This window comes from Vulpes vulpes, chromosome 9, assembly GCF_048418805.1.
Source record: "Vulpes vulpes isolate BD-2025 chromosome 9, VulVul3, whole genome shotgun sequence".
Taxonomy (NCBI): domain Eukaryota; kingdom Metazoa; phylum Chordata; class Mammalia; order Carnivora; family Canidae; genus Vulpes; species Vulpes vulpes.
In genome coordinates this window covers 39,203,135-39,457,287 of record NC_132788.1, presented here as the reverse complement: position 1 = coordinate 39,457,287, position 254,153 = coordinate 39,203,135, and the positions used below count along the sequence as shown (strand labels likewise).

The window sequence follows — 254,153 nt, the reverse complement described above, 5'->3', positions numbered from 1 at the left end:
CTACAATGCCCAGAATGCACGGGCGGCCGTCGTTGCCACCCCTCCTAAGACTCCACCCCACACGGTGGTAATACGGGAGCGTTGCATGATGGGATCAGTAGTCCCAGGTGAAATTAGTGGCAATCGCTTGGAGGAAAAAAAAAATTTTTTTTTTTTTTTTTTTTTTTTTTTTTTTTTTTTTTACAGCAATATCGCTAGAGCGAGACTTGGGCCATAAACATAACCAGAAATTTTTTGCGAGGGAAGCTAGTTTGCATTAGAACCACATTTTGTGCCACTTCCGAACTCCAAGATATTAAAGGGCATTATCATTATCGAAAGTCTGTATGTTTGTAAACATCTCATCTCACAGACTGTTCTGTATTCTTGTCGCTCACAATCTGATAAGGGCTACACGATGATACCAACATGACACATATTACAAACGTCGGTAAAAGTGAGTCAATGAGCCCGAGTGGTCATAGTTTTAATCCTGTAACAGGTGACCATCTGAATGCTTCCCATCCATTCAGAGGGAACATTATTTTGAGTACAGCCTTCTGCACCACTGCCTAGAAGAACAGCAAAGTTTAGCCATGATTACAGCAATGAATCTAAATGCATAGAAACTAAATTGTTGATCATTTTAAGTAAGAAAGGTGCCAGCTGAAGGTAGGAAAGGAGTCCTCATGTCTGATAATAATGTCTCGTTTTGTCTATTCCCTTTTATTTAGATGTGTATTTTTAATTTATAAAAATATTTGTATGTAGGGGGCAGCCTGGGTGGCTCAGCGGTTTGGTGCTGCCTTCAGCCCAGGGCCTGAGCCTGAAGACCCAGGGTCGAGTCCCACATCAGCTCCCTGCGTGGAGCCTGCTTCTCCCTCTGCCTGTGTCTCTGCCCCTCTCTCTCTGTCTCTTTCTCGTGAATAAAATATTTTAAAAAATAAAAATATTTGTATGTATTTTACACCAAATTTCCCCACTCTCCAAGGGACATGTAATCTCTCCCACCTTTAAACCCCCATAACAGGTTTGAATCCTGCCCTGCTGTTTATTAGCCTCCTGCCTCTGAACCCTCAGCTGCTTTCTTTGGGAAATGGAGCAATAAAAGGCCCTTAGAGAATGCTACCTGTTCTAGTCAGTGATGTCAATTGGGTGATTCTATAGCAGGACTGTTTCTTTGCATAAAGAATTAAATCTTTTCCCAAATAATGGATTTTTTAAAAGATTTTATTTATTTATTTTTTCATGAGAGACACACAGAGAGGCAAAGACACAGGCAGAGGGAGAAGCAGGCTCCCTGCAGGAAGATGCGGGAGTGGATCCCAGGACCCTGGGATCACGACCTGAGCCAAAAGCAGATGCTCAACCACTGAGCCACCCAGGTGTCCCCCAAGTATGGATTTAGAATAGATTCTTTCAGAAAACTATATATTTGTGTTTCTTAAGGGCTGTGTTTTTTTGCCCAACTATTTACTCATAGATCTTGAGAAACCAAAGCACCACACTGGGGAAGATTGTGAAGAAGCAAGGGACTGGGCTTGGCTCTGCACTTGGATGGGTGCTCTCCAGTCATCTCCCGTATCACCTGAATATGATATTCCAAAACACCGAAGGTCCCAGATTTCTTTGGACTTGATCTACCCTATGGATGAAGGTATGAATTCCCCCTGAAGAGACTGGATTTCTTTAAATAAAAACTGCATTGTTTGGGGGCACCTGGATGGCTCAGTCGGTTAAGTATCCAACTCTTGATTTTGGCTAAGGTCATGATCTCAGAGTCGTGAGATCGAGCCCCAGGCCAGGATCTGTGTTGGGTATGGAGCCTGCTTAAGATTTTCTCCCCCTCCCTCAACCCTTCCCCCCACTCTTAAAAAATTGTATAGTTTTAAAATATACAACATGATGTGTTTATGTATATAAACAGACATAGTGAAATGATTACTATAATCAAGCTAAGTAACAGTGTTCTTACTATCAGTAATCTTGGGGCAGGAAAGGAAGCCAGCCTTGGAGTAGGGCAGAGAAAGCCTGCTTCCCTCTCTGAAGCTAGGGTAAAAGTTAGGAATCTGAATGCCAGGTTGGGAAAATATGGTCATTTGAGGTAAACAGACCCCTGAACACAATATCAGGATGGGGAGCTAAGGAAAAGATAGACATTAGAGCCTTTTTGGGAAGCTTGGCTAATGTGTTAGGAGCAGTAATATCTAATATCCGGCTTTAGGTTTTTCTTTTCTGTGTGGGAGTTCCCTTCTGTTATACCCAGGCTATCAGGCCTCATCTATACTGTGTCCATACTTGGAAGAAAGGGAAGGAAAAAAAAAAAAAAAGAAAGGAAAGGGGACTAGCCTAAGACTCAATTATGAAAGATAGGAAGTGGCCTACAGAGTCAAAGCAATGAGCTAGGAAGGACTGGACACATGTTAGGTTTCCAAAAACTTGATGAATGGAATCTGTTTTTAGAATGGATTTTCTATAGGTCAAGGATGATAGTTCATACTTAATTGTTATTTAAATGAATTGAGCATATCAGGAACATGGAGCTGGTGTTTCAATTTTATTTTCAATTTCAGGTTATACTGGTATCACATGTCTATGTGGTCACTGGAGGTCATGAGAGTGCAAAGTCTATGACCTTCATTAGTTCATATTCCAAAAAGTGTGCAAATAATGCCCATGCTTTTCATAAATATGGTTTTATTTACATTATAAATTTCATATCTCCAGTCTTAACATGCCTCCCAAACACGAGCCCCACAATTCAACTGCCTCCTGTTAAACCTAAGAGGATATTCTGCTGTCATCTCAAACTTAAAATTTCTGAAAATTTTGCCGTGCCCCCAAACCTCCCAAATCCAGTGAAGAACAATGCCAGGAGACAGACATTCTGTTGTTTTACTGCCAATCCTACGAGTCCAGGGCTTCATTAACAGCACATTGTCCTTCATACTCATGCCAAATATGCCTTTGTCTGGCCTGTTCTCAAAGTCTGGATGCTTCCTCATACCATCTCTGACCTTTGTAGTCCTACCCATCCTCCAAGGTACAGCTCAAATGCTTAACTTAGTCATGAAGCGTTTCCTGGTTCTTACAACTGAATATGACCCCCCCCTCTTTTTTTTTTTTACCTCAGCCCTGGCACCATTATACTTAATTTGTAACTCATGTGGAAACATCACAGCTACTTTGTGTTTTAGTCATTTATTTTTATATACTTAAAAAAAATCTGTCCGTTAATGAACACCTTAATGACTGAGTCTGACTTATTCATCTCTGTATCTCTTAAAGTGCCCAGAACATAGCTTGCATAATTATATTTAATTAGAATGTGTTTAATTGGATTTATTTCTGTAAAGGTTGAAATGGACTTTAAGGCGGCGGGGTGGGGGGGGAAGAGACATTAATCTCCAGGTCGATCACTTCTCATCTCTACAGCTTGTTTTCTTGTTCAATATTAAAGTATGCTTTAAGCAGAAAGTATCTAAATCTTCCATTCTGCAGGTGGAATGTTCATCTTCATCAAAAAGCACATACTAAACATCTACATTTGAGTAGTGTTAGGCACAAGAAAGAACAAGTTAGATCAATCAACACTCTGCCTTTTACATGTTTTCAAAGAAAATACTAATGCAAAATTTCTCAATTAACCCTATATGCACCCAGAATATCATTTAAAACTTGGAAACAACCAGAACCAAAAAGCACTTCAAAAATAACTTTCTTTCTCCCCTTCATCATGTGAATGTCATTTGTTCCTATAGACTCATTTCCACATGACTGGAAAGATGACCACTAACAGTTGCTGAATTTGACATCAGATGCCTATCATTAGAGAAGAACTGACTCTGTTTCTCAACTCCAGTTCTAAAAATCACAGGAAGGGCTCTGGGTCCAGCTAGGTCAGTGGCCCATGAAGTGTGCCCACAAGGGCAGGGGTGGATAAGAATAGGAGAGCTCCTTTGTTCAGAAGGATGAGGAAGATGGGGTGAGGAGCTCACAAGAAAAGGGAGAAAGAAACTCTAAATACCATGAAGTCTCTGAAACAAAGTAACGTGATGGAAAGTGAACTGGGAGGAGATTGCTTCAAATTGGTCGGATGGTCAAGGATTCTCTGAGGTGATGCTTAAGTGAGACCTGATAGACAAGGAAAAAAGCCTGCAAAAACGAAAGATCAGGGTAATCCACATGAATGGTGTGCCTCAAGTGCAAAGGCTTAAGCTGAGAAAGGATAGGAGCATGATAGGAGTGTCACGAGTAAGGGTGGAAGTTGTGTGACGTGAAGATAAAGAGGTAGGCAGGGATAAGATTATAATAGGGCCTTTCAGACCATAGTCGGGGGCTTGGATTTTACTTTTAGGGCAATAAGGAGTCATTGGAAGGTTGTAAGGGAGCAGCCAGATGTGATTTATAGTTTAAAAAGAATATCCTGGCTGCTATGTTAACAAATGGATCACAGGAGACAATATTGAAAGATAGATTGGCAGACAGACAGACAAGTAGGTGTGGGACTTGCTGCTCAGATGGATGGGAAGTAAAGTTAAGGAAGGAATTGAAATGATTCCTGAAGAGGTTGCCAGTTCCTGAAATGAGAAAGACTTTGAGAGGAACAAGTTTAGATTAAAGCAAAATGCAAGACCAAAAAAAAAAAAGAGTGAGCAAGTAGACTCCACTTCTCAGTGATAGGAAGTGTGAAATATTGTGGCCATGTTTTTCAATTCTTTCATGGATACACATGAATCTGTGGATTTGGTGAAAGTTGAAGCAGTTCCTCTTCAAATGGCTTCGGTTTTCTCCATAAGTACAAAAAAAGCTTACCTCTCTGAATGAGGAGACAGGAGTGGAAGGAGAAAGCAGTGATATCTTTTCATGTCTATGAAGACTCAGGTTTAAAACAAGCTTTGGGCAGAATGAGAGAAATAGCTGGCAAGGATGTCATCGTGGGACTTCTAGCCAATGTCGCGGGTCCATTTGCAGGTGCAGCCATGCATTTATATCAATATCCATCTGCCCTGTTGTGAGATTTTCATCACCAGCACTCAACAGCCCAGGTGGAGGCCTGGCAAAGACAGATGTTAGATTCATCCAGGGTTAGAGCCTTGCCAGCTGGGTTTAATGAAAAGAAGATGAGGCGACAGAGGTTAGAATTATTGGCAACAGAGTAGTTAAAATGACAGACCATGACATTTAAGCTGGGAAAGGAGGAAAATGAGAACAGGATTTCCCTTTTATAGCATAACACTAGCTTGGAATTTTTAACTTAATTTTTTGTAGGATATTTTAAAAAAATAATTATACTCATTCCTTGCTTCTTTAATGAGAAGCAGTATGAGAGCAAGACCCCAAATACTAAGTAAAACAGGCAGCTGAAAAAATAATATAAATAACAGGTTAAGAATTTGTTTTTCTCTTATCTAATAGACTCCCATTACAGTGACTGATAGGGGCATCCCAAACTGAGAATGTCTCCCATTTATCAATTATGAATTCTGCTCTGTGTTCTCTAAGTATTAAGGAAAATTTACCTCTTTAAGTTGATAAACAGTATTATAATCATGTCACTTTTTCTTCTATTGGATGCCTTTTTTGTCTTGGAATAAGCATAGTACTGTTTTTCAGTTTGAAATATATTTCACTACACAACCGTGTAGAAAGTAATCTGTAGGAACACAGTTTAGTTCTGTGTTCGGTTTTTCAAGACTTAAAATATTATTCTGGCTTCTCATTCTACTATGCTTTACCTTCTAGCTAGCTGGACTGTTACTCAGCCCCAATCACCAGAAAAGCCAAGTTTTTTCTGGCTGGTTCCTGTACAAACATGGATCTCCTGTGAGCCACAGACCTCACTTTCTCACACATAAACATGATTAGGTCACCTCTGCAACCACCTGATACTTGACACCTGGGGCTCTTTGTTTCCATGCAACTTCATGCTTCCAGAACCTCTGGAACTTTTTTCCTTTAGTAGCCCTTCCCCCTCCCACCCAAGGTCAAGTTCCATCAGATATTGTCCTTCTTGCTCTAAAACGCTACATCCTGTTTAAATTTTAAAATGTTGTTTTATTTATATCATTCTTGTGCTCAAAAATCTTCAAGGACCCTATGTGACCTTTCACTGCCGACAGCATGAAGTTCAAACTCCTTCATCTAATATTCCAGGAGCTGTATTTACTTTTGCCTGACATAGGAAAATGCTTTAAGGCAGCTCACATGGAAATGTCAGAAGGAGATTAAAATCATTAGCCCTGCATAGCTAATGCCTTCACAATCTGAGCTCTTCTGTGTCTCTAGTGTAGCTCCTAGCCAGTTTCTCATAAGCTGTATCCTATCCCACTTAAAACAGTGGTCCTCAGCTTTGGGTGTTCATTGGAAATACCTGGGGAATCACCCCAGCAATTCCGACGTAATTGATCCGGGCTACAGCTGGGCATCTGGACCTTTAAAGCTCCCCGGTGATTCTAATGAGCATTCAAGGTTGAGAACCACCACATTAGAACAAGTTTATTGATTCTCCCTAAAGCATTCATCATCCCACTCCTTTCCCCATCAACACCTCCCACTTTTTTTTCTTTACTCTTCTATATCCTACCCATTCTTTGAGATCCAACTCAGATACTACTAGCAACTTTCCTTGTCACTCCAAGCCGATATTATACACTCACAGCAAGTACCTTGTCTACACTTATTTAGCATATACTTCTGCTTTTGTGTATTTATCCTGTGTTTTCAGAAGAATTCTAATGTGTGGAGGGACATATGCCAAAACATTCAGATTTAATTAGTCTAGAATTGACTATGCCTTTTACACTATCTGCCATGGTGTGTTTTCTGGGAGGTGGTGATGATGATGATTTTGATGATAAGGAAGATGTTGTAGCAGATGCCAGGTCAAGCAGATGACCATAACCTTTCAGAGCGCTGACGTGGGGCTACATGTAGTGCTACCCTTAGGCTACTGGAACTCATCTTCCTTTTCACATGCAAAGCTGATGTACCGGGGAATTAAGCCACCCCACCTTAACAACTATGGGTGCAAGTATGAATGCTCTAGCTCTCATAACCTCTGATTGGGACCACACTGGGGTGACCTATATTGTCTCCTGTGTCCTCTATGAATTTAGGTCAAAGGTGACTTAGCATCATTTACCTAAGCTCTTTTCCTTTGCAGTTCCACTCCCCTATTCCTTTCTGGTTTTTCCAGGAAATACTTCCTAAATAAAGTATTTTTACACAAATTCCTGTCTATGATTTTGCTTTTCTGCAGGGGGTAGAAGGAGGAGAGCCAACCATTGACAGACAATAATATGATAATGGAAATAACAGCTATTATTTAATTGAATATTTTCTATGTGCAAAGTATTAAGTCAATTCAATCCTCAGAATTAGGTAGGTCCTATGGTTATCCTCATTTTACAATTTAGGACATGAAGGCATACAGAGATTGAGTAATTGGCCCAAGGTCACAGATAATAAGAGAAGGAACTGAAAAAAGAGATGAATAAACTTCCAGGTCAAGTACAGTAGGAGAATCAAATCAAATTTTAAAAAATTAATTTCAAGCAATTTACCAGTTAAGCTTTGGGGCTAGTTAGAAACTAAACCACCATTTATACTTTTTTTAATGAATGAATTCTGATTCCTGATAAACAATTTACAAATTTTCAAATGCAATAGATTTTTAGATCAGAAACTTCATTTCTGTGACTATCAGAAAATACTCTTCCTCTCCTCCCCTCTTCTCTCCCTGCAATACTTTATAGTATGCACATCTGATCACAGGAAGTAAAACTCATATTTGGACAATTAATAATTTAGATCCACGACTGATTAAATGTGTATTTTTGGATTAGGCTGGGAATTACCATGCATGCTTCCTCTAGAATATGCATTCTGAATCATAAACAATGCTTTTTTGTTTTTTTAAGATTTTATTTATTTATGAGAGACACACACACACACAGAGGCAGAGACACAGGCAGAGGGAGAAACCGACTCCCTGCAGGGAGCCTGATGTAGCACCCGACATCCCAGGACCCCAGAATCACCGGCGGAAGGCAGGGGCACCGCGGAGCCTTCACGCCGTGGGCTGAAGGCGGCGCTAAACCGCTGAGCCACCGGGCTGCCCAACAATGCTTTTTGAAATGAATTTCTAGCACCTCCAGATTTAACTTCTTGTCTCCTATTCTCATTCCCAGCCCAGTTCATTGTAGTTCTTTCCAGATATGACATCCTTCATATTTTAAAAACTTATTTGTTTTAAAGACTGGCAGGATGAGTTGGGAGTGAGAGGAAGGGAGAGATTTTTTTTTTTTTTTAAGATTTTACTTATTCATTCATGAGAGACAGAGAGAGAGAGAGAGAGAGAGAGAGAGAGAGGCAGAGACACAGGCAGAGGGAAAAGCAGGCCCCATGCAGGGAGCCCGATGTGGCACCCGATCCCAGGACCCCAGAATCATGCCCCGGGCCAAAGGCAGGGGCACCGCTGAGCCACCCAGGATCCCGCGAGGGAGACAATTTTGAGCACACTCCCTGCTGAGCTCAGAGTCCAATGCAGGGCTCAGTCTTACAACCCTGAGATCATGACCTGCACCAAAATCAAGGGTCTGATGCTTAACTGACTGAGTCACCTACGTGCTCCCTTCATATTTTAAAAACAGTTCTCAGCAGGGCATGTGTGGACTTACATAGCAGTCATTCCCCCTCTCATCCATCATCTGCTCCATCCTCACTCTGTTATTCTTCTAACATTGCTTACTGAGCTACTATTGTATGCTGTGTCCTTCTGACTGCTATGAAAACAGCTGGTATGGTGTCTGGAACATAGTGGGTATTCATAAATGTTTATTTCCTTTCCCACTGACATTGACCTTCTTATGAACTTGTCTATCCCTGTCCTCTTGCCTCTTCCAGTAAGATATTCTTTAATCTTCCCCTTGTATGCCAAAGCTGTCTTTTTATAAGCCTGAGTAGAACTTGGTGACTTTTAACCTCTTCTGGGGATATTTGTGACCATAGGAATGGAAAGTCTGCTTAGGTCAACTTTATTTATAAATGTGATTTAATATTGTTAAATGTCAGTTTGTGTCATAAATAGGGAAGAAATTGCACTTATCTCTCTACTTCTTTTAATCATTCATTTATTGAACATTACTGTTTATCTTCCATAGATACTGAAGTAAACCCTGGAAATATCCTAGAGGAATAGGGCCAGACGCCTGCCCCATTCACATCACAGTCTAGCTCAGTGTTTCTCAATCCTAATTCCACATTAGAATAATCTGAGAGCTATAAAAAAAAATCACTGATGCCCAGGTCCAATCCTAGACTAATTAAATCTGAATGTTTTGGCAATCAGGCCCACATTCCAAAATTTTTAATAGCACCTTAGATTCTAAATTTAGCCAGAATTGAGAACCACTGGGCTAGCGGATATTAGGGGATTTAGGATAGAGCTATAAAATATATCCTATTCACCTGGAGGGTAGAGCTATAAATATAACCTAATCACTTTAGAGAGTTAAATGTATGTATGTATGATATGAAATTTGCATATTATATACCTATACCTTCCTTACCCCTTCCCTCACCCTAAGGCATATTAAAGCCCTTAAGAGAGAGGAGTACCACAGGTGTTTTGGAAAATGCTTCTCTTTTCCTCAAACAAGTGGGAAGACAATTTTGTGATAAGTGGGAGACATAAATTATTATGGGTTCCTATAAGATCACATAGAAGGAAAACATAATCAAGGTCAACAAGTCAGTGAATCTTCTCCAGAAGTGGAGATGCTAGAGCTTATGAGTCCTAAGAGTTATCTTGGCAGAGAGCGATAGGATTGATTTTCCCAAATAAAAGAATCAAGCTAGGCTAGACATTAGCCAACCTTGCTCAACTCTTCTCCCTTTCCTGTCCTCCTTCACTACCAAAAGATTTTTCCTGAAGAATACTCTATAAATCACTGACTCATGCTCTGTTTCTAAGATATAAGATTGGCCTGATACCTAGAGAAATCCAAGGAAGCAAGGATGACCTTTTGGAGCTGAATCATCTGCTAGGTGACTGGCCATAAAGCCTTTAGTGGAGTTTTGACAGTCCTGGCACACGAAAAGTGCAGCTGCTAAGGTTTTCACTTGTGGAGAGTTGGTATGTATTGCAAGTGAAAGAGAATGCCCTGGCTGTTTGTCTGGGATTTGAGAGATATGGAGGAAGTAGTTACTATAAGGGTGATAGAGTTGGATGGCTACTGCTGGGCACCATTGATGTACTGAGGAAAGAAAATGGCAGGCTCAAGTCACTTAATCATGAATTAAAAGTGAAATGTGAGAGTCAGAGAGCATTCCTGACAGCAGGTCCAGGTCTAACTTTGCCAGAGCAGCAGAACTGCGGGAAGGCTCAATGCTCAGCCAAGGTAGATCTGCTCTGCCAAAGGCAGAACCCTGAGAGGGAGGGAGTGGGACCCTGAGGTATACAGATCTCATTGTTGAGTAGATACAGCATATAAACTCCCATCCTCCCCTGAATTAATCATCATGCAGAAGTGTTCCTCGTCCCTTGCTAGAAGATAGAATCTTCCCTCCCTTACCATGCAGAACTCTTAGATGAAGACAAGGATTTCCACCACCCACTTCTGGATACCAAACCAAAAACCTGGGGTTGCATTTCACCGTGATTCAATTACAGATGTGCTCATTGTGCTGTAAGTAGAGAGTGTTTATAAGCCAAAGAGCAATTGGCTCTAAATAACTTTTCATCAGCAACTATAGGGAGAAAATTTCTGAGACAGGACCACAGTTGTGCTGGAGCAAGGCAGGTAGACCAGAAAGCTGGAGAAAAGAGAATTTGTCAGTATAGAGGCATTTCCCCATGAAACAGGATTTAATTCCCTGGAAAGCACCTCAAGAATGTTTATGTTATGCTGCGAATGGCTCTTAGAAGGTTGGAAGGAACAGTGGCTTACATACATTAATTGAAGTAGAGATGCCAGAACTATGGAGGAAGAGATCAAAAGTCTAGAAATGAACATGTGTCTCAGTCAGCTTGGACTTTAGCAAAACACCATAGACTAGGTGATTTTGAAACAACAGGTATTAGAGTTCTGGAGACTGAAAGTCTGAGATTACAGTGCCAGCATAGTTGGGTTCTAGTGAGGATATCAACTTTTTTTAAAAAAAAGATTTTATTTATTGACAGAGCACAAGCAAGGGGCAGAGGGAGAAGCAGGTTCCCCACTGAGTAGGGAGCCGGATTCAGGGCTCAATCCCAGACCTGAGCCTAAGGCAGATGCTTAACCAACTGAGCCACCCAGGTGCCCCAGAATGCCGACTTGTTACATCTTCACATGGCAGAAAGAGAGCAAACTAGCTCTATAGCCTTTTCTTATTAGGGCACTAATCCCACTCATGAGGGCCCCACCCTTGTGACCTAATCATCTTCCAAAGGGCCCCACCTCCTAATACTCCCACAATGGGGGTTTGACTTCAACATATGAATTTGAGGGGAATACAAATAGTCCATAACACCATGATAGAATGGATCTACTATAGAAGGTCAGAAAGCCCACCAGCTGATTATCTTTCTTAAGAGGTCCCAGAAAAAACTAAGGCAATAAGAAATTCACAGGTGAAAGGGCTACCAACATCATTGAGATTGTTCCCTGTAGGCTGAGGCTGATAAGAGATGGTGTTACAAAAATGGGCTTCCTGGTAGCAAAGGGGCTTAGAGAATACCAGAACAGCAGAGGCCAGGTGACAGCATTTAGCCATCAGAAGCACTTAAATATTAGAATCACTTAATTACTGGAATGGGTGGCCAAGTCAGAATGCTGGCCGAGGGGCCTGACCTCAGCCATGAGGATCCATGGAGGATCCATGGACCAACAGGATCTATGGACCATGAGGATCCATGGAGAGGACTCCACAGAGAGCGAGATGGGCAGGTAGGAAGAATAGTGCTAAAAGTAAGTAAACAGAATATGATTCTTAATTAATAATGGGCTAGTAGAATGTTAAGGTCAGGCATCACAATGGAAAGTCATGATCTTGTGCAATTTCCGGACTAGAGTAATTTCTTAGGCTGAGAACCAACCAGCTGAAAGGGAAGTTGCATTCTTATAAGGAGGGACCAATAGCGAGTCAGGTAATAACTGGAGTCCTGGCCATTGTCCTTCTCAAAGGGGTCAACTGAGTCCATGGCCTCAGTGATTTCCCTGGTTCTCAAATGTATCCTCAGAATTAGAATGCTTAGCTGTTGGTAGAATTCTCACATTGGTTCCTCGAACTACTATAGTAGGAAACTCCAAGAAGTAGTCCCTAAAACCATCCCTCTTCACAAAGATAGTAAATAAAAAAACTGTATTGCAGGCCAGAGGGGATGGCAGAGATTAGTACCATCCCCAAAGTCTTTAAAAATGAAGATATGTTGCTCCTTGTCACAGTCCTATTTAATTTGTGACTCTGACCTTGCAAAAACTTGATGGATCATGACATATGACAGTGGAGTACCACAAACTTAACCAAGTTTGTGGTTACTCTGCATGCCTTGGTAATATATTTTTGCTCTAGAAAGTGGGAGATAAAGCCAACAGAGAGTCAGGGGCCTGCCACATCAGTGAAGGTTTTAAGGGTCCAGTGGTCTGGGCATGCTAGAACATTTCTAAAGTATGGGGCAAGGTATTGGACTGTGCATTCCTACTCCTAGGAAAACAGCAGCATGCTCAGAGGTCTCTTTGGACTTGGGAGGCTGCATATTAACTGCACTTGGGAATATATTTATCAAGTGATTTAAAAGGTTGCTATCTTTCAGTAAGGCCCAGGGCAGTAAAGGTTTCTATGGTAGGTGCATCCTATGGCACAAGCAGCCCTGCCCCTGGGCCAGTTGAGCCAGAAGATTCTCTGGTGGTAAAGGTATCTGTTGTAGAGAAAGATTCTGTTTGGTGCTTCTGGCAAGCCCCAATAGGCAAGTCATAGCACAGGCCCCAGGGTTCTGGAGCAAGGCCATGCCATCTGCAGCACAGAACTATTCAGCATTTGAAAAGCAGCTCCTGTCATGCTACTGGGCCCCGGCAGAAACTAAGCATCTAACATGAGACCCCAAGTGATCCTAAGTTGGGTTCTGCCAGACTTACAGTGTCAGAGGGCCAGATGGTTGTAGCAGCAATGTGCTATAAGTATATTTCACACATCTGGGATTAGGCTCAAGCAAGTCCAGAGAGAACAAGCGAGCAGGTGGCTGAGACCCCCATGTCACCTACCACTGTTGTATCAATGCTTCTCCCACAACACGTATGGCAGGGGTGGAGGGTCCCTGTGACCAGTTGACACACCTAAGCTTGGCTCATGCATGGATGGGTCACCTTGGTATGGATACAAGCTGAAAATATCTGCTACTGTGATTTAGCCCCACTTGGGGGTGGTTCTGAAAGAGAGTGGTGAAGGCAAATCTTCCCAGTTGGCAGAGCTTTAGGCAGTGCATTTAGTCATGAACTTTGTTTGGAGATACAAGTGGCCAGGGCAAGGGTGTATTCTATAGTGAGGAATGTTAGCTTAGCTTGTTTGTCAGGAGGTGGAAGAAGAAAGATTGGGGAAGGTTGCAGAAGAGACAGAGAGTTGGATTTGTGGGAGAGCATAGAGTGTGAAGATCTTTTATAGCACATAATGCCCATTAGAGTGTCCACTGTAGAAGAGGCACTAAACAACCAAGCAGATAGGATGAGTAGGCCAGCAGATGTCAGCCTAGGTAGGTGGCCACCCAAGATCTTATGCAGCAGGCTTATGGATGGAGTAGCCATGGTGGCAGAGATGAAGGGATGTGTGGACCTTACAACTTGTACTGTCTCTCCAAAGCCAACATAACTACTGCTGCTACTAAATGTCTGAGCTGTCAGCAGCAGACACCAACGCTGAGCTTTTAAGGAAGCCAAGCAGCTGCTGGGTGGCAGGGTGATTACATCAGACCTTCCTAACTTGGAAGGAGTAACATTTCATCCTGACTGGGTTTGACATGTATTCCAAGTATGGGTCTGCCCACAGCACTTCATCCAGCACCACTATCCAAGGATACTGACAGGGAATCTCACATAATACTGCCTCAGATCAAGGTCTGATATTCTGATATGGGATCTCACATAACCCTGCCTCTGACTGAGGGGCTCACTTTACAGCAAGTGGGTGTGGTGGCGGGCACTTGACCAGAGGCTCCACTGACCATAACACATATCATACACCACATTGCTAGAGAGCTGTCAGATTGATGGGGTGAAACTATGGCCCTGTGGAAGGCATAGCTGAGGTTCCAGGTTTGAAATGACCCCTTGTAAGGTTGGAGCATTATCCTTCAGGATGCAGTATACTTCGCGAAGCAATGGCTGTAATAGGGGCCGGTGTCCCTAGTAGGTAGAATATATGGATCCAGAGATCAAGGGATAAAAGTAGGAGTGGCCTGCTTCCCATCACTCCCAAGGATCCATTCAGGGACTTTATGTTTCTTGTCTGCAACTTCAGGCCCTGCTAATCTAGAGATCCTGATACTCAGACATGGGATGCTTCCTCCTGTGAGAGTCCCACTAAACTTAAAGCTATGGTTGCTCTCTGGTCACTTTGGGCTCCTAATGCCAGAAGACTACAAATCATTGGGAGTTGGGACTACTGCTACATAATGGAGACAGAGAGGAATGTGCTTGGTGCTCAGGAGGTCCTCTAGGGGCATTTCTTGGTATTCACATGCCTGGTTGTAACTCTGAACAGTTCAATACAGCAACTGCAGCCTGATAAGAACATGATAACCAAGGCATGAAACCCCTTAGGGAATAGTACCTGGGTTGATCCATCAGTCAACCAACCTATGCTAGCAGAAGCGATAGCCCAAGTGGAGGGGAATCTAGGAGGGTGCTGGAGGAGGGAGATAACAACTATCAGTTATGGCCTTGAGGTCGACTGTAGTAGTAGGGACTGTAGTTTGTCCCATTACCTTCCTCTTATAAAAAATTTCCCAGAGATTGTGACTAATACAAATTCTGGAAAAATTGTGCTTGTATGGAGTAACAATGTGCAAAGTAAGTGCTCTAAGCATTACAGAGGGCAGACTATTCTGTGTGTGCTCTGCCCAAATCTACTTGACAAGCTATTTCATTTATATTTCAGCTGCTCTGAGTGTTGGATAACAATTCAGGATGCCACCTTCCTAGAGAATTATACTCCTGCCCCTGCAATGCCTTATCCAATGGCATTGGGGTACAAAACCATTGGTCTTCTTGGATAACACTTGCTGTCAATTTTGTGGGATCAGCTGAGGTTCATTCGTATTTCTTTGTCTTCCTGGCCAATCCTGCTTCCTTCATTCCCCTTCTCTAGAGAGCACTTCCCTAATAAATCACTTGAATACGCATCCTTGTCCCAGGCTCTATTTCTTTCTTTTTTTTAAATTAATGAATTAATTTATTTATGACAGTCACACACACACACACACACACACACACACACAGAGAGAGAGAGAGAGAGAGAGAGAGAGAGAGAGGCAGAGATACAGGCAGAGGGAGAAGCAGGCTCCATGCACCGGGAGCCTAATGTGGGATTCGATCCCGGGTCTCCGGGATCGTGACCTGGGCCAAAGGCAGGCGCCAAACCACTGCGCCACCCAGGGATCCCTCAGGCTCTATTTCTAGAGAACCTGAACCAAGACAGTCTCTGGCCTACTGGATGGATGGTGAAATTGATGGGTGGGTGAAAATTGATGAGACAAGTTTTGGATACTTTGGATTTCCTTGTTCAACCTCCATTCCTTCCTTCTTCTAGTGTGCCATCTTGTAGAAAGGCTGGAACACTAAAAGTGACCTGACCCAGACTTTTCTGCAACTACAGTTCTAATGCAAATTAGATTCTGCCAATTAAAATGTATTCACCAAGATGTGGAAAATGGAGCCAACACAGAGGCTGTATTTCTACCCATCTGAGGCTATTTCTCTGATGGTAAGTGAGGTTATAGAGAGGGGAGGATTTTCTGCAGTAGGATGCAGCACCCAGTTATCAGCTTTGATGGTGTTAAGAGACAACTGAAGGCTGTGGTGGCAGAGATTCTCAGAGGTTGGGTTCCAGATCACTGTACTACAGCAGCTGATGCAGTACCTCTTTGACTCAGGACTTCCAGGCGCCACCTTAGGGGTGGTAGCTCTCCTCTTCGGTCAGTTCTGTAAGAGATGCTCCTTCCACAAGTACTTCAAGGGTTGGATTTAATGCCTTCCTGAATCCTTAAATAATAATGTTGAAATTAATCATAAACATTTGTATGATGAACCTGAATTTCTCTCAGCTGTTCCTATACTGGCTACAAACCCAATAAGATTTCAACCAAAACTTAGATGTCTAAATCAACTATTCAATTTTGCATTTTAAGTTTTAATTAAGGCTACCATTGTAAGAAGCCCAAATCATTTAAACATTGTAAGTACACAAAAAACCAAATACACAGACCATCTTTTTAAGGTCATGGTTTAAATTCTCTTAACACCTTTTTATTTTTAATTGTAAAAAGCCCTCAAGTTAAAAGAGGTCAGGTACCATTCCAGTAATCTCAGATTCATCAGACCAGAGATTTTGGCAGGTTATGAGACCTGAAATACAAATATCCATGATTTATCTGTCTGTCCTAATTACCATATCTCATCTCCCTTGAGAGTTAACTCGTTTTATAGTTAACTACAAAAACTGTTGGATTCAAGTTACATACATTACCTATTTACTCACAAAAATCTGCAGCTTCTCACCAGCTAAATCACTTGACTGGATTTTACATTTTTTGACTCTTAGGATATATACATGTCTTTCAGTTGAACATTTAAAGGTATTTGTACTCGCTGGACTAGTACTCTTTAAAAAATTGTGTAGGGATGCCTGGGTGGCTCAGCGGTTGAATGTAGGCCTTTGGCTCAGGGCATGATCTTGGAGTCCCGGGATTGAGTCCCACATCAGGCTCTGTGCATGGAGTCTGCTTCTCCCTCTGCCTGTGTCTCTGCCTCTCTCTCTCTCTCTCTCTCTGTGTCTCTCATGAATAAATAAAGTTTCTTTTTTAAATAAAATAAAAAACTTGTGTAGACTATTTCAAATGACTTCTGCTTGAATTTTGGATATCTCACCTGTGGCTTTCTCTGACTTATACTCACAATTTCTGAGGTCATTGCTTCAATGCTATGTGCAGAAAGTTTGCATTTTTTTCTGCTCACCCATGCAGTAAGCCAAGAGTAGTGTGCTATCTAGCTATGCTAGATTCTGGGACTATGAAAATGAATAAAACCATTTGTTCAAATTTATAGATTTTAGACTTTTAGTTGGAGGAGATGTATAAATTAACAGAAAATCCTTGTATTTGCTCAGTGGCTATCTTTTTCCGTTGAAAAGGAGGGCAAGGACCTTTTTTGTCTTATTCTTTGCTGTTATTACTAGCACCTAATATGTAGTGGCACCCCGTATTGGTCAAATAAATAAATATATGCTTGAATAGTTATACAGAGGGAGCTATGGGAGCCCCCAAAGGGACATCTACCTAGTTTTATGTGTAAATATTGGGCTGGAGAGTGGAGTGAGGGTGTCACTTCAGAGGTATCAGAAAAAGTTCCTTGAAGATGAGGAATGAGCTGGGTCTTGGGAGATCAAAGAAATTAGGTAAAAGTGGGGTTGGGGGTTGCTTAGGAGTTCCTATAGGATTGTTGAGGAATTTCAAGTAGTTCAAGAAGAGATCAGTCTATAGAGGTATGCAGTAGAGATGTCCCAAAGGTCCTTGCAGACTGCATTATTCATATATTTCCATTTTAGTATCTATAATGATATGATTTTTTTTAAATTTGTCTATGTATTCCTACTAAAGCCATAGCTCATCCATGCTTAAGACTACATCATCTGGGGCACCTGGTGGCTCAGTGGTTGAGTGTCTGCCTTCTGCTCAGGTCGTGATCCCAGGGTCCTGGGTTGGAGTCCTGCGTGGGGCTCTCTATAGGGAGCCTGCTTCTCCCTCTGCCTGTGTCTCTGCCTCTCTCTGTGTATCTTATGAATGAATAAAATCTTAAAAAAAAAAAAAAAAGACTACATCATTTGTCCAGCCCTTCAGCATAATGGTGGGGATAGATTAGCTCCTCAAAAGTTAAGACAGAAATGAATGAACGGGTTAATGAACGAGCGAATGAAGAACAACAGTAGCGTGCGCTCTGTGCACACATCAAGCCTTCTGGATGGGCTGTCAGGAAAGGAGCGTGCACCAGGCCGGGCAGTCCTACTCAAGGGCTTCCTTAATGGTGAAGTGAGTTTGGTTAAGTGGCACATCTAAGCAAATAGAACGAGGGCCATGAACGCGAGGAGTTTCCAAGTGCATTCCTAGCGGGAAAGTGAAGAAACACAAAAGCACTTTGGAATGGCTGGGATTTGTAGTTTCCAGGTGCCCGTGAGCAATCAAGAGAAGAGCCTGGCTGATGAGTTACGTGGTACCCGGGCAGGGGGGAGATGGAACAGATGGCTGGGGGGCCACTCCGTAGCCAGGCTCGACAAACTGGCCACAACATAGCGCAGGGTAGGAGCTATGCCTTCCCAAGGGTGGAAAGCAGCTGCAGGAGCGCTGAGCGGCCCGGCATTTGGCTCTCCACAACGAGGCCCTGGGACCACCCGCCGGGCCTCGAGCACTGGCCGGACGGAACGCGGAACGCCAGCGTCCTACATCCCGCCGGACGCAATTTTCAGTAGCACCGGCGAGCGCCCAGCCGGCGGTGCAGCGTCTCTGCTCGTCCGAGGGGGGCCCTGGCAGCGGGGGCAGAAGGGCTGGGGCCTGCGTCCTTCCTCCGGAGCCGCCCCGCCAGCTGGACGACCCCCAGTAGCCACACGGACTTCCGGCTTCTCCTTTCAGTAGACGATTACGGGGCGCAGCGGCCTCCGGCGGCGCGCCCCTCTGGCCTCTCGGTCACAGCCTCCCAGGACCCCCGGCGGAGTGCCGCCCGCCGCCGACTCTCCTGTGGGCGGGAGCAAGACCGCCCAGCTCCGGAGGAGGTGGGCTCGGGCGGGGGGCGGGGGGCGGGGAGAGGCTCGGGGCCCGGCCACTACTTCCGGGAGACGCCGAGGAAAGCACGCCCCGCTCGACCCCCCGTCTCTCTTCCGATTGGTTAGCTGCGCCCTTCATGCGCTCCCCTCACCGCTGATTGGCTCAGCTGCGCCGTCCGTCACCTGCTCCCTGTGGGCATCCAGGTCGCTAAGGGAAGCGTTACTTGAGGCTCGGTTGGGAAGAGGTTGGTTGGGCCCCGGAGCCCGGTTTGTTTATTGTAGTGCGAACCGTGCACTGGCGCGAGCTTCCGTCGCAACGGCCGGGAAAGGAACCAGTAGCGGGACGGAGGGCGGGGGTGGCGAGAAAGTGAAGGTTCAGGAGGAAGCTGGAGCCCCCTAAGCCTGGTAACGTCTGAATGGGAGCAGGCCCTGGCGCGGCGGCCGCGGCTGCGGCCGCGGTCCGGGAGCTGTGACTCGCAGGAGGGAAGGCCTAGTTTCCGTTGTGGGAGAAGGGGGCCTTGTGGGAGGTGCGGATGACCTAATTGTTTGGGGATCTAGTTTTCTAGGTGAGTGTCTCTCAATCCACTGAAGATTTTGCTTTGACTTTGCAGCAGAGCTTTGACTTTGCTAGCCAGTCCTGTCCTTCAGAGAGACCACAATTCCCGAATAATTCGGTTCTCTCTTATTGCTTCAGATGGGCAGCTCTCAAAAAAAGCACAAACAATTGAAGGACGGATACCATGGCATATATTAAAAGCATGTCGAAAGGAAAATAAGGTATTCCTTTTCTTTCGTTGTGGTTCATCGTACAAGAAAATTACCATTTCGAGGAGCAGCTCTTAAAGTTTTGAATAATATTCGGCCAGCCTGATTTTGGAATAGGTTTCAAATGTTTGGGTTGTTGAGTACAAAAATCCTATTACTGCTGTTCCTATCGAGTGTGGTCTTTGCTCGTGATGGCCTAATCTTGTTTGTTCTGAAAATGGAAAGCAATCTTGAGTTTTAAAACATGTTAATTGGCGTTAAACGATGGGGTAGTGCTACTAGATCTTTCCTTTAAAAATATATAATAATCACGTAATAAAATCAGTAAGTCCTAGTATTTGTATGTAAATCATGTAATAAAACCCTTGAATTTGTAATCAAATGTTAGAACGTAAGTGAAGTTGGAGAGTTGCTTACTCAGGTGTAGTTCAGACTTGTAGACCAATTTACTTTATATGTAAAGTAATTTGCTTCAGCAGTGAGTCAGAGCTGCAGCAATTGCTTCACTGGCCACCTAGCTATTTGATCCTCCAGCCTCGATCAAGTCGTGTGCCATATTACACATACCCTTTATTAACATCCAGACATTGTCAAGGAATAGATTGTTTCATCCACAGAAAACTCAAATTAGCTCTTACAGGTGGACCTGGGCCCTAGCTTGGAAAATTCTGATTTAGGGTTAGAGATGAGATCTGGGCATCTGTATTTTCAAAAATTCCCTCAAGTAAGTTTGCTGTGCGTTACCAGGTGAGAACTGTTGACTCACTAAATACACATGTTTAAGAAATTCTAAAGTATTTATGAAACAAATATAATTTTCCCCATCAGTTTCTTTATAGTTTAAGCCCCTAAGGAGTGGCATTGAAGTATATTCCAAATACAAGGTTTGCCTAGGCAAGGCCGGGAAGTTTCACGGGCCTTCAAAAACCTCTGGGACTAATAATTCGAGGCCCAGGGATGAGATTTGCTGTGGGGAGACACAGAGTGCTCTGCTGTACATTTCCAGCCCTCAGAGCCATGCATTGAGTACTGTGTCCTGTTAGGTGTAAGAGACCAACTCCCAATCTGTTCAGTAGATACAGTAGGCTAAATTATTTTTACCTCAACAAAGTACAATGGAGGATAATATTACAAACATGAGTTTTGTCTTAGGAAGAATACCTTTGCTGGAAATAAATGTAGATGATAGCCTCCCAATAGCTCTTTGCTTACGGAGTAAAGAGGATAATTTAAAATTAGGCTTAAAGTGTATAATTCAGCTTAAAGTTTGTATGCTAACATGAAGTACCCAGATATTTGAAACATCAATGTGAGGGCTTTTAGATCAACTTTACCAGAGTGAAAGAGGTTAAAAAAAAAAAAAAAAGAAAAAGAAAAAAAAGGGATAATCACTTTGGTCTTCAGATATTAGAAATGAGTGATAAAATAGATCCAGTCTGACTTAAACAATGGCTTGAGCAAAGAAGTAGGTCCAGTTGAATTCTATTGCCCAGAAGCTGTTTTTCATTTTACATGTATTCTTCACTGCAAGGTTTGGCATATGAGATATATGGGTAGAGGATGAAATTTAAAAATGAAAATAGATGTAAGTTAAAAATATGAAGCCATGTGTAGTCCCTGACTAACAGTTTGAATCTCATATATATTGTTTGAAAAGACAGCCAGGAATCTCAGTATGAATCCGTCTAGATCTAGATCGCATGATGGTAGTGAAGAAGCCTCATCTCAAGACCATAATCATCGTGAAGGTGAGAGAAGATGGCAGCAAGAGCGTCTCCACAGAGAAGAAGCCTATTATCAGTTTATTAATGAACTCAATGATGAAGATTATAGGCTAATGAGAGACCACAATCTTTTAGGCACCCCTGGTAAGAGATGGGTGAAAGAGGAGATACCTTTGTTATCATTGTAGAAAGGAGTTTCAAAATAAGGAGAGTTTTTCCCCTTCTTCCCTCTCCCAAAATATAATGCACTATTTTTTGAATTTAAGGACTGTTTAATATAACAAAATAGAACATCACTGGCTTACTTCTATATTTTATAAGTAAGTATGAATCTTAGACATGAGGCACTGTTATACAATGCCAAGCTAACAAATAGCTTACTATACATAATGGTGTCAAATATTTACATATATGGTCCTATTTCTCTTTTAAGTGATACTTGTACAGAGAAAATATTTAAAACCGAATTCTAACTCATTTGAGGTTTTATAACTTATTCAGCTGAATTAATAACACTCCAAGAGTCAAATGTGCTCCATGAATTTTTTATAAGTTCATCTCACAAATGAACTAATTGAAACTTGTATGTTTGCAGAGAATATATTTGTAATTGTATATTTGCACGTTGTATATTGATAACCCATATAATGAACTATTGAAGTAAAATTCAAACAAATAAAGATTCAAAGTTTTTTCTCAAAATATTCCCTTTAAATTTCTTTTTAACTCTGACAGGAATCGATGAATCAAGCTTATAGATTCCTAAGTGTATCAGCTGAGAGGACTTTTTAAATTAATAAAATTAAATCTTTTTTTTTTCATTTTAATAAAACAATAAATGAAATACAACCAAAATGATATATGCTTGTATCACTTAAATATTTTTAACTGTCTTCAGTTTAATAGAACATGAAAATAATAGAGTGTCTTCTAATAGATTGCTGAGGATTAGTCTTACCCTTCATGAATTCTCATAAAACAATAGGTTACAATAGTTACTTTCAGTGAGCAATTTTTTATTGTTTTAGGAGAAATAACGTCAGAAGAACTACAACAGCGGTTAGATGGAGTCAAGGAACAACTAGCAAATCAGCCTGACTTGAGAAATGGGACAAATACCAGAGGTACTGTGGACCCCTTTCCAATAGAAGCAGGTTTGATTGGAGCAATTGTGGATATGAACTTACTGGATCTTTTGTATGTTTGTTCTTCATGTCTTCCAATTTTAATGTGATACTCAGATAGTATTTACCCATAATATGCTAAACAGCATAGTTAGGCAATATAGGACAGGGGTTGAATACAAACATTTTACACACAAGGTTGCCTTTAGGGAGCTCTTAGTATACAATTAAGTTAATTACCAGCATAGTTCTTTTTAATCTTAGAATGTACACACTACTTATTTTAATGTAGTAGAACTAAACTTAGCTTCTGAAAATTTATACAGAGCAATACCAGAAAGACTAAGTGAGGAAACCTGTCTACTGTTTTTACTGTTTTTGTGTTTGTTTTGTCATTTTATTGAACAAACACTGTCATAATAGATGTCCTTACGAAAAATAAAGTGTAAAAAAAAAAACCCAAACTAAATAAAAGTATAAAGAATTAAAAGTAGAGCCAATTTAACGTAGCTTTTACCAGTTCCATTTCCTTCCTTAGAGGTATTTATTATTGGTAATTTCACCTTTTTTTTTTTTTTTTTTTTTTTTTTTTTTGGTGATTCACATATCAAGATTATTGTATTAGTTAGGGCAAAGACTATTAAAAATTCAAAAAGGCAATGGTTTAATAAGATAGAAGTTTATTTCTCTTTCATGTTAATAGTCCAGGGAACATAGGCAAACTTGACTCCAGAAGCCAGCAGAGTAGTTCTATGTGCCATCCAGTGCAGGAGCTACTGGCCACAGGTGACCATTTAAACTTAAATAAAATTAAATAGCATTTAAAATTCACTTCTTCACTCATATTAGCCACATTCAAGTGCTCAATAGTCACTGCATGTGGTTAGTGACTCCTGTATTAGCACAGATGTAGAACATCTCCACTACGACAGAAAGTTTCACTGGACACTGCTGCTCCATAGTATTGTTTGCATGACCAAGCTCAGTCACAACACAGATTCTACCTGGCAGGTCTAGGTTGCAGAAGGAGAGTCAGGCACCAGCCCGAAAGTGAGATATATCACTTCCACTCCCATTTCCCTGATGAGAGTTTAGTCACATGGCTACACCAGCTGCTCAGCTGCCCATGTGACCTTATAATGCATACAATGGGAGAAGGGCAGGACAGGTTTTGTTAGATAATTAGTGAACTCTTTTACATATACATATCATCACAATGTTCTAGGAATTAAAGAAGGAAATAACTTTTAGAATGCTTTTTACCTGCCTCTTATTCCTGTCTCTTTCCAAATTAAAATGGAAATTGGATATTAATTCTTTTTTTTCTGTATATGTAGGTATGAGAGTTGTACTATATTGCTATAGCTGGTAAAACTGGTCCTTTTACTAAACTATGTTTTAATGGAAACTGTACTTAACCATACATAAAATAGCTTGTATCTTTAGATATGGTTAAAGTTGCTCTTTATGTTATTGACACCAGAAGCTGATTAATAGCTTTAACATGTAAAAAAAAAAAAAAAAAAAAAAAGAGTTTTTATAAAAGATTACAGTAATGACGTGAAACCAAAGCAATCTCATTTAACAGCCATTTTTGTGTAGAATAAATGTTGAGGTTAAAGTCTGTATAGTTCATGTGCATTAGAATGCTTTTTGTTGAGTTTTTTCCTTTATATATATAAACCACTGGTTAAAAATTCCCATAGAGGCAGAATTATAGTCAAAAAAGTATATCAGGGGCACATTTATTTCTAAATTGATTCATTCAACAATATTGAGAGTCTGATTTCTACCAGATACTGTTGTAGAAGTTGGGGATTTAACAGTAAATAAAACAAGACAAAACCCTTCATCTTCATGGAGCTTACATTCTAAATGAACAGAAAATATGTATAATGGCTAACATTTATCAAATGCTTCCTATGTGCTAGGTGATGTTAATCATTTTATATACAGTATCTTATTTTCATGATAACTCTGTGACGTTTATGCTTTTATTATCTCCAGTTTACAGATAAGGATACAGTCATTACATAACATGCCTAAAGTTTCCCAGCTTTACATAAAGACCTATGTAGTTCTAATATTGTATTCAGAAAACCATATTTCTTGAGATAAACATTTTTGGCAGTTCCTGAGAAATAGGATAAAATTCCTGAGGTTACAAAAATATGTAATTGCAAAAATGCTGAGTTACTTTTACTAGAAGGATTCCACAAATTCAAGATGAATTATATAGAAGTTTTGCCACTATATTTTACTGACTTTAAAGTAAAGCAATTTAAATATATAATTTTAGTATTGGATCTATTTCTCATTTGCCTTAATATTTTCCCAGTAATAGGCATATAGAAAGTAAGAGTAAGGATTTCTCCATGGCTTTGCAAAGAGTATTTATATATTTATAATACATGGGAATATATTATAATATGCTTACAGTATACACCTTTTAGAAAGTTCAGTTTTTTCCCATTTTTCATTCATTAAAATGCACAGATGCTCTTAAATATAACTTAATTTGATAAAAATTTTATCTTGTAAGTTTTCAATAAAAGTCCAAGCGTAGATTTTTGGAATTGATCTTAAGTTAACTTGGTTTGCTTTCCAGACTCAGAAGTCCCTAGAGAAAATTCAAATGAAGATTCTCTGCTAGAATGGTTGAACACCTTTCGACGCACAGGAAACGCAACTCGAAGTGGACAAAATGGGAACCAAACTTGGAGAGCTGTGAGTCGAACAAACCCAAACAGTGGAGAGTTTCGGTTTAGTCTGGAAATACACATAAATCATGAGAATAGAGGAATTGAAATTCATGGTGAAGATCATACAGGCATTCCACTCTCAGATATTAGCAGGGATCATACTACAAGTAGGCAACAAAGATCAGCTAGTCCTGTGGCTAGGCGAACAAGAAGCCAAACCTCAGTGAATTTCAGTGATAGTAGTTCCAACATCCCAAGGACTAGGCTTGGTTCAAGGGGGCAGAATTCAGTAGAAGGATCTTTCTCAACATTAGGAAGATTAAGAAATGGAATCGGGGGAGCAGTTGGCATTACTAGAACTAGTGGTCCACACAATTTCAGTGGTCACACAAACCAGTCAGGTGGTAGTGAACTCAGGCAAAGGGAGGGGCAACGGTTTGGAGCAGCACATGTTTGGGAAAATGGGGCTAGAACTAATGTTACAGTGAGGAATACAAACCAAAGATTAGAGCCAATAAGATTACGGTCTACTTTCAGTAGTCGAAGCCGTTCACCAATTCAGAGACAAAGTGGCACTGTTTATCGTAATTCACAGAGGGAAAGTAGACCTTTACAGCAAAACATTAGAAGGTCTGTTAGGCGGAGAGGTATAACGCGTGTCTTTTTAGAGCAAGATAGGGAACGTAGAGGTACTGCCTATGCTCCATTCTCCAACTCAAGACTTGTGTCAAGAATAACAGTAGAAGAAGGAGAAGAATCCAGCAGATCCTCAACTGCTGCACGACGACATCCAACAATCACACTGGACCTCCAAGTGAGAAGGATTCGTCCTGGAGAAAACAGAGATCGGGATAGTATTGCAAGCAGAACTCGATCTAGGGTAGGGCTAGCAGAAAATACAGTCACTATTGAAAGCAATAGTGGGGGCTTTCGCCGAACTATCTCTCGTTTAGAGCGATCGGGTATTCAAACCTATGTTAGTACTATCACAGTTCCTCTTCGTAGGATTTCTGAGAATGAGCTTGTTGAACCGTCATCAGTGGCTCTTCGGTCAATTTTAAGGCAGATCATGACTGGATTTGGAGAATTGAGTTCTTTAATGGAGGCCGAATCTGAGTCAGAGATTCAGAGACATGGTCAGCATTTTCCAGAGAGGCACTCAGGTCTGAGTAACGTAGGTGCAGTTAATGACATCAGCCAGCACAGTGAAGGTACCTCTCAAAACAGGCGGGCCCAAGAAGACAGCACTGCAATGCATGGTGAAAATGAGACTACCCAGCCTCCTGCCCGAAACAGTGATACTAGAGGTGGCAGGCAGTTGCGAAATTCAAATAACTTAGTTGAAACTGGAACACTACCTATCCTTCGCCTTGCTCATTTCTTTTTACTAAATGAAGGTGATGATGATGATCACATACGTGGTTTAACCAAAGAGCAGATTGACAATCTTTCCACCCGGAACTATGAGCATAACAGTATTGATAGTGAACTAGGTAAAATCTGTAGTGTTTGTATCAGTGACTATGTAACTGGAAACAAGCTCAGGCAATTACCTTGCATGCATGAATTTCACATTCATTGTATTGACCGATGGCTCTCAGAGAATTGCACTTGCCCCATCTGTCGGCAGCCTGTTTTAGGGTCCAGCATAGCAAACAATGGGTGAGGTGTTGGGTCTATTCAAATATTACACTTTAGTAGAGCTGAGTATTTAAGCGCTCTTTTGTTGAATTATTTGTGATGAGCTTAACCAGGATGAAAAAGAACAGATTATTATAGTTTGAACTATTTTTTGTGTGCTTTTTTAACTTGTTAAAAAGAAAATTTATATAAAACTTAAAATGGCAAATGTTAAATTACCCACAAGTACAGAATAGTTAATATTGCTAGAACCAAATAATCTTTAAAATGTTTTTATTTTGGTAATTTTGTCATGCTAAGCACTTTTGTATCTTCACAAGTCAGTCGGTTAAAAATAAATCTTCCTTTTCTTAATAGCACAGCAGACTTTACTTGGACTTTCATGCTCCATAGGCTTAGTACCATGTCCAGACATCGGTGTTTAAATAAGCCTTTCACTTTTTGTTCTAAGGACAATATCTTTTCACAAAAGAGTGTTTTGCTGAATGTTTGCTAAATATGTTTAAGTTACTTGAAATGTTAAATTTAATATGCCACATACCATATATGTATATATAGATATATAATTTTAAGGTTAAAATATTCAATCTAAAAAACTACCAGTTTGGTTCTTATTTAAGTTTTTGGGTTATTACTGCATATGGCACAATGTTTAACATTTACAGGATCATCTCTGGGAGGAAGTAGATTAAGATATTTAAAAATAGAGATAATTTACTGAAGCGTCTCTGACAATCTTACTTACTAGACAGCAAGCAATATGTAATACTGAACAAGTATTTCTTTACTCAGAAACGGAACGTGGACATTTCAGTACATATAGATTATTTAACTTGAGTTCAGCCTTTTTGTGAATTTTTTGAACGTGCAGACAATTCTTTGGATTATATTAAGTAAGGTATACAATATGCATGGTTTCTTAAATTTACTTTTAAAATCTAAAAAAAAAAAATGTCTATGAAGAATCTCAAATGCATAGATAATATGTTAAGTTCTCTTGGAGGTGAAAAAACTCCAAATACCACAAAACAAAAAACCCTTAAGAGAATGTAGAATTTATATAAACACAAAAAGTATGCATTGAAGATCTATTTCTACCAATAAATATTAAAACAAAGCTGTATGTGAACTATTCTTTTCTTTTGGTCCCCTGTGGTTTATTTACTAAAAAATAAAAATTTTTTTTTTGCACCTACAAGGTGCCAGGCCGTGTTACAGGTGTTGAGGATTTATTGAGGACAGTCTCTATCTTCATAGGCAAGAGGATATTTGCTCTTAGAAACTGAAAAATCAGTTGATAAAATGAATTAATGAATTACATGACTTTTGTGTTTATGAAAATATGCCACAGTTTTCCTGTGGTGATACTGCTTGAGCAAAATCACAAGAACAAGTATGTCAAGACCAGGTTCTGTAAGATTTACATGTATCTCAAGATTTAGTTTTTCTTTCTGATGAGTAACTATATTCAATTCACCAGGTAAGATACAACACAGAAATTTTTAGGGAGTGCATTTAACACCTGGAGTGAAAGGTTTTAATAAGAGTCATGACTTGGAGTAAATGGTTTATATAGTTCAGTTATGGGACATGGGACTGGAACATTTGAAGGCTTTCAATACCCCACTAAGAAATTTTACTTTGCCTTACAGGTTTTAGATGTCTCTTGATGAATTTCAGTGGCGAGTGATAAGATCATCTTTCATGTTTCAGGAAAATTGGTGTAGTGTAGTACTCAGTGGAATGGGGGCTGAGGAGAGTGAAAAAAAACAAATAAAAGAACTATTGTGATCATTTAATTATCAGTTACCACCATCCTAAGTTGTTCTCTATCCTAGAGTGATGGCAGTGAAACTGGAAAGAGAAGGAAGTAAAAATGTTGGAATAAAGGACGTTATTTGGTTTCTTGTTCAGTATGAAGAAGTGGGAGAGTGGTATATTCACAGATGGAGAATCACCTGAATAGAAGAAGAGACATTTATCTTGAACATAGCCTTATTTGTGTATTGCACTCATTTCAGTGTTACCATTTGTTCCCAGTATAAGAGATTAATCCAGCATTTATTGCTCATATGGAATATTCTTCAGGAAGTTCTACCTCCCCTGGTTTGGTCAGTTAGGAAGATCAAGAGAAGAACAAAGAGGGAAATGAAAAAAGTAGGGATAAAGAAGAAAAATAAAAGCACATTGATTCTTTGTTTGATTTAGTCCTTTGTAAGATGTGGTAGCACCGGCATGTAAAGGGATCCCAAATAGGCATTTGAAATAATACCAGATTCTATACTATATGGAAAGTTCCCTGAAAACAGCGGGAAGGCTTAATATGTTTTGTAAATTGGTACCCTTGTTGGGAACAAAGAAGTGTATTCTATCATATTTTCACTCATTTCCCAGTAAATGAGGCTGATGACAAATACAAAGGCTCTTTATTTATAGCCTCTATTTAGCAATGATTGTACCCCTTACGGTTCCAGTATAGAAAGGAACAATGGCTTAAAACTCTTCATTTGAATATTATGTTCCAGGTCATGTCATTAGAGCTTGTTTTTTATAGTGTGGCTGTCTTGCAATCTTCTATTTCAAAACCATCAGGTTCCCAGCTGCTTTCCCTCTTGTATCCCAGTTTTGTGTAGTTTCACCTAGCACTGGCCCGTACTTGAATATCTTTTCTTCATTCTGAGGTTATTTTCCTTTCAGTATTTAAAATGAATTTATAATTTAAGTCTCCCAAGATCTTGTTGAAGTATTACTGCCATTTAACATAATAAGCAGCAGAGTTTAGAGTCAATCATGGGACCATTTGCCTACAGAGCTTGTGCTTTTCCCACTCAACTGTTCTGGAAGAGCAGAAATGCTTTGGGAAGTTTTCAGTCTAATTTACTCCTTCCTAAAGATGTTTTTCTAGTTTTGTGACTTTGTGATGGCATGTCTTTGTGATTACCCTAATCTTCCTATGCAAATACATACTTTCTGTCTCACAAATGATGGGCAGACTGCTCCTGAAAGTTATAAAGCAGAAACAGTGTTGTAAGGATGTAACCAGAACAGAGATGAATAAGGCATCTGAAGAACCTGTGTTAAGGATCATAATTTGTAAGCGGAGTCTGAGGTATTTTCACAAATATTACTCCTACACGAGAAGTTCTAATGAATTTCTAATCTTCAGACTAATGTCTGGTCAGCGGAGCAAGAAATTATGTAGAAATAGTGCTCCAAGTGAAGGGGGGTAATTATTCCCTTTGCAGTGCCAGTAAGCTCATTTGGGGTCACTTCCACAATCCTTTATAACACTGGAAGTCAGAGCGCTGGTTTATCTGTTAGGACAGAAGATGATTTCCCAGCAAGCCAGAGCCATCCATCACTGAGAAGGCCAAATGCCCCATGTTCCAGAGGACATGACTGCAAGTGTCAGTGGTGATTGTTTCCTCCATCTCTACAGGCAGATTGTGAGTTCTTTTCAGTTACTATGGATGTATGAGGCCCTGACTAGCTGCCCTTAGGATAATTAGGGAGCAATAATTATTCTCAGCAAGGTTTTTATTTTATTTTGAGCATTAAATCTCTGAAGACTCTTGAGTTGGCCCCTATACTTTTCCTCTTTTTTTTTTTTTTTTAATACAATCCTTTATCTTCTCCAAAATGAAAAAAAGCTTTTAGGTGTATTTTCCCTCTATTGTATTAATGTCTCATTTGAAGACCAAGAAAGCTCTTCGTTGCCCAGTATATATATATACACATATATGTGTATATATATGTATATATATGTATATACACACACTCTTCTCACTGCAAAACTACCTCTACTTAATCAAACTGTCTTCTGTGCAATTGCAAAATGTTTTCACATTCTCCCCCATGGGAAAGAATCTAAATTTATATATAGCCTCTATATTGTGAAGTGACACTATTCAGCAACTCTTAAAAGAGTTCAGCTTCTCCGGATGGTATCCATCCTTCCATTAGCTTGGATTTGATCAGGTTTAATTGTGACCCCTTACCATCCAGTTTATGGGATAAATGATAAATGTAGCTTCTACCTACCTGATAGAATGAAGTAGAATAAAAGTCAAACAAAAAAGGGGGAAGCAAGTGTCCTTGATTACATTGATTACTGGTAGGGAATGTACACACATCTTGCTGAACAAGCTTAGTAGGATGAATGATAGAAATAATGAGTCTTGTAAGCATCTCTTTGTTGACACTCTTATCTGAATGTAGAATAAGTTATTTGGTCAGCCAATTTGGCTGGCCCCGATCCTGAATTGGGGCCACTTTCAGAAAGACCTCCATGGAGAATTTCCCTATTGGTGGGAGTAGGTGGTAGGTAGGGGCTCAAAGGTTGGAAGAAATGTTAGTGACCAGCTTTGATCTTAGCATTTTGATGTTGGGGACTGCCCTAATGTTGAACAGTCCTAAGTCTCTATACAACAGGTTAGGGGCTTTTTTATCTAATTAAAACTTTAATTAGCATCTTAATTTCATTTGGGTTTTTGTATCACATGCCAGAAATCTTTTATTGTTCTTGATTTGCTAGCAGGAATAGTCCTGGCCCCTATAACACCTTTAGGGATTTTTTTTTTTTTTAAGCATTTTTTTAGACTCCTATCTCTAATTCTTAGCTAAATAGATTTTGCTTATGTTGTAGTTGGGAGCTTTTCTTTAATCCCCCCATGTCTCTTTGCTGCATTTCAGTGTGCTTTACAATAGGAAGGAGATGTGTTCATTTTTGTCTGTAGGATGAGGCAGAGTGACCATTCCATTCTGATCAGTGGGTTCAGGTCACATGCCCATCCACCGCAAGCATGTAGCTTGGGAGGGGTTAATTCTGTTCTGAGTCCCAGCATTGAAGTGCCCAGTGTTCCTGATAACTCTGTGTTGGAAGATCCCAAGACCACCCCCAGGTTAGTGGTTTGTGAGGACTCACAGGACTCAGCATATAGCTCACAGCTAAGATTTATTATAAGGAAAGGAGACAAAGGGAAAAGGCACATGGGATTAAGTCTGGAGGAAACCAGGCAAGCTTCCAAGAGTCCTATCCCAGGGGAGTTACACAAGACACACTTAGATTCTTCCAGCACCAAATGGGACGTGAGGGAAGTGTTGTCTACTAGGGAAGCTCATTACAGGCTCAGTGCCCAAGGTTTTTATTGGGGATTGGTCACATAGGCACCTCTGTCTGGCATGTGCCAAACTTCCAGACCCCAGCAAGGCAAAAGTGCTGAGAGCCCATGAAAGTAACGATGTGGCCCTTCTCATCTCTCCATTATGTCCTTCAGCTACACTATATCTTCTGCAAAGAACTGAGAGTTCCTTGAAGTTATCCTCAGCACCTGGCATGATGCCTGGTACCTATAGTAGGTCACTCAGTATATATTTAATAAGTAAATGAATAAAAGTTCCATATATAGGTAGGCCTTGGCTTGCAAATAACTTTTACATTAAAAGCTTGTTTGTAAGATTTTTTTTTTTTTTTTAACTCAGAACACATTTACCATAGATACAATGCCATGTTTGTGATTAGGCAAGAGGGGAAAGGCTCCCAAGCCAGCCCAGATAAAATCTACCTTACTTAGAATGTTTCTGAAATATAAGTGCCGGCAAGAGCAGAAAAACCTAATATTCCTGCAAGTTAACAGAACAAAAATGAAAGTGAAGAAATATTTTAAAAATTTATCTCAAATCGTGTTTGAGACTCTAAAAAGGATGCCTTTCTTTTTTTTTTTTTCCTCCCCCCCCCCCCACCTTTTTTTTAATGTAAGTGGGGCTTGAACGCTTGACCGCTTGACCGCAAGATCAGGAGTCACAAGTCTACTAATTGGGCCAGCCAGGTGCCCTTAGGATGCCTTTCTCAAATTTCAAATTGCCCTTTCCTCATTGGCCTGTTGCAGCTGCTTTGTTCACTTACCACAGTGGCTAAACTGGATGGAATTTCTGCCTTGGGCCACCCTGCTTGGTAAAGGTCGCTTTGGCTGTGTGTACTCTGCTTTTCTTGTCTCTCCCAGCTTCCATCTTCTCTCTCCTGACTCCCATCCCTAACAACCAGGAGGGGGCAAGGGGTAAAGCAGCCAAAGAGTGAGCAGACAGGCTGGTCATTTTGATTGTGGGAAGAACCATATAGCCAAGTGGGAGAGGAATTTGGTGGTTGCAAGTGCAGAACAGGTTAGCCCTTTTATAGCTTAATTCTGAATGTGTCTGACCCAAAACTGTACTCAGATTTTTTTTTTCTGTGCAAAGAAAAGGTTTTAGGTTTAGTCTTAAATGTTTATTTTTTGTGACTGTTTGATAGTAGAGTTGTTTATGTCTTTGGAGCTGATGATAGCAAATGCCTTATTCAATGTAATATTATCATGAAGCTCTTTAAACAGTTTGTTCAGGTGAGAACAGAGGTTTAGCCTTCTTGACTTAGTATACAGAGCGGGATAATTACCACATCTAAAGGAAGTGTACAATATCTCAATGAAAAGGTATTTTCTTAAATGTTCAGTCCTCATGGGAAACAAAGAATAACTTTAACCCCTTAATAGGGGGTGAGGATTATAATTTCACTGATCTTAAAATGCTGACCCCCTTAACTTGCAGTGTGTGTGTGTGCACATGCATGCATGCGTGCGTGCGTGCGTGTGTGTGCGTGCGTTTGTGTGTGTGTGTGTGTGAGAGAGAGAGAGAGAGAGAGAGAGAATCTGGATAGCTTCAATAATTCAAGGTCACACAGTTGGTTAGAAGCAAGACATAAGAGACGCCTGGGTCGCTCAGTGGTTGGGCCCCTGCCTTCCCGTCAGGTTGTGATCCTGGAACCTGGGATTGAGTCCTGCATCCAGCTCCCTGTGGGGAGCCTGCTTCTCCTTCTGCCTTTGTCTCTGCTACCCCCCCCCCCCCCCCCCCGTGTGCCTCTCATGAATAAATAAATAATTTTTTTAAAGCAAGACATAATAATAGCCTTGTAATTTTTTTAGATGTCTTTATTACGAAGAATTATTTTTTTTAAAGCAAGACATAATAATAGCCTTGTAATTTTTTTAGATGTCTTTATTACGAAGAATTATTCAAAGCTCTGACCCCATGTATTCACTGCCAAAATATGTCTATTGGTCTTATAAGGCTGATGACTCAAAATAGGGAAAGGCCTCTTCTAACCTAGTCAGGACAAATGCTGAGCTGTGGGCTCTGACTCTTTAAGACTTTAGGGAAGTTTGAGTTGAGTCATGCTGCTCCAGGGCTTCAGTAGAGTTCCAAAGCTGGTTTGTGAGGGCTCAAGCCTCAGATCTGCAGCTGTCTGTTACTAATGAGTATTGGTTCCTGTTCACTTTTGCAATAATTTTAAAAGCATCTGTTAGAGCAGTGCAGGTTCAAATCACAGATGGTGACAGGTGCAATGAAGGTGTCATTTCAGGCATTTCTCATTATCATTCAGATAACACCTTAAGGTCATAATTCTTACTTAAATAATGCGGTGAATTTTTTTTTTTTTAATTTAAAAAGCTAAGAACATTCAACCTGTTATATTTATGCCCCAAATACAGACTCCTAGAATTTCAGGTCTAAGAGAAGATGGGCCATCTTCTAAGCACATTCTCTATGGGCCCTGAGAGCCTTACTTAAAATTTCTCAATCACTAATTGCCACACCTGCTTTTAAAGACAAAGGTATTATTTGTCTTTCACTACACACTCAATATTGTATCAGTTTGGGTCTCTGAGTAGTGAAAACCAACACAGGATTATATGCAAGGGATTTACTGCAGAAAGACCTGTTAAGGAGAATGGGGAGGGAGCAGGAGTAGGTAAGGAGAACTTTTAGGCTAGGATATAGGTATGCTACCTAAGAAAGGAGGTGGGTAGAAGGAGGCTTGGGTAGAAGCTTCAGATTGCAGTGGAGTTGTATGACTGTCAGGTAGGAAGTCAAGGCTGATAGAGGAGTCCCTCACTGGGGAGGAATGGCCAAGCTCTTGTACTTCCTCCAGCTCAGTCACTGGCTAGGGGTAGCCTGGGGGAGCATGTCCTGGGCCTGAGTGCCAGGGCAGACCCAAAAGCTGTGACACCTGAAGGCTCAGTCATTTATGCTCCCCTTGTCAAGGTTCTCTTGAGGGGTGCATCTTCATGACTGCAACCGATATTTAGCACTCTTCACTTCTAGAAACAATCACGATTTGATCTTGGTTTACTCTGACTCCTGGAAACCTGTATGGTTTTCCATTCCTTTATTCCAATTGCTATCAGATAAGTTAACATTGCTTCAGATCATAGCTTTCTTTTCTCCAGATTAAATAATCTTATTTCTTTCACTGCTATCCTTTGAATCAGGTTTGCTAAGCCCCTTTGCCAAAGCCCAGAACTGCAACCCATGTTCTCTGTGGGCAGGGAGCTTTTTTGGAGTCGATTTACAATATTGGGATTAGGAACACAGACTTTGGTGACCAGAGATATCAACGTGGGTCTCCGATTTGCCACAATATGGGCTAGGGGAACTTGTGGAAATACTTTAACTTTCTTTCTTTCTTTCTTTCTTTCTTTCTTTCTTTCTTTCTTTCTTTCTTTCTTTCTTTCTTTCTTTTTTAAGATTTTATTCATGAGAGAGAGAGAGAGGCAGGGACACAGGCAGAGGGAGAAGCAGGCTCCATGCTGGGAGCGTGACGTGGGACTCCATCTGGGGTCTCCAGGATCACGCCCTGGGCTGAAGGCTAACTTTCTGATCATCATTTTCCTCATTCGTGAAATTGAATAACATCACACCTACACAGTGGGATTAAAGCATGTATATACTAAATGTCCATGGCACATACTAAGTGCTTCATAAACATCTTAAAATATTAGCATTGTATTCAGTCTTTACCTTTACTAATAAAAGGACTTGTGTTGCTGACTCATATCCACTTTGTGATCCATTTGGCTAAGCCTTGAGGTACTTTTGTTCATTATTTATTCTCAGTATCTGCCAGTGTGATAATGTCTCTATTTTTCCTTCCTGAATGTACCAGACTGTTTTTATTCTTGCTCACTGACTCTCTCTCTCCTTCAGCTTTTCTGTAAAGTCTGTGCTTTGGGGAATCCATTAAAGGTTTTCATTTCTGTTTTTGTTTTTGTTTTGTTTTAGTGATGCTGTGAGGCAAGAGATAAGAAGCTGCCTTGTATCACTGTTAGACTATTCCATCTCTGAGTTTTAACAACTAATGCCTCTTCTGGATTCATAGCAGTCCTTGGGTTTTCAGGAAGTTGGCATAGCCACAAAACTCTTTGATCCTTGTTTCATGAATAGCAAAATATTGAAAGGTCATTTTCCAAATCCAAACATGATCCTTATTTGATCCTCTCCCATTGCCAATAATCTGGAAGGGAAGGGGAGGGTGCCATCTCTGTTCTCTAGTGTTACTAATAACTAACAAGTCGTCTTAATTCTCAATGAAATTTCATTTGCCCAAAGAGATTTTGTGCTGCTTATCTCATTTTATACACAAAGAGAGTCGGTTGGGTAAGAATAACTCATGCTTATTTTGGAAGAAACTAAAGTATGGAGAAGTGAATAATTTGCCCAAGTCAACCAAAAGGCCAATGGCGGTGCCAAAAACAGACCTTGGTTCTCCAGATTTACAGTGGAGGCTCTTCAGTTTGGGCCAGACTGCTACCCATGACAGGATAGACCTATACCTTCTGAATAAGGGCAGAATGGCATTCTTTCCTCCACCATGCTGGGGTCTGGTACTACTAGACCTTCACAGGCAGCTTGTCTTTGTCCTCCCAGTAGTAAGTAGTCAGTCCCCAAAGCTTCTAGACAGGTCCCACAGCTGGGTCACTGGGTATCAGTCAACTGGCTTTCAAGGTATGAAACCAAACTTCTGGGTAGCAACATAAAATTTCAGGCCCTTGATGGGCCTCATATGAATTATGAATTACTATTTTAGGAATCTGAGCTGAATGAAGCCTGCTTCTTAGTTACACTACTTTTAAGCAAACGTATGCTCCTAGGGATCAGTAGCCCATATGTGTTTCAATATATTTAATCTGTTTGGTTGCCTCAGGTGTAATTTACAAGCACTTATTTGCAGAAACCAGCCATTTTCCTAGATAATGTCTTAATATAGGCTTGAATCAAAGAAGGAATTGAATCAAAGCAGCAACCTGAAATTGGACCCTCCCATCTGTAATGGAATATTCTTGCTTCTCTCTTTATTCATTTTCTGCCTCCATTATTTTTGCTTGCTTAGCATCCCTTTCTCCATTCTTTTAGGGGATTTAATTAGTTTTCCTCCATTCTATGTGTTACTGGTAGGGCTGCCGATCATAAGATCTCTTTCACTTTTCTTCAGAAGTGTACAAATATGACCAAGTTAGCTCAGTTAGCTTCTTTCCAGACCATGTGGTAAATGCATGGCTAACTTTACAAGAAGTCACCAAATTATTTTCCAAAATGGTCATACCATCTACATTCCTACCAGAAATGTATAAGCCAGAGCCAGCTGCATAATTTGCTAGATCCAGTGCAAAATAAATGAGTGGTTCACTGTTCAAAAAGCAGGAAATATAAAGCTCTTTTCTTTTGTAATCTCTCTTGACTTGTCATGGTGATTTTTATTTGTTGTTCATGTTATTAATTATGAGCATAAAGTTCACTGCTATTTCATCTTTATATTATTTAATGTCAAGGGATTTAATATGTATATGGAAAATTTTCTTTGTATTATGATGTTTAGATATCTCAAAAGCCTTCCTGGCTGGGGAGAGACTGCTCCCTCCTAGGCTAGCCAATTTATACTCTTTTAGGACCAATTAGTCATAGAATGTCCCCTGGGCCAGGCACCTGCCATCTGACATGGGACCCATTTGAATCTCAACTTCCACAAAAACAAAAAAGCTCCACAAAACTCTGTTAAGTCTTGATCTAATTACTCCTGGTCTGGGTGCTTTCACTCATTTACACTCCAGTAAACATTTGTTTCGACCAAACATGGCAAATGCTGAGACCCACACCCACATCAGTAAGTACTCACTTGAAAAGAATACCCCAGTGCAACATCCCTGGCCCAGGAGCTCACTGCTGGAGATGATATCACCTCAGATGACATGGTCTCTGCCCAAGACTAGCCATTGGAGAAGACTTTGGCCACTGTGTCAGATACTTTGCCCTGGATATTAAGCTCTTCACCCAAACCATGTTCCAGGTCTGCCTCTCCTTAGGCACAAATTGGACACAAGGCATGTTTGCTTTTCTTCTTTTGACATTAGGGATTCTATTTTGTTTCTGAGCTTATGATCCTTGTATATTCCTTGCTTTCTTCTCAAATGTACATCCCTACATTCCCATTCCTAATGAGGAATCTGGTAGAAGTTACTACTATCTGTACCATTCTAGGAATTAATGGAAATTATTGTTTTCCCCAGGAGGCACCTGCTCCATATTTAAATCAACATTTGACCCTCCCACTGCCTTCTCCTACTATACACTTCCAGCTTTCTGCCATGATCTTCCACCTTGCATCTCAGACCATGACCACCAAACCACTGTTTCTCCTTGGTTACACACAGAACCACTCGTCTTAATATATATTTTACTAACTTATATTTCGTACCCTTCAACACCATAACTGCCAGACCTGCCACCTTGACTGAATATATTTCTAACAAAGTTTGCAATTCCACCAAGATATTGTTAAAATCCTCAAAATTTCAGCTCTATTTTTCCTGCCATGGAGATAGGAAATGTAGTTATGGACCAGCCTGTGGACCAGTCTCCTTCTAGTTTGACTTCTGTTCTTCCTCTCTACTCTCATAATAAAATGTTTTCTATGCTGTTTAAGGCAACTTATGCCCAGTCTAAAAACCTCTACTACTATCATCCCAAACTTTCCTTAATATGATGTTAAAACATCAGAGCACCAATTGCATTGTGTGTGTGTATGTATTTTTCCTCCTATACCTTATCATGTTTTGAAATCTTAAAAATCCTGTCTGACTGAGGAGAGCATGCCTTCCTGGGCTAGCCGATTCTTAAAGACAGCAAGGAATTACCTCCTCTTTCTTGCCCATGCATCCCTCGTAGGCTATATTCATTCCTCTGACTTTATCATCCCAGGAAACTAGGGACCAGCCCTGTAGTCTAAGGCCCACAGAAATTATTCAAATTATTCTATCCTATGTTGTTCTCTTGCCCTGTCTTGACTTTTCCAAGGAAACATCAATAAAGACCATGGCCTGAGTGCACTGCTCCCAGCCCCAGCTCCACTCCTGGCAGCGCACATAACTGCCCCGGCTCCTGTTTTCTGCCTCTTGACCACTCTGGTGTCTTTCTCATAGGGCCTTGTGTGCCTCCTGTCTCTAGGACCTGTAAATATAATTACCTTTGTTTTGTCTTGAGCCTTTCCTCTCTCTCCTCTTATGTCTGCACCTGACTAATGGTCTCATAAAAGAATCCAAAACAGCCAGTTTTGGATGCATATACAAGAGCTTTTAGCTTGTATGAGGAATCACTGAAATTACACAGTTTAGGTTTCATAGCTCATGTATTTAACTCTTAGGAAGACAGTAGGAACACTGCAGAAAACTGATTCAGCTGTCTCTATTTCTCTTCTCGACACATGCACTTTGTAGTGAGACTCCCTTAGGCTTACTGATGAGTAAGGAAGAGCTGAAAGGAAAAGGAACTCTAGGCTTCCTGACGCTTTTTGTTCCTTTAATGTCTTAGAGCTTCGTTCTCAGTGTAAGTGGTTGGCTCACACAGGGGATAACCCAAGTGAACAAGGGAACAATAGCATTCTTTGGAGTTTTGTGTTTCTTAGAAGGCGATCGCCACTTTCTTCATCCAAAGCAAGTTCTGGTTCGAATGGAAAGTGTGGCTTCTTGAGTAGGATTGCCAGTGTTAGCAAATAAAATTAGGCGATGAACAATTAAAGCTAGGCCTCAGGCAAACCACTGTCATTTCTTTAGTAAAAGTACATCCCAAATACTGCATGGGACACATTTTATTTTATCCAGCAACTCTATATCTTAGGGCTGTCACTGCCCCCTTCTCCCTCAATCATAGATGTAATATAATTACTTTTTTAAAAACTGCAGTAAAATACATATGACCACTGACCATTTTTAAATATCCATTCAGGGGCTATAAGTACACTTATATTGTTATGCAGCCATCACCCACAGAACTCTTTTCATCTTGCAAAATGGAAACTCTATACCCATTAAACGCAAATTCCTTCATTTCTGCCTTGACTCCAGTCCCTTGGCAACCATCATTCTACTCTCTGCCTCTATAAAATTAGCTGCATTAAGTACTTCAAATCAGTGGGATCATATAGTATTTTTTTTTTTTTGCAGCATTTCAAAGTCCTTTTGCAATTGGGTATTTCACTTAGCATAATGTCTTTAAGGTTCATCCATGTTGTACCATGTGGCAGAATTTCCTTCCTTTTTAAGGCTGAATAATATTCCATTGTACATATATGCCACAGTTTGTTTAGCCAGTCATCCATTGATTGATAGTGGCATTTCTTCTAGATTTTAGGTATTGCAAATAATGCTGCTATGAACATGGGTGGGTGTACAAAGTCTCTGCTTTCATTTCTTATGGGGTATATATACCCAGAAATGGGATTGTTGGATCATATGATAATCCTGTTTTTAATTTTCTGAGGAACAACATGATTAGTTTTTATTCGCTCTGAGTCTTCCTGAACCCCGATACATTGTGTTCACTGGAATTCTGTGCTCATGGGACCCTGCAAACACCATACCTGAATGAGGCAGCAAGGAACAAACAGGCATGTATGTTAGCGTCTCCTCTGCTCACATACATTTTCCATTGTTTCATTGGACTTCACTTAGAAAACACTAGTTCAAAGCTAACATTGTTGAGAATTTCAGGACAGTGACAGCAGAGCATTAATTCAAGTGAGGAGACCTTCTGAGCATGGTGCCTAGGAAACCAGCCTTACATGAGACTTCCAGTTGCTGCACATTCTCCCTAACTAACATCACTATTGCCAGGCTCTTTGATGTTAGCCATTGTATAGTTGTGAAATGGTATCACATTGTAGTTTTAATTTGAATTCCATTATGATTAATGATGTTGACTATCTTTGTATTTGTTGGCTCTTTATACATCTTCTTTTAATTCTGTCTTTATATAATTGTATGTTTGCCCATCCCCCTATTGATTTATTTTATTATTGAGTTGTAAGAGTTCTTTATGTATTATGAGTATCAGTCATTTGTGATCTACATCTGTGTGATATGAGATACTAGATACACAGATGCTATGTGTGTATCTATGTAGTTATCTACATACTATATATATATCGATATATATACACACTATATATAGTTAAATACACATTATTGATGTTTTTTCCTCCCAATGTCTGACTTGCCTTTTCATTTTCTTTCTTTCTTTTTTTCAAAGATGTTATTTATTTATTCATAAGAGATGCAGAGAGACAGAGACATAGGCAGAGAGAGAAGCAGGCTTCCTGCAGGGAACCCGATGTGGGACTCGATCCCAGACCCCGGGATCATGACCAAGCCAAAGGCAGACACTCAACCACTGAGCCACCCAGGTGGCCCCTTTTCATTTTCTTTTTTTTTCCCTTTTCATTTTCTTAATGGCATTGCTGAAGGAGAATGTTTTTAATTTTGATGAAGTCCAAATTATCAGTGTTTGTTTTTTATTGTTTATGCTTTTTGTGTCTTACCTAAGAATCTTTACCTAATCCAAGGTCACAGAGATTTCTTTCCTCCTTCTCCTCCTCTTGTAATTTGTCTCCCCTCCACCCCCTTCTCTTTGTCTTCTTTAGCTGTTATATTGAAATACATGACCCGTTTTGAGGTTACTTTTTGGTGTGGTGGAAGGTAAGAATCCAGATTAATTTTTTTGTTTTTGAATATGGATACTCTCTCTTGTTTCAACACCAAAGCTAAAAAGACTATCCTTTCCATTGAATTCTGTTGAAAATTAGTTGAATGTGTATGTGTGAGTCTACTGCTAGATTTTCTATTCTCTTGTGTTGTTGTTCTATATATCTATTTTTGTGCCATTCCACACACTTTTGGCTATTTCAGATCCTTTGTGTCACTGTATAGATTTTATAATCAGCTTGTTAATTTCTATGTAAAAGAATATTGTGGGGTGGGGGGCAGTGCCTGCTGGCTCAATCGGAAGAGCATCTGACTCTTGATCCTCAGGGTCATGAGTTCAAGGCCCAAGCTGGTTGTAAAGATTACTTAAATAAAAAACTATTAAGCCTCACCCCAAGAATGTTGGAATTTTGGTTGGGAGTGCATTGAATCAATAGATCAATTTGGGGAGAAATGACATCTTAAAAATACTGAATCTTTCAATCTATCAATATTATATATATCTCCATTAATTTAGGTTTTCTTTAATTTCAGTAATGATTTGTACTTTTTTAGTGTACTTGTATTTTGCATATTTTGTTAAATTTATGCCTAAGTTTTTCACATTGTTTGAAGTTATTGTGTTATTTTTGTACAATTTTAATTTCTAGCTCTTTATTACTAGCGTATAGAAATACAATTGGTTTTTGTATTTTAAGCTTATATTCTCTGATTTTTCTAAACTCACTTATTCTAGTAGCTTTTTTAAAGATTCTTAATTATAGGGATCCCTGGGTGGCTCGGCCATTTGGCACCTGCTTTCAGCCCTAGGCATGATCCTAGAGACCTGGGATTGAGTCCCACATCGAGCTCCCTGCATGGAGCCTGCTTCTCCCTCTGCCTATGTCTCTGCCTCTCTCCCTCTCTCTCTGTGTCTCTCATGAATAAATAAATAAAATCTTTAAAAAAAAAGATTCTTAATTATATTTTGTATACCGATCATTTCAAATGCAAATAAAAGTTTTCTTCTTCTTTTTTTTTTCCCCCAATATGTATGCCTCTTTTTTTTCTTAACTTGTAACACTGTCTGGGACCTTCATTACTTTAAGTTATCTGAAAATATTTTATTTCTCTCCTATTTCTGAAGGATCCTTTCTTTGGACATAACATTCTGGGTAATGTTTCCCTTTCAGCACTTTGGAGATTTTCTGTCTTTGACTTTTGGCCCTATATTGTTTCTCATCAGAAACAATGTGTGTTTGTGACATCTTTCTCTTGCTGCTTTCAAGACATTTTCTTTATCTTTGGTTCTCAGCAGTTTGACTACAATGTTCCTAGGTAGGAACATTTGAATTTATTTTATTTGAGGTTCAATAAACTTTTGGATCTGTGAGATCTCGTCAAACTTTGGAAAATTTTGGTCATTATATCTTTAAATATTTTTAATGCCTCATTCTAATTCTCTTCTTCTTCTGGGTCTCCTACTATATGTCTGTTAATCTGTTTGGTATTTCCTCCCACAGGATTCTGGGTTTACCTTATCAGGATTTGACTGAAAAGAATAACCCATATAACATGTCCAAGGAAGATTAGGTTAAATAAATAATAACATCATCTTTAGAGAAATGACAAAGATGGTCCTGTATATGAGTTTGTGTGTGCGTGTGTGTGTGTGTGTGTGTGTGTGTGTGTGTAGGGGGTGTGCGTATAAGAGGGTAGATAATGAGAGTTTACATATCACCTCCTGATGGTACAGTGGTTAGGACTACTAGCTCTGGAGACAGACATACTGGTTTCAAATTCTGGTTTTGCAGCTGAATAATTGTGTAACCTTGAGCAAGTTACTTAGCTTCTTGAAGCCTCAGTTTCTTCATCTATAAAATGAGGACAGTATTAGTACAGGCATACCTCAGAGGCATATATTGTAAGTTCAGTTCCAGACCATTGCAATAAGGCTAATATTGCAATAAGTATAATATTGCAATGAGTCAAATGAATTCTTTGGTTTCACAGTGCATATAAAAATTATATTTAAACTATACTGAAGTCTAGTAAGTGTGTAATAGCATGTGTCTAAAAAAACCCCAAAGTACAGACTTCAATTAAAAATACTTTGTTGCTAAAAAATGCTAACCATCCTCTTTCAGCAACTAGTAATCACTAATCACAGATTATCATAACAAATATAATAATGAAAAAAGTTGAAATATTGCAGGAATTATCAAAATGTGACACAGACACAGAATGAGCAAATACTGTTGGAAAATGACACTGACATACTTACTTGATGCAAGACTGCCACAAACCTTCAATTTATAAAAATTGCAATATCTACAAAGTATAATAAAATGAGGTATGCTTGTACCTACTTTATGGAGTTGTAAGAAGGAAAAATGGTATTTTGTTGTTTGAATTAGCATTTTCTAAAAATTAGTGAGGTTAAGTATCTTTTAATGTATTTATAGATCATATTTTCCCCTGTGAATTACCTGCTTGTATTGTTGTGCATTTACATATATTCGTTGAGTTAATATTCATTGGGTTATAAGATTTTTCTTATTACTTTAGATTATATTATGAAGTTAAAATATTAGTATGTATTATTGCAACTGTATTTTACTCATATTGCTATTTTGTTGATTATATATGTTATAAATTCTTATTCCAGACTGAACTTTTAAAAACTTTATTTTTTTCTAAAGAAATTTACAATTATTATGAAATAAAATCTGACAATATTTCTCTTTATAGCTGTTAGACTGAGGGCCTCCACTCCCAGCAGGCAATTGGCCAGAGGCCACCCTCAGTCCCTTGCTACATGGGCCTCTAGAAGATGGCAGCTCAGTTCATCAAAGCATGCAAGCTAAGAAGGTAATAGAAAGAGTTTGCTAATAAAACAGAAGTCACAATATTATGTAATCTACTCATGGAAGTAACATCCCATTATCTTTGTCGTCTTCTATTGATTAGAAGCAGGCTACCAGTCCAGTTCACCCTCCAGAGGAGGGGATTACAAAACGACATGATTATCAGGAGGCAGAGGTACTCCTCTTTTCCTTTTGCCAGCACACACAACCCATCAGCAAATCCTATTGGCTCTACCTTCCATATATTCAGAAACAAGCACTTCTCACCATGTTCACTGCTACCACCCTGGTCCGAGCCATTGCTCTCTTTCAGCTAGAGTATTGCAATAGTCTCCTAACAGGTCTCCTTGTTCCTGAATTAGCCTTCACTGACTATTTTCAAAACAAACACTAGAGAAGATTCCACTAAAATTAGATCCTGTCGGGCAGCCCCAGAGGCGCAGCGGTTTAGCGCCGCCTGCAGCCCAGGGCGTGATCCTGGAGACCTGGGATGGAGTCCCACGCCAGGGCACTCTGCAATGGAGCTTGCTTCTCCCTCTGCCTGTGTCTCTCTCTCTCTGTGTCTCTATGAGTAAATAAATAAAAATCTTAAAAAAAAATTAGATCCTGTTACTTCCTATCTGACCTTAAAAAGCCAAAGTTTTTATAACGGCCATCAGCCTTCTACCCCAGGCTACCTGTCTGGCCTCATTTTCCATTATTCTCCCCTGTGCTCGCTGCACATCAGCCACTCCTTGCTATTTCTGAAACAAGTAAAATGTAAACAAGTAAAATGGGGAACACCCATTTTAGGGCTTTGTATTAAATGCTACCTCTGCCTGAAATGTCCTTGCTCCAGAACAACATGGCAACTTTCTCACCTTCTTTAAGTCTTTACCCAAATGTCATCTTCGTAGTATAGCTTTCTCTAAATATCCTATTTGAAATTGCAAACTCCTATACCCTATTGCCATTGCTTGCTTTGTTTTTCTCCATAACACATATTCCTAATAATAAACTTACTGTTTGTCACTCTGCACTAGTATGTAGCCTCCCTGAGAACCAACATTCTTTTTTTTTTTTTTTTTTAGGTTTATTTATTTTAGTGAGACAGAGAGAAAGAGAGTGTGCACAAGTTGGGGAGGAGCAAAGGGAGAGGGAAAGGGAGAGAAACTCAAGGAGGCTCCACGCCCAGTGTGAAGCCAATATGGGGCTTGATCCCAAGGCCTTGAGATCATGACCTGAACCCAAATCAATGTTCAACCGACCGAGCCACCCAGGTGCCCCAAGAACTGAGATTCTTGTTTGGTTTACTGCTGTATCTATAGTAACTTAAACATGATAATATTTTAATATATATTTGTTTAGTGAGTAAATGTATTTCATATTTAATCCATCTGGAATTAATTTTTATGAATGGTTGGAGATAAGAATGAACCCTAATCACTTCCCCCCCATAAACAGGACCAATTATTCCAGCACCTTTTACTTAATAATCTATCTTACACATCACCCTTCCCCCACTGACTTGAATGAAATAGTCTAAATAGAGAGTAATGTTCCATAGAACATTATCCATTTCTCTACCAGCTTTTTAATATTCTAGCTTTATGGCAAGCTTTAATGAGGCTTGGCCTCATGAACACTGGAGCTGGGTAATGATTATGTATTCTCAAAAAGAATTTGTTGATTTTCCACTCTAGTTCTCTGACCTTTCATTTGACTCAGTCCCCCCTTCGATTTCTGGATTTTTCTGGTTCATGCTAAATGAACAATGCATTAAAACATTGGTGATGATGGTGATGATGAAGAAGAACCCATGAATCCACCAGCCATGACATTTTTTGGGTAAGAGAAGTGGTGAATAATGACAAATCAGATAAAATGGACAGTAGTAAGCCATTTTTTACAGCCCTTACTTTCACCAGCTAGTGTATGATCTCCATCTCCTCTCAGTCTTCCTGTTTCTTTCTGTGAGACTCCTCAGAGTATTACACGTGTGCTGGAAGACAAGTTCTCTCAGCTCCCACCCACCACTAAGTCTACATGTCAGTAAGGATCTGATATTATAAAGGTCATATCTTAGATCTGTCAACCCTGGAGCTGCCAAGAGACAACTTCCTGTTTAAGAGTAGATGTTGAGGTTTGGGATATTTTCCATTGTATTTGTAGACATTAAGGGAGCAGAGCTTGGTTCACTCAAATTGTCTCAATCATGTTATATCTTTAAACAGCTAAACCTCTGTATGAATAAGGAAAGAAGCCAAGTCATAGTTGGCTGCCCCAGTAAGAAAGATTATACTTTGCTTCACAGGAATGGGAACCACTGATCTTTACTACCAGTCATGCCCAAGTTCTCTGGGAGGATACAGGTAGTAATAGAAGGGAGTGATCAGAGTTATCCAGAACCTTGTGGGGAACCAAAAAAGGATAAGATACGAATGTCATACCATTATTTACTCAGACAGCCAGCACTGTACTACTCTTTTGTTCTCATTTTACACTTTGCCCACTTATAGTGGAATTTCTAGTTTCAAGTAAGCATACCCATGTAGGGACCCAACAAAATTTAAAAATAAGAAACACTGAGAATGAGAATATCATCACAGGATACAAATTTGGTCCCAATAAAAACAGTGCCTGAAACACTTCCAGCAATCATTTAAGGTCTTCAAAACTATGACTAATGTCAATCTGTAGCCAAACAAAAGTCAGAATTCTTCTGAGGTCTTAAAGGCAAACATGCCTAAAATAAATACACAAACTTAAACAATCATTTTGCAACAAAGCCTTCTAATAAGAAAGCTAAATCGAAGGAGATACCTCAAATGTTAATTACAAAATGCATCACTTTCCCAACAATGGAGAAGTTGTGTCATCAGATAACTTAGTCCAATGAACTTTCAATATTATAATGTCAACAGCAGAGCCTCTGGAAAAGTTGAATTGAAAATAAACATTTTTTTTCATTTTCTATGTCAGGAAATTTGAATAAAAATTGGTTAGATTTACTTACATTATTTCATTTACATCTGTTTTTTTTTAAAAGATTTTATTTTATCTATTTGACAGAGAGAGGGAGAGTACAAGCGGGGGGTGGGGGGAGGGAAGAGGGAGAGAGAAAAGCAGGCTCCTCGCTGAGCAGAGAGCCTGATGCAGGGCTCTATCCCAGGACTCCGGGATCATGACCTGAGCCAAAGGCAAGACACTTAACTGACTAAGCCACCAACTTGCCCCTATTTCAGTTACGTCTATATTTCAGAAACAGCAGCACAGAATTTGAGTGGAAATGACATGTTCCTATCGCCAGCTCTGAGAATGCATGTGGAGAGGCTGAATTTAGAACACAAGAAAAAGGTAAAATTTAAGTTGAATGAATAAGAACAAATGCCTTAATGACCTTATTCATTGGAGCATCCTCTAGCTTTTGCTTTACAGGTTGTCACAACCTGGAGTTTCAAGTGACTCCGGTAAACTCAACCACAGCAAGTTGAACGTGCTTAGGTCTGGATTTTGTAGCCTGTAGAGATGGAAACCGCATGAAGTGGCCCTTGTGGTCCAAATACCTTCATGTTGTTTCTAAAGAGCTCATTGGTGGGCTCATGTTACCTTTTGAGCACTACAGAGTCAGACTTCCCCATTCTGATGTGTTGCCAATCATGTGAGAAATTATCCTTGGACTGGGGAGACTAACTTCCCAAGAGCCTTGCTTATCCTCTATGTCTGACCTTTGGTTCCTTCTTGCTTTACAGGATGTTTGCAGATAGCAGGGGTTGCTGCCAGAACTGTGTTATCCCTAGTCTTCTATCCCTGAATTCCTAGTCTTCTCTGTGCCTCTGAGAAGACTTCTATTTAACAACTAACATAAAACATCATATTATGCCCTATCCTCAACCATATGCCCAAACTAAAAGGCTTATCTGCCCTGATTCTCCCTCTCACCTGGCTGCCTAGGTCAATACGAATCTATAGAATGTCTCCCTGTTAGTCTTTTTTAAAATTTGATTTAATTTTTCTTTATTTATTTATTCATGAGAAACACAGAAATAGAGAGGCAGAGACATAGGCAGAGGGAGAAGCAGGCTTCCCGTGGGGAGCCCAGTGTGGGATTCGATCTCGGAACCTCAGGATCATGCTCTGAGCCGAAGGCAGACGCTCAACCACTGAGCCACCCAGGCATCCCTTTCCCCGCTAGTCTTATTGAAATCCTGGAAAGTCATCTTGGAAGGCTCTACTTTTCCTAGGAATTCATCTTTGCTTACTCTAATAGAAACTGTTCTGCCTCACTTAAAATTGTTTTTCTTTTCTTTTTTTTTTTTTTTTAAGATTTTATTCATCCATTCATGAAAGACCCACAGAGAGAGAGAGGGAGACAAAGACACAGGCAGAGGGAGAAACAGGCTCCATGCAGGGAGCCCGACGTGGATCTCCAGGATCACGCCACAGGCCGAAGGCAGACACTAAACCACTGAGCCACCTGGGCTGCCCTAAAATTGTTTTTCCCTTAAGACCAGAGTAAGATCTTCAGAGGACCATGGCTCTGAAAAGGTTTTGGTATTATTCCATTATTCAAAATGTAAACTTTTCTAAAATATAAAATATGTGTACAAAGATCTAACTGGTTCTACCCACCCCCTCCATAATTGCTAGATGGGAGATTATTTTAGTGGCAGGGAGGGGCAGAGGGAGAGAGAGAAAATCTTAAGCAGGCTCCATGCCTAGCGCAGAGCCTGATGTGGTGAGATCATGAACTGAAATAAAGAATGAGCCCCCTATGTGCCCCAGCAGGTGATTTTTCAAAAAAAAAATATATAAAATTCTCTCAAAAATTATTTTGGTACCCCTGGTTTGGTGGTATTTAAGGTGATGCTAAGGCTGTCTATTGGATTATCCACCTGTTTCCTTCAGTGGAAGAAATGCATTATGAGACTGGGGACTTTTCTAGCTGATTAATCACTGTATCTCTGAAACCTAGAATAGAATCCACATACAATAGGTGTTCAATTTGTTCAACTAAAGGAAAAAAAGGAAATCTTCTGGCTGTCTGCATATAAAGAACTTCATGTGGGAGATGTGTAGGTGGGGATACTGGTTTTCTCCTGTGCTTTTTAAGACAAGGACCTATGCATGGGGGCTACTGGGACTGAACATAAGAATTTTGTGACATTTAGTGTTGGTCAACATTGCCTTTTGTGGTTTTGTAAAATAACATTCCCATCAGTGGAAGTACTCAGATTAGAGAAGCATCTATTAAGGAATTCCTTCTAATACAAAGGAGTTTGAAGAGATGAAAGGAGTTTGAAGAGAGGATTTGAAAAAAAAAAGTTTTTTTTCGAAACAATTTATTTATTAGAAATATTCCACAGCCACACATCACAGCTTCTGCGTTAATAGCTAGATACACCACGTGGGCGTGTCCCGTCCTCACGGTGCTGGGGGTGCCCTTTGTAGAAACGAGGCCACTGATGTATCAAGTGCATTCAACTAATGTAGTTAAAATCAGGGAGCTACTGAGGATGTTAGAGACTTAGCCAAGGTCTAACCTGAATCAGAAAAGTGAAATACCCAGAGAGCCAGGGCAGATGCAATATTAAAAATACTTTTTACAAATGTGGCTAGGCTGTGGTGGAATAATGGCCCCCAACGACGTCTACATCTTAATCCCTGGAACCTTTCAGTGTTACTTTATGTGGCAGAAGGTGTTTTATACATGTGATGAAGGTAAGGACCTTAAAATAGGGAGATTTTTCTGGGTTATGGGGGGGAATAATCTAATTATGTGTCCTTAAAATCAGACAATGTTTCTGGCTGACATCACAGTCAAAGGATGATGTGAAGAACAGTCAGAGAAATGCTGGCTTTGAAGAAAGAGGAAGGGGGCTACAAACCAAGGACTACAGCTGGATTTTAAAAGGTAGAAAAGGCAAGAGTCGCCTTGCCTCCACACATAGCCCCCAAAGAAGGAACGCAGCCCTGCTATCACTTTGATTTTGACTTTTGTTTTGACTTCTGTTGGACTCTAATGTACAGAACTGTAAAGTAATAAGTTTGTATTTTAATCAAGTTTGTTGGAAAACTAATACAACAACCTTTAAGGCTGTTTTCCAGATCTAAGTTTCCATAATACTAAATTGTTAGAGGAGGGACTGGATTAGTAACAGGAAAACAATTCCAAAGGTGAGAGTTTTTAAACTTGGAGGTGGTTTATCAAGTAGATTATGAAATCCCTATCTCCCAGAAGCTTAAAGATCAAAATGAGTGAATGTGATCTGTTTAGAACTCAGTCTAAAGTTCCATTACCTGAGTTCTGGGGATAATAAGCTAGATGAATTCCTATTCCCTGGAGTCTATAAAAGGGCTCAGAAAAGGTAGCATTTCTATAAGATTGGGACAAACTGCATTCATTCGCTCACTGATTCATTCATTCATTCATTCATTCATTCATTCATTCATTCATTCATTTAGATGGCCTTTAAATGGAATTTGTCTTCTGACTGCTTTGGGTTTTAGGTGAAAATGTCCAAATTGAAGCAATTTAAAATTTCCTTTTTGGAATGAAATATAAAATATCACATGAACATATACATAAATAACACAGCCACTGATATTATGTTCAAATGAGCCTGCCATATGATTTTGAATGAGTGAGCAAGGCTGCTTATTTCCATACAAAGGTATGTTACAATAGGAACCATTTTGATTATATCTTAAATTTAAGAAAACTCCCTTTTATCTCAGGGAAATGCAAGCCTTTGAGCCCGAAAAATCAATTTTCATATAACTAGAACCCTCTTCAGGAATCTGTTCTGACTTGCCAACTAAAGTCCTCCCCAGAGAGGGAGAGAATTGCTGCAGATTTCACTTAAAACTCCGCCTGGGTGGCTCAGTGGTTGGGCATCTGCCTTTGGCTCAGGGTGTGATCCCAGTCTGGGGATTGAGTCCCACATCGGGCTCCCTGCCATGAGCCTGCTTCTCCCTCTGCCTATGTCTTTGCCTTTCTCTGTGTCTCATGAATAAATAAATAAAATCTTAAAAAAAAAAAAACTCCCCCTAGTCTACGCTTTCATGTGTCACTAGCCTCTGGCTTCAAGGAAGTCTGCAAATGTGACTTAAGCAATGTCTGGAGGTTCCTGCTTTTTTTTTGGGAGGATTACACTTGTTTGGGAAAGTGATATGTGAATTCAGCAGGACTGTTGATAATTCCAGGAGCTACTCAGCCCTATGTGATGTGAGGTATCTCTCTCAAACTGACCAGTGGCATTTTGACAACAGATTCACTGTCTCAAAGTCAGTCTCCCTTCTCCATGTGGCATAGTTCCTGTCGGAGTCTGTTTGCCGGGAGGTGAAGAGGGAGTGGATGTAGGGGGTGGATAGTGTCATAATTACCTCCTTTGCACCGTCATCATGTCTCATCTGCCACCAACCAGTTTAGTGGTATAGAATCTAGTCTTGCATCAGTGATGATGAGGCCACTTTACCTAGATGCTGCATCTGTTCTTGAAAATCTGTCAGCAAGAAGACATTATGATGGGCTGGATGGTGGCCTTCAAATGACCAGTTACACTCCCTACAATTCCCAGACGTGGGACATTAACCCCATTTTGTCCAGAGGAAACTGAAGATAAGAGAACTGTAGAGTCATGTTTTTGGTCACCTCCTGACTTCTGGTTCTGTTGTTTGACTTCTAGTCCAGGGTGTTTTATGCTTCAGAGCACCACGATCCAAACTGGGTTCAAACAGGGCTGAGGCTAAACATTTCATAAAGAGATGTAGCATCTGGGTTGAGAGCACAGCCTCTGGAGTCCAGGAGATCGGGGTGTGAATCCTGTCACTGGCAATGTGACCTTGCATAAGTTACTAAACCATTAATTTACCCAGCAAGTCAGAATCTGGCCTAATCCCTGGTAAGGGGACTCCAAAGACTGGGGTAATTTTTATTTTTTAACCAGCCTATCAGATGGGAGCAGGGAAGAGCAGGTGGATGTGGTTCAGAGGAGTCAGAAATTAACTGAGACCCAGAGAATGAAGAGGGGTGACCTTTCTTGCTTGCCAGAGTTGATATTCTTACCGGCTACACAGACACCCCAAGAACTCTTATATTCCTGCTATCCCCAAGGCTATTACCCTGTCATACCACCAAACATTCACCTTTTTTTTTCTTTTTGTTTCATGAGAGACACAGAGAGGCAGGCATAGGCAGAGGGAGAAGCAGGCTCCCTGGGGGGGAAGGCTGACGCAGGACAGATCCTAGGACCCCAGGGTCACACCCTGAGCCAAAGGCAGATGCTCAGCCGCTGAGCCACCCAGGCATCCACATTCACCCTTCTTGAGACAGCATTAAGTTTCAGTCCTATTGACTTATTCATGTTGAAGCAAATGGTGGGTATTTGTTGTTTCTAATGGCTGAGGAATATTCCATTGTATACATAGACCACATCTTCTTTATCCATTCATCTTTCGATGGACACCGAGGCTCCTTCCACAGTTTGGCTATTGTGGACATTGCTGCTATAAACATTGGGGTGCAGGTGTCCGGGTGTTTCACTGCATCTGAATCTTTGGGGTAAATCCCCAACAGTGCAATTGCTGGGTCGTAGGGCAGGTCTATTTTTAACTCTTTGAGGAACCTCCACACAGTTTTCCGGAGTGGCTGCACCAGTTCACATTCCCACCAACAGTGTAAGAGGGTTCCCTTTTCTCCGCATCCTCTCCGACATTTGTTGTTTCCTGCCTTGTTAATTTTCCCCATTCTCACTGGTGTGAGGTGGTATCTCATTGTGGTTTTGATCTGTATTTCCCTGATGGCAAGTGATGCAGAGCATTTTCTCATGTGCATGTTGGCCATGTCCATGTCTTCCTCTGTGAGATTTCTCTTCATGTCTTTTGCCCATTTCATGATTGGATTGTTTGTTTCTTTGGTGTTGAGTTTAATAAGTTCTTTATAGATTTTGGAAACTAGCCCTTTACCTGATATGTCATTTGCAAATATCTTCTCCCATTCTGTAGGTTGTCTTTTAGTTTTGTTGACTGTATCCTTTGCTGTGCAAAAGCTTCTTATCTTGATGAAGTCCCAATAGTTCATTTTTGCTTTTGTTTCTTTTGCCTTTGTGGATGTATCTTTATATGGTCTCATTCATTTGGGGAATATAAAAAATAGTGAAAGGGAATAAAGGGAAGGAGAGAAAATGAGTGGGAAATATCAGAGAGGGGGACAGAACACGAGAGACTCCTACCTCTGGGAAAGGAACAAGGGGTGGTGGAAGGGGAGGAGGGCGGGGGGTGGGGGTGACTGGTGACGGGCACTGGGGGGGCACTTGACGGGATGAGCACTGGGTATATGCTATATGTCGCCAAATTAAACTCCAATAAAAAAAAATCGAAAAGTTTCCGTCCTATTGTCTCCCGCCGGGTTTCCAGCCGAAGCATGGGACCTCCGGCATCGCCGGGGCCAGAGGAGCCCGCGGGGCCGGCACGCTGCGGCCAGAGGGTGGGGGGGACCGCGCCGCCCGCAGCTGCAGACCGGGCGAGGCTCCGGAGAAGTCCTGCCGGTGCGCGGGCGAAGGAGGAGCGCTGGAGGCTTAGAACCTGCCAGGACTCCGCGACGGCGGGACCGCGCACCACGGGACGGCGGCCGAGGAGGCCCACGCGCGGGGCTCGGGCGGATCAGCGCCCCGCCCCACCCCCACCCCCCGACGGCTGTGCGCGTGCGCGCCTCGGGGCGCCGAGGCCCGGAAGCCGCGTGTGGTGCGCGGACCGCGGGCTGCGGTGCGGGGCGAAGCCGGGCGGCGGGGCGGACTCAGCCTCTGACGTGGCGCACCCGCGCCCGGGCCAGCTGCGAGCGCCCCGCGGAGGAAGTGGGCTGGCTGGACCGCGTCGGGCTGAGTGACTGGCTGCCGGCTTGGCGCTGCCGGCGCTTCCCTCACCGAGGGGTGCAGGGGTGGCGAGGGCTGGACGGAGAGCGAGGAGGGGAGGATGTCCTTCCCCATCACCTGCGACTGCGAAGAGCAACCCTGCGCTCTGGTGGCAGCTCCGGCTGTTGGTGCTTGTGCTCCCTCCGTACCTCCTCTTCGGAGGATCAGCTTCTGGAAGGCTGTGCTGGGGACAGCTTTACTTGCCCAGAGACCGGTCACTTACGACATTTGCGCTGTCCTTTTAAGCTACACGTTGCAAAACATTAAAAAAATATTTATTTATTCATAGAGAGAGAGAGAGAGGCAGAGACACAGGCAGAGGGAGAAGCAGGCTCCGTGCAGGGAGCCCGACGTGGGACCCGATCCCGGGGCTCCAGGACCATGCTCCGGGCCAAAGGCAGGCGCTAAACCACTGAGCCACCCCGGGATCCCACAAAACATTTCTTGATACGGCTATATATTCCTTATATTGTATTATATTCACTAGTTCCCCTGCTAGAGGAAAGAAAGTGATCTAAGGTATATATATGAAGAGACTCTTCGGAGAAGTATTAAATGGTTGGGGAGAAGGCAACTCACCAGACAGCCAGCATTATTGCATGAAGAACCGTGGGAGCAAACATTAGACTCTTAGGGATCATGGTTGGGTTGTCAGGCTTTTTCTGTTAAGTTATGGTAAAGATGTATTTGTGAATAGAGGGGCCCATTTTACGTCTTAGAAGACTGATGGAGTACCTAGTTATGTTTTAGGAAGTATGAGCCCATTGTAGTAGGCTGAAAATGTACCAACCCCCAGTATACCCACATCCTAATTCCTGGAACCTGTGAATGTCATCTCAATTGGAAAAAAAAGTGAGTTTGCAGCTGTGATTAAATAAGGATCTCTAGATGGAGAGTTTATCTTGGAGTAGCAGAGTGGGCCCTAAATGCAATCACGGGTGTCCTTAAATAGAGAGGCAAAGGGAGATTGGACACAGGAAATAGAGAAGGAGGCCATGTGAAGATGAAAGCAGAGATTGGAGTTTTATGGCCACAAGCCAACCAAGGAATGTTGGCAGCCATCAGAAGCTGGATGGGCTGAGGACTAGATTCTTCCTCAGAGCCTCCAAAGGGAGCAAAACGGTGCTTTGCAGATACCTTGATTATTTTTTCTTTTTAAAAATTTTATTTATGTTACAGTGTAAGAGTGTGCAGGTGGGGGCCCAGGGGGAGGGGCAGAGGGAGAGAAAGAATCTCAAGCTGACTCCCTGCTGAGCAGGGAGCCAGTGGTTCCAGGGCGGGATCCTAGAACCCGGAGATTATGACCTGAGCCAAAATCAAGACTCGGCTGCTTAACCTACTGAGCCACCCAGGCACCGTGATACATTATAATTTCTTATTTAATTTCTCATCTAGTGCAAGTTCTTTTCCTTATGGAAATTGTGGTCTAGTGGGGTATCACATGCTAGAGTTTAGAGGCAAGGAAATGACTTTTGAGTGTGTAGGGACCTGGAAATTATTCAGTGTTCAATGTACTTGGAACATAGAGGGTGAGGGACTAGACTAAGTAACCAGGGGTCGGGTAATAGAACACTCTTGTTAAGGAGCTTTAGCTCCATTTTGAGGACAGTTGTGTTTTTAAGCAGAGAGTGACATCATCATATTTGTATTTTGGAAAGAAATAAGCATTGTAGAGTAGACATAACTAGAGGCAGGAGGATCTTGCAACAGTGCAGGTGAGAAACAAGTGGCTAACTTCTGGCAATGGTGGTGGAGGGGGAAGGTATTTAAGTGGAGGTTGCTTTTTAGTTGGATGTGGAAAGTCAGAGAGTAAGCTGAAGGGTTTTAGTTAAGTTTCTGGCAGCAGGATAGATTGTACAACTATTTCTCAACTTATAGAAAATGTAAGATGGAATGGGTTTGGGGTGACTTGAATTTGGGCCTCTCATAGTTATGATTATCACCTGGGTGTTGAAGAATGGATAGACTTTCACACGGACAGGGCTTCAAACAAGAAAAGATAGAGTTCTACTGCCCACTGATGTTTAGGAGGTAGGCAGAGGAAGAGGATGCTGCCAGGAAGTGACACGGGGGTCTAAGAAGAAGAGTCTGTTGGAGCTGTTGACAAACAGGACATTGGTGATCTTTGTGAGTAGTTTCCATGGAGTGGTGGTAGCCAGATTTCATTAAGTTGAATGGTTAATGGGAGTTGATGAAGCAGGGTCAGCTGGTATAGACATTACTTCCAAGAGGTTTGTCTTTGTATCAGCTCCTTAGAACTGCTGTATCCAGAAGTTTTGTTTCAGTTTCTGAGAGCACAACAAACCAGGTGGCTTAAAACAACAGAAATGTATTCTCACAGTCTCAGATTAAGGTTATCTATGAAGCTATGCTCTATCTCAGATCTTGAGTAGAAATCCTATCTTGCCTCTTCCTTTTTTTTTTTTTAAAGATTTTATTTATTCATTCATGAGACACACACACACACACACACACAGAGAGAGAGAGAGAGAGAGAGAGAGAGAGAGAGAGAGGCAGAGAGAGAAGCACGCTCCATGCAGGGAGCCTGATGTGGGACTTGATCCCGGGTCTCCAGGATCACGCCCTGGCTGAAGGCAGGCGCTAAACCACTGAGCCACCCAGGGATCCCCTATCTTGCCTCTTCCTAGTTTTTGGCAGTGGCTGTCAATTCTTGGTGTTTCCTTGCTGGTAGACACATCACTCCAATCTCTCTCTGTCCATCATCCCATGGCATTCTCTTTGTGTGTTTCTGTCTTTACATGGCATTTTCTTCTTATAAGGACACCAGTCCTGTTGGATTAGGATCTACCCAATGACATCTTCTCAACTCGGTTACATCTGCATAGACCCTACTTCCAAATAAGAGCATGTTCTTAAATATTAGAGGTTAGGACATCAACATATCTTTTTATGGGGCACAGTCCAATCCATAGCAGTCTTTAAAGGGGAGGCAGGGAAGAGCATGCTTAAAGTAAAAATATAGACTAGATAATCCAGGAAATGAACTGAAGACAAATTTCCCTATATAACAATAGCCAGTCTTTTTTTAAATTTTAAATTATTTTTAGAGAGGGAGAGAGGGGTGGGGGGTGAGGGGTGGGGCAGAGGGAGAGGGAGAGGGGGAGAGAGAATCCCAAGCAGGCTCCATGCCTAGTGCAAAGCCCAACATGGGGCTTGATCTCACGATCATGATCTGAGCCTAAATCAACATTCAGGTGCTTTACTGACTGAGACACTCAGGTGCCCCAGCAATGGCCTGTCTTGACCAGAAAGGTGGAATTTCAGTTCAGGGTTTATCAGCCAACCCTTCTTTCTGTTTCACATCAGGCCTCACAACCCAGACAACCATCATTGCCGTTCAGTGATTTCACCTCCTCTTGGTCAGATCTAAGGTTTCACTTCTTAGAACACAAAGTGTTAGGTTTGTCCAGAGAAAGTCCACTGCTGGCTTTCCCTGGAATGTGAGAATACTGTGTTCCTACCTTTCCCTGATCAAACACATAGACACTATGTCTTGAGTATCATTAGTTTTAAATAAGTGCGAGAGAACCATAAGAAATCTAGCATTTTTGTTTTCCATACACATTTTCAAATAGAAATTGTGTTGCATCTTGCTATAACTTGGAAGTGCATGCTTCTGTACAGGGACATCACTGCAAAAGTAAAGGGGTGGTCACTGCAAAAGTGAAGGGGTGATGGTTTATTTTCTGGCCCACCCTTTCTGACTCCCTGGCACCTTCTTCTGGTTCTCCTGCCCTCCCCAGTGTTCCTCACTTTCAGGCTGCTCATGGCCTGCAAACAAGGTACATCCATACAATATTTCTTAGGATGCCAGGAGCTGTTATGGTAACCAGGCACCAAAGACTAATAAGCCAAGCTTTATCTTAGGGAGGGCAATGTGATAAGCCCTAAGGATATCCCACAGTTACTCACTAGGGGTTATCTTAGAGAAGAGGGGATGATGAGTGTGCCTGAGGACTTGGGGGCTGGAGAAGGAATCTCCTTATTCTTTGGGTTAGGGTATTCTCTTAAAAATACACCTGATTTAGAAAATGAACACCTTGGTTAATACTGAACTCCTTGGCTACTAAAGCATCAAGAGGCACCTCATTGTGAGCAAGACTCTTTGGAAATTGTTATGGATTGAATTATGTCCCCTCAAAAAATTCATATGAATCCCTAGTGCCTCAGGATGTGACTGTATTTGGAAATAGGGCCTTTAAAGAGGTAATTATGTGAAAATGGGGCCTTTAGAGTGGACCTTAATCCAGTATGATTGGTATCCTTACAAGAAGAGGTTAGAATCCACAGAGAGCCTCCAGGGATATGTGTTCATACAGGAAAAGACCACGTGAGAACACAGCAAGAAGGTGGCCATCTGCAAGGCAAGGAAAGAGATCTCAGGAAATCTAACCTGCCTGCACCTTGCTCTTCTAACCTCCAGAACTATGAAAAAATGGATTTATATCATGTCGTCATGTAGTTTGTGGCATTTTGTTATGGCAGTCCTACCAAACTGATATGAGAATGGGTGTTATTAAGTCTCCTGGTGGACAGTCTGGAAGCATGGCCTGCCCCACAGTTTCCCTAGACTGTAACTCATCATATGGTCATAGCATCCTATGGAAAGCTGATAAGGGGCTCTAAGCTGGGTATGGTATGGAGAAACATCCAAACTGATATGAGAATGGGTGTTATTAAGTCTCCTGGTGGACAGTCTGGAAGCATGGCCTGCCCCACAGTTTCCCTAGACTGTAACTCATCATATGGTCATAGCATCCTATGGAAAGCTGATAAGGGGCTCTAAGCTGGGTATGGTATGGAGAAACATAGAAAGTTGAGCAGATTTAGTTCTTGGTCTCTGCTACCTGGGTCTATGTTACTATTCATCCAGTTAACATATTTGCCACAAGTGATGCTTCACTTTAAAAATAGAAATAGGGGAAGAAGGCTAACTCTGGTTCACATGCTGATTTCCAAGTGCAATTGAACTCATGAAATGTTCCCTTTTCAGATTCATCCAGGGAAGCAAACCTACAGTTGAGAGGATGATAGTGAATCAGAAACAAGCTGTTTCATGGCACATGAAGCATGGGCATCACTTCACCAGCTGATACTCTAATAACTTAAATGCTGTGGTAAGAAGACATGAAAAGTGTACATGCACATGTGTGGAATTTACCTGGAAATGATGGGGCACAGGAAGAGGATGAAACCTAAATCACCTTTTTTTTTTTTTAAATAAAAGAGCTATAAAACTTCTCCTGTCCATCTGTGGCAGACAGCTTTACCGAGTAATCTGTCTTTTGATTTTTTTTTTCCTCTCATGAGTAATTTTTCTTCATCTCTTGACTGTATGTCCATACTCCTCCTTGTATATTTAATGTTTGTCCCCTACTTCCAAGCCATCTTCAGCATTTCCAATATATTTCCTTGAAAAACTATATTGGTATTTATTTTGTATACATTTAAAATTTTTTTAATGTGAAGGATATTGTGCTATGAATCTTATTCTGCTAACTTTTATAAAATGTTAGGTCTTCAGGACCTATTCATGTTACTTTATAGAATATGCTTCTGACTGGTGTATATTCTATTGCATTCACATACCATAGCTCATCTTTCCCTCTACCCATACTTAGCAGCCTTGGTGAGTCGGAAGGACAAGAAGTGCCGCAGCTCAGCTCTGTCTCAGGAGCACCATGCAAGGGCAGTGCTGAGCCAACTGTCAGAATTTCCAGAGGCAAGCTGGGAAGGTTACAGCTCATTCCGGGCCAAGACCGGGGCCAGGTCCCTCAGGATTAGGGCTGTTGGTGCTAAGTGAAGACATTCAGGATATTAACCCTAAAAGGCCAGTTTTGCAGTCAAAGGTGGTGTCGCCAGCCTGACTGGTGAGTAACTAGGAAGCCCTCTATTTCAGGGTGTGGCCCCTTTAAGCAGCAGCTGTGCACTGTTCCAGTAACTGAACTCAGGTCCATTCTCGGATATCCCAGGCTCACCCAGGGTCTTGCCCTTGAAATTTTGTGGAACAGGTGTCAAGAAACTAGAATCAGTGTCCCATACCCTAAATGGCCAGAGAGGCAGTAAACTGAGAATCTATCAATTCATATGTCATTTACTTATTGCTTAAAAACACTCTAGTGGTTTGGACTGTCACTGTTTGGCAGATGCCAATGCAGTCAGGCTGTGTGATGTATGTCAATGCACGTGAATGAAATTCAACAAACGTGTATTTTCACCACTCAAAATAAACAAACCTATATATTTATGTCATATATATATTATATAACTATACATAGTATATACTGTATAACTATATATAGTATATAAACAACCTTATATATATAGTAATTTTTGTTTTTAAATTTAAATTTAAATTTTTAAAGAAATCATTGGAGATAAGGCAAAGCAAAAATCACCTTTAACCATTATCTCAAGGCTCAGTCCTCCTGTTCTCTTCCCTCTGCCTCTGCTCCAGGCAATTATTATTCTATGTTGTGTATGATTTCAGTGGCTTAAAAATACATTTATATACATACATTTATAATACACTTACATTTACAAATATAGAGCCATAAGCAAGATACAATATTGTAGTTATGTTTCTGAAAAGTTTACATAAATGATTTAATAGAGTACATATATCATTTTCACATCATTCTTAGATTTCTGAGCTCTATCATATTGATCATCTAGCCATAGTCACTCTTTTAAATGTCTCCACAATATTTCATCATATGATTAAGATGGGTTTTATTTAATTGTTCCTCTACTGATAAGTATTTAGTTTTTCCTTTTTTTTTTTTTCATGGTTACAAACAGTGGAAATGCACATTCTTGTTCACACCTCCTTGTATACATGTTTGAGATTTTTTTTTAAAGCTATAATTAGAAGCAGAAGTACAGTAGTCCACTATTAACCACGGTTTTGCTCTCCACAGTCTCAGTCACCCCAGGGCGTCACTCACGGTCCAGAAGCAGATGATCCTCCTTATGGCATATGGTCAGAAGGCCAATAGTAGCCTAACACTAGCTCACAATGCCCACATCATTCACTACACTTTGTCTTCTCACACAGGCATTTTATCATCTCACATCATCACAAGAGGGTGAATTACAATACTGTCAGATATTTTGAGAGAGAAAGCAACCACATTCACATAACTTCTGTTACAGTATATTGTTATAATTGGTCTATTTTATTATTATTCCTGTTGTTCTCTTAGCATGACTAATTTATATATATTAAACTTCATCATAAATGTGTAGGTATAGGAAATAACATAGTGTTTATAAGGCTCGGTACTCTCTGTGGTTCCAGGCATTGACTGGGGGTCTTGGAATATATCACCCATGGATGAAGAATGACTACTGTACTGGATTGTGGGACACTGAAGCCTAAACTTAGACTCCAAAATGGTTGAATTAATTTGTACTCCCACCTGTCCTCTACTAGTTTCTAATTCCCCATGTCCTCACCAGCCTTGGCTTTGTCATACTCTTTAGTTTTTAGCTTTAGCTTGATTGAACTTGAGCATATTTTCATGTATTGATAGGCCATTTTGCTTTTTTCTTTCTATAAGTTAATCACCAATTTGTATATTGATCATGTTTTTATGTTTTTTATTGATTTGTAGGAATTCTTTAAATCATCTGGGTAGAAAACCTGTGTCAGTTATATACATTAAAATATATTCTGGAGGTATGTAGTTTGTTTTTAAATTCTGTTTCACTTTTTAATGTACCAAAGGTTCTTTATTTTCATGAGGTAAGTCAGATTAATTAGTATTTTCCTTTATGATTTGTGCTTTTGAACCTTTTTGAAGTAATCTTTTCCATACCTTGATATCACACTGATTTAATTAATATTTTCTTTTGAATATTTGAAACTTTACTTTTCATACTTAGACATTTAGCCTATCTGAAATGTGTTATTTAATTTTATTTATTTATTTGAGAGAGGGAGAGAGAGAGAGAGAGAGAGAGAGAATATGAGCAGGGAGGGGGGTGGCGGAGAGGGAGACACAGAGAGAGAGAGAGAGAGAGAGAGAGAGAGGCAGAGAGGCAGAGAGGCAGAGACACAGGCGGAGGAAGAAGCAGACTCCATGCAGGGAGCTTGACTTGGGACTCGATTCTGGGTCCCCAGGATCACACCCTGGGCTGAAGGTGGTGCTAAACCTCTGAGCCACCTGGGCTGCCCTCTACTTCACTTTAATTCTGAGATGAATCTGTGTGACTATGGGGTTTTCTCAGAGTCTCCTCCACCTTGGGCACAACCTGAGCTTTGACTTATATTCCCTCCATTTCCTCACAGCTAACTTTAGTATTAATTGGCAGATTTTTTCAGGAGGAAAGTGCCTTTTGAATTTTTTGCTTACTTCTCTTGGCTTTTGTTTTTGATTAAAATTTGACTTGATAATAACTACTATCTTGCCTAATGAATTTAAAAAGCTTTTCTTCATCCTTTAAAGTCAGCATTTGAAGCTGTTTCAACAGAAAGTTTGGTCACAATAGGATGGCGTACCATTATCTAAAGCCTTGTTTATATATACAAATAAATCACTGGTTTCTACATCTTGTTTATCAGCTTTTCATTCATTTCTTGACAGGATATCTGAGTCTCCTGCTTCTAGCTTGAATGTTTCAATGGTGATGTCTGAGTATGGCCCCAATATTCCCTCTCTTTCCAACCTTCATAAATGATTTGATTTGTCTTATAATGATTTTTTTCATCATGCTTAAAGTCTAATAAACTGCCAAGAAGTGTCTTGGCATTTATTTTGTGTCAGATCTTTCTTAGTCATGTTCTCATTAAAGAAAGGTCTATTTCACCAATATTTTTGTTTTATTTTTTATTTCTTGGTTAAGGATATGCATACTTTGGATATCCGTTGTCCCACATCTATAATTTCTCTTCAGTTCTTTATCTTCTGTGCTCTTTTTCATTTCATTTTGCTTAGTTTTCTGTGGTCTGGGTAGGACATCCCTCTTTCCAGCTGTTTGTTATTGTAGTTGCTTCTAATGTGGCTTTCTTTTTTCTTAAGATATTTCTCTTTCATTTCTCTTCTGAGCTCTTTCAGGTCATGTTAAAAATTCTTCTGCAGTTTCATTATCACTTTAAAAAATAATTTTGTATTTCTTTTTTTGACCTCTGGTTTCGTAATGGACATATTTAATATCTTTTACAGGAAATGCATTTTCTGTGAGTTTTGTAAGAATTCTTTTGATGTGCAAACAAGAATTTCCTTTGTCTTTTGTTCCTTATACTTTGTCATTTTTTGGGCAAATGGCAGCATTATTTTTTCATAGATTCTATGCTGGCTCATTTTTTACTATTACTAAATTTAAAGGGGCCACTCTAACAGATCAGTTATTTGCTGAAGAGACATGTTAGTGTGGCAGAAAGCACTGAGCATTTGAGCTGGGACATCAGTTTAGGCCTTTCAACTAGGATACTTGGCCACCAGCATCCTTCTCTCAGGTAGCAGGTCAGCAGATAGCCTTGAAGATTCTAGGTCTTTAGTGAGGTGATTTGAGCATTATATTCATCAGCATCTCCTTAGTTAACTATCACTCACCTTTTGTTTCTTCACCCTCACACATGGATGTGTTGTTAGGGAGGTGCTTGAAGAGAAATAGCTAAGCTAAACATACAATAATGGTCAGAAAGTTCTTTTACTCAAGGATCTGAGGAAATTTGAGCACATGGACTCTAGCACAAAGATGCTTCTTACTGTTGAGGACATACTAGCCTCTATTTCTCATCAAAAACAAATGAGACTTTCCTTGGCCCCTTGGTCAAAAATCTCATTCAATTTTGTCTTAAGAGATATCAAAGTAAACATTGCCTGGGCAAAGCTAACCAGACAAGGAAGACTTTATTCAAGCCTATTGCAATAGGGGAGAGAAAATGAATTCACCTCAGCTGAAACAAAAGATGGGAGAATTTATAAGAGATGGGGTGGGGAAGATGGGGATTGTCATTGGCCCCAGATAACTGACTTCACCCAAAGAATAAGTACATTTTCTCTTATCTTCATGACAGGAGGGGGTTTTACACTTAGAGCAAGGCACCCCTGAAGTTAGGCTCCCACCTTACCATGGAGATCTTTGATGATTACATTTCAGAGATATTCCAGGTCCTTGAGAAAGGCATTCCCTGGATCTTAAAGCTGGCAAGGGGCTTTTAAGGATGTTTATATACATTCCAAAGAGAGTAGAGTAAAAATTTACAATTATGTTTTCTAAAGTAAATGTTTTATGTTAGAAAAAAGTAGGGAATTTAAGGGTCTATAGATAAGACCTCTGTTTAAAATTTAGTCAAAGTGAGGGGAATGTTAAGGCCATCATGGCCAGGGGGCTGCTCTCTGGTCAGGGAACTATTGCTCTTCAGCCAAGACACTCTCCTCAGCCCCTCCCCTCCCCCAGCCCTCTCTACTTTCTCCCCTCCTCTCTCTTCTTTCTGAACCCAGCTGCTGGAACCTGTATCACTGTTTGGTCCACTGTCTCCTCCTGGGGCAGAATGTCTGTGCCTACCCAGAGCCTCTGGGGCTGGGGAGAGTGGGGGTGTGGGAACTATGAAGGAACTGGAACTGCCCCTCCAATGCAGGGTGGCAGTGGAGGCCTAGGGTGTGTGATTTCTGGAGAAGTGGATCTGGCAGATGAGGGCCTGGGGCTAGGAAGCAATCTGACTCCAGGGGACTCACAGAGACTAAAGTGCTGAACCAGAACACACAGTGCATTTCCTACTTTCCCTGGAGCCTAGCTTCATTTGCATTTCTGTGTAACATCCCTGTGCCTTCTTGCTGCAGGACCTGCTGATTTCTCTGTGGGCTGTCAGAAGGTGGAGGAAAACATGGGCTGGCAAAAGTCTCTGCAAGGATCAGAAGTGTCCAAAGCCCGCACCATTTACCTCAATGAACCCCTTAAGAACAATTTCTGCAAAAACTCGATCAGGTGAGAAGTGTGTGTAGCTGGGAGGAGAGGAAGGAGGAAGAAGATGTGGTCCTCACTTGCAAAAAACACTTGTGGATGTGGATGTTTCAGGCTATAATAATTGTCTCAAACCTTGAGAAACTGAATTCTCAAGTTCACTACCAAGAATAGGCTGTGTTTTCACCTCACCTTCAAGGTTTCTGTCTCTGAGTTGGTTTCTCCTCTTACTGGTTCCTGCTCATAGCAAATTATGCAGCCCTCTGCCATTTGAGAGCTTTGTTTAGTAATACCTACCTATGAGGGAAAGTGCTTTCCAGTGGAACCTCACAGATCTGCTGAGCTCCCCACCAATATCCTATTTTGGAGAATTGAGCATTAGGCTTTTTTTAAAATTGAAGTATAAATAAAACTGTGTTATATTAATTTCAGAATTAAAATGTGATGATTCAACAGTTCTATACATTTTTCAGTGCTCATCAAGATAACTGTAACTCTTAATCCCCTTTACCTATTTCACCTGTCCCCCCACTCGTGCCTCTCTGATAGCCACCAGTTCATTCTCTGTATTTGAGTCTGTTTGTCTCTTTTTTCTTTGTTTCTTAAATCCCTATATGACTACAATCATATAGTATTTGTCTTTCTTTGACTGACTTATTTTACTTAGCATTATACCCTCTAGGTCTATCCATGCTTTTGCAAATGGCAAGATTTTATTCTTTTTTATGACTGTGTAATATTCTGTTGTATTTATACACCACATCTTTACCCATTCAACTATGGATGGACACTTGGCTTGCTTCTATATCTTGACTATTATAAATAATGCTGCAGTAAATATAGGGATGCATATATCTTTGTGTATTTGTGTTTTTGCTTTCTTTGGGTAAATATCCGGTAGTGAATTACTAGATCATATGGTATTTGTATTTTTAATTTTTCAAGGAACCTCCGTGCTGTTTTCCATAGTGGCTGCACCAATCTGCATTTCTACCAACTGGGTACCCGGGTTCTTTTTTCTCCACATTTTTGTTATTTCTTGTGTTTTTTATTTTAGCTATTCTGACAGGTGTAAAGTGGTATTTCACTGTGGCTTTAATTTGCATTTCCCTGATGATGAGTGATGTTGAACACTTTTCATGTGTCTGTTGGCCATCTGTAGGTCTTCTTTGGAAAAGTGTCTATTTAGGTCCTCTGCCTATTTTTAATCAGATTAATTTGGGGGAGGTGTTAAGTTGAATAAGTTCTTTATATATTCTGGATGTTAACTTCTTATTGGATATGGCATTTGCAAATATCTTCTCCCATTCAGTGGGGTGCCTATTTGTTTTGTTTATGGTTTCCCTCACTGTGCAAAAGCTTGTTATTTTGGTGTAGTCCTGATACTTTAATTTTACTTTTGTTTCTCTTGCTAGAGAAGACATTTCTAGAAAGATGTTTCTACATCCAGTGCCAACGAAATTACTGCTTATGTGTTCTTTTAGGAGTTTTATGATTTCAGGTCTCAGGCTTACATCTTTAATCAATTTTGAGTTTATTTTTGTGTATGGTGTAAGAAAGTGGCTCAGTTCCATTCTTTTGCATTTAGCTGTCCAGTTTACCCAGTACCATTTACTAAAGGAACTGTCTTTTTCCCATGTGTATTCTTGCCTCCTATGTCATAGATTAAATGACCATTTAAGTGTGAATTTATTTCTGGGCTCTCTGTTATGTTCTTTAATCTGTTTTTGTGCCAGTACCATACTGTTTTGATTACTATAGCTTTATTGTAAATCTTGAAATCTGGGACCGTGACATGTCTAGCTTTGTTCTTCTTTCTCAAGATTGCTTTGCCTATTTGGGATCTTTTGCGGTGGTTTCATACAAATCTAAAAACTATTTGTTCTAGTTCTGTGGAAAATATTGGTATTTTCATAGGGATTGCACTAAATCTGTAAATTACTTTGAGTAGTAGGTACATTTAAAAAATATTGATTCTTCCAATCCATAAACATGAAATATCATGCCATTTGTTTCAGTTTCTTTCACCAGTGTTTTATAGTGTTCAGAGTAAGCTCTTTCACCTCCTTGGTTAAGTTTATTCCCAGGTATTTAATTATTTTCAGTGAAGTTGTAACTGGAATTTTTTTCTTGACTTCTCTTTCTGTAACTCTGTTATTAGTGTGTAGAAATAACAGATTTCTTTATGTTAATTGTGTATTCTGCGACTTTACTAAATTCATTTCTCAATTCTAGTAATGGGCTTTAAGAGTGGAGCTTTAAGAGGTTTTTCATATATGGTATGTCATCTGCTAATAGTGACAGCTTTACTTTTTCCTTACCAATTTGTATGCCTTTTCTTTTTCTTTTTTTGTCTGATTGCTGTGACTAAGACTTGCAGTACTATTTTGAATAAAATTCATGAGAATGGACAGCTTTTCTTGTTCTTTATCTTAGAGGGAAAGCTGTCAGTTTTTCACTGTTGAATATGTTAGCTGTGGGTTTTTCATATAAAACCTTTAGTATGCTGAGGTATGTTTCCTCTAAACCTATTTTATTTAGCGTTTTTTATCAAGAATGGGTATTATATTTTGTAAACTGCTTTTTCTGCATCTGTTGGGATGATCATATGGTTTTTATCCTTATACTTATGAATGTGATGTATCATACTGATTTGCAAATATTGAACCACAGTTGTTTTTCTAGAATAAATCTTACTTGATCATAGTGAATGATTCTTTTAATGTATTGTTGGATTCAGTTTGGTAATACTTTGTTGAGGATTTGTGAATCTATTCTCATCAGGGATATTGGTCTGTCATTTCCTTTTTAAGCAATGTTTGCCTGGTTTTAGCTTTAGGGTAATGTTGGCCATGTAGAATGAATTTGGAAGTTTTCCTTTTTCTATTTCTTGGAATAGTTTGAGAAGACAATGTATTAACTTTTTTCAAAAGTTTGGCAGAATTCACCTGGGAAGCTATCTGGCCCTGGACTTTTGTTTCTTTGGAGTTTTTTGGTTACCAATTCAATTTTAATACTAGCAATCTGTGTGTTCAAATTTTCTATTTCTTCCTGCTTCAATTTTGGAAAGTTCTACGTTTCTAGGAATTTATCCATTTCTTCTAGGTTGTCTAGTTTTTGGCATATAATTTTTAAAAATATTTATTTATTTATTTAGTTAGTTAGTTAGTTAGTTATTATAGACAGAGAGAGAGAGAGAGAGAGAGAGAGAGAGAGAGAGAGAGAGGCGCAAAGACACAGGCAGAGGGAGAAGCAGGCTCCATGCCGGGAGCCGGATGCGGGACTTGATCCCGGGACTCCAGGACCGCGCCCTGGGCCAAAGGCAGGCGCCAAACCGCTGAGCCGCCCAGGGATCCAGGCATATAATTTTTTATAATATTATCTTATAATCCTTTTATTTCTGTGGTGTTGGTTATTTCTCCTCCTTCATTTCTGATTTTATCTGAGTCATTTTTTTCCTTGATGACTCTGGTAAGCATTTATCAATTTTGTCTTTTTAAAGAATCAGTTCTTGGTTTCATTTATCTTTTTCTAATGTTTTAGTCTCTATTTTTCACTTTAATCTTTATTGTCTCTTCTACTAGCTTTGGGCTTTATTCATTCTTCTTTTTCTAGCTCTGTTAAGTGTAAGGTTGTTTATTTGGGATTTCTTTTTTTTTTTTTTAATTTTGTGAAGTAGATCTATATCCACTATAAACTTCCTTCTTAGAACAGGTTTTACTTTGTTCCAAAGATTTTTGGATCATTGTGTTTTCAATTGCATTTGTCTCCATGTATGTTTTGATTTTTTCATTGATTCATTGGTTGTTTAGGTGCACTTTATTTAGCCTCCACGTGTTTGTATTTTTTCCAGGTGTTTTTTTGTTTGTTTGTTTTGTTTTTGTAATCGATTTCTAATTTCCTATCATTTTGGTCAGAAAAGATGCTTGATATTTTAATCTTCTAAATTTATCAAGACTTGTTTATGTGGCCTAACATATGATCTATTCCAGAGAATATTCTATGTGTACTTGAAAAGAATGTATATTTTGCTGTTTTGGATGGAATATTTTGTTTATATCTGTTAGGTCCACCTGGTCCAGCAGCTGCCATTCACAGCTGCTGTTTCCTTGCTGATTTTCTGTCTAGATCATTCAACCATTGATGTAAGTGGAGTGTTAAAGTCCCCTACTATTAACTGTATTACTGTCAGTTTCTTCCTTTATTACTGCTAACGTTTGCTTTTTGTGTTTAGGTGCTCCTATGTTGGATGCATAGATATTTACAATTGTTATATCCTCTTGTTGGATTAATTAATCCCTTTATTATTATGTAGTGACCTTCTTTGTGTCTTGCTACAGTCTTTGTTTTAAGGTCTATTTAGTTTTATATAAGTATTGGTACCCAAGCTTTTATTATTATTATTATTATTATTATTACTACTATTATTATTATTTTGGTTTCCATTTGCTTGGTATATTTTTTCTTCTCTTCACTTTCAGTCTGTATATGTTCTCAGATCTGAAATGAGTCTCTTATAAGCAGCTTATAGATAAGTCTTATTTTATTTTTATCTATTCAGTACCCTATGTATTTTGATTTGAGCATTTAATCCATTTACGTTTAATTGTTGATAGGTATTTACTTACTGCCATTTTGTCAGTTTCTGATTGTTTTTGTACTTCTCTGTTCCTTTCTTTTCTTACTCTCTTTCCTTGTGGTTTGATGGCTTCCTTTAGTGTTATGTTTGCATTTCTTTCTCTTTATTTTTTGTGTAACTATTATAGGTTTTTGCTGTATGGTTACCATCAGGAACCTATATATGACATCTTATGTATGTAGCGCTCTCTGTTGATAGTTGCTTAAGTTCAAATACATTCTAAAAGCACCACATTTTTACTTTTCTCTCTATGTTTTATGCCTATGATGTCATATTTTATGTCTTTTTATTTTGACTACTTTTTTGTAGGTAATCTTACTACTTTTGTCTTTTTTTAATAAAGATTTTATTTGAGAGACAGAGAGAGAGACAGAGACAGAGCAGAAGAGGGAGAAGGAGAAGCAGGCTCCCCCTGACTGGGGAGCCTGATGCAGGGCTTGATCTCAGGACCCTGAGTTCATGATCTGAGCCTAAGTCTGACACTTAACCAACTGAGCCACCCAGGCACCCCACTACTTTGGTCTTTTAATCTTCATACTCACTATAAGTCATTAATCTACTACCTCTACTATATGTTTGTATTTTCCTGTGAAATTTTTTCCTTTCATAATATTCATACTTCCAATTACAGCCTTTTCTTTCCATTTAAAGAATTTCCTTACACATTTCCTATAGGACTGTTTTAGTGGTGATGAACTCCTTTAACTTTTGTCTGGGAAACTCCTTACCCCTTTTTCTATTCTGAATGGTAATCTTGCTGGATAGAATATTCTTAATTGTAGGCTTTCTTTTATATATATATATATATATATATATATATATATATATATATATATAAAAGATTTATTTATTCATGAGAGAGAGAGAGAGAGAGAGGCAGAGACACAGGCAGAGGAAGAAGCAGGCTCCATGAAGGGAGGCTGATGTGGGACTCCAGGATCACGCCCTGGGCCGAAGAAGGCAGGTGCTAAACTGCTGAGCCACCCAGGGTTTTGTATTCTGAATATATCATATTTCCTTTTGGTCTATAGTTTCTGTTGAAAAATCACCTAATAGCTTTATGGGAGTTTTCCTTGTATGAACTCTCTGCTTGTCTCTTGCTTTTTAAAAAATTCTATCTTAAAAAAAAAATTCTATCTTATCATTACTCTTTGTCATTTTATTTTATATGTCTTGGTGTTGATATCATTGGGTTCGTCTTGTTAGGGACTATATCTGCTTCCTGTATCTTGATGTCTATTTCTTTCCCCAGATTAGAGACATTTTCAGCTATTATTTCTTCAAATAAATTTTTTGCCCTCTTCTCTTTTTCTTCTTCTAGGATCTCTATAATGTGAATGTTATTACACTTGATGATGTCACGAGTTCCCTTAACCTATTCTCACTTTTCATTATTGGGTTTTCTTTTTGCTGTTCAGATTGGTTGCTTTCTATTACCCTGTATTTGAGATTGCTAATCTGTTCTTCTGCATCCTCTAATCTGCTTGTTGTTTCCTCTAGTGTATTTATTTCTGTTATTGAATTCTTCATATCTCACTGTTTTTTTCAGATTTTTTGTCTCTTTGTTGAAGTTCTCATTGAGTTCATCCACTCTTTCCTCAAGTTCCATGAGTATCTTTATGACAATTATTTTGAAAAAATTTTTAAATTTATTTATTTATTCACGAGAGACATACAGAGAGAGGTAGGGAGAGAAATGGGCTCCCCATGGGAAGCCTGATGTTGGACTTGATCCCAGCACTGCGGGATCACTCCCTGAGCCAAAGGCAGACACTTAACCACTGAGCCACCCAGGCATCCCTGAATGTTTTTTTTTATTGGGCATATTATTTTTGTTTCATTTTGGTTTTTTTTCCTGTGATTTCATCTTGTTCTTTCATTTGTGACATATTCTTCTGTCTCCATTTTGTCTAGCTCTCTGTGTCTAATTTTGTGTACTAGGTAGGCTACTTATGTCTCCTAGACTTAAATATAATGGCCTCCTGTAGAAGAGTTGCCCTATAGTGCAATCTCCCTTGGTCACCAGAGCCATATCCTCCAGGAGTGTCTCCTGACTGGGCTGCTTGCACCCTCCTCTTATGGTTGGGCTTCAATTACCCTTAATTCAGCCAGCTGCAATGACCCACTTTTCCTTCTGTTTGTGTACTGGATAGGATTTGCTCCCTGCACTGTGGAGAGGCCTATCTGTGGCTACTGTGGGCTTGTTGGTGAGCGGGGCCAGAAGTCAGCCTAGCTGTCTGCAAATAGCCTCTTTGCCACAGCTGCAGATGTATAGTACATCTTTCTGTGTAACCAGCTAAGAGGCCCGACTGCAGAAACTGTGGGTATGTTAGTATGTGGGGTTATCTCTCCCTCTCTCCAGGGTAGGAGTCACTTTGAAGTGTTGCTGTTCCCTGTGGGAGTTGCTTGCAGAGTGTGGTGGGGCAGGAGTTGTTTTGGTGGGATGCCTGCTGAGGAATCAGGCTGGCTGGATAGGGTGGGTTCACAGGGGAATGCTGGGTTGGGGCACCAAATGCTAGTAAGGTAGACGAACAGTATTTCTGGCTCCCACAAACATCTGGCTACCTAGGCTAGAAAGAGAAATGGCCTCCTCCAGCACTCTTATTCCCAGAAAACTCTCATGCAGATTCCTGTTCCTGCAGCATACCTTCTAACATTAGTAAATAAATATCCTTCCTGTATACTCCCTGTGCTTTTGAAACTGATGCTTCTGTGTTAGGTCTTGGACTGAGTTTTTTAGTATACTGGCTCTTTAAGGGCAGGGACTCAGTTTTTTCTCACTCTCTGGCTCTCCCACAGTTATGTCTGCTGAGTTTTACAGCCCTTGGATTGAAGTCCTCCTGGTTTTCAAAGCCAGATTTTTGGGGACTCATCAGTGTGGGTCCCCAGGTCTGGGGGTGCCCTGTGTAGGGTCAGACTCCCTCACTTCTTGGGGCTTATGCTGTCTCTCCTGTTTGTGGCTACTTGTGCAGGGAATTTGGTTTCCAATTACAACTCTGCCCTTCCTGCCCTTTTTGGTGTGGCTTCTCTGGGATGGAGCTGTTATCTCAGTGTGTTTGTGGGATAAGTTGAACTCAGGATCCTCCTATTCTGCTGGCTTCCCAAAACTCCTGGTCTTTCTGATTTAAAAATATAGTAGATTAATTAGAAAACACGAAACACACTGGTGATGATTTTCTTTGTCCATGACATGGCTTAGGCATTTAAGATAACTTTTAGTGATAAAGAGCCCATGAGGGAGAGAAGGGAGAAAAATTGGTGGCTCTTACCATCCTTGAACTATAAGAGAAATGTTACTTAGAAGTTTTGTTATAAGAATTATAGGCCACTCAGGACACCTGGGTGGCTCAGTGGTTGAGCATCTGCCTTCGGCTCAGGGTGTGATCCCGGGATCCCAGATTGAGTCCCTCATTGGGCTCCTTGTGAGGAGCCTGCTTCTCCCTCTGCCTATGTCTCTGCCTCTCTCTCTCTCTCTCTCTCTCTCTCTCTCTCTCGGTCTTTCGTGAATAAAATCTTTAAAAAAAAAAAGAATTATAGGCCATTAGAAAATGTGGAATACATCTTGCTTATCTACTGTATCTACTGTTTCTGAAATGGGGAAAATTCTTTCTTTATCCTAACATTGTTTTCAGATAACAATGAATGTTTTAAAAATGAAAAAAAATCTTTAGAAAAGAGTCAGTGTTTTACAACAATATTTTATCCACTTCTGGGTTTTTCTTTGATGTTTTTAGAGTTCACAGTGTTAATTGACAGTGGTATTTTTCTTTTTATCTACAGCACAGCCAAGTACAACATGTGGTCATTCCTCCCTCGATATTTATATCTGCAGTTTAGCAAAGCTGCTAATGCTTTCTTCCTGTTCATTACTATATTACAGGTAATATTTCTGAACACATTACTAGAATAAGCTTTCTATAAAAGAAAATATAAAAAGCTCACTTAGCTGAAATAAGAATTTGATATAGAGAATAAATTCAAACACTGTAAGAAGAGAACTCTCTTCTTACAATTATTAAGTTATTCAGTAAGACATCCAAACTCCCATTTTTGGCCTGAAAAACATGTTGATGCCCAATATATGAACTGGTCCACAGTTCTTCCTGATTTAGATCACTAATGAATTATTATTGGACTGACTTTTATAATTTATGCCACCTCCATGATAGGATAATTTTAATATTTTTAAAGGAATAGTTTGAAGAAAGTCCAAATGCCAGTTGAAAATAACTAATTTTGTTTTCTATCTTTTTTTTTGTATTTCAGTAAGAATAGTTAATGTGAGATCTACCTCCTTAACAATTTTAACTGTACAATACAGCAATGTTAACCATGGACATCTGTTGTACAGCAGATCTCTAGGATTTATTAATCATGTATAACTGAAACTTTATGCTCGTTGAATAACAACTCCTCATCTCTCCCTCTCTCCATCCCCTGACATCACCATTTTACTCTCTGATTCCATGAATCTATATTAGATGTGTCATAGAAGTGGACTTATGCAGATTTATCAGTCTGTGGCTAGTTTATTTCACTTAGCATAATGTCCTCAAGGTTTATCCATGTTGTTATGTGTGGCAAGACTTCCATCTTTTTAAAGTCTGAATAATATTCCATTATATATATGCCACATTTTCTTTATCCAGTCCATCCATTGACAGATTGTTCACATATCTTGGCTATGGTGAAAAAATGCTGCTATGAACATGGGAGTGCTGCTATCTCTCCAAGATCCTGATTTCAACTCTTTTGGATAAATACCCAGAAGTAGGATTGCTGAACCATATGGTAGTTCTATTTTTAAGTTTTTGAAAAAGCTTCATATTATTTTCTGTAATTTCAGCACCATTTTCTATTCCCACCAGAAGTGTACAAGGGTTCCAATCTTTTCACATCCTTACCAGCACTCATTAATTTTTCGTGTTTTGCTAGTAGCCATCCTGACATGCATGTATGAGGTGATATCTCAATGTGGTCTTGAATTTCATTTGCTTGATGTGGGCTACTGAGCACCTTTTCATACATTTCAAAATGTACCTCTTGGCCATTTACATGTTGTCTTTGGAGAAATTCTATTCAGGTCCTTTGCCCATTTTGATTGGATTATTATTATTTTTTTCCTGTTGGGTTGGAGTACCTTAAAAATCCTTATCACATGGAGGATTTTCATATATTTTCTCCTATTATGTAGGTTGCCTTTTCATTTTGTTGATGGTTCCTCTTGCTGTGCAGAAGCTTTTCAGTTTGATGTAGTCCCACTTGTCTATTTTTGCTTTTGTTGCCTGTGCTTTTGGCGTCATATCCAGGAAATCATTGCCAAGACCAATGTCTAGAAGCTTTCCCTCTATGTTTTCTTTTAGGAATAACATCTTTTCAAAACAGTTAAATTCAAGGCTTTCTATAATTTATTTTTTTCCTGTTTATTCAACCTTATTTTCATCATGAACCCTACAATCCAATGCAATCCAAGAGGCAAGTCCTCTCACAATTCCCTAGTTTTCTTCCTATCTCTAGACCTTGGTTCATTCTATTACCTAACCCAGAAGGCACTCATCAGGCTATACTCTACACATTTTCTTAAAAGCACAACTCAAAATCACCCTCCTCTCAACTTCACCAAATGCCATACTCCATGTTGATTTCCCCCATCTTTCTCATCTGTAGCAGTGATCTATTCTATACATTATAATTGGCTTTATTTTTCCTGGCAAACTCTAAGTTCCTAGAGAATAGAAAAAATGCCTTCAAATGGCCAACTTTTGAGATAAGAATTTAATATATCGGTTGAATTGAACTTAAACAGAAGATGGCATTAGTAAACATTTATACAGGTCCCATAGTATGTACCAAAGTCCGTGCATGGAATTAAGAATTCAAGGATGAATAATCAGACATAGTTCCTACCTTTGGAGAGCTGGTAGTCTTAACATACAAGTACTTTAAGACATATCTATAAAATGCTAGAGAAACAGAGACTACTTTGGGCTTGAGGGTGAATGGTTCAGGAAAAGCTGCTGAAAATGAAGATGACATTTGAGCCAAAGAATAGAGGAGGAGGAGTTTAACAGTAAGCAGAGGGGCAGTGGAAGAAGAGAAGGTCTTTTGAGCTCAGGAGACTGTGAATATAGGCACAGAAATGGGAAACGCTGGTTGCCAGGGACCAAGGGGGGGAAAGGAAAGAGGTAAAAATTTCTCTGAGAAGGTTTTATAGATTTTGAATTGTGAAAATTTAAAGTATTAAATTTTTTTCTAGTGTCTGAAATGTTCTGGAAGCAGGAAAAAAATTTGTTTGGAGCATAAAGTAGAAAAGAAGCTGAAGATGTCATCTGAGATCAGGTTATACGAAACTTAGCATGTTACATTCAGAAGCTCAGACTGTATTCTAGGGACAGTGAGAAGGTAATGACAGGAGCGAAAGTGAAGTGACCAGCTCTGGCTAGGCTTAACTGAGGGAAAGACAGAGAGAGGCCTGTGAGCAGCAAGACTGGCTTGGAGGTGCATTGCAGAGAGATAGAGAAGAGGGACAGATAGAAGTTATTTGAAAGACAGATTTAATTGATAGCCTAAGTGATCTTAAAATTTCTCCTCTTCTTCCTCTGATTCTCAGATTGCTTTTAAAGTAGTTGCGAGAATTATCAAGAACTTCACAATAGACACTATTTTGCTCCACAAAGAAATAATAAGCCAGCAGGAAATAAGGCAGCATAGAGAGTACACACAGGCCCATGCCTGGAAATACAAGCCTAAAAACTGGTCTAAATCTGGAAAACTTAAAGGGTCCAATCTAGGACCTCACCTACCCTTCCATCCATCAGGAAACTGCCACAGCCTGCTTATCACTTTATTTCTCATAATTAATTAATTAATTAATTAATTATTGAGTGTGAGCAGGGTGGGGAGGAGTTGGAAGGGGCAGAGGGAGAGAGAGAGAATCTTAGGCAGGCTCCCACACAGGGCTTGATCTCACAACCCCAATATCATGACCTGAGAAAAAATCAAGAGTTGGACACTTAACTGACTGAGCTACCCAGGCACCCCACTGTATTTCTCATATTTTAAAGAGTGGCAGGTAGACCTATAGCAAGCACTCTCCACAGGTAATTTGTTACTACAACAAATGTTGTTCTCATGTGCCTCCAAAAAATTTCTCTTCTGCCTCAAAAAAGAAGTAAGATTCAGTTAACTGACCTTCTGGATTTAACTCTTTTGAAAGGATGCTATTTTAGACACTTAAGTTCTGAACTAGTCACTTCGAAATGTAATAAAAGTATTCTATTGGAGAGATGACATAAGGACTGAAGTGTTAAGCAGTCACACCGGTGACTTTTCCATAATGTGATGTTTAGTATCATGCTTAAGGGTGGATTTGATGTGCTAAGAGTCTCATTTAACACCGTGTGTTGTTCTTATGTCCTGAGTATGTCACTAGCTGCCTGACTTTTAGTGTTAGCAAAATGTAAGAAATATTTATCATAAGATTCACAGTGTAACTCTGTTTTTGCAGCAAATTCCAGATGTGTCTCCAACAGGAAAATATACAACTCTCTTGCCTTTGATGATTATTCTTACAATTTCAGGCATCAAAGAGATTGTAGAAGATTATGTAAGTTTACTGTTAGTGAAATGTTCTCAAAACTACTGTCATGAGTAGAAGGGGTATGTTGTTGTTGTTTTTCTTTCAAGCTTCTAGTTGGAGCTGGTATAATTCTTTAAATCTGTAGTTGCTTTTCACATCAACTTAATGCAAGCACATTAAGGTTTTAAGTTTTCAGATTTTAAATTGTGTGTGTGTGTGTGTGTGTGTGTATGTATGTTTGAGAAATCAGTGGCACCTAATAGTGATCATAAGATGTATCTTGGAGGATATAATGCAATTAGAAAGTCCTAACTGGCTAGAAAGTTCAGAAATTGTGCAGTGACTTCATTTCTTCTTTAACCTTATCACAGATACAGTGTCACATGAGCCTATAGATTTTAGCAGTGAAGGAAAAGAAGAGGGATATATAATACTGTTTTCTGTTTGTTCTGACCCTCCCAGGTACAGCCGAGGTCACTCTAATAGAGTCCCCTTCCTCCTCACTCACAATCCTAATGCTCATTTTCCAAAATTGCTGGCTATTGTTGTTCCTATGTTTCTGCCTCATTCCTATCTTATAAAGATAGATCATCAGTAAAATCTCTTTGGTTGCTGGTCTTTTGATTGGTTTATAATATGAAAGAAAATTTTCAAACTTAATCAAAAGCCCTGGGCTGAATTGGGGCAAAATTCAAGATTGCTAATTAGTGTTTAAAGCAGCATATAATATACTGGCATTTCAAGTAGCGCTTCACTATGTAGGAGACCCTGTATTGTCTGTATTTATATGTGTGTATGTTTTGTGTGTGTGTGTGTGTGTATCCATTTAAACTGAGGCTCAGACAGGTTAGTGACCTGACACGGCTGTATTCGTAAGAGGCAGAGCTGGAATGTCAACCAAGGAAGCTGTTGCCATAGGCCACACACTTAACCACTTTGCTATACTCCCTCCCTTACATCACATTTCAATGTAAAAGTCAGATAAGGGCAAAACAAAATTGTAATCAATTATAGTAAACAAAACAAAACAAAACAAAACAAAAACTCCACCCTTTACAAGTAGGTTTGCTGCCTCTATTCTTTAAACCTATGACTTGTATTATGATGTGAATTACTCATTTTGAACTTTTGACATAATGGATTTTTTTTTCTATAACAGAAACGACATATAGCAGACAAATTAGTTAACACAAAGGATATAATAGGTAAGATACTAGATTAAGTTTTTATCCCTCTTTACTATTAAAAAAAATACCCAAATTGACCAAATAGATACATGTACTTTGTTTCATAATGTTTTATTATTTAAAGAAATACAGGAACAAAGAACAACAACCATAAGGAAACTGTTTCTTATATGTGAAAATTGTCAGTTTTGCTAATTAGAATAAAAGAAAAGAAAAAAGATGGGAAGCTGGAATATTTGGGATATGAGCAATTCTTATATTGATAAAAACAATCTGGGTGTTACATAGTCTCTCTCAGTCCTAGCTTTGAAATGTGCTATTCTTTGTAATTGATTAGAAATGTATAATGTTGCTTTTCAGGCTATCAGCCAGTATTTTAGCATGTAATAGCAAATGGTTTTCTCTTTAGAATCAGAAGTAACTTAATGTAGGGTCACTTGGGTAGCTCAGTTGATTAAGCATCTACCTTTGGCTCAGGTCTTGATTCCAGAGTCCTGGGATTGAGTCTGCTTTGGGCGACCTGCTCAGTGGGAAGTATGTTTCTCCTACTACTTGCCACTGTGCCTCCTTGTGCTCTCTCTCTCTCTCTCAGTCTGTCAAACAATAAATAAAATATTTTTTTAAAAAGAAGTAATTTAATGTAGCTTTACCTATGGGTCATCTCTCTATCATTAAGTTAGTTTAGGTTGCATTGTATTATGCATATCACTCTATTTTGGTGCAGTGCATGTGAACAGAGTCCATATTTTTCCAGTTTATATCAAGGTTAAATTAATAAAGACAGTACTTTATAAAGAAACACTTTTGGGTTTTTTTTGGGAAAAGTATCTTTTATGATTTTGGACTTTACCTAATGCAATTGTTACAGTTAATACGTAGCTATATGTTTTCCAGTGTTAAGAGAGAATGTGTGGAAAATCATTATGTGGAAAGAGGTAAGAATGTATTGTAAGTTTTCACTTAGTAATAAACACCTATCATATTTAAACAGATTTTTATCCATGAAACATGCCTTTAAGAACTGTCATATTATCCTGTTTTGTAGATGAGTAAGGAAGTAGAGGATCAAAGAGAATAAGTATTTTGCTTAAAGTCACCCAGCCTGAAAGTACTGAAAATAGGCTTTGAATTTAAGTCTATTTGGTTGGAAGACTACATGCTTTCTAATGTGCCTCTGTGTTAACCTCTGTGTCATTGTCTGGAATTTTTAAGGATGATGCTTCACAAACTGTTGATCAGGGTACAAGACAATCATTATATGGAGACTACATCAGGGAATGTTTTCATAAATATTTGCCCTATGATAGAAGTTAAAGGCATAGTGGGGCTAGATACTTTGTCTTCCTCAATAATTCATTGCTGACCAGTGTAAAATTCCTTTGAGGACTAATTATAAAAATGTTTTCATTTCTAAGTATTGTCAGTATTTCTTGCCCTGAGAGAGATAAAACAGATGAGTCAGTCATGATTGCAATTTTGCTCCTCTCATTGGACCAAGAGAAAGAAGTCCCTGAGATCCACTCCATCCCTGGTGGCAGAGTCTCAGGGGAGAGGGTTGGTGAGAGACAAGGGGAGAGGAGTGAGGTTGCAGGAGGTTGGGGGATGGCAGGCTTCTTTCTGAGTAGAGGTAATTGTATGATTGAGTTTAATTTACCTCCAGTGCCTTCCAGTGAAAGAACAAGTCAAACAACTAGAGCCAAGGACCAGGAATTCTTATCCTTCTTGACTGCTTTTACACCTGTCTAACCAAATGGAGCACTTTACACAGGTGCTTACAAAAGGAAAAGGATGCTGATTTGGGGTCCTGTGGGCAAAATAGAAATAAGAGTTTGTAAGAGACGTGCTGTTCATGACCTCCCTTAGGGTGATGACTGCCTACTGTCAGTTCCCTGGGTACATAATCTTCTGCCTTAATATTGTTTCTGGGGGGAAATCTAGTTTTAATCACAAAGTCTCAGCTTGTCTCATTCTAGCCATTGCTAGATTGTGCTGTAAGTTAGTTGTTTATATAAGCTACAAATGCCTTGTTCACTGCACTGTGAACTTGATATAAGTTGTGAATGTTTAATTAACAATTCTTTTTTCTTCCCTACTATTACATGTGTTCTCAGCATTTATAGACACAGCTTTTAAGATTCTCTTCTCACTTTGATTTGAAATATTTAATTAATCTTTGCTCAATTAATGAAGATAGAAATGATCTATATAGTCATACTATAAAAAGAAAAATAGAGTCTCCTTGTTCTTTTCCTCTTCAGAAAGAAATTATTATTTTTTTCAGTATAGGTCCAGAATTAGTTTAGGAAAGAATTTCAATCCTCTCTCCTCCCTCAGCTTTTCTAGCTGCCCAGGAAGGGCCTGTGAATTTTGAGAGTTGTGTCCTCAATAACTTAGCACAGTGTAAATGCTTAAGGCGTTTGTTCAAGAAAAGCACACAGGAAGGAAGCATCGAAAACTCATATTGCTTTCTTCATGTATTGTTCCTAGTATTTAGATCTCTCTTTCTTACAAGTTAGAATTCACTCATACATTCAGTAAACAAATATTGATTGATTGATTGAGATGGGCATTTTTTTCTGTTCTACGTGAAGCTCCAGACCAGCAGAGAGAAACTGCACCATTAGGCAAGCAATTACAGTGTGATAGTGTATGAACTGCACATCACTGCAAAAACAGTTGCTTGAATTTCTCAACTTTGGCATTATTTACATTTTGGGTCAGAAAATCATTTGTTGAGGTGGGGGGCTGTCCTGTGCATTGTGGAATGTTTAGCAGCATCCCTGGCCTCTATCCCCTTGATGCCAATAGCATCATCTCCTAAAACCCCCCAAAGTTGTGTCAACTCAAAATGTCTCCAGACATTTCCATCCAGACACTTCCATCCCTGATGGAAGGGCAGGGCAAATAGCTCCTGGTTAAGAACAACTGTGTTAGAGGAATGAATCCCTCAAAGAATAAAATTGTTCTAAAATATCTAGAGTTTCTTAGCATGGTTCCAGAATTTTCAGATCATACATTTTTCTTAAAAATATTTGACACATTTTGACTCTGTGTTTGCTTTTAAAATTGATGCATCTGTGATTTCTCTCATGGTTTCAAAGGTAATTGTGGGCGATATTGTGAAGGCCTCAAATGGACAGTTCCTTCCTGCAGACATGGTTCTGATTTCTTCCAGGTTGGTTATGATAGTGGGCATTGAAGGAACTTTTTTTTTTTTTTTTTTAGATTTATTTACTTATTATTTTGGAGGGGAAGGGGCAGACTGGGAGAGAGAATTTCAAGCAAACTCTGTGCTGAGCATGGAGCCTGACACAGGGCTTGATCTCACGACCCTGAGATCAAAACCTGAGCCAAACCCAAGAGCCACATTCTTAACAGACTGAGCCACCTAGGCACCCCCATTTAAGGAATTCTTATTCTGAATTAGAAATTTTAAGAAAACCAAAGGCCTTCCCTTTCACCCCTTTCTCCATCTCTTTCTATATGATAGACCAGCAAAGTTTTACTGCAAAGTCAAGTTGCAAAACCTTTTACTGTGAAAGGACTGATAGTAAATATTTTCAGCTTTGAGGGCCATGCAAACTCTGTTGTAGCATCAGAAGCAGCCATAGGCAATATGTAAACAAATAGGTGTGGCCGTGTTCCTATAAAACTTTATTTATAAAAAGAGTCAGAGCCTCTTTATAGCCTGTGGGCCATAGTTTGCTGACTGCTTTTCTATCCTTTTATTATCTTTTCTTTAATTCCCTGGACATATATTCTTCCATCCTAATTTTTAGATTAATTCCATCCTTTCTGTAATTTTTACAGACATTCAGAAAAATTTAAAATATTTACACTTATTATCATATTTTAATCTCATGCTAATACTGAGATGTTTCTATTCTATAAACAGTGACTCACACGAGAATAAGTGATTTTTCAGTAGCATTTAGTGGGCTCGTGTGAGGCTCAAATTTAAAAACACAGTCTCTGTTCTTTATGTAGAACTATTCATTGGCTGTTTTGGAGGAAACTTATACAGAGACTCCCTACAATCAGTATTTCCTTCCCATTAGGTCATGTCTGACCACCTCCTCATCTGTATCTATATTGGGCCCCTTGGAGAGCTCAGCTCTGTCCTCGTGTTCCCTCTAAGGAGAACATAGTTTGGGGCATCTCTAGGTAAGAGTGGCTATAGTCATGAACACAGCTGCATTTGATATGTTGGGTAAAATGTTTCCCTAGATCAAGTCATAATCATCTCAAAGTGATAAAAACATGTTCCTCACCTTCTAGACACAGATCATCTTGGAGCGTGGAGAGATTTATTGGGAAGAGAGATTTGTTCCACAGCCATTATCAAAGCTTCTGGAAAAGCAGAAATACCAAAGCTAACTCTTATTCCTACCAGACGTAATTTGTTCTTGCCACCAGTGCTTTAACCTATTGGACAAAAGAGCTTACTGTTATTTCTTAGAAAAAGACTAATAAAATTCTGGTAAGATTAATCAGGGAAGAAAAAAAGGCACAAGTACACAATATGAAAAAATTGAGAAGTTGATATAATTAGAAATGCATCAGAGATTAAAGAGAGGATCTAATGAAAGTTTATAAATCATGTTTTAGCATTTAAATAAAATGCATAAATCCATAGAAAAATATAACTTACCAAAAGTTGTTTTAGAAAGGATATAGAACCTGAATGGTCATGTAATCATTAAAAATACTATGAAAGTAGTAAAAAAAAAAAAAAAAAAAAAAACCCACAAAGAGACTATCAGGACCAGACACTGTAATTGTAAAATTCTGTCACATGATCAATGTAGAGGAAATACCAATCTTCCAATAAACTGTTCAAAGAGATAGAAAGAAAGAATACTCTCTAATTAATTTTCTGAGGCTGATATATATAACCTTCATACAAAAAATGAACAAAGATGGGATGATAAAGTAAATTCACAGGTGTGTTTTGTTGTTAATTATAATATAAAAATACTAAAACTTGACAATATTAAAGACGGTAATATGTAATGGTCAGATGGGGTTCATCACAGGAATGCAATTTATTTTTATAATAAGGAGTCTGATTCCATTTTTGGATGTTTGCTGACAACTTTTAAGCCTCTCTTCCTCTTCCCCTTCGTGCACTTCTGGGCTGCCTAACAGGAAAGCCTGTGTGCACCCTCCTTTGGCACCTTATAAATAATAACCTTCCCACCATTTTGGTGTGTTTGTGGCATTATCAGTTTTGACACTCAAACCAAATCTTGGGTAGGGCTTGATCCTACTTCTGAAGAGTGACCACAGCAGTTTCATTATTAGGAAACCAAAGAACGCACTTTAATGCATTTTCATTTTAGTAGATTAAAAGGTAAAAAACATGATTATATCAATAGAAGCATTTAAAAAAATGCAACATTCATTTGTGATAAAAACTCCTAGAAAACTACCAATAAAAGGAAACTATTTTAACCCAATCAAAGGAAAAAACTGGTATATATGGAGTAGAATAAAAGAACAAGATTCTCATTATTTGTAGATGATATTATTGTGTACATAACCCCCCCAAATTGTTATAGATAATAACCAATATATTGCTTAATGATACACACAAATGTAGTAATGAAATTATAAAGAAAAGGAAATAATTATCACAAATATTAATATAGTAGCTATCTCTAGGAGGAAGAGAGGAAAATGCAATTGGGAGGCCTTTCTGGTCAATTTCTTATCTGGCAATATATATAGCAATACAACAGTATTTTGTTGTTCTCATACTATAAACATTCTATAAACTTTTGGATGTATGATATATTTCACACAAAAAATAAAATTTAATTTTGCTATCTTTCAAATCTGTAAGAGATACATATAAAAATTTGCTAAAATTCACTTTCTTTGAAACATTTGTCTTCTCTATAAAAAATATTTTAAAAGCAGGTACCACTTTATTGGCCCTAGATATGCATATCTCATGATCAAATTTATAGACAAAAATTTTTTTAAATAAGGGCTATTGGTCTAATGGAAAAGCTTTATCATTTGGAACAGATATTTTCTATTTGTATTCTTGGTTCTCACTTCTCTCAGAAAAAAGAATAGTTTGTTTTATGTTTTCCATGTGGGAATTGTAAAAATAGAAAGATAATAAGAAGAGTGAAAATATGCTTTGAAAGGAGAAACACCAATACAATGTTCTAAGCCAGTCAGGGCTTGAACAAAATCATGGTTATATGATTGCTAGACTGAGTACATTAGAGTATTTCAAATTTGAAAGAGGAGTTTCAAGGGGCTTTTAAATGTTTTAATTTTTTAGAATAGCTAATTCACACATGTGTTTCAAGTTTTAAAAGTTAGGAAAAGACATCCAGGGATGTCTCCCTCCCTTCTGTTTCCCTGCCATCAGATATGCAATGCTATTATGTTCCTGTGTATACTTCGAGGGATCTTTTATGTTTATAGACAAATACATCTATATACATCCCCCCCTTGTATTTTGCAAGCTTTATGTTTTCATTTATAAATGTATCTAAAATATCTTCTTTTTTTTAGTTTTTTTTTTTAAGGTGTCAAGGTTATTAATTTGAGATTTTTCTTTTTAATTTTTTAAAATGTAGTCATTTACAGGTATAAATTTAACTCTCATTCACTTCAAAGTATTTTTTAACTTCCTTTTTGATCTCTCATTGACCCATTGGTTATTTAGTAGTGTGTTCTTTAAATTCCACTTATTTGGGAATTCCCCAAATTTATTTCCCTATTAATTTCCAACTTCATCCTATTGTGATCTAAGAATGTACTTTGTATGATTTCAATCCTTTAAATTTATTGAGGCTTGTTGTATGGTCTAGCATGTGATCAATCTTGGAGAATATTCAAAGAATGTGTATTTTTTTTCAGTGCTTTAAATATGTCATCCTAGTGCCTTCTATCCTCCAAGGTTTGTTTGTTTGTTTGTTTCTTTCTTTCAGATTCATTAATATGAAAGAGAGACAGAGAGAGGGGGAGGAGCAGGGAGAGGGAGAAAGAATCTCAAGCAGACTCCATGCTGAGTGCAAAACCCAATGAAAGGCTAGATCTTATGACCCTGAGTTCATGATTTTAGCCAAAGCCAAGAGTTGGATGCTTAACCGACTGTGCCACCCAGGTGCCCCAATCCTCCAAAGTTTCTGCTGAGAAATGATTTATAGTCTTATTTGGCATCTCTTGAAAGTGGTGAGTAGCTTTCCCCTTGTTACTTTCAAGATTTTCTCTTTGGCTTTAACTTTTAACAGTTTGATTATTATTTGTCTAGGTGTGGTTTCTTTGAGAATATTTTACTTGAAGGCTTATTTTGTTGAGCTTCTTGGATGTATAGATTAATGCTCTTCATCAACTTTCGGAGCTTTTGGGACAGCATTTCTTTAATATTTTTTTCTGCCCCTTTCTCAGTTTTCTCCTTTTGGGACTCCCATTATGCATTTGTTGGTATGTTTGTTTGTATTCCACATGTTTCTGAGGCTTTGTTTATTTTTCTTTATTCTTTAAAATTTTTGTTTCTTAGACTGAGTTATCTCAATTGATCTATCTTCAGGTTCGAGTCTTCAAATCTAAGCAATGAATTTTTCACTTCACTTATTGTACTTTTCAACTTAGAATTTTTATTTGGTCTCATTTTTATCATTTTTATTTCTTTCTTGATAATCTTTATTTGATGGGACATATTCTAATATGTTATTTCTTTCAACATAATTTCTTTTAGCTATTTGAACATATTTAGCATGTCTGATTTACATCTTTGTGTAGTAAGTTCAATGTCTGGTTTTGCTCAGGGACGCTTTCTATTGATTGCTTTTTAATCTGTGTATGGATCATACTTACTTCTCATGATTTTTTATTGAAAGTGGGACATTTTAAGTAATATAATGTGGCATCTCTGGCAATCAGATTCTTCCTCTTACCTAGGATTTATTTAAAAAAATTTTTTTAAGGGATCCCTGCCCAGTGTGGAGCCCAAAGCAGGCTTGAATTCATGACCTTGAGATGAAGACCTGAGCTGAGATCAAGATTTGGATACCTAACCGACTAAGCCACCCAGGCACCCCACCCAGGACTTATTTGTGTTGCTTCTCAGTACAAATTTTTCTTATAGGCCCTTTGATTAGTCTATTGTTTCCCCTGTTATATATCACCTCAGACACTGCAATATTAAAACACTTTCATGATGTTCTCAACAAATGTTTTCCCCATCCCCGCCACTGTTTACCCAGGATTTTAGCACTGGGTAAACTCTGGGTCAGGTCAAATAAAAACAAGCCCTTCAAGGGGAACCTTTCAGAGATCCATCATATAGGTAAAATAATGACTTTATAGGAACATACTTTGAAAGAAGTCTTGCTGTTTTATGCTCCCTCATTACCAGGAATGTGGACTATTATATTTAAAGCAGCCAAAAGGAAGAGGTGGAACTTTTTAAAAACCAATATTTGGCTTTTTTTTTTTCTTGAGTAAAATCTCCCTGAGTTAAGTATTTAATTAATTTTCCAAGTTCTAAGAAAGTTGATTCTCATAGTTTTTGTCAGTTATCTCACTGTTTTATAGAAGAGAAAATTTTTGGAAGTTCTTACTTTGTTATATCACTGATATTTTTAATAAAGATATATTTTTATTTTGGAGGTATATGGTCTTATCTGGCAAAATTGATACAGATTATTTTACTTTAAACTTGATAATCAGTAAGTGAAATACAGTCAAAAGAGTTAAGACTGAAATAAAAACTAAGTAAACTTTAATGACAGTTTTTGTTATTCTTTGTGGCATTTCCCCCGCAAAACAATTAATTTTCGTGAATGAATTGCATTTGACATGGAGTAGAATCTGGCAAGGCAAATGTTTGTTACTTTAGTGTCTTGACTTAAATGATGAGGTTAGGTAGAAATAGAGAAGCCCAAGTGTAGTGTTTGAGAGCCTCTGCTCTGTCCAGAGTTATCCTAAAGATTTTACCCTCATTATATAAAGACCATAGAGCCTGAGCCATTGGGAACTACAATGGACCTATTTTAGAAAATAACAGAATTTTAGATTTGACCTTAGCTGTGACACTGGTCTGTTCTGAGCTATATAACCTCTTCTGTTCACCCTCAGCCATTTCTCTTTTTTGGGATTAAAGGGCTTTGTAGGGGTAGAAAGTTTTCTACCATAAGATGAATTTTAGACTTGTAGTATCAGACTGCTAATGTCTCCTGAAAAAGTAATTGTAATTCTTTCAGCTTTATTATTTTTTTAAAGATTTTATTTATTTATTAATGAGAGACACAGAAAGAGAGGCAGAGACACAGGCAGAGGGAGAAGCAGGCTCTATGCAGGGAGCCCGATGTGGGACTTGATCCCGCGACTCCAGGATCATGCCCTGGGCTGAAGGCAGGTGCTAAAGGGCTGAGCCACCCAGGTGTCCCATTCTTTCAGCTTTCAAAAGTCCTTTCAGCTGTTGATGTAGGTCTTATTTCATTGTTAACATTATTGGGAAATTAATTTTTAGAGAGATATTAATTCAATGTTATTTGCTTTATCCTCCTTAGTGAACCTCAAGTAACATGCTATGTTGCAACATCTAATCTGGATGGGGAGACAAACCTAAAATTACGGCAGGTAAAGACACTTTTTTTTAAAGATTTATTTATTTATCCATAAGAGACACAGAGAGAGAGAGAGAGGCAGAGACATAGGCAGAGGGAGAAGCAGGCTCTTCACAGGGAGCTCAATGTGGGACTCAATCCCAGATCCTGAGATCACACCCTGAACTGAAGGCAGATGCTCAACTGCTGAGCCACCCAGGCATCCCAAGACACCTTTTTAAATCCTAATTCTGTGTCTAAGCTCACAATGCCAATTTTTTCCAGGTACCAGTTATTATTTTTCTCATGAAGAAAAGTATTTCTCTGCTGTTGTATAGAGGTCATTCATTTTCACTAATTATTTAGAGGGGTACTTTTAAAAAGTTAAGTAGGAACTAGGTGATATGTCACTAGTGCAAGAAAAAAAATGTCCTATAAAATTCAGGTCATATAAAGGATGACATGCCTTTGTGCATATTATTTTGAGGATATTTTTGTTAATGCTTTGGTGATAAAACAACCGTCGTGATAAATATCATAACTAGATTAAAGGGGTATAAATGAGCTCTGAGCATATAACCACTGCTTTTTAAACTATCATTTGCATTTCAGAGTAACTTGTGATTATAAAAGAGATAGTTTTCCAATTAACTTCCTATTAATGGAAAAGAGACAATTTTTAAGATAATTGAGTCTGCTTTATCACTTTGCTTCAGCAAGGAAGTCCCTGAATTTACATTTGACTATTTACATGTCTGCTAATCTTTTTTGCAAACTTTAATTTGATTTAATGAAAAAAATGAAAAATGAAAAAAACATATTTAGAATCTATTAAAGTAATATATCATCTTTGTAAAAATAATATAAATAATATAGAAACTTTGGCTGTCTGTTAAACTTTATCTCCTCCTTCCAAATCCCATCTTTATTCCCAGTACTAATTATTGTAATAGTTTGGTGGTACCTTCCTGATTTTTAAAAATGCAATTACAGATTTCTGTTTCAGGGGAAATGAAGTTAACATACTTTCTTTTATTTTTCCTGCTGAGGACAACTAAAACCTTTGGACATTATATAGAAAGCAAATATGAGAAGACACTGAAAGAGTGGTTGAAGACAACATATTATGGGACCATAGAACCCAGGGAACAACAGGGTGGCGAGTTCCCTAGGTTTTCTTTTTGCCTCGTATATACCAGGCTTGGAACTGAAGAAACCAAAAACCCAGAAAAACCAATGGCACAGACAAAAAACAAAACAAAATAAAACCTCCATTCTTTAGTCAAAGGACCAGAAAAGGGGCAGCCAGCAGGATAGAAGTTTTGAGACAATGGCCACTCTACTCCAGCAAAACACCAGAGTATTTGGCCCCACTCCCACCTATGCCAGCAAAAGTTAAATGTGGAGCCTTAGACCTTCACCCTTACCCAGCTGTAATAAGGCACCCAACTCCCCCACAAGAATGTGTCAGAAAAACCAAGTAGGAAGCCAGAACATTTACGGCATGAGATTCTGGAAGGTGAAGAGAGGGTAGAGCTGAAAAACTACTAGAAGAAACGATGACTAAAACTTCACAAATTTGCCAAAAGACACAAACTACAAATTTAAGAAGCTGAGCAAGCCGAAAAGGATAGACCCAAAGAATCTATACCAACTAAAAACTTTTGGAAACAACGAAAAAAAAAAAAAAAATATATATATATATATATTTTTGGCTTCTAGAACTTCAGAGTTTATTTAGAGTTGATCATACAAGGAAACAGAAAAAAAAGAAAGAAAGAAAGAAATGAAATACAGGGGGGAAAAACTGCTTTTACAAACAACAGATTACAGTATGCCCACTTTTCCACCCTGTGCACAGAGTCAGTCTCAGGAATCACGCAGCTCAGGGGTCAGCCCCTCACTGGGTATGTCTCAACGATGCAAGGCCCTCCTAGGAGAATATATCTTACTTCCAGAAGCTCAAACCACTGACTTCTAAGAAAACCTGCCTAATTTCTCTTTGTGTCTTTCTAGATTTCTAGATCATTATTACCCAACTCAGGAAATTCTATAAATCTCACCCTTACTCGAAAAAAAATCTCAGGTCTTTGACTCCCAAGGTCCCACTGCCTGAAGTAGCAGACTCCTTCCTCTAAAAAATGTCATGAATGATAACTATGTGAAGTCAATAAACCCAATTCCAAAGTTTCCAAAAAATACTATTACTTTAGTGGCCATTTTGTCTCAAGAAGGAAAAAAAATGTATATGTGACATGTGTATGATGGATCAGATTTTTTTCAAAGGATATTTATTTGACCGTATTTTTATCCCACACAGATTATGTACTGTTGTGATCTTAAGAATTGCACATAGTTTGGCAAAGAAAATTATTTCATATTTATTTTATATATATAAATATTTATATAAATATATATTTATATATATATATCTTTTATAAATATGTTCCAGAAATTTTTAAACTTTGTGATGTGGAGCTATAATAACTACTGAGTTAATTCCACTGAAGATGAAGATTAAAGGTTTTAATCTTGAAAGTGCTTTGGCAACTATGTTTCTTGAACAGGTGGGAGGGGGGATTTTCAGCTGGAACCCACACCAGAAAGCTACCCTCTCTTCTATGAGGAGCTTAAACATGCTCCTTTTGGAAGGCAAGTAACACATAACCAAGTACAGAACATGAAATCAGAGAAGAAAAACATTTGATAGTGCAGTCATTCTCTATTGCAAGGAACTTGAGGCAGACATTTAGCAGATCTTAGTGAGGAAAAGCAAATATGTGAGGAACATATTATGAAAAAATCAAAACCACAATGAGATACCACCTCACACCAGTGAGAATGGGGAAAATTAACAAGGCAGGAAACAACAAATGTTGGAGAGGATGCAGAGAAAAGGGAACCCTCTTACACTGTTGGTGGGAATGTGAACTGGTGCAGCCACTCTGGAAAACTGTGTGCAGGTTCCTCAAAGAGTTAAAAATAGACCTGCCCTACGACCCAGCAATTGCACTGTTGGGGATTTACCCCAAAGATTCAGATGCAATGAAATGCCGGGACACCTGCACCCCGATGTTTCTAGCAGCAATGTCCACAATAGCCAAACTGTGAAAGGAGCCTCGGTGTCCATCGAAAGATGAATGGATCAAGAAGATGTGGTCTATGTATACAATGGAATATTACTCAGCCATTAGAAACGACAAATACCCACCATTTGCTTCAACGTGGATGGAACTGGAGGGTATTATGCTGAGTGAAATGAGTCAATTGGAGAAGGACAAACAGTGTATGTTCTCATTCATTTGGGGAATATAAATAATAGTGAAAGGGAATATAAGGGAAGGGAGAAGAAATGTGTGGGAAATATCAGAAAGGGAGACAGAACATAAAGACTCCTAACTCTGGGAAACGAACTAGGTGTGGTAGAAGGGGAGGAGTGCGTGGGGTGGGGGTGAATGGGTGACAGACACTGAGGGGGACACTTGACGGGATGAGCACTGGGTGTTATTCTGTATGTTGGTAAATTGAACACCAATAAAAAATTAATTTATAAAAAAAATATGCTTCCTCAGTTCAGGAAGAAGAGAATAATAGGTTGTTAGGAGGATAGTAGTTTTAATCAGGTTTGCCCAAATTCCTGTTTCCCTTGGAATACCTCAGTCTTAGGATCCTCCTCATGTGTACCATGTGAGTTTGCTCTGGAGATGTATTTATTTTTTCCAGAAATATTGAGCTTCCATCATGTTCCAGGCATTGCTGTAGAAACCAGGGCTATACCAGAGAACAAATCTGACAGGGTCTCTGCCTTCAGGGAGCTGACATTTTACCGGTGGCAGAAGGACAATAACCATTGAATAAAACAGAATAAGGAATTAAGAAGGGTTTTCTAAATGAGACAGTGTAATAAGAAAAAATATTTTAAAGCAGTGAGAGAAAAAGGATCCTACCTATAGGGAAAAGACCCCTCATATAGCAGAAAATTTCTCTTTAAAACCCGTGGAAATCAGAAAAAAAAATGGCATAACATTTTAAAAATGGTGATAGGGAAGAACTGTCAGCCCAGAATCATGTATCCAGCAAAAATACTTTTCAAGAATGAAGAGAGAATTAATACACTCCCGATCGAAGGAAAAATAACAGAATTTGTTGCTACAAGACTCACTGTAAAAGAATGGCTAAAGAAAGGTTTTGAAACAGAAAGGAAACCATAAAAAAGGAACATAAGGAAGAAGGAAGAAAGAACATGATAAGCAAAAATAAAGCTAAATACAATAAGCTTTTTTTTTCCTCTTGAGTTTTCTAAATTATGTTTGATGGTTGAAGCAAAAATCATAAAATTATCTGATATGGTTCTAAATGTGTGGGAGAAATTTAAGATATATAATGATGAGGGTAAAGAGACAAAAGGAAGCAAGGCTTCTATATTTAAACTTGTAAAATGATGGTACAAATAAACTATGAGAAGTTGCTTATTAATAACATAATTCCTGGAGCAACCACTGCAATAGTTATATCAAAGGAACATATTTTAAAACAAATAAACCGAAATGGAATTCTAAAAAATGTTCAAGTAATCCAAAGGAAGGCAGGAAAAAGCAAAAAGCAAAACCAGAAAGGAAAAATAAAAATATCAATAATTATATTGAATATAAATGGTATTAATATGCCATTAAGTATTGAGTTAAAGTATCATCTAATGGGTTAGAAACATGATCCAACTATATGCTATTTATTAAAAAAACATTTTTATTTATAATGGTGTAGTCAGGTTAAAAGTAAAAAAAATGGAAAAAGATATATCATGTAAAGATTAATTAAAAGAAATCAGGAATAGCTAGATTAATATCAGGTCAAATAAACATCAGAGCAGATGAAATTGCTAGAGACAGAAAGGAACATTTTTTATCATTATACAATGATAAGGGAGTCAATCCACCAATAAGACATAGCAATGCTGATGTATGTATACATCAAAAAACAGAACTGCAAATATGTGAAGCTAAGAGTGATAGAATTTAAAGGATAAATATACAAATCCACATTTACACTTGGAGACTTCAGCTACCCTCATTAATTTACAGAACAACTGGATTGAACATTGTCAAAGATACAGAACAATGTGCCATTAATCCACAGGATCTGTTGATTTATATTTATATAACATTCAACAATACCCAACAAAAGAAAGACACACAGTCTTTTCAGTGTACAAGGAACATACACCAAGATAGACAATACCTTTGTCATAAAACAAACCTCATAAAATTAAAAAAATTGAAACCATGGAGGACGTGTTCTCCAACCACAATGGAATAAAGCTGGAAATCAGTGATAAAGATAACAGAACCTACAAATGCTAGAGAAAGGTAAATTGAATAGCCCAATAACTACTAAGGAAATTGAATTTATAATTTAAAAACTCCCCCAAAAGAAATCTCAAGACCTACATGGTTTCACTGGAGAATTCTAACAACATACAAAGAAAAATTAACATCAATTATACACAGTCTCCTCCAGAAAACAGAAGAGGAGGGAGCGCTTCCCAACTCATTTCATGAAGCTGTTATTTTTACCCTGATACTCAAATCAGACAGAGACAGTGGGAAAAAAAGAAAACAGTCCAATATCCTTTGTGGGAATAGACACTCAGACTCTTTAAAAATATTAGTAAGTAGAATTCAGCAATATATGAAAAGAATTATAAAGGTTAATTCCATGTAGTCATGGCTTGTTTAATAATTGAAAATCAATTCATGTAATCCATCATTTTAGGCTAAAGAAGAAAAATCACATAATAATATCAATACATGCAGGAAAAGCATCTGACAAAATTCAGTGTCAATTCATGATAAAAACTTAGAGAATGTAGAAATAAAGGAGAATATTCTCAACTTGGTAAAGAACATCTGCAAAAAAACTTAAAGCTAATATTAAAAATAAGTGGTAAAATATAAGTGGTAGAGACTAAATGTATCCCCCCGGATGGGAAACAGGCAAGGATGTCTGCTCTCACTACTCTTGTTCACATAGCATTGGAAGAGGTAGGAAATACAATAAGAAGAAAACAGGCCTACAGATTGGAAGGGAAGTAATAAAACTGTCTATTTGATTTGACATAGTTGTCTACATAGGAAAGTTGTTTACTTAGATTCCTGAGAAATCTAAAATAAAATGAAATAATGTGTTTTTGGCAAGGATGCAGGATACCAGATAAACATACAAAAACCACTTTATTTCTTATAGTGGCAATAAACATGTGGACCCTGAAATTAGAAATACAGGGTCAGGGCACATGGGTGGCTCAGCTGGTTAAGCATCTGCCTTCAGCTCAGGTCGAGATCCCAGGGTCCTGGGATTGAGCCCCTGACTCCCTGCTCAGTGGGGAATCTGCCACTCCCTCTCCCCCTGCCCCTCCCCGACTTATTCTCTCTCAAATAAGTAAATACAATCTTGAAAATATAGTTTCATTTATAAGTGCTCAAAATATAAATTAGATATAAATCGAACAATACCGACAGGACCTGAATGCCAAAAATTTCATTACAATGTTGATGAAAGAAATGAAAGAAGATCTAGATAAATGGAGAGATAAACAGTGTTCATGGATTGAAAGACTCAACACAGTAAGGATGTTAATTCTCCCCAAATTGACATATAGGTTTAATGCAGCTCCTATGAAAATACCAGCAAGACTTTTTGTAGAGACAGATAAGTTTATCCTAAAATATGGACATAAAGGCAAAAAAACTTTAGCTAAAACAACTTTGAAAGAACAGCATAAAATGGAACGACTAAATCTATCTGACTTCAAGACATTCTGTGACTACAGTAATCAAGAGTGTATAGTTTTGGTAAAAGGATGGTCAGATAGCTCAAAGCCACAGATAGAAAACCCAGAAACAAATCTACACAAATGTGCCCAAATGATTTTGTCAAAAGAGGAAAAGCAGTTCACTGGAGAAAAGATCATCCTTTCAACAAATGGTGCTGGAGCAATTGTACATTCATAGGCAAAATAAATAAACTGTTGATCTAAGTCTCATACTTTATATAAAAGCTAAATAATAATTTATCATGACTTAAATATAAAATATAAAACTTTTAGGAAAAAAATTGGAAAAAAAATCTTCAGAATTTAGGGTAAGTAGGCCAAGATTTCTCAAAATCGATACTAAAAATATGGTCCAGAAAAGGAAAAATTGAGAAGTTGGACCTTATCAAAATGAAAGGCTTTCGCTTTTGAAGAGGATGAAAAGACAAGCTGAAAACTGGGAGAAAATATCTGCAAACCACATGTTTGATAAAGGACTGGTATCTGGAATATATAAAGAACTCTCCAACTCTACAGAAAAAAAAAAGGCCAAACAAAACAATTCAATTAGAAATTGAGCACAAGGGATATTTCATAGAACAGGGTATAAAAATGGCAAATAAGCACATGAAGACATTTTCTACATCATTAGCCATTTGGGAAATGCAAATTAAAATCAAAGTGAAATGTCACTACACACCTATCAGAATGGTCAAAGTTGAAAATAGTTCCAACACTGAATGTAGGTAAGGATGTAGAGAAACCGGATCATTCAAACACTATGGGTTTGAATATAAATATATATTTATATTCAATATATAAATGACATATATATAATATGGGAATATAAATGACACAGCCACTTGGGGAAACATTTTGGCGGTTTTGTATAAAATTAAACATGCAACTATCATATAACCTGTAATTGTACTATCCCAGAGAGATGAAAACCTAGGTTCACGTGACAACAATAAACATGCAAATGTTCATAGCAGCTTTACTAGAGGACACTCTAGTGGGTGAATGTTTAACTGTGATACATCTACTTATTTTTGTTTATTGATCTTGAAGCCAACCACCTTCCACTCTATTACACATGTTTATGATTTTTAAGTCAAGGAGATAGGATTTTTTGGGTAAAAGAATCCGCACTATCTTTTGACGTTACCCAGAAATTCCTGAGCAGTTACAGATATTTGGTGATAGAACCTAGTCTCTTCTTGATCCTAACGAACATGGAAATGCTTTAACATTTTGTAGCTAAGTGTGAATAGTTGCTTTTTGTTTGCTTTTTATCAAATTTGTGAAGTTTTGCTAAGAGTTTTATTTTTCCAGAATACATCTTAAGCCTTTTACTAATTTTTTCAGCCTCTACCGACATAATAACGCTTTTTCTTTTTAAATTCATTAATATATCACTTGAACATCTGTTTTTGAGCTTACTGGCAATACAAATTTTCTTTAGGAAGTACTTGTTCATGTGGTTTGTTCACGTATATATTGAGATATTTGTAATTTTTATTGGTGTATAGAATTTCTATACATATTTTTCATACCAATTCTTTGTCAGTTATATGTGTTACAAACGTCTAGAAGACACTTACCCAGTTGGTAACTTGCTCTTATGTTTTCTTTAAGGCATCTTTTGATTAACAGAAGTTCATCCCAGACTGTTTCAATATTGGTTTCTGAGCATCGAAACCTCTAATACATTGTTTTCATGCCTGAGAATATTTGCATTATATGTTCACCTTTGTTTGATATTTGGGAAGATATAACATTTAAATTTAAAGGGTCTTTTATTTAGATAATTAAAAATAAAAATTCACTGTCTTCCTGTATCTTGTATTGCTGTTAAAAAGACTGATGACAGTTTGATTCTTGTTTTCCCGAAGATGATCTACTTTTTCTCTCTGGAAAGTTGAGATCATCTTATTGCAATGAGAAATTCCTTACGTTAGTGTTTCTCCAAGTGATCCCTGGACCAGCAGCATCACCATCCTTTTGGAAATGTGAATTCTAGTGCCCTGCCCCAGACCTACTGAATAAAAATCTTGGGTGTACATCTCAGCAATCTGTATTTTAATAAGACTTCCAGGTGAATCTGATGCATGCAAAAATCTGGAATCGCTATTCGAGATCCTTGCTGCTCTTAGCGTAGTCCAGAGTTCAGCATCATCAACAAGGCATAAATGTATCAAATGTGATATGATGTTTGGTTATAGTGACTTCACTTTAAAAAGTGTTATTTTCATACAGAGATGATGAAAACTTAACTTTTCTACTCCTTTCAACCTTATTAAAGTTATTTGCAAAATTCTGGTATGGCAGTTTTCTAACAAAGTTTATGTTAAAGTTTGATATACATTATTTATTATCTGTTAAGTGCAATACATTTTTAGATCCTGATTTTTATAATTTTATTTTATTAACTACTAGAGACATTTAAATTTGCCATTAAATTTTTATCTTCATTTTTTTTAACTTTGACTTTATTTTACAGGCTTTGTTAGAAACAGCTCAAATGCAAACAGAAAGGCAATTGTCAAGCCTATCTGGAAAAATAGAATGTGAAGGACCTAATCGCCATTTCAATACCTTCATTGGAACCTTGTATCTAAATGATGAAAGGTATCATCTTTCTCTCCTCAAACATTTTATTTTAAGATTTTATTTATTTGGGGATCCCTGGGTGGTGCAGCGGTTTGGCGCCTGCCTTTGGCCCAGGGCGCGATCCTGGAGACCCGGGATGGAATCCCACATCGGGCTCCCGGTGCATGGAGCCTGCTTCTCCCTCTGCCTATGTCTCTGCCTCTCTCTCTGTCTCTGTGACTATCATAAATAAATAAAAATTTTTTAAAAAAGATTTTATTTATTCGAGAGAGAGAGAGAGAGAGAGAGAGAGAGACAGGCAGAGGGAGAAGCAGGCTCCATGCAGGGAGCCCGATATGGGACTCGATCCTGGGGCCCCAGGATCAGGCCCTGGGCTGAAGGTGGTGCTAAACCGCTAAATCACTCAGGCTGCCCCAAACATTTTTTTTTTTCCAAACATTTTTTTTTAATGGAACAGAAAATATGGCAGTTTTTGTTCTCTTGGTTGGTAACATTTTAAACCTTTATACTTTTTCTTTTTCTTTTTCTATTTTTTACTTGAAGCATCAGTATATTGATATAAAAAGAAAAAAAGGAGTTCTTAAGTGGAAAAGGAAAGTGTATGGCATTTTCTTAATCAGTGTACCTGCAGATGGAAGGGCTTGAGAAGTCTGGTCCAAGTTCCTTTTGCATACAAGCACTTAGCACATCTCTTGGGGTCAATTAGTGGGAAGAATAAGGTTCTTATTAAGGTTCTTAGAAAGTCATCTAAGAAGAGAATCCACTAAGGATTCAGTTTGACAATGATGAAGGATTTTTCCTAATTTCTGCTCCACTTCTACTTAGCTTCCACCTAAGACTTTTATAGAAACATCTTTTATATAATGAGTCAGCCTGGTGCGGGAGCAGAGGAGAACAGGTAAATATGGCAGACTGAGCTTGTTTTGTGTGCTCTGAATGACCACGTGTAATCTTTTCTATAGATTACCAAATTGGCACACAGGTGTTTATTCTTCTTCTTGACAGTAAGTTTTGTAGTCTCTCTAGGTATAAGAGATATTTTCTTTCTCAAATTTTAATCAACATAACTTTGGGTTAGTGAGAAATGGATGATAACACAATTTTTTCCATCCTCTTTTAGAAGTAGGTACTTTCTATGAAAACACATTTGTTTTTATTGCTACTTCCCCTTACAGTTGGACTTGACAAAGGAAATATATTTAAGATGAAAGCTTAGGCTTGCTATGCATTGTGAAAAAAAAAAAGAAAAAAAAAGAAAAAAAAACCTTTTTGGTAATTTATAAATGTTCTTCTTTATTTTTAGCCCCGTTCCAATTGGGCCTGATCAGGTCTTGCTAAGAGGTACACAACTTAAAAATACTCAATGGGTCCTTGGCATAGTTGTTTACACTGGATTTGAAACCAAATTCATGCAGGTAAAATAATTTGTGATGACAGTATTACCTCTACATTTTTTCTTTTTTTCATGAAGTGAGGGGTTTAGCATTTATCTCTTAAATTTAGGAAGCTTATTTCTGTTTACTAACCTGAAGTTTGAAGGGAGATCCATATTTCATTTCAGTCTATATGCCTCCCATTTGTGATAAGATTATTTTGGCCAAAATGACATTAGAAGTTCTGTGTAAATTCTTACCATCATGTACCATTCCTCTCAATTTTCTTTCTTTCTTTCTTTCTTTCTTTCTTTCTTTCTTTCTTTCTTTCTTTCTTTCTTTCTTTCTTCTTTCTTTCTTTCTTTCTTTCTTTCTTTCTTTCTTTCTTTCTTTCTTCTCTCTCTCTCTTTTTTATTGCTTAATGAACAAATATTTAATAATATGTGTATAGACACACAAATGTATGGAAAACATTTTGTGTTGGCAAAAATAGTATCAATCTGTACAGAATATTATGTGAATTGCTATTGAAGACTTAAAATTACATTCTATATAAACATGTGGAGGGCCACCTGGGTGGCTCAGTTGGTTGAGCTTCTGATTCTTGATTTTGGTTCAGGTCATGATCACAGGGTAGTAGGATCGAGCTCCACACCTGGCTTCATTCTCAGAGCTGAGTCTGCTTGAGATTCTCTCTCTCTATCCCTTTGCCCCTCTCCCTGCTCATGTGCATGCATGCACTCTCTCTCTTCCTCTCTCTCTCTGAAATCAATAATCAATCAGTCTTTGATGTTGGAAATGACATAGGTACATTAAAAAGTCTAGGGGAGAGAAACTATTATATCACTGCAGTGAACATGGATAGCTGCTTTTTTTTAATAGAAGATAAATCTCTAGCATTGAAAGTATTGAAAATAAAAAAGGCAGCATATTTTTTTCAAGTTTTTCTTTAAAGTCCAGTTAGGGAGAGATGGGTGAGGGGTTGGATTAAATAGGTGATGGGGATTAAAGAGTGTACTTGTTGTGATGTATTCCAGGTGTTGTATGGAAGTGTTGAATCACTAAATTGTGTGCCTAAAAATCAATCATTGTGTTTCAAGAATCCCTTAAGACAACTTTGTTTTGGAGTAGGAACTTTTTTGCATGTTTATTGTTAATGAGAAGTAACTTGACAATAAGTCTACCCATTATGCCATCCACTAAAATACAACATTTGTTTTGGACTGTTCATTCTACAAATATCTCTTTAGTACCTATGTAATGCCAGACACTGTACTAAGAACTTGGGGGTATAGTTGTTTCAAGGGCACTTGACTGCCCTTGAGTTACTTGCAGTGTGTGAAGAAAGATAGTCAAGATAATAATAGCAAGAGGTCACTCAGGAGGGGTAATTATAAGATGCTCTGTGTCTACATAGGAGCTCCATCTGACCTGATGTTGAGGCTCTTGTGGGGAAGTAACATGTAAATTAAGACCTGAAGGCTGAGTAGAATACATGGAAGTATCAAGGGCATGGTGAGGTTCAGAAAAAAAGGGAGGCAGATAGGAGAGCAGTAGACCAAGAATTGGCATGTATCCAATTGAGGAATGCAATTTAGTGTGACTGTCTTGTAAATGGCAGAGAAAAAGTCATGGAATGGTGACAGACTAGTCTGGGAAAAGTTGGGGGGCTGCATGACTGAGGACCTGGATACATTTTCTTGCAAAGCTATGACCAGTCAGTGACATCCCACTCTGTTTGCTTCCTGATTTCTTGTCTCACTTTTCGTTTTCCTCCATTCTTCCTGCCCTGGATTGTACCCCACAATGATGCATTAACGTGTACATTTTCCTTGTCTTCTGTATACTGAGAACCCCAGACTAAGAAATGATATAAACATTATCTACAAACAGAAGTTTGTATTTGGACAGGGAACCAAGCGCAACATAGAACCCACATAATCATGACCCATGATTCAGTTGTAAAATGGACAACCCTCCAACAGTACACTTCAAATGATTATGCTGTATTACTTAATTGTACACCTGGTTATACAACATTGCATCTTAGGTTTAAATGTCCTCCTGTTAATTTAAGAAGACCGCTCCATTATCCTCTCAGTGTGGCTTGTCTGTCCTGCAGCTCATGAGAAAGTGCATCCTTCTCTAACACATTATTCTATGGATGTAAATCATTGCAAATGTGTATTATACATGTTGATTGTATCATTTCAGAATAGCAGAAATCTCAAAGAGGGCTTTTTCATGACTTTAGGAAAGAAAGAACTAGTAAATGTCAATATTTCCTTACTGAAAGATTTTAAGTAGAACACACTTAGCTGGAATCTGTTCTATATTGTGTAACATTTGAAGACATTACTTATATAGGTTAACAAAAGAGAAGGAATGATATGATTGCTTTGGAGATGATATACTTAAGTATATATATTTTAAATTATGTGCACACACATACACAGACATTCACTAATAATATGCTTAATGCAGTTAAACCTAGGATCATAAAAATCTTATTCCTAAGCTTTGTAAAAAAAGTTGAGTAATTTAGATTACTAACTCATATTTTCAAAGCTTGTAGATTTTGAAGATTTATGCTTCCACCTTAAAAAAATGTAGAAATGGTAAACAATCTGGCAAAGTGTGTTTGAAAAGTTAAATATCTCTTTATCTGTATATATCTATATGCTTGCCAATTATGTGTTATATATTAAAAAACTAAATGTACATTTATTTGCCAAAATTTCAGTAGACTTCTGCAGGCAATTATCAGGAATTTATGGGCAAACTTGAAATGATAATAGAAAATTATTATTTGAAACTCTCAATGTACCCCTAACCCAAAGCTTTGGTTTCCCTAAAATATGGACGTGTCAGAGCAATTATTGTACTGGTAAAATCTCGAATATTTTGAAAGGTATCTTTCTATGCTTTTTTAAAAAATTTTATTTATTCATAGAGACACAGCTAGAGAGAGAGGCAGAGACACAGGCAGAGGGAGAAACAGGCACCATGCAGGTAGCCCGATGTGGGACTTGATCCCGGGTCTCCAGGATCATGCCCTAGGCTGCAGGTGGCGCTAAACCGCTGCGCCACTGGGGCTGCCCTTTCTATGCCTTTTAAACCAGAAATAATTCAAAAACTATAAATACCAAAGCCAATACATTAGTACTGTCTTTTTTTTTTTTTTTTTTTGGTGGTGGGGGGGTTCTGTACCAAAGATCACCTAGACTGTCTGATTTAATACATTTGATTTTTTTTTTTTTATATCCTAGAACTCTCAGTTGATAGATTGCTTGCATGAATATGTTCTTTGTGAATTAGTAACAGATGCTTTAAGGACTGAATGTGGAGAAGCTATGTCATTCAACGCTGTGGCACACTTTTAGTCGTGGCAGTTATTTGGCAAAATATATGTTCTCCTTTTCAACTGTTGGGATTTTTTACTTCTTCCTGCCACCAAAATATTCATGCATGATAATTCCTCTGATGGTTTTTCATTCTCTTTGGTGAGTATGCATGTGTTATTTTGCAGAATTCTATCAAATCGCCTCTCAAGAAATCACGTGTTGAGAAGGTGATCAATGTGCAGATCCTGGTGTTGTTCGTGCTGCTTCTGGCCATGTCCCTGGTGAGCTGCTTGGGAGCCATACTCTGGAATGTAGAAGGCACTTGGTATTTCGGGACAAATGGTAAGTGTCTGGGGGTGGTAAGGAGCTACCATTTGGGGAGTTGTAGAGCTTCTAAAATGACTTTAAACACTTGTTTCCATGTTTTTATTTGAAAGGGAAGGCCCTTGTTTTAACTGGTGGTGGGTTTTTTTTTTGTTGTTGTTATTGTTATTTGTTTTCTGAGATGCTGAGGATTAATGAATTTAGAAACCGAGTGTTTCCTTCTTGACATTGTTCTGCCAGTTCCACATAATCTTGACTTTCCAGAATAAAGGAGAGGGAGGATACAGGCAGAGGAAAGAGATGGGAGCCAGACAGACATGGCCCACTTCTTCCTCAATAGGAGAACTTAGACAAAGCTTTTTATTTCTTTGAGCTTGGCTTCCCTCATTCAAAAATGGGGATAATACCCACCTCACTGGGTTAGTACAGTGCTCTGCATACAATGAATGATGCCAAGAAAATGAGGACAAGGGGCCCCACAGGGGATTCAGTGGTTAAATTGACCAGAAGATCAGCAAAAGACTTAAAGGTAAACTGATACTTGGCATTCAGAGTTGTCTTTTTTTTTTTTTTTCACTTCTTTCTTTCCATGTTTACAGAATTAACCATCATGCATTTTTCTGCCTTTTCTCATCTATCAGCTGGAGATTTTATTGTTCTAACTTCCCTTGAGAGGATCTGTCTGGGAGCATCTTAAAAATATAGAAGCTAAGATAAATACTTTGTAGGTTGGATAAAAAAAATAAAAGATTCATTCTTATGCAGTTTGGGTTTCTAAATGGTACCTGTTCAGTTTCTATCTCAAGCTTTTAGATTTTAAGTGATTCCAAAAAAGTAATCTCAATTTAAATATGCTTATTTAATTTGCCCTAGCCCAGGGCTGTGAATATTATCTTATTTAGAAACATATATAAATTCTTACAAAAGTCTTACAAAAATAAAGTTTTATTGAAACACAGCCATACTGATATTTTGATGTCGATAAAATGTGTCAAGTTCTGCATACCCTACAAATGACCTGCACTTACTTTCTGATCAGACTTCTTGAAAGAAGACACAACCCTCACTGTTTCTATTTTCTTACATCCTGGTCACTCTTGGGTCCATTTCCATCTGCAAGCCACTTCAATCAGTCTACTGGAATTGTGGCTCAAGGGTAGGAATCAATTTGTAATTGCCAAACCCAGTGGTCATTTTTTAAGTGGAATCCATTTGGACCTAAGCCACCCTCTTATTTTTTTTTTTAAACCCACTCTTCTCTATTTGATTCATAGAAACATTGATCCACCTTTTAAATACTAGTGCTTTTCAGGATCCTAGGTTAACCAAGAATGTCTCAACTTGGGTCCATAAATCTTGAGAATTTTGTGAAAATTTCATTCATTTATGTATGTTTGCATTGTTTTTTTTCCTGCAGAAGGACCTTCACCAGCTTCTTAGGGATTATCTTGTCCAACTAGATCCTTCTAACAGAGCTCACTTGCTCTAATAATCTCAACTGCCATCTATCAGTTGATGTCTTCTACCTGTTTGCCTCCAGCTCAGACCACTCTATGAATTACTAACATTGTTTCCTGTACATTGCTTTCCAGGTATCATGTAGACTTCTTAACTCATCATGTACAAAACTAAATTCATCTTTCCCCCCCAAACCAGTGTCTATTTTCAGTATTCTCCATGTAAATTGTAGGTACTGCTATCCAACCATCATCCAAGCTGAAACATGAAGGTCACTCTTACCCCTCCTTCTCAACTTCGTCCTCTTTTCTCCACTCATACCCCCGTGGTCTTCTTCATCCAATCAGTCCCAAAGTCTTGTTAATTTCATCTTTTCAATATTTTCTCTGTGTGCACCCTCTTTTTCATCTCTGGACTACTGTTACAATTCTCCAACTGGTTTTCCAGCCCTCAGTCAAATTCCACTCAAATTCATTCTTCATACAGTTTCTAGAAAGATGTAGATAAAAAGTAGTTAAGAATACATGTAGTAGCCTCAGTGTATCCTATTGTCTATAATGGCTTGGTAGACTACTGCCTGATGCCCCACTGCTTGCTTTTGTAAATAAAGTTTTATTGGAACATGGCTGTACTTATTCATTTATGTATTATCTATGATTGCTTTTCACGCTACAATAGCAAGGTTGAGTAGTTAAAAACAGAGACTGTATGTCCTGAAAAACCTAAAATATTTACACTCTGGCTGTAGATTCCTGGCCTACATGGTCAAGATAAATCTCCATAGCATGGCACTCAGGACTTTTATAACCTGGTCCTAACTCCATCACCTGATATCCTACCACCCTTTCCTGAATACTTAGTCTCTATTCACAGAAGACTGACTTTTGTTCTCTTTCATGATCCTTCCATCTACCAGTTGCTTCAGCATCTCTATGCCTTTTATCATGTGTTCCTTCCTTCTGCCTCAAAAGTGTCTCTGGTCCCTTCTTGACTGGATACCTGTCATTTCTCATTTCAGTCCAAGATGAGATATTGCCTTCTCCTGTAGCATTTCCCATATCTTATCTTTCTCTCTTAATTTAATTAGGAACCCTCTTGGCTTCTGTAATATCCTTAATAGATATCATTCCATTTCCATGTTTTATTATTATTGCCTGTGTCTCCTGCCCCCAGCTAGATTGTGAATTTTTGAAGACAGGAAGCATTGTAATCTTTAACTCCAAGAACAGTGCCGTTTCATAATAGAAACTCAGTAATTATTTTTTGGCTAAAAGAAATAATTTTATATTTAGAAGCAGAACTGTATAGTTTTCTAGTCCAGTCCCTTGTTTTGTGAAAGTAAAATAGACTCTGTATTTTTACCAAAAAGTATAGAGGAACTTAGTGGTTTGTTTGGAATGAGAACCCGTAATTGGCTCTGGACTATATTTCTCTACCCAGGATATTCTAGTCCAAAAGAAGAAAATGGTATTGGGTAACTAAAGTATAACCTTATTTTCAGTAATTAATAAAATGTAGGAAAGCACTAAAGATCTCCTGTCTGCTTCTCTGTCTCATGACTGTTTATTATTAAAACAGTCATAATATTATTTGCCTCTAGTATGCCTAGAAGAATAATTCATGATCTTAAAATTATACAGCAAGTATAAAAGTATAATCATGGCAAGTAAGGGAAAGCTAGAAAACTCACAGTGATAACAATTTGAATAGAAATTGTAGTGAATTAAATTCGACTTTTAAATTGATGGAATTTAGAAATCTATATTTAACTACTGTTGTTCTAAATCACGAGTGTGCCTCCTTTTTAGGAAAAATGAATATGAAATTTTAACTTAAATTATTACTTAATTTTGTCCCCATATGTACACATTTGTGTTTAATTAATTAAATTTTACAAATCAATTTGTGTTTTTATAACTGGAATCTTTTCAGTTATTACTCCTTCTCCCATAACTCAACATATAAATTTAATATTTAAGATTGAGATGTAAGTTTTCAGAATGACATATATAAAGCAGTAGGTATATGTCCCCTGAATACCTTCTAGGTATTTTTCAGTAAATTTCTGTGAAGTTAGAATGAATTTTTATTGAAAAACTACTCTCTCAAACATATTTATCTCTTTAAAATCCAACCTTAATGAAGAGCTTTTATTACTAGGTTTTACAAAGTATATTCTTTTTTTTTTTCTTTTCCTTTTGGTTTCATTTTCCTTCATTCCCTGAGTTTTCAAAATCATTAATTATTTCTGTCTTCAAGCTACATAGTTCCAGCTAAATAAAAGATCTTCATCATTCTCTTCACTTCATTGTCTCCATTTAACAAACTCCCTTCTTCAAAACTTTGCTGTGCCCTCCCTCTGGGCCCTCCACTTTGTGTTATTGTTGCTACTCTCTATGTTCAAGGCCATTGTGGAATTCATTGTGCCATAATTATTGACTCATCTTACTTTCTCAAGCTGCACCCAGTGTTCCTTGAGGGCAGGGTCTACTCTTATTAGATCTTGTTTGTTGATACTTGTCAAACATCCTTTACATAGTTGGTGCTTAACTGATACTTTAAAAACCATTTTGATGTATCCATTTAATTACGCTTCTAATAATTTTCATGGAGAAATTTTCACAATTTTAAAAAGTAATAATGCAAACAAAGATGAATAAAGATATTGCCTGAAGCTGTGACATGTTTCCTCTGATCTTCTTCCACAGATTACAGCTCCCACAGTTTAGGGTTTGACTTATTGGTGTTCATCATCCTATACCACAATCTCATTCCCATTAGTCTACTGGTCACTCTGGAAATTGTGAAATATGTTCAGGCCATGTTTATAAACTGGGTGAGTATTGAAATGGGAAAGTTTAACAAACAGTTCTCTCTTGGTCTGTGGCTTCGGTTTTAAAAATCAGTATAATCTTACCACGATGCTAGTACTTGGGACAGTTGTGCTTTTGACAGGAAAGCCAAACATTGGTGTCAGCCTAACTCAGCCATGCCTTGTACCTCTCTCTGTCACTCTTGAAGACGCAATTTTTTAAAATATATTTTTTTTCTAGCTGAGAGGAAAGATTTAACAGCTAGTGGCTTAGCAGCAACTGTAAAGAGATAGCTCCTTAAAATTTAAGATACTCTAGAGTAGGAGGGTCCAGTAGACTTATAATAGATTTATTTATCTTGGCAAGAGTGACAGAAACAGCTATTCTAGAATCATTTCAAATTAAGGAAAAGATTTCTTAAGTGAAAACCATGCATTCACTTAATACTTAGTAACATGTGACTGAATGAATTTTCCAATTTGAATGTATGTTTGCAATTTTGTTATATTTTAAAAGACCTTTCCTGGAAATAAAATTTTTGCTAGATGTCTCATTAAAATGATCTCCATATGTCAATGAATTACCATCACTTGAAGGGTACTGTTATTTTTAACAACCACAAAATGAGACAGAGTGCTTTTAAGTGTATTCTCATTCAATTTTTACAGTAGTGCTATGAGATCTGTGCTATTGCTCTGATTTTGTAGATGTAGTAGCTGCAAATCATACTCAGGATCCCACAGAGTATCTGAGTTAGATCCAGGATTTGGAAGCCAAATCTTCTAATACCAAGCCAACAACATACTGACATTTGTTTTTACATAGCATTGTCTCTCTGAATTAGCTCTGCCAGTGTATATGAGAAACTAGCACCCAAGACTCTCTAGGTATTCTAGACTTGCCATTTTGAATTTTCTAACATCAGTCATGTCAGAAAACCAGTGGTAGTACAGTCGACCTGAAGAAATTTTGAGCCTTGTTCTGACTGTGGCTTGGCTATTTTGTTTCATTTCTTGCAGGATGAAGATATGCATTACAAAGAAAATAATATCTATGCCATTGCTAGAACATCCAACCTTAACGAAGAGCTTGGGCAGGTGAGGGTCTCTTCAGGGACTGAGTATGTGACAAGAACTTTGAAGAAGGTGGATCTAGGAAGAGCATGTGCAAGGTCAAAGTGCTGAATTCAGCCATAGGCTATAGTTAATATGATATCCATATGGAGCTTCAAAAGTGTGGTTTGTTAAAAATATTGATAATGCAACATAGGTTGCAAGTAGAATGGAAGTAATGCAGGTTATTCATGTACTTATGAAAGAATAGAGGAGCTGGAGAGGCAGGCAGGGAAGTCTTCAGTTGGCTCTCAAATTTTCAGTTAGCTTTCAGGAGTCACAGGAGCTTGGGGACCTGGCACTGGTGGCCATGCTCCTGGAGGATTTAATGACATAAAGTATTTGTGATACACTGAGCACAGTACCTGGTATGAAGAGAGGTTTAATTAATGCTAATAATTATAACCAGTAATTTGCATAAATGATTTCTAACTTATGATTACATTGTGTAGTATCATTTGAATAGTGAGTTTTCAGGAAATATTTATTTTAGAAGGTTTCTGGCACCTGGAAATAACTGATCTGAGAACATGAACAGCCTTTTTACCTTGGACAACTAAAGATGAAGGAGGATGGAACCATCAGCTTTCTAGCAACTTTTCTGCTCATGAAAATCTGATTATTTACTAATTCTTTAGAACATAAGATTTCGGTTGACAGTTGGGAAAAGATCACTTTATCCACCTTGCCTAGTCAGTTGACTCTAGCCTTTTTAGGGTAGTAATTAAATATAATAAAACTGCCTGTGGAACTCAAGCTTTAAAAATTAATTATGTTGTGTATGTAGGTAATATACAAAGGTAAGAGCAGAAATCAGTGATATTGAAAACAAGACAATAGAGTTTAATATTCAGAATATATTTAAAATCACCTACAATTCAACAGCAAAACCACAACCTAATTCAAGAATTGGCAAGGGATTTTAAAAGACATTTCTCTAAAGAATATATGTAAATGGACAATAAGCACATGAAAAGGTGGTCAACATCACTAATCTTTTGGGAAATGCAAATGAAAACCACTCTGAGACACCACTTCATGCCCAATAGGATGGCTACCATAAAACAATAATAACAACAGAGAACAAAAAGTATTCAAGAGGACATGGAGAAAGCAGAACCCTTGTGTAAAACTGGTGAAAATGTAGAATGATGCAGTCACAGTATGGTGAAAACAGTATGGTGAAACCTCAAAAAATTAAACCAAGGACTCCACATGTTACAACAATTCTACTTTTGGATATTTTCATGAAAGAATTGAAAGTAGGGACTCAAACAGCTATTGTACACAAACGTTCTTAGCAGCATTATTCACAATAGCTAAAAGGTGGAAACAACCAAAATGTCCATCAATAGATAAATGAGTAAACAAAATATGTTAAATACATACCAATAGAATATTATTCAGCCCTGAAAATGAATGAAATTCAGAAACATGCTACAACATAGATAGACTGTGCCTATCGCACTAAATGAAACATGCCAGACACAAAAGGACAAACAGTATATGATTCCACTTATATGTACCTGAAATAGTGAGACTTATAGAGTCAGGAAGCAGTATAGTGGTTACCTGGGGCTATGGGGACAGGAGAGGATGGAGAGTTACTGTTTTGTTGAGTTGGTAGGAGGTTTCAGTTTGGGATGATGAAAAAGTTCTGGAGATGGATGGTGGTGAAGATTGTATGTGAATGTGCTTAATAACACTTAAAAAATGGTTAAAATGGTAAATTTTATCCAAGTACATTTTTCTACAATAATAAAAAATGCTTTAACACTGCTGCTTTTCCTTTTTTATTGAGGTATAATTGACATTTATGATTATATTAGTTTCAGGTATATAACATAATGTTTTGAAGAAGACAAAAGAAAACAATGTAATGGTTTGATATTTATAAATATTGGAAAATGACCATCATGATACATCTGATTAACATCCATCACCATACATTAGTTACGGAGTTCTAGTGATGAGAACTTTTGAATATGCAATATAGTATTTTTTTGAACATGCAATATAGTATTATTAACTATAATCACCAAGCTATACATTAGATCCTCAGGATTTACATATTTTATAACTGGAAATTTGTACCTTTTGACCCCCCCTCACCCATTTTGCTTATCTACCTTGCTATCTATTTTGCTTATCTCCTTGCCTGTGATAACTACCAATTTGTTCTCTGTAATTATGAGTTTAGTTATTTTTCTTTTTCAGATCACACATGTGGTATTTGTCTTTCTTTGTCTGATTTATTTCAGGTAGCAAAATGCCCTCAAAGTCTTTATTCTGTTATACAAATGGCAAGATTTCTTTTTTTCTCATGGCTGAATTTTTGTGTAAGTGTGCATGTGTGTATATAACTATGTATCATTATATATATACCATTTTCTTTATCCATTCATCCATCGACAGATATCTTGCTATTGTACATATGCTGCCATGAACATGGGGGTGCATGTGCATATATCTTTTTGAGTTAGTGTTTTAATTTTCTTCTGATAAATACCCAGAAGTGGAATTGCTGGATCATATGGTAGTTCTATTTTTAATTTTTTGAGGAGTCAAGCTGTTTTCCATGGGGGTTGCCCCAATTTACATTCCCACCAACAGTATATAAGTGTTCTTTTTTCCTCCACATCCTTGCCAACACTTGTTATTTTTTGTCTTTTTTTTTAAGGTTGTATTTATTTATTTGAGAGAGAGAGAGAGCGTGCAAGAGAGCACAAGTGAGGTAGGGGTGGTGCAGACAGAGAAGGACAAGCAGGCTCCATGCTGAGACTCTGGGATCATGACCTGAGCTGAAGACAGATGCTTAACTGAATGAGCCACCCAGGTGCTCCTTGTTATTTTTTGTCTTTTGGTTAATAACCATTCTAATAGGTGTGAAGTGATGTCTCATTATGGTTCTGATGGTTATCTGTTCTGATTTGCATTTCCCTGATGATTAGTGATGCTGAGCATCTTTTCATGTGTCTGTTGGCTATTTGTATGTCTTCTTTGGAAAAATGTCTATTGACGTTCTCTTATTTTTTAAATTGGATTGTTATTTTGTAGTGGAGTTGTAAAAGTTCTTCATATATTTTGAATATTAACCCCCCTCATCAAATATATGATTTGCAAATATTTTTTTCCATTCATTGTGTTACCTTGTCATTTTGTTGGTGGTTTGCTTTGCAGAAGCTTTTTTTTAAAAATGTATTTTTTATTGGTGTTCAATTTACCAACATACAGAATAACCCCCAGTGCCCGTCACCCATTAACTCCCACCAACCGCCCTCCTCCCCTTCTACCACACCTAGTTCGTTTCCCAGAGTTAGGAGTCTTTATGTTCTGTCTCCCTTTCTGATATTTCCCACACATTTCTTTTCCCTTCCCTTATATTCCCTTTCACTATTATTTATATTCCCCAAATGAATGAGAACATATAATGTTTGTCCTTCTCTGATAGACTTACTTCACTCAGCATAATACCCTCCAGTTCCATCCACGTTGAAGCAAATGGTGGGTACTTGTCATTTCTAATGGCTGGGGAATATTCCATTGTATACATAGACCACATCTTCTTTATCCACTCATCTTTCGATGGACACCGAGGCTCCTTCCACAGTTTGGCTATTGTGGACATTGCTGCTAGAAACATCGGGGTGCAGGTGTCCTGGCATTTCATTGCATCTGAATCTTTGGGGTAAATCCCCAAAAGTGCAATTGCTGGGTCGTAGGGCAGATCTATTTTTAACTCTTTGAGGAACCTCCACACAGTTTTCCAGAGTGGCTGCACCAGTTCACATTCCCACCAACAGTGTAAGAGGGTTCCCTTTTCTCCGCATCCTCTCCAACATTTGTTGTTTCCTGCCTTGTTAATTTTCCCCATTCTCACTGGTGTGAGGTGGTATCTCATTGTGGTTTTGATTTGTATTTCCCTGATGGCAAGTGATGCAGAGCATTTTCTCATGTGCCTGTTGGCCATGTCTATGTCTTCCTCTGTAAGATTTCTCTTCATGTCTTTTGCCCATTTCATGATTGGATTGTTTATTTCTTTGGTGTTGAGTTTAATAAGTTCTTTATAGATTTTGGAAACTAGCCCTTTATCTGATATGTCATTTGCAAATATCTTCTCCCATTCTGTAGGTTGTCTTTTAGTTTTGTTGACTGTATCCTTTGCTGTGCAAAAGCTTCTTATCTTGATGAAGTCCCAATAGTTCATTTTTGCTTTTGTTTCTTTTGCCTTCGTGGATGTATCTTGCAAGAAGTTTCTGTGGCCAAGTTCAAAAAGGGTGTTGCCTGTGTTCTCCTCTAGGATTTTGATGGAATCTTGTCTCACATTTAGATCTTTCATCCATTTTGAGTTTATCTCTGTGTATGGTAAAAGAGAGTGGTCTAGGTTCATTCTTCTGCATGTGGATGTCCAATTTTCCCAGCACCATTTATTGAAGAGACTGTCTTTCTTCCAGTGGATAGTCTTTCCTCCTTTGTCGAATATTAGTTGACCATAAAGTTGAGGGTCCACTTCTGGGTTCTCTATTCTGTTCCATTGATCTATGTGTCTGTTTTTGTGCCAGTACCACACTGTCTTGATGACCACAGCTTTGTAGTACAACCTGAAATCTGGCATTGTGATGCCCCCAGATATGGTTTTCTTTTTTAAAATTCCCCTGGCTATTCGGGGTCTTTTCTGATTCCACACAAATCTTAAAATAATTTGTTCTAACTCTCTGAAGAAAGTCCATGGTATTTTGATAGGGATTGCATTAAACGTATATATTGCCCTGGGTAACATTGACATTTTCACAATATTAATTCTGCCAATCCATGAGCATGGAATATTTTTCCATCTCTTTGTGTCTTCCTCAATTTCTTTCAGAAGTGTTCTATAGTTTTTAGGGTGTGGATCCTTTACCTCTTTGGTTAGGTTTATTCCTAGGTATCTTATGCTTTTGGGTGTAATTGTAAATGGGATTGACTCCTTAATTTCTCTTTCTTCAGTCTCATTGTTAGTGTATAGAAATGCCATTGATTTCTGGGCATTGATTTTGTATCCTGCCACGCTACCAAATTGCTGTATGAGTTCTAGCAATCTTGGGTTGCTTTTGGGTTTTCTATGTAGAGTATCATGTCATCAGCGAAGAGGGAGAATTTGACTTCTTCCTTGCCAATTTGAATGCCTTTAATGTCTTTTTGTTGTCTGATTGCTGAGGCCAGGACTTCCAGTACTATGTTGAATAGCAGTGGTGAGAGTGGACATCCCTGTCTTGTTCCTGGTCTTAGGGGAAAGGCTCCCAGTGCTTCCCCATTGAGAATAATATTAGCTGTGGGCTTTTCATAGATGGCTTTTAAGATGTCGAGGAATGTTCCCTCTGTCCCTACACTCTGAAGAGTTTTGATCAGAAATGGATGCTGTATTTTGTCAAATGCTTTCTCTGCATCTAATGAGAGGATCATATGGTTCTTGGTTTTTCTCTTGCTGATATGATGAATCACATTGATTGTTTTACGGGTGTTGAACCAGCCTTGTGTCCCGGGGATAAATCCTACTTGGTCATGATGAATAATTTTCTTAATGTATTGTTGGATCCTATTGGCTAGTATCTTGTTGAGAATTTTTGCATCCATGTTCATCAGGGATATTGGTCTGTAATTCTCCCTTTTGGTGGGGTCTTTGTCTGGTTTTGGAATTAAGGTGATGCTGGCCTCATAGAACGAATTTGGAAGTATTCCATCTCTTTCTATCTTTCCAAACAGCTTTAGGAGAATAGGTATGATTTCTTCTTTAAACGTTTGATAGAATTCCCCTGGGAAGCCATCTGGCCCTGGACTCTTGTGTCTTGGGAGGTTTTTGATGACTGCTTCAATTTCCTCCCTGGTTATTGGCCTGTTCAGGTTTTCTATTTCTTCCTGTTCCAGTTTTGGTAGTTTGTGGCTTTCCAGGAATGCGTCCATTTCTTCTAGATTGCCTGATTTATTGGCGTAGAGCTGTTCATAATGTTTTTTAAATCGTTTGTATTTCCTTGGTGTTGGTAGTGATCTCTCCTTTCTCATTAATGATTTTATTAATTTGAGTCTTCTCTCTCTTCTTTTTAATAAGGCTGGCTAATGGTTTATCTATCTTATTAATTCTTTCAGAGAACCAACTCCTGGTTCTGTTGATCTGTTCCACAGTTCTTCTGGTCTCGATTTCGTTGAGTTCTGCTCGAATCTTTATTAACTCTCCTCTTTGCCTGGGTGTAGGATCTATTTGCTGTTTTTTTCTCTAGCTCCTTTATGTGTAAGGTTAGCTTTTGTATTTGAGTTCTTTCCAGTTTTTGAATGGATGCTTGTATTGCGATGTATTTCCCCCTCAGGACTGCTTTTGCTGCATCCCAAAGATTTTGAACGGTGGTATCTTCACTCTCATTGGTTTCCATGAATCTTTTTAATTCTTCCTTAATTTCCTGGTTGACCCTTTCATCTTTTAGCAGGATGGTCCTTAACCTCCACGTGTTTGAGGTCCTTCTAAACTTTTTGTTGTGATTTAGTTCTAATTTCAAGGCATTATGGTCTGAGAATATGCAGGGGACGATCCTGATCTTTTGGTATCGGTTCAGACCCGATTTGTGACCCAGTATGTGGTCTATTCTGGAGAAAGTTCCATGTGCACTTGAGAAGAATGTGTATTCAGTTGAGTTTGGATGTAAAGTTCTGTAGATATCTGTGAAATCCATCTGGTCCAGTGTATCATTTAAAGCTCTCGTTTCTTTGGAGATGTTGTGCTTAGAAGACCTATCGAGTATAGAAAGAGCTACATTGAAGTCACTAAGTTAAGTGTATTATTATCTAAGTATTTCTTCACTTTGGTTATTAATTATATATTTGGCAGCTCCCACATTCGGGGCATATATATTGAGGATTGTTAAGTCCTCTTATTGGATAGATCCTTTAAGTATGATATAGTGTCCCTCTTCATCTCTCACTACAGTCTTCGGGGTAAATTTTAGTTTATCTGATATAAGGATGGCTACCCCTGCTTTCTTTTGAGGACCATTCGATTGGTAAATGGTTCTCCAACCTTTTATTTTCAGGCTGTAGGTGTCCTTTGCTGTCTTGTAGACAGCAAATAGATGGGTCCTGCTTTTTTATCCAGTCTGAAACCCTGCGCCTTTTGATGGGGTCATTAAGCCCGTTCACGTTCAGAGTTACTATTGAGAGATATGAGTTTAGTGTCATCATGATATCTATCCAGTCCTTGTTTTTGTGGATTGTTCCACTGAACTTCTTCTTAAAGGGGAATTTTAAGAGTCCCCCTTAAAATTTCTTGCAGAGCTGGTTTGGAGGTCACATATTCTTTCAGTTCCTGCCTGTCTTGGAAGCTCTTTATCTCCCCTTCCATTTTGAATGAAAGCCTTGCTGGATAAAGTATTCTTGGTTGCATGTTCTTCTCATTTAGGACCCTGAATATATCCTGCCAGCCCTTTCTGGCCTGCCAGGTCTCTGTGGAGAGGTCTGCTGTTACCCTAATATTCCTCCCCATAAAAGTCAGGGACTTTTTTTCTCTTGCTGCTTTAAGGATCTTTTCTTTATCTTTGGAATTTGCAAGCTTAACTATTAAATGTCGAGGTGTTGAACGGTTTTTATTGATTTTAGTGGGGGGGGGGGAATCTCTCTATTTCCCGGATCTGAATGCCTGTTTCCCTTCCCAGATTAGGAAAGTTTTCAGCTAGGATTTGTTCAAATACATATTCTGACCCTCTGTCCCTTTCGGCGCCCTCGAGAACCCCAATTAAACGTAGGTTTTTCTTCCTCAGGCTGTCGTTTATTTCCCTTAATCTATATTCATGGTCTTTTAATTGTTTGTCTCTTTTTTCCTCAGTTTCCCTCTTTGCCATCAACTTGTCTTCTATGTCACTCACTCGTTCTTCCACCTTGTTAACCCTCGTCGTTAGGACTTCTAGTTTGGATTGCATCTCATTCAATTGATTTTTAATTTCTGCCTGATTGGATCTAAATTCTGCAGTCATGAAGTCTCTTGAGTCCTTTATGCTTTTTTCTAGAGGCACCAGTAGCTGTATAATAGTGCTTCTGAATTGGCTTTCTGACACTGAATTGTAATCTACATTTTGTAACTCTGTGGGAGAGAGGACTATTTCTGATTCTTTCTTTTGAGGTGAGGTTTTCCTTCTAGTCATTTTGCTCAGTGCAGAGTGGCCAAAAGCAAGTTGTATTGGGAAAAGGAGAAAAAGAGAGGAGAGAAAGAAGGAAAGAGGAGAGAACAAGAAAAAAGAAAAAAGGAAGAAAAAAAGAAAAAGAGAAAGAAAGGAAAAAAGGGTGGGGGAAGGAAACAAATCAAAAAGCAAAAACAAAACAAAACAAAACAACAACAACAACAACAACAACAACAACAACAACAACAAAACCCACAAGGGAGTATCTTCTGATTCTGTATAATTTAAGTCCCTTGACTTCCCCTGGAACTTGTCCTTCTAGCTGGTCTTCTGGGGGAGGGGCCTGTTGTGCTGATTTTCAGGTGTTAGCACTTGGGGGAGCTTCTCTGCCCCGGTCTGGTGCAGGGCTCAGTGGGGGTGTTTACCCCGTGAGGCCCCAGGAGGAACAACTGCAGTGGCGGGGCCAGCTCTGCAGCCCTGGAGTCAGCTCCCGCAGTAACTCCGGGGCTCTCCGTCTGCAGGGCCTGGAGGCTCCGGGGCGGGGCCGCTGATCTGCTCAGCTCCAGGCAGGAGCGTCCTTGCTGTCCTGGGCCCTCCCGGCCTCTGCCTGTCCCGGGGGGAGCCCGGATCCTGGGCTGTGTCGGGGCCCCTGTGCTGTGAGGCCTGCGCTGTTGGATTCGCCCCCGGCCGTGCGCAGCCCCCTCCGTGGAGCCGCCCGAGCCCCTTCGAGCTGCTCCGGGTCCCGCCGTGTGCGCTGCAGCCCTTAGGGAGCTCCGTGCACTCTCCCAGGGCGCAGGTGTCTGTTAGTGTCCCCGGGAGCCCGAGGGCATCCCCGCCCTCCTGGGTCCTGCTCCAATTCCCTGCGAGCCCCTTTCCGCCCGGGTATGTTGGTGCAGCTCCTGCTCCTCCGGGACGGGGCTCTCCTGTCCTGGGGACACTCCCCCCGGCCTCAGCCCGGCTCCTCGCGGGCCCCTCCCCCTTGGAGGCCTTTTGTGTCTTTATTTCTTTCCCCGTCTTCCTACCTTGATGGAAGCACGAACTCTTCTCACTGGAGCATTCCAGCTAGTCTCTCTTTAAATCTTAGGCCGAATTCGTAGATTTTCAGGATGATTTGAAGGTTATCTAGGTAATTTTTGGGGACAGGTGATTTGGGGACCCTACTCTTCCGCCATCTTGCCCCTCCTCCCAGAAGCTTTTTATTTATTAAAGATTTTATTTACTTATTTGAGAGAGAGAGCAGAGCAAGAGAGAGTACACGAACTGGGGGGAGAGGCAGAGGAAGAGGGAAAAAATGGGCTCCTAGCTGAGCAAGGAGCACAAGGTGTGGGGCTCAATTCCAGAAACCTAGGATCATGACCTGAGCTGAAGGCAGTTGTTTAACCAACTGAGCCACCTAGGCGCTCCATATTGCCTTAGTTTTTAGTGTCAAATCCAAGACATCATCACCAATACTGATGTCGAAGAGCTACTACCTGTGTTTTCTTCTAGTTTCATGGTTTCAGGTTCTTCTGTTCAAGTCTTTCATCAATTTTGAGTTAATTTGTATATGGTGTAAGAAAGTTGTCCAGTTTTATTCTTTTGCATATGGTTGCCTAGTTTATTGAAGAGACTGTCATTTATTTATTGAAAACCATTTATTGAAGAAACTGTACTGTCCCTATCATTTATTTTTGGTTCTTTGTCCTAAATTAATTGATAAGAGGTGCATTGCTTATTTCTGAGTTCTTTATTCTGTTCCATTGATCTATGTGTGTGTTCTCATGCCAATAGCATACATTTGGATTTCTATAGTTTTGTAATGTAGTTTGAAATTAAGAAGCATGATGCCTCCAGCTTAGTTCTTCTTTCTCAAGTCTGCCTTGGTTATTTGGGGTCTTTCATGATTCCATATACATTTTGTTCTAAATCTGTGAAAAATACCATTGGAATCTTGATAGGGATTACATTGAATCTGTAGTTTGCTTTGGGTAGTATGGATATTTTAACAATGTTAATTCTTCCAATGCATGAATGTGGAATATCTTTCCATTTATTTGTGTCTTTCTCACTTTCTCTCATCAATGTATAGGTCTTTCATTTCCTTGATTAAATTTATTCTTAGGTTTTTTGTTCTTTTTGATGTAACTGTCAATGAAATTGTTAATTCCTCTTTTTCTGGTAGTTCATGCTACAGAATGTATTAATGTATAGAAATGCAACACTATGCTATATGTTGACTGACTAGAATTTAAATAAAATTTGAAAAATAAATAAAAGTAAACATTGAAATAAAAATAGAGTTAACCATAATGTAAACTATCGACTTCAGTAATAATGATAAAGCAGTGTAAATTCATCCATTATAACAGATGTACCACTCTGGGGCAGGATATCAATAGTAAGGGAGGCTGTGCATGTGTGGGTGCAGAAGATAACTCTGTATTTTCTACTCAATTTTAGTATGAACCTAAAACTGCTATAAAAAAGTCTGTTTAAAAAATTCATAAATAATTTTTAAAAAAGAAAACAAAATACAATAGATTTCTGTATGTTGACTTTATATCCTGCACTTTATTATTATTTTTTAAAGATTTTATTTATTCATGACAGACACAGAGAGAGAGAGGCAGAGACACAAGCAGAGGGAGAAGCAGCTGCCATGCAGGGAGCCTGATGTGGGACTTGATCCCGGGTCTCCAGGATCACACCCCGGGCTGAAGGTGGTGCTAAATTGCTGGGCCACTTGGGCTGCTCCCTGCAACTTTATTGAATCCATTAATTCAAATGGGGTTTTGTTGCAATCTTTAAGATTTTCTTTTTTTTTTTTTAAGATTTTATTTATTTATTCATAAGAGACACACACACAGAGAGAGAGGCAGAGACACAGGCAGAGGGAGAAGCAGGCTCCATGCAGGGAGCCCAACATGGGACTTGATCCCGAGTCTCCAGAATCACGCTCTGGGCTGAAGGCGCTGCTAAACCGCTGAGCCACCCAGGCTGCCCTCTTTAAGATTTTCTATATGTAAAATGTCACCTGTAGATAGTGACAGTTTTACTTCTTCCTTTTAAATTTGGATGCCTTTTTAATGTGGAAGAAATTAAATTTCTTGCCTAATTGCTCTGGACAGGACTTCCAATGCTATGTTGAACAAAGTGGTGAGAGTAGATGATCTTTCTTGTTTCCAATCATAGAGCAAAACTTTCAGCTTTTCCCCATTGACCTTTAGTGTTAGCTGCAAGCTTGTTATACTGGCCTTTATTATGCTGAGGTTTGTTTCCCTTAGCCTCACTTCATTGTGAGTTTTTATCACAAATGGATGTTGAATATTGTGAAGTGCTTTTTCTGTGCCTATTGAGATGGTCATATGATTTATATTCTTTATTTTGTTAATGTGGTATATCCTATTGACTGATTTATTGAACTGTTCTTGTATCCCTGGAATGAATTCCACTTGATTATGTTGTGTGACCCTTTCAATGTACTGTTGAATTTGATTGGCTAATATTTCGTCAAGTATTTTTGCATCTATGTTCATCAGGGATATTGGCTTGTAATTTTTTTCTTATGGTGTCTTTGGTTTTGGAGTGTGGATGTGTGTATCTGTCTGTCTATAAATCTCAATTTTTTCAAGAGACATTTGATGAAATTTCTTGTGGCAAAAAAAATGAACTTGAACTTCTGATTTTCTTAGGTTTCAAGAAATTTGAAATTTACTTTGCATATTAGCATAGAATTTCACCTGTAGTATAAAACAGAGAATAGAATCTCTAAAAGAAGTGTAATTCTTAAAGGTAGAATTCTTATAGATTGAACTTCTTGTTTCCTTAAAGTTCAAATATTTTGAGGATTTCGAGAGAAAGAACTTAATTTTGTCTTTGCTCTCTAAATATATTTTATATTTATGTTGTTTATCATGTTTATTTTTTCTTTATTTAGGTAAAATACTTATTTTCTGATAAAACAGGAACCCTCACTTGCAATATTATGAAATTTAAGAAATGTTCCATAGCAGGTATAATATATGGGTAAGTGTTTTTATTGCCATGCTCTGTTGAAAATTCTCATTTTTTTCTTAACAAATTAATTAGCCTTTATTTACTTCAAAACTTATATGAATTTCTAATAACATAGCTATAACTGAATGAGATTAAAACTTAAACCTAAATGAAAAATTGCAGTTGTTAAAAATATATGGCTTATATCTGCTTTTATATGTGGCTAGAATCCCTAAGGCATTTTATAGCTACAGTCTTAAAACCATTATATTTCCTCTTTCATTTTTCCTCAGGAATCAGTCAGACAAAAGTGATATCAATACAAAAAAATTAAGGTAACTAGATAACATTCTTTTCTACTTTGCCCATGTTCCTTTTCCCCCCACAATGGACTTTTTAAAAAAAATCAGTACTAGAGTTCTGATGTATAACACAGCTGTCCCTTGTCCCAGACCTCCAAAGGCAGTTCCCAGAAATCTCCCCATGTGATATTCAAAGAACCCAAAATTCAGACTTTGATTTATTGCTTTTTTAGTTACTCTGTCTTAAACTCTGTGTCTTAAACTACATGATATTCAACACAGATTTAGACATTTTCTTTTTTTTTTAATTTAGGCGTTTTCTAGTGCCATTTTGCAACTTGAGGCCTGAGAGGATTATAATTGGACAGAACTTAAAATATTTATTATACAGTTCACCCCTGAATAACACACAGGCTAGGGGTACTGACTTTTCCCATGCAGTTGAAAAATCTATGTATAGCTTTTAACTCTACAATTAACTACTAAGAGGCTACTACTGTTGGACCAGAAGCCTTACTGATTATAATATAAACAGTTGATTAACACATATTTTGTGTGTGTATATATATATATATATATATATACACAAATATATATATTATACTGTGCTCTTACAATAAAGCTAGAGAAAAGGAAATGTTATTAAGACAATTACAAAGAAGACAAAATACATTTACTGTACAAGAAAAATCTGTATTAGTGGACCCACCCGGTTCCTACCCATGTTGTTGAAGGGTCAGCAGTAGCTCTATATACTGTGTAGTGTAACTTACTGAAAACAGGACAAGGGGCTGTGTGTTTGCTTAAGATCCATGTGATTGCTGACTGGTACCATCAGGAACTTTTATTTACAGCAAATCTTCTCTGTTCTTCCTCAGTCTGTCACCCTCTGTCCTCACAGAGTCCTACGAATTTAATGACCCAACATTACTGCAGAACTTTGAGAATGGTCATGTAAGTCTGCTATTTTCACTCATAGTTGACACGGTAATGGTAATGCTACACAACTTTAACACATCTATATGGTTTATCATAAGGTATAATTTTCTGAGCCAGGAAGGAGTCTTGAAATTTTTTTTTGATGTTAATATCATAAACATCGGATTTTGTACTGCTATCATGGGGGGGGGGGCGTGCGTTGCTAAACTTAGTGCGAATGAATCCAAACATTATACAAGAACATTTTATTTTACCATGTAGCAATCTCTGTAAGAAAGTCTCTAAATGTTTCTAAGCTATTGGGTACTATTGTATGTCACCAAGATCTTCACTTAACCAATTTTAAGATACTTATCCACTTGATTTGAAATCTTCTCAAAAATAGAAGTGATCTTTTAAAACATAAAGGTGTACATTTCCTCCCTTTGCTTAAAAACCTTCAGAGAACTGGCACCCCCACCCCCTACAGATTAAATCCTATCTCATTACTGTGACTTTCTCTCCTACCTCATTTTGTGTCATTGTTCCTTTGCTCAAGATGCTGGAGTCACACTTGTCTTGAAGCTCACAAACCCATGACTCAGTTTCTTGCCTTGGGGCCTTTGAAGTGCTCTTCCCTTTGACTGTGCGTGCCACAGTCACATGTCAACGAACACTGCCAACTAACCTTTCCATTTAGGTCTGAAGTTAAATATGATCTCTTCAATGTGTTGTTTTTTGTTTTCCTGATCACCTACCTCAAATATGCCCCTCTTTTCTCTGTGACAAGCCCTCTTTGTTTCTTTCAGTTTTGAGAAAACCCATTGCCCCAGTGAGCACAGAGGCTCCAAGAGAGCAGGGTCATCTTATTCACTGAGACCTCCCCAGCCCTGCACTGTCCCTGCCTTGGTGGCCACTCTACAAACACATTTTGAATGCATGACATGGTTTTTAGTCATTGTCTGATTCTGTGGGTACCTGAAGTGAAAACCCACTGTTGATACTAATCGCAGACTATATATAACGCTTATGTCACTGGTGTTGGCAGAGACTCATTAGCTTTGTGCCTTTTTTGTAGCCCACAAAAGATTATATAAAGGAATTTCTTACCCTATTATGCGTGTGCCACACTGTTGTTCCTGAGAGAGATGAAGATAAAATAATCTACCAGGCTTCCTCCCCAGGTAGGTAGGTACTGTGTTTTCCTAAAGCACCCGGACTGTGATGCACCCTGAGAAGAGGTGATGCTGCCCCTGATCCCTGGATTGTTTCTGTGTTGCTCCTTCCCTAGAGTTCTCATGGGTCAGGGCTATTCATGGTACTGTGCAGTTTTGAGCTGCTCTGTAGCTCTGGGGCTCCTGCTTCCTATACCCTCAAAGGCTGCCATAAGGAGGCTGGTGAGGGACACTCTCTGAGCTGGGGTTCAATAGAACATTTAGTTAAAACCAGTCACTAGGCAGGAGTAAGTTTAAGGCATTGCAACATCTTGTGATGATTCTATTAATGGCTAATAGAACAAAATCATAATGAGTACTAAGAAAGGATTTTAAACTGGTAAATATATCTTATTCCTGATGAAAGAGGCCTATTAGCCAAATTTCCTCTTTCATGAATATTTTCTGGTCCCTAGATAAGGGCATTGGGATTAAAAAAAAAAGCCAAATTAAAAAAAAAAAAAAGTCATGGTATTTTAGTGCTGGAGAATGGAAATCTGTTTTAAATTAAATTTGGTGTTAATGTATTTGGTCAATCTCCATTAATACAGACTTTTTATTCACAGATGAAGCAGCTTTAGTGAAATGGGTGAAGAAACTTGGTTTTGTTTTTACTACAAGAACACCAACCTCTGTCACCATAGAAGCTGTGAGTAGCATCTTAAACACTATCTCATGGTTTACACACCCCTTCCAGAGAGACACAAATAGAGTAGTTGAATGGGGGAGCTCTAGAATCACAGTACCTGGGATTCCCCCACCTTCTCAACCATTGTTCTCAGGCATATTCCTTAACTTCTCTGCTTGCCCCAGTTTTCTTATCATGCATGTCATAGGGTTTGTGTGAGGATTAAAGGAGTTAATATATGTAAAGTAATCAGAATTAGTGCTTTGAGCAGAGAAAGTACTCAATAAAAGTGAGCTATTCCAAAGAATTACAATCAACAGATCATCAAGAGAGATACTATTGTTAATGAAAAATTAAAAATTTTCAAGCTATTTTTTGGTGAGTTGTTATTATGTTGAATTTTTCATTTCATGTAATGTGATGTATATTATGTATATATTTTTCTTGTTTTGTCTTGATGACCATTTACCACAGCTTTTGATATTATGGGGAAGAAGTGAAGCAATGTAAACATGATGCCCAACATACTAATTTTTTTCTGGTAATAATGCAGTCATTAAGGATGTTTACTAGACAGTCAGTCCTGAGCAGAATGGACTGATTGATTCATCTTTTTTTTTTAAGTTTTTTTTTAATAAATTTATTTTTTATTGGTGTTCAATTTGCTAACATACAGAATAACACCCAGTGCTCATCCCGTCAAGTGCCCCCCTCAGTGCCCATCACCCATTCACCCCCACCCCCCACCTTCCTCCCCTTCCACCACCCCTAGTTCGTTTCCCAGAGTTAGGAGTCCTTATGTTCTGTCTCCCTTTCTGATATTTCCCACACATTTCTTCTCCCTTCCCTTATATTCCCTTTCACTATTATTCATCTTTATATCCATAGTATATGTCACATGGAGAACTCTCAAATTATTTGACATTCTGCATTACCTTATTAGTGAATTGATCCTGGCTATAGGAAGTCAAGAGGCTGTAGCTGGAACAATTTATAAAGGAATGCAAGTTTTATTGATATAACATTTTATAGCATGTCATCTCTTTATGTACACCTCTTCAAATTCTCTAAGGGTTAAGGATTTTTTTGATTGGTGCAATTTTATGAAAAGATTTATTTTCCAATTTCTGTCTGTTGACTGTTTCATTGACTCCATATGCCCTTGCAACATTAGAGTTCATAAAATGTTGAAAAGAGTGTTTTAGTTTTAAATTTGTACTGTGAGAAGCATCTTTGCATATTCCACAGTTTGCAAACACTGTTCTTGCCAGAAGAGGGCACCATTATCTCATCAGGTTTGCAAGAACATTTCTATTTTGAAAAAGATGTGTAGTTGTAGGGTAAAATTTGTTTCTGATTGGGAGAGTAAACTATTTTGCAGGATGAGTAGTTTTTTCCTTGGGTAAGAAGACGTTGTCTTATCTTCCTGTAGATGGGAGAAAACCTCACATTTGAAATTCTTAATATTCTGGAATTTTCTAGGTAAGATACCTTTTCATTCTGTTCACATATTTTCCAGGGTTCCTTCTGTGACTCTTCAGTTGAGATTTGATAATGCAAATCAAAACTTGAATACAGAATCACAAAAATTCTAGTTAGCTTTCCTCCACCCTTTATCTGAGCGTGGTGCTCGCTCATCATTAGGCCAAATCCCTTTTTGTAGCTGAGAGGGGTTCCCACGCCTCTCCTTCCTAGCACTTGTCACACTTGAGAGTCACACTTGAGATTTTACATCTGGGTTACTACTTACTGACTATGTTGCCAACTAGATCGTAAGTTCCAGGAGGGCCAGAGTCACCTTCTATGGAATCTGGTATCTAGTAAGTGCTTGATAAACATTTGATGAATGGATGAATAGTGAACATTATTTTAACCAATAAACCCAAAACTATTTCTTTAAAAATAGACAGTGTATTAATTCATTTTTTCCCCCAAAGGAAACAATGTATGTCCAAATCCTTCTTTTCCCTTAGACTTCAGAAGGCCTCCTGGTTCAGCCACTATGGCCTGATCCCCAAAGCCTATTGTGAGGATATTGGCGATGATTTTATTTTCTTTGTACTGTTTTGAATACTCAGGAAGTCTTATCGCTTAGACTATCTGAGCATTTCTAATGTGGAATCTGAAAAATTAGAAAAGGAAATTCTAGAAAATTGGAAAAAGAATAATTCATTCTTTTCAAGGCCAGATGATTTTTTAAAATTGTATTTTTTTAAAGGCTTGTTAGCCAATGACATCTTTTTTAAAAAAGCTTTAAATCTCAGAAAAGTTGTTCCAATTTTTCCTCTCTCTAGGAAAGGTTTTTCTAAAAACTTTATTTTAAGAAAATGTATTTTGATGTTCATTCTAGCTTTCCCCTTACTTAATATCTGATTATCACTATTATTGGAGCACTCATTTCCTGTCCTTAAAAGATAAGCTTCTGGCTAGGTGACACTTAAATGACTCAGTTGTCTTTAGTAGTATTCTGGCAGCTAAGTAGTTAAAGCAATTGCTAGTCCCTATCTTTTTGACAAGTACTTTCTAGCTCACATGTTCAGGTGTAGAACTACTCACTGGAACCCTCCTTGGATTGTGTAATACTTAGGGTCGCGAGATATGATAAATACCTGAGAAAGCGCTAAGTTGCTGGTAGTTTGTTTGGGTCTCTTGAAAAGTGGTTATAGGCCATGGAGAGCCATCCAGGGTGATGGTCAGGGAATGACAAGATGAGGAAGAAGGAAAAAAAACAACAACCGATTTTGACCAGTTTACTTTGGCAGTGTGTGGGGTAAGGTGGAGAGGGTAGATCTTCAAGCCTATCTGGCCTGCTAAATCAGGAATAAAATCCATGAGTTTAGGTTCTACCATCAGAAAAAAACAAGAACAAAACGAAAAAAATCCAAAGGACTTTGAGACAGAACTATACATAAAAATAACTATACATAAAAGTAACAAGCCAGCAGGTTCATATCTCTATGCAGCAGGGTGAGGACAGGAAGGTCTACCTGATAGAGACAAATGTATTGTGCCAATACATTTCCCTGGAGGAAATGGAGAGTAACTGGGAAATAGTAGTAGAAGGTGGACATTTGTATTAGAATCTCAGTTTGAGAAAGTAGGTAGAAAATAGGTAGAAAGTAGTTTAAGAAACGGAGACTAGCAAGAAACACATTGGCCTTTTCACTAATGGTCAGCTGGGGACTTTGAGAATTCTTGTAACTTTGATTTTGAGTGTGTGTGTGAGCACCATGTACTGAGGAACATAGAAGTTAATAATACATTTCATATTGTTTTAGTAATAGAAAAAGGATGTCTGTAATTGTGCGAACTCCTACAGGAAATCTCCGGCTCTACTGTAAAGGGGCTGTAAGTATAGGGATTCATTATTTATATTAACTCCTTCCCACTGTTTCAACAACTTGTAGGAAGCCTTTTATCACTTCAGAATATTTTAAAATGTTGTTACTTTGTGTCTGCTGTTGCCACTGGTTGTGACAGCATCATCCAAGAGTGAAATAGAGTAGCCTCAAAGCTTCCCCAAGAGTCAAGTGCATTGAAATTTATGGTGGTTTATACCAGAGTATTTTTTTTTTAAGATTTTATTTATTTATTCATGAGAGACAGAGAGAGGAAGAGACACAGGCAGAGGGGAGAAACAGGCTCTAGGCAGGGAGCCCGTTGTGGGACTGGATCCTGGGTCTCCAGGATCAGGCCCTGGGCTGATTGCGGTGCTAAACCACTGAGCCACCCAGGCTGCCCCAACACCAGAGTATCTATTATATTAAGCTTTAATGTTAGTGAAATATTTGTTATTAAGTTGCTTTGTGGAAAACTAATGATTAACTTGTTGATGCTAAGGATTTAAAACAGGAATTTTGATCCCAGTTTCAAGCCCAAAGTACTTAGATTTGGTGAATCTCAGGAAATGGCTTTACCCCTATAAATCCTTTTTTCTTTTTTTTAAGACTTGTGTATATGTTCACAGACATAAGTACTTAAAAGAAAAACAGCTTTATTCAGGTAAAAGGGACATAAAATAGACTGCACATATTTAAAGTGTACAGTTTGGTAAGCTTTTTGTCACTATACATTTATTTGCATTTACTAAATTTTATATAAAGTCATATAGGTTGTATGGCTTTTTCTCTGGCTTCTTCTACTCATAATTACTTTAAAATTCATAAACATTGTAGTTCATTTCTTCATTTTGCTGAGTGGTATTCCATTGTGTGGATATAGCAGTTTGTTCATCCATCACCTGTTAATGGACTTTTTGTTTGCAGTTTTGTCTACTACAAACAATGTTCCTATAAACATTTGGGTACAAGTCCTTATATGAACATATAATTTCCTTTCTCTTTGGTAAATATCTAGCAGTAAAATGGCTAGGTCAGTGGAAGGTGTATTTTAACTTTTAAGAAACCACCAAACTGTGGTCACATTCCTACCAGCAGTTGTCACCAACACTTGACATGGTTATTCTCTTTAATTTTAGCCATTCTAATAGGTGTGTATATCATTGTGAATTTAATTTACATTTCCATGCCATGACTGATGACAGTGAGCATCTTTTCACGTGCTTATTTTCTATCTGTGCTGGGGTTCCCAAGACTACCCATATCTTTTTAGTGGATCTCTAAAAGGATGCATGATTATATGCATGGCTAAGATGTATTACAGTAATGTAGCAAGGATACACAACCAGATTATAAGGGAAAAGTCACAAGCAGAGTCTGGAGGAATCCATGTGCAGGCTTCACATGGGAAGTTCATATCTGTTCAGAGAATTGAATACAAGCCAAATTCCTTAGACACCAGCCAAGAGCCAACCTTATAAGTAGGTCTTTCTAAGGATAGCCTTCTCTGACCTATGATGATAACTCTTTTCTGCACAATACCCAATTATTTTCTTTGGTGAAACATCTGTTTAAATATTTGGCCTTATTTTTATAACTGTTTGTTTTTCTTTTTATTGAGTTTTGAGAATTCTTTTTTAACTTTTGGATATAAGTCCCTTATCAAATACATGATCTGCAAATATCTGTGGCTTATCTTTTCATTCTCTTAACAGTGTCTTTGAAGAACAGACATTTGTAATTTTGATGAAGTCCAATTCAACAGTTTGTTCCTTTATGGGTCATGCTTTTAGCAACCCATCTGACAAATCTTTGCCTAATTAAAGGTCACAAAGATTTCTGCTTGTTTTCTCCTCCTTTTATAGTTTTAGGGTTTATGTTTACCTCTGGAAACCAACTTGAGTGATTTGTGGATATAGTATGAGATATAAGTTCATGTTTTACAGATGAATATTTAATTTTCCAGCACCATTTTTTAATTTATTTTATTTTTAAAAATTTTTATTTATTTATGATAGTCACAGAGAGAGAGAGAGAGGCAGAGACACAGGCAGAGGGAGAAGCAGGCTCCATGCACTGGGAGCCCGATGTGGGATTTGACCCCGGGTCTCCAGGATTGTGCCCTGGGCCAAAGGCAGGCGCCAAAACACTGCGCCACCCAGGGATCCCCCATTTTTTTATTTTTAAAAGATTTTATTTACTTATTCATGAGAAACAGAGAGAGGCATTGACACAGGCAGAGGGAGAAGCAGACTGCATTCAGGGAGCCTGACGTGAGACTCGATCCTGGGTCTCCAGGATCACGCCCTGGGCGGAAGGCAGTGCTAAACCGCTGAGCCACCCAGGCTGCCCTCCAGCACCATTTATTAAACTGTTTATTCTTTCTTCACTTCTAGCCCTGTAAAATTAATGGGGAGTACTCTTTCCATTTCAGTTTTCTGGAAAAGTGTGTGTGGAATTGATATTATTTGTTCTTAAAATCTTTGCTAAAATTTACCAGAAAGCCACCTGAACCTGAGGGCAGGCTAGCTAGACAGCTATTGGTTTTATTTATTCATTTTTTCAGTTATTTGGTTTTATTGATCTTCCTGAAGAAATTGCTTTCAGATTTGATTTTTCTGACTGTTTCCCTGTTTTCTGTTTCATCTGTTTCTACTCTATTATTTCCATTCTTTGCTTACTTGTGGTTTGATTTCCTCCTCTTTCTCTAGTTTCATAAGGCAAAACTTGATTTATTTTTAATACCAATGTTTAGTGCTATAAATATCCTCCAAATTATTGCTTTAGTAGCATGCCACAAATTTTGATTTGTGCTGTATTTTCATCTTCAGTCAGTTCAAAATATTCTAATATTCTAAGTTTTCTTTTGATTTCTTCTTTGACTCATGAGTTATTTTGAAGTGGGTCAGTTTTCAAATATTTAGGAATTTTCCAGAAATATTCCTTTAATTGACTTATGACATAATTCCATTTTATTACAGAACATACTTTATATGACTTGACTCCTTTTAATTTTGTTGGAACTTGTTTTATGGCTCAGACTGTGACCTATCTAATGGGAAATGTTTTGTATGCACTTAAAAAACCCAAGTATTCTGCTGTTTCGGGGTAAAGTAGTTTGTTAACTATCAGTTAAGTCAAGTTTATTGATAGTGTTATTCAAATCTTCCATATCCTTAATGATTTTTGTCTACTTGTTCTATCAATTATTGAAAGGGGGATATTGAAACCCCCAACTGTCATTGTTGATTTGTGTTTTTCATCTTGAAGTTCTGTTAGTTTTTACTTCATTGCATTTGCTTCTATTAGTTTTATCTTCATTTTAAAACGATGTTATTAGATGCATAAACATTCAGAATTGCTAATTCCTCTTGATAAATCAACCCTTTTGTCATTGTAAAATGATTTTCCTTATCCCTGGCAATTTTCTTTACTCTGAAATCTCTATTGTCGTTGTAATATAGCCATTCCAGGCTTCTTTTGATTAGTGTTGGTAGGGAGTATCTTTTTCTTTCTTTTTAACCCATTTGTGTCTATATATTTAAAGTGTGATTTCTAGAGGGCATGTAGTTGGTTCATGCACTTCATACTTATCCTGGAAATCTCTCCCTTTTAACTACATGTTTAGACCATTTACCTGTGTGCTTATGGATACAGCTAGTTTAAATACATCATCTTGCCATTTATTTTCTATGTGTCCCAGTTCTTTTTTTCTTTATTCCAATAATTACTTGAGTATTTTTAATTCCAATTTATTTCCTTTATAAAAAAATTTTAGTGGTTGTTTTAGGTCTTAGACATTTTCAATTTATTACATTCTATTTTCAAGTGATAATATATTATTTCATGTGTAATATAAGAATTACAATTCTGAACTTCAATCTCTCTTCCCCATCTTTGCATTCTCATCAGACATTTTAATTTTACAAATGTTATCAACTTCACACTGTTAAAGCAATTATATATATTTTAATATTTAATATTAAATTTATATTAAATAAAATATAAATATATATGTTTATATAAGTATATAAAATATAAATAATTTATTTTAAATAAAAATATAAGAAAAAAATATATATATACACACACACATAGAGAGCCACATTCATTTACACACTATACAGACTACTCATTATCATTTTTCAGGGCTCTTCAGACTCATATTTCCATTTACTATAATCTCCTGTCTGATAGATTCCCTTTACCATATTGTATAGCATGGATCTGTTGGTGATATGTTCATGTCTGAAAAGATTTTTATTTCATCTTTATTTTCTCTCACCTTCATTTTGAAATAAATTTTTGCTCAATATAGGATGCTAGGTTGACAATTTTTTCTTTTAGTTCTCTAGAGATTGTGCTTCACTGGCTTATTTTGATTGTCTCAGTGAGAAATCTGTTATCTCTGTTGCTCTGTATGTAATGTATCATTTTTGGAATTATGCCTTCCGTGGGGCTGCTTGTGTTCCTTCACATGTATTAGATATAAATATAAAATTATAACACAGTATTTAGAAGTTAGATTTTCAGGCTTAGGTAAGATGTTGGTCACAAGAATTTTTTTTTTTTTTTGATAGGATACAGTGATTTATGAGAGACTTTCAGAAGATTCTCTCTTTATGAAGGAGACATTAACCCATCTGGAACATTTTGCCAAAGGAGGTAAATGACAATTGTTCAGAATCTTGTTTCCTTTTGAAATGCTGTTCTTAAATATTGAAATTAAACCTGAATGCATGCCACTGATGCATGGCCCATATGTGGGAACCATTTCTATATGTGACTTTGTAATGCCTTCTGTCTGCTTAAAAATAAATAGTTCTTCAAACAAACCCTGGTGAGATATTATTTTTCCTTTCTTCCTCTCTCCACCAGTGTTTTATGTTTATGAGCAAACACTGAAAAATACATTTTTACTGTGCAGTTCTTCCTTTACTCCAAAAGCAGTGTATTCAAAGACCTCTGTCATCTCTATTTGTTGTACTAGGAACTTGGCCCATAATGGAAATGACGTGTTATATATTTCGAAGTTAATTACTTTGTTTATATAACTCAGAAACCTGACAGTTGATGTTTTCCTGCCATTCTCTTATTATCCTCCTGATTTTGACTTGTCATCTATCTCTCAAGAAATAAAATTCCGTGAGTGAGTTTTGAATAAGAACAATACTCACTAAAAGGTTTACAGAACTTTTGAAGAAGTGAGGGGTAATAGTAAAGTAAAAGTAAAAAAGCTAATGTAAAAGTAAAGCTAATAATACCTGGAAGCTGTATCTCACTTTGTCCTTCTAGTTTATAAACTACTGCTTCCTATAGTTATGTGTGTCTTGACTGAAAGTGTCGATATTTTGCAAGGTTACACTTTGGGCCTTTTGCTGCCATCTTAAAATATGTGTGAGATATAGGCAGGTTAAAACAGGTAGAAGCATATAGGAACTGTATTATAATGGAGCTCAAAACAGGATAACAACTTCTATAGCTTATCTGTGGAGAGTTAATTTCTAGGGGATCCTCAACTATCTGAATGTTTTGCAGGAGTCAGCCTAAAATATTAGAGTACCATATGATTTCTAAAATCTTTTCTTTGCAAAATGGGATCCAGATTAATTTTCTGTTATTTTAACAATTATTTGGCTTCCTTTGAAATTGGAAAACTCGAGCCACATTCATTCTTTCCTTCTTTCAACAAATAGTTACTGATTATTTATTGAATTCTGTGCACTGTTCTAAGCTTCCAGTACAGAAGTGAACAAAACATAGACAGCTCATCCCCTGAAGGAATTAGCCAATAGATAATGTCAGGGGGTGGTAAGTGTTATGGAAAAAAATTACACAGGGTCCGGGGAACAGAGTGTGGGGTGCTATCTCTATAGGGTGAGTTAGGTAGAGACCGAAGGAAGGGAAAGAGAACCACATGGCTCTCTTTGGGAGAGTATTCCAGGTCAAGGGTGGAACAAGTTCAAGTGTCCAGAAGTGAGAGGATCAGCAGGGATAGGACCATAAGCAATGAGGAGAGGAGGAAATAAGATCAGCAAGGTAGCCAGGGACAGATCAGGTAAGGCCATGTGAAGGAGTTCCCATGACCTCTAAAATACTTTTGGATTTTGTTTTTGATTTCTGTATTCCTCCCCGATCTCCCTGATTGTTGGTGGCTTGATCTGTTTATAATTTCATTCTATCTTACAGGGCTGAGAACTCTCTGTGTTGCCTATACAGATTTAACTGAGGCAGAATATCAGCAGTGGTTGACAGAGTATAAAAAAGCTAGTTCAGTTATACAAGACAGGATGCAAAGTTTGGAAGAATGTTATGATAAAATTGAAAAGGTAACATATGTACTCTGATATGTACTCTACTTGCCCAGTGAAATATGTGAAAATACAGACTTACTAGTGTTTTCATATCCTGATGAAATTATAAAAACTCAGTTAAATATTTTTTTCCTTTAGAAGTATAAATTTGGGGCATCTGAGTGGCTCATTGGTTAAGTGGCTGCCTATGGCTCAGGTCATGACCTGAGATCCAGCCCCACATTGGGCTCCTTGCTCAGTGGGGAACCTGCTTCTCCCTCTCCCTCTGCTGCTCCCCCTGCCTGTGCTCACTCTCTCTGTAAAATAAATAAATAATCTTAACAAAAGAAAATCTTTAAAAAAGAATAAATCTGTCTTATACTGAAAATTTATAAAATACATCTTTTAAAATATTCAAAGTATTTCTTTCATTTCTGAATTATATCCTAATCCCTTCAATTTTGTTACACCTTTTTATAATTTTTTCCATCCGAAAGAAATACATGTTTATCACAGAAAATTAAGCTAAATAGTATGATAATCATCTTTAATGTTGGGCTAATGACTAAATTCTGGTGTATAATCCTCCAATGTCTTTCTTCACATATGTAGTATTCCACTGTAGGTTTTTAATACACATACATGAATTTTTCTCATAGAAGTTAAATGTAAAAATCTCCCCCATCCAAAATCTCTGTCAAATTTTCCCCAAAAAAATGTAGTTCAGGGACGCCTTGGTGGCTCAGTGGTTGTCTGCCTTTGGCTCAGGATGTGATCCTGGGGTCCTGGGATCAAGTCTCCTTCTGCCTATGTCTCTGCCTCTCTCTCTGTTTTTCTCACGAATAAATAAATAAAATCTTTTAAAAATATTGCTCAAATCATGAAATTTTTCACATTGTAATAAACTGGAAATATTTTTCCATAGCACTGATTATTCTTCTGTTATTTTCTTAAATTAATCCATCGTATTCTATTACATGGATGAGTACACTTCTATCGTGCTATTCTTTGGTGGTTACTGTTCAGAGGGATCTCATGCACCTTGGACTCCTGAGTGTCACCGGAGGGTCATTGTGAATTTGCTTGTTGGGGCCTCAGGCTCTGTAGCTCCTGAACCAATTGCTATCTTAGTTTCTTGGCTAGAGTTCTTTTGTCATTGGGTTCCATGAACTCCGCATTTCATTCCTGCAGGATCCAGAACAGATTTAGACTGGAGGATTTTTTTTTTTTTACATCATTGGGTCCATCTTCTTTTCAAAGTCATGTATTGAAAAATTAGGAACCTAACCTTGCTTCACACCAAGCGCATGAATGTGCTGCAGCAGTCCTCGTGGATAATTATTCAGCATCTGTTGACACAGCACATGAAGAGACTAACCGATTTATGTAACCCTCCTATTCCTTATGTTCCCAGCAGGTTGTCTATTGCTCTCCCATACTAGGACGAAATCTGGGCAATTGAAAATTGACCTCTAGGAGCGCCTGGGTGGCTCAGTGGGTTAAGATTCTGACTCTTGGTTTCAGCTCAGGTAATGATCTCAGGGTCCTGAGATTGAGCTCCACATAAGGCTCCATGCTCAGTGGCAAGCCTGGTTGTACCTTTCCCCCTGGTCTCCCCTGCCCCCAACCCTATGCCACATCCACTCTGTCTCTCATAAATAAAATCTTAAAAAAAAAAGGAAAATTGGCTTCTTGAACTTGAAAGATTGTACAATTCTTTTTCAATTAAACTGATATATTTTATATTTTAATTTTAAGTTTTAACCTGGAAGTCATGGTAACAAAGTCAAAGAGTAAGGAAGCCATAGGAAAAGAAAAAGAATAAGTAAGTTTGCCTTGGCCAGGTATGTGAGATGGGTGGTAAGTGTCATGGCCTTATGTTGACTGGTTCATTCATCAGTTGAATGCTAGTCTCCAGTGTACACAGTGCACACTACATACACAGTGAATGGCACATAGTCGGTATTCAACGAATATTAGTTGAATAAACAAATGAAATATTGGGAGTTGAATATTTTAAGTTTCTCTGCTTTCCCAGTAAGGAAGATAACTATGTATAATTGGTAGGGCTTGGTGTTAACTGCTTTTATTCTTTTCTTTAAACTTCAAAGGGCAGTAATAAATGGCCCCGTTTTTCCTTTCTGATCTTGGTGGTTTTTGACCTAGGTGAGTGTCATATTACATTTTAAAGATTGTCTGTATACTCAGAGCTAGCAATGAGTAGCATGCAGCGCTTGGAAGGTCTGAATGGAGATCTAATCAGTTTTAGGGACTTTAACAAAACAATGTCATACTCTTTAAGAAAACACTGAATTTTCTCTCCATGACTGAGGCTAAAAAGTACAAGTCAGAATACTCAATGTCTGTGTTTAGTATGACTGGGATATCTCTTTAGCCTGAGTCACTTATACAAATGATAGGCTCTGGGATGCTAAAATCACAGTGAAAATTGTCAAATGTATTCATTTGTGTTTTACTATCATCCCTTCCCTTTTGCACACAGGATGTTTTCCAGTTCACCCAGGAGCAATGAGCTCTTGGGGATTGAGTAACATGGACCAAACTTCTGGGGGACTGGGGACTAGACCTTGTTCTTCATTACATCTCTGTCCAGAGAGACCTGTCTTGGGAACTAGGTAGCCCACTGAAGGGTACTTCATGAAAAATGGACACATTAGGAGAGCAAATGACTCATGAGAGGATTGTCAAGTGTACATAGATTTTGATCAGAGAAAATTGGATTTTTTATTTTATTTTTATTTTTATTTTTTTGAAAATTGGATTTTTAAAAAAAGATATATCTTTCAAGATGTAATGGCCTAAAAGAATTTTTATTTTTGATCTATCTTTCTTCTTTCTTTCTTTCTTTCTTTCTTTCTTTCTTTCTTTCTTTCTTTTTTCTTTCTTTCTTTCTTTCTTTCTTTCTTTCTTTCTTTCTTTCTTTCTTTCTTTTTCTTTCCTTCTTTCTTTTGAAATCTATGTCATCAGTTCTAGTACTCTGGGCTTGCAACAACTGTATGCCATCTAGAAAAACTTGTCCTTTAATTGTCATTTTTCTTATTTTTTTATTAGCCACCAGAGCATCTAATCTTCTGCCTTGTGACTTGTGTTAATTTCCACAGTTCTGATCTTGTATTAGTTACAGTTATATGGCTATTCTCAGCAGATTTTTAGGTAAATGTTGGAATCTGGCACCAAAGACTTGTCAGTGTCAAGTAGTTCTATGAAATTGATTCTTATAGGTAATTCCATATACATTATTATGATCCTACTTGTTTTCAGTTATAGGGAGTTATTTTCTGATCTTCTTCCTAGCTCTTGAGACTAGTTGCACTTCTTTGCCTCCTGAGTATTTTTCCTTTGGACACTTATAAGATTTAAATTTCTTGACACTTTCGTCCTCTTCAGCTCAAGATGGTGCCCTCCTGAGCTATAGGCAGCCTCAGCCGCACCACTGCCTCCCGGATGTTCCGCTGCCCAGGTTATGTATGCTGCAACTTTACAGGGTCCTCTGCTCTGTGATCTAGAACCCATATTAACTATGGAGTCAAAGGGGATGTGGCTGTTGTTCGAATTAACTCACCCAGTTCAAAGGTAAATACACTGAATAAAGAACTAAACAGAATTCGTGGAAGTAATGAATGAAATCTGGGCTAGTGATCAAATCAGAAGTGCTGTCCTTATCTCTATGAAGCCAGGCTGCTTTATTGCAGGTGCTGACATCAACATGTTAGCTTCTTGTAAGACCCATGAAAGGATAACACAAATATCACAGGAAGGACAGAGAATGTTTGACAAACTTGAGAAGTCCACAAAGCCTATTGTGGCTACCATCAGTGGAGCCTGTTTAGGAGGAGGACTTGAGCTTGCCATTTCCTGCCAATATAGAATAGCAACCAAAGACAGGAAAACAGTATTAGGTGCCCCTGAAGTCTTGCTGCAGATCTTACCAGGAGCATGAGGCACACAAAGGCTGCCCAAAATGGTGGGTCTGCCTTCTGCTTTTGACATGATGTTGACTGCAGACAGAGCAAAGAAAATGGATCTGGTTGACCAATTAGTGGAACTCCTGAGACCAGGATTAAAACCTCCAGAGGGATGGACAATTGAATACTTAGAAGAGGTTGCAGTTAATTTTGCCAAAGGACTATCTGATAAGAAAATCTCTAGGAAAAAAAAGAAAGAAAATCTTTATAAAAAGAAACAAGGGATTAGTAAAAAAATTGACATCATATGCCCTGAGTATTCCATTTGTCAGATAATAGGTTTACAAAAAGGTGGAAGAAAAAGTATGAAAACAGACCAAAGGCCTTTATCCTGCACCTCTGAAAATGATCGATGTGGTAAAGATTGGAATTGAGCAAGGGAACGATGCTGGCTATCTCTCTGAATCTCAGAAATTTGGAGAGCTTGCAATGACCAAATAATCAAAGGTGTTGATGGGACTATCACGGTCAGGTCCTGTGTAAGAAGAATAAATTTGGAGCTCTGCAGAATGAAGTAAAGGACCTAGCCATTCTTGATGCAGGGCTAATGGGAGCTGGCATTGCCCAGGTCTCCGTGGATAAGGGCCTGAAGACCATACTTAAAGATACTATGCCAACTGGGCTGGGCTGAAGACAGCAGCAGGTGTTCAAAGGATTGAATGATAAAGTGAAGAAGAAAGCTCTAACATCATTTGAAAGGGACTCCATTTTTAGCAACTTGACTAGGCAGCTTGATTACCAGGGTTTTGAAAAGGCTGACATGGTGATTGAAGCTGTTTTTGAGGACCTGAGTCTTAAGCACAGAGTGTTAAAAGAAGTAGAGGTGGTGATTCCAGATCACTGTCTTTGCCAGTAACACATCTGCTCTCCCGATCAATGAAATTACTGCTGCCAGCAAAAGATCTGAGAAGGTGATTGGCATGCACTACTTCTCTCCTGTGGACAAGATGCTGCTGCTGGAGATTATTACAACAGATAAAACGTCTAAGGACACCACTGCTTCAGTGGTAGCTGTCGGGCTCAAGCAGGGGAAGGTCATCACTGTGGTGAAAGATGGACCTGGCTTCTACACCACCAGGTGCCTTGCACCCATGATGTCTGAGGTCCTCAGAATCCTCCAGGAAGGAGTTGAGCCTAAGAAGCTGGATTCCCTTACCACAAGCTTTGGCTTTCCTGTGGGTGCTGCCACACTGGTCGATGAAGTTGGTGTGGATGTAGCAAAATATGTATCAGAAGATCTGGGCAAAACCTTTGGGGAACGGTTTGAAGGTGGAAACATAGAACTGCTGAAGGAGATGGTGTCCAGGGATTTCCTGCGTCACAAGTCTGGGAAGAGCTTTTACATCTACCAGGAGGGTGTGAAGACTAAGAATGTGAATTCTGACATCGATGGTATTTTGGCAAGTCTGAAGGTGCGCCCTAAGTATGGCGTCTCTTTGGATGAAGACATCCAGTACCACCTGGCGACAAGATTTGTGAATGAGGCCATCATGTGCCTGTAGGAAGGGTCTTGGCCACACCCACAGAGGGAGACATCAGAGCAGTGTTTGGACTTGGCTTTCCCCCATGTCTTGGAGGGTGGGCCCTTCTGCTTTGTGGATCTGTATGGTGCTCAGAAGATAGTGGACCGGCTCAGGAAGTATGAGGCTGCCTATGGAAAACAGTTCACCCCATGCCAGCTGCTCATTGACCATGCAAACAGTGCTAACAAGAAGTTCTACTAGTGAGCAGGCCCTCACTTTGCTCACTAGACTAACACACTAACCCAGCTGCCTGTGGTGCTGGTTCTCCAGCAGGGTGGCATTTAGATTTATCAGAGTAACCAGAAGGAAAACAAACTCTGGCATTGGGTGTGCACCCTGATTAAAGTGCCTTCAGCTATGACAGTTGATCCCTTCTGCTGAAGTCTGGCTGTGAATTAGTTTGCACTTCAATAGAAGGAAGAACCACTGTGCTCATGAACCTGTAAGTCCTGACACCCAAATTGGCAGTATCTCCAGAACCATCTTGCTGCCTGCTCCTCTAGGGCCAGTGGTGACGAGGGCAGTTCCTTCACCCAGTCAAATACATAACAATAAAAACCAAATACTTTTCACCCTCAAAAATAAATAAATAAATAAATAAATAAATAAATAAATAAATAAATTTCTTTCCTCTTGGGTAAGAGTAAGAAAGACAATGTCTATATTTGTATCAATAGACCATAACTGCTAAAGTCATTAATTTTAATGTTGCCAGTGACAACTTTAATGTTGTCACTCTGTTGGTAAAATATGATTTTGATATATTGGCTGATTGAATTAGACTTTGAAGCATTCCTTGTCTTTTTTTTTTTCTTTTTTAAGTACAACAGTTTTATGGAGATATAATTCAGATACCATACAATTTCCCCCATTTAAAGTATATAATCTACAGTTTTTAGTTTATTCACAGAATTGTGAGACCATTACCACAAAGAACACAAATCTTCAACAATGCCCCCCCCCCTCCGCGCAAGTCCCATATCCATTAGAATTCACTCTTTGTTACCCTTCTTTACCCTTCTACTCTCTCCTCCAGCCCTATGCAGCCACTAATTTACTATTTACTTTTAGTGTCTATAGATTCACTCCCTCTGGATATTTCATGTAAACAAAAATCATAAAATATGTGGTCTTTAATGATTTGCTTCTTTTACTTAGCTTAACATTTTCAGGATTCAACTACATTGTAGCATGTATCAGTATTTCATTCCTTTTCAATGCCAAATTAATTGTTGTTACAATTAATGAACGAATATCGATGTATTATTATTAGCTAAACTATCTATGGTTTACATTAAGGTTCACTCTTGTACAGTCCTATGGGCTTTGACAAATGCATGTCACTCTCCACTACTACAGTACCATATAGAATAGTTTCACTGCCCTCAAAATCTCCTGTGTTCACGTATTTATTCTCTCTTTCCTCCTGAACTGATCACTAGCAACCACTGATTTTTCTGCACTGTCTCTATAGTTTCGCCTTTTCCAGCATGTCATAGAGTTGTAATCTTAAGTATGTAGCCTTTTCAGATTGGCTACTTTTGCTTAGGAATATGCATTTAAATTCCTTCATGTCTTTTAATGACTTGGAGCTCATTTCTTTTTAAATATTTTTCAAATAATATTTTATTGTCTGTTTATCCATTCACCTATTGAAAGGCATCTTGGTTGCTTCCAAGTTCTGGTGATTATGAATAAAGCTGCTATAAATATTCAAGTCTATATTTATTTTGTGGACATAAGTCTTCAACTCATTAGGGTAAATATGAAGAAGCATAATTGCCTAAGCATGTGGTAAAACATGTTTAGCTTTATAAGAAACTGCTGGACTGTTTTCCAAAATGGGTGTGCATTCCCACAAGCCATGAGTAAGAGTGCTTGTTTCTCCACATCCCTTGCCAGCATTTGGTGCTATCAGTGTTTTGGATTTTGGACATCCTAATAGGCACATGTAGTATCTCACTGTTGTTTTAGTGTGCATTTCTCTGATGACATATGATCTTTTCATATGCTTGGTGACATGTGTATATCTTCTTTGGTGATGTGTCTGCTTAGACCTTTTGCCCATTTTTAAAATCAGGTTGTTTTATTTTCTTACTGTTGAGTTTTAAGTGTTCCTTGTATATTTGGTTATAAGTCCTTTGCCAGATATGTGTTTTGAAACTATTTTCTCCTTGTTTGTAGCTTGTCTTCTTATTAACTTCACAGTATTTTTCACAGAACATGTTTCTAATCTTAATGAAGTCTAAATATCATTTCTTTTTCTTTCATGGGTCATGCTTTTGGTATCTAAGAAATAACCAACAAACCCAAAGTTACCTAGATTTTCTTATCTTCTCATAGTTTTATAGTTTTGCATTTTATATTCAGGTATCTGGATTCATTTTATTTTATTTTATTTTTAAATTTAAATTCAACTAATTAACATAAATATTATTGGTTTCAGAGGTAGAGTTCAGTGACTCATCAGTCTTATATAATACCCAGTGCTCATTATATCACATGTCCTCTTTAATGTCCATCCCCAGTAACCCCATCCTTCCATCTCCCTCCCCTCCAGTGACACTCTGCTTTTTTCCTATGCTTAAGAGTCTCTCATGGTTTGTCTCCCTCTTTAATTTTGTCTTGTTTTATTTTTCCCTCTCTTCCCCTATGATCCTGTTTTGTTTCCTAAATTCCACATGAGAGATCATATGATAATTGCTTTTATCTGATTGACTTATTTTATTTAGCATAATATCCTTCAGTTCCATCCATATCATTGCAAATGGCAAGATTTCAGTTTTTGACGTCTGAGTAGTATTCCATTCCATTCCATTCCATTCCATTCCATTCCATTCCATCCATATATATATATATATATATATGGAATATATGTTGAATATATGGAATATTATATATTCCAAGATATATATATATCTTCTTTATCCATTCATCTGTTAATGGACATCTAGGCTCTTTGCATAGTTTGGCTCTTGTGGACATTATTGCTATAAACATTGGGGTGCAAGTGCCCCTTTGGATCTCTACATTTGTAGCTTTGAGGTAAATACCCGGTAGTGCAATTACTAGGTCATAGGGTAGCTCTATTTTCAACTTTTTGAGGAAACTGTTTTCCAGAGTGGTTACGCCAGCTTGTATTCCCACCAGCAGTGTAGAGGGTTCCCCTTTCTCCAAATCCTCAACAACATCTGTTGTTTCCTGTCTTGTTAGTTTTTGCCATTCTCGCTGGTGGAAGTAGTATCTCATTGTGGTTTTGATTTGTATTTCCCCGATGCCGAGTGGTGTGGAGCTTTATTTCACATGTCTGTTGGCCATTTGTATGGCTTCTTTGGAGAAATGTCTGTTCATATCTTTTGGGTGGTGAGTTTGATCAGTTCTTTATAGATTTTGGATACAAGCCCTTTTTCTGATATGTCATTTGTAAATGTCTTCTCCCATTCCATAAGTTGTCTTTTGTTTTTTTCAACTGTTCCTTTGCTGTGCAAAAGCTTTTTATCTTGATGAAGTCACAATAGTTCATTATTGCCTTTGTTTCCCTTGACTTTGAAGACATAACTAATAAGAAGCTGCTGTGGCTGAGGTCACAAAGGTTCCTGCCTAGGTTCTCCTCCAGAATTTTGATGGATTTCTGTCTCACATAGGTCTTTCATCCATTTTGAGTCTATTTTTGTGTACGGGGTGAGGAAATGGTCCAGTTTCATTCTTCTGCATATAGCTGTCCAATTTTCACACCACCATTTGTTAAAGAGACTATCTTTTTTTTCATTAGATACTCCTTCCTACTTTGTCAAAGATTAGTTGACCATAAAGTTGAGCATCCATTTCTGGGTTCTCTGTTCTGTTCCATTGATCTATGTGTCTGTTTTTGTACCAGTACCATACTGTCTTGATGAGTATGGTTTGTAATAGAGCTTGAAGTCTGGAATTGTGATGCCAACAGCATTGGTTTTCTTTTCCAACATTTCTTTGGCTATTTGGGATTTTTTCTGGTTCCACACAAATTTTAAGATTATTTGTTCCAACTATGTGAAATAAGTTGATGGTATTTCGATAGGGATTGCATTGAATGTATAGATTACTTTAGGTAGCATAGACATTTTAACAATATTTGTTCTTCCAGTCTATGAGCTTAGAACATTTTACCATTTCTTTGTGTCTTCCTCAATTTCTTTCATGAGTGTTCTATAGTTTTCTGAGTACAGATCCTTTACCTCTTTGGTTAGGTTTATTCCTAGGTATCTTATGGGTTTTGCTGTAAATAGGATTGACTCCTTAATTTCTCTTTCTTCTGTCTCATTCTTTGTGTATAGATATTCAACTGATTTCTTGCATTGATTTTTATATCCTGCCACTTTGCTGAATTCCTGTATGAGTTCTAGCAATTTTGGGGTGGGGTCTTTTTGGGTTTTGCACATAGGGTATCATGTTCTCTGCAAAGAGTGAGAATTTGACTTCTTTTTTGCTGATTCAGATGCCTTTTATTTCTTTTTGTTGTCTGATTGCTGAGGCTAGGACTTCTAGTACTATGCTGAACAACAATGGTGGTAATGGACATCCCTGCCACGTTCCTAACCTTATGGGAAAAACTCAGTTTTCCCCATTGAGAATGACATTTGCTGTAGGCTTTTTCGGCTTTAGATGGCTTTTGTGATATTGAGATATGTTCCCTCTATTCCTACATTGTGAAGTGTTTTAATCAAGAAAGGATGCTATACTTTGTCAAATGCTTTTCCTGCATCTATAGATTGAGAGGATCATATGGTTTTTCTCTTTTGTTTTATTAATGTAGTGTATCACATTGATTGATTTGTGAATGTTGAACAGCCTTTGCAGCCCAGGAATAAATCCCACTTGGTCATGGTGAATAATCCTTTTAATGTACTGTTGGATCCTATTAGCTAGTATTTTGGTGAGAATTTTTGCATCCATGTTCATCAGAGATATTGGTCTGTAATTCTTTTTTGTGCTGGGGTCTTTGTCTGGTTTTGGGATCAAGGTAATACTGGCCTCATAAAAAGAGTTTGGAAGTTTTCCTTCCATTCCTATTTTTTGAAGCAGCTTCAGAAAAATAGATATTAATTCTTCTTTAAATATTTGGTAGATAACTCTGGGAAACAAACAAGGGGTGGTGGAAAGGGAGGTGGGCGGGGGGTTGGGGTGACTGGGTGATGGGCACTGAGGGGGGCACTTGATGGGATGAGCACTGGGTGTTATGCTATATTTTGGCAAATTGAACTCCAATTTAAAATATATATATATATTTGGTAGAATTCCCCTGGGAAGCCATCTGGCCCTGGATTCTTGTTTGTTGGGTGATTTTTGATTACTGATTCACTTTCCTTGTTTGTTATGGGTCTGTTCAGATTTTCTATTTCTTCCCGTTTCCAGTTTGGTAGCTTATACATCTCTAGGAATGCATCCATTTCTTCCAGATCACCTAATTTGTTGGCATATAGTTGCTCATAATATGTTCTTATAATTGTTTGTATTTCTTTGGTGTTGGTGGTAATCTCTACTATTTCATTCATGATTTTATTTATTTGGGTCCTTTCTCTTTTCTTTTTGATAAATCTGGCCAGGGGTTTATCAACCTTATTAATTATCTTAGTTTCGTTGATCTGTTCTACTGTTCTTTTGGTTTCTATTTCATTGGTTTCTGCTCTAATCTCTATAATTTCTCTTTTCCTGCTGGGTTTAGGCTTTATTTTCTGTTCTTTCTCCAGCTTCTTTAGGTGTAAGGTTAGGTTTTGTATTTGAGACCTTTCTTATCTCTTGAGAAAGGCTTATATATTGCTATATACTTCCCTCTTAGGACTGCCTTTGCTGCATCCCAAAGATTTTGAACAGTTATGCTTTCATTTCCATTTGTTTCCATGCATTTTTTAAAATTTCTTTTTGATTTCCTTGTTGACCCATTCATTGTTTAGTAGGATGCACTTTACCCTCCATGTACTTGGGTTCTTTCCAAATTTCCTCTTGTTACTGAGTTCAAGTTTCAAAGCATTGTGGTCTGAAAATATGCTGGGAATGATCTCTGTCTTTTGGTACCAGTTGAGACCTGATGTATGTCCCAATGTGTGATCTATTCTGGAGAATGTTCCACGTGCACTTGAGAAGAATGTGTATTTTTTTTTTTTTTTTTTTTTTTTTGCTTTAGGATAGAATATTCTGAATATATCTGTAAAGTCTATCTGGTCCTGTATGTCATTCAAAGCCCTTGTTTTCTCATTAATCTTCTACTTAGATGATCTGTCCATTGCTGTGACTGGGGGGTATTAAAGTCCCCTACTATTATTGCATTATTATCAATGTTTCTTTAATTTTGTTATTAATTGGCTTATATAATTGGCTGCTCCCATGTTAGAGGCATAAATATTTACCATTGTTAGATCTTGTTGGATAGACCCTTTAATTATGATATAGTGTCTTTCCTCATTTCTTATTACAGTCTTTGGTTTAAAATCTAATTTGTCTGATATAAGGATTGCTACCCCAGATTTCTTTTGATGTCTATTAGCATGATAAATGGCTTTCCACCCCCTCACTTTAAATCTGGAAGTGTCTTTGGATATAAAATGAATCTCTTGCAGACAGCATATCAATAGTTCTTGCTTTTTAAAATCCAGTCTGATAATCTATGTCTTTTGATTGGGGCATTTAGCCCATTAATATTCAGAGTAACTATTGAAAGATACAAATTTTATGCCATTGTATTTTCTGTAAAATCACTGTTTCTATATATTGTCTTTGTTCATTTCTAGTCTATGTTACTTTTGGGCTCCTTCTTCACTTAAAGTATCTCTTTTAATATTTCTTGCAGGGCTTGTTTAGTGATTAAGAATTCTTTTAGTTTCTGTTTGTTCTTGGATATTTTTATCTCTCCTTCTATTATGAGTGACATGTTAGTTGGATAAGTATTCTTGGCTGCATATTTTTCTCATTTAGCACCCTGAATATATCATGCCAATTCTTTCTGCCCTGCCAGGTCTCTGTGGATACGTCTGCTGCCAGTCTAATGTTTCTACTCACTTGGGTTGTGGATCTCTGGTCCTGAGATGCTTTCAGGATTTTCTCTTTGTCTCTGAGATTTGCAAGTTTCACTATTATATATTGGGCTATTGATCCATTCTCAATGATTTTAAGGGGTGCTTCTCTGTGCCTCCTAGACTTGGATAACTGTTTCCTTCCCCAGATTAAGGAAGTTCTCTGCTATAATTTGCTCCAACATACCTTCTGTCCCTCTCTTTCCTCTTTTTCTGGGATCCCAATTATTCTAATATTGTTTTGCTTAATGGTATCACTTATCTCTCGAATTGTCCCCTTGTGATCCAGTAGTTGTTTATCTGTCTTTTTCTCAGCTTCTTTATTCTCTATCATTTTGTCTTCTATATCACTAACTCTCTCTTTTGCCTCATTTATCCTAGCAGTTAGAGCCTCCATTTTTTGTTGCATCTCATTAATGGCCTTTTTGATTTCCATTTGATTAGATTTTAGTTTTATTTAGTTTTTTATTTCTCCAGAAAGGGATTCTCTAGTGTCTTCTATGCTTTTTTCAAGCCTAGCTAATATCTTTATAGTCATTATTCTGAATTCTAGTTCTGATATCTTACTTATGTCCATACTGATTAGGTCCCTGGCAGTCAGTACCTCCTGTTCTCTTTTTGGAGGTGAGTTTTTCCATCTTGTCTTTCTGTTCAGAGAAGAATATATGAATGAGACGATAAACTACTAAGATGGCAACAATGACCCCAGAGAAATATACACTAAACAAATTAGAAGAGACCTGAAACAAACAAACAAAAAAGAATATCAGACATGTGAACAGATTAGAGCAATACACTGGATCCTGGGTGTATTTTGGCCTGTTTGTTAGAAAACTAGATCCCAAAATTGTAACAAAAGAAAAACTTAGATATATATAAAAAATTAAATATAATGAAAGGATAGAATGTAACTGTAAAAATGAAAATTGAAAGACAAAAAAAAGAGAAGAAATATAACTAGACAGGTGGACAGAACAGAGCAATACCATATTCTGAGTGTATTTTGGTCAGTTTGTTAGAAGAGACTACATCTCAGAATTGTAAAGAAAGAAAAAAATATATATATAATATACAAAAATAAAATTAAATACATTGATAGGCTAGAATGTAATTGTAAAGATGAAAATTTTAAAAGATTTTAACAGAATAGAAAAAAAAAACAAAAAAAAAGGGAAGAAGAAAAGAAAGTGAATATGATCAGACAGGTGAAGAGAACAGAGCCATACACTAGATTCTGGGTATATTTGGTCTGTTAGAAGAAACGACATCCCAAAATTGTAAAGAAAGAAGAGCTTATATATATACAAAAGTAAAACTAAATACAATGAATGGGTAGAATGTAACTTGCAGAAAGTGGTTGCTTTTCTATTTGTAGAGTTGTAGCTATTCTTTTCTCAGATCTTTGGTTGAATTCACAAGCGTTCAGAATGATTTAATAGCTGTCTAGCTGAATTCCTGGGACCAGATGAAACTAAGGTTTCCTACTCCTCCACCATCTTGGACTCTCCTGGATTCATTTTATATTTTAAATGTGCATGCCCAGATGTTCTAGTGCTATTTTTTGAAAAAGACTATATTTTTTCCATTGACTTGCCTTTGCTCCTTTGTCAAAGATTGGTTATATTTGTAGGGGTCTATTTCTGTCTGGATTTTCTATTTTAGGTTCTAATGACCTATTTGTCTATACTTTCACCAATACTACAGTATTTTGATTACTATTATTTTATAGTAACTCTTGAAGTTGGGTAATATCAGTTGCCTGATTTTGTTCTTTTCTTCAGTATAGTCTTGGCTAAACTGAGTCTTTTGCCTTTCAATAAAAACTTTAGAATCAGTTTGTTGATACCCACAAAATAACTTTCTGTGATTGTTAAGACTGATATGGACTGACATCATAACAATACTAAGTCTTCTTATCTATGAACATGATGTATCTTCCCATTCATTTAGGTCCTCTTGATTTCTTTCATCAGAGTTTTGTAGTTGTCTTCATATATAACTTATAAATATTTTGTTAGATTTATACTTATAAACCCCCTTTGGATGCTAAAGTAAATTGTATTGTTTTTAATTTCAAATTCCAATTGTTCATTGATGTTTGTTTATTAACCACATATCCTATAACATTGCTATAAATCACTTGTTACATTTGATTCTTTAGAATTTTCTACATAAACAATCATGCCATCTGCAAACAAAGTCATTTTTCTTCCTTCCCAATCCTTTTACCTTTTATTTCCTTATTTTATCATACTAGCTAGAACTTCCAGTATGGTGTTGAATTGGAGTGTTAAGAAGGACATCCTTTCCTTGTTCCCTGTCTTAAGGAGGAAAAGCATCTAGTTTCTCACCGTTAAGTATATTAGCTATAGGTTTTTTAGTAAGTGTTATTTATCAAGTTGAGGAAGTCTCCCCCTGTTCTAGGTTTCCTGAGAGGTTTTTTTTTTTTTTTTTTTTTTTTTTTTTAGGAACTTTAAAACTTAATGAGTGTTAGGTTCCCACAAATTTTGATAAGTTGCATTCTAATTTTATTTTAGTTCATATTTTTAAATTTCTTTGGAGAGACTTCATCTTTGACGACCCATGTGTTATTTAGAAATAGTTTTGCTTAATCTCCAGATATTTTGGGACTCTGTCAGCTATCTTTCTATTATTGATTTCTAGTTTAATTCCATTGTGACCTGATAGCATACTTTGATCAATTCTATTTTTCAAAAAACTTGCTAATGTGTGCTTTATGGCCTAGAACGTGATCTATCTTGGTGTTTCATGTGAGCCTGAGATAAAAGTGTATTCTGCTGTTGAACAAACATTCTCTCAATGTCAATTACATGTAATGAATTGATGGCTCTGTTCTGTTCAATTATATCTTTACAGATTATGTCTGTTGGATCTGTTGATTATTGACAGAGAGGTATTGGAGTCTTCACCTATAAGATTACATTCATCTCTTTGCTGTTCCACGAGTTCTTGTCTAATATACTTTGATGCTCTGTTGTTGTTAGGTGCACTGAGGATTACCATGTTTTCTTAGAAAACTGACTCCTTTATTATTAGGTCGTGCCTCTTTTTATTCCTGATAATTTTCCTATTCTGAAGTCAGCTTTGTCTTGAAATTAATATAGCTCCTCCAGCTTCTTTTATTAGTGTTAGTATAGTGTATCTTTCTCCATCCCTTTATTATTAATCTATTTGTCTCTTCATGTTTAATGTGCGTTTCTTACAGAGAACATAGTCTTTTTTTTAAATCCACTCACAGTTCTGTCTTTTAATTAGTATATTTAGACCATACATTTTTACAGTGATTACTAGTTAATATATTTCATATTCATAACTATTTTCTATTTGTAACAGTTTCTTACTCTTTCTTACTCTTTCTTACTCTTACTCTTTCTCTTTCTTTCTCTTTCTTACTCTTTCTTACACTTTCTTACTCTTTTCTTTGTCTTCGCTTTTTTTTTTTTTTTTTTTTTGCCTTCTCTGGTTTTAATGATCTACTTTCTCTCCTTTCTTAGCACTTCAATTATATATTTTTTAAATGTTTTTAATGGTTGGCTTAGAGTTCACAATTTGCTTTTACAACTAAATTGTCCACTTTTACATAATACTATACCATGTCATGGGAAGGGCGGGTACCTTATGATAGTTTATCCAATTCCTCCCTCCTATCTCTTATATTGCTTTCATACATTGCATTTGTTCATAACCCTAATCACCTAATACATTATTACATTATATTTTAAACCATATATGTTAAGCCAATAAGAAAAAAAGATATTACTTAATCTTTACCAATTCCCTCTTTGATGTTATGGCTTTCTTTATGGTAATTCTGAATTTTTGACCTACATTATTTTACTTCTCCCTGGAGAGTTTTTAACATTTCTTGCAAGGCAGGTGTGTGAGCAACAAATTTCTTCAATTTTTGTTTGTCTGAGAAAGGATATATTTCTCTTTTACACTTGAATAATTTCACTGGACACAAATTCTAGCTTGGTGTACTTTTCCTTTTAACACTTTATTTTACTTCACTCTGTCCTTGCTTTCATAGGTTTTTTTTTTTTTTTTTTTTTTTGCTTTCATAGTTTTTAAAGAGAAGTCCAATGTAGTTACTATTCTTGTTCCTGTATAGGTAAGACTTGTTTTTTCCCCCCTTCTCTGGCTTCTTTCAAAATTTTCTCTGGACAGAACATAAAGACTCCTAACTCTGGGAAACAAACTAGGGGTGGTGGAAGGGAAGGAGGGCGGGGGGTGGGGGTGAATGGGTGACGGGCACTGAGGGGGGCACTTGACGGGATGAGCACTGGGTGTTATTCTGTATGTTGGCAAATTGAACACCAAAAAAAATAAATTTATTATTTAAAAAAAAGATTTTCTTTGGAAAACAGTTTGCACATGAAATATGTAGATGTCAGTTTTTAGTATTTACCATAATTGGTGTTCTCTGAGGTCTGGGTCTAAGGATTTATATATGTCATTAATTTTGGAAAATTCTCACCAATAATTATTTCAAGGATTTTCTGTTCCTTTCTCTCTTTCTTCTACTTCTGGTATTCTCATTACATATATGTTATACCTCTTATAATTGTCCCACAGTTCTTTTTTTTTAAGATTTTGTTTTTATTATTTATTTATTTGTGAGACACACACACACACAGAGACAAAGAGAGAGAGAGAGAGAGAGAGAGAGAGAGAGAGAGAGAGAGGCAGAGACATAGGCAGAGGGAGAAGCAGGCTCCATGCAGGGAGCCTGACGTGGGACTTGATCCGGGTCTCGGGATCCCTTGATCCCGGTCTTGATCCTGGACTGAAGGTGATTCTAAACCGTTGAGCCACCGGGGCTGCTCTGCCTCACAGTTCTTGGCATTTTATTTTATTTTTTCATTTTTTTATCTCTTTGTTTTTCAGTTTGGGAAGTTTTTATTGACAAATATTCATGTCCACTATTTCCTTACAGTTGTTCAGGCAACTGATGAGCCCATCAGAGGCATTCCTTATTTATGATACAGTGTTTTTTTTTTTATTGCTAACATTTCCTTTAGATTTTTTTATTAGCATTTTTATCTTTCCGCTTATATTATCCATCTGTTCTTGCATGTTGTTCACTTTTACCATTAGAGTCCTTAGTATATTAATCATAGTTATTTCAAATTTCTAGTCTGGTAATTCCCAAATATCTGTCATATCTAAGTCTGGTTCTGACACTTGCTCTGTCTGTTCAGACTGATTTTTGTCTTGAGCTGCCCTGTTATTTTTTGTTGAAAGCCACACATGATGTATTGGGTAAAAGGAATGAGGCAAATAGGGCTTTTGGTTGAAGTTTCATGTTTCTCTGACTAGAAATAGTCTGTTTACTGTTTGTTGGAGCTGTGGTAGTAGAGGTTAAATTTGTGTCTAGTGTCCTTGTTTTCATCCTCCTGCTGTCTTTAGGTTTCCCTAGAGACTCCTTCTTAAATAGAGTCTGAGTCTTACACTTCTTTCATTGGCAGTCCCACATATTCATGAAAGAGACAGTGATGTGGTAAGGTGAAGGAGAGGAGAATTATTTTATAGTCTTATGATTAGATCTCAGACTTCTGTGAACCTGAGTTATGTTATTTCTCTTCCCCCACATCAAAAACTAGAAGGTGCTAGAGATGAGTATTTCCCCTACATTAGCTTGGAAGGCTCTGGTAAGCCCAAGGTGATAAGCCTCTGATAAGATAGTTTCCTTTGAGTAAAGGCCTTTGTGAAGAGAGCAGAATAATCTGGGAGTATCTCAAAATGTTTGCTTCCCCCTCCAACATAATCAGGAAGGGGATCCCTTTTATTCCTAATTAGCCATGTATTTTTATCATGAAAATATTTAAATCATTCTTTTAAAAATCCATATTTCATACATGGAAACATAAATCATTACTAAAAATACCTTTTTGCTAGCTATGGAAAATTTTACATTAAAATCTAAAGTTTTAATACAGAAATAACTTGGAAGTGTTATAGTAGAAATGGCCCCAAATAGAATAATAAAATTAAAGAATATCTAATAGGATTGGTGTACTTGGATATTTATCAGTTAAAAATTCAGCTGGTCATTGGGAAGACTAAAAATTTTATGGTTATTTTAAAGTTTAATTTACAGTTTATATATGATAGTATCTCAAATTATTTCAATTCTAATTATCAGCACAGAATCAGCTTGTTTTATTTCTTAATTTCATTTTTAACGACAAATAGCAATGTAAAAACCCCTTGAACCTTTAGTTTGTGTTGGCTTCTGGGGAACAACTTATGCTTTATATACACCTCTTTATCTACCGTAGAGCTTCTGTTGGAATATCTACAGTGATAGGGAAATAATTTACAATAGGAACAAAAACTATAAACTTTCTGGTGCTAAGAAGCTTATGGAGAGAATACGAATTTTTTTTTAAGGACTTATATAAGTGGATAGGTTTATACAATATATAGAAAACCCCAGTATAATAAATGTGGCAATTCTCCCCAAAGTCATTTATAAATTCAATGTAATACAGGAAATAATTTGGAGATACATATAATTCCCAACAGGATTTTTATAGAACTTGAGCAGTTTGTTCCAAAATTCATACAGAAGTAGAAGGAGGCAGAGAATTATCATACTTTTTAAAGACTAATAAAGGAAAGAGGCTTACCTCTCTAGACCTAATTGTCTAATTATAATCTGTTAGACATTATTATTTTTCTTTTTAAGGTTTTATTTATTTGAGAGAGAGAGAGCACAAGTGGGGAGGAGAGACAGAGGCCATGGGAGAAGTAGGCTCCCATTGAGCAGGGAGCCTGATGTGGGGCTGGATCCCAGGACCCTGAGATCATGACCCAAGCCAAAGGCAGACGCTAAACTGAGCCACCTAGGTGCTCCCATGAGTCTACTCTGTCATGTTATACTGCTTCATGTTGTAGCAGAATAGGGACAAATAGACCAATGGAAGAGACTAGGGAAAAAATGTGTGTGTGGGTAACATGTATGGGACTTCACATAAGAAGTAGACCGCATATCATTTGTCAAAATTTGCTCTATTTATTCCATGCTAAAATATTTTTTAATATTAACTAATATTAAAAATATCTTTTTCAAAAAAATACCTAGAAATTTCTGCTGCTTGGAGCCACAGCCATTGAAGATCGTCTTCAAGCACGTGTTCCAGAAACGATAGCGACTTTACTGAAAGCAAACATAAGAATATGGGTCTTGACAGGAGATAAACAAGAAACTGCAATTAACATAGGTAATTGATACAAAGTTTTAGAAAATCTGGTTGGACAGGTATATATATCCTAGTATCAAGAAGGAATGATTGAGCTTCCTTCAAGTGATTGTTTCATATGTCTTTGGCAAAGCGGAGTGCAATGGAATCTTGCCATTACATGGCAGGAAAATTGAACAAACTAAGCAAAGCAAACAGTTCTGTCTCCTTCACATTGTTGAAATAGAAACTGGAGAATGCTTACATGAGTAATATGTAGTTTCTTGTTGCTTTCCTTTGAAGAAGTTAGGGCATATTCCCCCCTATAACATATATACTTACCGTTGTATTATATGTGTTTATTCATAAAAATTTTGATTATTAGTGAGAATATTTGGTTGTTTTTTTCCAAGCTCCAGTGTCACTTTTTTTGTTTGTTTGGGTTTTTTTTTTTTTTTTTTTTTTTTGGTTTTTTTTCCCCTGTAACTTTACTGTATGATTGTATCTTAGGGTTGAGATATACAGAAAAAGAGTTGAAAAATCAGTTGTTAGCTGCAAATATTCAAATTTTGATAGAAGGAATTGAAATTATTATTTTCTTAATAATCATCATGGTAGCAGCTCCAGTTAGATTAATGTATATGATAAAACGATGCACCAGACACCCCCTTTAAATGTTGTCACCACCTATTTAGTTTACTTTCATTCATTTAAGAATATTGAATCAATACTTGCCAGGTACCAGGAAAATCTAAGAGCTGGGAATGAAAATGTGAGTAATAATCTGTCCTCATGAAATTTATGTCCACGTGGAAAAGATAAAATTAATAAGCCAATCACTGTGTTTTGTAATATTGCAGTCAGTGCTAAGAATAAAAACACAGTAAGACATAGCAAGAGGTAGACAAGGTAATCAAATAGAACACCTGTTAAGACGATGACTTTTGAACCTGAAACCCAAGTGGAAAGAGGGAGCAAGCACTGGGAAGATCTCTGGTACAAGTGTTCCAGCCAAAGAGTATAATGAGCATAATGGCCCTGGTGTGGGGATGTGCATACTAGAGTAACAAATGAAAAACCAGAGTAATTGGAGTACAGAGCAAGGCAGAGAAGATAGGAGATGAGAGCTTGTCAGGTCACAATAAGAAATGTACACAGCTTTAAGCAGGAGAGTAATAGGATCTAATTTATGTTTTAAAAATATTTGTTGGCTATTGTATGAAGACTGGACTAAATTGAAGTCAGGGGATGAGGTAGGAAGCCTTCATCAAAGTCTAGACAAGAGATGATGGTGACTTGTACTAGAATGTAATGGGAAGTGTGAGGGAGAGACTAAATTTGGGGTACATTTGGTAGATTGATCTCTCAGGCCTCACTGATGAGGGAGTGTGGTGAGTCAGAGTTTTGTTGTGAAGAGGAGCAGAGAAATAGGGTATAGCTGGAAGAGAACACATAGTCAATGAAGGGTTGGCTATTTTTGAAGGATCTACTTACCCTCTGTAAGCATCAATTTTCATGTCTGTAGAATGGGGATAAAATAATAGTTTTAACCTCATAGGGTTATTCTGAGGATGCCTTGAGGTCATCCCTATGAAGAGCTTAGCTTGGTATGAAGCACTTACAAGTCCTTCATAATGCTAGATATTAACATAATTATTAAGGACTCACAAAAAGGAGTGCAACCATGAGGTAGTCATTCATTTCACCACCTGGCCAATTTTTGAGAACATACCACACATATACTCTCCTTTCGCCAGCTCTCCCATATTTTGGCTTTAGTGTGACTTGCTGTTTCTTGATAACTATGAACTCAGTGACTACAGTAATATGATGTATATTCTCAGAGTATATCCTGTGAAGGACTTAGCTGACATCACCACAGGAGAGGACAACTGCTCTCTCACTACCTTCCTAAATTTCACCTAGTCACTTTTTCCAGATCCACAACCTGAGGATTGTTTACTTTCCCTAAGCCTTTGACTGTCTCCTCAGCTCAGGATTGAATCCCAATGTTGATGAGACACAGTCATTGTTGGTAGGGGAATTTTTAATCCTTATTGAATGAGACTTATTTTTGTTAGCAGAAGTCTATAATTCACTTGAAGGATTCTTTGCTCAAAATAACTGGATTCTTAGATAACTGCTATATTGAACTGCAGTCATTTCCAAAAGTAATTATTTAGTAACTGTGGTGGACTTAAAGGAAGAAAGGAAACAATCTCTCTAGTTTCCTAAAGCAGAACTTGGAAATATCTGGAAGAACCAGGCAGGACAAGAGTGAAGGGCAATGCACATGTGTGGAGGAAGGGCAATATATACATGTTGGAGGGGGAGGTCACAAGGGGAGGACTGTCCCCTGAAGGGGCAGCCAGTGCATCCTTGCCTTTTGGAAATGAGTGTCTGCTAACTAAAAAGTTATTTAAAAATTTTTTTTAATTACAAAAAATTTTTAGGGGGTGGAGGGGCAGAGAGAGGGAGAGAGGGAATTCTAAACAGGCTCCACAATAGGCATGGAGCCTGATGTGGGGTTCCATCTCACAACCCTGAGCCAAAATTGTGAGTCAGACACTTAACTGAATGAGTCCCAGGTGACCTAGGTTTTTAGTTTTTTAAAGACAATTGAGAATTCTGTCTTCTGATGTGAAATGTCCTGATGCAGAGATGTTGCCTCAAACATGTAAAACTTTGCAAGAGCAAAGCAAAACACGTCTGTTAGTGGAAAGCAGTCTATAATCCCCTGACCTCTTTGGAGTCCTGGGTCCCAGATCGAATTTTATTATCATCCCTGCAGAGACCAGCTAGAAGATGGAATCAGTGAACCTTGGTATAAACCGAAGACCGTGCTGACATAATTTGTTTCTTAGGGGCTTTCTGAACTCTAGCTTTTTCCAAGAAAAGCAATAGCCTTTGGTTAGAGAGCTCTCGTGTTACATTCATGGTTTGAATGTCTGGGAAATGAATTCAAAAATAAAAAGATTGAGCTATGTCTGAGAGCTGACATCTTTACACCTTTAGAAGAGAATGTAGAACATAGTGGTTGAAAATCACAGACTTTGGAGTTAACTAGGACCCGGTTTTGAACCTGAATTTTTGCCTCTATATTTATGAGCTTGTACTTCTGTAGAGTTTTCTCAGCCTTAATTTTCTGATTAGTAAAACTGAGATAACCATGATATCTCTGGTGGTTGTGATGATTAAATGAGATGTGTATGTCAAATTTTTTCCAAAGTATTGGGCACAGTGAGGGCTTTGAAAATGTTGGCTGCTGCCTTTATGAATGTTGTGACAGTTCTAATTACCATCACCTCTCATGGAGCTCAAGTTGGCTAATGTTTTTGCAGTTAAAAGACTAAAGATAGTCCTGATTCTGGTTACAAACAAAATTTGACTAAGGATTTGGCAGGAGGGTAACTTTTAGGAATCAGTGTGTCAAGACTGGTTTTTGACAATAGCCACAAGTGATTATATAAGGACTGCTGTTTCATTTTGGCCTATTTTCTAAGACTGCTAGTTCTATTAACTTCTGAAAGCTTTCTGATAACGTGATTCAACATAATCTGCTGCTTCCTAAACTCAGCAGCATTTATGTTATTGTATTTCACTTACCAATATGCTATTTTTTTCTTTTGCATTAGCTTTGATTCTTTAGGTTTTAAGAGGCTTATCATATATCTATTGCAAATCTTCCTTTGCGCCCACCATGATGCTGGGTACAAGTAAGCACTCAGCACTTGCATACTGATTGAATTTCATCATAATATATAGAGACTTTTAGCCTTTGTCTATATAGAGCCAGCAGCAGCAACAGATTCAGGAGAGAAGATTCCTCATGGGGGCTGCACCAGAACCCACAGTGGTCAGTGGGAGGCTGGTTTGTCAGTGTCAGGCACAAATATTAACTCTCCAACCGGGATGCTGCTACAGAAACTGTCAGCATTAGGCAGTTAACTTTGTCAGTAACTTATTACAAAATAAAAGTGGACACATGAACATTGCAATAAAATGTATCAGGAAATCTTTAGAATTCTTTGAAAAGTTTAGAATCTCTGGTTTTGAAATACTGCTGCAATAAGGCAAAGCAAATATCCGCAGATTTTGAAATAGAAATTAAATTTAAAGATCATTACATTCTGTGGGGGGAAAACACTGTCTACATAGGAAGCATCAGATGAACAAATAATTGATGAAGAAGACCATTTAAAAAATGATTGTTTCCTGTAATTGGATAGGCTTTCAATAGAATACATAAGTAGGCATTTTGAATTATGTAAAAATCATGAAGCTACTTTTGCTTTTCTGTATGATGTCCACAAGTTTCAGGAAACTTCAAAGGAAATGTTAAAATGATATTGTATAAATTTAGGTTTAAGTTCCAATTTAATGAAACTGATTTATATGAATAGTTTTAGAAAATTTGACCCATAGAAATCATTAGTTACAAATGTATAAAAATTTAATTTTCAAAATAATTTATCAGAAATTTATCACAGTGTCCTCACAGCCTAAAAAAAAATCTTAATAGCTCCAGTAATAGTTATATCAGAAAGATCTTGTTCAAAATTTGAAATGGTCAAAAATTACTGACAATCTTGCATTTTCCAAGAGTGACTTACATTGCTTTTAATTACATATGTTGTTTGAAAATAAAGTTGCTAAAAGTGTAAGTTTTGACAATCGAATAAATGAATTTGCAGAAATGTAAGGCATAAAAATCTTATGATCAAACAAGATATCACATTAATAGTTTTATTTTTATCACATTATCTAAGATTATGGCACCAAAACCATATATTTTTTGCAATTTGTAATTTTTTTTTGTATCACCATTACCCCTGTTATGTTTCACAAGTACAAAATATTTTTAAAGAAAAGCTTTATATTTTAGAATCTGCAGTGGCATTGTGTTCTCCCCCGTTTTTGAACAAGAGAGATCCCATACTTTCACTTTGCTGAGAGGACCATTCTGGTGGGAGAGGAGGGTACTCTGGAGGTTGGGGGCGGGGGGCTGTCTCCCAGATTTGTGTATAGCTGCTGAATTAAACACCTGCACACCATCTCTTTAGGACAGCCCTTAGTTCCCAGGGACAAAACTGAATCTATAAGAAGAGAAATATTGTCCTAACTTGCTCAATATTTGCAGGGTTCTCTTCTTATACTCACTCAAATCACTACTTTCCATGATTTTCACAGCAAGGGTGATTCCTTTCATTTATCCAGCAGCTTTCTTTTTTCTTTTTTTTTTTTTAATTTAAAGATTTTATTTATTTATTCATGAGAGACACACGGAGAAAGGCAGAGACCTGTGAGGAGCCTGATGCAGGACTTGATCCCAAGACCTTGAGCCAAAGGCAAATGCTCAACCACTGAGCCACCCAGGCATTCCTCTCTAGCAGCTTTCAAATTGCCCCTGTGAGCCTATGGGACGAAAGGAAAGCAACTATTTTTGGATGATTTGTTATTGGTTAGTGGATGTTTCCTCAGAAACACAGTTTCTGCTTCACAGAACTTTAAAATGACTGCTTTTACAAAGACTCAAACTTTTTTTGATAAGGGCTCATCTATCTCAGAGATAGTTTCATTCTTGTAGATACAGATATAATTTTGTATATTTGGGTCCTCATAGGCTAAATCCTCTATTTACAAAAATATTCTTAGTCTAATTTCTAAAGTGAGAATGACTTAAAGTTTTAAAATTGGAAAATGCTTCCTGAGGTGTCTAACTTGATCATCACATTGAACGTTATTATGAGCATTGGGTGAATTTATTTCCTTTAATTGTACCTAGGATTCTATTAGCATAGTAGGCATAATAATGTTGATGTAGTGGCTTGATACAACAAAACTTGGCTTCCTCAAGACTTGGAATTGTTATAAAGCAAACTGAATCTCGTGTCATAGAAAGATAATAAAAATAAAAATCCACAGATATTTGAAAGTACAGATTTAGGCATTAGTTATATGCACCTTCCCAACCATTTCTATTTAGGTTGACAATTAAGATTTAAATGAACTAGTAGTGTTTCAATTTTTTCCCTCTGTAATCTCTTGCTCAGTATTTGTGGTGAGCTACTGGGCTTTGACCTAGTCATAAGGCATAGAGTATGATGAAGAAAGAATATAAGTAGATTTTTTTTTAATTTTTTTTTTTATTTATTTATGATAGTCACACAGAGAAAGAGAGAGAGAGAGAGAGAGAGAGAGAGAGAGAGGCAGAGACACAGGCAGAGGGAGAAGCAGGCTCCATGCACTGGGAGCCCGACGTGGGATTCGATCCCGGGTCTCCAGGATCGCGCCCCGGGCCAAAGGCAGGCGCCAAACCGCTGCGCCACCCAGGGATCCCCAAGTAGATTTTTTTTTAATTAAAAAAAATGAACTCATAGAAGGCATTGAGTCTTCAAATATGTGACATCTTTATTTTTCTTTTGGTAGCATATTCCTGTAAATTGATATCAGCTCAAATGCCTCGTATTCAATTGAATACAAACTCACTTGAGGTAAGTGATTTTTAAAAATTTGATTTAATATGAATATAATCAACTTTACTAGAGTGTTTCCCCCACATCTTAAAATCTACATAAGTTGCCTTGAACTCCCACTCAGGCCCATTAGAACATTACCTCTGGTCCCCACTTCTTGTCTCAGTCTTAGGCTAATCCTTTAACACCTCTGCTTCTGGCATTATGCCAAATCCAGTTCTCAGTTTTTTTATTTTAAAAATGTAAAAAAAGAAGAAGAAGGAGAAGAAGAAGAAGAGAAGAGAGAGAGAGAAAATATATATGCATATAGCAATCTTTATCAAAAGTTTGAGTTGATCAGTGGCATTTACATTGAAGGAATATAATCTAATATTGGACCTCTTTGCCCTTAAAAATTAAATGGCTATAGCCATTTATTTTATGTTAAATATTTTTTTTACTGTGTAATTTACTTACACATATTTTAAAAAATATAAACAGACTTCATCTATTCCTTTTCAGTCTTCTTTTTTTAAAATGTAGATCTGAGTTTCTGACACATATAATAATTATTCTCCTTGAAAATTTTTAAAAATATTTCTTATGGGGCAGATCAGTTGGCAATGAATTTCCTCAGTTTTTATCTGAGAAAGTCTTTATTTCTCTTTCACATTTGAAGGATAATTACACCGGATATAGAATTCTTGGTTGTTGTCTCTTGTTCTTTTAACACTTTCTTCTTGACTGCATGGTTTCTGATGAGAACCTGATATTTCTTATTTATTCTTCCCTTTGGCTTTTTAAAAACATTTCTTCTTTGCCTTTGATTTTGTGGTTTGAATGTGGTATGCCTAGATATAAATTTTTTGGTATTTATCCTGCTTGGTGTTTTCTAAGTTTCCTGGGTCTATACTTATGTGTTTGCCATTAATTTGGGAACATTCTTAAGTCATTAGTACTTAAAATTTTCTTTCTGTTCTGTTTTCTTTCCCTTCTCCTTCAGGTATTCCCATTAGCTATATGTTAGACCTTTTAAATTATCCCACAGTTCTTGGATATTCCATTCTGTTTTTTTCCTAATTCTTATTTTCCTTTATATTTCAGTTTGGGAAATTTCTGTTGACATATCTTCAAGCTCATTAATTTTTAGACTTTGCACACTCTATCATTGAACCCAACAAGGGCATTCTTCATTTCTATTACAGTGATTTTTATTTCATTTTTATTCTTTCTTAGGCATTTCCATTTCTCTGGTTATCTTCCCCATTTGTTCTTTTATGTTGTCTATTTTTCCATTAGAGACCTTAGTATGTTAATCATAGTTTATTTTAAATTCACTGATACTTCCAAAATCTGTTTTCTTTGAATCTGGTTCTGATGCTTGCTTTAGTTCTTCAGACAGTGCTTTTTTTGCAACTTAGCAGGCCTTGAAATTTTTGTTGAAAGCTGGATATGATGAATCTGGTAAGAGAAATTTTTGTAAAGGCCTGTAATATGAAGTTTTATGGTAATCTCACTGTATTTAATGTTTGCTGCAGCTATACACATGAGATGCTCCACATTCCTCTAGTGTTCTTATTTATTCCCCTTTGTTGTCTTTGGGTTTTCCCAAGAACTCCTCCTTAGGTAGATCTGTGCCTCACAGTTCTTTTATGTTTAATGCACTGTTACTATACTGGGGCCCTGTTGGTGTGTGGTTAGGTGTGTGGGAAGGGAAATGTTCTTAAGATTAAATCTCAGTCATTTAGTGAACCTGTGCTACTTTGTCTTCTTAAGTATTTCTTAGCATTTTTCTTCCCTTGGGTGAGACAGGGAGGTTAGAGGGGGCTAGAATTGGGGAAACACCCTTCCATTTGGATAGGATAAAAGTCTGGTAGTCTTTAACTTTGGAGATGAGGCTTTTGTTATGGAGAATGCTCTAGGCATATATCAAATGGTCACTTTTCCCCTCCTGCCTGAACCATGAGGGAAGGTTTTTTGTTTTTTTGTTTTTTTGTTTTTGTTTTTTTGTTTTGTTTTGTTTTATTTTGTTTTGTTGGCTTTTCACCATGAGAACCTGGTGAGGTTTCTAGAATAAATCCACAAAAATGTGAGTCTTTGCCCATCAGGACTGCAACTCAAGAAGTTTCACTTTTGTGGTAATCCATACTCAGCCTCAGTTCCTCAAAATTACCAATTAAGTGTTCCTATCAGTTTGTGACTCTAGTTCCTTCTGCTCTAGTGAAACAGCTGTGATTCTCTGTATTCACTTGTCTCTTTAGATTTCTGGGTGGAAGTTTGTCCTGTGATCTCACCTGTCTCTGATAGGCCTAAAGAAGATTGGTTTTCACTTTGTTCAGCTTTTTTTTCTATAAGGATGGCAGTGGTGAATTCAAGCTCTTTATGTGTCATGGTTGAAATTTCAGTGCCTTAGACTAACTTCTGACCTTCAGTTTAAGTTTGTACAGTGGACTGTATTCAAGTTTTTAAGAGGAATAAAGTTGCATAAGTAATTAGATGAATGAGTTAGAATTTTCCAGAAGCTAATCTTGTTAATGAAGTTTGCTATGGAAAACTCTATGCCACTTAAACATTATGATTTACATAATGACCTTGGTACATTGTTTCTTCAAGATTTTCTCTTATATTTTAATTTCCTGTAAACTTTAGTGTTATATCATTTTCAAAACTCATTATTCTTAAATAATTATTACTTAGCTACTGATAGACTTGCTTTATAGATGAAGCATATAGTTGAAATTCCCCATATAATGTACTGTAGGTTGTGCTGTAGGATTTTACATAATTAATGTTAGGAAATGAGCAGGTAGTCATGTTCTAGAGTGAACCATGTGGGTGGAATTACCTTAACACTGTTAACATTGGCAACAGAAGAATGGTAAAGAGAAACAATTTAGGAATGGAAGACAAAAAAGAAGACATTAAAACTAATAGCTTTAGCTCCAAGCATTTACTTATTCTAAGAAGCTGTAAAATTAAAAACAATATATTAATTAGATAGAAAAGCACCAAGTTTTGTGTTCACTAATTAAAAGAAATGTGAGAAGAATGATTAAAATAGAGGAAAAATTCAATTTGGCAGATTATTTTGAGGGCAATAAAACAATTACAGTCACTTGAGATCATTGATGGGATATGCAGTCCATTGTGTGGAAAAAGCAGAAGTAGAAATGTTTAATATGATACATATATCATACATCATAGTTCCTATACAGTGTGAAATCAAATTTCAAGTGCCTGAATCCCATCTATTATTAGACCTTCAGGTTTATATAAAGCCCTCAGTAATTCAAGGATTATTAAATACCTTTTCTTTCAGGAAAGCCAATTATTTCATTTGAGTAATGAGTAATGAAGGTCTTCTGAGAAAAATAGGGAGGAAGATTTTTTTCATTAAAGCTTTTGGTGCTTGATAGTAGTTATGCTTTAAAATTTCTCCCCAGGTGGCAAATTTGTTAAAATTTCATTTATTAGTATGTTTAGGGGAGATCATTAAAAAATCAGATACCTATAGATCATTGAATATAACAGAAAATTATAGTTAAATAAAATAAATAATAAGTTTTAAAATATGATTTAGTATTTTATGGCATTCATTTCACATAGTCATAGAAATGAAACAGTTGGCAAGAATCAAATATTTTGACACACTTATTATTTCACTAATCTTTCAAAAGAAAGTGGTAACAGATATATTTTTTAAATTCCACTTGTATTTGATGAAAGCATTTTCCTTAGCATTAATCTGTATGACTTAAAATTTTATTACATAAAAAAAATTTATTACATATTTTTCTTAAAATACTCTGCTACATGAGTTTTCCACTCTGACACTGGCATGGGGAGTCATTTCTCTAAAATTTTGAGCTTTCAATGGTTTATGTGAATTATGAAGGAAAAAGTGGTTGGGATGAAGAAAATAAGCTAAGGGAGTGCCTCCCACACATCTTCTATTGAGTGATGAGTCTCTACAACTTTTATATATCTCCCTTAGAAACCTGAGACTCAGTTTTATAGAGTTCATACCATTATTTTGTCCCCACCTTTGACATTTTTCTCAAAAATTCTCTGAGCTTTCTGGTATGCTATTAGCATCTACTTGTATTTTCCAACTGATATGAATTCACTCTTACTCATATACCATTTAAAAAACAGCTTTATTGAGACATAATCCACATCACATAAAATTTACATTTGGGGTACCTGGGTGGCTCAGTCAGTTAAGTGTCTGCCTTCGGCTCAGGTCATGATCCGAGTCCTGGGATTGAGTCCCACATGGGGTCCCTATTCAGCAGGGAACCTCCTTCTCCCCCTCCTCCCTGCTCATGCTCTCTCTCACTATCTCTGTCATTTTCTCTATCTCTCTCTCAAATAAATACAATCTTTAAAAAAATATTTTAATGTGTACAATTCAATCTGTTTTAATATATTCACATATAAATGCAACCATCACCACAGTCAACACTGTTCAACACTCCAACACTTTTGGAACACTTCCTTTGGAAGTTGGAAGTTCCAACTTTTGGGACACTTCCTTCACTTCTAAAAGAATCCTCTACTCTTTAGTTATCTCTCTCATCCTCCTGCCCCCACTCTAAACAACCACTAATCTATTTTCTGTCTCTATGGGTTTGTTTATTCTCGACTTTCATGTGAGTAGAATAATAATAGCATACAGTCTTTTGTGACTGGCTTCTTTCAGTTACCATATTTTCAAGGTTTGTCCATGTCATAGCATGTATTCATATCTCAAAACCTTTTTATGGCTCAAGAATATTATATGTATATGCCATATTTTGTTTATCCATTCATCCAGTTCTTTTCACTTTTAGGCAATTGTGAATAGTGCTGCTATAAACATTCAAGTACAAGTTTTGTGTAGACACATGTTTCATTTGTCAAATATATATATATGTGTATATATATATATATATATATATATGAGTGGAATTGCTGAGTCATCTGGTAAACTCCATGTTTATCCATCTGTGGAATTATCAGACTATTTTCCAAAGTGGCTACACCATTTTACATTACCAGCAGCATTGTCTGAGAATTTTAGGTTTCTCTAATATCCTGGTCAATACTTATTATCTGACTTAATCTGATTCTAGTCATGCTAATTGGTATGAAGTATCTCATTGTGGTTTCAATTATCATTTCACTGATGACCAATAATGTCAATTTTCTTTTCATGTTATTTACTTTTTAATTTCAGTGAGCTATTTGAAGGGAAGAATGAGGTAAAAATGTACCTCAGTCTACTATATTGATTCAGAAAGTCTTTTCATTTATATTAAAATGAGAAAAAATATGGGGATCCCTGTGTGACTCAATGGTTTAGTGCCTGCCTTCGGCCCAGGGCATGATCCTGGAGTCTGGGGATGGAGTCCCACATTGGGCTCCCTGCATGGAGCCTGCTTCTCCCTCTGCCTGTGTCTCTGCCTCTCTCTCTCTCTCTCTCTGTATGTGTCTCATGAATAAAAAAATAAAATCTTTAAAAAAAATAAAAATAAATAAAATTAGAAAAAATAAAGTGATTTCTGCCCCCTTGCTTTGTTTTAGGCAACACAACAAGCAGTTACTCAGAGCTGTGAAGCTCTTGGAACTCTGATAGGTAAAGAAAATGACCTGGCCCTCATCATTGATGGTGAAACATTGAAGTATGCCCTCAATTTTGAAGTTGAGAGGAGTTTCCTCAATTTGGCCCTCTCATGTAGAGCAGTATTATGTTGTAGGTAAGGAAATAGTCACTGTTCTTTTTCTCCTCTCTGCTATCTTTAACACTGTATATGTAAGAAAATATAGATATGGAAATACAAGTTTTCATAGAAGCAAAGTTCCTTATTGGTAAAATATATGCTCAAATTGAGAAATGTCCGAATTTAATTATAATTGTCAGGCTTAAGATGTACTAGAAAGCAGATTATAATTTTTCAGTGATAAATTGTTTATTGATGTATTGACCAGATGAAAGACATTGTCAGTAAGAACAAAGGCCCTGTATTATTGTGAAGAGCAAATCTGAAAAAAAAAAAAATCCATTTTCTACTAGAAGAGTTTCAAGCCATAAGTCTCTAAGCACTGATTTAATTACCTTTTGCAAATTTTAATATGTTGTATTTTCATTATTATTCAGTTCAAAGGACAGTATTTTCTCGTTTCTCATGATTTCTTTTTTTATCTCATGGGCTATTTAAAAATGTGTTATTTAATGCTCACACATTTGGGTATTTCCTATATCCCTTTCTGTTACTGATTTCTAACTTAAAGCTATTGTCAGAGAAAATACTTGGCTGATTTTTTTCCCCTTAATACTTTGTTATTCTGCTGTCTTCTGGCTCCCTTGTTTATGATGACAAGTTTTCACTGTTGTTATTCGGTATGTGATGTATCATTTTCCTCTTCCTGCCTTCCAGCTTTTTGTTGTTGTTGTTATTAGGTTTCAGTTGTTTGGCTATGTTGGCTCTAAATGTGGTTCTTATTGTTATTTATTCTACTTTGGATTCATGGGATCCCTAAATTAATGTATTGTTTTTACCAGATTGGAAAGTTTCAATCATTATTTTTTTCAAGGGCTTTTTTCCCCCCTTATTTTTTATTTCCTTTACTTTTGGGACTCCAATCACATATATGAGTGAATGCTTGATATTGACTATAGACTTGTGGCACTGCCACTGCATTTTCCTTTAATTTCCCCTCCTTTCTTTTTGAATTGCATATTTTCTATTGATGTAACTTCAAATTGACTGATTCTTTCCACTATCTCAGATCTGATATTAAGTTCATGAAGTGTATTTTTCACTTCATCCCTAGAGTTTTTTTTAATAGTTTCAATTCTTCTGTTGGGATATGCCATTTGCTAACTCATAATTGTCACAATTTTCTTTGATTCTTTGAATGTATTTTAATTCTATGAACATTTTTATAATGCTGCTTTGAAATCTTTGCTAAATCCTACATCGGTTTGATTCTCAGCTTCTATTGACTGATTTGTTTACTTTGTATGGAAACAATGCTCTCAAGCTTCTTGGCACATCTAGTGATTTTGTTTTATTTTAAGTAAAAGTGGATATTGTGGAAAAATACAATAGTAATTCTTCTGATTCTAGTTTATTCTTCTGCATTTTATTGGTTCAGTATTTTAGTAACTTGACTGTGAAATCTGTTTCCCTGTTCATTTGCAGTTACTGATATCTTTCCTCAGCTATTGTTGTTTTGTTTTTTTAAAGCCTGCTTTCCCAGAGCTTTCTCCTGTGCCTGCCAACTTTAGTCATCACCCAATGTCTATGGGTGACTATGACTTGGACAAGTTTGTCCTCAGCAATTCAAACCCTAAGGCTTCTGCTTCTGCTACCAGTGCTATATGTGGTTGAAGGAATGCTTTTAGAGGTATAACAAGTTGCAGGTATCTCTGGGCTCTTCCCTGCATATCTTTAATTTAGTGATCCACTAAAGGAATATGTGGGAAGTTTATTATCTCAGTCCTCCCATGATTATTCTGTTGCAAAATGTCCCTGTTAAATTTCTAGCTGATTGCTGCCCTCCCTGAATTGGGAGGGCCACTCCAGTTGGTAAAGATGTGGGTGTTCATTATCTGCTCCAAACCATATCCACCATGTCCTGACAGTAAATCTGCAGATTCTTGCCCTACTCCCAGGTTAGGGGAATATGAACACCTCCAGGAAAGAAGGTCACAAACTTGCTGCACTTACCTGATACAGTAACATCTTTTCATGAATGAACATGTCTCTAGTTCTTTTCCACTTTTGGTCATTTTCTGGTGAGCTGAAATGTTTGTTTTTAATCATTTTTTTTCCAGTTTTATACTTGTTTTCTCGCTGAAGGAAATTTCCCAATGTCCTTATAACAATGTCCTTATAACCTTTTAATGAAAAGGTATAGAAAGTTTTCTTAAAACTTTGACGAACAATTTGGATGTCATTTAGAAATAAAAGTTTAGATACTTGGAGAGTGTCATATAGTATTTGTTATAATTTCTTAATCCTTGGTACTTGGGGGAACATAATTAAAAGAGAAAATTTAATTTTTAAAAGTCAATTATGAAGTTGTAGACTTTTTTCCCCAAAGCTCTTATCACTGTATGCCATAATTTTTGTTTTACTTACTCAGTTTATTGTCTGTCTCCTCTCTACTGCAATGTAAACTTCATGAAGGCAGGGATGTTTATATATTTTATCTTCTGCTCTATCATCTGTTTCAAGAATTGTGCCTAGCTCATTTTAGGGACATAAATATTTCTTGAATGAAGAATAATTCATGAATATGAGATTACCTTTAAGTAGCTTACTCAGCAAATTCAAAACACAAACATAGCAAGAAAGCTTGCTTATAAATCCAAGAATATATCTATGCCATAATATATGTTGAACTTATTTTATAATTTTTAAAAAGCTTTTATTTAAATTCTAGTTTGTTAACATACAGGGTAATATTAGTTTCAGATGTACAACATAGTGATTCAACAGTCCTGTACATCACCTGGTGATCATCACAAGTACACTCCCTAATATTCATCACCTATGTAACCCAAATTTTGAGTGGAAACCATTTTATTTTTTATTCCTCACACTGATTATATTGATAAGGAAGTCAATAGTATGTGCCCATGGGAAAACCGTGACATTATTCCAGTCAATTGGTTTACTTATCTTTGTGTGTTACTTATCCTTGTATATTTTTAATCCATGAAAATAAATGACAAGAGTACTGCAATTTTTACATTAAGTCAAATGTGACTCAATAATTAGTTTTAAGGATTATAATATATTATGTATTCTTTCTAAATTATTATTGAATTTGTTATTTGGTTCCATGTTATAGATTATAAATCACAATGAGAGTTGACATGTGAAATACTATTTTTGGAAGGTAAAAATGTCCATTTGGATGAGAAGAATAGAAATTAGCTGTTTAATGTCTGTTTTGAATTCCTAAAACTGTGTTTTAGGGCTGTGTTTTCTTATCACTTTTATGCTTTGAAAGAGCATATTTATTTTTTTCCTACCCTAAGTAGACTTCTCCCCTTTCAATTTTAGTGAATAGATGGCTATGGGACTTCTGTGTTGTTTCAGCCAATAGAATGAAATGATGAACTTTGCCAGACATGAATGTAAATACTATCAATTTGATATAACCCTAAAATTCCAGGATTAGGGAAATCTGGCTTAATGCCTACACATGGACACATGACCTAAAGTGTTTTATTAATTGAAGGTCAGTTAACAGATGGTTATAAAAGACTAATATTATTTTAGGATTTATTTTCATATATGGGTGGGGAGGATCCAAAATCAGTATAGTGATGATCCATTTCTATTATTAACTGGTCAGAACTGATTTGGAGCTTTGGTGAAAGGCCCAGAACCACATTTACCAAAGGACAGAAGCACCCAAGGATGTTTAGCAAGGGGAGAAAAAGGTTTAGTGGGCACCTGATAGTTCTCTTCTCATATTTGGAGAGCTTGTTTCGCCCAGAGGATAGAATTAAGATTTGAAAGTATGAAGAGTCTAATTTGGGATTAATATGAGATAGTTTTTCATTTTTCCACAAATATCATAGTCTGAATTTAAAAGTAGTTGCCAGACTAAATGGTGAAGTTATTGTCATTGTGGGCATTCCAGCAAAACAACCAACATCTCTTGATTGAAATGAAATTACAAATAGTTTCTGGAACATCCTCTATTGCAATGACTTTTCATACTATAACTACAATATAGTAATGTTAACTCATTATATTTTCTTCACTATGAAGCAAAAGTTTTTCTATCTGTGCTTCTGTTTTAAAATTTGGAGTGTGTCAAGGAAACCTCTCCAGTTTCTAATAATCTCACCTAAAATTTGAAAGGCTTAAATTTAAATTAGTTTTTAGGATCTGTTTTGTGGGAAGGGGATGATCATTTGATTACTAGAAAATAAAACCTTTGTGTGTCCCTTGTCATTTTGGATAGAAGTGTGTATTCAATTATTTAGTGAATAAATGCTTCATTAGTAAATGATGAGTAAGAGATAAAACTTTTGGTTCTTTTTCCTTAGGATATCTGTAAATATTTTGTGTAGACAGGGTTGGCTAGCCTGAAATATTTAAAAATTTGCTTTTGTAGCTTATCTGAGGGAAAATAAGGATCAACAGTATCCTCATCTGTGTTGGACACATACCACAGAAAGAAACAAGCATTTGTTATGTTACATCACTTAGCTTTTGTTTGTTGTTACCACAGACTCTCCTGACTGATATCTTCATGGTTTTATATATCTTGGTATTTTTCAAGTTCACTTGAGGGTAGTTAGATTTTCATAGGCTACTCTACAGGCTATCCTTTGGATAAATGCCTTCACTTCTTGCTCTCATTTAGGTAGATGATAAAAATTAATATAGCAGGCCAGTGTTAGACAACAGGAAGTGATGGAGAGAAAGGCAAATTGAAGAGTTTATCTGCATGTAAACTGGGCAACTGATATTGTATATTTCTTTTGGGATGTTTAAGAAGTTACTTCATGGTTTCTTTGCTTTTCTTTTTTATTTTGATTGAGGGTGGGAGGGAACTTTTTTTTAAAAAATTGAGTATAGTTGACACATAACATTAGTTTCAGAAATATAAAATAGTGATTGGACATCTCTATATGTTATGCTATGCTCACTGCAAGTGTAGCTCCCATCTGTCACCATACAACACTATTATAATAGCATTGACTATATTCCCTATGTAGTACCTTTTATTCCCATGTTTTATTCACTCCATAACTAGAAGCCTGTATCTCCAAGTCCTCTTCACCCATTTTGTGCATCCCTCCATCCTCTTCCCCTCCAACAGCCATCAGTTTGTTCTTCATATTTATAGTGCTGATTCTGCTTTTTGCTTGTTTATTCATCTGTTCTTTCAGATTAGTGGGTGGAATGTGTTTACGTATGTAAAAAGTGTAAATAGTGCATTGGGAAATTTACTAGTAACTACCATTTAAAGGTGGTTATGTGTAGATTAAAGGTGAAGTAAAATGAGCAAAAACAAAGCACTAAAAGAGTGGTGGTTTCTGTCTTCTTTTTCAGGTTATCTCCCCTCCAGAAGGCAGAAATTGTGTACCTAGTTAAGAAGCATGTAGGGGCTATCACCCTCGCCATTGGGGATGGTGCCAACGATGTTGGAATGATCCAGATGGCCCATGTGGGTGTGGGAATCAGTGGGAATGAAGGCATGCAGGCCACTAACAACTCAGATTATTCCATTGCACAGGTCAGTAGTACAGGCATGATCATTGAATACCGCGAGTCCATCCCTGAGACCTACCCCACTTGTTAGTTTTCATATGAAACTACCAGCATGTTTGGGATTTTCTTTAGTTTTGTCCTCATGCACTTTACAGTAAAAGTTTTCCTTGAGCAGTTATGGAGTTGGTCATACTGATGCCATCAAGAATCTATAGCTCTGCTAATATAATCTCTAAATCTCCAGTATCATAAAATTGTAATATGTACTTTGCTTTATGGTGTCTCTCAATGAAGATTTCCTGGACTTGTAATCTCTCCATTTCCGGTTTTTTTTTAAAGTAGTCATTGCCTCTAGGCATGCATTTAAAAAAATATACTGTATATTTTAGAGCAGTTATAGCTTCACAACAAAATTGAGCAGAAAATATATAGAGTTCCGATATATTCCCTACCCTCCCCCCAAAACTCCCCCATTATCAACATCCCCAACCAGAGCAGTATATTTGTTATAACTGATGAACCCACATTGACACATTATCATCATCACCCAAAGTCCACAGTTTACATTAGGGGATTATACATTCTAAGGGTTTGGAGAAATGAGTAATGACAAGTATCCACCATCATAGTATCATATAGAGTAGTTTCACTGCCTTAAAAATTCTTTGCACTCTGCCTATTCATCATTCCCTCCAATCACAAAGTCTTGGAAACCACTATTTTTGTACTATCTCCTTATTTTTGCCTTTTCCAGAATGTCCTATTCATACAGTATGTAGACTTTTCAAACTGGCTTCTTTCACTTAGTATAGGCATTTAAGTGTCCTCCATGTCTTCTATGGCTGGGCAACTCATTTCTATTTAGTGATGAAAAATATTCCACTTTCTGGGTGTACAATACTTTATCCATTCACCTACTGAAAAACATCTTGGTTATTTCCAAGTGTGGGCAATTATTAATAAAGCTGCTATAAATATCCATGTTCAGGTTTTTTGTGTGGACATCAGCTTTTAACTCCTTTGGGTTTATACCAAGGAGTGTAATCACTAGATCATATAGTGAAAGCATAAAAATATGTTCAGTTTTGTTTTGTTTTGTTTTGTTTTTATTTTTTTTATTTTTTTTTTAAATTTTTTATTATTTATTTATGATAGTCATACAGAGAGAGAGAGAGAGGCAGAGACATAGGCAGAGGGAGAAGCAGGCTCCATGCACTGGGAGCCTGATGTGGGATTCGATCCCGGGTCTCCAGGATCGCGCCCTGGGCCAAAGGCAGGCGCCAAACCGCTGCGCCACCCAGGGATCCCATATGTTCAGTTTTGTAAGAAACTTCCAAACTGCCTTCCACAGTGGCTGTACCATTTATTGGAAGGTATTTAAGTAGAGTGTGTGGCCTGTGATTTACATCCTCTGCATATTTATATAATATCCTAGGATGTCTAACAAGAATATCTCCTCCTTCTACATATTGACAGTTTGACTTTTGAAGAATATAGTATTTTAATCAATAATTTAAGATCAGCTCTTAATGGATATAGTATTTTCATCACAGTTGAGTAACTAACAATAACACTTTTCACTCTTGCTGAATTCAGGAGCCACTTGTAATTCTTGAACAGCTCCTGAGGTATAATCCCATACTCTGAATAGGTCATCCTTGCTGGGGCTATTCTTACGGTGGCTGTCTCTGAGAGGGTAGATGATTTAGTACCCTGTCCACATGTAAACAGATGCCTGAAACTAGAGTGGTAACAAAATGGATTCCTAGGATTCTACAGCATAGATGAAGAGCATATGATTCAAGTGTTTGAATCAGATCCATTCTGAAAATCTTGTTCTCACTCATAGATGAACTGTTCTGGTTTTATAGCAGGGAAAACTAAGGATGCTAGAGTATCTGGGATGGGGTGTCAGTAAACTATGATCAAAGCACCTGTGTGTGTAAACAAGGAAATGACCACACCAAATTCACCTGATCCTGTCCTAAACTGCTACATGCTATTGGGACACATGCTTCCAGTGATCTCAGCAGTTTTATGTGACATAAGTCTTGAACTATAAACATTATAGACACATCACCCTGGCCAGTATCAGGTGTTCTGGGGATCCAGGGAAATATTTCTGGGGTTTTATTTTTTGGTCTAGTTTTTTAGATTCCACATTATAAGTGAAATCATAAGGCATTTACCTTTTTCTTTTGGGCTTATTTTACTTTGCACAATACCTATTAGGTCCATTTATGTTTTCACAAATGGCAAGATTTCATCCTTTTTTATGGTTAATATTCCATTATACATCCCCCCTCCACCACATCTTCTTTATCCATTCATCTATTGATGGACACTGAAGTTGCTTGCATATCTTGGCTATTGTCAGTAATGCCTCAGTAAACATAAAGGTATATATATATATATATATATATATATATATATATATATATCTTTTCAAGTTAGTGTTTTTGTTTTCTTTGGGTAAATACACAGCAGTGGAATTACAAGATTAAGGTCATTGAGCTCTGTTCTCATTCTTATATGGGACTTTCTACCAGGGGGCCGGCTGTGTGGGCTCTGTTGTCTTTCTGATATGGGATTCCCCACCAAAGACATTGAGGACATTCTGCAGTTTTTTCCTGTAAAGTTCAGCTCTTATTCACAGGGGCCTTAGATGGCTGTACTTGTGCTAATGCTAAACTTTAGGTGGAATGGCCTTAATTTTTCTTGGCCTCCACAGTTACTTCCTTTGATATTGTCTAAGAGATCCCTTAACCCATCTTCATTTTAAAATCCTGTGGCCCAAAGTGTCTGGGGCTACTCTAGGCTAGGTGCCCAGGACTCACTCAGGTGGCAGGTCGGCTAGATGGCTAGGGCACCTGAACTCTGCTCCTGTTTGTGTCATCAAGGGGGAGAGGAGTGCAAACAGTGGTGCTTGCCAGCCCCTTCAACCTAAAATGAGTTCCAGCAGCTCCCCTGCCATTTGGTGGAATTCCAGGGTTGGATCTTTTATATTCTAGTTGCTCTTTTAAACTGTGGGGTTTTTGTTTGTTTGTTTTTTGTTTGTTTAGGGGTTTTTTTTGGTATCTGGGGCTGGAATGGGCCAGTGGCCTAGGGCTTGCTGAGGTGGCAGGCTGCCTATGCCACCCAGACCTTGTTCCTGTTGGTAACTATCAAGGTAGAGGGAGAACACAAACCATGGTACTCATTAGCTCTTCCAACCTGGAGAGAGTTCTAGGGCATTCCTCTGCTATTTGGGAATGTTCTAGGGTTGGTTCCTTTATATTCTAGTTGCCCTTTCAGACTGTGCCTTTTTTTCTGTGCCCCAAGGCAGAGGAATCTATTCGTCCCTAAGAACTCCTGTTCCTCCCTACTGCAGTTTGCAGTGTCCTGGGTGGGGATTCTTTCTGTTACTGAGTCTCCATCTTTTGTTGTGCAGAAGCTATTCAGTCAGCCCTCAGGAGGAATTCCTATGTAAATAAGTGTAAATATGGTCTGTCTATGAAGGAGATCGGTCAGTTGAAGGTCTTCCTGTGACACCATCTTGGATCGGACCTTCCAAGTTTTCTTTTCTTCCTTCCACCCAACCCTAAAGTACCACACCTAGACTAATGCAGGAGATTGATTTGATTCATGCTCAGGCCCCCATTAAAAGGCTATTTCATGTCAATGATAATACTTGGAGCCACCCTGGGTTTTTTTGTTTTGTTTTTTGTTTTTCCCTCCATCTTACTTTGACCCAAGAGCAGCTTTGACCGCAGAGAGGGCAGAGGTATTCTGACATGATGCGTGCCATTTTATACTTTTTCCAGAACGAATCTTATCCCCAGAACTATAAGTGGAAATTTGCCCATTGCTGCCCCACGTACTACCAGTATGCATTCTGCAGCAGTGGTCAAACAGATGTCTTTTACTTTTGCTCTTCCTGGGCAATGCACAACTTCACCTTCTCAGAGGATATCAGTATGACATTCTACCTATAATGTTTATTATGGATCACTTTATTCTATGAAAAGTGCAAATTATTCACATCCTTCTTCCCAAATTTCTTAATATTTTAGAATCATCCCAAGAAATGGAACTCTGACTTTAAACTGCTACAAAGCTAAAACTGAGGCAAGAGGAATGTTGTCTTTAGTGACTCCTTTCTTTAATTCACTTATTTTTTTGTTTAGCTCTGCATTTTATGATTGAGCATCTTCTTCCACATTCTGCAACCTCATGGTCCAAAATCTTAAATGCTCCTTTTTTGAAAGTTGAAAATTTTTTCATATGTATCAATTTGTGTCATTTTCAAGTGAGTACTAAATTCTAGGAGTCTTTTTTTCTTTCTTTCTTTTTTTTTTCTAGGAGTCTTTCAATGACTGAATTACTTCATTTTGTGGGATGACACTCCTAAATAGCCACTTATTCAAAAAAATGTTCATTGAGTGAATATCAAATTCTATTCATGTTTCTGGGTGTTTAGGATTCATCATAAACAATGAGACCTACTCCCATGGAGTTTTCATTGTGGGAAACAAAAATATACAGTAATGTCTATCATTTGTTACTTGATAACTGCTATGAAAGTATGTATGTAGATAAGGGTAAGGAGGCTCATCTACACTGCAGAGGCTGCATGTAACGTTCACTTTTAACTTTTTATTTATTATAGGAAGTGGGGAACTGATTCCTATAAGACATAATTACTTATACTTGATCAGAAATTTAAAAAAGATGAGTGATTTAGCCTGAGTTCTTGTTTTTTTGTTTTTTTTTTTTTTAAGATTTTATTTATTTATTCATGAGAGACACACACAGAGAGAGAGAAAGAGAGAGAGAGAGAGAGAGAGAGACAGGCAGAGGGAGAAGCAGGCTCCATGCAGGGAGCCTGATGTGGGACTTGATTCTGGGTCTCCTGGATCATGCCCTGGGAGGAAGGTGGCACCAAACCGCTGAGCCACCCAGGCTGCCCTGAGTTTTTGTTTTTAATAGGATGTTCCTTTCATTAAATAATTCTGTCCCATTACTATGATTAAAGTCCTAGGTGACTATCAGATTAAAAGCCGTGAATATTGGGATCCCTGGGTGGCTCAGCGGTTTAGCGCCTGCCTTTGGCCCAGGGCGCGATCCTGGAGACCGGGGATCGAATCCCACGTCGGGCTCCCGGTGCATGGAGCCTGCTTCTCCCTCTGCCTATGTCTCTGCCTCTCTCTCTCTCTCTGTGACTATCATAAATAAATAAAAATTAAAAAAAAAAATTTGCTTCTAAAAAAAAAAAAAAAGCCTTGAATATTCCAAGTGAAAATCCAAGCAGTATTTACTGGGCAAAAAAAATGTGATGTTAAAAAAGGGGGTTTTTTAGTGATAAGAGAAGTTAATTTCATAAAGCTTTTTAAAAATTTTCTTTATAGAGAACTATGTCAGGTTGTCTGCAAAACTGGTTTCATTCTGCTTCCTTCTGTGTTGTATCATTCTAGAGTGGGAACTCTAAGGTGTGAAATGCAGAGAAAATGACATTTTGTGGCTTTTGTTACTAAATGGTAGGTTCGTTTGAACTTGCACTGACTGTTGTTTCTTTTAGTTTAGCTACTTGGAGAAGCTTCTGTTGGTTCATGGAGCTTGGAATTATTTTCGAGTAACAAAATGCATATTGTATTGTTTCTACAAAAATGTAGTGTTATACATTATTGAGGTAAGAAAAGAGATACGCTTTCTTTCATGGAAAAGTTAGGTCTTTCTTTGAAATCAGGCTTGGTAGTCTAGGGGGTTTTTTGGCCAACTTTGTGTCATTTAAATTAAAATTACATAATACTGCTTTAGGTATTCACCCAAAGTTATTCAGTAAATTTGAATCTTCTAACTACCAACCTGACTTAAAAAATACCTGTGTAAACCTTTAATTTGGCTATGGAAATATATGTTTAAATATTTTACTTTGAAATAATTATAAATTCACAGGAAGTTACAACAAATATTTTTAGGAGGTCCCATGAAACATTCACCTAATTTTACCGAAACTCCACCTTGAATAATCCAGGACAATATCAACAGCAGGATATAACCAGCAGAGCTTATTCATATTTCACCAGCTTTACACATACTTGTGTGTGTGATTCTATGTATTTTTATACAAGTGTAGGTTGATATAAACACCACAGAAATGGAGACAGAGCCCTGTTTCCCTCCCCAATCCTTCCCCAATGATACAGATCTGTTCCATCACAAGGATCCCACTCATGCTGCCCCTTACATCCACATCCACCCTTAATCCCTGACTGACTAATCTGTTCCCTATCCTTATAATTTTGTTCTTTCAGGAATATTATAAAAGTAGAATCGTCTAGTATATAGCCGTTTGAGATTGCATTTTTTTGGTCAGAATAATTCCCTTGAGATTGATACAAGTTGTTCCCTGGATCATTTGTTCTCTTACCATAACCTTTAGCATCAACCTGTTTAAGAGCATTTGTATATAGGTTTTGTGCAAACACAAGTTTTCACTTATTTAGGACAACTGTCCAAGAGTACAATTGCTGGATCATATGGTAAATGCGTGTTTAGTTTTAAAAGAAACTCCCAACTATTTTCCAGAGTGACTTTACCATTTTCAATTCCCATCAGCAAAGCATCTGTTAATCTTGTTTCTGTGGGTCTTTACCAGCGTTTGATGTGATCACTAACTATGTTTTTAGCCATTCTGACAGATGGGTAGTGATATGTCATTGTGGTTTTAAATGCATTTCTATGGGAGCTAATGAACATCTTCTAATGTACCTATTCGCTATCTTCATATCTTCTTCATTGAAATGTGTCTTCATATTTTTTGTCCATTTTCTAATTGAATTGTTTTTGAGAGTTCACATATTTTAGATGTTAGTCCTCTGGCAGAAATGTAGTTTGCAAATATTTTCTTCCAGTCTGTATCATGTTGTTTTGTCATCTTAATAGAGTCTTTCAGAGTACAAAAGTTTTTAATTTTGATGTGGTCCAATTTATAAATTTTCCTTTTGTGGATTATGCTTTTGGTTCTATGTCAAAAAACTCTTTTCCTAGCTCTAGATTCCAAAGATTTTCCTCCATGTAGTTTTCTAAAAGTCTTGTACTTTACACTTAATGTCATGATCCATTTTCAGTTAATTTTTGTGTACAGTGGAGGGTTTAGACTGTCTAGTTATGTTGTCCATGGAAATTTGATTACTTCAGTACTATTTGATGAAAAAGTTATCCTTCCATTAAATTGATTTTCCACATTTGTCAAAAATCAATTGGGCAAATAAGAAATAGAAAATATGAACAGACTATAAATAGGAAAGAAATTAGATCAGTAATCAAGACCTGCCTGTCAAATTATACCAATCATTCAAGGAAGAATTAACACTAATCTTTCTCAAACTCTTCCCAAAAAGTTACATAACACAAACTCACATCAAAGAGGAATATCCTCTAAATCCATCCATGTTGTTACAAATGGCGAAATCACATGCTTTTTTATGGTTGAGCAATATTTCATTGGATGTATATACCACCTCTTCTTTATCCATTCATCTATTCTGAACACTTGGGTTGCTTCCACATTTTTGCTATTGTAAATAATCTTACAATAAACATAGAGGAGCATAGGTCTTTTTGAATTAGGAGTTCTCCTTTTTTTGGCTGGGTCAGTTACAAATGTTATTAATTGCAGATGGTACAATTTGCTGAAGCCATGGACAAAATCATTCTGAACCTTTACAATTCAATATCATTCTTTACGATACAATGCATTATTGGACAATTAGATCTAAATATTTCATTGAAATTATTTTTTGATAGAGAATGAAATAAAAATTCTAAAATAAACAGATGGCTTTCTGCTAAGCTCAAATACTCAAGCTTGATTTTATTTACATTTTGGCAAAATCCCATTTGATGACATAAAAAAAGAATGATAAAGTACAATATTTTAAGTACTTCAGTGAATGGAAACATTTAGGTCAATATTGATATAAAACTTCTTGAACTTTCTTTTCTTTCAGCTTTGGTTTGCCTTTGTTAATGGATTTTCTGGCCAGATTATATTTGAACATTGGTGCATTAGCTTGTACAATGTGGTAAGCATTCTCCGTCTCTATCTGATAGCATACAGAACTTCAGTGACATTTCTTTATTATTTATGTCTGGGACGTGTATCTAAGTCAATCATCTATATACACAGCAGGCAGCACAGATACATCTTTAGAGCCTTTGTTGCTGTGACACATCTTGCAGAAGCCCATACTCTCCACACATGGTTTCAATCATAGGAGATCATTCTACAGCAACTGCAATAAATTTGTATGCAGTGTATTTTGATAATACATCCAAAATCCCCTTACTATATGCCTGTACAATGTTTTCAGGCTTTTAAGCCAAGTAATTATTATTGAACTCTACCTCTACCCAGTCCATTTAATATACATAATTAATATTTACCTACCTCTGTAAATGTGGGTAATTTCCTGGCCTTTTAAACCTCCTGGTGGAAAATTTGTCCTTTTGTAAATATTTCACCCTATGTTTGTAGGAAATGATGAATTTTGGTATGAAGTCCTATAATAAATAATAAATATAATAAATAAATAAACAGAATTTTCTGAAACTAAACAATCCCATACTATCACTTAACTCATTTTAAATTAAAAAACTAAAAATAACAGTATTGTTAAGTGGCCTTTTAATTCACCCTTTAGATTTTTGTTTTGTTTTTCTTGTTTATTATTCTACTTTAAAAATGAGAGGTTAGGGAAACCTAGCATAAAAATTAGGCTCCCAGTGACTATTACATGGCCTTTCTTTTGTACTCCATTATCATAGCATATTACAATCTAGATACCCTGTGCTTTAATCTCTAAAATTCTGTCTTCTAGGAGCTTGAATTCTGAAACAGCATAGACAGAAGTCCTCAGACAGAAGTCATTGAGTGTCCAATAATACAAAAATGTCTAGTGCTATGAATAGTTATAGTTGTGTGCAAGTCAATTCTAAACGTATTTGGCTAGAGCATTATACCAGTGAATCTGAGGTCATATACATATTTGTCTCTACCAGGCTTTTGGTCACAGATGACAATACTCAATTTTTTTTTAGAGTTTCATTACAGACTAGGGTGGCAGAGTCTCTCCTCCGTGTGAGAAAATTCACTGTGAATGGATAGGCCACAGATATTGGTCAAGGAGAGCACCTGGGTGGCTCAGTGGTTGAGCATCTGCCTTCAGCTCAGAGTGTGATCCCAGAGTCCTGGGATCGAGTCCTGCATCAGGCTTCCTGCAGGGATCCTGCTTCTCCCTCTGCCTATGTCTCTGCCTCTCTCTGTGTGTCTCTCATGAATAGATAAATGAAATCTTTAAGAATTATAATAAAGGGGAGCTCAGAGACTGGCTTTTTAAAATAAGCAGTAAATGAGGGCTGGTGGGAAACTTAAAATTGTGGATTTTTTAGGATAGTATATGATGACATTAATATCCATGGACTTATTAAACCTTATTTCATTATGTATATATTTTACAGATGGGAAAAAGATAGAGCCTAGGACATTTCAAATAGTTACTGGCAATAAGAGAGCTAGATTGCTTATTTGATAACTACATTTACTCAGCCATTAGAAACGACAAATACCCACCATTTGCTTTGACGTGGATGGAACTGGAGGGTATTATGCTGAGTGAAGTAAGTCAATCGGAGAAGGACAAAAGTTATATGGTCTCATTCATTTGGGGAATATAAAAAATAGTGAAAGGGAATAAAGGGAAAAGGAGAAAAAATAAGTGGGAAATATCAGAAAGGGAGACAGAACATGAAAGACTCCTAACTCTGGGAAACGAACTAGGGGTGGTGGAAGGGGAGGGGGGAGGGGGGAGGGGTGACTGGGTGGCGGGCACTGAGGTGGGCACTTGATGGGATGAGCACTGGGTGTTATTCTGTATGTTGATAAATTGAACACCAATAAAAAATAAATTTATTTAAAAATAACTACATTTAAATAGGTTGTCATACTGTTTCTGAAGGTTATATATTATTTCTGCTCTACCCACGGATGACTAACTGCTACAGGAATTACCCTCCTACCAGAAATACCTACAATGTCAGACAAAATATATAGTACAATAGTTTTCAAACATTAAACAACAGGCTGCCCATGGCAGTGATCCTTGAGAGAAGTCCTATTTCCAGGTCACAGTTACAGGAAGATGGATCCAAGAGAAAGCCCAGGTGTCTTAATGAATTAAAGACACAGAAGTTGGAGCTCAGTGGGCAATGGTAGCTAGAATGTCAAAGAAGGAACCATACTGAGAGAGAGAATGAATGAGTGACTCTGGAGATCTATAGGTTCTGGTTTGTATATACATGAGAAAAATCTACCCAAAGCTAGGGAAAGAACTACCAGAATTCAGTAGGATGAATTATTGGAGCTTATTCAGGGCTAGGGATAACTAGTTACACATAATATTGGGAATACTTAAGTCACACTTTTAAAAACGGGGATAAATTAGACCTATAATAAACACTATTCTGTGCCCATCATAACAAAACTTAAAAGCAGCTCTAAAAAAAAAAAAAATCAAACTAATTTGCAAGTTAGTAACCTGCAAATCAGGACACAGGCAAACAATATTTAAAGAACAAAATTAAGTATTCAACAGCACAGAATTCCAAGTTGTACATCCAACAAAAGTTCTCAGTCATGCAAAAATAGGAAAATAAGATCCATAATGTGAAAAATAAGTCAATGAAAGTAGATATATAAATTACAAAGATGATGGAATTAGTACATAAGTACATAGTACATAAGGACTTAAAACAGATATTTTAAATCTTATAAATGTGCAAGAATATAAAGGAAGACAAATGTGCAAGAATATAAAGGAACATAATGAGGGGAGAAACAGAAGATATAGAAAAGAACCAAATAAAACCTTATGATGAAAAATACAAATAGGAAATGGACATTTTTCTGGATGGGATTAAGAGCAAATTAGAAACTTCAGAAATAGTATCAGTAAATATGAAAACAGCAATTACAGAAGCACAGAGAAAAATCAGAAAAACACACAACCAAATGGCTGAAAATCAGTGACCAAGAGAATAATCTTGAAATCAATCAAATAAATATTATGTATGGAAAATAAATGTAGGAATAAAAGCAGATTCCTCATTCAAAACCTTGCAGGACAGAAGACAATGGAATGTCTTTAAAGATCTGAAAGAAAAAAGTCCATTAACCCAAAACTCTATGTCCGGCAAAAATGTCTTTTGGAAAATAAACCAAGAAAATAGAAAATTCATCACCAGAAGACATGTAATACCTGAAATGTTAAAGGAAGCGCCTCAAACAAAAGAAAAAATATACCGGGATAATATTTGGATCTATCCAAAGAAATAAAGAAGAGAAATGTTAACTATGTGGGAATTAATAAGAGACTTACCCTCTTCTCCTCATATTCAATCATGATGACAAATAACTGTTTAAAGCAAAATTAATAATGTATTCTGGGATTTGTCATTAATTTAGAATTAAAATGTATGATATAGAAATGTATGATAACTATAGCACAAAGAATGAGAGGAGGGATTGGGGGGTGTACTATTTGAATTTTGTGATACATTGCATATGTATACTATAAACCTTAAAGAACAACTAAAACCCTGAAAGTTATGGCTAATGAACCAATAATGGAGATAAAAATCTTAATATTCAGTTACTTCAAAAGAAGTCAGGAAAGAAGGTAAAAAGTAAGACTAACTGCAACAAATAGGAAACAAATAGGAAGATGGGAGATTTAAATCCAACCACATTTATAATTACACCAAAATGCAAGTTGTCTAAATATTTCCAATTAAAAGGCCGATATTGTCAGCTTGGATTAACAAAATCAAAACCTACTTCAAATATAAAGGCACAGATAGGTAAAAAGGAAAAGGATGGAAAAAGATTTATCATGTAACAGTAATTTTAAAAAAAGGCGAAGTGGCTATATCAGTAACAGAAATAATAGCCTTCAGAAAAATAAATATGGCTAGTGATGAAGATGAATATTTGTTAATTACAAAGCATTAACTTATTAATAACACATTAGAATCCTAACTATTTAAGAACAACATAGCTTATTAGAAATTAATTAGAAATGAAGCAGGGGGCAAGCAGCCCGGGTGGCTCAGCGGTTTAGTGCTGCCTTCTGCCCAGGGTGTGGTCCCGGAGACCTGGGATCAAGTCCCACGTCAGGCTCCCTGCAGGGAATGGAGCCTGCTTCTCCCTCTACTACTGCCTGTGTCTGTGCCTCTCTCTGTCTCTCATGAATTTAAAAAAAAAAAAAAAATCAGTGTTGCTACTCCATAGCCATTCTAATGGAAGGGTTTGATAGAAGATAATACTGAAGGATATAAAATAATATGTTTAAAAAAATGAAATGAAGCAGGGATGCCTGGGTGGCTCAGTGGTTGAGCCCCTGCCTCTGGCCCGGGGTGTGGTCCTGGAGTCCTGAGATTGAGTCCTGCATCAGGCTCCCTGCATGGAGCCTGCTACTCTCTCTTCCTGAGGCTTTCATGAATAAATAAATAAAATCTTAAAAAAAAAAAAAAAGAAATGAAGCAGATATTGATGTAACTAAATGGCAAGTTAAGTAAATTGACTCTTAACATTCAGAGACTTAAACTCTCCTTCATGAACAGCATCTGGGTGCCCTAGCCAGCCTACCACCTGCATGAGCCTGGGGCCCTAGTCTACACCAGCACCAGCCATTTATTTCTGATGAGCAGTGAGAAAGTGCTTCAATGAAAAACCTACAGTTAACATCATACCTGATGGCAAAGCCTGTTACCCTAAGATCAAGAACAGGAGAAGAATGTATGTTCTCACCACTTCTATTCAACATCATCTGTAGGTCCTAGCCAGTACAATAAGAAAAAAAAAAAAAAAAAAAAAAAGGATTGACAAAGTATAATGCCTGCTTTAGTTGTTGTCAATATTCTGTATAAAATTCTAGAAAATCTACATAAGTCATGTGTTGTGTTACATTGTTATAATAAAAGTCTCCCAATTTGATCATGCCCTCTGTATCCACAGCTTTTGGTTTATCCACCCACACTGACTCTGGGTTTGGTCATGTGACTGATTTGGCCAATGAGACAAAATCAGACATAAGAAGAGCAGAGGAGTGAAAAATAATTGCTCACTGAAGCTTGCACCATCTCGTTGCTCTTTGTGACCAGTCCCTGCCATAGGAACAGAAACCAAATGGAGCAGAAATATGTCACTTTATTCTCCTGCTATTTTCCTCTCCTCTCATTTTCTTTTCCCTTTCTTTTTTCCTTCCTTCTCTTTTTTAAACTTCTCCCTTTAAACTTTTTCTCATATTATTATATCCACTGTACAAGGTTTTCTCCTTGACAAGGTCCAGAACTTTTTAAAGGATAGTGTATTTTTTATATAATATGGTTGCTACCATAATGATTGTTAACAAAATATTTGAAGAGTAAGGGAATAGGAAACATCTCTTTGTTTCTGATAATGATCAAGATAGAGAATTTTTATATAATGTATTTTTGTTTAATCTAATATTCACAACACTATTTACTGCGTAACTACTACATGCCAAGTCCTGGCAAGTGAACTAGCTTATAAAACAGTTGGTTCTTATGAGGGATACAGATGTCATTGTTGGTAGATACATTGATGAGTATTATGCCTATTATTTAAATATCTAGATATTCAATTTAGTTTTATGGTCATTAAACAGAAGAAAATATTATTCATTTTAAGCTCATAAAGGAATATGCACATAGTTATAACCCATTGAATCAAATCAATTAGAAAAATGAAGCCATGATTTGTTATATATTTGAATCTATGTGACTGATTAAAATCTTCTTTGTAAATAATTTTTATTTTTAAATAGCTTAAGACTTACCAGAAGATGCAAAAATAGTTCTGTTTATCCTTCAACCAGCTTCTCCCATAATGATATCTTAATAGTTGCAATACATTATCAAAGTCATGAAATTGACATTGCTACAATTTTATTTAACTCAGTTATAGACTAAAAGTTCTTTTTAATAAATCCTTGTTTTCTATGTAGATTTTCACTTCATTACCACCTTTTACTCTGGGGATCTTTGAACAGTGTTGCAGTCAGAAGAGCCTGCTTACATATCCACAACTCTACACAGTTTCTCAGACAGGGAAAACTTTCAACACAAAGGTAAACAGAAGATTTATTGCAGGTCTTTCATCTCAGCTCAATGCCAGAGTTACCTTTGGTCTTTTCTTTTTTTGATGCTTAAACAAATAATTAACAAACCGAGGGATGCAGCCCTGTGTAATCATTTACCTTGTAGTTTAGTTTATCCAGGGAATTGAGGGTAAATAATAGTATGTGGGGAAGGGAAGCCTTAAGGAAAAGAAGCAAGGCACCATATATGGTCCAACCAACTGCACTGAGCAGCTTCAAGAGGCATGTTGTGTAATGGGCAGTCCTGGAAAAATACAAAAGAGGAACGTAAGCCTATTTTTAGATGAGACGAGTGATTCTTTTGGAATGATTTCTTTCTAGGATCATGGAGTTGAGATTTAACAGGGGAATTAAAGGGATTTTACAGGTCCTAAGAGTAAACCTAACTGTATCTCAATCATTAGTGAAGCTTTAAAATAAATATAGACAGATACTGCAAGTATCTTTTCAAATCAGTGTTTTTGTTTTCTTTGGGCAAATATCCAGTAGTGCCATACTAGATCAATGATAATTGTGTTTTTAATTTTTTGAGGAACTTCCATATTGTTTTCCACCATGGGTGTAGCAATTTGCATTCCTACCAATAGTACACAAGGGTTCCTTTATATTTTCATCAACACTTGTTATTTCTTGTATTTTTAATTTCAGTCATTTTAACAGGTATAAATGGACTTCTCATTGTGTTTTTAATTTGCATTTCCATGATGATTAGTGATGTTGAGCATCTTTTGATGTGTTAGCCATCTGTTATGTCTTCTTTGGAAAAATGTCTACTCAGGTCCTCTGCACATTTTAAATCACATTATTATTATTATTATTATTATTATCATTATCATTATTATTTTGGTGTTGAGTTGTAGAAGTTCTTTACATAGGTTACATATTAATCCCTGTGCACTCCTATATTTATTGCAGCATGATCTGAAATAGCCAAAATAGAGAAGCAACCCAGGTGTCCATCAAAGATGAATGGACAAAGAAGATGTGATATATATATATTACAATGGAATATTACTCAGCCATAAAAAGAATGAGATATTGCCATTTGCAACAACATGGATGGACCTAGAGGACATAATGCTAAGTGAAATAAGTTAGAGAAAGACAAATACCATATGATTTCACTTATACATAGAATTTAAGAAGCAAATAACAAAACAAGAGTCAAAAAATAGACTCAAAAACAGAACAAACTGGTGATTGCTAGATGAGAGTTGGGTAGGAGGATAGGTGAAATAGACAAAGAGAATCAAGAGCATGCTTATCATGATAAGCACTGAGTAATGTTTAGAATTATTGAATCTTTACATTGTATACCTGAAACAAATATAACACTGTATGTTAATTATACTTCAATAAAAAAATATGGACATTTGGAAAAAACATAGGCCTTTTAAATATATTGCTTCACAGCTCAGAATATGGTCTATCTTATAAATATTTCATGTTTACTTGAACAGAATGTTTAAATTAGGTCAAGTTCATAGTGTTCAAATTTCTACATTCTTAGTAATTTTGTTTGTTATCCTATCAATTATGGAGAGGAACTAAAATTTCCAACTGAAAGTATGGATTCATCTATATCCCTTTAAAGTTCTATCAGTTTTGCTTCATGTATTTTGAAGTACTGTTATTAGGTATGTAAATGTTTAAGATTTTTATGGATTTTTGGAAGATTTTTTCTTTATTACCAAATTTGAGCAATTTGATTGTGATGTCTCATTTCTTCATCGTTTTTGTGGTTGGGGTTCTTTGAGCTTCTTGGATCTGTAGATTTATAGTAAGAAGATCAGCAAACCATGGTCTATAGGCCAAATCTAGTCTCCTGCCTGCTTTTATAAAGTTTTATTCAGAAATAGCTAGACCCATTCATTTACAAATTCCCTGTAATTACTTTACAGTCACAATAGCAGAATTGAGTAATTATAATGGAGATCATGTAGACCCCCAAAATATAAAATATTTTCCATTTTGTACTTTACAAGAAAAGTTTCCTAGTTTATAGTCTACATCATATACAGAAAATTTTCAGCCATTGTTTTTTCAACTATTTTTTTCTGGCTTATCTTCTCTCCTCTTGCTTCCAATTACACATATATTAAAACACTTGAAGTTGTCCAAAACCTTATTGAATCTATATCTTTGTTTCATATATTCTCCTCTCTGCTGAATTTTGGGTATTTTTAAAAATTATTTTGTCTTCAATTTACTTGTGCAATATCTATGCCATTAATTTTTCTTTCTGCAGTGTTGAATCTGCATTACTGCTATCAAGTGAATTTATTATCTCAAAAAGTGTAGCTTTTAATCTGTAGAATTTCTACGTGGAACTTTTTTATATATCTTCCATTTCCCTATTTACCATTTGAACATGAAGAATAGAGTTATACTTTTTCAGCATCCTTGCCTGCAAATTCTAACATCTATTTTGGCTGTAGGTTGGATTTAATTCATTTATTTACTTCCTTATTTTAGGTAGTATTTTTCTGCTTTTTGGCATGCCTGGTAATTCTGAATTGGATGCCTGAATTAGATACCTAGGTGTTGGATATTTTTGTATAACTATGAATAGTTTTTCTTTATTTTAGAAAAAATATTAGTGAAGTATAGTTGGAACATGATGCTATATTAGTTTCAAGTTTAAAATATAGTGATTCACAAGTCTGTACATTACGCTATGCTCACAAGTGTAGCTACTATCAGTCACCATACAATACCATTATAATACCATATTCCCTATGTTATATCTTTTATCCCCATAATTTATTCATTCCACAACTGGAAGCCTGTATCTTTCACACCCCTTCACCCATTTAGCCACCCCATCCCACCGTCACTTCCTCCACTTCTCTGGCAACCTTCAGTATGTTGTCTGTATTGATGAGTCTGTTTCTACTTTTTGTTTGTCCTTGTATTTTTTAAATTCCATATATAAATGAAATAATGGTATTTGTCATTCTATGCTTGATTTATTCCACTTAGCATAATACCCTCTAGGTCCCTCCATATTGTTGCCAATGGTGGAATCACATTTTTTTTTTTAATGGCTAAGTAATATCCCATTGTATATACATTACCACATCTTCTTTATCCATTCATCTATGAATGGACACTTGGGTTGCTTCCATGTCTTGGCTATTGTAAATAATGCTGCAGTAAACATAAGAGTTGCATATATTTCTTTGAATTAGTGTGTTTGTTTTCTGTGGGTAAATACTGAGTAGTGGAATTACTAGATCATGGTATTTCTATGTTTAATTTTTTAAGAAATCTCCATACTGTTTTCTACAGTGGCTGTACCACTTCGCATTGCCACCAACAGTGCACAAGGGTTCATTTTTCTTCACATCCTCTCCAACACTTGTTGTTTCTTGTGTTTTTTATTTTAGCCATTCTGACAGATATAAGGTGATATTATGGTTTTAATTTGTATTTCCATGGTGATTAGTGATGTTGAGCCTCTTCTCATGTGTTAGTTGGCCACCTGTATGTCTTCTTTAGAAAAATGTCTTCCCATTTTTTAATCAGATTATTTGGTTTGTTGGTGTTGACTTGTAGAAGTTTTTTGATGTACTTTGGATATTTGCTCCAAATAGGATGTATCATTTGCAAATATCTTCTCCCATTCATAGGTTACTTTTTTGTATTGTTGATGGCTTCCTTTGCTGTGTGCAAAAACTTTTTATTTTGTATTACCATGACTATTCTTGAGTTTATTTTTTTCTGGAAAACAAGAAAGTTAACTGGAAACAATTAATCCTTTTGGATCTGCATTTTCATATTTATTAGGAAGGACAGGAGTTGTGCTAAGTCCAAGGATAATTTTTCTTCACTACCAAGACAAAAACTTCTATGTATTCTACCCAATGTTTCATGAGTCTTGAGGTTTTCCAATTTGGCATTAGCTCTGTTTTTAAACCAGTTTCTAACATTCTTTCCTAAAAACAGCTTTGCTCCAGGAAATTTAGGTCACAGGACAAAGTATGTTTTTTTTCCACATTTTTTTCTTCTCTAGTTCTTTATCTGTAAGTCTTCCTGGCAAGCATAAAAATAAGTGATATATTTAGAATCAAAAGAACAAAGATTTGTTTTTGTTGTTGTTCGACCATCTCCTAATCCCAACGTGCACTTTTTTTTTGACCCTAGAGATTTTATATTAAGATTTCCTCTAAGAAAATTGTATGTGGTTTATTAAAATGTATTTTGACCAGAGTTGGATGTAGATGTAAAGGTGTAGAATGTATCATATAAAATACAGTATGGAATTATATTTAAAATACCACAATTTAAGTATTGAAAATATTTCTTTAAATTACTTCCGGTTCTTTTTTCATTGGATAATTTAGATCTCTATAATTTTTTTTTTAGATCTCTATAATTTTATATAACACGTATGCTATATTTGAGTTTTCTTTTCAAATAATATCTCATATTTTCACAGTCATTTCTCTTAGAAGTAGAAGAAATGGAGTTTTTCCATATCCAGGAAAACATTTTGGCTTTATAACTATTTCAAGCATATTTCATAATGTCACGTTTTTAGATTGAGACCAATGCACTATCATAATTTTCTTGCTTTCCTTTCTTTTAGGTGTTTTGGTTTCAATGTATTAATGCTTTGGTCCACTCCTTTATTCTGTTCTGGATGCCCATGAAAATGTTGGAGCATGGTAATGGCTTCATTGTTTCATATATTCAACAAAGCATGTTCTTCTCACTGGAGCCAGTATTTCTGTGTGTGTGTGTGTGTGTGTGTGTCCTCATAGATAGAACTGAAGGCAAAAAAAAAAAAGGAATTTAAAGATATTCCCCTATATGTAATATTACAATCTGGTTGACATTTAAGAGTTGATCTTTAGAACCCATCTTCTTTGTCTTTGACATATATAAATTGAGAATTAGTGCTTTTATTGTTAATTTGTAATAAATAATTGAGTCAGCAGGTCTGATAGAAAGCACAACAGTTCTAATGAATTATAGACACCTTCTGTTAGTAAGTTTGAAATTTATGTCTATTTTTTGTTTCACTTCCAAACTTCATGCTTTAGTTTAGACTTTAACACAAATTCAATATATTGGACCAATATATTGGACCAAGTCTCTTTTTCCTGATGTACATTTTCAAAACAAACATTATTGGACCAAGTCTCCTTTTCCTGATGTACATTTTCAAAGCAAACATTATGTGTGAAGTTTTTCTACAGACTGACCTGGGTTCAGTACATCTAAATGTAGGAGATACATTATGAAGTAGGCTGTTGCTGTATAATGGGTTCACAGCCATAAATTAAGGTGTAAAATGTAATTACTTTTCTTTAACAAGATTTAATTTTCATTGGGTGTTACTAGCAATATGTCCTTTATTGTGGATATATTTTTTAAACATTGAGTTTGAGTTGCATGTGTTTGTGTTTGTTGGTATTTAAATGAATGGATCTGCCATTAATATAGCTAAAGGCCTTCCTTGTAAAAACAAAATAGACAAAACTTTCAAATGATAACAAATATAGTCACAAGCTTACAAAAAGTTCCTTTTGGGATGGAAGTGTGAGGGGCTCTTTGGGTCTACTCTCCACTCAAATATGCTAAACTGGCCAAAACTATAAAAAAAAAAAAAACAGCTCTGCAAATTTTCTGGATATTATCCCAAAGACAAATGAAGAAATATGTATTCAAGCAAGTCTACTGCAACTCAGTAAGAATATCAAGAGTCTGTGGAATTGTAGCTATGATCTACTCCTTCCCTCTCTTATTCACAACCTAGCTTGGTGGAAGCTCCACTGCAAGCAGATGTGGTCAATAGTGTAGTACTACTAGTCTTCTCAATTACCCATCAGGGTTACTATATTTCACAGGAAAGGCAGCCACCAGCATTTCTCATCCTCCACAATTTTGAGTTACAGAGGCAAAATTCCTGATGAGTATGAACAAGAGGTTAGAGGTCCCCTTTTCCAATCAATTTATATCCATAGGACAGAGTCTCTACTACAGGCATGACAGGCTAAGATTATTGGGTCACTTATCACTCTCACCAAAGCTTGCTTGTAGGACAGAGAATCTCTAAAAGATTGTTGGGAAGGCAAGCCAAGAAGACCAGTGACTACAACCTCACTATCCTCAAGAGTAGTAGCAATAAGATTTTGCCTATGGTGAGAGGTAGTACTTAAGAAGAGAGGACTCCAAAACTCTTCCCAAAGGAAGTGACTATTTGAAACAGACTAGGGGAAGAGTTCAAGTCTAGGGATGTTCCTAATTGAGACCAATAAACTAAATCATAGGCCTACTAATTTACCGGAGAAAACCAGGGACAGAAACAGATAAAAATAGCTCTCCTTGAGGTAAGAACAAACCTCAAAGATTTGTCTCAAAATTTTCTCAGCCTGAATTTAGTTGGATCAGACTGCTGTACAATTTATGTCCCATAACTTTCTCAAAAACAATAGACTAATCCATGGGTAATTAGTGAAGCCTAAAAAACTGGTGTAATACCAAATGAGTCAGATAGTTTAATGGGGAAATAAGAGAAAAAGACAGTCAAGACAGAAAAGATAAAACCAAGGTAACTCTGTGCTTTCCCAGAGCTGGACCTTCTAAGTGATATCAAGGTTTGACACTGGGGAAATAGGCTTCACTAAAATAGCCAGCCAAATTCAAAACAAATAAACAAGCATCAAAACAAATATAAATCTTGAAGGGAGGGGGGAATTAGTATCCAGAGTATATTATGTAGAATTTCCAATTTTCAACAATAAACAAAAAGTATAATACACACAAAAAGATAGGACTGCATGACCCATACACCAAGAAATAAGTAGGTAACAAAAACTGCCTGTGAGAGGGCCTACATGCCAGATTTAACAAAGTGTTCAAATTAGCCCATATAAACATGTTCAAAGAACCAAAAGAAATGCTTAAAGGTTTGAAGGTATGAAGGTACATCAAACAGATGTCAATAATGAGATAGAAATTATAATAAAGAACCAAATAAAAATTCAGGAGTTGAAAACTTTTTTTTTTTTATTAAAGATTTTATTTATTCATAGAGACAGAGAGTGAGGCAGAGAGAGAAGCAGGCACCACACAGAGAGCCTGACATGGGACTCGATCCCGGGTCTCCAGGATCACGCCTTTGGCTGCAGGTGGCGCTAAACAATTCATTAGAGTGGCTTAATGGTACAGTTGAGTTGGAAGAAGAAAGAATTATGAAACCTGATCTTATATTAATAGAAAGTATACAATTTGAAGACCAGTGAGAAAGTAGAATGAGGAAAAATGAACACAGACTCAGAAATATAAGAAGCTTTAGACACACCAATATAGGCATATGGGAGTATTAGAACAAGAGCAGGAAAAGAATGAAGTAGAAAAAATATTCAAGGAAATGATAGCTAAAGAACTTCAAATTAGCTTAACAACATTAATATGCACATCCAGGGGGTTCAGTAAACTTTAAGTGAGATAACTGCAAAGAGATCTATATCTGGACACATTGGAGCAAATATGTTGAAAGCCAAAAACCATGGGATAATATTGAAATCAGCAAAAGAAAAATTACTCATGTACAAGGGGTAAGATTATAGATGACTTTACATCACACACACAAAAATAGAGGCCAGAAGGCACTGGGATGACAAATTCAAAGTGCTGAAAAAAAACCTTTCAACCAAGAATCTTATGCCGAGCAAAATAATCTTTCAAAAATGAAGGCAAAATAAAGACATTGCCATATAAACAGAAAAAGAGATTATTTTTTTACTCTACTACATATTTTTCAAGAAATAATAAAGGAAATTCTTCAGATTAAAAATAAGTAAACTCAATCCACAAAGAGCCTTGGTAAAGGTAATTATGTAATCAGGTATGATGATAGTGTAAATCTATATTTTTTCTTCTTTTCTTTTCATAAGTGATTTAAAAAGAAATGTCATAAAATAGTATAGATGCAAAATCTTCATCCAAATTTCCACATACCAAAACTAGAAACATATATAAGGTTATATATAAACACCAAATGGGATTTATCCCAAGAATGTAAAGCTGACTTAATCCCACAATAAATTAATCTAATACATCATAACAATAAAGGACAAAAACTACATGATCATCTCAATAAATTCAGAAAATGCATTTGATAAAAGCCAATACATCTTCATGATAAAAACAGTCAACAATGCAACAACAAAAAAACCCCAAAACAGTCAACAAAGTAGAAATAGAGTGGATCTTCCTCAACTTACAAAAAACATCTACAAAAACCCCATAGTTAACATTTTGCCTCATGGTGAAAGACAGAATGCTTTCCCCTAAATCAACAACTGGACAAAGATATTTCTAACATTTCTATTCACTATTTTAGTGGAAATTTTAAGCAGCACAGTTGGGCAAGAAATGCAATAAAAATTACCCAGATCAGAAAAGCAAAAGTAAAATGATCTCTATTTGCATATTATATAATTTTATATGTAAAATTCATATATATGATGCTAAAATTATGTTATTTTTATAAAATGCTAAAATTAAAATACAATTATAAGCGATAAATTAACGTTTCAGAGTGCAAGATTAATATACAAAAATCCATTTTATTTCTATACAACAAATAAGGAAACAGAAAATGACATTAAGAAAACAACTCTATTAACTACTGAATAAAAATGAAAACTCTTAGAAATAAATTTAACAGAAGTGCAAAATTTATACTTTAAAAATTGCAAAACTTTGCTGAAAGACTTTAAAGAAGGCTTAAATGAATGTAAAGATAGCCCATGCTTGTGGATTAGAAGATGTAATACTGATAAGCTGGCAGTACTTCCCAAATCAGTCTAAAGGCCCAATTAAATCCTTTTTGAAGTACCAGCTGACTTTGCAGAAATGGATAAGCTGATTCTAAAATTGTATGAAAATATAAGTGACTCAGAATAGCCAAAACGAACTTTAAAAAGAAAAACAAGTTGGAGAACTCATACTTCTTGATTTCAAAACTTACTCCAAAGCTACAGTAATCAAGACAATGCAATATTGACATAAGCATAGATATATATAGCTCAATGAATAAAATTGAGAAATAAGCCCTCATATTTATTATTAAGTGATATTTAACAAGTGTGCCAATGCAATTCAGTGAAGGGTGGGAAAGAACACTCTTTTTGACAAATAGTTCTGAGGCAAGTGGATATTCATATACAAAAGTATAAATCTGGACATTTTCCACACACAAAATATACAAGTGAACTCAAAATAGAACTAAATGAAAGTATTAAAGTATAAATAATTAGAAGAATTTATAGGGATAAATATTTTTTACTTTGGTTAGGTAAAGGTTCTTAGATGTATGACACCACAACAGAAACAATACAAAAATAAATAAATTGGATTTAATCAAAATTTTAAAATTGTGTATCAGAAGACACCATTAAGAAAGTAAAAATATAGAAAAGATCAATGAAATCAAGAGCTGCTTTTTTGAAAAGATAAACAAAATGGATAAACCTTTAGCCACTCTTTAAGAAAAAAAGAAAGGACTCAAAGTCCAAAAGGAAGGGGGAGATAAAACAACCACCATCATACAAATACAAAAATATGAGAATATTACATATTCTCATAATAATATAATATTATACATATATAATAATATATATTATATATAATAATATAAAATGTTACATGCCAACAAATTTGACAATAAAGAATAAATGGATAAATTCCTAGAAATATACAATCTTCCAAACTGAATCAAGAAGAAATAGAAAACTTAAACGGACCAATTACTAGTAATGAAATTAAATTAGTAATCAAAAATCACCCTCCAAAAAAGTCCGGGACCAGACAGCTTCACAAGTGAATTGTACCCAACATTTAAGGAAGAGTTAATAACTATTTTTCTCAAACTAGTCTAAAAAAATAGAGGAATAAAACTTCCAAATTCATTCTATGAGCCTAGCATTACCCTGATACCAAAACCAGCACTATAAAAAATGAAAACTATGGGCCTCTGATGAACATGAATGCAAATATCCTCAACACAATGTTAGCAAGCTAAATTCAACAATGCATTAAAAAAGTCATTCATCATGATCAGGTAGGATTCATTCCAGGGATGCAAGTGTCTTTCAATATTTACAAATCAATCAATGTGTGATAAATCACACTAACAAAAGGATTAATAAAAACCAAATGCCTCAACTAATATTCGATAAAGGAGGAAAGACTATCCACTGGAAGAAAGACAGTCTCTTCAATTAATGGTCCTGGGAAAATTGGACATCCACATGCAGAAGAATGAAACTAGACCACTCTCTTGCACCATACACAAAGATAAACTCAAATGGATGAAAGATCTAAATGTGAGACAAGATTCCAGCAAAATCCTAGAGGAGAACACAGGCAACACCCTTTTTGAACTCGGCCACAGTAACTTCTTGCAAGATACATCCACGAAGGCAAAAGAAACAAAAGCAAAAATGAACTATTGGGACTTCATCAAGATAAGAAGCTTTTGCACAGCAAAGGATACAGTCAACAAAACCTAAAGACAACCTACAGAATGGGAGAAGATATTTGCAAATGACGTATCAGATAAAGGGCTAGTTTCCAAGATCTATAAAGAACTTATTAAACTCAACACCAAAGAAACAAACAATCCAATCATGAAATGGGCAAAAGACATGAAGAGAAATCTCACAGAGGAAGACATAGACATGGCCAACATGCACATGAGAAAATGCTCCGCATCACTTGCCATCAGGGAAATACACATCAAAACCACAATGAGATACCACCTCACACCAGTGAGAATGGGGAAAATTAACCAGGCAGGAAACTACAAATGTTGGAGAGGATGCGGAGAAAAGGGAACCCTCTTACACTGTTGGTGGGAATGTGAACTGGTGCAGCCACTCTGGAAAACTATGTGGAGGTTCCTCAAAGAGTTAAAAATAGACCTGCCCTACGACCCAGCAATTGCACTGTTGGGGATTTACCCCAAAGATACAGATGCAATGAAACGCCGGGACACCTGCACCCCGATGTTTCTAGCAGCAATGTCCACAATAGCCAAACTGTGGAAGGAGCCTCGGTGTCCATCGAAAGATGAATGGATAAAGAAGGTGTGGTCTATGTATACAATGGAATATTACTCAGCCATTAGAAATGACAAATACCCACTATTTGCTTCAACGTGGATGGAACTGGAGGGTATTATGCTGAGTGAAATAAGTCAATCGGAGAAGGACAAACATTATATGTTCTCATTCATTTGGGGAATATAAATAATAGTGAAAGGGAATAGAAGGGAAGGGAGAAGAAATGGGTAGGAAATATCAGAAAGGGAGACAGAACATAAAGACTCCTAACTCTGGGAAATGAACTAGGGGTGGTGGAAGGGGAGGAGGGTGGGGGGTCGGGGTGAATGGGTGATGGGCACTGAGGGGGCCACTTGACGGGATGAGCACTGGGTGTTATTCTGTATGTTGGTAAATTGAACACCAATAAAAAATAAATTTATTATTAAAAAAATAAAATAAAAACAAAACAAAAAACAACAACCAAAAAAAACCAAATGTCTGATCACTTAGTAGATATAGAAAAAGCATATGACAAAATACAACAGCATTCATAGTAAAAATTCAACGAAGTAGGGTTAGAGGTAATAAACCTCAACATAACAAAGTCCATATGTAACAAAACCAGCAGCTAACATCATACTCAATGGTGAAAAACTGGAAGCTTTTCCTCTAAGGAACATGACAAAGATGTCCACTCTCACCACTTTTGTCAACATAGTCCTAGAAGTCCCAGCCTTGGCAATCAGACAAGAAAAAAGAAATAAAAGGCATCCAAAGTGGTAAAGAAGAAGTAAGATTGTCACTATTTGTGGATGACATGGTACTATACACAGAAAACCCTAAAGTTGCCATCAAAAAACTATTAGATGTATTAAATTAATTCAATACAGTTGCAGGATACAAAATTAATATAAAGAAATCTGTTTGGGGGCATCTGGGTGGCTCAGTGGTTGAGCATCTGCCTTTGGCCCAGGTCATGATCCCAGGGTCCTGGAATTGAGTTCCACATCAGGCTCCCCATAGGGGGCCTGCTTCTCTCTCTGCCTATGTCTCTGCCTCTGTCTCTGTTTCTCTCATGAATAAATAAATAAAAATTTAAAAAATATGTTGCATTTCTAAACAATAATGAAAAAGAAATTTAAAAAGCAATCTCATTTACAATTGTGTAAAAAAGCATAAAATATCTAGAAATAAAATTAATTGAGATAAAAGACCTATCCTCCAAAGACTATAAGACCTTGATGAAAGATATTGAAGACAACACAAATGAAAAGACAAACAATGCTCATGGATTGAAAAAAATTAATATTGTTAATATGTCCATAATATCCAAAGCAATCTACAGATTTAATGTAATACTGATCAAAATACCAAATAGCATTTTTCACAGAACTAGAACAAATAGTCCTCAAACTTGTATGGAACCACAATAGATCCTGAACAGCCAGAGTAATCTTAAAAAAGAACAAACCTGGAGATAGGTATCACAATCCTAGATTCAAGATGCTATACAGCTATAATAAAATAATACAGCATCGGCACACAAATAGACACACACAACAATAGATTAGAATAGAGACTCCAGAAATAAACTCATGCCTCTATGGTTAATTTACAACAAAGGAGGCAAGAATATACAATAGGAAAAAGACAACCTCTTCAATAATTGGTGTTGGGAAAACTGGACAGCTATATGCAAATGAATGAAACTGGGCCACTTTCTTACACCATACATAAAAATAAACTCAAAATGGATTAAAGACTTAAATGTGAGACTTGAAACCATGAAACTCTTAAAAGAACATATAGCAGTAATCTTTGGACATCAGGCTTAGCAACATATTTATCAATAGGTCGCCTCAGGCAAGGGAAACATACAAAAATAAACTATTGAGACTACACCAAAATAAATAAAATTTTAAAAATAAAAAGCTTTTACATAACAATAATAACCATCAACAAAACAAACGGCAACCTATGAATGAGAGAAGATATTTGCAAATGATGTATCTGGTAAGTGATTAATATCCAAAAACTATAAACAACTTTAAGTAACTAAAAAAAAAAGCAATCCAATTAAAAAATGGGAAGAGGAACTAAATAGACATTTTTCCAAAGAAGACATACAAATAGCCAACTGACACATTAAAAGATACTCAACGTCACTAATCATCAGGGAAATGTAAATCAGAACCACAATGAGACATACCAATGAGAATGGCTAATCTGAAAAAGACAAAAAAGTAAGTGTTGGTGTGGATATGGTAAAAAGGGAGCCCTCATGCACTGTTGATGGGAATGTAAATTAGTGCAGACATTGTAGAAAGCACATGGAGATTTCTTAAAAATTAAACATATAAATACCATATGATCCAGTTATTCCACTACTGGGTATTTACCCAGAGAAAACAAAAACACTAATTTGAAAAGATATATGTACCCATTTGATTATTACAGCATTATTTATAATACCCAAGATGTAGAAGCAACCCAAGTGTCCACCCATAGATGAATAGATAAAGAAGACGTGGTACACACACACACACACACACACACACACACACACGGAATATTACTCAGCCATAAAAAGAATGAGATCTTGCCATTTGTGACCACACGGATGGACCTAGAAGGTGTTATGCTAGGTGAAATAAGACAGAAAAAGACAAATTCTAGGGAATTTCACTTACATGTAGAATCTAAAAACAAAGCGATTGAACAAAGAAACAAAAAGCAGACAAATACAGAGAATAAACTGGTGGTTACCAGATGGGAGGTATATGGGGGATGGATGAAATCGATAAAGGGGATTAAGAGGCATAAACTTTTATTTATAAAATAAGTTATAGGGCAGCCCCAGTGGCTCAGCGGTTTAGCGCCGCCTTCAGCCCAGGGTGTGATCCTGGAGACCCTGGATCGAGTCCCACGTCCGCTGTCTGAATGGAGCCTGCTTCTCCCTCTGCCTGTGTCTCTGCCTCTCTCTATATCTCTCGTGCATAAATAAATAAAATCTTTAAAAAAATAAGTTATAAAGATGAAATATACAGCATAGAGAATTAGCCAATAGTATTGTAATAACCTACTATTGTGACAGATGGTGACTAACACTTCCATGGTGAGCAATGAGTAATAGAATTGTCTCATCAATATGTTCTACATCTGAAACTAATATAACATTGTATGTCAATTATACTTCAATAAAAAATGATAATACAGCACATGGAATGGAAAAAAAGCATTTGCACATTATATTTATAACACAGATTTCTATCTGGGATATATAAAGAATGCTTACAACTCAACAGTAAAAAAACAGAAAGACCCAATTATTTAAATATACAAAATATTTGAATAAATATTTCCCCTGAAAGGACATACAAATAACTAATAAATACATGAAAAATTCTCAACATCACTAATCATTAAACAAATACAAATTAAAACCACAATGAGGTACTACCTCATGTCTATTAGGATACTATAATCAAAATGACAGATAGCAATGAATATTGGCAAGAACGTGAAGATTGGAACTCTCATCATACACAGCTGGCAGGAATGTTAATATGGTGCAGCTGCTTGGGAAACAGTCTGGAATTTCCTGTAGTGGTTAAGCATTGAGTTACCATACCATCCAGCAGTTACACTGCTAGGTATTTGCCCAAGAGAAAGTAAAATCTATACCCACAGAAAAATGTGTACACATAGCATTATTTATAACAGCCTAAATGTTCATTGATCAATGAATGAATGTATAATGGATATGTGCTACATCCATACAATGGAATAATGTTAGTTAATAAAAAGGAATGAAGTATTGGTCATACTACAACAGTGATGAATTTTGAAGACATTATATTAAATGAAAGAAGCTAGTCACAAGGACCACATATTGTGTGAGTCTATTTACATGAAATGTCCAGAACTGGAAAATATATAGAAACAGAACGTAGATTAGTGTTCACCTAAGGCTGAGGGGATGGAGGGATGAACAGTGACAACTGAGGGGTCTGGGATTTCTTTTTGAGAGAAATGAAAGTGTTCCAAAATTGATTATGCTGATAGTCGCAAGACTCTGTTAATAAACTGAAAGCCACTGAACTGTACACTTTAAGTGTGTTGATGTATGGTATGTAAAGTATATCTAAATAAATCTGATTTAAAAAGTTAATGAAGACTTAACTTCATAATATATCAAGTAGCCCAGAGAAAATAATGCTCACTATACAATACATATAATATATTTGTTTTTTTTTAATTTTTTAAATTTATTTATGATAGTCACAGAGAGAGAGAGAGAGAGGCAGAGACACAGGCAGAGGGAGAAGCAGGCTCCATGCACCGGGAGCCCGACGTGGGATTCAATCCCGGGTCTCCAGGATCGCGCCCTGGGCCAAAGGCAGGCGCCAAACCGCTGCGCCACCCAGGGATCCCCATATAATATATTTGAAGGATCATAGATTATCCTTAAAATATAGAAAGGGATCTGAACCAGATAATGACGAATGCAAACCCAGAACCAGAAATACCACAGTTATTAAATTCGTATTTTACAGAAGTTATGATGTTAATGTCAAGTATTAAATAAGCTAATTTAAAAAATTAATGAATTTTTTTAAAATTCATTTTTTGTCATTTTTCTCTTAGATTCACTAAAATTTTCAACTCATAACTTTTAAAATGGGGCACACACACACACACAGCGACAACACCCTCACATTCTTTATAAGGAATAAACAATTACTAATTATTTGTGCTTTCTGGGTGGGACAGAGGACTAACTTAAATAAACTAATCTTTGCAAATTTACTTAAAAGTTAATGGGACTGAATTATTTAACAGGCAAGCAAACTACATAATCACAAACTCTCACTCACCATGGCAAAGATACGTGAAGTGACAACCAGTTGTTTCTAGGTTCCTACTTTATAAATTCAGCCTAAATTTGTCATACTAAATGTAACTGACCAGGTTTACATTATCTACATAGTGTTCTTTATGTTTTAACTTGTATCACATGAAATCTGTTAATGGAATCTGTTAACATTAAAAATAATTAGAGAGAGAGAGGTTCATCATCCCTACCATTTTCTAAAAGAGACAGCAGTTTCCAAACTAGTATGTTAGAATCAGTGGAAGATTTAAAAAAAAAAAGAATCCAAAGCCCAGACCACACCCAAACCAACGGAATCACAATCTCTGGTTAGGCTACAGGCATCAGTAGCTTATGAAGCTCACCAGAAGATTCTGAAATACAAAGTTTGGGAATTATTACTCTAGTACAAGTGCAAACAGGCAAGGAATGGTGATTTTCCATATTCTAAAAATGTTTGCATTGTTTTTAAGGCTTTAATATGCTTGTATTCTATAATATTAATTATATTTCTGGTGATTTACAGCTAATGAAAATTTTATATTCTAAAAGGTCATTAAACATTATTTAGAATTTGGGACATATTTTCCCTTTTTAATTTACTTACAATGGTGTTACTGATCTGCTCAGATATGATTTTTTTCCTTCTTGGAGTTCTCAGATATTGAGGTGGTCTTATGCAAGCTGCAGCTGGGTATTTCCAGCAGCAGTGGTAATATAGGCTCTTAGGGCAGGAAGGTCAGAGGGGTGACAGGGCAAGGATCAAGACCTGGGCCTGAGATCCTCACAGAAAGGTCTTGGAGAGGTTTTGTGACCATAGAAGCCCATTGTATGAGAGGCCATTTGCAACCTGGATATGTATAAATCAGGGACTGTAATTTTACTTGTATGATGATTTCTTATCAATCTTAATTTAGAAATTCAGTGTGAATAAGTTCACCCCAAACATTTCACTGACTGGTTGCAACATCACTGAAATATTCTACACTAGCTCTTTGTGATTTTATTTTGCATTTTTCTGATGACTAATGATATAGACCATCTCCTCATATGATTGTTTGCCATTTATGTACCTTTTCTGAGGGAGTTTTTTTCAAGTCCTTTGCCCATTTTTTAATTGAATTGTCAACATTTTATAGAGTTGTAAGAGTTCTTTCTGGATAAGAATCCTTTTAAATGTATACATTGTAATTTTTTCCCTTAATCAATTTTTCTTAACATTATTAAAATGAGAAGTTTTCAATTTTAAGTCCAATTTATTTAAACATCTTTAAGGTCTGTGCTTTTCTTTCTGTCCTAAGAAATCTTTTCCCACCCCAAGGTTATAAAGACTTAATTCTGTTTTCTTGTAGAAGTTTTCTCTTTTTAGGTTTCATGTTTAGTTTTCTGGTCTAATTTTTGTTTATGATTTGATAGGAGTTGAGGTTTAGTTTTGCATATTGACATCCAATTGTTGTAATACCATTTGTAGACAAGATTATGCTTTTTCCATGAAAAGTGGCATCTTTTTTATGTATGGATCTGTATCCGAAATCTGTTTCATTGATCTACATGTCTGTTCTTGGACCATATTGTCTTGATAACTATACTTCATATTTAAATCCTGAACCAGGTAGTATAGCTTATCTGAAAAAATTTTGGCTATTCTAGGTCCTTTGAATTTCAATATAAATTATTGAAAATCAGCTTTTCAAATTTTAATGAAAAATACTGGCATTTGGATTGTAATTGCATTTTATCTATAGATTAACTTCAGGAGAATTGGAGAATTGACATTTTAACATTATCAAGTCTTCCAATCCATAAACATATCTCTTGAATAACTTGTCTTTCATTTCTCTCCGGCATGTTTTGTGTCTTTGCACATCTTTTGTTAAACTTATCCATCAGTATTCAAGTTTTGAATGGTATTCTAAGTAGTATTTTTAGATCTTATTTTCCAAATTTCATTGTTACTATATAGAAATACATTTTATTTCTTACAATAACTTGCGTCCTGTGTCTTTGCTAAATTTGCTAATTCTTCTAGTAGCTATTTTTTGCTTTATTAGGATTTTTTATATATACGACCATGTTGTCTATGAATAGAGATTTGCTTTTTCCTTTTTTCCTTTCTTCCTTTTCTTTCCTTTTCCTTTCCCCTTGCACTGATGCAGAGTCTACAACCTCTAGAACTATGTTAAATAGAAATGATGAGTGTAGACATGTTTGCTTTTTTTCCTCTTGAGAGGAAAAATTCTTTTTACCATAAATTATGATATTAGCACAGATGTCCATTAGCATATCGAGGAAGTTTGTTTGTTTGTTTGTTTGTTTGTTTCTTTCTTTCTTTTTTTAAGATTCTATTTATTTATTCATGAGAGACACACAGAGAGGCAGAGACCTAGGCTGAGGGAGAAGCCAATGCGGACTCTGTCCCAGGACCCCAGGATCATGACCTGAATAGAAGGCAGATGCTCCACCACTGAGCCACCCAGACATTGCGAGGAAGTTTCTTTTTATTTCTAGTTTGCTAGTTTATTGTGAATAGATTTGTGATTTGATGAAATTATTTTTAAATGCATCTATTAAGATCATATTTTTCTCCTTTATTGCTAATATTCACTGATATTTGAATATTAAGCCAACATTGCATTCTTGAAATAAGCCCATGTTGGTCATGATTTATTATCCTTTTTACACATTGCTAGATTTGATTTGTTTATATTTGCTAAGGATTTTGCACCTATATTTGTAAGAGATATTTGTCTGACTTTACCTATAATATTCTTGGTCTGGATTTTGAATCATGGTAGTACTTGCTTGTTAAATTGACTTGGACAGTGTTTCCCTCTGTTTTCTGAAAAAGATTAAGATTAGTATTATTTCTTCCATAAATATTTGATAGACTTTACTGATGAAGTCATTTGGGTATTGAGTCTTCTTCATGGGAAGTTTTTAATTATGACTTTAATCTTATTACTAGATATAAGGATATTCAGTTTTTTAATTGAATCGATTTTGTTAATTTTTATCTTTCAGGGAATTTTTAATTTTGACCCAAGTTGTCACATTTATTTGCATACATTTTTATTTATAATGCTCCCTTATTATCTGTGATACTCATACTGATAACTTATTGATATTCTCTCTTTCATTTACTGATACCGGTAATTTGGAATTATCCTTTTTGTGGCGATAAGTGCAGCTGAATAACTTTATTGATAATTTCAAAAAACCAACTTTGGTTTCATTGATTTTATATACCATTTTTTTTATATTTTATTAATTTCTACCCTTATTTCTTTCCCTTCTACTTAACTGAGATTTAATTTGCTCTTCTTTCCAACTTGTTGAAGTTGGAAGATTAGGTCACTGATTTTATAGACTCCTACTCTAACATAAGCATTTAAAGCTAATCGAAATTCTTTTTAAATTTAAAGCAAATTAATATTCTTTCAAATTTTATTTGTCAAGATTTTTTCCTTCAATTTTGAAAAAAAAAGTTTTGCTGTATATAGAATTTTAGGTTGATAGTTCATTTTCTTCAACACTTGGAAAATGCTTGGTATCTTCTGGTTTGTATTATTTTGTTGAGAAGTCTGATATTTTTTCTATTTGTTTCTCTTTATTATGTTTTCTATTTTTGTATGATTTGTAGATTTTTCTCTTTATCGCTGATTTTCAGCAATTCGATTTTGATATGCCTTGGTCTGGTTTTATTTGCATTTATGCTTCTTGAGATCACTCAGTTTGGGGTCTACTGGTTTATAGTTTCTCAAATATGGAAAAATTTACTCATCATTTCTTTTTATATTTTTTCTCTCACTCTTTTTCCTCTTCTTCTGGGATTCCAGCTACACACCTGTTAGAACTCTTGATATTTTCCCACCTCTTTATTTATACCATCTTTTTCTCTTTTGGTTCATTTTTAGTTTCTTTTGCCCTGTCTTTAGGTTCACTGATCTTTTATTTAGCAGTCTGTCTGAAGTTAATAACAACCCAGTGATGTTTTCCTTCCATGTATTAATATTCTTCATCTCTAGAAATTCAAATTAGTTCTTCTTTACATCTTTCCTTTCTCTCATTGCTTTCTTTCAAATGTCTGAGTGTAATTGTAAAACTTACAATAGCTATCTTAGAAATTTTCCTGCTAATTCCAATATGTATGTTATTTCTGTGTTGGTTCTATTGCCAATTTTCTCCTGCTTATGGGTCATAATTTTGCTTCTTCATATATCATAATTTTATAATGGGTGCTGGACATTGTGAATTTTATACTGCTGAATGTTTTTTGTTATATACATTTAAATACTTGGATTTTGTTTTGGCAGGTAGTTACATTCCCTATGAAAAGTTTGATCCTTCCCTACATCAGCAGATGATACTTTCCTGCCTTTTTTTTAGGACTGTGGTGGGTACTGCCTCATGGGGCATGGGAAGGGGCTGCCCTACTGCCTTTCCCACTTCCCTCCAACACGTGTTCACTAGTGTGTATGATCATCTTGTGCATCATCATTTCTGTTGTTTCATTTTTATAGTAAAGTTTGAATTAACATAAAAAGTTTCTTGTGAATAAATAAATAAAATCTTTAAAAAAAAGAATTATGTTTCCCATCCTTCCATCTCCCTTCCTTCTCCTCTAGCAACCCATTATCTTGCATATGGCATGCCTTTACACTTGATATAAACTTGTAGTTCCATTATTTGTTAACTTTGAATATTCTTTATTAACTCCCAATTTTAGATGAGACAGTCTGCAAACTTACTGTACTTCCCATCGAATTCACCTATCCTCAGATATTATATAAATTTCATCATCCCCACATTGTCTAGGCCATTGAATAATTACAATCAGATTGATCATTCTAGCACTGTTTTTAATTTTGCTTTATTTTAATTCTATGGTCAAATATATCAAATTCGCACAATAAGTCTTTTTGCTCTGGCTTCTCTGAATCATTTCTTTGTTGGCTGGTTATAATAGATGTTTTTGTTTTTAATTCCTTGGTGAGTATACTTTAATAAGTTTTGGTGCCCTTCTGTTCATTTGCCTTCAAACCTTTTTTTTTAGAATTTAAAAAAAACACTTTTTTTGGTTTAAAGATTTTATTTATTAGAAAGAGTGAGCATGAGGGGAGGGACAGAGGGAGAGGGAGAGAGAGAATCTCAAGCAGGCTCCACATTGAGTGCAGAGCCCAATGTGGGGCTCCATCTCATGACCCTGAGATCATGACCTGAGCTGAAATCAAGAGTGGGACACTTAACCACCTGAGCTACCCAGGTACCTCTGCTTTCAAACCATTTTCAAACATATTTTATACATTAGACAAATTTCTAGTATAGTGAATGGTAACCACACAAGTAACATAGAATAGAATACCATGCCTTTTTTCCTATAGTCTCTTTTTATGGATGTTGTGCTTGCTTCTTTTTATATCATTCCTCAAGAAATTAGATTTTTTCTTTCCCAGCTAATGGAAGAAGAATCTTTTAAGGAGAATATTTTTGCTGATATTTCTGAGGTCTGCTGTCCTTGGCCAGCTTGATATTTACTTTGCTCTGGTGCTTTTACTATCACCAAGTATAGCTTCTGTGTTCATCATAGCTGCTTAAAAACCCTCAGCTTTCTGAGACTGGATTTTTTTGTCTCACGGTTTTCCTCACACATAGATTCTGTGGAAGTTTTCTGTTTGCATCATTGATTTTGTACAATATAAAGAAAGAAAAGAATTTCTGTATGACATCACCATGTGCAAACTGCAAGTTTCCCTTTTGTCCCAACAAATCTTATAATTTCTATCTTCCCTTTGTGAATATGCATCTAGACAACATAACTCAATATGGCCATTCTATTCAGTTTTCTCATCTATACTATCACCCCATTCCCATTAAAACTCACCAATTTAGGTCTATACACAATCCAGACTCGATTGTCACTTCTCTAACTGTTCTAAACTGGCCCGAATATTTACCTATAGCTTCTGTAAATGAGATGCCTTAATATTCCACTGTAGATAATTTTAAGGAAGGGTTATGAGCCTTGTGTATTTTAGTGGGTTATAAATCAGGAGAAAATAGAATAAGTGAGCTTCTGACTCAGTGTTGGGATCAGGAACTTACATCCCTCAAAATTTCTATATCAACCAGGACCAAAAGGACAACTATATATTTGAGAATTTTTATAAGTGAAAAAATCACCCTAATCTTGAGATAGCTTTAACCCTTCATACAGAATGACATTCATAAGTTCTAGCAGACTTAGCAATAAGAGAATATGAAATTCCATTATAAATTTAAATTATCTGTTAGGTTTATTATTTTAGTAATCCTGGGAAAGAAATAAAGTGAAAAGTATGATTTTAAAATGCTTAAAATCCTAGCCTTGTGTCCTAACATCACTCGTGAGATGGTTTGGATTTTCAATTTGACAGATGGTCTTTATGCATCTGAAACTAGTTTTCATAATCACATTCATGTATTCCTTGCAATTTATTTACCCATTTTTTGCTTAATATATCTTTGGAGAGAATAAGAAATGGAAAAATGTTAGAATTGTGACAGGCAACAATGGAAACATTGTTGTCACTTTTGAAATATGACCAATAATTGAGAAACATTTTTGGTGGCTAGTATGGGTTCCTTTGGTAAAAATAAATTCAAATCTATGTTTCAGACTCTATAAGAGATTTTTAAAAATGACTTTTTCATTTTTCAGATATGGTCTTACAAGGGGGTCACACTACAGACTATTTGTTTCTTGGAAATTTTATTTATACGGTAAGATCCCCCATATAATTAAATTTCCTTTTCTAGTTTTTAATTGAAAAATTCAAGCATTATAAGAATTTCATAAGTTTTACATGCTTCAGTACCTTTTCCAAGAATGAACTATTATAATGGTTGCATATGCATGTGTATATATGTGTGGGTGTATATATATGCACGCATATATAATTTCTATAAATATGAAATACATATAACAAACATATATATCCTTCCCTTTTTTGTACAGGTAGAGAGGTGCTCTTCTATATCTTGTTTTTTCACTATACAGTATGCCTTGGTGATGACTTCAAATAAGCCCATAAATATCTACTTCATTCTTTCAGGGCTGCTTATATGACTATCTCACCATTAGTTATTTAGTCAGTCTTCTATTAGTGGACACTAAAATTGTTTTGGGTCCTTTGCCATTGTCAGCAATGCTGCGAGTATTATCCTTTATACCCATGAGTAAGTATGTCTGTAGGACAAATCTCTAGAAGTGTAATTGCTGGATCAGAGGGTACTGTGAATTTTTAAAATCATTACTAAATTATACCCCAAAGAGGTTGCACACATTTAGTTATAAGAATATCAGTTTCCTGGGCAAAAGACATGAACAGAGATCTCACAGAGGAAGACATAGACATGGCCAACAAGCACATGAGAAAATGCTCTGCATCACTTGCCATCAGGGAAATACAAATCAAAACCACAATGAGATACCACCTCACACCAGTGAGAATGGGGAAAATTAACAAGGCAGGAAACCACAAATGTTGGAGAGGATGTGGAGAAAAGGGGAACCTTCTTGCACTGTTGGTGGGAATGTGAACTGATGCAGCCATTCCGGAAAACTGTATGGGGGTTCCTCAAAGAGTTAAAAATAGATCTGCCCTATGACCCAGCAATTGCACTGCTGGGGATCTACCCCAAAGATACAGATGCAGTGAAACGCCGGGACACCTGCACCCCAATGTTTATAGCAGCAATATCCACAATAGCCAAACTGTGAAAGGAGCCTCGGCGTCCATCGAAAGATGAATGGATAAAAAAGATGTGGTCTATGTATACAATGGAATATTACTCAGCCATTAGAAATGACAAATACCCACTATTTGCTTCAACGTGGATGGAACTGGAGGGTATTATGCTGAGTGAAATAAGTCAATCAGAGAAGGACAAACATTATATGTTCTCATTCATTTGGGGAATATAAAAATAGTGAAAGGGAATAAAAAGGAAAGGAAAAAAAATGAGTGGGAAATATCAGAAAGGGAGACAGAACATGAGAGACTCCTAACTCTGGGAAACGAACTAGGGGTGGTGGAAAGGGAGGTGGGCAGGGGGTGGGGGTGACTGGGTGACGGGCACTGAGGGGGGCACTTGATGGGATGAGCACTGGGTGTTATGCTATACATTGGCAAATTGAACTTTAATAAAATATAATAATAAAAAATCATTTTAAAAAAGAATATCAGTTTCCCTAAGCCACTACTTTTGATCTCGTAAGTAAAACGTATTCTATTGCAGTTATTGCTTTTGCCTAAGCAAAGATAAGCATATTTGCTTGAAGTGAAAAACCACTTCTGTTTCTTCTTTTATGAAGGCTTGTTGAATTACCTTACCAGGTCCATTAGTTTGTTGGTCTTTTTATTATTATTAGCAGATTTTTATGTGGTAAGGATGTTAATTTTTTTCCTCATATTTGTTACAAAAATATACTCCCAGTTTTACATTTTCACTTTTCATGGCATTTTGGTCATGGCATATATTCTGCATATTAGTTTTATGTAGTTAAATTTATTGATATTTTTGCTTTATGGCTTCTGAGTTTTGTGTCTGCCACTAATTTCTTACTCGTGATTCTAAAAATTATAGGTGTGTATTTAATTGTATGTTATCCTGTTGGTATGCAAGTAGAAACGTACTCCTCTGCATGTTTTTCCTTTTCATTTAGCAACACATGTTGCTTTCTTCTGTGTAAGAAGCAGTTTATGGGCATATTATCTCTTTTCACTTTAGCTGGTTGTCTATTATTTCATGTTATTGGTTGTGGCTTTTAATTCTGTATTATATAGTCCTAAACACTAAATGTGGTTAGGTAGTAGTTTCTTACTTATTTGGACATATGCATACAGCAATTACCTTCTTTTCAGACCTTACCACATAAAGGCATGTATATATATGCAAACATATAAAATAATCCTTGTTAAAATGCCAGAGTAAAGTGATCTCATGGAATCTCAATCTCCCAAGGCAAAAAAAAAAAAAAGAAAAAGAAAAAGAAAAAAGTATAGTAAAACCACCACCAATAAACAATAGCAAAATAAACTTAGCATAGCAATTGAAGAAGGAAAGGGGACTGAACCCATGCTAAATACCTCAAAATGACATGCCAAAGAAAAAATTGTAGAGTTAGTAGGGTCAGCATGGTGAGATCATTAAGTCGGCTTTCCTGATATGCTCTTCTCAGTGCCAGTGGGTTGGAGGAAGTAACAGGCCCAAAGATAGTGCTTGGAGGAATGCAGTAAACCTCCAGGGAGGTAGAGTATACCCTAATGCTTTCAGGGAATTAAAGAAGCCCAATGGAACTAGAGCACGGTGCGAACTGCATGTTGGGCAAGGGAGGTTCAGGATGATGGCAAAGGTGAACTTGAGGCAGTAGGCAGAGGCTAGTGGCTTGGCACCTTTAAGATTTTGTAATAGTTTAGATGAGATGATGGATGCTAGCTAGAATGCTGAGTCTAGAGCGAGAGAGTGGACATAAAGTCTGCTTCAAAAGTAGGACGTTAAACACCCGGTGTATACCACACATCTGTTGTTGCACAGGAAACCACACTGACAGAATCATACTGTGACACACTGACAGCTTTTTTTTTTGAGATTAAGAATAAGATGAAAAATAAAGCTGCTCAGTATTATCAGTTATCTTCAACATTGTTAGGAGTTACTAACCAACACAACAAGAGGACAAAAAAAGGAGCACAGCCTTGGAAAAGGAGAAAAATTGGTATTAAATCATACATGATATAATTGTGTATACAGAAAATACAAAAAATTCTACAAATATTATAATTAATAAAAAAGGTTGGCAGTTTGCTGGATATTGGCCAATGTTTAAAAACCAATTATATTTCAACATAATAGCAATAAATATTTAGAAAATAAAGAATTTTTTTAGAAAATAATTTATATACTATTTTACTATAATATCAAAGGAAAAACATGAACAAATCTTTTTGTTGTTTTTTTTTTAAAGATTTTATTTATTTATTCATGAGAGACAGAAAGAGAGGCAGAGACATAGGCAGAGGGAGAAGCAGGCTCCATGCAGGGAGCCTGACATGGGACTCGATCCCGGAACCCTAGGATCACGCCCTGAGCCAAAGACAGATGCTCAACTGCTGAACCACCCAGGTGTCCCAAATCTTTTTGCTTTTAACATGAACACATCTAATGAATAATGTTCAAGACCTCTGAGGAAAATTATAAGACTATATTGGAGACATTAAGAACATCTAAATGGAAAGAAAAAAAAGAACATCTAAATGGAGAAATATACCATGCTCATTAATTGGAATACTCAATACTAAAAGGAAGTCTGCTCTCCTCAAAATGATTTATAGGTTTATTCTAATCCCAATCAAAAGCCCCAGATACCTGATGGGCTATTTCTAAGTATGTATATATCAAAATGCAAAAGGCCAAGAATAGCCAAAATGTTCTTTATGACGATTTCAATTTACCCTGTTCAACTGTGCTTTTTATCAATAGCAGTTGGATTTCTAATCAGAAAGAAATCTTTCTGATTTATAAAGAATGTAAATATAAGCATGATTTTTGTCATGTTAAAGGGCTTCTAAATATGAAAACATTTATTGAAAAGTACTACATTCTCTCCTCAATTAAAACCTACCAAAACAGTTAGTGACCTGTGACACCAGAGTTCACTGGATGTGGAGAACAGGGACTGGGTGGGGGAATCAGGGAGGGAGTGAAATGACGTGTATGATAATGGAAATTCCAATCTATTTCCCCTTCTCATCTCCTTGCATAGTACGTGGTTGTTACTGTCTGTCTGAAAGCTGGTTTGGACACACTATCTTGGACTAAAGTGAGTATTCTTTAGGGTACTTCCTCAATCCTGTACAGTTGTTGTTTGCATGTTGGTTAACTTTTTAAGCTTTCAAAAAGTAATAAGCATTTTTTTTTCTGGTCTTCATATTTTACCTTCTTTTGTTTTGCATATTCAACTGTTGATTTAAAGTGGATGGTGGCATGTTAGCTAGCTAATGTCTTTAAAAGATTCATTTCCCTGCCTTATATCTTAGAAATAGATTCAATTTATCATGACATTAATTGAGATCCTTAATTCATTATTATCAATGCACAGAATTATAATGGAAAATTTAGCAAATACAGAAAAAGAAAGAAATACAAATAGCCCATACCTTTCAATATCAATGATATGGATATTTTGATTTATGTTCTATTTTTTCAGTCTTTGTTTTATGTGACTGACTTTGTTTTGTTTTTCATAAAAATAGAATTCTAAGGTAACTAATATTTTATAATTTGCTTTTTTCACTTAATAGTAGGTCCTTAACATTTTCCTATGTCTTTAATATTTATATTTTATTTAATGACTGTATTATAATATTTTATCACCTAGATGCTTATTATTTACATTATTTTTAGAATAATTGTGTTAACTTCTGTTGCTATAAATAATATATAATCAGTACTGTTATGAACACAGATGTACTTGTATACTTACAGACATTAGTAATAATTTCCCTAGAATATTATTAAAGGTAGAACTTCTGATAAGTAGAATGTTTTTATGAACTGATCCATAATTTAAGTGAATATGTACGTGTGTACATATACACACTTATAAGTTTTTTTCCAAGTTGTACTCAAAAGTTTATGAGAGAAAATGAATTTTTATCAGCCTGTCACCTTTGGAGAGCTAAAATTACTTAGCGTATCCTGTATTTCTTCTCTAATGCAAACAACATAGAGTTCTCACTGCTACTGTCCCCAGCAGGGAGCATCAACACAAAGTTGGGACTGCAGTGTTCTGAACAAAGATATTTTATTAGTAATTCATATGGCACACCAATTGTGTGGTATTGTACCACATTAAGGTAATATATAAATAAACAATTATTTTCCATTCCTCCTTTTAATTATTGTTAAATTCTCTTCAGTAAGAGTATTTCTTAAATGCACAACCACCTACCCTATCTGCATGTGGTGAATCTCATTTATGAATAAGGCAGTATTTCAGAGCCAAAGTGGACTTAACAAAACTCTTCTGGCCTACGAGCTACCAGATGCCTGCCCTCCAGCTCACATGTTGGTTAGGAAGGAGCTGGCAGGCTGGGGCAAGAAAAAGGGACTGGTTCTCACTTTTGGTTATAGGCTACTCTGCCCTGTTGGTAGGGTTGAGGAGGACGCCTGGGGTTCTTCATTGAGGTAGAGGATGCTGGCAGCCACTGTTTAGGTACAGAGAGTGAGCCCAGCAGGGAGAGAGAAGGAAATATATCTGAGCAGCAATGGCAGTTTGCTGCTGCCCCCAAGGGGATGATCACAACAGAAACCCACCTGAAAATACTCTTTAAGCCACAAAGAAAGCCTTGCATTGCCACTCCTGTGTTAATGCCAACTAAACGTGAATGGTTACATGAAAATACACTAAAGTGTTTGAAAAGTTTAAAGCTTACAGTCTTGAGCTGATTCTTTTCTCCATCATCTCCTGCATGATCCCTTAGGAGACCAGTTCTATTAAATCAGAGAAATCCTCTGAGTAAGAGATTACTTCTGAAGAGTTTTAAAAACTGCCTTTGAAAAGGACTCATAAAGAAGAAACAAATAGTTGAAGAAATAGCAAATTAGAGTTTTTTCCTCCATATTTTTGTTGTTCAGATGGGATTAAGTAATGAGAAGTACCTACCTAATAGGATGAGAGCACTCGACCCTTAAGAAATCATCTCATCTCACAAATCACTGATTTATACATAGATGGTAACTCTGAGGTACCCAGCACAGTTCAGAACGCAGGTCTCCTACTCATCTTCCTTATTGCTAACACAAATCATACAAGGCAACAGGTCAGATCAACAGAAGGACCTACGTTCTTAGCATTTACCATTAAGAATTTGGCACAGTTTCCAGCCCCATGCACAGACAGTGATCCTTCAGCCAACATCCTCAATCTAATGACATCCATACTTGATATGCACAGAAAACCCCTCCAGTTTCAATCTAAGAGTCACAACGTCTGCCGTTGTCCCAAAATTATTCATCCAGAACAGATATGACAGGGTCACATTTTTACTCTTTTGAATGATTTCTGTTCAAAAAATTTTTTTTTTCTGAAGAGAGCTTTGGCTTAATAAGTAGGCAGAAGCAGAAGTCTCATTGAATAACCTATCAATCGTATGAACCACTTCTGATTGAGAATTAACAATTTCACTGAAGACACTGAATATCATTTGGCTTAGGTAACAAGGTACAGTTGTTTTGGATCCTTTAAACAATGGCTCCTTGAGTTTGCAGCAAAATATTTGGAGAAGGATGTTAGAAAGGAAGTCTAAAGAAATCAAAAGATTATAATTTCCCTCATATGAGAACACATGGCCTAGACAAATGATTTTGTCAGTTCATAAAGCATTTTTTTTCGTTTAAATGGAAAAGGCAAAAATAAATAAATAGAAAAGGCTGAAGTGCCTCTGTAATGTTTTTCTTTCTGCAGTTTAGTCATTTGGCCATTTGGGGAAGCATAATTATATGGCTGGTGTTTTTTGCAATTTACTCTTTCGTATGGCCCACCATTCCCGTTGCTCCTGAAATGACAGGACAGGTTAGTTTTATTAATTGTCATTGGTGAGTATACTTTACACTCCTCTTGAAAACCAATGTTCGTTAATAAGAAAAGCTTATGTTATCTACTTTCAAAGGAATTTGGAAAGATAAATTCAATGCAGTTAGATAGTTGGTGATCCAACTAAATTATGGTTGATGTTGTAGTTATAATATTTTAATCTAAAATCTCATTACTTTAAAATATATATGTTAACCATGGTTTCCAAAGTTTTTATCTTTTGTGCATAACTGATGAAAGCTATAATCACCTCAGAATCATCTAAAATAGCTAATACTATAATTATATTTTTCATGTAATGTGCTATGTGCTATTTGGTACTTGGTAAGGCATGCATGGCAACTAAGAAAACATTTTTATTTGAAATGTTTAACCAGAAGAGACATTCCTTGAAGCTCCAGAAGCTCCAGCTTCTAAATATTTTAAAGTTTAATGCAACTGATATTTCGCTTATGTTAAATATCAGAGGTGATATAGTTTTTAAACTTTTACAATTATTTACAAATTTCTAAATTCTACTTTGTCTATACTTATAATGGGGAATTAGGCCTATGATGCTTACAAAATGGATCACATAATTACATGATTATAGAACTAGAAATAGCCTTGGCCCAAAGTTAGTTACCAAATGGATAAAGACAGGTCCAGAGTTGCCCAGTTCAATCCCTGTCTATCTATCACATAGTCATCCTTCATCCTTCATATTCTCTTTCTCTGTGGAAATAGGAGATGACTCCTGTACCCCTGGCCCATGTCAACCCAGTTCTCAGGAAAACAAGACTTTTAAGAGACTTCCTGTTTCAGCCTCAATTAAGCTGCCAGTACTGGAGGTGCCTGACAAAAACAACTCTAAAAACTGAAGATTTAAGAATTGTTTGGAGACACTGGCTAGAAATCAAGAGAGATAATACTTGAGGGTACGATTCTTGAAAGAAGGGAAGCTGTTTCCTTCCTTATCCTGACATCTTCCTTAGCCTCTGTTCACTTTTCTTCAGTCTTTTTTCCTTCTGGTCCTCAGTCTCAGTAATTTCCATTTCTTATCTTCAACCTCACTGGTTTGTTCTTCTGCATACTCAAGTCTGCCTTTAGTTCACTTTACTGAATTTTAAATTTCAGATATTCTACTTTTAAGCCCCAGAATTTCTTGTTGATTTCTTTTTAGGTTTTCTATCCCTTTATTGATATTTGTTCACACATCATTTTATTGACTTTATACTTTATTTCTTTGAGCATCTTGAAGACAATTGTTTTAAAGTCTCTTTGATGAGCACTGGGTTTTGAATTAAGTGATGAATCACTAAGTTCTACACCTGAAACTAATATTACACTGTATGCTGCTAACTGGAATTTAAATAATGAATTTGAAAAAGAAAAAAAAAAAGCCTTTGTCTTATATATCTGCCATTAGATTTTTTTTTTTTTTTAAGATTTTATTTAGGGACCCCTGGGTGGCGCAGCGGTTTAGCGCCTGCCTTTGGCCTAAGGCGCGATCCTGGAGACCCGGGATCGAATCCCACGTCGGGCTCCCGTTGCATGGAGCCTGCTTCTCCCTCTGCCTGTGTCTCTGCCTCTCTCTCTCTCTCTCTGACTATCATAAATTTAAAAAAAAAAAAATTATTTATTTATTCCTGAGAGACACAGAGAGAAGCAGAGACACAGACAGAAGGAGAAGCAAGCTTCTCACAAGGAGCCCGATATGGGACTCGATCCCCGGACCGGGATCACACCCTGAGCCAAAGGCAGACACTCAACTACTGAGCCACCCAAGCGTTCCAAAGCCTTTTTCTTTGGCAATTTGTTGATTTGTGTTTTTCCTTTGAGTAGGCCATACTTACCTATTTCTTTGTATGTCTTGTGAATTTTTTGCTGAACACTGGAAATTTAAATCTAATAATGTGGCAACTCTGGAAATAAGATTTTCCCTCTTTTCCAGGGTTTGCTGGGATTTATTTATTTATTTATTTATTTATTTATTTATTTATTTATTTATTTATTGTTGCAGGTTGCCTCTGTGCTGAGGATGAGGCATACACTTAATATCTTCTTAGGTCTTTTCTGGACCTCCTCCTGGGCACATGTGGTCACTTTATAATTTTACTTATATATACAGCTATTTTTTAATTTATTAGTTTTAAATATGTCTGGATCCTAAAAGGGGAAAAGTAAGGGGAAAAATGGAGTGGAAAAAGAGTTCTGGTGGTGCTTTAAGGCACCTTGAAGTCACTTCAGCCAGAGGGGAGAGGCTTGGAACAATGGGGGAATGCACAACAATACTAACTTCCTGCCTCTTTGCACCTCTGTAATCAAAAGCAGCAATCAGTGATCAGAGCAAAGACCTCTAATATTTCGACAACAGGTTTCTTTCCCCCAGTCAGTTTTCCCTAACTGGTATGAAGGATGCTCCAGAAATATGCGCCACTTGACGGGAAGTACGTGATGGGTAGCTGCTACTGTGCTGAGAGCTGTAATTGACCAAAATTCAGCACAATATATCATGCAAGTCACCCCCTGGGTATGTAAGCCTTCAACAGTTTTCAGAGTTCAAGAACAGTTACATCAGATATTCCATGAGGGCAATTGCATTGTGTAGTGGGGAGACAGATCCCTGTTGCTTCTTTTTCTGCCATCATTTAAAATCCTGTTCTAATCTTTATTATTTCCTTCCTTTTGGCTGTGGGCTTGGTTGTTCTTGTTTTTCTAGTTCCTTAGGTTGTTAGATTGAGGGTTTTTTCTTTTTTAAAAAAGATTTTATTTATTTATTCATGAGAGACACAGAGAAAGAGGGAGAGACATAGGCAGAGGGAGAAGCAGGCTCCCTGTGGGGAGCCTGATGTGGGACTCGATCCCAGAACTCCGGGATCACAACCTGAGCCAAAGGCAGACACTCAACCACTGAGCCACCCAGGTGCCCCAAAATTATTTTTTCTTGATATAAACATTTATTGCTATAAACTTCCTTCTTAAAATTGCTTTTGCCGCACCCCATAAGTTTTGGTATATTGTGTTTTCATTTTTGTTTGTCTAAAGATACTTTCCAATTTCCTTTTTTGTTTCTGAACTATTTTTGTTGAGCTTTGTTTTTTTTTTTAAGTATAATTAACCTATGGTGTTATATTAATTTCAAGTGTATAGCATAGTGATTCAACAACTCTATACGTATGCTCACTTCAAGTGTAACTACCATCTATCACCATACAATGCTATTATGATAACCTTGACTATATTCACTGTGCTCTACCTTTAATACCATGACTTATTCATTCCATAACTGGAAGCCTTTACCTTTCATTGCTCTTTACCCATTTCACCGATCCTCCCACCCCCAACCCCTGGCATCTACCAGATTGTTCTCTGTATTTATGGGTCTGTTTCTTTTGTTTATTCATTTGATTTTGTTTTTATATTCCATATGTAAGTCAAATCATATATTTGTCTTTCTCTTTCTGATGTGTTTCACTTATAATACCCTCTAGGTCTACCTGTGATGTCATAAATAGCAAGATATCATTCTTTTTATGGTTGAGTAATAGTCCATTGTATATATACACCCTTCTTTGTCCATCCTCTATTGATGGACACTAAAATTGCATCCATATCTTGGCTATTGTAAACAATGCTGCAATAAATATAGGGGTGTATATATCTTTTTGAATTAGTGTTTTCTTTTTCTTAGGGTAAATACCCAGTAGTGGAATTATTAGATCATACAGTATATCTTTTTTTTTAAAGATTTTATTTATTTATTCATGAGAGACCGAGAGGGAGGCAGAGACATAGGCAGAGGGAGGGGCAGGCTCCCTACAGGGAACCTAATGCAAGACTCAATCCCAGGACCCTGGGATCACTCCCTGAGCCAAAGGCAGATGCTTAACAACTGAGCCACCCAGGTGTCCCTACACTATGTCTTCTTATTTTTGAAGGATCTTCATACCATTTTCTACAGTGACTATACCAATTTACACTCCTAACAATGCATGAGGATTCCCTTTTCTTCACATTCTTACCAACATTTGTTATTTTTAAAATTTTAATTCTAGCTATCCTGTGTGTGTGTGCCTTTGATTTGCGTTTCTCTGATGATTAGTGATGTTGGGCATCCTTTCATGTGTCTATTGGCCATCTGTAAATCTTCTTTGGAAAACTGTCTGTTCAGGTCCTCTGCCCATTTTTAGTTGAAATATTTCCTTTTTTTTTTTTTTTTTTTTGGTGTTGACTTCTTTCTTATCCAAAATATTTTGGGTGTTTACTTGTTTACTTCTGATTGGATATATGATTCGAAAATATCTCCCATTTAGTAGGTTGTCTCTTTGCTTTGTGCCCCAACTTGTGATCAATCATGTAGTGTTCCATTTGCACTGGAGAGGAACGTGTATTCTGGTGCTGTTGGATTGAATGCTCTGTATATGTCTATAAGGTCCATTTTGTCTATTGTTTTATTCAGGTAAGCTATTTCCTTATTGATTTTCTCCAAATGATCTATCCATTGTTGAAAGTAGAGTATTGAATTCCCTACTATTATTATATTGCCATGACTTTCCCTCTTCAGTTTTGTGAATATTGTTTAAATATTTAGGTGCTCCAATGCGGGGTGCAAATAAATTTACAATTTTTCTATCTTCTTAATGAATTAAGCCCCACAATATTTTGACCTCCTTTGTCTCTTATGACCGATTTGGCAGAATGTCTATTTAATAGAAGTATAACCACTCCTGCTCTCTTTTGGTTACCATTTACTTGTAATATCTTTTTCAATATCTTTACTTTGTGCCTTTGTTTTCTTAAAGCTGAAGTGAGTCTCTTAGCAGCAGCATATTGGATTCTTTTATCCAGTCTGTGTCTTTTGATTGGATAATTTAATCTATCTACACTTAAATTACTGATAGGTAACAACTTACTATTGCCATTTTAACAAAATTTATTATTCTCACAGGTCCTAAAGATAAAGCACAGAATACCATATAGGGCCACATGGGAAAGATACCAGGGTGGTCAGTGAGCAGAACACAGGAGCTGGGGAGCATTAAGACCTTGCCTTTATTGGGACTTCCCTGGGGAAAGCATGGCAGGGAAGGGCAAATAGCCCAGGAATGGCCAGTCTGAATGATTTTTGCAGGCTTTGGGATAGAGGTGGTTTCTAGTTGCCTGGTACCTGATTCTGGGATGACTGCAGCAGAGGAATATTGTCTCCTGAGCCAGTTAGAGAAGATGGGGCTGTGGGTTTAGCCCTTTAGTTTGCAGATCAAAGGCATCGTCCCAGTTAAGATCTTACTATCTCTAAGAACAGACTAGCCCTGGGAGGGGCAGTCTTCAGATAGAAATTTTTTTAAGATCTTGAAATGTCGAATATACAGAAAATTAAAAATATATGCAATCCAGAGCCTAACCTAATCTCAAGTCGGTACAGTCTAGATTGAATTAAAGTGATCAGTTAGCTACCAATTAATCTGTCAGACAGAGAGGAGTGAATTTTTCCAAGGACTGTAACAGCATAATTGCCTTACAATGTCTGGAAGTTAAAGTTGTATTGCTAGGTAATATAAGGTTGAACCATTTCTGCATTCCTGAAATAAAACTTATTTGATCAAAATATTTATTTGATTGGTTGTTTATAGCTAATATTATTAGCTAGGTTTTACATACTTACATTTGTTGGACCCTGGCTCACGGGTGCCAACGTGTCCCGGTGGACGCCCCAGAGACTCAGACCCCAGACAGGCAGATGCAATTAGCAAGAGGGTTTATTGAATGTTTGCGCAAACGGGCTTAGTGGTTCTAGACTATGCCTGCATCTCCAGGTTTTTGTGGAGGAAAAAAGGAAACTGAAAGTTGCACTTGGTACCCAATACTGACAAACTAAAAGATTCCTATGCAAATACTCTTTATCTCTGTTTATTTGCAGGTCAATATGATCCTGGTTTGTCCATACTTCTGGCTGGGTTTTCTCATAGTCCCCATTGTGTGCCTGATTTTAAATTTAATATGGAAATCGTAAGTTGAAAAATGAAGTAATTACCAAAAGATATGTTGTCATGGTTTAATTGTCCTTTTCTAATTATATGGTTTTCGAAATAAATTTGGAAATTTCCCATTTTATGAACATTAAAAGTCATGGGACTTTAAGGGGAAGTAAATGCCCACTGCCTTTGCTACTGGAGATTTACCAGCAATTGATTTAGGGGGGAAAAAGATGGCATCAAGATTTATGAGAGGCTGAATTTGTAGTGATATTAGCTAGTCTGTGATTTTTTTTCTAAAAGGTCATCTGTTTACTCTTTAGAAGTGGGACTTATATAACTTCTATCCACTTTAGAGGAACCAAAACTTGATACAGAGGATCACAGATTAAAAGCTAAAAATAAAATAAGAAATAGGAGGGAAATGTTCAAATTAGACATTCTTCACTTTTTAAAAAATTTGAAGAATCTGTCCAATATAGTTCTCCCAGAATATGTAAGTATTAGATCCCCCCTCCTTTTCTTTTTTTACCAACTCCAACGGGGGGGGGGGGGGGGGAGCTTTAAACTAAGGTGCTTCAAATCCCTGAAATCTCTAATATGGGATAAAGAATCCATGAAATTACAAGCTTTCAAACCAGAAATAACTTACATAGTATCATTGTACATTATCTGCAATGTAAACAACAGAGCTCTAAACTATTACAAAGTCCAAACTAAAAAGTAGAGAAAGGACTGTTCTAGAAGGAATAATATTATTTTGCTTTTTAATGTCTAATTCTTCTATGTATCAAGGCAAACATAATTATTTGAGAAAATGTGCCTTTAGATCCAAGGAGATGTGCAAATGAGTATTTGGAACATAATTTGTTTGGAATTTGGGTACCACCTACATACATTTAATGAATTCCTGTGGAAGTGAGGGTTGAGATGCATCTGTCTCTACTGTTTTCCAGGAAACTTCGCCTAGTAAATTCCATAGTTATGTAAGGATACCAAATTTTTTCTTGATAATGTGTAACTGCAAGAGGGCTAAAATTTAATATTAGTGGTTTGAAAATTTTTTGGGAAGTAATCCATGATATTGAATGTAGGTCTTAATTTGGATTTTTTAAAAACCTGTGGCTTCTGTGAATTGATTTCCCAGTGATGTCTTTATCCAGGTGTAGATTCCAGATTGCCAAAAAGAGATAAGGGTACATGGGTACTGAGGGGCTCATGTTAAAATCATCTTATCCTGGCGCCTGGGTGGCTCAGTCAGTTAAACGTCTGCTTCTGGCTCAGGTCATGATTCCAGGATCCTAGGATCTGGTCTTGCATCTCAGGATCCCTGCTCAGCAGGGAGTCTGCTTCTCCCTCTACCTCTCCCCCCTGCTTGTACCCTCTCTCTCATGTTCACTCTGTCAAATAAATAAAATCTTTTTTAAAAAATCATTTTATCAGTATGTTAGCATCTTCTATATAACTGAGTATGGCCAAGGTTGTCTGCAAGTTCCCAACTGCATTTTCAAGGCAAGTAATAGTTATCCTGAATTTTTTTGTTGTCTTTTTAATTACTTGAGGCCACTTTTATCCTGTAAGTAAAGATAATTTAGCACACCACTTTTGTTTTTGTTAGATGATAAATAGAAGTGTGAAAATCCATAATTCAAAAGGGGACTATGAAATCTTTGAAATTTATACTTTAGTGTAAGTGCTACGTAGCTAAAAAAAAGTATTTTAGTAGTACATATAGTCTTTTAAAATATAACTATATGTACATTTGAATTATTTCATGTTTTTGCTAAATTTTCATTTAAGTGTCTTCCTGGGATTGTACCAAGATTTTAAAATCATTCTGGATCATAGAATATTTTATAAGCAGGAAATATAAATAGATTAGTAAAGGAAATGATATGTTGAAACTGAAAATAAAACAGAGCCAAAAGAACTGCCCCTAAAAGCTCAGTGGCTTTAGTGGCAGCATTTTACAGGAACCTTAACAAATGAACTTGGTTGTGCTATGAGTATATGGCAGTTCATTTAAAAATGTCATCTCACATAAACAGTTCAACATTACTTTGGCTATGTGAGGTCTTTTCTGGTTCTATATAAATTTTAGGATTGTTCTAGCTCTGTGAAAAAATGATATTTTGATAGGGATTGCATTAAATGTGTAAGTTGCTTTGGGTAGTATAGACATTTTATCAATATTTGTTCTTCCAATCAGTGAGCATGGAATGTTTTTCCATTTCTTTGTGTCGGTTTTTTTTCTTAAATATTTTATTTATTTATTATCATGAGAGACACAGAGAGAGAGGCAGAGATATAGGCAGAGTGAGAAGCAGGCTCCATGCAGGGAGTCTGATGTGGGACTTGATCCAAGGACCCCAGGATCACAACCTGAGCCAAGGCAGACACTCAACCACTGAGCCACTCAGGCGCCCCTCTTTGTGTCATTTTCAATTTCTTTTTTAAGTGTTCTATAGTTCACAGAGTACAGATCTTTTATCTCTTTGGTTAGGTTTACTCCTGAGTATCTTATGCTTTTTGGTGCAATTGTAAATGAATCAATTCCTTGATTTCTCTTTCTGCTGCTTCATTATTGGTGTATAGAAATGCAACAGATTTCTGTACATTGAATTTATATGTTGGACTTTGCTGAATTTGTGTATTGGTTCTAGCAATTTTTCAGTGGAGTCTTTCAGATTTTCGACATAGAGTATCCTGTCTTCTTCCCTGACAGTTAGGATGCCTTTTATTTTATTTATTAATTTTTATTTATTTATGATAGTCACACAGAGAGAGAGAGGCAGAGACACAGGCAGAGGGAGGAGCAGGCTCCATGCAGGGAGCCCGACGAGGGACTCGATCCCGGGTCTCCAGGATCGCGCCCTGGGCCAAAGGCAGGCGCTAAACCGCTGCACCACCCAGGGATCCCTGCCTTTTATTTTTTAAAAAAGATTTTATTTATTTGAGTGAGCAAGAGAGAGAACACAAGGAGGGGCAGAGTGAGAGGGAGAAGCAGACTCCCCTACTGAACAAGGAGCCCAATGTGGGGCTTGATTCCAGGACCCTGAGATCATGACCTGAGCCAAAGGCAGACACCTAACCGACCAAGCCACCCAGGCACCCCACCTTTTATTTCTTTTTGCTGTCTGATTGCTGAGGCTAGGACTTCTATCTAGTACTGTGTTAGAAACAATGGTGTGAGTAGACATCCCTGTCTTGTTCCTGACAGTAGAGGAAAAGCTCTTGGTTTTTTCCCCTTTGAGGATATTAGCTGTGGTTCTTTTATATATATATATATATATATATATGCTTTATAATGTTGAAGTATATTTAATCTAGTCCTACTTCATTGAGGGTTTTTGTCAGGAATGGCTGCTGTATTTTGCCAAATGTTTTTTTCTGCATCTATTGAGGGGATCATATGGTTCTTATCCTTTCTTTTGTTAATGTGGTGTATCATACTGATTGATTTGTGAATATTGAATTACCTCTATTGCCCAGGAAAAAAATCCCACTTAATCATGGTAAATAATTCTTGTAAGGTACTGTTGGATTCAATATGCTAGTATCTTGTTGAGATCTAATGCATCCATGTTCATCAGGGATATTGACCTGTAATTCTCTTTTTTAGTGAGGTCTTTGTCTGGTTTTAGAATCAAAGTAATGCTGGTCTCATAAAATGAGTTTGGAAGTTATCCTTCCATTTCTATTTTTTGGAACAATTTGAGAAGAATAAGTATTAATTCTTCTTTACTTTGTCTGGTAGAATTCCGCTGGCCCTAGACTCTTGTTTGTTGGGAGATTTTTGATTACTGATTCAATTTTTTGATGGTTATGGGTCTGTTCAAATTTTCTATTTTATCCTGTTTCTGTTTTGGTAGTTTGAATGTTTCTAGGAACTTATCCATTTCTTCTAGATTGCCCAATTTGTTGGCATATAATTATTTATAATATTCTCTTATAATTGTTTCTATTTCTCTGGTGTTGGTTGTGATCTCTCCTTTTTCATCTGTGATTTTATTTATTTGGGTCCTTTCTCTTTTCTTTTTGATAAGTCTGGCTAGAGGTTTATCAATTTGATTAATTCTTTCAAAGAACCAGCTCTTAGTTTCATTGGTCTGTTTTACTGGGGTTTTTGTTTGTTTGTTTGTTTCTATATCATTTATTTCTGCTCTAATCTTTATTATTTCCCTTCTTCTGCTGGCTTTAGGCTTTATTTGCTCTTCCTTTTCTAGTTCCTTTAGGTGTAAGGTTGGGTTGTGTCTTTGAGACTTTTCTTGCTTCCTGAGGTAGACCTGTATTACTATGTACTTCCCTCTTATGACCACATTTGCTGCATCCCAAAGGTTCTGGATTATTGTATTTTCATTTGCTTCCATGTATTTTTTAATTTCTTTAATGTTCTAGTTAACCAATTCATTCTTTAGTAGAATATTCTTTAATCTCATGTATTTGTGGTCTTCCCAAATTTTTTCTTGTGGTTAACTTCAAGTTTCATAGTGTCATGTCATGGTCTGAAAACATGCATGGTATGATCTCAATCTTTTTGTACTTATTCACAGCTGCTTTGTGACTCAGTATGTGATCTACTCTGGAGAAGGTTCCATGTGTATTCTGCTTTGGAATGAAATGTTGATTATATCTGTTAAGTCCATCTAGTCCAATGTATCATTCAAAGCCATTATTTCCTTGTTGATTTTATGCTTAGATTATCTGTCCATTGCTGTAAGTGGGGTGTTAAAGTCCCCTACTATTATTGTATTATTATCAATGGTTTCTTTATGTTTGTTATTAATTGATTTCTATATTTGGGTGTTCCCAAGTTGGGAGCATAAATATTTACAGTTGTTAGATCTTCTTTTTGGATAGACCCCTTTATTATGATAGAGTTCCCTTCTACATCTCTTGTTACAGTCTTTGGTTTAACATCTAGTTTGTCTGATACAAGTATGGCTACGTTGGATTTCTTTTGACGTCCATTAGAATGAAAAGACCCAATGAAAACAAGCTGCCACAGAAATGGAGAGAATCTTGTTTAGGCTGCCTTGCATATGTCAAGTGAAATATGTACACCTGATGCATGAAGCTCTGACACATCCACTCTGCCATTATAACTCATAAATGGCAAAGTTAGTCCCAGGTCTCTCTGACTGAAATAAGGATTAGAGGTATCACACAGCTGAAAATTTGAGAATCAAGATTATAGAATACTGACCATGCTAGAAAAAGTCATACAGAATTATGTTAGTCCTGTGAATCTTCAATTGTCTGGATGCATTCATACAGATTGACTACTCCAGAGTCAGGGCCCTCAATGGCATAGACACACACTGAGATCTACAGACTTGCATGAAAAGTCAGCAGTGTTTGGGGTGGCTGGCTGCTAATGGGCACTATCCAGCTCTGTCCAGTATGCCTTTGGTAATGTTTCATAGCTACTAGGAAAATAAAGTCTAGTTTCATAGGGAGAGTGAGACTGCTACATTGCATCCTATCATATGGCCCATAGGCAATGGATGTCCAGTATTATCCAAGAGGGGAGAAATTGTTGCTTAGAGTGTGTAAAGCTTATGTGTTATGTTTTATCTTTCCCACATATTACAGGATTAAAAATACCTGCAACAGAACATTACTAGAGGAGGTTCGGGAGATGGAAAGTAACAGAGTTCAAGAACTTAATCCTACAATGTTTAAAATGAGGTGAGACTGTTTTCTTTATCCTGATTTTTGTTAAAAACCTGTTGTGTTTCATTTTTTAAAAGATTTATTTATTTATTCCAGAGAGAGAAAGTGAGTGAGCAAGCATGTGCAAGTGGGGGGAGGGCAGAAGGAGAGAATCCCCAAGCAGAACACCCCACCCCCTGCTGAGCATGGAGCCCAATGCTAGACTTGATCCCACAATCCATGAGATCATGACCTTGGCCAAGATCAAGAGTCAGATGCTTCATCAACTGAGCCACCTAGGCACCCCTGTTCTCCTTGTTCCTCCCACTTTTCCTTCCCAGGTACTTCCATATTTTCCATGATTTCCTCAAGCTTATTAGGTGCATGTCAAACAGGTATCTTGAACTTCATATCTCCATAGGCCCCTATTCTGTCACATTAGCTTCCCCTAAGGTCCCCTTTTCAGTGGATGGCAAGTTCATTATTCCAGTTTCTCACACCAGAAATCTTGAGGTCATTCTCGTTTTCTCTTTCTACTATCCCACACCCATTGTGTCAGAAAACTCTATTGCTCTTACCTCAGAGTAAACTGAGAATTAGGTCACTGCTAACAATCTATACTATCTTGCCCTGGTCCAGCCCCTATCATCTTTCTTCTGGATTATTTCAGTAGCCTCTAAACAGGTATCTCTGCTTCTGGCCCTTCCCATAGATAGCAGGGGGAGGAGGCTTTGGTAGTGTAAATTAGACCAAATCACTCCCTGTTCTCCACCTTCCTATGACCTCTCCTCTCATTCAGAGAAAGACAAGACTTTTTCAGTGGCTTACAGTGCCCTACACACTGCCCCTTCACACACACACACACACACACACACACACACACGTGCACGCATGCATTGGTTTGACATATTTCCTTATGGCATTCTCTTCTAATGCCTGGTCACCAGAATTTTTTTAAATGACTCATTTTGAAAAATTAGGGATGCCTGGGTGCCTTTGGCTCAGGTCATGACCCCAGGGTTCTGGGATTGAGTCCCACATCGGGCTCCCTGCATGGAGCCTGCTTCTCCCTCTGCCTGCATCTCTGCCTCTCTCTCTCTCTCTCTCTCTCTCTCTCTCTCTCGCTCTCTCTCTCTGGGTCTCTCATAAACAAATAAATAAAAAAAAACTTTTTTTTAAAAAAAAGGTCAGCAGAACTTAAAAAAAAATTGTTTCATTTTACCCCACATTTTTTTAAAAAAAATATTTTATTTATTCATTAGAGACAGAGAGAGAGAGAGAGAGAGGCAGAGACACAAGCAGAGCGAGAAGCAGGCTCCATGCAGGGAGCCTGCTGCGGGACTCAATCCCGGGACTCCAGGATCATGCCCTGGGCTGAAGGCAGGCACTAAACCTCTGAGCCACTCAGGGATCCCCTACCCCACATGTTTTTAAAGAAAACTTTGCCCTTTTCACAACCTTCCTTGCTAACTTTATTTTAACTTCTAGTAATTGGTGGACAGACATCCAGATATCTGTGTTGGGCCAGAGAATCTACTAATTTCTGCCACTTTCCCCTGCAGATTCTTGCAAATAGGTTTAGACATGCAAGGGAAAGAAGCTCCTCTCTCTGCATCCTCCCTACTAGATGAAGCTGTGGCTACAGGAAGTCAGGAGAGTGCACTGAAGGAGAAAAGGACCAGGGCTTCTTTTGGAATTGCTCCCTTTCTCCCACTGCCTGGGAAGAAGACAACATGTTACAGTGTTGGCTTTCACAGTTGCTGCCTTGTTCCCACTGGTCTTGATCTGATGGCCTTGAGAGAAGAACAGGCCAATTGCGAGAAATTAATGTGTATTAACATTTTTAATCTCTATACCCAAACTATCTCCAGGGAGAGATCAGTACCAATTGTTTGCCGTAACCTGGGTATTATTCTGAGTGAAAGTGCCATGCTCCTTCTCAGTAACAACAGACTTCTATTTCAGAAACTTATATGAAGCCTGGCATATCCTGGGGTTTTAAGTGGGCTCTCCCTGGATCTGGAATATTTATACAGGAATTATAAGGCAAAGAATCAGTCTTTAACTATGTTGAATGCCTACTATATTTGGAATACTTTGTTAACCATGAAGGAAAGGGTCAAAAGCAATGGATAGTATGACCTGGGTAAAGAGATCCAAAGGTACTCTTTTGTTTTTAATTTAGGAAGAAGTAAAATTGGAAATATGGGCAAATCTAAATTAAATGAATGGGGTGATTAGTTAACATCCACATATTTAGTACCTATTCAGTACTCAGCACTGACAGTACCAAGTGTTAGCAATGATGAAGAGCAATTATAACTCTTGAATAATCAGTCTGAACAACTGGCCATTTCTAATCAGTTTAAAGAAATGCTTATCCCCATGACCCAACAATTCCATTTCTAGCTATCTATCCAAAAGACTTTAAAATATTTTTCCACACATCCAGTTACATGATGTTAAAAGATTCCCTGGTCAGTACAACCCAAAGAAGACCTTACCAAGATATATTATAATGAAACTGTCAAAAATCAAAAACAATCTTGAAAGCAACAAAAGAAAAGAAACTAACCACACACAAAAGAATGCTATGAACAGATTTCTCAGAACAAACCTCATGGGCCAAGAAAGGGTAAGATGCTATATTAAAAATGCTGAAGGGAAAACAACGACCAACCACGAATACGGTATCCAACAAAGCTAGAATTGAAAGTTTTTCAGACCAACAAAAACTAAAGAAGTTCATCACCACTAACCTGCCCTTATAAGAAATGTTAAAGAGACTTCTTTAAACTGAAATGAAAGGGCAATCATCAGTAACAGAGAAATGTGAAAGTATAAATCTCATTGGTAAAGGTAAATACATAATAAAATTCAGCATAATCTAATATTGTTAAGGTGGTGGATAAATTACTAATTAATATGAAGGTTAAAAGACAAAAGTTGTAAAAATAACTATAGTTGCAATCATTTGTAAATAGATACACAAGACAAAAAAATGTCAATTGTGACATCGAAAACAAAGAGTGGTAAGGAGGGTAAAAATGCAGACCTTTAGCATTCATTTGGATTTAAGTTGTTATCAACTTAAAATAAACCTAAAAATATAAGCAGCAGGGGTACCTGGGTGGTTCAGCAGTTGAGCATCTGCCTTCAGCTCAGGTCGTGATCCCAGAGTCCTGGGATCGAGTTCCGCATTGGGCTCCCCATAGGAAGCCTATTTCTCCCTCTACCTATGTCTCTACTTCTCTCTCTGTGTCTCTCATGAATAAATAAATAAAATATTTTTTAAATATATAAATAATTTTATGTAACCTTCTTGGTAACCGCAGAGCAAAAACCTATAGTAAACACACACACACACACAAATAAATAAATAGAAAGGAATCTAAACATACCACTACAGAAAATCATCCAATCACAAAGAAACAGAATAAGGACTGAAAGAACAAAGGAATTACTGAACAGGCAGGAAACAACAAACACAATGGCAATAAGTACACCTAGGCATATCTTGTTTTGTGCTTTTCTTTATGGCACTTCACAAATAGTGCTTTCTCGTTTCCCCCCTTTTCTTTTCTTTTTTAGAAATTGAAGGTTTGTGTCATACTGTATCTACAAGTCTGTTGGTATCATTTTTCCAACAGCATTTGCTCATTTCATATCTCTGTCACAATTTGGCAATTTGGTAAACTTTTTCATTATTATGTTTTTATGGTGATCTGTGAACAGTGATTGTGACTTGCTAAAAGTTCAGGTGACGGTGAGCATACATTAAAAATCTATTATTTTTAATTAAGATATATATGTTTTTTTTAGACGTAATGCAATAACACACTTAAGAGACACTATAGTATAGCGTAATCATAACTTTTATTAAAGAATTAGGGGGGAGAAAAGAACAAATTAAGCCTCAAGTTAGCAGAAGGAAGGAAATAACTAAGATCAGAGCAGAAATAGATACTAAAACAGTAGAAAAGATCAATTAACAGCTGTATTTTAAAAAATAGACAAAGTAAACACTTTTGGTTAGACTAATGAAAAAAAAAGAGAGAGAACTCAAATCAGAAATGAAAGAGGAGACATTACAACCAATACCACAGATATACAAAGGATCATAAAGCACTACTCTGAACAATTATACACCAACAATTGGACAATCTAGAAGATATGGATAAATTCTGAGAAACACATAAATCTACCAAGACGAATCATGAAGAAATAGAAAATATGAACAGACCAGTATGAAAATTGAATGAGCAATCCAAAACCTCCCAACAAACAAAAGCCCAGGACCATGGCTTTACTGGTGAATTCTATCAAATGTTTAAAGAAGAATTAATACCAATCCTTATCAAACTCATTCAAAAAATAGAACACTTCTAAACTCATTTTACAAGGTCAACACTGCTTTGATACAAAACCAGATAAGGGTGGTATAAGAAATGAAAATTATAGGCCAATATCCCTGATGAACATACATGCAGAAATCCTCAACAAAGTATTAGCAAACCAAATTCAACAATAACTAAAAATGATCATACACCACAAGCAGGTAGGATTCATTTCAGGGATGTAATAATGGTCCAACATCCACAAATCAATGCCATACATCGCATTAGCAAAATGAAGAATAAAAATTATATGATTATCTCAACAGATATGGAAAAAGCACTTGACAAAATTCAACATCCTTTCAAATGATAAAAACTCAACAAATTGGGTGTAAGGAGAATGTACCTCAACAGAATAAAGGTCATATATGAAAGCTCACAGGTAACATCATACTCAACAGTGAAAATCTGAAACCTTTTCCCCCAAGATTAGGAGCAAGATAAGGAAGCCCATTATCACTGCTTTTATTCAATATAATATTGTATGTCCTAACCAGAGCAATTAAGCCAAAAAAAAAAAAAAAAGGTGGGGGGAATTCACTCAAATTGGAAAGGAAGAAGTAAAACTTATTATTTGCAGATGACATATTACACACAGAAAACCATAATGTCTCCATCAAAAAACTGTTGGAACTAATAAATGAATTCAGTAAAGGCATAGGATGCAAAATCAATACAAAAAAAATGGGTTGTGTCTGATTCAGTTGTATCTGAAAGAGAAATTAAGAAAATAATCCCATTCACAATTGCACTGAAAAAAGTAACTGCATAAAATAATTGTATAAGAGTACCTAAGAAAAATTTAACCAAGTAGGTAAAGAACTATACACTGAAAACTATAAGACACTGGTGAAAGAAACTGAAGATAATACAGCAAATGGAAAACTGTTCTGTGCTTATGGATTGGAAGAATTAATATTGTTAAAATGTCCACACCACTAAAAGCAAACTACAGATTCAATACAATCCTTATCAAAATACCAATGGCATTTTTCACAGAATTAGAACAATCCAAAAATTTGTATGGTATGACAAAAAACCCTGAAGAGCCAAAGCAATCTTGAAAAAGAAAAAGCTACAGGCATCACACTCCCTGATTTCAAATTATGTTTCAAAGCTATAATAATCAAAACACTTATGGCATAAAAACACATAGATCAATAAAAAATAATAGAGAATCCAGAAGTAACCCACACGTAGATGGTCAATTAGTTACAACAAAGGCACCAGAAATATATAACATTTTCTTTAATAAATGGTGTTGGGAAACCTGGACAACGATATGCAAAATAATAAAATGGGACCACTGTCTTCCACCATACACAAAAACTAACTCGAAATGGATTAAAGATTGGATGTAAGGTCTGAAACCATAAAACTCCGAGAAGGAAACATAGGGGGTAAGTTCCTTGATATTGGTCTTAGTGATGATTTTTTGGATTTGACAGCAAAAGCAAAGGCAACAACAAGAACAAAAATAAACAAGTAGGACTATGTCAAACTAAAAACCTCCTGCAGGGCAAAGGAAACCATCAACAAAGTGAAAAAGCAACCTACAGAATGGAAGAAGATATTTGCAAATCATATCTGATAAAGGGGGAATATCCAAAATATATAAAGAACTCCTACAACTCAATATGGTAAAAAACCAAACGTTCCATTTAAAAAATAATCAGAAAATCTGAGATGTTTTCCAAAGACATAGGGATGACCAACAGGTACATGGAAAGGTGTTCAACATCACTAATCATCAGGGAAATAAAAATCAAAACCACACTAATATATCACTTCACACCTGTTAGAACAGCTATTACCAAAAAGGCAAGAAATAAGTGTTGCCAAGGATGTGGAAAAAAGGAAACCTTTGTGCAGTTGTTAGGAATGAAAATTGACATAGCCACTATGGAAAACAGTATGTAGTTTTCTAAAAATTAATTAGAAATGCTGAAGGAAACAAAACCACTATGTTAAAGAGATATCTGCACCCCCATGTTCACTGCAGCATTATTTACAATAGCCAAGATATGAAAACAGCTTAAATGTCCATCAGTGGATGGATGGATACAGAAAATGTAATATGTGTGTATATATTTATATATATTATATATTACATATATATATTATATATATATTATGGAATACTAATCAAACATAATAAACAAGGAAATTCTTCCATTAGTGACAACATAAATGGACCCTGTGGGCATTATGTTAAATGAAATAAACCACATAGAGAAAGACAAATACTGTATGATTTCGCTTATATGTGGAATCTAAACAAAACAGAACACCAAACTCATAGATACAGAGACCAGACTGGTGGTTGCCAGAGCTAGGGATGGGATGGGGTGAAATTGGTGAAGGATGTCAAAGATGAAAACTACCAGTTATAATTAAGTCATAAGGATGTAATGTACAGCATGGTGACTATAGTTAATAGTACCGCATTATAGATTTTAAAATATTAAGACAGTAGAACTTAATTCTCATCACCAGAAAAAAAAAATTATACTATGTGTGGTTATGGGTGCTAACTAGATTAGCAGTGATCATTTTGTATACACACATACACACACACACACACACACAATCATTATTTTGTACACTTGAAACTAATGTTATAAGTCAATTTTATCTCAATTTTTTAAAAAATGAAGAAAATCTGAACAGACCAAAACAAGTAAGAAAATTTAATCAGTAATGAAAAACCTCCCACAAATTAAAGTCCAGAACCAGATAGCTTCACTGGTGAAATCTACTGAACATTTACAGTCTGTCTCAAACTTCCAAAAAACAGAAATGGAAGGAGCACTTTCAAACTCCTTTTACCAAGCCATCATGACTCCGATACCAAAGCCAGGTAATGATACAACAAGAAAATATCCCTGTTGAATATAAATGCAAAAATTCTCAAAAAATACTATCTAATCTAAATTCAATAGCACATTAAAATGACCACACAATCATTATCAAGTGGAATGTACTCAGGAATGCAAAAATGGTTCAACATCCACAAACCAACAACGTGACACACCACATTACCAGAATGAAAGACAAAAATCATGATGATTTCAATATATGCAGAAAAAGCATTTGACAAAATTCATTCTTTCATGATAAAAATTCTCAACAAACTGGGTACAGAAGAAACATGCCTCAACATAATAAAGGCCATATATGACAAACCCACATGTAATATCACACTTCATGGTAAAAGGTTGAAAGGTTTTCCTTTAAAATCACCAAAAGGCAAAGGTGTCCACTCTCACCACTCCTATTCAACACTGTACTAAAAGTCCTAAACAAAGCAATTAGGCAAGGAAAAAAAAGGAATGCAAACTGGAAAGGAAGAGGTAAAATAGTGTCTGCTGATGATGCGATCTTGTAGATAGAAAATCCTTGGGATCCCTGGGTGGCTCAGCGGTTTAGAACCTGTCTTTGGCCCAGGGTGTGATCCTGGGGTCCTGAGATCAAGTTCCGCATCGGGTTCCTTGCATGGAGCCTGCTTCTCCCTCTATGTCTATGCCTCTCTCTCTCCATGGCGCTCATGAATAAATAAACAAAGTCCTAAAAAAAAAGACCAAAAAAGAAAAGAAAAGAAAAAGAAAATCCTTAAGACTCCACCAAAAAACTGTTAGACCTAATAAATTAAGGAAAGTTTTAAGATACAAAATCAACATGCAAAAATCAGTTGCATTCCTGTACACTAAGAATGAACTATCTGAAAGGAAATAAAGAAGATAATCCTATTTATAATAGCATCAAAACCAATAAAATACCTAGGAATAAACTTAACCAAGGAAGTGAAAGACCTATACACAAAAACTATAACACATTGATGAAAGATATTAAAGAGAACACAAATAAATGGAAAGATATCCTGCATTCATGGATCAGAAGAGTCAATGTTAAAATGTGCATACCACCCAATGCCATCTATAGATTCAATGTACTCCCTATCAAAATTCTAATGTCAGTTTTCACAGAAATAGGAAAAAAAATCCTAAAATTATATGGAATCACAAAACACCCCACAGAACCAAAGCAATCTGGAAGAAGAAAAAAGCTGGAGGCATCACAATTTCGGATTTCAAACTGTTATGAAGCTATCATAATAAAGTAAATTATTATTATTATAAGTATTATTGTATATTGCTATAGCAATCAAAACAATATGCTACTGGTACAAAAAACAGATCTGGGAAATTGATACATAGGTAAATAGCTTTGTTAAAAGCTATTATCATTACTCTGTACTTTTATTATCATTACTCTGTACTTTTTGTATCATTATCATTACTCTGTACTTTTAAGATCTATCCATTTATCACATGCAAAATGAACCTCAATAATAAAGAAACCAAACCAAAAATATAAACACAATGTAAATGTACAAAAAGAAAGCTCATGTAACAAAGGACTAACATCCCAAATAGATAAATTATTTCCAGAAATCAGCAAGACCACACCCAAACAATAGAAAAATAGGCAAAGTAGGGATGCCTGGGTGGCTCAGTGGTTGAGCGTCTGCCTTCGGCTCAGGTCATGATCCTGGAGTCCCGGGATCGAGTCCCACGTTGGGCTCTCTGCATGGAGCCTGCTTCTCCCCCTGCCTATGTCTCTGCCTCTCTCTGTGTGTGTCTCTCATGAATAAATAAATAAAATCCTAAAAAAAAAAAAAATAGGCAAAGTATAAACAGTTCACAGAAAAGGAAATACTAAAGATTCTTAAACATATGAAAAGATTCTCAACTTCACTTACAGTAAGAAGTGAAAAATGCTAAGTACACAGAATATTTTTCATCATCTATCATTGTTGGCCACCCTTGGTTGGTGAAAATATGATAAAGGAAAGAATTATGATAGTTAATTTGGCAGTATCTATCAGAAATACATTTGCATATGGCCTTTGACTCAGTAATTTCATTTCTGGGAATGTCCTGCCCCCCTACATCCCCCAAATACTCACATTTGTCCCAGTGTTAGGGACAGCAGCTGTATTTGGAACAACAAACATTTAGGAATAACCATATCTGTGTGGTACATTCACACACTAAAACACTCTCTAGCTGTGAAAAGGAGTCAGGAAGCTCTCTATGAACTGAGATGCCAATGGTTCCAGGATGTATTAATAGAAAAAGTCAAATGTCAAGCACTGTGTACAATATGCATCCTTTAGTGTAAAAGGGGAGGTATAATAATATATGAATGCTTTTTCTTATAAAATAGCTAAGAAACCACTATGAATGATTACCAGTAAGGAAAAGAGTTGAGGAAAACAGGAAGATGGGAAAAGACAGTAGAATAGTTATTCTCTATTTTCTCTTTAAAATTTTAACCATGTAAATGCTTTATCTGTGACAAATTTAACAGAGATAGGAAGGGAAGGAGCAGGAGAGAGGAGAGAATACAAATGAGTAAGTGGATTCTGAAAAGCCCAGAGCCAAATGTTCTTCAGCTCCTAGATATACAAGCAAAAGTAAAATCCTACTCTTAGTCAACTACTTTGGAAATTTCAACCCTTTTTATGATTAATTTTTAAAAATCTCATTCAGAACATTATCGAGAGGTCACTTTCATTCTAGAGTGGAATTCAGAGGGGCAAGTCAATAGCCAACTATTCCAAAGGCCCCTCCATTGTGTGATAACCTTTGAGCCACACCACCCCAATAGATGCTACTTCAGGCAGCTCTTAGAAACTTTCTTCTGAGCCACGAAAGGGAAGCTGGCTCTAGAGAAGGCCCTCTTCCCACTGGAGGGATGGTATAGGTGGTTGTTGAAAGAAGCTGCAATTTGTTACACAGGCTTTGAGCCCCTCAAATCTCTAGAAATACCAGGATACATGACAAATGCCAACACAGCAAAAGACTCTTATGGTTTGGTGACATCTCAGAAGCAAGAAGACAGAGAAATTTAGGCTGCATGGGTATTTTGTTTTTATCCCACTTTTCAGGCTTATAGAAAAAAAGAAAAGAAACTATGGACTTCCCTAATTACACTGCTATATTTACACACAATGACCTCACTCTTTGGAATTTAGAAAGTATTGAACTTGGGGCTTCCAGTGTGGTCCCACAAAAAGCCTTGGGATCTAGAGAAGCAATCTCTCATGCCTAGAGCTGATCCTTGCTGATATGCGTTGTTCAGAGTCTTGAACCAGGAAGTTGTGACAAAGATTTTTAAAATACACACCATAAAATCTGTAAGGTGCTCTGGGAGGCCAGAAGACTGACAGGACATGCATCATTCCTTTCGATTACTGGGGAGAGTCAGGAGAGCTGTATATAAGAAATGCTCACAAGCAAAACCCCTATTTCAGAAGCACCTTGCTGAGTGTCTGGATAATATAACTTTTTTACTTTATTTAGATATATGAACACTCTCTAAAATGCAAGGAAGACTCTTCTTTTACTTTGTAACGTTATTTCCCCCAATAAAGTTCTTTGAAATCTGTTCCAATTAACTAAAGCGAGGCTATGATTGATTTACCCACAGGGTGGAGGCAAAAAATGCCCAAATGTCCCTACCCAGCCAACCACAAAAGATTGTCTTCCGGCATGAATCTTTCGACCAAAGCACCCCATGTAAGTAACCTGCCCTAATGTAGGCCACAAGCAGAGACTGCAGACATGAAGGATGAGTCATTAAATGTCAGGTGCTTCTTGAGATTAGGCCAAGTGAAATGAGCCAGACACAAAACAACAAGTACTATATGATTCCACTGATATGAGGTGGAGGTGATGACTTAGAGTCATCAAATTCATAGAGACAGAAAGTGGGTGGGGGTTTCCAAGGGCGGGGGGTGATGTGGGAGAATGGGGACTCCGTGTTTAATCAGTATGGAGTTTCAGTTTGGTAAGATGGCAAGAGTGTGCAGGTGGATGCCAGTCATGCGTCCACAGCACTGTGAATGCCCCTGAATCGTATAGTTAAATATCACTAAGATGGTAAACTTTTTAAAAAGATTTTATTTACTTGAGAGCAGAGCAAACGAGAGAGCATGAGTTGGGGCAAGAGGCAGAGGCAGAGGGAGAAGCAGGCTCCCAGCTGAAGAGAGGACTTGACCCCAGGATTATGATCTGAGCCAAAGGCAGACACTTAACTTATTGAGCCACCCAGACACCCCAAGGTGGTAAATCATATGTTACATGTGTTTTACCACAATTTTTTTAAAAAAACAAAACTACCTGTAGTATTAAACATTTTTTTTAGAGGTAAAGTAGTTCTCATAGGGCAGGAGGGCTCAAATGGATTCATGAAATTGATGATCTTGAAAGCAAGTGCAATTTCAAAGAACATGATTCCTGATTTTTCATTCTTGAATGATAACATCCTTAAGCCTAACATCCTCATGTTTTCAAGATCCTTTTACAGACTCCCAACATGCCATTTGAAATGGAAAAATGGTATCTGGTGCCGAGTAATTTTTACTCATTGGAAACTTATGTACCCTTTCTGGGAGTGTGAGGTTAACATTGCCCACGTTGGGCACAAAAACCTTTAAAAGTCATTTCATTTTCCCTTCCTTCAATAAGAAATGCATCCAAGAAGTGCCTGGTTGAAAGATTTAGTTCCTATGTGACTCATGTCTGATAATGTGAGTGCTGAATACTATTCTGAGAAAGGAAACAAGTCAAACAAAAAGGTACTACAAAGGAATGTGGGGGTATTTGTGGGGAATGAAAACCAACTGTCCCTCTTTTCTGACCAAGGTGTTCACTGAGAGTTGTAGGATTTTAAAATTCTAGATTCTTTTATTTTCTTTGTTTTTCTTATCTCTGAGGTTTGTCTGTCTCTGGTTTGATCACTCTTTCTGTTTTGCACACATGCACTCTTACTTCCTCTTCTCCTGTGCCCAACACTTTTCTTCCCCCTCTCTCGCTAGATATGTCTAAGAAGCAACAGCTGAAAGGTAACCAAAGATAAAAAATGAACTAGGACAAGAAAACACTAAGTACAGCAGATGTCTTAAGGATTTGAGTTAATATCCCTCTGATCCTCTTTCCCAAATGATGACCTTGATCCCTACACCCCCGAGAAAAATGGGCCAGAAATGAACTTCCAGGGGCTCTCACCACCACCTCACTTACCAGCTACTCCCATCCACATGCACTGCCTTCACACTTGTTTCCACAAATTGGCTCTCATGCCAGTGCATGGCCACTGACTCCATTTGCTCATGTTCACCCAGGAACCCCACTCTGGTCATTCTTTCCTCTGTCTCCTAACATCACCACTTTTTTACTCTGCTCTATTAGATAATTCTCATGAGCACACAAAAGGTTGTCTTAAAAAGTAGAACTATATCTGGACCACACATTACCCATTAGAGCATACTTCATTTTGTTGCTCTCCTTTGCAGCAACAGTTCTTGGTCAAATTGTCTGTATCCATTTTCTCCAAATCCCCTTTTCCCCATCTCTCTTAAACCCACTCCATTAAACCTTCATTCTCACCACTTAACTGACATTCCTCCAGTCAAGGCCACCAGTGATTTCCAAAATTGAGCCCCTGGTTTCCTCTCTCACCGAGCCTGTTCCATTGGCAGCCTTCACTTAAAGACAACTACATGCCTCCAATTGCTCACGTCAAAATCCTTGGAGTCCTTCTAATTCCTCTAACATATAGATGGCTCTGCCATCACATTGTATTCAGAGCCTGACCACTTCTCAGTCATACCTCTGTTGGCACCCTTGTCAGGACCACCATCACCTGTTTGCACTACTGCAACAATCTCTTAACAAGTCTCCTGCTTCTATCCTTGATTCTCATATGGCAGCCAAAGTGATGCATTTAAAATCATGTCAGCACAAGCACCTCAAATTTCTGTTCAAAATTCTTCAATACTATCTCTCACATTCAATATAAAAGCCTTACAATGGCCAAGAGAAACTTACTTGATCTGGATCCTGACTTTCCTGGTGTCATCTGATCTTCCTTCTTCATTCTGCTTCATTCTCTGTGATCTTCTGTAATATATAAGGACTGCTCTTGCCCCAGGGCTTTTGCATTGGCTGACACTTCTAGGCTGAAGTCAGCCTAGAAAGCAAATCCCTCATATATCTGTGTTGTCCATTCTCACTTCCTTCAAGTCTTTGCCAAAATATCATGTTCTCAATAAAGTCTACCTTGACCAGTCTATTGCTATACAACTGCATCCCTGATTTCAGTTTACTTTTTCTTTCAATCTTAGCTCTTTAATACACTCCTGGGTACTATATGATTAACTTTTTGTTATGTGATTGTTGTCTTCATGTACTTATATATTATTGCTAGAACATAAGCTCTATAAGAACAAGTATTTTGCTTCACTAATTTACTCCAAGAATGCATGTACATAGTAGACACTCAACACAAATCTTACTGAACTAATTGACTAATAAAGAATCCAAACAGAATTACATATACTAACAAATAGTCATTCCTTCTTCCATCTGTCCAATATCAACTCTAAACACAGACAAAATGGAACCAGTATTTACTGAGCACATACTGTGATCTTGACCAATGTTAGACATGTGGCCTTTATTACACTGAATATTTGGAGCCATCATGTGGAGAAAGTTATGAAATAATTGTTGAACGACAAGTTAACTGAATGAATCCTCATTTTGCAGAGAACAAAATGGTGGTTCAGCAAATTTAGTCACTTGCCTTAGATTATATAACTAGAAATGGGTGGAAGCCAGACTGGAACTTCAGTCTGTCTCATTCTAAAGTGCCACATTGTTCAGCTCCAGAGCAGACACATAGGAATCAGACAGACGGGCAACTGTCTCCCAGGTCTGCCTCTTGACGTGCTATGGAACTCTGCGCATGTTAGTTACCATCTCTGAGCTGTACTTTTCTACCTTTTTGCTATTTCATGCTATTGGGGTTACCATAGGCAAAATGGAGTGTTAATGGGCCCATATATGTAGATTCAGATAGAGGGATAAGTGCTTCACACAAGAATCAGATGGTCCTAAAACCACTACAAAACCTTTAATAATATATGAGAACATGAATGACTTTAAAACATTATTGGCTGTATATGAGAAATAGAAAAAACATATTTCAATTATTTTTAAAAATGCTGTATAAGGAGAAATTATTTTCATGACTCACTTTGTAAAAATATTAAAATAGGGAATCCTATTGGAGGGTTAGAAATCTTATAGGAGTACAAGAGGTTCTAAGTTGTTTTCTCTATGACATCATCTTTTGTTGCTTGAGGTGAAATTCCTCAGCCAGTTTGTAGGTTTTTAGGTTCTGTGTGTTTTTCTGCTGTACACCACAATATTAATTTGTAAAGTGCTCTGAGCTCTTCAAATAAGAAATAAGCAGGTAGGTTCTCTATTAATTGCAATTAACAACTCTTTCTTGAGCCAGAAAATTCTGACTTTAAGATTTTATCAGACTCCTAAATTTATAATAAAGTGAATTAAATGAGACAATTATGCCAAAATAATGAGAAATGACATGGTTGATTCTGAAATCTGTTAAATGTTTTACCAGGTTGAAGAAAAAAAGTGACTTAAAAATTCCCTCATACTTCATTCTAGCCTCCAGTCCCCTTCCCTGTCTCTCTCCCCCATCCCCCTGATTCTGGCTGCTGCTGAGCATGTAGGAAGCAGATGCACTGAGAAGTCAGCCCGGGAGAAGTTCAGAAGTTGGGTCCATCCAGGGCTTTTCCTAAGCCCCCATCACTACTTTGTGGCTGCCAGGACTTCCTGAAAGACAAATGAAAGTGGGATAGGTTAAGAGCTGGAGGCTTCCTCTGAGTTCCCCATTTGGATGCAAATACGGGCTAAATGTCCACCTGGTAGAAGCTGGTGACCTGAGGGTGTGTCTGTCAGGCTGAGAGGTGCTGGCTGGACAAGCTAAGGGTCATGGGTCCAGTTGTCGCTTTTCAGCTATCATTCCTCCCTGGGAACAGTTTGGAAAGGAAAACCAGCCCAGATTTCCAGAAGATACCATTTAATCTCCGAGTAGCCACAGATTCTGGTTTTCTGAGGCCAAATCTTTGTACAACTGGGGGGACCTTTTTTAGGAAAATTAGGTTTAAATGCAAATATTTAGAATGGGTAAAAAAAAAAAATCACAACATATCACTAGAGTACAAAAGAAAAATTTAAAACATCACCCAGAGCCTTTAATGAGGGTAATGTGGCTGATATTTCATCAGCTCACAAAAGATCCTTCTCTGTGTATGTGTCTTGTAAGAATCAGGGAGAAATATTCTTTTCAGACCCACCTGCTCTCTGGAAGTCTTAGGTCAAGAATTAAAAACAGGAAAGAAAGGTTTGAGGTCTCCATTTGAGTGGGGAGGAGACAATTTAAAATGCTAACATGTCTTCCATGTAAAAAGGGCAAGGGGATAAGTAAGAGAAGGGGGATGTTTCATTCATTTTTGTAGCCCTCCTTGTTGTTATGATTAGAACATTTGATACAAAAATGAAGGGACAGCTGTTTTTCTACCTTTGTTTGTCTATGGCTGACATGAAGTGGGCCCACACTCAGAAAAAGGCAGCCCCTGAATGCTCAGAAATCCTGCCTGTGGGTTTTCCTGCCAAACCTGTAGGCCCTGTCCTGCGGTATCTTGTCCTTCATAGCCACTAAGAACATCCCATGGATACACATGGGAAACACTTGGGTGGTTCTAAAAAATGCCAAAGTTTCACCTTGAGATTGTGATCGAGTTCCTCTGAGTGGGAAGGAAAGAGGAGGAAGGACGCCCCCAGGGGTTGGAAGCTATTGATTCCAGCATCCACCTGACAGTTGTGGTTCAATTGCCCTAAACAATGGTTCTCCATACCTTGCACTCAGGCCAGCAGCTGGTGCATCAGCTGGGAAGCTGTTAGAAATATCAGCTCTAACACAGCAGACTCATTAAACCAGAAATTCTGGAGGTAGGGCCAGTGGTCGCCAAGTGAATCCTGGCACACACTCAAGTGTGAGAACCACTGGTCCAGTGTTAGTGCTGGATCCCAGGATTTTACCAGCTTTCAGGTGATTCTACTGAGGAGAGAATTCTGGGACCACTCGTTTTTCCTTCCACACAGAAGCACTGCAGTTAATCCAATAATTCAGTATATGCTACATGGATATAAGTTACTTTTCTTCTTTCAATGATGATTCCAGAAATGGGTATGTTTAAAGGGCTCCTCCAAGTGGTTCTTTAATATGGCCAAACCTGCAAGCTGTTCCATTACTGTTCTCTCACCACACCTCGCCATTCTCCTTGCCTCTGTTATTAGTCTGGCTAATGTGGCCAATGTGTGCCAGTTAGGTAGGGGTCTTGCTTTCTGTCAGAATGTTCCTTGTACATTAGTGCTCCTAACAGATTCCCCTGTGCTTTACTCTTTCAGATGGGTACGCATTTTCTCAAGTAGAACAAGCTGTGATTACTCAGGAAGAACTGATCTGTTCTTATGATACTACTAAAAGCCAAGGCTGTGTAAGAGCTTAAATAAGGCCTCTTCTGGCCCCAACTATGAGTGAGGTTTGGACCACAACATCCTGTGTTCTTATGTCCTTCCCCCAAACCGCAGAACATGCCAACACCCCCAAACATTCTTTTCTTGTGGCTCTGGCCAGTTATTTATGTATTGGTTTATGTATGGATCACAATCCCTTGATATAAACAATGGGGGAAGGCTATTTGTTTTTCCTTAATTTGTCTTCAATGTTTCACCTGACCTGTTTAGTTTTCTGTAGTTGTGAGAATTTATCAGTTGTCTTAAGTATAAAATTAAAAGCATTTTGTTTCACCAAAATTTAAGCTTTAGTACAAGTTATTTTGGGAGAAAAGGTAGAGAAGGTCATGATGCTTAACAACCCTATCTTAACTGAAAAGGAGTCACACAAAAACTTTGTATCTTGAAAACTCAACAGATTAAGGCTGGCATATGAAGGCAGCATATAAAGTATTTTTCTTAAGTAGAATGTCCTGTCACTTTGAATCACAGTTGTATAACATTTGCACAGTGTTCTGGATTTCGATGAATTTATATAATAGATGTAATATACTGGTAATCTCAGGTTTCAGAATTATTGTGCAAAAATCAACATATCTCCTTATTTTCTGGACATCAATGTACTCTCTATTCTGATTCCCCTATGCATTAGGACTTAGTAGGAAATTCAAGTGCAATTATTCTTGGGACTGTGCCTCAGGCTTATACTAATTTTCCAGGGTTTCACACAGTGCACAGCATCGGGGCACCCTCTTCTTCTGTCATCTTCCCACATTAAGTCACCACTAAAGCTAATGGTTTATTTTGGTCACTTCACGAGGTTTCTGTGTCAAGTGAAACTGGAACCTTTGTGGAGGTTGGAAATCCCCATACCTATGAATGATTCTGGGTCACTAATTCTGATGTGTGGGAGGGTTTATTCCCTATACATCCAAATAATTCTCAGACACCATCTGGGTATCCTATAGTTCAACTCAATTCTGATGTTATTTACCTAAAGATAGCATCAGAGCCCAAAGGTTAAGGACTGAGTCTCACAAGTCTGCCCCTCATCCCCACAAACACACTTCAGATGCCAATCCCAGGTTCAGATTGTCACCTATGCTTCTGATCTACTGTTTATAAGTCAAAGGTTCCCATGACACCCTCCTTGGGTCCAATTAATTAGCTAGAGCAGCTCATAGAACTCGGGAAACCCATTTACTCATTAGATACCAATTATTTACAAAAGATATCAAATAATATGAAAGAATATGATTCAACAGCCAGATGAAGAGATACATAGGGCAAAGGTCACAAAGCAGCTTTTGGGGGTGCTTGGGTGGCTCAGTTGGTGGAGCATCTGTTTTGGGCTCAGGTCATGATCTTACAGTTATAGGATCGAGCCCCACATCAGGCTCTGCCCTTGGTGTGGAGTCTACTTCAGATTCTCTCTCCTGCTTTCTCTCTCCCTCTCTCTCAAATAAATCTTTGAAACACACACACACAAAACTAAAACAAAAAACAAAAACAAAAACAAACAAACAAACCCAAAGCAACTTCTGTCCCAGTGGAGTTTGGGCCTACACAGTAATACATGGAAAATTCTGGTTCACCAACCCAGAAACTCCCTAAAACCCTTCCTTTTGGTTTTTTATGGAGGCTTCATTGCATAGGCCTGATTGATGAAATCATTGGCCATTGGTGATTGATTCAACCACTTCACCTTCTCCAGAAAGGAGTGGGTGGGGCTCAAAGTTCCAACCCTCTATTTAGTGTTGGTTCCCCCTCCTAAGGTGCGTTCCAAAAGCTACCTTATTAACATAAACCCAGTTGCCTTAGAAAGGGACTTTTTAGGGATAAAAAGATAGCATTTCACCTTTATGCGTCTGAAGCATTTTCAGGAATTGATGACAAGACCAAATATAACAAAAGATGTTCTCATTGCTCTTATCACTCAGGAAATTCCAAGGGTGTTTGTTGCTATGAGTGGACAAAGACCAAATATATATGAGAAATATGTTTTGGTCATTCAGATGACCATCTGGGCCAAATATATATTCCTTATAAATCATAATGTTGCACCTGTGGTCTAACATCACCAGCAAAGCCATTCCTCTCTTGGAACACATCATCATTCCAGTGCACACTGAGGGAATGAGGAGATAGCTTTCAAATTTCCCATGTAGTCTAAAGTCCTATTTCTCAAACCCATTCTACTTAGTTTTTAATAGCAAAAACAAGGAATTCTTGAAGGCAGAACCCTCTTTTCTGTTCTTCTATCCAAATGTTTTTTTCTGAGGAAATAACCTCAAAGTCTAATAACTATTTGAATAGAGATAAGGCAATAAGAAAAACATTGGGGAGGAGGAGGAGAGGGAGAAAAACCTAACCAGTATCTCAAAAATGTATTCATGAGTGGAAAAACAAAATATGGTATATCCACACGATGGAATATCATCTGACTATAACAAGTAATGAAATACTGATACACACACAACATGGATGAAACTTAGAAACATTATGCTAAGTAAAAAAAAAAAGCCAGTCGTTAAAGGCCACATATAATATGATTCTATTGGGAAGTTCATAAGCAAAACTATAGAAATATAAAGGAGGGGATCCCTGGGTGGCGCAGCGGTTTAGCGCCTGCCTTTGGCCCAGGGCGTGATCCTGGAGACCTGGGATCGAATCCCACGTCGGGCTCCAAGTGCATGGAGCCTGCTTCTCCCTCTGCCTATGTCTCTGCCTCTCTCTCTCTCTCTCTCTCTCTCTCTCTCTCTCTGTGACTATCATAAATAAATTTAAAAAATTAAAAAAAAAGAAATATAAAGGAGATTAGTAATTGCTCAGGTTTACTGGGAAGATGAAGAGGGAAAGGGTTACTATCTAAAGGGTAACAGGGTTTCTTTTTGAGCTGATGAATATGTTCTAAAATTGACTGCAGTAATAGTTGCACGTATTTGTGAATGTATTTTAAAAAGCCATTGAGTTGTATACTTTAAATGGATGAATTGGTGATTTAAATCTCAGTAAAGCTATTTTCAGAAATTATCCAGGAGAATTCTCCTTCTAATTATAATGTACTATAATGTACTTTGCCCTCCTGCTTAAAACTATTAGAAAATGATATGAAAAATGTATTTTCAGACATTGGACAAAGGACAGCACAGGAACATAATCCCTAAGAGAAAAGAATTAAAGTAAGCCATACTGTTTCCCAGGCTTTCTTCCTAGAGGCACTTTCCAGACCGTGGTACAGAAAAGTAGCACCCAAGCAAAGCACAGTACTCTCAGTGAATTGGGGAGACTAAGCTAAAAGTTTGGGGAGGCTGAGGCAGCTGATATTTGCTGGGCATAGTACTATTGAAAAAGAAACTGAATTCAGAAAGAGCTCTAGACATTTCCTTAGGGATATTACAGAGTGAACAGCTAGATGACAACCTATATATATGTGGAGTGAAACTCAGCAAAGTTGGGCAAAGACAACTACCAGAGACAGTTGTCTCTATTGTCCAATTGTAGGGTGGACAATTCCCAGACCTTCACAGGACACAATATTTAAGCAAATAGGGTGGAAGGGCTTGATGAATATTTGAGATATTCATAGAGACCCCAAAAGAGCCAGACCTGAATAATAAGGCTAAGCTAGCGCTAGAGCAAGAACTACTCTAGACCTATAATCTTATTTTAACAAAGCTTATCTTAGCAAAGCTTGAAAAGAAGCACCCAAAGCATCAGGTGGATCCATAATTAAGTAAGCTGCCTGGAAGAAAAAACAACCAACCCATCTAAGAGAAGAAAACAAATCCAGACACTTCAGTATAATAGTAACAATGTTCAACATCTAGTATGAAATAAATAGATTTTCAAAGCAGGAAAACCTAATCCATAAGCAAAATAAAAGTCAATGGAATGATCCAGAACTGACAGAGATGATGGAATGAACAGACAAGAACTTTAAAACAACTATTACGAATATGTTTAAGGATTTAGGACAACATGAACACAATGAGGGAAGAAATGAAAACCATAAACAAAGAAACAAACTTCTAGGGCTGAAAAAACATACACAATGAAAATTTTATTGAATCAGTTTAGCAGATCAGACACTGCAGAATAAAAAAATAAAAATAAAAACTTGAACAAAGCAGTAGAAATGATCCAAACTGAAACACAAAGAAAAAGGCTGAACAAAAACTGAAAAGAGCATCAATTACCTGGGAGACAATACTAAACAGTTTTATATGCATTCGTTAGAGTTACAGATAGAGAAAGTGATAGAAAAATAATCATTGAAGAAATAAAGGCAGTACATTTTTCAAGCTTGATCTGAGAAGCCAACCCATGGCAGGCTAAACACACACAAAGCATAATCAATTTGCTGCAAATCAAGGATAAGGAGAAAAATCTTTAAAGTAGCCAGACACACACTCTAAAGTTAAGGAAAAGCACAGTGAAAATGACCACTGACTTTTCAGAAAAGCCAAAAGGAAATTTGCTGAAAAAAGAAAAACTATTGTCAAACTGGATTCTATAGCTAATGACAATATTGTTCAAAATGAAAGGGGAAGATAAGGCATTTTCAGACAAAAATTGAGACAGTTTACCACTAACAATCCTCAACTAAACGAAGATGTATAAAAGGAATTTGGTTACGCAGAAAGAACATGTTAAGAGATGGGGAATGTGATTTACAAAAATTTCTAAAAGGGTAATTCTTGGATGAATAAAAAAGAATTTTATTTTCTAATTAAAAATTTGTTTCTATTTAATGCAAAATTAGTAATAATGTATTGCAGGGTTTATAATATATGTAGAATAAAATATTTTGTCAACAGTAGCACAGAGAAAGAGAGGAAGTATACTATTATACAGTTTTTGTACTATATGTACATGATTTAATGTTATTTAAATGTAGTCTGTGGTGAATTTTAAAAGTATACTGTAAATTGAAGGAAACCACTAAATAAAATGGTATGTCTAATAAAACAGCTTATAGAAGATCATGGAATACCAAAAATAATAAAGAGGAAGGCAAACCTTAAGAGACTCTTAAATATAGAGAACAAACTGAGGGTCACTGGAAGGGAGGTAGGTTGGGGGATGGGCTAAATGGGTGATGGGCATTAAGGAGAGCACCTACTGGGATGAGCACTGGGTGTTATATGTAAGTGATGAATCACTAAATTCTACTCCTGAAACCAAACCAAACCAAACCAAACCAAACCAATATAATACAATATGTAAACTCACTTGAATTTAAAAACAAAAACAAAACAAAGTTATGAAAAGTGGGGAAAAAGAATAAAAGATAAATAGAAAGCTGGTAGATTTAAACCCAACTACACTGACGATTACATTATGGTTTAAATACTCTAAATAAAATCAAAGATTACCAGACTCAGTGAAAAAGCATTGTGTTGCCTGTACCCCGATGTTTCTAGCAGCAATGTCCACAATAGCCAAACTGTAGAAGGAGCCTCGGTGTCCATCGAAAGATGATGGATAAAGAAGCTGTGGGCTATGTATACAATGGAATATTCCTCAGCCATTAGAAACGACAAGTACCCACCATTTGCTTCAACGTGGATGGAACTGGAGGGTATTATGCTGAGTGAAGTAAGTCAATCAGAGAGGGACAAACATTATATGGTCTCATTCATTAGGGGAATATAAAAAATAATGAAAGGGAATAAAGGGGAAAGGAGAGAAAATGAGTGGGAAATATCAGAAAGGGAGACTCCTAACTCTGGGAAACGAACAAGGGGTGGTGGAAGGGGAGTGGGTGGGGGGTGGCGGTGACTGGGTGACAGGCACTGAGGGGGGCACTTGATGGGATGAGCACTGGGTGTTATGCTATATGCTGGCAAATTGAACTCCAATAAAAAAATAAAAAATTAAAAAAAACAATCTGGTGTTGGCAAGAAATGCACTTTAAATACAATATATAAGATGAAAAATTTCTAGAGGTTTGTTGAATATGAACATATTTAACACTGCTGAACTGTACACTAAATGGTAAATTTGGGGCACGTGGATGACTCAGCCGGTTGAGTGTCTGACTTTTGCCTCAGATCATGATCTTGAGGTCATGAGATTGAGCCCCACATCGGGCTCTGTGCTAAGCACAAAGCTTGCTTGGTATTTTCTCTTTCCCTATCCCTCTCTGCCCCCACCTACCCACTATTTTTTATATTCACACATTCTCTCTCTCTCAAAAAAAAAAGTAAATTTAATGTTATGTGGGGTTTTTTTTTTTACCACAATAAGAAATACATATATTAAATAGTTTAAAAGGATAGAAACCACAGATAAACCATGGAAACACTAATAATAGAAAAGGTAGACTACCTACATTAATATCAGAAAATTTAGGGTGAAATTGACATTAATCAACCTTATCAAAAAAGCGTAACAATCCTACATGTATATGCACATAATTACAAGTCTTCAAGATACATAAACTAAAAAACTGATAAAACTTAAAGGAGAAATACACAAATCCACAGTTATAGTTGAAAACTTCAACACTACTCTCTTAGTTATGGATAAAATAAATAAAAAGTTAGGAAGAATATAGAGGATTTGAACAACACTACCAGTTAAAGTTGATCTAATTAAAGTTCATAGAACACTATTCACACCAACAATAGGACACATATTCTTTTCAAGTGCACGTGGAATATTCACCAATATAAAATATATACTAAGTTGTAAAATAAGCCTCTATACATTTAAAAGCTTGAAATTATATAGGATATATTCTCTGGACATAATGGTATTAAATTAGCAATCTCAGTTGAAAGACAGTTAAGCTAGCTGTAATACCCCTAGATATTTGGAGGTTAAATACACATTCATATTACTTATTCATTAGTTAAACAAGAAATGAAAAAAAATATGTAGTTTTAATAGGATGATTGTTAAAAGACAACACATCAAAATTTTGTGGGAAGCAGCCTAAACGGTGCTTAGAAGGAAACTTATAGCTTTAAACTTAAACTTACAGCTTTTCTTATCTAGATAGATAAGATAGATAAGAAAAGTTCAAAATCATGAATGAAGTTTCCTAGGAAAAAAAGAGCAAATTAAATTTAAATTGAGGGATGCCTAGGTGGCTCAGTAGTTAAGCATCTGCCTTTGGCTCAAGGCATGATCCTGGGGGTCTGAGATCAAGTCCCGCATCAGGCTACTTGCAGGAAGCCTGCTTCTCCCTCTGCCTATGTCTATGTGTCTCTTGTCTCTCATGAATAAATAAATAAAATCTTTAAATAAATAAATAAATTTAAATTTATTAGAAAGTAGTTAAAATTGGGGATCCCTGGGTGGCTCAGCGGTTTAGCGCGCCTGCCTTTGGCCCAGGGCGTGATCCTGGAGTCCCAGAATCCAGTCCCGCATCCGGCTCCCTGCTTCTCCCTCTGCCTATGTCTCTGCCTCTCTCTCTCTCTCTCTCTCTCTCTCTCTCTCTCAATCATGAATAAATAAATAAAATCTTTAAAAAAACGAAGGTAGTTAAAATAGAAAATGGAAAAATGTACTATAAGTGCCTGACATTAAGATTTAGATTGACAAGGCATCCATTTCAAAAGACATTCATCTTGAGTAAGCATATTGTCAGCTACTAGCAAAACAACCAGAAAAAGAATTAGGCTGTACATGAAGCTCCCTGTTTCAGAAAGCCCAGGTAACCTACACAACTGACTACTTGAGTGATTCCGCTTCTCACTTCCTGTGCTCTAATTCCCACTCTTATGCTTTATTTTATTTTATTTTATTGTTTTTTCACTCTTATGCTTTAAATTAGTCAACAAAGACCGAACCTTCTGGGACACCTGAGTCTGCCTTTGACTCAGGGCATGATCCTGGAGTCCCGGGATCGAGTCCCACATTGAGCTCCTTGCATGGAGCCTGCTTCTCCCTCTGCCTGTGTCTCTGCCTCTCTATGTATGTCTCTCATGAATAAATAAATAAAATCTTAAAAAAAAAAAAAAAAAGACCGAACCTTCAAAAACTAGACAAGCCACCTAGAGCATCAGGTCTTTTATCTTTGTCTATCTCTAACCCTCTGTTAACATGACCCCAGTGTGTAGCCCCCTCAGCCATGCTGTGTGCCCTCCAGGACTTGTGAGTCATAAATCTTGTTCCTCAAAGTTCCCTGATGGTTTTTGCTGTTGTGCATCCCACATAAGAATAAGAACCCAAGGGCTGATCCAGCCACAATACTGGCCGGATTGGGGAAATATCTGTGGGGGTCACTATGAGTCTTCCAGGCCAGGCAAGTGCCTCAGGCATTCCTAGCTGATAGCATCACTACCAATAGGCTGAACACAACAAGAAAACAATAGAAAAAATAAATGAAACTGAAAACCTAGATCATTGGAAACATCAATTAAATTAATGTATATCTAGATCAACCAAGAAAAGAAAGTGAAAACACTAATTATCAATATCAGGAATGAAGGAGGGAACATCAATACAGATCCTACAAACTTTGTAAAAAAGAAATAGTATTAACAACATTAAGCTGGCAAATCTGAAAACCTAGATGAATTGGATAAATTCTTGAATAAAACATTACCAAAACTCGCACAAAAGAAACAAAAATCCTAATAGTCTTTCACCTATTAAAGAACTTGAAATTGAATATATAGTTTGAAGTCTTCACCTATAGAAAATTTCAAATCCAAGCAGTTTTATTGATGAAATATATAAAATATTTAAGGAAAAATATCAATTCTACCCAAACCCTTTCTAAAAATAAAAGAGAAGGGGCACCTGAGTGGCCCAGTTAAGCATCTGCTTTCGGCTCAGGTTGTGATCTCAGGGTCCTGGGACTGAGCCCCACATCTGGATCCCTGCTCAGCGTGGAGTCTGTTTCTGCCCCTCTCCACCGCTCATGCTCTCTCTTAATCTCTCAAATACATAGAATCTTTAAAAAAAATAAAAATAAAAGAGAAAGGAACATTTCCCAACTTATTTTATGAGGACAGTATTTTCCTGATGCTCAAACCAAAGAAAGACATTATAATAAAACTATAGGCTATTATCCTTCAAGATTATAAATACAAAAGTCCTTGACAAAATATTTACAGATTAAATTCAGCAATATATAAAAAGTAGAATACATCACGAGCAACTGAAATTTAATCCAGTAAGGCAAACTTGAAAATCAATACTCTAGTTCATCATTTTAACAGACTCCAGGAGAAAAAGCATATGAACATCTCTAAAAATGCAGAAAAGGCTTTTAACAAAATTCAAGAACATTTGTGACCCCCTCAAACTCTAAAGAAACAAAGAAAAAAAAAACCTTCTCAAAATGACTGTCTATAAAAACCTCACAGCTAACATATTATTATTTTTTTAAAGATTTTCTTTATTCATGAGAGACACAGAGAGAGAGAGAGAGAGAGAGAGAGAGGCAGAGACACAGGCAGAGGGAAAAGCAGGCTCCATGAAGGGAGCCTGATGTGGGGCTCGATCCCAGGACTCCAGGATCAGGCCCTGGGCTGAAGGCAGGTGCTAAACCACTGAGCCACCTGGGATCCCAATTTGCACACTTTAAAAGGGTGAGTTTTATGGTATGTGAATTATATCTCAATAAACCTAAGTTTTAAAAAAGCACTTACTAAAATTTAATAAGGGAATTCAGAAAATTTGAAGCTACAGGGTCCATATACAAAAATCAATTGCATTTTTACAGTAGCAATAATTAGAAAATGAAATTGATTTTAAGATAACATATTACAATAGCACCAAATGACAGGAAATAAATAGAAATCTAAAAAATGTGCAAGATCTGTATGCTGAAAGTTTTAAAGACGCTCATGAGAAAATATTAGGAAGACAATAAATGAAGAAATATATCCTGTTCACAGATTGGAAAGCTTACTACGGTTAAGATGTTAATCATCCCAACTCATCAACAGATTCAACACAATCTGAATCAAAATAATAAATAACAATACCACTTACAATCAAGATTTATCTTTAAGAATAAATTCTACAAAGTGCTACTGAATACTGCGTATTATATTGCTAAGAGAATTTCGAGATGATCTAAATAGATATATCATGTTCATGAACTGGGTAATTCTTATTAAAAATCATTAAGATGCCATTTCTTTCCAAATTTATCTATAGGCACTATAATTCTAAATAATACTCCAGCTGGCTTTTTCTAGGAAAAGTTGATGGCTAAATTCTAAAATTTTTGTGGACTATCAAAGACTCAGAACAGTGAAAAGAATTTGGGGAAAGAAGAATAAATCTGGAGAACGTACATGACCTAATTTCAAGACTTATTCTAAAGCCAAATACAGTAATCAAATATAGATAGTGTATATGGTTAGACGTATAGGATTGATGGAACAGAAGAGTCCAAATATAGACCCACATATATATATAAGGTCAATTGAAATTAGACAAACATTTTGAGGTACCGCCATACAAAAAAATGAGTGAACCTTTAAGGATAACCTTTAAATGCTTTCAGTAAATCTTGCGGAGACAACTGAATACCCATATGTAAAAAAAAATTGAACTTCAACCTCTGCCTCATCAAATGTGAAATTAATTTGAAAAGGTAGACAGACGTAAAGGCCAAAGGCTGATCTACAAAATTTCTAGAAGAAATTTTAAGAAGGAAGGACACATGATTTATAGTAATATTTGCAATTAACAAGGAAAAGATGCCTTAAACTCTTCAAGAAAATTAGATTCAGATTTGAAGAGACACCAGAGGAAAGCAGAGAAATGAAATGAATAAGGCTGAAGAAACTTTCCCTCCTTTTCACCCTATCCTAGAAAAAAAGAGTTTGGTCAATTGGTTGGTTTTAATGCTAAATGATTAAGAGCAGTTGGGTCAAGCAAAGTGCTGATCATTTAGAAACATCTGTTAACTCTTCTGTGGAGAAATTATAATATATTCATGGTCAACCCCATAAATCAACATGTTAGTATTCATATTCTGGAGCTGTCTGTGAGCATATTTATGGGAGAAAACAAAATTGTAACAAAGATCTTAAAAGTCTACTTTTGACGATATTTTTAGCACTGTAAATATTTTATTTCGCTTATGGATCCAAACCATTTGAAAATTGAGCCAAAATTCAATTCTTTTTCAAATACTCGGCTATTTTCAGAACTTGATTCTTACCAAGATAAATCCATAAATCAAACTTTTGATACTCCTTACGGCAGTTCATTTTTCCTTCCTTATTTTCAAGGGTTGTACCCACCTGTTAGAGTGAGTTCCAGCACCTGCTGTGATGAAATTCCATAGTCCCTGGGCCAATAAAAAGCTAAAGACTGATTTTGTGTCTATTTTTCCTGCACAACATTTGATTGATGTAATTTTCTGACAAGGTCTTATTTCCTATTAATGCAAAA

At 37.0% G+C, this 254,153-nt stretch overlaps 2 protein-coding genes and 1 pseudogene across 9 annotated transcripts; all 3 read left to right on the top strand.

The window, feature by feature from the left end:
* The first annotated feature begins 18,434 nt into the window (after positions 1–18,434).
* On the top strand, positions 18,435–28,057 carry RNF6 (ring finger protein 6). 8 transcript variants are annotated; one of them, XM_025996684.2, is made up of 5 exons: positions 18,435–18,993; positions 19,679–19,761; positions 21,411–21,617; positions 22,502–22,597; positions 25,206–28,057. In XM_025996684.2, exons 3-5 carry the CDS (start codon positions 21,425–21,427, stop codon positions 26,963–26,965), a joined length of 2,049 nt encoding a protein of 682 aa, XP_025852469.1. In that variant the 5' UTR covers positions 18,435–18,993; positions 19,679–19,761; positions 21,411–21,424; the 3' UTR covers positions 26,966–28,057. The 8 variants fall into 8 exon arrangements, with proteins under 8 accessions (XP_025852469.1, XP_025852465.1, XP_025852468.1 ...); XM_025996680.2 differs by having other exon boundaries at positions 18,437–18,993; positions 21,407–21,617; XM_025996683.2 differs by lacking the exon at positions 18,435–18,993 and adding an exon at positions 19,129–19,229 and having other exon boundaries at positions 21,407–21,617.
* Positions 28,058–65,038: 36,981 nt separating this feature from the next.
* On the top strand, positions 65,039–227,902 carry LOC112918520 (phospholipid-transporting ATPase IB-like). The gene is made up of 35 exons (XM_025996587.2): positions 65,039–65,198; positions 65,328–65,472; positions 73,868–73,967; positions 77,595–77,693; positions 78,826–78,871; positions 79,748–79,788; positions 81,955–82,028; positions 88,393–88,462; positions 97,743–97,870; positions 99,156–99,267; positions 102,755–102,911; positions 107,060–107,187; positions 108,184–108,261; positions 120,331–120,419; positions 121,570–121,645; positions 122,688–122,793; positions 123,390–123,472; positions 124,884–124,933; positions 126,730–126,799; positions 131,370–131,454; positions 132,979–133,118; positions 152,746–152,884; positions 159,272–159,336; positions 164,863–165,035; positions 170,367–170,550; positions 176,083–176,193; positions 178,517–178,591; positions 184,592–184,714; positions 189,336–189,414; positions 207,378–207,439; positions 211,485–211,541; positions 214,188–214,295; positions 220,216–220,304; positions 225,866–225,961; positions 227,488–227,902. The coding sequence occupies exons 1-35, from the start codon at positions 65,039–65,041 to the stop codon at positions 227,900–227,902; spliced, it is 3,813 nt and encodes a 1,270-aa protein (XP_025852372.2).
* Positions 136,497–138,792, top strand: LOC112918557 (trifunctional enzyme subunit alpha, mitochondrial pseudogene; annotated as a pseudogene).
* Positions 227,903–254,153: the final 26,251 nt, after the last annotated feature.

What these genes read in the sequence shown, in the direction of transcription:
- RNF6 (XM_025996684.2), top strand. Translation starts at nt 21,425, where the DNA reads ATGAATCCGTCTAGATCTAGATCGCATGATGGTAGTGAAGAAGCCTCA. An exon ending in CAATCTTTTAGGCACCCCTG is followed by an intron (nt 21,618 to 22,501) that starts GTAAGAGATGGG and finishes TTATTGTTTTAG; the next exon opens with GAGAAATAACGTCAGAAGAA. An exon ending in AAATGGGACAAATACCAGAG is followed by an intron (nt 22,598 to 25,205) that starts GTACTGTGGACC and finishes TTTGCTTTCCAG; the next exon opens with ACTCAGAAGTCCCTAGAGAA.
- LOC112918520 (XM_025996587.2), top strand. Translation starts at nt 65,039, where the DNA reads ATGTCTGTGCCTACCCAGAGCCTCTGGGGCTGGGGAGAGTGGGGGTGT. An exon ending in AGAACTTTGAGAATGGTCAT is followed by an intron (nt 121,646 to 122,687) that starts GTAAGTCTGCTA and finishes CCTTTTTTGTAG; the next exon opens with CCCACAAAAGATTATATAAA. An exon ending in CAGATTATTCCATTGCACAG is followed by an intron (nt 170,551 to 176,082) that starts GTCAGTAGTACA and finishes TGTTTCTTTTAG; the next exon opens with TTTAGCTACTTGGAGAAGCT.